This window comes from Camarhynchus parvulus, chromosome 3 (assembly GCF_901933205.1).
Source record: "Camarhynchus parvulus chromosome 3, STF_HiC, whole genome shotgun sequence".
In the NCBI taxonomy this organism is placed as follows: domain Eukaryota; kingdom Metazoa; phylum Chordata; class Aves; order Passeriformes; family Thraupidae; genus Camarhynchus; species Camarhynchus parvulus.
Genome location: NC_044573.1, coordinates 4,329,057 through 4,600,527, shown reverse-complemented (window position 1 = coordinate 4,600,527; position 271,471 = coordinate 4,329,057). Strand labels below are relative to the sequence as shown.

The 271,471-nt window shown below is 44.4% G+C and overlaps 5 protein-coding genes and 1 long non-coding RNA gene across 14 annotated transcripts; 4 read left to right on the top strand and 2 right to left on the bottom strand.

The window, feature by feature from the left end:
• Positions 1-3,810: 3,810 nt before the first annotated feature.
• LOC115902338 (toll-like receptor 2) lies at positions 3,811-6,435 on the top strand. The gene is made up of 2 exons (XM_030945781.1): positions 3,811-4,283; positions 4,323-6,435. Exons 1-2 carry the CDS (start codon positions 3,811-3,813, stop codon positions 6,433-6,435), a joined length of 2,586 nt encoding a protein of 861 aa, XP_030801641.1.
• Positions 6,436-8,499: 2,064 nt separating this feature from the next.
• GPR75 (G protein-coupled receptor 75) lies at positions 8,500-12,035 on the bottom strand. The gene has a single exon (XM_030945336.1). It carries the CDS (start codon positions 11,913-11,915, stop codon positions 10,380-10,382), a length of 1,536 nt encoding a protein of 511 aa, XP_030801196.1. The 5' UTR covers positions 11,916-12,035; the 3' UTR covers positions 8,500-10,379.
• A 4,847-nt stretch (positions 12,036-16,882) lies between these two features.
• Positions 16,883-61,379, bottom strand: PSME4 (proteasome activator subunit 4). The gene is given in 48 exon segments (XM_030945168.1): positions 16,883-18,386; positions 19,004-19,138; positions 19,949-20,064; positions 20,067-20,081; positions 20,872-21,034; positions 23,987-24,142; positions 24,716-24,844; positions 25,576-25,661; positions 25,788-25,996; positions 26,587-26,718; positions 27,099-27,190; positions 27,662-27,766; positions 28,162-28,314; positions 28,653-28,778; positions 29,212-29,281; positions 29,831-29,984; positions 30,293-30,374; positions 31,004-31,133; positions 31,654-31,707; positions 31,934-32,070; positions 32,203-32,412; positions 32,943-33,074; positions 33,430-33,525; positions 33,680-33,742; positions 33,829-33,927; positions 34,010-34,065; positions 34,254-34,310; positions 34,782-34,837; positions 35,411-35,506; positions 36,117-36,274; positions 37,414-37,629; positions 38,763-38,830; positions 39,243-39,312; positions 39,669-39,767; positions 40,899-41,049; positions 41,152-41,216; positions 42,175-42,264; positions 42,928-43,114; positions 44,582-44,847; positions 45,773-45,865; positions 46,275-46,397; positions 46,517-46,591; positions 48,772-48,835; positions 49,489-49,638; positions 50,302-50,346; positions 54,697-54,813; positions 55,304-55,444; positions 61,143-61,379. Coding segments are annotated over 47 exon segments (5,460 nt in total). The 5' UTR covers positions 61,316-61,379; the 3' UTR covers positions 16,883-18,386.
• A 31-nt stretch (positions 61,380-61,410) lies between these two features.
• Positions 61,411-63,487, top strand: LOC115902770. The gene is made up of 2 exons (XR_004060637.1): positions 61,411-61,691; positions 63,023-63,487. It is a non-coding gene; the product is annotated as an uncharacterized LOC115902770 (long non-coding RNA).
• Positions 63,488-72,909: 9,422 nt separating this feature from the next.
• ACYP2 (acylphosphatase 2) lies at positions 72,910-104,850 on the top strand. Its single transcript, XM_030945548.1, has 4 exons — positions 72,910-73,187; positions 73,761-73,777; positions 75,199-75,308; positions 104,040-104,850. The coding sequence occupies exons 1-4, from the start codon at positions 72,926-72,928 to the stop codon at positions 104,152-104,154; spliced, it is 504 nt and encodes a 167-aa protein (XP_030801408.1). The 5' UTR covers positions 72,910-72,925; the 3' UTR covers positions 104,155-104,850.
• A 45,871-nt stretch (positions 104,851-150,721) lies between these two features.
• Positions 150,722-266,976, top strand: SPTBN1 (spectrin beta, non-erythrocytic 1). 9 transcript variants are annotated; one of them, XM_030945445.1, is made up of 36 exons: positions 150,722-150,853; positions 184,607-184,806; positions 219,349-219,500; positions 223,816-223,989; positions 224,600-224,691; positions 225,064-225,144; positions 225,849-225,964; positions 226,806-226,918; positions 227,521-227,708; positions 229,004-229,121; positions 230,397-230,555; positions 231,162-231,464; positions 232,246-232,399; positions 233,093-233,972; positions 234,111-234,245; positions 234,832-235,588; positions 235,806-236,008; positions 240,745-240,835; positions 244,823-244,969; positions 246,315-246,578; positions 246,895-247,119; positions 247,264-247,353; positions 247,595-247,873; positions 248,964-249,094; positions 250,391-250,595; positions 250,703-251,077; positions 252,808-253,052; positions 253,396-253,534; positions 254,446-254,530; positions 255,050-255,246; positions 256,247-256,353; positions 256,882-256,945; positions 261,920-262,158; positions 263,388-263,561; positions 265,218-265,260; positions 265,539-265,754. In XM_030945445.1, the coding sequence occupies exons 2-36, from the start codon at positions 184,659-184,661 to the stop codon at positions 265,752-265,754; spliced, it is 7,089 nt and encodes a 2,362-aa protein (XP_030801305.1). In that variant the 5' UTR covers positions 150,722-150,853; positions 184,607-184,658. The 9 variants fall into 9 exon arrangements, with proteins under 9 accessions (XP_030801305.1, XP_030801308.1, XP_030801307.1 ...); XM_030945448.1 differs by lacking the exon at positions 150,722-150,853 and adding an exon at positions 150,992-151,106; XM_030945447.1 differs by lacking the exon at positions 150,722-150,853 and adding an exon at positions 151,340-151,449.
• Positions 266,977-271,471: the final 4,495 nt, after the last annotated feature.

Genomic DNA, 271,471 nt, shown 5'->3' with positions numbered 1-271,471 from the left:
TGGGCTGCCTCCCAGGACATTCAGTTTATTTATTTATATTTAACACTGTAGGGACTGTTACTTTGCTGAACATCCTTCCTGCCATCAGGTCCAGTTCCCTGTAGTGTATCTACCTCGCCAAGAACATTTGCGAAGTTTTAATTTGCTGGCACTAGAAATTTCTAGAAGTAAATTGGTAGGGATCAGATAAGTTGAAACACTGCTGACAGGAGGATATGAAGTAGACTTACATTATATTTTTGTAATGGCCAACACCCAGCAGAGCCTGGAACATCCGGGGCTGTAGCAACAGTGTCCGGTTGGAGCATGTTGGTCACTTCCTTGTGCCCACCACACTTCTCCTTTCTGCAGCCCTTGTGCAAGGCAAAGGAATTTCTGATGGCTGCAGGGCAGGAACCTGCCAGCCTCGTGGCAGATGAGTGGGCAAATAATGCCCAAAATACTCCCCTGGGCTGCTGGACTGTCTTGGTGAGACATCATAGTGTCTCACCAAGCAGAAAGCCCAAACAGCAGCAGCAGCATGATTTGGCATTTAAATTGACACTGCTCTTCTAATATCCCAATTTCTGAGGCTCAGCGAGGTGGCAGAGGGAGCTGGAAAGGGGGAAGAGTCTTTTAGATAGATTATTTCCCCATGGAACAGTCTTGTACCCAGATTCCCCCATTCCCAGCCTTCCTGCCTGCCAGAGGCATTAGCAGCCAGCACAGAGCAGGAAAAGATGGAAGCATTTCACCTTCTGCTGCCTGCATAAGGGGCTGGCTGGATCCCCTCATTGTGGCTCCGAGCTGCACAATCCCTTGGGATGGTTTTATTTTGGATCAAGGCTGTCCTGGTGAAAACTGGAGTCACCCAGCTCTGGGCAGCCTCAGCATCCCTCAGGCTGTGCCAGGGGAGGGAACACAATGCAGTGACTCTTCCTGCTCATCCCTCCTTGTGCTGATTAGATCAGAGGGCAAGCCAAGAATAGTTATTTTGTGGAATGTCAGAATTCCCCACATGGAGGGGAAATCCCTGCAGGGAGGGGGAAGCACATCCCTGACTCAGAAGTCACAGCACCTGGTGCCTCCCAACAGCAGCTTTTGCCATGGTGTGAGCAATCAGGCTCTTGGCCAACCCTCGACTCAAGGGTTTCCTCGAGGTGTTCCTCAGCCCCGACTTCCCCTTGCACAGGACGCTCCACACTCACAGCTACTCCTGCCTGGAATCTGGGCTGCCCCAGCACCAACATCCACCTCCAAAAGAAACATGCTTTGCTCTCCCATCCCCTCCTGACCAACAGCTGGCTTAGATTTGCTCCTACACCTTCAGGAAGCAGAGATGTTTCACACAGACAAGTGCATTTCCAGGTCATAAGTACCTTATATTTTTATCCAGCACCTAAATCCAAGCCCACCTTAATAAGAAAAGCTCCTGTGAGGTCTGGCCTCCTCAAAGCTGGTGCTGATTCTCCTTGGATTTGAGCAGCTCCTGTGCAGGTTCAGCTCTCCTCCACTAAACAATATTTCCAGTGCACAAAAAGACTTTCCCTGCAGACAGAGACAGAACAAGTGGCACATGACCTGTTTTGGGAATTAATGCACTGGTCCTGCTCTTGGCCACGTGGTGTGGACCTTCCTTGCTCACTCAGACTTTTCTTGTGTCCTGCTCTTCCCTCAATTCCCAAAATAAGAGGTTGCTTAAAAAAATATACAGAGAGGGTGTTGGACGAAACAAATGACAGAATAATTCCAGCACAGGGAGTTGGTGGAATAACTCTGCTTGTACCAAAAAGCTGCCTTTTTAACTTTGTCCCTTCCAGCCAGGATTGAGTCTCTCTGGGATTTTGCTGGCCCCTGTGCTGGGATGCAGCTCCCCCAGTTTCCCAAAGCAAAGCACAGCCCAAGGCTCATGAGCAGGACTGCTGTATTCAGGTGGAGAATTCTCCAGCTACAGGGCACCACCCCACACTGACAGCAGGAGCAAATATCTTCCCTGACATCCCAACTTATCAATTTCCTGTCCCTTTTATCAAAGCAGGTTGGGATCTGTCTGAAGAAGGGATGACTGTGGGGCAATTCCCAGAACCTGCCGCAGCAGGGAAGGGCCCAGTCAGACCAGACAGACAAACAGCACAAACCACCTTGGGTTTTCCAGCCCCCAGGGCTGGACAGAGGGGCACCTGCGCTGCTGTGAGAGATTCCAGTCACTGGTGGTTGCGAAACAGTGGAAAAAACCACAATTGGAAGTGAGATAAAGGCAAGCTCTGGCCCCAGTGAAAGCTCCAGGTAATAATTTAGAGTGAGGTTCTTATCCAGGCGTCCCTGTGGGGCATCAGCTGACCCCAGGATGTCTGATGGCCTCTCCTCGGACCTCCCTCCCCACTCAAGCTGTTTTTACATTATTTTCTTTGAGGGAGAGGCAAAGGTGAAGTTACAGTTGATGTCATTTCATGGTTATGAGGAGTTTGAGTGCCTTTGGTCACCAGCATGGGCTAACAGCACAAGTAACCTGAATTTCTGAGTTAATGAAGGCGGAGTCAGCTTTGTCTGGATCGTTCCTTTGGCTCTGTTCCCCTTAGCAGTGTTGTTTTTGACAGAGCATGACCACAGCACCAGGGTGTTGCTCCATTCTTTGCTCTGTGTTCTCCTGGAAGGATCAGTCCAAGCTCCCTCAGCATTCCTGCAGTCTGTCTGTCCCTGCTGGATTCTGGCCACCCCATGCCCTCCTCGCTGAACTCGATTTCTCACTTTTTTTCCCCCACCTTTGATGCTGAGGCCGAGGCAAACCTCGGGATCACGCTGTGATGCATTAAACGAGCAACTTACACCTTTTATTTCCCCCTCGGGCACGGGTTGGGCAACGCCCGAGTGCGGCGAAAAGGGGAAAACTTGGCGGATTTCACTGGGGAGCATCATCTCCGGCACCTCCTCCTCCTCCTCCTCCTCCGGCGGGCACAGGGGAGGGGGCGAGGCTGGGCGGTCCCGGGGTGTCCCCTCCGCTCCAGCTCCACAAAAGGCACCCGAGGCAGCAGAAAGTGAGGGAAGAGCATCCAGGAGAGCAGGTACAGGGGTCAGAGGGATGGGAGGGTGGCTGCAAGCGAGGAGAGAACTGTGCGATAAATTAAAATACTTATCAGATCCCGGAGGTTCCTGCGGGATGCGGGGTGGGCTGGGGGTCCTGCTGGCAGTGGGGACAGAGCTGGGAGGTCACTGACGTCCCTTCCCTTCAGTTAAAGCTGATGGCCAGCAAAGGGGACTGCGATGACACAGGTTACTCACATGGAGCTCTGCACCTGCCTTTGCAGAAAACTCTTGGAGCAGCAGGGTCAGGGATTCGTGACAGGGACTGGGGCAGCGACGCTCCCGGCTCTGGGAATGCTGTGGGGCACTGGGGCAGTGACATCTCCCGGCTGATCCCATATCCTGCTCCCAGGAAAACTTACTCTGGCAGGAAAGGCCAAACAAATGGTCACTGGTAAATCCAGGGCAGGGCAAAGCTCCAGGGCTGGGCTCAGGGGAAGATCCGGGGTCACACAATTACGTGGAACTGGAACGGCTGAACAGTTTTTTTTTTTACTTGGTTGCCGTGCACTGGGATGGGAGACATAAAACCCAAGTCCCACAGAGCCATGAAGGGCATTTCTAATTGTCTTGGTGTGAAAAGACAGGTGTCTGCTAAGGAAGGCAGGAGCCTCTTTCAAAATGGAAAATGCAAACCCCCTTCCTCCAAATTATTATAATTTGATATGGACTTCAAGCAAATTTGGATTAATTTTAAAGAGTATTCATTAACATATTATAATGATGGATTTAACATTTATGTTCTCCAGGATGAGGATCCTTCCTGGCTGCTTTCATTTCTACTTCATTCCCTTCTTACTCAGCCAGGCACATGGATTCCTAATGTGGAGAACACCTCCAGCCTTCCTGGTTTATAACTACTCCTATTCAAATCTCTCCTCTGTCTCAGAAGCACGGGTTCCAAAAACAGCAAGAGCTCTCAATTTCTCACACAATGTCATTGAAAAAATTACCAAGGGAGACTTGGAAGGATTTGACTGGCTGGAAGTTCTGGACTTTTCCTACAATCAGATCAGGGCTGTTGAGCCTGGAGCATTCCAGAGTCTGCTCAGCCTGGTTTCTGTGGATTTATCATTCAATGATGAGAAGCTGCTTCTGCCAGATCTCCCACCCCACCTGAAGCTCTCACCTGCTGGCAAAGCTCCGAGGTCTTTGCAGATTTCCAGGAATTCTGGCAGATCCTCAGGGGCTGCTCTGGAGCCTTCTGTTCCTGCAGAGGAGCTGTCACGTTCTGGAGCTTGGTCTCTCCTGCAAATCCTTAGCCCCAGGCTCAGGAGAAGCCCAGGGAATCTTCTCAGGAAGGGAGAGAGGAACACAACAGCCCTTCCCACAGCCACATCTGAGCGCACCCTCTGTGGAATTCCCATCAATGGGACACTCAACCTGTCCCACAGCAACCTCACCCAGGACGAGCTGATGTTAAAACTGGATGAGGATCTCTGCAAAGCCCAGCTGGACAGGATTTTGGAGCTTGACATCAGTCACAACAACGTGGAAATGGATCTTCTGTATCTGTTTACCCTGTTCTTCCACATGGAAAACACGCTGTCCATCGATGCCAGCTTCAACAAGTTAACCATTAACATTCTGGATCCTTCCTCCTTCTGTGAGTTCCCATCCCACCAGCTTTTGTTCCTAAACATCAGCAACAACCCTATCAACAGCCTGGATACGCTGTGCCTCCCTTCCAGCATCAAGGAAATTGATTTGTCCTTCACCAACATCAGCCAAATACCTCTGAATTTTGCTAAAAAATTGGTTAACTTGGAAAAAATGCATGTTCAAGGCAACCACTTCATCTACAGAGCGTTCTCAGAAAGCGAGAATGCACTTCCAATGTGTGTCCCTCCCCCTGGAACTGTCCACATCAACGCCGTCTCCTTTGTCAGGAAGGAGGTTGGGACACCCATTGAAAGCCTTCCAGAGAAAGTGAGACACCTGGGAATGTCCAACTGCTCCATTGTGGAGCTGCCAGAGTGGTTTGCTGACACGGTGGAAGAGCTGTTATTTCTGGACCTCAGCAGCAACTTCATTTCTGTACTTCCCAATTTCCCTCCCTCCCTGCAGCATCTCGACATCAGCAACAACGACATCAAAGTCATCTCCCCCAGTCTGAAATCCCTCTCCAACTTAACAATATTTAGGATTCAAAATAACAAAATTATGGGTGTACACACGGAGTTTTTTCCATCAGCCTTAAAAAAATGTGATCTTAGTAAAAACAAGGTGAAGGTATTGTCCTTAACTTCTGCCCTGGAGAAGCTGGAACACCTCAATGTTTCTGGGAACCTGATCACACGCCTGGAGCCTGCTGGCCACCTTCCTGCACTGACCAGCCTGGACAGCAGCCACAACCTGATCCCAGAACTGCCCGATGGCTTCGGGGCATCCCTCCCAGGGCTGAAGTACTTCAACCTGTCAGGGAATAAGATCTCCTTTCTGCAGCATGGCTCTCTCCCAGCTTCTCTGGTCGAGCTGGACATCAGTGACAACGCCATCACGACCATTGTGGAGGCCACGTTCGGCCCGCTGACGAGCCTCAGGCTTCTGACTGTCCAAGGGCACCATTATTTCTGTACCTGTGACCTGTACTGGTTTGTCAATGTCTACCTCCACAAGCCCCAGCTGGAGATCAGGGGCAGGGGGGCCATGAGGTGCAGCTTCCCCCCGGAGCGCCGGGGCTCCCTGGTGGGCAGCAGCCGCCTGACGCTGCTGCGCTGCTCCCTGGGCGTCCAGCTGGCCGTGACTGCTGCCGCTGCCAGCCTGGCCGTGCTGGCCCTCACCCTGCTCTGCTGGAGACTGGATGGGCCCTGGTACATCAGGATGGGCTGGTACTGGTGCATGGCCAAGAGGAGGCAGTATGACAAGAGGCCAGAGAACAAACTCTTCGACGCCTTCATCTCGTACAGCGAGCGCGACGCAGACTGGACCAAAGAGAACCTGCTGAAAAAGCTGGAAAATGATGGGTTCAGGATATGTTACCATGAGAGGGATTTCAAGCCGGGGCATCCTGTGCTTGGGAACATTTTTTACTGCATAGAGAACAGCCATAAAGTGCTTTTTGTTCTCTCTCCCAGCTTTGTGAACAGCTGCTGGTGCCAGTACGAGCTGTATTTTGCCGAACACCGGGTCCTGAACGAAAACCTGGATTCCCTCATCATGATCGTGCTGGAAGATCTCCCACCCCAAAGCGTCCCACAGAAATTCAGCAAACTCAGGAAACTGCTGAGAAGGAAAACTTACTTGAAGTGGAGCCTTGAGGAACACAAGCAGAAAATGTTCTGGCATCAGCTAAAAGCTGTCCTAAAAACAACCAACGAGCCACTCGTCAGAGCGGAGAACGGATCTGCCCTGGAAATGCAGGAGCTGGAATGAGACCCAGGGAACTCTGAGGGCTGTGCCTGGAAAGCCTGTGGCCAGATAAAAACATTTACCTCCTGCAAAGGCTGCTGTGATGCCCAGGGGTTTGTCTGGAGAAGCTCCTAGGGGGACTGCAGCACGCTTGTTATTCCCTCAGATAAAGAATCCTGAAGGGATGAGACCCGAGCACTGATAAAAGGCCTTTTCCTCCTGGATGCCTGAATTTGCCCAGATATTCCCAGCATTTCTTTAGGTGCTGTGGATGTCGCCTGAGAGGAAGAACTGCTCAAGTCATGCTGCATGTCCTTGCTGCCTTGCTGAGGTGGTGGCAGTGAGAAGTGGTGTCTTAGGACTGATTCCCAGTTCTGGGACAGCTTAAGGTGGGAACACGCCCTGTGTGAAGGTAAGAGAGCCACAAATCTTGTTGGTACACAGGGAGCAGCTCCTTTCTTTGCTTTGGCAAGGGAAGAGTAAAGATTGACTTAATTTAGCCCTCTGAGAGAGGCTAAACCCACTCTGCTACAGACTGTGGGTTCAGTGACTGCTGGAAGAGATGAGACTTGAAAATCTTTTGTAAATTCAGAATAAAATATACAACCAGACAGTACAAAAAGGACCAGCTGAGTGTGGTGGTCTCTGCTGTTAAATGACTGGGGTGAGCTTTGTTTAATCACAAATCTCTGGGGAATAAGCAAGTCCTGTACATTATTGTTTAGATTTAGGAAAGTTCCACCTTACACAGTCACCCTGACCCATTTCCAATGGATTCAGTACTACCTCTGCATGGGCCTTGCCCTCACCTAGTGCCACTTGATAATTTTATTTATTGTGCTTGGGAAAAAACAAAAGAAATTCAGCTGATCCAGCTTTGACGTTCAAGGGAAATCAACAGACTGGGACAGAAAATAAACAGCAGGTGAGGACAAACTATTTGGTTTAGCATGACTTGGACTTGCTCCTATGATGAGCAAACACAAACAACTTCGCAGTAGAAAATCCCCAATCCAGGAATGCAGCATGTTTGGAACACAGACTGTGAAAAATTCCTTTTCCAATTCCAATTCTTGGCTCTGCTGTGACAAAACAAGACCAATACCAACCTATTTGCTGCCAAAAGGGGGAACATGCAACAAACATCTCCACTGACAGAGATCCCTTGGAACTCACTGCAAACCCACCTTTCCTCAGCAAAACTATTTGGCATCATCAGCTTTGAGGTTTTATTTATTAGGATAAAACCCACAGTCCTGCAGGCCAGGAACTGAAAAAGCCAACTCTTCACCCACAGAGATCTAGGGCTTAAAAAGACTGTGAATTATAAAAATATTACAAATATTTTTGTTCATTTAAGCAACCAGAAGTCACTTGTTAATAAGATTAATGAGCCACAAGTAATTAATCAGTTGTTTTTCTAATAACCTTTATGCTTTCCTCTTTCTAAAGCACTCAGTGGTCACATTTCTCACTTCCTCTCTTCCCACACATTTCCCACCTCCACATTCTGCTGCTTCCCTCTCAATTCCACTGCTGCTTGTTAACTTTGCAGTGACTCTTTACTGGTTCTTTACTGGAGCTTTACTGGTTCTGTGCTCAGCAGGCTTCTGATGGAAGAGACTAAGGGGAAAAAAAAGGAGAAGTTATACTCCAGAAGAGTCTAATCCAATTACTTTATCAAAAATTTGATTATTTCAGTCAATGATTCACTGCAAAGTTGTACCTGCTTTCAAAATCCAATGTGGATTTACTACACCCATAAACCTCCCACAAAACAGCTATTTAGTACAGCTGCAACTGTAAATGCAACTGTAAAAGCAACTTAAATGAGGTTTAGTTCCTCCTGCAGATTAAAAGGTGTTGCACTTTCCTATCTGGCACTGTGATACTGTACAGATTAGCACCAATATTAATTACACAGGTGGTGTTAAGGGCACAGCTGGCACCAGGAGTTAACAGAGAGCAAACTGCAAAGAGCTTTGATGGAATTTCAGATCTTTCGTCACACAAAGGCAATAAAACCTCCTGCTTGGTCCCTTCTTGCTTTACTCCCACATGAAAACTCAATGCAAATGTTTTATGAGGTTGTGAGCGGTTTAATTTTCAAACATGTGATGAAGTTCATGTGATCTAATGGCACAGGAGAAGTTGCACATACACACAGAGCAAACCCCCAAAACTGCCTCATGTATATTTTTCCCTCCAGTATGATTTGTACTGAAGAGAAATTCAAATACAGAACAGCCAAAAAAGATCTTTTCATTGTCTTCTGTGCCTAGTTTAGAAAGAACCACATTATTCATTTAGAGAAAAAAAAATCTAGGCAGAGAGAAAAGATTTCTGGGAATCTTTTCCATTTTACATTTGTATTAGAAAGTTGTTCACACTGATTTTATTGCAAGAAAGCTGGTTTGAATTATTCAGAATTAATTAATATTCAGTGTTAAACAAAGAACAGCGTTCCAGGAGAATCTTGAGAACGGTTTAATTGACAAAAAGCCTGAACCAACAACTCACAGACAGCAATGATGTGGACATTTTTTGTCTCTAAAGTAACAAATCACATTCCCATCACTGTCATTTTCCTGAAGATGTGGCACTTTCCTACAGAAAGGCATCAAAAGCCTGTGGCACAATTATTTTGGAGACACCGAAGCTCTGCTGAAGTCCACAGAAGCTGCAAGGTGATTTCTTGTTTGGAAGAGGTCTGGCCACTTAGAGCAAGAAATGTCTAACTTAAATTAGACAGGGTGGAATTCAGGGGAATTTAAATGCCTCTGGATTGTTCTGCCTCCCAGGGAATTCCCACAATAAGATACAACACAAAGGGGTGCATTTATTAAAAAAATACTTAACTTCTGTTATTTGCTCACTGTGTAGACCAACAGACAAAATTTCTAAGCAGACAGATGAACTCAAACTGATGTTAAGACTTAACAAAACCTCAAAAACTTGTCATTCTGGTTTTAGAAATGTTAACAGCTGTCAGTTCTGACTGTCAGGAATGGCCAAATCCCAATTTATACAAAGCCATGGGCAAAAGAGCAAGCAGCAACACGACTCTGTGCCTGACAGCTGACCAGTTAGGGAATTCCAGAGGTGACTGTGCTCCTCCTGGTGTATCAGTCACATCATATTGCAAAATTCATCTTTATCCTCAAGTAATGTAAATAATTAGGTAGTGTATGGTTATTTCTGTCAGATGTAAAACACTTCTCCAAATTATTCTGGGATACAGAATGCCACCATCATTAAAGTCAACGCCCAGCAGGTATTAATATATATACTGCAGAGGTTTGTCCCAGTGCCACACTTCCCAAATGTCCCTCCCAGTGAAAATAGAACACTGACCAAACAAAAGTCAAAACTGAAATCCTGAACTTCAGCTGAGTTCATAGAAATTTTGCCATTTACCTCAACAGAAGCAGGGTTTCACTCTGTGAAGATAAAGGACTTTTGTTAATACTGAAAAATTGATTCCTCCAACCTCCTGCAACGGGAAGAGTTTGAACTCAAATACTACCAAGCATCTCCCCAATTCTTCCTTCCTGAAAAGACAAGGTATTTATAAAACTTGGTGTTGTCATAGGATGGTTTGGGTTGGACGGGACCTTTGGGATGATCCAGTTCCATCCCATGCCACAGGCAGGGACACCTTCCCCTGCTCCAGGTTACTCTGAGCCCTGTCCAACCTGGCCTAATGACATAATGAACCACACAATCATGGCCTCTAGGGTTTTTTTACTTGCTCAGCAGTAAAACTTAGTAACAAACCCCAAAATATCCCCCTTGCTGGCTCTCCACGGCAACTCCAGAGCGCGTCAAGGAGGCGACAGCCCCGCGTTTGCTTCCAACGCAAACGGGAGCGGTGTTTCTATTCACTGGCAGCAGCAGCACGGAGTTTGGAGCAGTTCCTCCCCAAAGCGGAGCGGGAGGCCCTCTGGAAGGGCCGGGAGGTGCCGAGGCTACACGGAGGGCAGCGGTATGTGCCTGGCAGCGCCGCATTCCCGCCCCGCCGCGCTGCCCGAGGGATGGAGCGCGGCGCCGCAGGGCTTGGCGAAGGCGAAGGCGGAGCCCGCGGGCTGCAGGCTGTGCGGGGTGCTGGCCTCCGCCGAGGGGCTGCTGTTGTACACGCTGTAGTAGGGCTCGATCCGCGTGTTCATGGGCGTGGAGCTGCTCTGCCCGTAGTGCTGCTGCTGCCCCGCGGACGCCTTGGGGCTCAGCACGCTGTCCTTGGAGTGGCTGGCACCGCACGCCTGCTCCAAACCCTTCTTCTGCGGCTTCGGGGACAACATGTAGGCCGAGTTGGTCTCGTGGTGGGAGGACTTGTTCCTGTTGACCTCCAGGCTGCCTTTGCCCATGGCTCGAAGCCTCGTCTTGTGCTTGCAGCAGAAAAAGACCAGGGCCACGTACTGCAGGCACCAGAGCATGCGTCTCCGCAGCCCCGCGCTGTTGCGGGAATATATAAAGGGATTTAATCCCGACTTGAAAAAGATGAGGGTAAACCCGCACAGCTCGAACTGGTAGAGCACAAAGCCACCGCTGCCGGACAGCATGTCCTGCACCAAGGAGATGGCCAGGGGCAGGCAGCACACCAGGACGGAGAGCACGATGACCACGCACGTCACCACCGCCTTGGAGTCTTTGGCCGTGGCCAGGTTGACGGCCGAGGCCAGCGGGAGCCGGCCGGGGAGCTTGGCATGGCCGTGGGGCGGCTTGCTGCAGCTCTGGGTCCTGTAGAGAGCGGGCACGGCCCCGGGCCCCGCGAAGGGCTGAGCCCTGGCGGTGCCCACGGCCACGGCGGCAGGAGGGCACCGCCTGGCCCACGCGTTCCTGCGCAGGGCCTGGGCGATCATCGCGTACGATACGGACACCACGGCCACGCAGCAGATGAAGTCGGTGACATAGAGGTAGAGGATGAGCTTGCCCTGCCCGCGGGGCAGGCTGGCCATGGGCAGGCAGAGGCGGGAGCCGCGGGTGCGCAGCGTGGCCAGCGTGGCCAGGGTGAAGCTGGCGGCCCAGAGCAGCAGCGTGAGCAGCAGCGAGCAGGGCGCGGAGGCGGCGCGGTGCGGCTGCTTGCCCAGCACCATGCGCAGCCGGTGCAGAGCGATCACCGCCACCGTCTTGAGCGACATGATGATGAAGCCGGAGCTGGTGAGGTGGAAGGTGAAGCAGAACGTGCCGGGCACGCCGCGGGCCGGGCCGAAGAACAGGACGAAGGCGAACATGGGGGCGGCCACGCCGCAGATGAACAGGTCGCAGAAGGAGAGGTTGAGGATCATGAAGTCGAAGTCGGTGCGGAATTTCCGGAGGGCCGGGTCGAAGAAGGAGAGCAGCACGATGAGGTTGCCGTAGGAGCCGAGGCAGAAGACGAGGGCCAGCAGGGAGGCGCAGGCGGCCAGCGTGGCGGCGTGGGTGCCTTCCCGCAGCTCCGCGGGGCCGCTGCCGTTCGCGCCCAGCTGCTCCGCGGGCCCGGCCGGCAGCCGCCCCGACCCGTTCATCGCCGCCCGGCCCCTTCACAGCCCGTTCATCGGCGCGGGGCCCCTTCCCAGCCCGCTCATCGCCGCCCGGCCCCTTCTCAGCCCGCTCATCGCCGCCGCGGGGCTCCCGCCTTGCCTCCTCACCGCCCCCTCATCGCCGCCTCAGCGCTCCCGCCCCGCCATGGCGCCCGGCCCGGCCCCTCCCCGCTCCGTTCCGCTCCCTCCGCCGCGGCGGGGCCGAGCCGGGGCGGGCGGCGGGGGCAGAGCCGCAGCCTCCCCGCACGGCCGGGCACGGGCGGCCCGCGGGAGGCGGCACCGAGCTGGCTCCGAAAGCCGCGCTGGCGCTGCATGCCCGCCGCTGCAGCTCCGGGAGCAGCGGCGATGCGAGCGGGTGGAGCGGCACAGAGTGTGGGCTAGAGAATCACAGGAGCGTTCGGGTGGCAAAGGGACTGCAAGAGCATCTCGTTCCTCTCCCTGCCATGGACAGGGACGCCTTTCACTAGCCCAGGTTTCTCCAAGCCCTGGCCATGGACACTCCCAGGGATGGGGTAGCCACAGCTTCCCTGAGCAATTTGTGCCAGGGCCTCACCAACCTCACAGGGAAGAATTCCTTCCTAATATCCAATATGAACCTACTGTCTTTCAATTTGAACCCATTCTTCCTTGTCCTGTCACATGCCCTTGTAAATAGTGTTGCTGCATCTTTCCTCTAAGATTCCTTCAGGTTGCAATTAGGTCAGCCTGAAGCCTTCTCTTTTCCAGGCTGAACAACCCAAATTCTCTCAGCCTTTCCTCACAGCAGGGCTGCTCCATCCCTCTGATCAATTTGGTGCCTCCTCTGGACTCACTCCAACAGCTCCTTCCTGTACCAGGACCAGAGCTGGACGCAGTGTTCCAGGTAGGGTCCACCCAGAGCAGAGGATCTGTGCTGACTGTGCACCAACACAACACCTGCCTCAACCCAAAACCTGCTCAGCATCAACATCAAAGCCCTGCATGCTGCTCCTGCCCTGCTTGCACTTCTGCATCCCTTTCCTGAGGCAGCTCAGTGGGGCCAGGGTGCCCTTTGTGTTTGCTCAGAAGCAAAGGCAAAGCACCTTCTGTGTTCCCATGGGGAGGGAAAACAATCAGCATCATTTATCTGTTAACTGCCAACTGCTATCACAAATACAGTAGTGATGGATAGCTGAGCATTAAAGGGATGGTTTTGAAGTACTTACAGGGATGTGAGGGTGAGGAAACGCTCTGTGCACGTTCTCTGAGGCAGACACAGCTGAAGGGCTTCCATGGCACTGCAAATCCAGGTGGAAGAGACCAAAATCCAGCCAGGCAAGGCACAAAAACATTATGAAAATACAGCAGAGCCAGTATTTCTGACTTGTGCATGCACTTGTCTTACAATCATTATATATACATTAATCTATTGTTTTAATAACCATCCCCTACCCCAGGTGCTTTGTAGAACCATCCAGACAGCCACAAGTGTGCAAGTTTGATACCTGAAAGCTTCCCAGTGCCACCTGCCTGTTTATTTTTCAATACATTCCTCTCTAAACCCCAGAGCAATATTTTTATAACCCTCTGGCTGGTGACAGCAACCTGGCCTGTGAGCCTTGCCCTGCTAAACACACTCCCAGTGGCAATGGGAGTGGATTTGTTCTTGGGGAAATGCCAGCAGTTGGCTCCAGCAGTGCCTTGCAGCCTGAGCAGGTGCATTTTGGCGTGATTTTGTCCTTAAACTGGTTGTATACAAGAGGGGGAAGGTTCAAAACCCAACACATGGTTTTCTGTGCCTTCAAATTATGTCCTCCCTCAGCTTGGCTGTCTCTTTATTTTCCCTTACTTGTATTTTTGTTGTCATTCGCAGTTAATTTGAAATCTGTGGGTGAATCTTGGCCCTCATGAGTAAGAATTGCTTTTTCACAGACAAACTGGATCTCCCTCCTTGAATTTTCTTATTTATAAACATTAGAGGACACTTAATTATGGGATTAAACAAGAGTGACAAAATGTTACCCTAATGCAAGAGTGGGGTTTGGTTGTTTTACCCCTCTACAGCTATTAACTGTGATTTGAAATGGAGGGGAAATTGTAGCTGGTTCAAGGCTGCAAGCCTTAAACATTCCAGCAGAAAATGAGGAGAAGGGATTGTTCTCAGGGAGCAAGGGAATGAGCTGAGGCAAAAAGGATCTCCATGGGAGCACAAAGCCCTGCCCAGCCCCTGTGGCACAGCAAAGTGTCTCACCAGTCTGTTCCTTTTAAAAAGGACTTTTTAGCTTTTAAAAGAATTACCAAAGTTTGGGTGGGGGAGAAAAGTAGTGGAAGAAAGTGTGTTTTGCAAGGTAGGAATTGCAAGAGCAAAACTTACCTTGTCAAGGTACAAGGGTATTTACTCTTTGCAGCAGCCAAGCCTTTCCTTAAACTTTAATTCCTTAAATTACTTTAAAAGTACTTTAAAATCCAGTGTTCTCTAGAACTATCAAGCTTCTCATTGTTCAGTCTTGGAGTTCCTACTGCACAAGGAGAAGCAATGTTCTCAAGGCATTTTTGACAACAGTATTCTGCAGATATTTGCTGGAAATTACTTTTAATTGTTGAAATCTGTCCCCATCTCAGCCAAAGATTTGTGTCTTATGACTTTAACAAAAGAGTTCCAGGAGAAAGCAGCTGGAATAATAAAAGGGGAAATTAACCCAGGAAAAAAAAAAAAAAAGAAATAAAAGCCGGGAGAGAATAAATAAGAGTAACAGTGAAAAGCTTTTAACAGAATACTTTCAGAGTGAACTCAGCTGGGCTTCTACCTGGACTTATTGTAATATGACTGCACTCATTGCTAGACCAGATTTATTGGGTTTATTGCTGGCTTTCCTAAGAAGCCAATCAGAAATGATGGCATCTCACATTCCCCAAGGGAAGTGTGTGTCCAGCTCCATCTGCAGCAGGAAATCTCCTCAGCAATATTCTACATCTTGCACAGAGTTTGTCTTTGACATTAAACCAGGCTGTAACTACCACTGCACCAATGCCCTGAGGACCTGGCCTTGGATTAACCACCTGGAACCCCTTCCTTGGAGCAGGGATTCCTCTGCCTGCTGGCAACTGGGAAGTCTAGAGCAGGCTGAGGTTAAATCCCCCTCCTTTTATTAGAAACAGAATTATTAGGCAATTAGAAGTTGCCTTTCAGGTACTGCAGGATGCTATGAGGATGCAAAACACATCAGCTGGTAACTCACAGCAGGGTTAGAGTTAAAACCTTCCCAGGACAGTGGCCAGCAAACCCTTCTACTGCCACAGGGCTTGATTTTCCCCTTGCATCTTACCAGATTATTGTGTTTTCCTCAGCCCTGGGGAAAAGGGAGATGGAGGCTCTGCTGCAGGATTCCAGGAAGCCTGAAGCTGTGGAAGGAAGTGTGAGACTGAGCAGGGTGTGGGATGCTGGGGATGCCTAACTGTGAAAAACTGACAGGAGACATCATCACATCATCCAGTGTACCCAGCACAGCAGTCCCAGCAGCCTGGGAGAGAAGTGAGAAGGGGGAAAGGGAGATACCTGGACATAACAGGAATACAATCATAATATACCAGAAATAAGGAACTTCACCCCTTTGCCTCTTTAATTAAAACCCAAATCCATTCATGAACTTGTTACCAACACAATCCACCAACATTGAAACTGTGGCACCACCCAAAAGCACAGGTTAAAAGTCTAATTTGCCTACTTGTAATTTTCTTCTATATCAAAATAAACATCAAATATACCCACCTGATTATGTAAATATGGGAGATCACACCATTTAATGGTCTAGCAAGAGCCACTGAGCAGTGTGTCACTGGCAACTTGAATGTTTAAAAATGAAAGCAAACCCCCAAACAATCCAACAAAAAACCCCAACCTCAACAAACCAAAGCATCTCCCAAACCTCCCAAATTCTGCCTTACATCTTTTCTTTCTTTGGTGCTTCCTCATGATGGTCACAGGTTATCTGTGCAGTCTGACAGGTGGTCACTAAGGATGTTGAGGCTACCAAACTATGCTCAAGATATTTTTCCATCTCCTTTCCTGTTCCAAGGGGAAAAATTCTCTCTTCTCATGCTAGAAATCTCTCCCTCTCCAGACTGAGGTACTGCAGTTGGTTTATCTTGACAGCTTCAGGGAAGAGACAGTAAAAGACATCAGTGGTGAAAGTCCAGAATTCAGGATGTGGGTGTTGCTTGGGGAGAGTTGGGGAATAAATCCAGTAATGCAGTTGTGGTGTTTGGTGAGGATTTGGTGGTAAAAAATGTTCCTGCATTTTCAGGACAAGAGACTAACAACCCTTCCCTCACCAAAGCTCAACCAGCACAAGTTTGCTCACACTACCACAGGTGTATTTTATCCTATAGAAATAGATTTTGAATATTTTGCTGTATTTACTGGGGGATCTCTTTGGGTAAAGCAATTTACTGTCGATTTATAAGGTGTTGGGAATTAATACCACTCCTGACCAGAGCATGATTCCCTACAGTGCACTGAAACCTCAACCAATTCCAGCTACACCCTGACTAAGGAAAGAGAATCCCAAGTACAGCACAAAGCAGCAGAGCTGCAGCACAGCACATGCAATATCTGCTCCAACACTTCATCAGCCAAGGATCCTTTAAAGATGATCCTCTGCAGCAAAGGCTTTCCATCACCTGTAAAGATTTAATTCCATCACTTGCAAAGATTTAATTCTATCAGCAAAACCCTCTCCAACAAATACAAGTTTCTCCAGTTCTCAGAAGTTAACAGGTGTTTTCCTGGCACAAGATATTTTTCCATAAATGTAAAAGCTGATTTCCTAGACATTAGAACAAGATCTTTAATTAGTCCTTAATGATCCCTTAACTCATTAGCAAATCCCAGGACAAACACAGGCCTCATCCAAGCTCAAAAGCACTGTAAAAACCTGAAGTTACAGTCTCAAACCAATACATTTCCTCTTTATAAATACAGGAAGATGCAGTAGTTACAAACAGTCCATTTATTGGGTCTTAAGCTACGTACACAATTGAAATCATAATTTTGGCACTACGCTATACAGTGGTTACATCCATGTGCTGACACTCCTTAAATACTGCCCCAGGAGCACTGCTGTGCTTGGAAATCTGGGGTGAGCCACACAAAGGTCTCAGTGCTCCTGGGGGATTTTGCATGAAAGATGAAACACACACCAGTTTATGAGTTATTTCCATGTACCTCACGTTCTATGCATGGATCACACCAGAATATGTGATGTCAGCATGGAGAAATGGCCACACGTGTTGCAGTAAAATCTGAATGAGACACAGACATGAGATACAGGAAAAGCAAAACAAACCCTCTCAGACACAAAGAGATATTCTGTTAAAGAAAATAATTTAAAAAACTAAGAATGGCATTTGTTTTGATACAAAAGCCAGAACCACTACTGTATTAACATCTAAGTATGAATCTTTACAAATTAATCTCACAATGGTGTTATGTAAAAGGTTGCAAACTGTACAATGTTTTGTCAATGCAATGCCTCTACAATTTATACAGTCTTTTACAACTATGTAACACATATTAAACAGCTTGTTAAACAGCCAATTGATACCAGTCTCTTAACAAAGCTGCAGGCATGAAAACACAGAGCTTCCACAATCTTCAAACAAGATATGCTTGCTCAATCTTTAGGAGAATACACTGTTAAAAACTGCCTTTCCACACTGTGCATACACTTCATTCCGTAAATTCAACCACCACTAACAGTCCATCATGTCCTATATGTGGGTTCTAATTACATGGACACACCCATTTCCCCCTTAAAAATATGCAGAGAATCACAGATTTTTTTTATTCCACACGTGGTCAAGACAGCCCTGAAGGCCTGGCCAGGCAGCAGGAGCTGCCCATGCTGCGTCCTGCCACCCCTGCACTGCACAGAGCTCAGCTATTTACATTTGCACAAGGGAGAGAATACAAAAAGGCAATGCTGCCCTGAGGTGGACTGGATGGTACTCAAATCCCAGTAGTGAAAAATAAAACTCTGAGGAAGGAAGGCTCCCAGGGCTGTGTATGGACTGGGGGAGGAGTTGCATCGGCAGAGTTGGAGAGCTCCACTGGGAAATTCCTGTTTGCAGCACTCTCTGGTTCTGCACATCCTTAATGCCAGGAGCAGGGGGCAGAAGGAGGGGGTGAGGGATGTGCAGTGTAGGTCACTGTGTGCAAGGAAGCAGAAACAAGACTGGTGTGTGATGCAGGCCAAGGAGAAGGGTCTTGCCATGGACTCACGATGAGGCCCTGCAGGTGCAGCCTTGGGGCTCCCCTGGCTGCTCCCTAGGGAGGTGAAATTCCTTTTGAGTAGAACCAGGTCTCTACATTTGTATTTAACAGTAGTTTTGATTAGGCATCAGGATTTCCAGCACAAAGTTCTCTAAATGATCAATTTCTTTTGAGTTTCCTTTATTTTGCAGAAAAATTCCTACATCCTCATTTTCCCCACGAGAAGCCTGGAAAGAAAGAAGAAAGAGTTCAAAACATAAATATTGCCTCATGCTCTTGTTTATATGAAAAGATAAATTAAAGCTTCTCTTGGCATACTGTCACAAAACATCACAATACAATAGAGATGGGAATCTTGTAGTGTAACAAAGAGAAACCCCAGGAATGGATTCACTCTTTGGGGACATGCCTGTGTGAAGAGCCCTGGCAGCAAAGCCAGAGTGTGGAAGAGGAAACCGAGTGGTAGCAGCCATTGCCCATCCTGAGATGTAGGTGATAGCCTGGACTGGGTGGTGTAAAGTCCTCAGAGGCATCAGAAGCACAAAGCAGCACTTTAGGGGCACTGCCAGGCATTTAAAAGGCAGCCAACTGGCAGAAAATGGAGAAAAGGAACATCAATATTCAAGAAAAGAAGTGTAAATGTCTTAGCAAAGCACAGGGATACACAGAAAGATGGGCAATATTTAAAATATTTAACCAAAATAAATCTGACCAAAACCACTGGAAGAAGCAAAGAGCCAGAAATTTGGCTGCGGCATTTTCCCTGTGGTTAAGGATTCTTCCTGACTCTGGAGTAGAATTCCTAAAGAGTGAAGCTTATGGCAAAACCCATCAGCTGACCCACCTATGCATAATAGCAGGGTGAAACCAGGAGGTCAGTGAGCACCAGGAGCTGGTCATCTGTGAACTGCTGCTTGTGCTCCTGCCAGTTGTCGTGGTGGGTCCTCCGGAAATTGGACAGCGTCTTCTTCACCGTCATCTGCCAGCACAAGTGGGATGGAGCTCTGTCAGCCAGGGACCCCAGCTCCACACCAAAACCAACGTTGGACACAGCAAACACAACTGCTCAGGGCCACCAAGGCTTGCAGCAGACCCAGAGGACAGGAGGGCTTTGGGGAATTCAGCTCATGATTTTGATTTTCACAGTTCTGGTTAGTCTTTTGGCCAGGGTCATGACTCCAACATTCTTATAAGAAGGATTCCTGGGCCTATAATTTTGAGCTAGGAAACATTTAGAGATTCTTATAAAATAAAAGCCAAGTGCTTTTCCCCTACTGCCTTTTTCTTGGCTGTTTCAAAAGGGTATTTTTGGTCTGAAAACATCAAAGGAATTCTTCATCTCACTCCTCTGGCTAAAACAGCCACCGTCAACAAAACCCAACAGACAGGGCAAAACAATAAGAGTTAAAGGCAATGATTTCTTTAAAAACTTATTTCTAGGACAGCTCATAACACTGGAATTTTAAAAATTCCAGACTGATGTTTTGGTTCAGGTTGATGTTTCCTAGAATGGCATGCACAAAAGGGACATCTTTAATGAAAAAAGCCCACTTCCTCATTATAAATACAGCTCTTGCAGCTTTCAGTTTAATGCTTTAAATTTAAAAGCAAGGACAGATCTACCACAAAAAATACTTAAAAGCAGGTCATGCTTTAAAACTATTAGGAGTCATTTAGTAAAAAGCAGCAGAAATTAAAATTTCTTAATAGGTCCCTATGCTTTTCTAGGAAAAGAGAACTAAGAATGAGTCACAGGTGTTCTGTTGATTGAGAGCTGCTGTATTTTTACCTCAATAGGCTGGGGATCATTGAGGTGGGCACTGAGATCCATGAGGAGCTGTGGCATCCAGGTGGGCACATCGTAGGGACTGGACAGGATGCAGGCACTGAGCCCCAGGACGCCGCGTGGCGCTTCACCAGGTCTGCAAAACCAGGGCAGCAACCCAGCTCAGTTAAAGACAATCAGCAACAAACCCCTGGCACTGCAGAGACCTCCAGCTCTGCAGAAATCCAGAGAGTTCTACAGACATGAACTTATGGACCTCCAGATTGGTTCTGATTCCTTATTCAGAATCCCAGATTCATTCTTGTATCTTTAATTTTTTCACCTCTTTCCAATAGGAATCAATCTGCAACTGCTGGACACTTTATAAACATTTCAAATGAGCTTCCCTTTCTCAAAGAAACTCATGAATAACTCATGAGTGACATCTCCACATTCTCTCTTTCTGCATTCAGAGTGTTTTCTCAAATCCCAGAACTACTGGACAATATGGAAAGCAAACTTCTGGGTCAAATGACTGTGACTCAGATGCATTTAATGCCCAGGCAGAAGCCAAAGTTCCAAATCAGGGTTAATGAAGGGGGTTTTTGTTCTGGTTTATTTTTTGGTTGTTTGCTTTGAGTTTGTTGTTTGGTTTTTTTGGAATAAAAACCCCCCACTGCTTAACAAATAGAAGGTAAGGTGGGCAAGAAGTGAAACTATGTTGTGACTTTATTTATTGAGGAACTTGCTATCCCCTCATCATCTGTGAACTGGAAACTGGCAAAACCTCTTTAATGTTAATTCTAAAAGAGTAAGAAATTAATTTATCATAGGAATACATAATCAAAATATTTGTCTTTGCTGTGCATTCTTAATGTTGCAAATCAAATTCTATGGCAGTCTATGTTACCCAAACCACTGATTTTCCTCCTGAGCTGCTTTCTTACCCCCTGAAGGAATTGTGTCCCCCACTGAGGCCAGGTCCCTCTTCCTTTTCTTGGGGAGCCTCATCTTGCAGAGCTGCTCGAAGTGAGTCTGCATGGGCCCGTCCATGGTGAGGAAGTTGCACTGCAGGAGCCCGCTGAGCGTGGTGGCTGCCATCTCCCTCACCTGGCCACACGTGGGACACAACACAATTCATTTGTTTATGCCATTACTGCCCTTTCAAGCACACCCCACTAACCCAAGTGAGCCAATCTTGCTCAGCAAAAGCCTTTAAAATATTATCCTGTTATTAGTAGTTTATTAGATGGCTGTTTAATAAACATGCTTTGCTGTAATACAGAACTAGTGTCACAGAATTTGCCATAAAGTGAGCTGCTACTCAAGGAAATAATGTAATTTAACTCTATTGTCAACAGAAGAGCTTTAGAAAGTTTAAAAACAAACATTGACCGAGACCAAATAATCAACCCGCTTCACAAAATTCCTAACAGGCTCTGCATTGACATCAGTTTTAAAGTGGGCTTTGTTCAAAAGCATTTAGTTTTTCACAAAAGCAGAAGAGCTTTTCCGAGAAAAGGCAGGCAGAATGTTCCAGAGACTCAGCTGAATCTGTTCTACCCACAGCACAAGTATTCTTTGAAAGACACAACGGATGCTGGATTAATAAGCAACAAAACAAACTGTATTATCAACAACTCAGTTCTGTAATGCTCCAGCATGACAGACTTCCTTGTCTCAAGTACCAGAGCTCAGCACTACATGAATAAAACCAGAAACACAGGTTGGAAAAACATTCTTAAGGGTAACACAGAAACACCAAAGAACAAGACTAAACTTAGCTTTCATCTAATTGCCAAGCCATTCAAAATTCAGATCTCCTTTTCCATTCTTTTTAAACAAGCCACAGCACCTTGTTAGTGGATTCCAAGAAGAGACAACTCATCCTTGCTTTTAAAAACAAGTGACTAACCCATCAGTATTACTAATTTCTCTCATCTCCCCAAATCTCCCAAAGCCAGGAAGTTATAGACATGTAAAACTGTATTTAAACTGGGAGTCCCTCCAAAACTCACTCCCATTTTCCATAATTACATTCTGACAAAAGCCTCCCAACATTTACAAACTTGCACACCAAATCAACTGGTTGAGATGCTGCCACCAGATTTTTGATAGGTACATTCTGTCACAGGTAACTGCAAACAGAACACTTGTCTCTGTGGAGCACAGACACCTGCTCTGAATCCAATGCAGCAGATTATAATAATAAATTACATCCTTGAACATGATGTTCTGAGCCTCACAAAGCCATAAGTACAGCTGCAAGAGCTGCCATAATTAAACAGAGGAAGTTGAAATCAGCTCTTGAGACTCTGACCCATTGCATTTAAATTTCTACAAGGTACTATTCTAACGTGATCTACTTTGCTGCCAGTGAAGGAGGAAGGATGAGGTGAGAGGCTGGCAGTGCTGTTTATCAGCAGATTGTGAGTCCCTGAAGAGCTGAGCTATTAAATGAGACATGATGTGCTAATACAAGAGCCAGACACAAAGCAGCTTGGCTGGGAAGTGAGCGAGCTCTCAGGAGAGCTGGGCTCATTTACATCCCTACTCCCTGTATTACAACCACTTTAATTTCTAAATTAATCACCCAGCTAGAAGGAACACTTTGCTGTGAGGAGCACCTGGAAGCAAAGCCTTTAAAATCATTCACTAAGCAGCTGATCACTCACCACCTCTGGCACTTAATAATTTATAAATGATCACACTCATGATGAAATACAGAATATAAAAATGAGAGGAATCTCTCCATCACCTATGGGGTTTTTTTGGTCAGAAAAGACTGGTCACTGTCTATAAAAGTGCAGCCATATCACAACAAAACCACTCAACAGCACGAGCTAAACCCAGCTGTAGAAGTTGCAAGGAGCGACTTAAACAGAGAGAAAATACTCATTCCTGTAACACTGCAGTGCAATATGAAAAATGCTTATCAAGACATTGAGTGCTGTGCATATTAAAACAATCATCAGCAGGTCTGGCCCTTGGTATCCAAATAATAAAAAAAAATAAAAGTATCTTAAAATCCAAGAACCAAAACCTCAATTCTACAGAGCAAAGACATCAAATCCCAGTCAAAGCTAACGATTCTCATCTTAAAAATCCAGCATCAAAAACTACACAGGAATTACTCAGCAGGATACTGCATCTTGTCAGTTATTACCAAGAAAGAACAAGATTACTTTTCAGAGAAAAGTGAAAGCTTCCATGGCAACAGCATGATCCAGAGTGGTTATGAACACAGGTAGGCTTTTTGGATTTGCACCTCTGCTGTGCAGAGAGATAATTTGGTACATTTAAAGTAACTCAATAAATTGCATTCAAGTGAATAAAAGCTATTTTTCAAAATGGTGTGAGATTATGAGGTAAGTGTTCTGACAAACAACTTCTGTAGGATTGCAAGGTGATGCAGAACCTTTCTTCTAGAAGGAAAAAAAGCATCCAAAAGTAGGATTTCATTGATATTTAGCAACTGCACAAACACCAGGGAAAATGATGGTGCAGGGGAGATAGGCCAGGCAGGAGGTTAACACTAAAGATTCTTCACTTTGCTTAAATGTGATTTTTTTTTTAAATTCACATAATTTAATGCAAGCTCCTCAGTTCTAGGTAGTTCTTGATGGAAATAAAAAGAGTATTTTTGTCATTAATATGGTATGATTAGATGTGAGGCAGACCTACAGAGTAATAGATAGTGGTTTTACACACTTTTCACACAGGAAGGAATTTGACCTTGGATGTTGAATTTTCCACCAACACACATTTATAGTGGAATTAATAATATCCCTATTTCCTGCACTGAAACCAAGCTTCAAGCAATGCATTATTCTGTGAAAAAATAGAAGCAGTGGAACTTTTAAAAAATCACTAATGGAATATTTTATTATCAACTGTTTCCCTGGAATGAATATGAAAGAAACAAATCTTATAAAGCTCATTTTCAAAGCAGAAAGAATGCTGAGCTAGAAATACCTCCTGAATTAATTCATGTCAGCTTTTCCATAAAACTTTGACAAAGGCAAGAAACAGTGAAAGCAGTGCAGAGAAGGGATCACTTGCCTCGAGCTGTTCATCCTCCAGGAGTTTTATCACCAGCCACCTAATGTCATTGACTGCCTCGCTGTTGTTGAGGAAGATGAAGAGATTGTAGAACACCATGGTCTGGAGGTAGGTTAGGATGGTGTATCGGGCATGCCAAGAATTGCTTTCTGCTGTCTGCAGTGAATAAATCAGGGTGAGAAGGCAAAAATGTCAAAGAAAGCAGGCCCCTGATGGAAAGTGAACAATATTTACCAAAAAAGCTTCTGGGGGAAGTTGCAAAGAACTTCCTTTATTCAGGTAATTTTGTTTCATAGACCTTTTATCTCCAAAGTAGGCAGTTATTATTTAGGGAATAATTTTCATAGGCTTCACTTTCAAAGCAGATTGTTCAACAGAAATATATTGTAAAACCCTAAAAAAAAATCAGATTCAAGGGCAGTTCTTTAGCTGAAGACTCATTCTGAAACTGGATTTTAAATTGTTATGCTCATGAGGAGGCTTAAAGTGATCCACTACTGAACCAAATGTTAATATATCAAAATGCTGTTCCATCTGTTATCAAAAGTAAGTGGCTTAAATGTTAAACAAGATACACTTACTAAGTGCTTTAAAACACTTTAAATAAAATCTTTCAGATCTAAGTCAGTATTTGACTTCCTTAGAATCACAAGTATTGCATACTCTCAAATAAAAAGCAGAGGATACACGAGATGAGAAGAAGCTTTAAGCTGTTTAGACCACACTCACTTGTTTTAGCACCTGAAGTACCAAAGGCACTTGCTGAGGATACAGCAAACCCTGAGACATCAAGGACAAACACATCTTAGCATCTCTTTTGAGCTCATCGTAGCTGTTGTCGTTCTCCACAGGTGCAATCTAAATCAGAGCAGGGAGGGAATAAAGCCCTGTTAGTAAATAGGCACTGGTGACAGCAAAATCCTCAAAACAAGGGTAATCTCATGAAAGGACAGCTGTCTAGGAAAAATACATTCAATATAATGCTGAAAGATTAGGTTAGCTGGGAAAAACAGTCAATATGACATTAAATATTCTCAGTAAACGATCAAGATTTCCTGGTGAGATGTTAGCTCCCCACTGCTATTCTTTTGGTATCAAACCCAAGTAAGTTCATATTTTAGATCCAGGTCCAAAACTGAGACAAAGCTTTACAGAGGTCACTTTCACTTCAATAGACCTTTATTTTATGGTTACATAGATTACTGTGGGGTAATTTATTGATGTTTGTGCACTTTGGGCACACAAGTATGGATTATTTCAGAGAGGTAAGACTGGATGACACAGATTCAAAGAATACAAGAATCAGAGGAACAACGGGAGCTGCTTAGAAAGAATTGTGTAGTCAGGAAACAAAGAAAATAACTCAAGGTCCCTTAGAGAATCATGGAATGATTTGGGTTGGAAGGGTGATCCAGTTTCACCCTCCTGCCACAGGCAGGGGCACCTTCCACTAGAGCTGGTTGTTCAATGCCACAATGTAACCTGGCCTTGGAATGTTATAAATATATATAAATAAAATAACTTCAGTTTATTTATACAATCCTTCTTTGATCAAACATAACCAATAAAGGAGAAATTAAAGGATGTACCTTGAAAAACAAAGGTAACAGCTGGAGTTGCTCCGTGACGGCCGTAGAGAAAGAACGTCCTGCACTCGCCATCAACCACTTGAGAACTGTTTCAGTAAAGAGAAACTATCACTGATCAAGAAGAAAAATATTAACAACTCTGCTACACAATCTGCAGACCTCAATCACCATGTGCTAAAACATCCCCCCATTCCCTGAGCTGCTTAACTCACTGGTTTTCAAGAGTTTAATGCCCTGAGTTCGCTCGTCTTGTTCACCGACTCCATTCTCTTCCATAACATGATTCTGGATTTCTTCATCTGCTTCCATGAGGGGTTTGAGGTTTTCAAGTATCCGGGTAGTAAATTCATGGACACGAGGAGACTTAGTTGCAGCAGTGTTTGGCAAGGAAACATCTATCATGAATATGTAGGTCAACACACTAAAAAAACAAACAAAGCCAGCAGGAACACACAGTGAGCACGACTCTTGTCCAGAGAACAGCGACCTGTGAACTCCAAATGATCCAAGATCAATTGGGCGACCTTTGAGGTTAATATTGGAGAAAATTTCCTCTCATCTTCAATTCAAAGTTATTTACAACCAAATGTCTCTTAGAAGAGCTTTAGAGATGCCAAACATAAACATAGACAAGAAATTAGTGAGGCCCTGGCACAACTTGCCCAGAGAAGCTGTGGCTGCCCCTAGATCCCTGGAAGTGTCCAAGACCAGGCTTGGAGCAGCCTGGGACAGTGGGAGATGTCCCTGCCCATGGCAAGGGGTGGAACTGGAGGAGCTTTAAGGCCCCTCCCAATCCAAAACATTCTATGAATAGACAAATGAAAAGATGAACATTCTATGAAAAGACAAATATAGAGAAGTCATCTGGAATTTCTGAAGCAAGTCTCTTAATTTTAGATCTGATTTTTATTACAAGCATCAATGCTTTTCAGGTTAATTATGTAGCTACCTAACTACCCAAATAAAATGAAGATTTAAAACCCAACAAGAACTGCAGCAGACAACACTGACCTTCCTATTCTCTCTCGGACGTTCTTGTAGACCTGGGTGAGTTTGGGCTCCAGGTACTTGAGCAGCCTGTGCAGCAGCTCTGGCACTCTCCACTCCTGCTGGGCAAGGCCCCCTTGCAGCACATAAAGGCGGCTGGGAATGAGAGCAGCTCATTTTTAATCATACAGAACATTCCTCCTTCCCCAGTCCCCTCCAGGCTTTGTTTGGGAATGTGCACAAGTGTGTCAGTGCACCAGAGTGTCCTTCAATGAGCAAAGATGGGTAAAAATTGCCCAGTGAAACAACAGCACTGCTGCTCTGCCAGCCCCAAACCTTCCCATCCTCTTAACTGAATTATATTAAAAATATTATCATGAAGAACCTGCCATTGTGTGGGGAAAGCTGATTGGAAAGCATTCCCTTTGTTCCCCTCCCCTACAAGGCAGCTGGCACAGCATCCTCTCAATCCAGCTTATCCAGGCTGTATTTCCTATTCTATTCAACCACAATAAAACAGTTCAAATCCATTTTACCAGGCATCTACAAATGATCCTCCTTCACCACTCAGTGGAGATTCCAACAGCAATTCAAACAACCAGTGCAGTTTCCTAGGATCTCTGCTCTCCTGGAAAAGAACAGGGAACAGAAACGTAAGTAAATGAGGGGGGTTGAAAATGTAAATAATGTATAAAATAAGGTATAAACAAGGAAAGTTTTGAAAGAGTTTTTTTTTGCATCCCCTGGATTTATTTATTAAATAAGGGCAATATTCAGGATGTTTTCACAATGAACCTCAACAGAAGAGAAACCCAATAAAACTATACACAGCTTTAATTAATTGGTAAATACATTCAGAATAGAAGGAATTTTAGTTTAATTTTTGAGATATCTGAGCAACCATGCCTGAATTTTGCTACTTAGGGTTCTGGCTGACAAGCTACACTGAGTTCTGCTGAGTGATGTGGAAGAATTATTGACTTAAGATATTTGTGACCTATCACTGACCCTGCTGCCCAGCACCACAGCTCCCAGTTCACTGCAGGAATGTTACTTCACAGTGGATCCAGCTTTAGAAGACAAAAAATGGGATACTTACACAGGAGGTGGCAATGCAGGTGCCCCAGTCATTGTATGTTTCCACTGTGATGTTGGATAAAGCTGTTCGAAGCAATGGACACAGAAGGTTCCAAAGTTTTTCCACCTGCCCAGCAAAAACACAAGAGACAAGATTTTACTACTTAAGGATCTCAAACCTAGCCCAGATATTAAAATGTCTTCTTTATTTTTGTACTGATTCTCCCAGGATTATTTCTTGGCATAGACAGCTAGGCCTGGATTAAATAAGTATTTAGCAGTCCAAGGAGGACAATCATTTATTCCTATTGGAAATTACAAACCACATCAGCTTTGACATCTCCTTAATTGTTCCTAATTTTAATACTGGAGCATTTTCCCAACACCTGGCAAAAACAGGCACCAAACCAAGCAATGAATTGTGCTCCGAGTTTAGCAATCAAGACCTCAACTTCTAATTGAGTTAATAATTCAAATTACTCCTTAATTTCAAAGAATGACTCAAAAATACTGCTCCAGCACCTTCTCAAAGGTCCAGTGTTTAGAACCTCTTATGAGGCCAGCTATGATTTCAGCCAGACATCTCTGGGTGCTCTCGTGGGAGTCTGCAACCAGTTGCTCCAAGTGGGGCTGAAGAACTGGCAAAAAGGCATCATCAAAGTTTCTGAAAAGGCCCTGGAAAACAAGAGGGGAAAGGGTCTTTAGGAACTATCTAAAACACTGTCTTCCCAAGAACATCATAGAATTGTCAAATATTTGAGTTTGAGCGTGCAGAAAGTGAAATTACTTTGCTTTTTTTTAGGAGCATTATACACCACTGTCCTTCAGACCATTACAATACTCTAAATATGTTTCCCTAAGTAGTTAATCAGAAGAGAGGATTAATAGAATTACCTAGAGCAGCTTTAAAAATCAATGTTTTGCAACAGTATGAGCCCAGAAGTCTTTGGCTTTTCCATGCTCTGGGAATTGTCTGCAAAATGAGAGCAATTTAGTGATTGAACTCTCCTTACCTTGAAGAGGCAAAATCTGCGAGGATTAAATTTGTCCTTTCCCTTTCTGTCTTCTAAAGACAAAAATTTTATTAACTGCTCAACAAACTTGGGATCAGAAAAGTGATCATATATAATTTGTTCCTCCTGTAATAGGAAGAAAAAAAAAGGATTAGCTTTGAGGTGTTTGTTTGTCACAGTGATACCCCAGTGTTTACAAGTCCCATGTTTCATTTGCATTTTCAAGGAAAGAAATGTCTTGCTTATCCATTTCCCCTTTTATTTTATAGGGAATTACCACAACCCCTAAAAATTAGTCCTTCCCACTGTCATTAATGACCTTGTTCTCAAGTCTGATCATGATTTGAAAGGGAACAAGAAAGTGCTCATTAATACAATTATTTCATGAACCCTGAGAGAAAAGCAGCAATACATTAAAATAACAACTCCTTCTGGTATGCTGACACAATAAGAATTAGAAAAATACAATTAAAAGCATCTTGTGGGGATCTCCACAGTAATCTTAAGAGAAGAAAGGAGAAGTACTATTAAAACAACCCCACAAACTTGCAACTTTTACCTCTGTCAGCTCATCTCTCCTTCTCCCAAGCTTGGGTTGCTGCTCAGCTGGAGCATAAACTGTCATAGTTCTGAATATTAAAAACAAAAGATAAATCATTAAAAGCTAAAATAAAAAATAAAAATACACCAGCACATGTTGTTGCTTTCTATGTTCTTGATATTAAATAGAACTTATCCACAACTCCAAAAGATTGAAATGTAAAGAAGAAAACTTACAACAGAATGAAGATCGTTATTAAAGGTTTTGCTATACAAACAACTCAGAATTATTAGGGATAGAATACTCTACATATATCTGATTCCCAAATGAATATTTCATTTTAACATCAGCAGTTTAACAGCCATGTGGAATTTGTGCCTTTAGCCCATATAGAGAGAAATGGGTAGAAAAGAAACAATAAACAAAAAGCCCCAAACCAACCAACACAAAACCCACCCAGAAATGGTAAAACAAGCAAGGAGCACAAAGGAAAAAATAAACTGCATTTTTTTGGTCCAATCAAGTTAAATGCATATCTATAAGAAAAACTAAAAATCATAATAAACCAGGATTTTATTTCCCACAGAATTTTTCCTGCTGACTCTCCCAGCTCCACCTCAATGCTAATGCCACTCACTGGGGCCAGGTGTAATATCCCCAGTGTGTTTTCTCCACAAAACAGCAGGATTCCCAGGCTTCCTTGGTCTTTGGTAGGCTCTGGCTGTTGTAGTGCAGCCACTGGTTGTCAGCTCTGTCACCAGCTTGGATGCTGGAAGGCTTCAGGGTCCCACCTGATCCAAGAGGAAAATCAAAATTAACATGCATAAAAATACATCAAAATTTAAAAGTAGACATACAAATTGTTCTCACAAATTAAGAGGTTTTCAGAGAGGAAATAACCCCCAAAAGCAAAAAAAAAACCCCAAACTGAAAAATTACCAATTATACTACTTCTGTATCATATTTACCTATTTGCTTAGAACATTAACAACCAGGGAGAAAAGAAAAGATCCTGATTCTGTATTTAATTTAACCAGAAAAGCTTTGAAAAACATTTTAGGATAAATGTAAGATATGTCTTATATTAAATTAAACGTACTTATTTCGTAGGGGCAGATGGGCACTTTCTTGTGTGGTCTCTTAAGCTGCTTAAGAATCCCAGCCACCGCTGAGATGGCCACCTAAAGAAAAGGAAAAAATGGGCATTAATGTGTTCATTTCATACATTTCCCTCAGAAGGATGTGGCTCATCATCCCTAAAAAGCCACTGAATGCTGGAAGGAAATAAGGAAATAATCCTGGATAATATTAAGGAAATAATCCTGGTTATTTCAGGGGATATAGGACATTAATTACTTTACAGGCTAGAAAACTCTCACTAATAATTTTGTTTTAATAATTTGAATTTAATATTGTTTTAATAATTTTTGGGGGGGAAAGAAGGTTTGTTTTGAGCCTCACTGAGGCAGCAACAGAACAAAAAAAATACATCGATGGCTCCCTTCAAATAACAAACTGCAGGTGGGAAAAGCAGCCATCTGCAAAAGAAATTCTGCAAAAGAACTCTGAAATAAACAAGAACTCAGCCCATCCCACATCTTCACAGTTTACAGATTTACACATGTCATGCTGCAGCACTGCCAAGATTGCCATTTCTTGGACTGGGAATTTTGTACACGTGCGTGGCTGGAAGGGGGAGGAGGGAGTTCCACTTCAGTTTTTGTGTTTTATCCCAGCAAAAACCCCATGAGCAGCTGATGTAGAGCCCAAAGAGCTGCAGACCCAGAGGAAATCCTTTTCCTGGGCTCACCTTCCGAACCACGATGGCGTCGTGGTTGAGACACTGCACGAAGAATTTGATGGCACGGGGGGGCAGGATCCTGTCATCCCTCAGGAGCAGAGACAGGAAGCCAATGCTTATGTGCTCAAACTTCCAGGGCCTGAAAAAACCCCAAATATTCAAAACAGAGTGTGAATAACAAAGTTTATGCACTGGTTTTACTCAGAAATGATTACATGTGATAAGATTATGGAAGTACATAAATTAATGGCACTGCTGTAATCAATGAGTTTAACTCATTTTGGGAAACCTTCAGTGTTCTGGGAACACACAGGTGGAAAAATATAAAATACATGATGTAAAATATCTATAGGGATATTATTTTACAAGTTTTTTAACACAAATACTATGGGAACAATTAGAATCTATTCTGATGACAGTGGTACAGACAGAACCAGAGCTTTTTTTAATAAAAAAAAATTAAAAACCTCAGTAACAGGCCAGACTAATTAAGGAAAAAGCTGAACTCCAAGATGTGATGATGCTTTATATTAACAAATGAAGCTCCCAGTCCAAATAAGTCCAAGACCATGGTAACTGTCCTCCTGGATATTGATCCATGAAACCCCCTCCAATCCACCCCAAAAGAATGCTCTCATGCACAACAAAGAGGGACTTACAGATTTCTCTGTTCCACACAGTCCAGCAGCATATTGACCAAATTTTCATAGTTCCTGAGACAAAGAGAGGGAGTTACCAACCACATGGTACTGAGAGATCCATTGAAAAATAGAGAAGTTCCTCAACAAAAGGTGTGTGAAGGAAAAAAGGAAGAGGCAAAGAGCAGATAGAAGCGCAGAGAGAAGATCCAGAATGTCCAAGGATTGTTGGGCTGCATTTTTCAGTTTAGCCACTTTGGATGATGACACTTAATGTGTGGTTCAAAGAAGCTGAACTCACCTCAGAGCCTCAGCGTTCTTCTCCTTCTGTCGCTGAATTCCCAACTGAATTTCCTCTGATCCCAGAGCTGGGAACTCTGAATTTAGCTGTCCTGATTTCTGCAGGAGAACAGCCACCTCCATGCACTTCTCTGGAACCTGTTGATGGACAGTGCAAAGATTTGGGACTTGTAAGTTCAAGTTTTTAATGTCTCTGCTTTAGAATCAGCAGAGTACAGAATTTCCTTGTCCATACAGACAAGCCTGAACACCAAGGAACTGATCACTCACTGCAAAATCCAGCCCAATGGTTTCATACTGCCGATGGATTTTCTCTGCCAGGTCATCAAAGAGTCTGACTATGGATGGTTTTTCCAAGGACATGGCTTTGCTAAGCCCAGAAGAGACAATTGCTGGCCATGTCTGTGCTATACAATCCCAGTCATGCAGATTGGCCAAGCAGACCCCGCTGTGGTTCCCAAGCAGACAATATAAGGCACCCTGTGGGATGGGAGATGGGGTTTGGGAAGGTTAAACTCTGCTCGTCCACGAGACTGACACACACACCCACACAGAATAAAAATTCAGCTACCAAATCATGAAAATGTCCATCAACATTCAGCCTCACAGTGCAAAATCTTCAGTAATTTGACAGAGTCCTCTTCATTTAATGAGATTGGAAGCCCTGCCAATTAATTTATCCACAGATTGGCTGTCTGATTTCTCAATTATGTTAGAGGAGATGATTCACAACTGCTTCACCTTGACTACAGCTTCTCAATTTCCATTCCATAACTTAAAAATAGGTTCTAACTCACATTTTGGTAATACCTGAGCACACAGGGAACATATTTAAACACAGTATTTTCTTGAAAATAGATCTAAAACAATAATTCCTTCCACCAGTCACGCCTATTAGCCATGAAAATATCAGTCATGCTGATAAACAAGCAAATCCCACTTTCCCCATTAAAAATTCTCATCTAAACACTTTCAGAAGACAGCCCAACACCAAGTTAATGAGGCAGTACTTTAAATTGCTTCTGAGTGACATCTTGCCGGTCAGGACGCAGGAATTCCAGAACTAAGGGAATGATATCTCTGCAACAGAAATTGTAGGTTCCCAGAGCTGTGAAGAATGCTTGCTGAGCTTTACTTCTGACCTGAAACAAAAAAATTTACCAGATAAAAGTAACATCCTCATCCCTTTCAGTCATTTATGCATAAAGTTTTTATCATGTATTTGTGCACAGAAACAAAATTATTTGTGGAAGGTTGTAAACATCTCACCCTGTTTATAAAATCCTACTTTTTGTTTCTGGCATTTACATGAGAACAGCTACAAAGTTACAGAAGATTCTTTATGTTGCCAGAAACGAGGTGTTTTTAAGCACATTTGAAAAGCAAACAGCCAGAACAACAGATTTAGGATGTAGAATCACTTGAAGAGACCAACAAAATACTCCATAAATTTAAAAGGGGCTCAGTTTACTCAGTTTAAAAGGGGTTGCTCCTCACCTGCCCATAAGAACTCGTGGACAAACAGAGAAGGTCCCTGATCATCTCCTGGTGGGAAGTTTTGTATTCACAGCCTTCCATCGTCAGAGTTCTCAGCTGAATCCATGGGAAGCACAAAGAAAGGAGAGATTGTTTTTACATTTCACATATATAAAAACACCAGTGCAGGAATATTGTGATGATGACATTTAGCTAACTATGCAAAGCAGCTTTTCAAGCAAATTAGTGGGGATTGAAGGGGAAGAATTACCTCATGCTGCAGCATAACCCTGTCGATCAGCAAGGCTCTGATGTGTTGTTTCTTTCCTTGAAGCTGTAAAAAAAGGCATCCTTTGGGTTAGATTTCAGTGTCAGATCTGCAAACCAGGAACCAAAGCTTCACAAAGGCGAGTCACTGACCCTGTTCTCCATTGATTTTTTCACTAGATTGAAGCTTTTCCATCGTGAATCAAACTCATGCTTGTGAGACCCTTGGAACTGCAAAACATCACTGATAATCTGTGGAAAGAAAGAGAGGATAAGAGTGATTGTTTGGCAAAACAAGTCATCTGGCCTTAAGTTTTACAAATGTAAAACATACCTTTATTATTAGAAACAAGGACTTGGTATCATCTTCTGAATTATCAAGAATGTAACCTACAATTGGGAGAAATGAAATTTATAATCAGACAGGAAAAGAGCTTTAAAAAATAGCAATGATTTTGTTTCTGCAAAGCTTAACTTTCAGAATTACAGGCAAAGTAAACAAATACAATTTCCTCATCTACAAAATCAAACTGAAATATGACAGAGTTGGTTTTAGTTACAGGAGTGGTCAAACTTACGCAGCAATTTCCTTGTAACCCTTGCAATTGTTTCTCTGTAATTCTCCCTGGATAAATCTAAAAGAAAACAAAACATTTTCTGTTAATAGTACAGCAGCATAAAAAGCAATTTATTCTGGAAAGCCAGAGCAGACTACTCAGAACTAGCAGTATGAACTATTATAAAAATAACCATTTGTTACATCTAAGAGCATGGCTCTCATCAGTTTATCACCTCAACTGCTTGGGTTTTATAGCTACACAACCTTCTTTATCTGCCTTGACAGCCAGTTTTATTTCTAAAGTTCAGGCAGTTCATTTAGCCTATGGCAATTAAGGAACATGCAGAGCTCCCATTCCTAGCCAGATCTGTATCTTGTTTATCACCGCTGAAAATGAAACTGTGTGTACACAGAACTCTGGTTACAAAAAAAAAACCAAAACCAAACAACAAACCCAAAAACAAAAAAAAAAAACCCCAAACCAAACCAAAACCAAAAAAAATCGCCAACACTTATAGCCTACCTGAACAGACAGGGATCTACTCACCATATTCAACACCAGTGTACAGCTTTGTCTCTTCTAAAGACACCAGACTTGGGACCCTGCATGAAAATGAATTAATTATTACTACACATTACACAAATAATGAGGTATGTGCATTTCACTGGCATTTAATTAATTTTAACAAGTTAAATTTCATGGCTGTAGCACATAGACTTCTGGATTTAGTAACAGTGTGTCTTAGTTCTCACATTTATAAATTAACCATTTCATGGTTATTTTAATGGATTAATTTAATTAAACTAGCCATTTAATGGTCTGACCCTTTGTGTCAGACTTTGTTAGAGGCAGGGACAAAATAAAGACACCTTGAACCCAGAATTTTGATTTCCCAGTTAACAGTACCTCATCAGGTCTATTAAACAGGCAGGAATTTGGTCTCTGCCAAACCTAGGAACACACTCACTGAAACACACATGGCTCCCTGTTGTAGGGAAGGACAGGAGAGTTGGAGTCCTTTCCTGACAAGTGAATTTTCTATTTACTATGAGTGTTCCCTAACAGCAAGCATCTAGCAGCAGCTGTGTGACAACAGCAGTAAGAAAGCACTAAAATCCAGCATGAAGGAAAATAATCACTGAGATTGTTTGGGATATAAAATAAATGTTACTTACAGATGAGCCACCTTTTCTCCTTTGAGAGGAGGCAGAATGTTCCCAGAGCCAATCAGGCAGTTGTGCACAATGGCAAGACATTGCTGCACATCATCTCTTAAACAAAGAGGAAAACCTGGTTACCTATCTGTTAATTGCTTGAAAATACACAAATGACAAACCACATATTTTTTGTGAAGTTTTATGGAAGGTTTTTCTTTAGTTGCATCAGTTCTAAACACAGGGGGAAGCACTACAGAAATCAAGCTGGGCTTTTTGGAGACAACCTAATTTGTTTACAAACCTCAATATTTAACTTCATTTTCTGGAAAACATGGGACATTTTATATTTCAAAGCTGTGCAGGTAAGATAAACTAACGTGAAAACTGCTTTGAAGAATTTTATTTAAATCTCAGCTAAAACCTATGAAATAACTCCTTACCCCAAGGCCAAGACAATTCCTTCAGTCCATGGGAAGGATGAGGGAATACTTTAGGAGTGAATGTTTTACAGTCTGAAGATTAATTAAAATGCAAAATGTGAACAACTTCTTTCCTGTGCTACTTGAAGGAAATCTTGATGCTATCTCAGCTGAAGTAGGAGCTTTGGAAATCTTAAAATAACATCAAAGTGCAACATTATAGTATTTTCCTCTCAGTTTTTGTACTGCCTGTGTGACTGGCAAGAACTACTAGGAATGGCTACATGCACCTTTCTCCATCCTACCTGGACATTTCCAGCTCTCCAAGTGCATAGAGCTCCAGCCTGGTGAGCTCAGGCTGCAGGAATGTATCCAGCAAATAGAAAGCAAAGTTTATTTCCTCAGATGAAGGAACGTGCCACTGGATGTCCAAGTTCCACAGGTCACCTGGCTTACCCCAGTCCTGCAGCAAATAAAGATGCTTCTTATTAATCAAGTTATTTGAATTGTGTTTTTAAAAAAAAACCAGCATTTAATATTATTTTAAAAAACCCAAACACATGGGAACTGACTACTGCTATAAAGTAAAGTAGTTATCCTGACAAGTCCAGGAAAAACACCATTGCCATGAAATCAAACAGAAATCCCAATCCTATGTATGTCTACACATACCTAGAAAATAACACATCTCTGAAAGCACTAAAAGGAGAAGGACTGCACTGGTCTAATTGAAATATAACTTAATTATTCCTTTGACTGGATATAAATTCAGACACATTCTTAAGTACAACTCAGACTTTTCATACTCCCATAGAGAACAGCAAAGTCATTGTGAACTTTTTCAGTTTCAGAGGAAGAATTTAAAATGATTGTGTGATTGTCAATTTTTTTGGAGTTTGTTGACTTGTTTGTTTTGTTGGGGTTTTTTGGTGCTTGGCATTTGGGACATTTTTGCTTGTTTTTAAATGATTAACTGGCCCAAATGGATGTCCCCATCAGTTACAAAACTGGACTAGCTTTCAGTAACAAGAGATCATCTGCAATTGGGAATTATGGAAAAACACTTTTCAGCAAAATGCAGTTGTATACTGAAACAAGTCAGTTGAAAATTGCTGCCTTTAAACTGGAATATTGATAAATTGACCTCAAAGTCTTAACAGCAGAGCAGCACACAAATTCTGATAGTTTCAATAACTTTTAATATTGCCACTTCTGCTTTCATTTTATCTCAAGCTCATGGTAGAATCATTATTTGTCATTCTGCTGACCTGTAAAACACCACATCTCCTTGCTGTGTATTAACTTACTGTAATCATGCAATCATGGTAAAAAACACACATCACAAACCACCAATAAGTCATATAAACTACTCAAAACTATAAAACTACTCAAACAACAGTCAGTATTCATTTTTTGCTACCAATATACTTTAAATCAATTGTCATTTGCTCTCTATTTCAAAGCCCAAAGCATCACTTCCCATTGCTGCTACCATCATCCAGAAATCTCCAAATAAAACCATAGAGCGTACGACCGCCTTTAAAATAAAACAAACCAACATAAAGTCAAATCCTCTAATCCTAAATAAATGAAAATCCTTGCCTTGATAGGAAAGTATTCAGAAAGAGGCTTGTCAAAGCCACCTGGCACACTGCAGTACTCTGTGGGGTAGATAAGTGTAGCAGAACGAAGAAGATGGTGCAGTAGGTTACAAGACAGAATGTAACCCTGCTTACAGGTTAAGTGTAGGGTGCGCTGCAGTATCTTCCCAAACTGCTCCCTGTACAGTAGCAGCTTCTTGCCATCCACTCGAGTGATCTGGGGGCACAGAGAGACATTGCAAACATCAGCCTGCTCCTGCAGGGCTGGACAGGTCACCCTGCTCAGCCCGGCTGGGCCAGTGTTGGGGAAGATGAAACAGGAAAGCCTTATAAATATGATTGTCTGGCAAAAGATTCTAAGAATACAGAAACTGTAAGCGAGATTGAAATGAAAGCAAGCTTTGAGATCCCTTAGTTACTGAACAACTGGAAAACAATGGTGTGGCTGGCTGAAGGTAATCCCCTTTTGATGAAACAACACCCTCTGCCTGCAGACAGCTCCAAGGGTCAGAGCAGACCCCATTAGCTTAGCAAAAGGGGTCCAAAGAGGAGTTTTTAGGGTTTAAAATGTAACATAGTATGGTAATGTAGTGATTCTTATAGGTGGCATGTAAATGCTATAGGGTTTGTATATTGTGCTAGCTTGGTTAGTGAGAATTAGAATATTCAACACAGAAGAAGATTTATTGTATTGTAACGCGAACCTCACGCTCTTACCTTTTTGTACTCCCTTACCCTCTTACTCTCTTACCCTCTCATCCTCTCTACCCCTCTCTTCTCTCGGGCCTGCTCTGAGCTGTGGCTGGCAGCTCCCAGCAGGGCCCTGCACCCAGGCCCTTTGCAATAAACCCCAAGTTCCACAACCTGGCCTCAGAGATCTCTCATCTCCATCCATCCTGACTGTCCTACCCCCCAGTGCTCCTACAGGCCAGCATTCTCCAGCTCCCACTGAACTGATGCTGCCACAGCTGCTGGAAAAATTTCAGTGATGCCATCTGCTCGACCCCATGCTGAATTTTCTAGCAATACTTCTGTATTTTCTTAAATTAACTTTAAAGTATTTCTATCTACCAAAAAGCTTCTTCTGTTTCTCCCTGCATTGATCCTTGTTCTTTCACTCCCCCTCAGTAATTGCTTTAATTTCATCCCACATACAACACTGTGTTTATTTGCTTCAAACAACAGCTACTCATGTTGCATTCAAAGTTAGGTAAATACCAGCAGCTCTCCAGTGCCATTCACACAACATTTACATTGCTTTAACAGAAGTTTATATTTCTCTCCTTTTAGGGGCAGGATTAAGTAGGATGCAGTGACACAAAAGCATGGGAGGAACATTTTTAGGAATACCTCTGATAAAAGCTGAAGATTCCAGAGCAGCTCCTTATCTAGTTCTTCATCATGTAACACATCATCATCTAGAGGAACAAGGGATAAGCACTGCTGTCACCACACTGCAGCCAAGTTTTCCAAACAAGCTGCATCAGAATCCAGATGCTTCCATCCCAAAACCTGACTCCCAACCCTCCAACTCACACTGCACCCATGTCCAGCTGGAAGTCACTTTAGCTGATGTACCATCCTGAAACTGAGCAATGTCTAGAGACATTTCAAACTGCCACATTAAGGAATCGTGGTCTTGCAGCCGGACAGATTTTAGCCTTGAAATTACACAATTGTCACTTTGGGTTTTTTAGAGAGAATAATGAATTTGTCCATTGCTGAAATGAACTTGTGGAAAACATCCAGAAGTTTTAGATATTCTTTTCACGTTTAACCAAAAATCAACCCAAAAGCAAGCCAGTAACACCGGAAATGTTAGAAACTTACTGCCTGTGAGGTGAGTTATGACATTGCAGCAATGTGGTACAAAAAGCTTCAAGGACTCCTCAGGGCGGCACTGCAAACAGCATCACAAAAAGTCCATTTTAAAACGAAATATCTGAGGCATCTCAGCACACATTCTGATAAACATCTAAGACTAGACTGCATCCCAACTCCAATTCAACCTACAGTCAGCGTGACTTCACGATTCTCAGTCAATAAAACCTAAATTTAACATAAATGCAAGATAAATACTGCATGAATAAACCTCCTGAAACATTGCTATATGCAACAAGCCAATTTTAGAAGACATAATAGTAAGAGCTACCTGTATTGACATGAAAAAAATACAGATATTACACAGGAAAAATCAGCAACATTAGCTATTTTCTTTTTTAAAGAGGGAGTGGAGTTAAGAGGATTTTCTCTCACTTTTACTGCAGCTCGGCACATATCGGCAACCATCCGACCAGCAACTCTTGTCTCAAATATATTTGAAACAGCAAAGTTAAAAACCTTCTCCAAGGCAACCTAAAAATGAGGACAAAAAGATGGAGGTTGCTTTAAAAAAAAACCCAAACAAATTAGGTATCCCAAAACGTTTGATGTTACAAAGAAGGCACTATCTCTACACAACCCTGTGTTTTTTAAACCAAAAACCCACAATCCACACAGAAGAAAAATCAGAATAGAGAGAGCCAGAGAAAGCAGCTCTGTGGAAAGCCTGAAATGTTCTCTTTGGGAAGAGAGGAGGTGGATAACTCTTGATGACTAATATAAGTTTAGGGTAATTCTGAAAAACTACACAGAAAATGTTTTCCAGGAATAAGTCACAGGCTGATGACAGGAAAACTTATTGCACATGTCACAGTGAAGGAAAGCCAAGACATCCTTCAGTTAACAAATAAATAGGGAATTAAATAGCAACCATCCAAGTTGTTTTAAAGCAGATTATTTCCATCCAACACCTTGCAAGGCAAGCTCAACTACATACAATGCAGGTCCCATGAATACTTTAATAATGAACAAACAGGAAAATACAAATTAAATACTTAATGACAATGAAGAATTAACTTAAGACTTGCATTTACCAAAAGGTTCTAAACACAAATCATATCCAAGTGCCAGTGCTCAAAATGTACAAAACCTGGCATCTCCAAGTAGATATTTATTTAACCAGAAATATGGGAAAGAAGGGAAAAGAAACTGTCCATGTCATAACCTGGATTCTCCACCCTCTCCCTCTGAGTTATTTTAATCCAGGTAATTTTTCTGATCCTATTAACCACACAGCTCCTTGAACAGCCTCTATGGCCCAGCTGAAGAAGTGGCAGGGAAGGGGAGAGAAAAGGAAATCAGGGGCTTGGGTGGGTCAGCACCATCAAGACAGGGAAATCCACAACCTAAACTGCTACAGGGATAAAATAAAACTATTGGAATGATTTCTTTTTGTGTTTATCATCAGTTTGCAGGAGAGCTCTGTAGGGATATAGATAAAATCATGAACCAAACTGACACAAATTCAAGCTGCCCCCTCAGCCCTTCCCTTGGTTAAATGTGGAAGTTCACATTCACAAAGGAAAGAAGGATTTGAATGCACCAGTTGCTGTCAACCCAGAATTAAGTTTCCTAAAAGAGATGGAAAGCCCATGTTCTACATACCTTAAAGATATCCTTTGAACACTGGGTAAGGATTGTACTGAAAGTAGAAGAGAGACCCAGTTCCACCAGACTCTCCAAATGAGTCATTTTCTCTGTTTCAGTCTCCTCTCTGGTTTGTTCTAATGTGCTGCTCTCTATAAGTCCAAAACATCTACACAAACGAACCCAGTAAGGGCAGGGTTAGTAAGTGAAACCGGAAAGTTTTATAAAGAGTTCTTCATGCAAAGCTTTCCCCTAGCCTTAGCTCACTCACCTATCCATAAACTGCAGCACAAAATCCTCAAATTCAGCAGATGCAGAGCACAATTCTCTCTCCACCTACAGTTTTCCAGCAAAAAGGAAACACATAAGGTTGGCTTTCATTAAGGAAACAAAGATTATTTCCTATATTAACTACTTCCAATGTCCAAGTGAGAACATCCTCCAGTGCATTTCCCACCACACAGACTCAAGTGCTCCATAAACAGTTATCACACGTTCCTGACACTGTCCTGCCCCAATTTCCTGGCCTGGATGTGTATCCAAATAACCTCTCTGGTGAAATCAGGTCTGCCTCCATGGATACAACCTTTGGCCTCACCACTGATCCTCCTTTGCAGCAGGAGGTCAGTGAGTGCCAGGGTGCTGCCAGACCTGCTCTCCTGGCAGAGATTACATGAAATATTCACTGAACCAACTCCTCCTCATTTTTGAGTGCTGCAGCTCTGGAGCAATGAAATTCAACTTTTAATTTGAGCAACCTGCAGCTCTCTGAGCTACAAAGTGTCCCAGCAGCAAACAGGTGTGGTGATAAGGGGGATAAGACTCAGTGTCTAATCCTGTTACTATCTCCTGACTGGAAGAGATTAACAAATATCTGGAGGGAGAGCAATAGAATCTCAATCAGGGAAGGGAAACAGGACTTTAAAGAGGAGCAGGAGTTTCTTTAGGAAGAAAACAGCCCTGGAAAAATGAAGGAAAAAACCCATCTAATGCACAATTTAAAATAACTACCGAGTCCAACATCCTCCTCAAGACAGGGAAAGCTCCAGGTTAAATGACACCACAGAGGGACATGAGCAATTCAGTGTTGACATAAAAACATTGAATTGCCTGAATTTAACATTCTCTACAACAAGCTGTGACTAAGAACCACTGCAAAAGCATATTTGCACACTGGTACTAGCTCCACTGATAGAAACAAACAGGATTCATATCTTTGCATACACTTTGCATATAAAAATTAAATTGAAAACTAAACTACAGCTTTGTTTTTATACCAACCCAGCACTCTTACCTCTGAAAGATCATCTCTTTCTTGCAATACAGATGAACAATCTACTAAAGGCACCAGAGTAGAAAATGTTGCAATGAACTGGAATGTAATCTGTTGTGAGGTACAAACAGCTCTTTAATGAGTGTTATTGCATCTACAATCTACAGTTAAGGTATAGGATCATTCTTTAGGATCTAAAGGATCTCAAGAAAATTATACTCAAAAAAACAAATAAATCCAGAACTCAATCCTTCCACCCTAAAACTTCAACAGCTATTTCAAATTTCATATATAAAACTTAACAGGCAGCACTGTAAAAACAGTCTCAATTTTTTAAGGAACATAGCCATTATTCTGTGCTGAACTTGAAAGGTACAAACCCCCAATATTTAGACTATTTTAAGTCAATCAATATGAATGTCTGAAAACATTGACTTTTATAACTTAATATAATGAAAACCTAGTGATAAAGGGCTTCCTTTTGATCTTAAAAGAATAGGAATATTTACTAGGAGCTGTGGAGCAGCTATATAATCCTGTTGTTCAGAACAGCTCAAAAAGTCAGTACAATGCTTATCACAACTATTTTGCCCTGTTAAATGAGCCAAAGAGGCTTGTAATATTAAATTTTTAGGCATAAAATTGTGCAGAAAAAAAAAGGCTGATAAATTCCAGACACGGCAGTTACCTGCCTTCAGAAAAATATAAAATATTTATATATAAAATATTAGTTGGCTGGTTATCTTCTAAAAAAGGCAATATTTGTACACTCACCATGCACTTGCTGAAGTCATTTGGGTCCACCCCAGGCAAGGCTCTCATCAGCAGAGGTAGCATGTGTGTGGGACCCTCAGGGAACCACTTCCCCCCGGACACCAGGCTCCGAGCCACTCCAATGACACAGCTCAGGGTGGCTGTGAGCTGATGAGGCTCTGTCAGGGTCTCAAGTGCAGGATATGTTCTGGAAAACACAAAGATATGTTCTGTAAAATGGGAGGCAGGCAGGTTGGCAACAGTAATGTTCTTAAAGCCTTCAAAGAAAATAGAAGTGCACTGCACATGGTGTTTTCTGCATTAAAGACAAAAAAAATATTCACGTTTCCAAAACTGTTTTCTTATCAATTTCTGAAAGATTTAATATTGTTTTGTTACAATGCTCCTTTCATTGGATCAGTGCTATCCAACACTGGCTCAGGATTAAAGACCATCTGAGCAGCTGCAGCACAGGAATTAAGAAGTGCAGCCAAAGCTACCACGATTTCCCTGTTTGGACTTGGCAGCAATGCCAGCTCTGAGCTTCTTGTGACAAACATGAAAACGTGCCTTGGCTGCCTCTAAACAGAGAGGGAACCTCTTACTTCATGTTACATTAAAGTCCAGACTTCTTCATCAGAACCTGGGAAGTTACTGTGATTTTTAAACTTTTTTTTTCCAACACTTAAAACTTTTTAAGCCAACTGCATAACCACACTTCCTGCTGCTACCAACAGCCTCCAGCTCAGACAGGAGTCACAGTGCTCTGCCCTACGTCACCCAAATCATCTGGAACTGCAGCCAGTGCAAACATTCCAGGAATAGTTTGAACTACAGAGGAGAAGTTGAGTCTGCTCTCAAACAGAAAGGGCAGCCCTACCCAGCACTGCTGCTCTGCTTACAACTGCTGGGCTTGGGATGTTTTGCAGAAGAGTGGATTTATCAAGTTTTTACAAACAGGAACGGCTCTTCAGTCAAACTCATTCCTCTGCTTGTACTATTAAAGTTTGGGTAAAGTACAAAAGGCTGCACAGGGAACACAGATGGGGGCTAGGAGGAAAGCTTTCAGTGGAGCAGGAAGGAGCACCATTTTTCTTCAGGAATTTCAGGCCTCAAGGCATTAGAAATAGTACAAACCAAGTATTTCACCAGGGTACACAGTCTGGCAATTACAAAGACATCAATGGCAGTGATTTTAAAACTGTAACATGCTCTGAACCAAACAGAAAGACAAAATATATCCTTATTGCTACACAACCATCCCGAGTATCTGGAACCCACCAGGTGGCTTATGAATAAAGGATGCAAAGTTGCTTTTTCAACTGATCCACCCACTATCTGATACAAAATGCTCCCAGAAATGCAAGCCACCTGAGGACTGCCTACCCTAAAGCACACGAGCTGTCAACAGCTCCCAGAACTATGCCACTCGTCAGGTGTTTAAAAAAAACCAACCAACCAAACAACAAAACAAATCAAATTAATTAAAAACTTGAGTTCTCCTTTGCTCCCACATTCTGACTGAGGTGATTGCTCAGGAGGGTGTATCAGCAGCTTCCCTCACTGCAGGCATTAATTCACAGCAAGCAATTCATGTATTATTTACTATGACTGCTTTTCCTATTTACATCTTGGGAAGGGCACACGGATGTGGCAACGCTCCTTCCAAACTTACTTCTCAAGTACAGGTGGAATTACTAATTCAGGACGCATCAGTGCGAGGTTCTGCAGGGCTTGGGCAGCCTCCAGGCTTCCAGTTTTGCTGAACATTGCCAGGAGAACAGGCTGGATGATGCACTGCACGAAATCTGTCACGTCCTGGTCTGTGAGTTTGTGGCTCTCGGGGACAGGAGTTAACCAGGTCACCTTCTTGTAGCGCTCGCGGTGCAGCCTCCTCACCACCCCGCTGGGCAGCCTCTGCAGCAGCTTCATCAGCTTGTTCTGGGAGCAGAGCAGAAATGCTGGTCAGTGCCTTGGCAGCAGCACAACCTCAGCTGCTCAGGGCACAACAAAACATGAGTCAGTCTTGGAATTACACAACCACAATAAGGGAGCACTCAGAGGGGCTCTGAAATAGGATGTTCACAATTTGTCGCTAAACTTCATTTCCCCAGCACTGTGCCTTATGATTTTAAAAGTAATGAAAATCACATAATTATACAGTCAAGATTCAAGATTATTTATGTAATTAGGACATCTCTGTGAGCATTCTCTGCACATTCACATGTAAGCAAATACCCTGTTCAAGAACAAGCCAGTTCCCCTGGTACTGCTGTGACCAGCCTTGCTGTTTTAATCTCTATTTTCCACCAGCTATCACAGGGAGATTCTTGCACTCTTTAACAGAAGATTCCTCTAGTTATACCATCAAAAACTGTGTTTCAAACTAGACAATGTATTAAAAATCCTTTTTGCCTTGTTTAATAGAATCACAGAATGGTTTGGGTTGGAAGGGAGCTCAAAGCTCATCCAGTTCCAAACCCCTGCCATGGGCAGGGACACTTTCCACTAGACCAAGTTGCCCCAAGGCCCATCCCAGATTTTCATAACTTGAAGGCAGTAGGTCAGTAAGAAAAAAGTGACATCACACAGGTAATACTGACAGTGTGTGTGAGCCCCATTTCAAGTGCCAAAAGACTTATTTTTCCTGGCTATATCCGAATTAGTTGTCTTGTTTTGGATAGATGTCTTGTCTCTCTGCACTGACATGAGGAGTATGGTTTGAATGGCAGAGCAATTGTGGATCTTGATAATCCAAGGAAGGCTCCAAGCACCACACATCAGCAGACAATCTGGAGCACACAGAGCTGACAGGCTGAAATCCCAGCCAAAGTTCTCATCGTGACAGCCAAACCCCTTCACTCACCAGCCAGCGCCCGTTATTCGAGGGATGGTAGAAAGAGGCAATGCTATTGAACAAGCCAGACAAGTGCTTCTGCACCAGCTTACTTGGTCCACCCTGAAACAAATAAACCACAGAATTTTATCACACAGACCAAGATCAAATGAACAGGTAACAGCAGCATGAGGCACAGGAGTGTTCTCCCCACAGCAAGACTTCAAAGCAGCAAATCACATCCCACCTTCAGCTCAGCACTAAGAGCAAATTCTCTCCATCCCATCTGCTGAGGTTCACACTAAAACAGGTGCCTGTTCCCTTCCCAAATGCCACAGGCAGCAGCTGTGACACAAACCTTTCCAGCCCCATTCCACACTGACAGTGCAACAATGGACCTGACAATATAATTTGGGGAAAAAAGCCCAAAACTATACTTCTGCAGTGAGCTCAGCAGAACAAATATTCATCTTAAGTATGTATTTAAGTATTTGCGTTAATTTTTGTTTCATTTTATGAAGTAGTTACTCACCATCATGGCTGTGATCCACATGACTGCATGTCCTACATCATAAGCATTTGTTAAGAATCTTGGAACAACAACCTGATTGCTTCCCACCGGCAGATTTAAACTCCTTAAAATCCTAGTAAAAATCTGACAGGAAGAAAAACACACATTGGCATAAATTAATTTTCTAATTCAAGGGGTTTTTTTTAAAAACCAAACCCACCAAGCAAGATAAGTAAGGCATATCATGAAAAGAGCACTGTTACCTTTGGTACATATGGATCCCAGTCTATGTACCCAATGTTGTCAGTGGCCAAGCGAGCAAAAAGATTAACTAGATGCTGAAAATAACCAGAAAAAAGGGAACATTCATTAGAATATATTGAGAATAAAAGATGCAAAGCTCTCCAGCTACTTCATATACACAAGACAAAAGTTACCCATGGCACTAAAAGCGCTTGGGAAGGGAGATTTCACTCCATCAGAACCACCAAGACGTGTTTCACTGGCCTAAAATAGCATTTATACAGAGACATGGAAGAAAATTCCACCAACTCATCCATCTAGCTTTTCCCAATATTTAGCTGTTTAGGACAATTAGTTCCTGCAGGATCCATCCTACTCAGTGTGTGCTGCTGGCTGCCACATTTGTGTGCTTTGGTTTAAACCCATCAGTGGCTTGTAAAGGTCACAGGCATCAGCTGTCAGCTGGGAGAGCAGCCTGTGACTGCCCATGAAGAATTAGACACTCCATCATCAGAAGACAGCCCCAGGAGTCAAATAGGGAACTGGAAGATGTCCTCAGGAAAGACAGATATCAGGACTGAACCAAAAAAATAGGAGATGAAGTCTCGCTCTTGTATCCTGATGATGAAAAGCACATCACCCACCAACTCTGCTTTTCAGAGCTTCTCCAAATCAGGAAAGACCCACCAGGCTCTCGATGCTTCTATCAGTATTTTGAAGCAATGACAAAGCCAAAAGGAAGGGCCTTAAATAATCCTGCCTAATTCTGAGGCAGATAGCCCAGAGGAATAGGTGACCTCTCAGGCTGAAGGACATGAGAGCTTTGGAAAACCCCCAAGTTCAATCCAGGACATCAGACACAGCCTGAAGACAAGGGTTACATTTTCTTTAGTGATCTGCCTTTTTCATTTGGTATGAGAAAATACACATTGAAAAAAAAAATCCTTACTATGCACACAAGGAATTGATTCCACAGCTCCCCTTCAAACAGCAAGTCTAATTCCTGCCAAAGCAAGCTGAGGAAAAGCTTGCAGCATACAGAGGCTTAAACGGGATTGCAGAGTCAGAACCCATGTGTCTAATTATCTGCATCCCAACCTGATGGAATGAACCTGACTTTAGGAAATGGACACGACAGAAAAGCAAACAAGAAGTGAAAGCTTGAGGAAAAAAAAGCAAGCAGACTGTCAGAATACAGTGGAAGAGGGAAAAAATATCAGAGATAACTTGTGAAAGGGTGCTGATGATTATTTGTTACACAGTTTGACAGAAACAAACTAAATCATGATGTTCAAGTGAGGCTGCCAGAAGGAACAGACAGAATTATGGGGTTTTTTTGGGGAGAAAGCCATCAGAAAAGTGCAAAAGTGAACACAGAATCTCAAAAGCAGCTTTGGCACCACCAGTGTTTGAATCTGGACAGCTGCCAAGTGCTGGGCCCAAGGCTGCCTCCCTGGATTTCTAATGGAAGGCAGGAAGACCCACGGAATGTGTGACCATGGTGGTTTGGAAATCAGCTTTCTCCTCAGACAGGAGAAGTTCTCCTGTATCCAGGCAGGAGATTAGTAAAAGGAGACAGATGGCCAATGAGCTTATGTTCATACTGAGCAGGGAAAGAAACTGGGGATAGGCCAAGTTTCACTGCAGCAAAGCCAAGGCACAGCTCAGCTGACACCAACAGCACCTGAGCTGCTGCTGGGGCTGCCTCCAGACAGAGTTTTTCATTTCCCAGCTCTGGATCTCCTCACATGAGGCACACAGCAGGGGCACACAGATACATGGCAGACTATTTGCCTTGAAAAATACAGCCCAAGAGGATTTTTGGCCAAGGGGAGGGCAGGTTCTTTATTGTATCTCAAAGATGACAGTAGCACAATGCAGTGGAGGCAAAATATCACCACTCAAAATTAGGGACCACCCAAGATGTATTAAAAGACAGAACAGAAGTGTAATTTCTAGCAATCACAACTGCTCTTTGCATAATCCTAAGTATTAGCAGGCAGTCTGGAAAATGCCAGCATTCCCAAGGCTGGAATGAAAAGCTGCCTGAGCTGGCCATTAGACAATGCTCGCCAAGCACAACTGCAGTCTCATTTATTTAGACAGTAATTGCTTGCTAACAATAATGAAATTATTGTCTCTGCTTTCTTGTACTAGTTAAAGCAGAAGGGAGAAAATCCATGAAATCACTGTTTGGCTTCAATTCCTTGCAAGCACATTGTAGGAATATTTAAATGAGGATTTCTTCCAGTGCAGATGAAAAGCAAATACTTACCCCTTCCCACTGGGGAAGATTTTGAACCGACACCCAAAGGCCTATAAATTCATCAAACCAAAGCCTGAAAGAAAACAGAAGCAAAATAATTTTAACCCTGAGAAAGCAGCTCCCTCAGTGAATATTTATCCCTCACTTTGCCAGGTGGGTGCAGGAATTCACCTGTCCCTTAATTCATTCTGCAAGAACAGAGATCAACATGGACACATTTTTATCAATTTGCAGCTCACGGTGTATTCCCAAATCTGGCTTTTAGTCCTTGCTTTTCTTCTTTATTTCTCCTTTGACTCTTTTGATCCCCTTTCACACAACTGTCTCTCCAGGAGTTTCCTTATCTACCTCAGCTCTACCATCCCAACAGATAAAAACAAATGAGACCTCATCTCCCTGTGCCTTGCACTGTGAAATTTGTCCCTTTTGATCACAAGTATCATTAGCTCCTTCTCTGAATTCACCTGAGGCCAAGGATGCAAACCCTCCACACCAGTCTCTGACTTAAATTCACCTTTACAAACTCCACTTAATTCAATTTAGTTTGATTTGCTGTGTGCTTTATTCAGTAGGGAAGAGGGACTAAGATACCAAAGAAGCAGGTTGACAGTGTTTCTGTCTTGAACTCCAGCCAAAAATGCTGCTGAAAGCCACCAGTGACTTCAAATCACCCTGCAAAAGATGATTCCTTGCATTTGGAGCAGAGGACTCTTCAGTGACACCTACTTGAAACCCTTGTGGTGAAGTTCAGGGGGAAGGGTGGTGGGCAGGAAGAGCTCAAAGTAGGTGATGGCCTTTTGCATGGTCACATCAAAGGGACACATCAAAGGCCTCCACTCATCCAGCATTTCTGCAGTGGCATCTTCTGGGAAATACCTGAGAACAAGGAAACCATTGAATATACACAGACTTGGCTTGAAAGTTTGGCTCTTTTTAAGCATATTGAAAACCAGCTATTAATTTGTCATCAATGCTCACTTTCGAGTAAAACCATGTGTCCAGGGGCCATAGGCAGGCAAGCCCTCACCTCCAAAAACCCTCACAAAATACAGGTAAATCAAGGACATTGTGGTGCATCATTAAGACCACCAATTAAAAAGATTCTTGTCTTGTTGAACCAGAGAAAAATCTGTACAATGCAAAACCATTTCACTGTGAAGGCTGGTCCAAATCAAACAACTATTACTCATTTTTGATGCAGCATAAAAAAAAATATCACTTCAGGCACAAGGATCATTTATAGAAACATTACAGGAACGCTGGTGATTTAATTTCTTTAAAACACACTAAGTATGCATGCAATGCACTATTTAAAATGCATATTAGATAGATTTTTTTTTATACAACAGAATTATTGCAACCAAGGCTGTTAAAAAAGAAAAATAAAACCCAGAAAAGTCTCTACCCTCCATCTTAAATTTTTAAACAGCAGCCAAGCAATGACAGGCAGAGTGGGGGTCTTTTTTCCTCCTTCCTAAATTAATATAAAAGATAAAAAAAAAAAAAAAAAAAAGAAAAAATCAAGAAACAAACACTTACGGTCTGCAGCTCTTCACAAGTGTTTTCAGAACACTTTCTACAGAACTGAAATGAAAAGAGGAAATGTCAGGAATAACAGATTACTAAATTTCAGAGACAGCATAAAACAACCAACCATTTGCTGACCTTTCCCTCCAGAGCTTAAGATAATGTAGATGCAATTAGGTGTCTTCTATGAACATGCATTAGCTACCTGCCTACTCCACAGACCTAAGTGTAACAATTAAAACTGTTCTGCTCTCTCTGCTACTTCTGGTCCTAATTTTTATATTCTACTCTGGCATTTCCTGCATTTAAGTGAAGAATTACTATCACTTTATGGAAGTGACATCCTGCATTTTGCCCACGAACAACCAGCAAAGTGACTTCTGGGGGAGATGAAACCATAGAAAAAGGGGTTTGTGGAATTCATGAATATTTGTAAGATAAATAAAGGCAACTTGTTGTTTTTAGTCTCCAAACACCATATTTGTCCTTTTCAATGTGGTTTTGGGCTTTGTCCAGTGGTTGTAAGAAGAAAGGAATTATCTGCAAATCAAGGGTTGTTTCACTGGAGTCCCTCCCAAATAACAGCTGATTTTAAAAGTGCTTTTATCCACATCAAGAACACTTTTTTGAGAAATCACTTCAACTCCTATTGTCACCTATTGTCACAGGATGCCATCAAACCTTTAAAAAGACTGAATCTCAGAATAAACTCAAAGAATAAAAGGGAGGGGGAGCAGAGAGTGATCAACCAACGCAAGCACCAAGGTAGTAAATTGTCACGTTCTTCAAACCTTCCATTTATTACACAACCACCTCAAGACTAACTTGCACTTTTACCCAAAAACATTCCCTGAATGAGAAAAAAAAAGTTCTGGCAAAAGAAATTCTTAAATTTTTTAGATATGCTTTCTCTAGAAATGGAAATATTGCCCTCCCAAACAAATGTTAAAAAATGCTTTTCTGCTCAGAAAAAGATGATGCAAATATATCATCTTTAGAATTTTACCAAGATCAATTAATTTTGAGACACACAAATACTCCACATGTACTATTGTCTCTCCAGTCCTACATGAAGTAAACTGATTCCATACAGCCAGGAGAACTAAAAAATGAATAAATCACCAATTCCCTTCAACACTCAATACAAGCCAGCAAGAGCCCACCCAGCCCCCAGAGCACTGCTTCAGTCAAACAGTGCCCTACAAGATGCAAAATTATGTATATTTTATGCAACAGTGTCAAAGGCAACTCAGGACCTCTCCCAGAAAAAAAAATTCAAATGTGGAGAAGAAAGGCCAACCAGTCATTAAACAAAAAAATAAACCCAAACTCTGCAGGAAGCTCAGGAAGATCCTGGGTTCAAGCGAATATTGTCCTTGAAGGAGTTAGAAAAAAAGATAACAGTTTTTCCAAGAGCAGATAAATAAAGCATGAACCAGCACATTCCTTAAGAGCATTAAAAATTCACATGATAAATGTTTGGGTGACATAAACAAACAAGTTCTCCCCAGACTATCATTCCACTCAAGTCAGCTCTCACTAAGGAAAACCTGAAGGACGGGAATTTTAACAAACACCGAGGCCAGAGATCAACAAATTTTTAAAATTAATGAATTTTAAGTCAGATCTCAGCATTTGTTAGTGTGAGAGAGCAAAGGAGAAAGATTGGGATGCTCTCTCCTCTCTTCTGGTTACAAATGTAGGAAGCCAGAAAACAAAAAGCAACAGCCAGACAATTCTGTACCCAAGAGACTTCCATTCAAGAGAGGGTTCAAGTACAGCCCAGCCCCAGGAGACATCCTGGAATATTCCCTTTAGGGGACTGTTAGCAAAGGGCAGGACAATGCAGCTGGGGAGGTGCATTAAAGAACACTCAACACCACTTCCAACACCTATCATTGTTCTCTTTTTTGGCACTACAGAATTATTTTCTTCTTTTGGAAAGGATTTGATGATATTGATTTGCAAATTGGTTTCCCCCACATTACACAGAGAAACATGTTTCAGTTAAAATGATTAACATGTAAACTGAGAGAGGTGACAATTACATTGTCAAAAAGCAGTAAGACAAATTCCAGTTTTTCAGGAGAAGGTCTGAAGGTAAAGTCTAGTCCTGAAGTGGACACTCCACCACAGAGCTTAAATTAAGACAACGGAAAGAGCAACCAGCTACAGTTTCACAAATTATTTTAGTGATCTCCTAACTCGAGTGAGCCATCTCTCACTGGATTAGTACAACTAAGCCCTTGTTTCTAAAAAAAACCCAAACAAAGCAAACCCCACTGCAATCCCACCGCCACTTCCAGCAGTTTTCTGCATTTTTCATACACCAGAACTCCTGATACTGTTTCCCTACAGAAATTCCCAGTGAACTCTTGACACAGCAGCTCTTCACAGCCCCAAGGTTGTTGCTGGGTGGATTTTCCAGAAGCCATTACCTCACTGCTAAAGCACTTTCCATGATTTCATCGGATTTAAGAGGAAGGTACCTTCACTCCATAACGCGCTCCCGCACCAATGGTGATTTTATCCAAAACCACACACAACAATTGCTCCAATGGAAAACCTAGCTCTCATTTAAACCCCTGAAATACATTTGCTGATTAAATTAGTTAGAACAGAGCCCTGGAGAGCCACTCCACACACACTGCCTGGGTCCCCAATTAGCAAGGTTGACATCCAGTGCGACATTCTCATAACCAGTGGTGTCAGGTTAACATTGGCCTTCCAAATACAATTATTTATGCAGAGACTTCCACCTGTGTGACAGTGTTACAGTCCAACAGAACATGCAGAAGGGACATCGGCCAGAGCTCAACAGAAAAAAAAAAAAAAAAGAATCATTCTTACCACCTATGTAATACATTAAGCACAAATGTTTTAGGTGAAGACCAGCCTGGTCGATATGAACTGAATGTAAACAAAAATAAAATTCAATTAAAAGAGGAGATAAATTAAACAGCTACAAATCAGCTTTTAAAACCTTGACTTCCACCAAAAAGGTACCCCTTGAAAAAGGATGAGCACTGTATGAGAAGGAATCGCACCGCACGGAGTGTCTGACATGGAATCAAGTTAATAAAATTGAATTCTTCAGTCAGATCATCACAACAGAAATCCTCCTTCCTGCTTAAACTCCTTTATCCTCCTGGAAAAGTTCCCTCCCTCCTACACAGTGAGCAGTTACTCAACACCATCCCTCCAGAGCAAGGTGTGCAGGTATAAAAATAAAAAAAAACAAGGAAGGCTCTGCTCTTTCACATTTTACCTACAATTACCAAAATAATTCAATTTAGCAAAATGATTTTTTTCAGCTACACGGCCACAAGAGAAATTCAGCCTGAAATGCCCCATATATTTCCTGTTCATTTCTTTTTCAGCAATAGGATCTTCCCCTCAGGAATCAGTGGCAGTGCTTCAATCTCATTCAGAAGATTATTTTTTTAAAAGCAAATGAAGCACTTTCACCTGCCTTTCTTGACATAAAGTTTCAATTCAACCAAAGATAATGCATTATCCATGTGCTATCTTTTATAATTTGTAATTTATAGAGCAGGACCTTCTCTGACTGGAATAATTATGAAAATTTTAAGTCTGAAAATCTGACAGATGGAGAGGGATTGACAGTGCAGAGAAAGCAAAGAAAACAAGTTTTCATTTTTAAAATCAGCAGAACATGCCTAAAATTCTTAACTGAAGAAAATAAATTATTTCTCCCTATCATGGCATCACTTGGGGTAAATACCTGTATATCCTACAGAAAATATTTCACTTTTCTTGGAGAGATTTATACCTTTTCTGATTTATACCTGGATTCCAGATCCTGGGAATGATTACACAACAAATACTGAAGGACAGTACCATTTGTATCTTTTTCCCCACAACTTTATTGTGTTATAGAAGAGAACAGCACACATTTAACTTAGTACCTGCGCTGGTTTTGGCTGGGGTAAGTTAATTTCCTTCATATTATTACCCATCTTTAGCTTGACCCACAAGTTTTCTCACTTTTACCCTTCCAGTTCTCTCCCCAGTCCCACCAGAAGGGCAGCATGAGAGGCTTAGTTGCCAGCTGGGGTTAAACCACAACAATACTGCTAAATTTTTCATACTGAATTTATTAAACTGTGGGTTATCACCCTAAAACAAGTTGAGTGAGACCTCTGTTGCAGTGTATTTAAAAATTAATCACATTCATAAAGAAAGAAACAGCATGACAAACACAAGCCACAGGCAGAAGGAGATACATGATTCAGTGCAGCCCTGCATGCAATTATTGAAAGGTGCCTCATGAAAATAGAAACAGAATATTTCCCATGTATCAAATTCCAGATATTAAAAGCACATTACAAAGTACTTCAAAGCAGGTACTAATGGCCTATCAAATGTTTGAAAATGTGAACTTACTTGGGAAACCAATTTAATCCCAGATGTTCTGTTTTGGAGTATAATATCCTTTCCAACATTTCATAGAGTGGTCGCCATGGTAACTCTAAATCATCCCTGGAAAGCAGTTCCTTTTTCCTAATAGGAAACAAAACACCAAGCACTTCAGGATTCAGCACTGACATGGACACGCTGCACATGGGAATACCCCCATCCCTGCTCCCAGTTTGGCACAAACTGCAGGAAGGCCAGGCAGGACTAGGCTGGTCACTGGCAGCCTTCAGCACAAGTGACACTGTCAAGATTTTCCCGGACTAAGTGAAATAAACATTATCAAGTTGCGAGCCAGTTTTCATCTTCTCCCTAGATGGAATTCAGCCTTAATTCCTGGCTCTCTGAGCTGTTTGGCTTTCCTGACACGGGGAAAACTGGCATTCTTCCACTTTCAGTCCCACTCCTAAAGCTTTGAAGGTGTTTGCACAAGAGAACCCTTTAACCAGCAGCGCTGTGTGGGGCAGATAAGTGAAGTAACCTGTAAGAACTCTGCTACATGAAAGGCACAACATTGAGCAAGAGATCAACTGTTGTGAGACAGGAGTTTCCACAGTCAGCAGAAATCTCTACTCACTTTAACAGGTTGATCAGCAGGCGTGCAAATCCTTGCATCATGCTGATCTCCAGCTTTGGAATTGTCACCAACTCGTACAAGAGTTTGATAAAGAGCACGTGATCTTCCTTGCTGAATTTTCTGCCATACAGTCGGATGTATCTGCAAACCAAACACAAGCGGAGTCAGCAATATTTTAAAACATCCCATTTATCCATGACCTGAGCCAGAATCCCTCTGATTTGCTGTTTAGTGAAACAAAACTAAAACCTGGTTCTCCAGCCCAACAAGTAAGAACCTGAAGATACACACAAAAGGAAGATTTACAACTGCAATTACAGGAAGAAAAAGAATGATCAAATAAAGTTTATGGCCCTCTAAGATTCCACAAATACTGTAACCTCATGGACAGGACACAACCCAGAAGCTAAAAAAACAACACAAAAAGTATCAAGACAAGCCCAAATCCAATAGTTTCCAGCAAAGATGAACAATTGATTTAGACACTGAGCTTTGCTAGTGGTGTGTCCCACTGTCTTCAGCAAGGGGAGATGCATCAGACTCACTCCAGAAGAAGTGTTTGCTGGTTTTAAGTTGAGATTGAAAAAAAGAAACATATTTAAATTCTTGGAAGATACTCTGCATCAGAAAAACCCATATAAGGTGCTATCAGAGCATTTTAGGTGTGGCACAACTGTAAATTACTGTTCACTGGGAGGCAACTTCCCTTTTTATTACTGCTCTGACTATTCTTAAAGATGCATAAGAAAGCTGCTTTCCACTTCCCTTTTCCTGTCAAATTCAAGGGGGGGATGTTTACATTTGATGGGCAGTGTTTTCACTACTGTTCATTTCAACATGTTGTACTTACTTCAGACACAGAAGGAAACAAACAAAATACAGGATAACCCACTTTTCCACCACAGGAACCTAAATAATCTGGATTGGCCAGAGACACTACCTACCTACAGAATTACACCACCAAGAGCTGAACACCTACACTTTTCACATGCCTAAAAAAGACAGGAAAAAGAATCCTCAGGGAAAGAAAAATGGGCGAAACATATATGATAAAAAAAAAAAAAGAAGAAACTGCAGAAGCCTGGAAAATAAGTTTTAACTACAAAGAAACACAGAGATCCAATTTATCTGCCAGTATTGCTATATATAGCTGAAAATAAAATGTTTGGCTTGGTTCTCCTTCGTGACATTTGCTAACAACAGCTCTGCTACACAAAATGCTGTTTAATTAAGAAAGGAGTAAAGTACACAGAAACATGCTGAACACAAAGATGTCACTATGCCCAAGCAGCAGGACTTGATGCCAAATTGCTCCCATATTTTACAGCTTCTTTATGTAGGAGGGAGGCAGAGCTGAAAGGGGTCAATTATTTGTATTAATCCAGCTGAGCATTAAGGCAGCGTCAGAAAATAAATCCTTCTAGAAAGGGGTGTTCAGACTTTTCCTCAAGATTAAACAGGAAAAATCTGTCAGAGGGGAACTGCAATATTCTCAGACTATCCCTTCAGAAGGGATGAAATATCACCATTACTAAAAAAAAGAATATAGGCAGAACTTCATGAACCCTGAAGGGTGTCCAGGGGCTAATCAGACAGATCATTTTCATCATAGAAATGGTGTCTCTTCAGGATAATTGGGTTACTGGGGAAAAAAATAACTGCAGAACTAAATTATTGTAACATAAAAGATAAGGCTTCTGAAAGCAGATAATACTACATTGAGATGACATCTGAAATCTTAAATGCACTGCCTTTTTGATTCCTTTGAGGTTTTATGAGTTCTCATCCTGCAAAAAGCACAAAATTATTACCCTTTATTGTTCAGATACATGAAAAAACCAACCCCAAAACCCAACAAATAAAACACACCCACACAACAGGAAAAACATGATTAAGAAGTGAAAATTCTGTTTCCAACTCCAGCCTTTCTGCACAGAGTACAGGGTCCCTAGAGATTACAAAAAAAAAAAAAAAAGAAAAAAAAACCATAAAGCCAATTCTCGGAGTGCTGGGTATCCAATCTCTCCCTCCAAAAGTACAATAGGCCTATTTTTAGGAAGTGTACTATCATATCATGTGGCCACCCTAAACTGCCCTAGAAAGTTGGCTGCTCTGCTACAGTTAAAAATTACCTCTCCTCCAGAAGCTGAACAGCACACTCCCCCCTAAATTCCTGGCTCTCCATCTGCATTTCCTAACACACAGAACAGGATCACGACTGGTTTAAAGCTCAGTTTTTGACAAATGATGTGAAAAGCAATGAATCACGCTCAGCAGGACTGCTTAAATCACATGTACATGTACACAGCACACACATCCCTCACACAGCCAAAGAAAGCTTCTGTTTCCCTGATAAAGATGAGAGAAAGATGTCAAACAAGACTTTTAGGCAATAGTGATTAAAATACTTGGCAAAGTCCCACGGAGACATTTCCACGCTCACGGTAACTTTGTGTCCTGTCATTCCCCTTCCAAACAGTTGAGCTGCGTTTTTTCCACACCTTACAGCAAGACACCTGAATGTCATTTTATAAGTCTACACCTGCCAAGCACATAAAATAACATTGTCAGGGACAGTAATTGAGTCCTTCATCTTCCCACACCCCTGACTGCTGGAGCAGGAAGCACAGAAAGGTATTTGTGTGTTTGCCTGGCTGCAGAGTTAACTCCGTGTACAGTAACCATGAAATGTCTGTGTCATATTAATATGTTCATTTATTGACTATATTTAGTGCTTTTTTCATTTTTAGAACAATCTGTGGACCATGAAAGAGGGGGAAGTTAAGACAATGTATACTGCTGACCTGAAGACCATAAAAAATTATGGAGCAAGAGCAGTTAAGCAAATTATTTTGATGTAACCCGCTTTTCCCACACACGCTGTGGCAAGCTGAGATTCACCCTTCTGCTTTCACAACTGGTTAGTGTTTTACAAGCTTTTACCAGACAAAGTTGGAGGAATCTTGGAGCTATTATTACAGATTTAACTGCCAGTCTTTGGGGCAAGTTTTACTTGCTTCAGAAACCTCATCAAATCAAAAGTTACTCTCCTCACAGGAGTGAAAGCTCACCACAGTCCACACACATCCCAAAAGAACCACTGAAAATGACCCATAAAAGAATTATTCAAATCAGCTTACAGACATTATGTCTGATGAACTCCCATTCTGCCTCTTTTCTGTCCCCCCTCCCTCCTCAGTTCGTGACATCAGACAGCTGAAACAGCTGGTCTGAAGATAAATATGTGCAAGTCATGGTTCCAGCTGTGGGGGGTATAAAAACTACACAATTCAGCTGTCACCATGAAAAAGTACTCAAATTTTTAATTCAAAAAAAGATCTGAGTTTCACTTTCATTCTCTCCTGTGGCACAGAGTTGTAAAAAGCTGAGGAGGTGTAACTGTGCAGGTGTATCATGCCACTGTTTGCTTTGCTCATTTGCAGGTACACATATCCGTATTAACATTTGTATCTCTACAATAAATAAAGATGCAAATTACTTCACAGAATACTGCAAGAATTCCAGCCTTTGCAATTCAGACATTGGCAACAAATCCAAGAAGCCATCATGCCATTATGAAGATTCTGAGCATTTTCTTTTTATTAATTACTGCTTTTTTTCAGGAGGGGAAAAAAGGGAGCAAGTAAATTTGGAGATGAGTCCCTGACTACTGAGAGACAGTAGAAATTGGATTCTATTGTCATGAACACCACAGGGCTGGAAGTGTTTTATCTACACCTGAACTTCTGCTACTGCATTTCACAGAATGATAGAATGGTTTGCAAGGGAAGGGACCTTAAAGCCCATCCAGTGCCACGCCCTGCCATGGGTAAGGACAATTTCCACTATCCCAGGGAGCTCCAAGCCCCATCCAGCCTGGCCTTGGACACTTCAAGGGATCCAGGGGCAACCACAGCTTCTCTGCACAGCCTGTGCCAGGGCCTCCCCACTCTCATAGAGAACAATTCCTTGCCAATATCCCATCTAACCCTGCCCTCTGGCTGTTTGTAGCCATTCCCCCTTGTTCTGGCACTCCAAGCACTCCAGCTATTTGTATTTTGTTAATACAGACAGTCCCTCTCCATTTTTTTATCTGCTCCCTTCAGGTACTGGAAGGCCACAATTAGATTGCCCCAGGCCTTCTCTTTTCCAGGCTGAACAACCTCGATTCTCTCAGCCTTTTATGCCTAGAAGTACTTTGTCAAGCCAAACAGAGCAGCAGCACATCTCTCACATTAATTACACCAGCTTATTTTTTTTACACCAAGCCCACTGTTTCCTTCCCTGCCCACACCAAACACGCTCCGAGCCTCCCTGTATCTAAAATGCCACAAAGAAAATCTCGGTACTAACAGGCATCAGACAAGCTGCAAACACTCACAATGAATTCAAACTTCAAAGTGTAGGTGGAAAACCACAAATTGGAGCCTGCTGACCTTTCTGTGATTCATAAAGCAGCACAGCAGTGGTTCCCAACAGGCCAAATTCACTGCCCTGGAGCCTGAAGTGGTAACAGCAATTGCCATTTACAGAATGAGTAACAGGGTGATTCCAAGGCACGCTTAGAATGAATTTCTGTGCCTATTGAGGCTGTTTAGCCAAAGCTCATCTTTCTCACAGTAGGGACTCCTAAGTTTATTTCAACTCGATGGGAAAAGGAAATTCCACCACAGGTATGGGCAACAGGTACCACCAAAACCAGTATGAGTTGGCAGATGGCTGGGGGGTGGGAAGGGAAGCAGCGCTGAACTGGCTCCAAGCAGGTTCAAACTGTCACATAACACAAACATGTGAGTCATTTTGCAACCACCACTGCAATTCTATCTAAGACTGCCTCTTGGGAAACAGAAACACACTTACATTCCAATACAGTCAAATCTAACAGGCTTTCACTGACAAATGTATATTAATTTCTCAACTGATATTATAAAAAAAAGGACTTATGTAAGGAGAGAAGTTGTAAGCAAGTGAGTGTTTCAAAACGGTTCAAACACATGTACTTTGTTGTTTCTGGCACACAGGAAACGCTGCTTGTGAAGGCACACACAGCATTCAGCAACAAACACGATAAACATCCACACAATTTACTGATTGCAGCTACAGGACTCACTGTCATATGATGCCATACCCAGTGCCAGAGTTTCCCGAATAAAACAGGGTCAAGTGTAAAATTCACGAGAAATAACCTACGTTGTACTCGGTGCTATCTATGAAACCACCGAGGGTTCATCTGTACAAAAACCACCCTGCCAGCACACACAGCACGGCCAACATCAGCACAAACTACCCCGCGCCAGAGTTCAGCCAAGATATCAAGGGCACCAGCGGTGTTTACACAGCATTAAGCCAGAGTTTAATCCTGCCAGCACTGACCCAACAAACGGCCTGTCTTGAGAAAGACTTCGTGTCCCTATAGCAGAAGTTACACGGAGATCGTATCAACCGCAACTTGCTTAAGAAGGGGAGAGGTGAAACAGGTGGCTACAGAAGCATTAAAAAATATACACGTATTAAAAACAAAAGCACGAGTTAATCGCACAAGCGCTTAAGTCGTAGAATTCGGAAGTTTCAGAGGCGGCAGGCGAGCTCTTGCGGCCGGAGCCACCTTTGTCCCGGTTTCCGATGTGGAAGTGCTGGCCTTGCGCAGGGCAGGGACGGGACAGCGGCCGGGAGCGGGGCCCGGCCGGGCGCCAGCGGTTCCGTTATGCGGGAGGCGCTCCCGGCGGGCACGGCACGGCACGGCACGGCACGGCACGGCACGGCACGGCACGGCAAGGGACGGGACCGACGCGCCGCTCGCAGCCCGAGGCCCCGCTCCCCGTCCCGCCCCGGCACTCACGTCGAGAGCTTCCTGGTCCAGAAGAGCCCGCCGGGCCAGAGCTCCTGCAGCTGCACGGCGCGGGCCAGGTTGCCCTTGATGTGCTCCAGGAAGCGGGCGGCCTCTGCCTCCAGGCGCTCGCCGTAGGGCAGCAGCTTGTTGTAGACGATCTCCTTCTGCGGCGGCCGGGCCATGTCGGCGCTGCCCGGGAGGGCCGGTGACCGCGGCCGCCGCGCCCCGCCCGCCCCGCTCGGCTCTGCGCCGCTCACTTCCGGCGGAAGGCGGGCCCGGGGCGGCTCCGGGCGCTCGGCGGGCACGGGGCCGGGCCGGGGGCGCGGGGCCGGGGCCGGGCCGGGGCGGCGCTTTGGGCCCCGCCGCGGGGAGGGGCGGAAAGGCCACGGCGCCCGCCCGAGCTCGGGGCTGGCGCTCTGCGGCTTTGCGGTTGGGGGAAAAGCCCTTGTGCTAAAGCTGCCGCCGCCTGGACGCGTAATTGGGAGTGAAAACATTCACCCGCCGGCTGCGCTCATCGGGAGGGAACCGAGCATTGGTTCTCGCTCAAAAACACGCGGGGTGAGGTGGGGATGGGGCGGGTGCTGGAGGTAACGGGGCAGTGCCCGTCCCTGGAGAGGTGCGGGGCCAGAGCGGACACTCAGTGCCGCGGTCTGTCGGACTCGATGATCCCGAGGTCTTTGCCAGCCTAATTGATTCGCTGGTGCTGTAATTAGCCCCGGAGTTTGATAGCAGATTGCGCGGCTGCCTAAGAGGCTTATTTGAAATAATAACGCTAGTCAGGAGCGCAGAGCTCGCCCGCGGGCCGTGGGTGTGGGATAAACTGCTGAGGGATATGTGATAACAGCACTGATAGCTGTTATCTCCAGCTGTCCTAATATAATTGAATTTTCCCTCAAGAGTTACATCGTGGCCATACAACAGCTGCAAACTGATTAGATTTAGAGCTACTGACAAGGGCAAATCCTGTTTTCTGATCTTTATGCTCAAACTAGCTCTGCTTAAAATTAAAAAAAAAAAAAAGACGGCTAACTAAATTCTGGAACACGATAGGGAGAGGAGAAACACCACAGAAAACTTAAGTATGACAGGCAAAGGCATCATGGCATCTTCCCAAGGAGTGCATCATCTACTTTCCTCACCCTCCTAGACCTGTATTTTTAATAAAGGAAGCACCAGGATTTTGTGTAGTGTCCCATCCTTCTGAAATGCCCTTCCATTCCTAGAAGATTTTGTATCACATGATCTCATGGGTCACATCTATCAACTTTTACATGATTACAAAATAGCTGGACTTCACTGAATTTGTTGCCATCTTTCACAGGGACTTTACGCTTGTGTTGCCCCATATCTGCATGTGGCAAAACAATCATAGATTAATCTCTGCCCTTTCTGGCTGGAATTAAAAATGAAAACTTGGTCATGGTCAACTTTCCGTGGGGATAAAGTACATCTTGGTTTAGCATTTTTCTGGTGAAAACAGAAATAAACAATATGAAATGAATAGTGTTATCACCAATTCAGTCAAGAATAAACTGGCCCAAAAGTTGTAATAAAAAACTAATGTCTATAGCTAGTGGAAAATATGCATGCATTGAAATTGAAAAGTCTAAAATGACTTATTTTCTGTCACTTAGCAGCAATTCTTGATAATCACAATGGTGATTTGTTCAGACATTTCCAGTGTGGGAAAGTGTTTTCCAAATTTGAAGCATGCAGTTTGTTTGGACTTGGAGAGGGAAAAAATCAAAATTCTAGCCCAATTTTCTGAAGCTGAAGTTGGCAGATACATCAGGAGCTTCCCAGCTGCTTTCTGTTGCTTTGTAGCCATGTTATAAAAAATGACTCCTGCCCTTTCTAACCCAAGTTAAAACTAAGGCTTGATTTTTCAGGCATTTTGGAGTATTTGGCATGTGAGTGAACACCTCTGACCTCAGGGAGCCTGTTCTGTCTGAGCCAACAAGCTGCCTTCTCAGCTGTGGCCTCAGACACATGAATGCCTTCCAGCAGGATTAAACACTCACCTTTTGGGGAAAACCATGCCAAGTTACACCACAGCACCTCTGACAGCCATCCTACTAACTCATCTGGTCTCTTCCATTCCTGTTTTCAGAGTCTGAAACAAGGGGAGAGGAGATTCCTGCTCCATTCATAATTACAGTAGTAAGCATACCTGCAGTACTTGCTTTCTGAATGTATTTTCTGTTCATTTACTAATTACATTTAGTAATTATTTAAAAAACCTAATCCTTTCCCCTCCCTGCTATGCCGCCATTCTGCTCTTTAAAAAGAGAAAAAAAAAAAGAGATACATTTTGCCAAGTGAGTCAAAAATAAATGTGTTGTTCAAGTTTGCAATATGTTTTGGCTGCAGCAGTGTGTGAGAGCACATTTGGTTCCCGAGTCAGATGATGAAGGACGGGGCTTTCATAACACAGGACCCGTCTGTGCCACTTCACATCAACAGCTTCTTCCTCTCCCATTAAGTAGGAGGAATATGAATTGCCAGCAGCCCAAATATGGCAGCCACCTGTTGGTTTTGGCATTGCCTCCTGAGAGCTGATGAATCCGAGCGGAGTAGTTGTGAGAAAAACACAATCTTCCCATTCATGAGGAACTTTGAGTGCTGCCAGTGGCGTGGGTCATGCTGGGGGTTGTCTGCATGTTCCCTCCTCGGGCGATGCCCGAGGGCAGCCAGCACCAGCACTGGCATTTGGGATTTGGGAATCTTGTCACCTAGCTTTGCTTCCTGCTGCCTCAGCTCCCCAGGGACTACTTAGCACAGATGTTTTCCTTAGTGACCCATCTGTCCTTTTCCACCCAAGTTGGATAATGTTTGAGTGACAGATTTCCATCCATTTTTCAGTACCTGAGGCCCTTCCAGTACCTGAAGGGAGCCTACAAGAAAAATGGAGAGGGACATTTCACAAGGACCTGGAGTGACAGGACAGGGGGGGTGGCTTCAAACTGAAAGATAATGGGTTTAGATGAGATACACACAAGAAATTCTTTTCTGTGAATAGGAAAGCTGTGGCTGCACCATCCCTGGAAGTGTCCAAGTTCAGGCTGGACAGGGCTTGGAGCAACCTGGGATGGTGGAAGGTGTCCCTACCCATGGCAGGGGGTGGAACTGGATGGGCTTTCAGCTCCTTTCCAACCTAAACCACTCTATGATTTTCCAGTTTGGAAAAGAGTAGCCAATCCAAGAGGAGCTTCATATTAACTGTATCATACCTGTCCTAGTCTATGACCCCCCCATATCTCACTAAGCACCACCACAGGAATAAAGAGGAATAGCTGCTTTTAGATGAGGATCCTCAGACTTTCCCTCAGCCCTGTGTTTCTAAAGTGGTCAGTTGCTGAAAGATGCCAAAGAGGCAACTCAGAAACATCCCTGTCACATAAACTTCTATTTTACAGAGACTTTGTCTATTTGGGGGATGAGGGCAAGAGTAATTACAGCATCTGAATGAAGAACTTAAAGTTTCCTATGTAGTATGGGACAAAAATAGGTTCTTCTAAAGTGTGATTCAGAGGAACTAATTTTAGGTCCCTAAAATAAGGCTGTCTAAATACTCCATGACATGTTTCAAGTTGGATGGGGAGGCGGGTTCCGTGTCACCTACAGAACATACGCTGAATATTGTTCTTTTTCTGCAATGCCTGTTTGAATCTGTGTGTTCTAATGTGAGTGGAACATTTCTGTTGAGCAGAAATAAGAGGCCCTTGTGAAGTGGTTAAAGGGTTATTATGGGCACCTGTATAATTTTTAAAACTCTATTACATAGACAAGCCTGACCAAATAGGTGCAGCATTGTTATCCTTCACTTTACATTCTCAGTGGTTCTGTTTGTGAGTTAAATCCATCCTCAATTATATCCATGCACAAGATATTGTTTGGCCTCTGCTCTATTCCAGCTGAACTTAGTGGGTCACTGTGCTTACAATGGACAGGCTTTGTACAAGAACAGGACCTCAGTTCTCCTTGGTGCAATAAATTAATTTATAGCAAAAGTGTTTTTTCCTCTCCACTCCCTGGATTTGTTCTCTTTTGGTGCCTTATTGCCTAAGATTTGGAAAGCATAATTGTCCCAAATCCACAGCAGAGATTCTGCCTGTGACAAGCTGTTTCCTCTACATGTCTGAAACTCCCAAAGATATCCCTGGAAACTATTGTGCCTGCGGGGAGAAAAAGCAATAGACTTGAGCCTCTTTGTAAGAGGTTCTTTCCAAATTACTCACAGCTATTTGAAATAAATAATAATTCATTGGACATGACAGAAATGCAGCCAACTTTGGGGAAATAGACATTAGGGTTACTTTTCTGTTCCATTTGAGCCATTGAAATGGATTTTTCTGTCTCACTCTCTTGCCAAACTGAAACCAGCCCCAGAGGAGCATATGATGACAGTGAACTCACAAAGGTCATTCCTAGGGATTCTGCTGTTCTAGGAAATCAAGGCAACACAGTCCCTTGGCAGCCTGCAGTCACTCACATAGAAACTGCTCATTATGGAACTTGGGAGTCTCATGCAGCTGCCCTGTGTTTGCCAGCGAGGATTGTGACACACCTTACCCCAAGTGCCTGGGTGGATGATCATATTTATTGGTTTTAAGTGGCAAATGCATCTATTGCACCTTCATCTGCAGTTCTCTGGTTTGTCTATTCCTTGTCAAGATGAAAAATCGGCAATGTCTCTCTAAAAATAAAATTTTAAAAAAATATAAGATCTGCTTTCCCAATGCAGGATAAATCAAATAATAACCAAAAATCTTTGCTCAGGTTTTCAGTCTTGTTTCAAGCAGCATTCAGCACAAATAATTGTGTTTATCATGGCCATAGCTCAAGTAGTTGTTCAGGCTTTAGTTCTGTGGGTGGATTGTGTGTTCACTCTTTGGACATGTGGATCAGAAGTATTTAAATATTTATGAATTCTGGAGGAGAAGCAATCTCACTTGAATATTCCCTTAAGCAAACCAATCCTTCTCTCCTGCTAAAGAATTCTCTATCCTTTGCTTCTGGCTGAGTGGTTTTGTGCATGGAATCTGCATGGGAGACGTTTTGGCACGTTTCTAAAGCAGCAGCTTCTCTCATGGAGTGTTAGGGAGACACCCAGCAGATTAACAAACCTTTGGGAGGATCACACGGCACAAACTCAGAGCTCTCTGGTGTTCATTTGGTCTAACCTGGCATGTTGTCTATGTCTATGCCTTGGTAATGTGGGGATAATAAGTGTAATTATGTCAGGGACATGATTATGGTAGTGCTGGGCCTGCTGACTAACACCAGGATTCAGGGAATTGTAAATTGGAAATTTATTATTGTCCCAGGTATGCCGTTAGGAAGAGTTCAAGGTGAAACAATGACTGTAAATTAACACTTCCTTACAACCTTGGAAATACAACTGTCAGAAAGGCTGTTTAGGATAGAAGGAATGTTCCAATTAAGGAGCACAGGAGGCCTGTAAATTCAGGGATATCCCTGGGAGAGGAAAAAGTTGCTTTTGCCACATTTGTGTGTTGTTACTTCGAGGCCAAGCCCAATGGAAAACTGAGCCTTGCTTAGTACAAAGGCAGCAGCTGCCCTTCTGCTGGGCAGAGCACTGAGAACTGGGTGAAAGAACTCAGGGGGTTTAGAAAATTCAAGTGAGAAACAGATCAAAAAGAGCAGGAAAAAGACAGCTTGTAATCTCCAGAGAGGGCTCTGCAGGACAATCCAGCGGGCGTTCACTGTGGCTGGGATACCACTATCTACAACCCCCATGCGTTTTCCTTTTCAGTAGCGTTGCAATGGATGGATACAGAATCTGATTCATGCTTTCTTGGCTTTGCCAAATGCCTGTTCAAATCCTGTAGCCATGCTCTGAATTAATCTGCTTACCCAAAGGCATTGCTGGAAAAATGGTTGTCCTTGGAGATTCCAGCCCCCTTTGCCTGGGAAAGATAGAGCCATCAGCATCTGGAGTGGTATTAGCTGGAGGCTTGACAGGCTCTGAAATTAGAAGAAACTGGGCCAGAATCACTCTGCTTACCCCTAAATATCCCCAGCAAATTAGCACCTTTGAAAAGCAGGGAGTTTTGAGATGGGAAGTCAGGAGCAAAGCAAATTTGGGGTGGTGCCAGGGGTGCCAGAGGTGGTACCAAGTTCAGAGCACCCAAGAGCTGGGTGTGCACAGCAGCTCTGCACCGCAGCAGCTGCAGCAGTCTGAGTGCAGCCACAGCCAGCCCTGCCAGCCAGGGCCAGCAGTCCTGACCCAATCCTGCACTGTGCAGAGCAAGGGATGGCATCCACCAGCTCTCCAGGGGCTTTTCAGGGAGCAGCTGGTACCATCAGAGTTATTTCCTTCAGGTGCCCTCGCTGTGATTTTTTTGAAGTTAGGTAATCACTTAGGTAGTCTTATTTTCTCACTAGATTCCCAGACTCTGTGCCTTTTTCTCTCTGCAAAGCTTTCAGTTTCTTTCAGGCTGGCCTCAGTCTTTGCTGCAGAATTGTGCAAGGACATTTTCCTGTGACGAGACTAAAACTCAGAACTAAAGATTAAGAACTGGGCATGCATACAATCTTACTTCCCCCTGCATACTCTCAATTTTCTTAGTTCACAGACAGACATCCTGAGTCACAGGCTATTTCATTCTGTTTAATAGTGCTAAATGGGTTTTTCATCCCCTCATTCATCTGCTTTTTAAGCTCATTATGTTCTGGCCTCATGTTCTGCAGCAGTAATTTCTGATTCATGCACAGTGTGAAAAGTTGTTCCCTTTGGATTTTTGTTAACTTCTTATCTGGGAATTTTTTTAGTGCCCTGAGATCTTCTGTGTGAGAAATAACAAAGCCTCTTTGCCATCTATGATTATACAGACCTGTGTGGTCTACAAAAATCATGCTGATTCTTCCTGTTTTATCAGAACCACTAAAGTTTCTGCTAGGTTGGATGGGGAAAGTGCCAACAAGTTATAAAAATGGATGAAAGTTTGGGACTGACAGCATCCCTCCTTTTGAATGCAAGAGGGCATTTTTCTTCACCCAGATGCTGACTTTCACCAAATTTGTCACAAGTAAATGTCTTTGAGTCATACTTTTGATGAGAGCTGGTCATATGTTCAAATTTGGAGAATGAAATCCAGAAGTTATCCAACAACAAGTAGTGAAGCAGTGATCAATTCGGTGAGACTTCCTCTGATGGCACAGGCTGCACTAATACAGGGCAAGATTCTGAAATACTCACTGTTCTCTCTTTGTTGCTTTTGAGAAGAAATAAAGGTCTAATGCAATTAAGGAGAATGAATCAAGTAGTTTCACAGAGCTGCAAAATGTAATGCTGTCAACCCACCTCCCTGAGAAACCATTCCTTTAGCAACCCACGCTCTTTTGTGTGTTCTTAGATCTTCTGTAAAGCCCTGAATCCTCCCTAAATTTGACAGCATTGTTCTGGCAGCTGTGGGAAGGGTGATGCTTAAAATTTCCTGTGTTTCAATGGGAATAAAAACTTACTGCCTTAAATGACCACATCTCCTCCTCCTCCTCCTCAGCATGTGCAAGAGGAGAAAACAGAACAGCAGAATCTCAATGTTTTCCTCGAATGTTAATGAGTTTGCTGTGAATGGTTATTTCACAAATCAAATGTTGGATCAATCTGCTTTCCTATCAAAACAACTTAAATGTAGGCGTTATAGTAGGTTGGTTTGTGTTTGGATTTAGTCATCAAGCCAAGCCTGACCTGACCTTTCATGCCAGCAGACAACTGACAGACTTAACCCCAAATTCCACCTGATTCCTGTGCTTTGGTACTCAATAGTTTATCCATCACATTTTTGTTTGAGATGGTTTATGGTTTTGGTTTTTTTTTTGCCATAGGACACATCAGTTCATATGCTCATGTTTTAATTCCCAACATTTTGTAGTTTAAAAGAACTTTGCAATGGTGATGCAAGTTTCCAAGGCTGATTTCCTCATAGCAAGTACTTATATTTACCCAGTGGTTTAGTTTCTTATTATCAATTCAGATTAAAACTTCACAACTACCAACTAGGAATGATTTACCTGAAAATTCTTTCTTTTTATTTATGTATCAGTGAAAATACTTTTAAAAGCTTAATTTAGGCTGAAAAACTTTGAACTTTGTTTTCATGTGGTTTTATTGGTGGCGGTTTAGAGGTTTATTGTCCAACTTAAAAAATAAAAGCTCCTTTCAGAGAAAGAGTCGATAGGTCTTCATGCCCTACAGAATCAGGCTATGACACAAAAATAAAACAAAAAATAACACAAAATCTGAACAATATAGTCTAGCCAGAGGAAAATAACAGGCTCACAATTTTGTATGTGTCACTCGTGTCACTTTATGTAAGCAGTCCGGGATTTTGGAGCACGAGGGACGAATTTAGCTCCTGTGCACACCAAGTTTGACTGCACTCCTGAAATCTGATCTGTGTGGGTGTGACTCACACCCTGCAAGACTCTCCCCTTGCTCAGGGGCTGCTGCACAGGTGGGGGGTTCTTCCCACATGGATCACATCCCTGGATTTGGATCCTGGAGTATAAATGGATCAGGAGACAAGTGCTGTAACCAGGTCACCTCCCTGTGCTATTGTCACGCTGGGTTTTCAGCTATAAAGCCATTAATCACTCAACCACCTGAATAAAGCTCTCAAAGAATCCCTCTTTGTGCCTGTCTTGCCCTTTAGACTTCCAAATATAATCTGTAGTGCTAAATTCCTGCTAGCCAGAAAAGAGGAAAAACTGGGAGATTAAGCCCTCTACAGGTTTCAGTATATTTAGATATTATGTAAATAAGGACTGCAAAAAATACCCTGAAGAAGCTCGAACAGCTTTGAAGTAGAGGTAGCAATCCCCTTAATTTTCATTCAGAAATGAGGAGTAAATTTAGGAATGAGGAAAAGAGGAAGTCTAGTGAAAAAGGTTAGAAGTTTATAATTTAGCCTGAAGAAGAAGACATAAAGGAACAGCAGTGCATTACCTTAAAGGACAGAAAAATAAAATCTGATGTGCATTACCGTTTACAGAAAATAAGGGAAAAATGCTGGAAAGGTCAAATGAAGCTTACAAGGCTTCCCTGATATTCCATGCTCCCTAGGTAACAGCAATAACCTGGCAACAGAAGAAGCATCTTTATTATTTATTTATGTGGAGGCTTTGGTGTCCTTTGGGAAACACTCATCTAAATCATCTGGGGACAGTTTGCAAGTGAATCAGGTCTAGAGTTTGATTCAGATAGACAGAGCTGCACAGCTAAAGATACATCAAGAAACTTTTATGATCAGAAGTAGCAGGGGAGAGAAATGCAATCACACCAGGTTTGAGGAGCAGCCAGGTCGCCTAAAAATGGTGCAGAAAAACAGTGCAGTTTCAAGGTGAAGGATGAATCAAGACAGCAAGGTGGGAGGTTTTGTGCCTGATGGGGTATCCATGTGAATGCCAAAGGCAGTCATTTTGGGAGTGGGAAACATCAGGTGTGTGTGGTGGTGTGAGGTGACAGCCACACACAGAGATAGCAGCAGTAGTGGCTAGTAAAAGAATCAAAAAGCTCATTTCCCACCTATTCTGTACCAGAGATGAACAAGCAGCATAAATAAGGAAGCAACAACTTTCCAATGGCCAGCCCAGAAGCTTAATAACTGAGATGCTTTAACCAAAATTGCTTTTATTGGTGCTGGCCAGAGCCAAGGGCACCAACAGCTCTGCCCCTCCCAACCAGCCTCACCTGGGACCCACCCACGCCCCTCTGCTCTTTGGTGCAGGAGCTCTTCTTAAGCGAGGGCTGAGCAGAGCTTTTGCCTTTAAACCATGGCTGTATTCAGTCCTGGTTTTACTTCTGTTGTGGCTGTGGCTTCCTGCTCCTGGAGGCACTCTGCTGCCCAGGTACTGTGGGGTTGTTGTCACTGATGTGCCAAGGCTGCTGCTTGCAAAGCCTTGTTTGTGCTGGTCCCTGGTGTTCAGCTGCAAGGGCACTACTGCTGGGTTTTGCTGCTTTCCAGTAATAATAATTTTGACTATACCCTTTTTCATGCCATGGCTAAAAACCAGTGTTGTGGGAAAGTTTTACAGTGCTTGGAGTGAATGCTGGGAGGTTTTTAAAGGCTTTATGCCCAGAGGAGGGGCAGAGGTTCTGGTGGTGAAATGTGTTATTGTTATTTTTACAACTGGCTGGAGCTTTGGGAAGTGCAGCCAACTGGTTCTCCCTAGGCCAGTGCCACCACCCTGGAATAACCAGCTGGAAGTGGGAGGGAAATTCAGAACTCCATGCAGGCTGCCTGCATTTTTGGTAATGTGTGCTAAAGCTCTCTTGCTAATTAGCATTTTAGTAACCTTTGGTTTCTAATATTGATTACTTAGACAGCAAAATATTAAATGTTTCACAGTATTACATTCAGGAGTTTTCTGCTAGTTGTCAGGAAATAAGGAGAAAGTTGGACTTGTCTAAGGAAAGAGGGACAAGATGTTATGACAAATAAATGAAATGTCAAAGACTGTAGTGATAAAAAATGTTGCTGTTGCCAGTGCTGGAATCTGCAGGTAGCAAAGTGTCATCAGCACCAGGATAAGTTCCGCTTTCAAGGCTTGTGTGGCTTTTTAGTGCAATAAACTCTACTATAAATCTACTTTTTTACTGGTCTTGCTCTTCACTGCTGCCAGATGGCAGCAAATTACAAAAGATTTTCTGTGTTCTGCTCCTCCTTCTGTGGAATCCTCCTCTTTCAAAACAAAATGGTGCTGATTCCACATTAGAAAAATGTATGATCTCTGTGAAAGGCAAAGATTTGATTTAATGTGCTATATAGGTAAAGCAAATTAAGTTTTGCCCATTATGTTCCTATTCCCTGTCACACTGGAAGCTTTTTGGTTTTATGTGAATATTTGTGTTCTGTGCTGAATTGAGTGGCTGTTTCTCTAATTAACCTGTGTGTCTGGGAAAAATAATTTTGTTACTTTTCTAGGACTTTATTTTGAACCTCCCTGTAGTCTTAAGATCCAAACCTGTGAACAAGTCAGGTTATGCTGTATTACTGTAGAACACAAGGTGCACGTGGATGGAGATTACTTAATGGAGACAGCAAATAAAATTATTTTGATTTTTATTGTAAAGTTGCTGTTAACTTACCTTTATCTCTTGATAATATGACAATGTGAAGTCAAACTGTGATTTTTGATGGGCTGTTCAAACTCCAGGTGAAGATTTTAAAGTCATGTGGAAATTGGAGATGTAAGTTGGTCACCCAGCCGCATTCAGGGAGGGGAGCCCAAGGCAAATTTGAGGGTTTTTTCTTATGCTTTGTTTTCAATGACTTCCTGTAAATGCCTAGGAAAGCTGCTCACCTGTGCCATGGATGGTGGCAACACCAGTCTTGGAGGAGGAGATGGTGCCCTTTGGACACTGCTCTCTGCACGTAATTCTAATCTGAAATAGAGATGGAAATAACCCTCGTGAGGGCTCCGTGGGAGCCGCCCCTTAGGGACCTGGGTTCCCGTCCCTCACGGTTGGAGTGTTTTCCAGCCCTCGGGGTCGGGTGCTCTCCCCTCATAGACGCAGCGATGTTTTCCCTTACAGGGAGAGCTGTGTCACCCTTCGCTGTCAGGTGTTTTCCCTCAAAGGGAGAGCTGTGTCACCCCTGGTTGTCAGGTGTTTTCCCTTGCAGGGAGAGCTGTGTTTCCCCTCACAGGAGGAGCGATGTTTTCCCTCACAGGGAGAGCTGTGTCACCCCTGGCTGTCAGGTGTTTCCCTTCACAGGCAGAGCTGTGTCGCCCCTCGCTGTCAGGTGTTTCCCCTCACAGGAGGAGCGATGCTTCCCCCCGCCGTTGTCGGCCGTTCGCTCCTCACACTTGGGGCTCTCTTCGGGGTGCCGTGGCCCGCCCCATTTTCACGAGAGGCGGCCGCTTGCGCGGTAAGCTTGAGCCTCTCGCGCTCCCGTCCCGGCGCCGCTGGTTCGGGGAGCACCGGCGGCTGCCACAGCGGCTCTTCCTTCGCTGCTGCCATGTCCGCCGCGGCCAAAGTCTCCGGCGCACTCAAATCCGTGGATTACGAAGTGTTCGGGCGGGTGCAAGGTAATGGCGGGCTGAGGGGGCTGCCGGGCGAGGGGCGCCGCGCTGAGGCGGCGGCACCGCGCGTGCGCGGGGCGGGAGCGGCCTGAGGGGAGGCGGGAGCCCGCACCGCGTTCCCGGCGGGACGGGAAAGTTTTTTGGTTGTGTGGTTTGTTTGTTTTTAAATTTTAAATAGTTGTAAATATTCCCCAGCCCTTAGGCTCGGCTCCCCCTAGAGCACAGGCTGCTCTGTCCAAAGCAGTTCCCGTTCTGCTCGTGGCTTCTGTCAGCGCGGTTGTGTGGAAATGCCCCTCCCGTCCTTCCCATTCACACCCCGCGGCGTTTTCACTTAAATACGCTTATTATTTCATTTAAATACCTGAATGTGTGAATATAATAATCGCGTGACGAAGGGAAGGCTTAAACACAAGTCCTGATCGGTTTCCCTGATATTAACGCCACTGAAATTTACATAGTAAAACACCATGGGGTGACTTGCATGCACATCATTGCTCCTTTATATAATCTGAAATTCCTGCAGGTGATATGCTTTGACAGGACTCTAATTTCTTTTTTTTTAATTTATTTTATTTTTAGGTGTTTGCTTCAGGATGGTAAGGCAATGCTGGATTTGCTAGCTGCTTTATGGTATGATGTTTCCAGTGCTAAAAATAAGGCAGCAGGTCTGTGGAGTGTAAATATATCCAGCCTGAACTTTGGTTGGATGGTTAAGTACTCTGAGTAGACTTAAAATGGTTTGATATTAAAATGGATTTTTAGATGCTTAATAATGTGTTGCTCGTATAGATTGTGGTTTGGATTGCTTGTGATGTAACAGCCACAAGAATGTTGTAACACCTTGATCTTTAGAAAGGTTAAATATGAAACAAAGTGCTTAAGTTTAATTTTTCAAGGGGCAACTCAGTGCTGTATTTAAGGAAGGTTACTGGGAAAAAATGTGCTACAAATAAGCACTTTGTGGCTCATTCCCTGAGCAAGTGACTCCAGCAGCTCTGAAGTGCAGCAGGTGGTTTTGCATTTCACAGAAACCCACGAAACAAGAGGACACAAAAGTGAGAATAGTGGTTTTGTCACAAAATAGTGCCCCACGCTTAATATTAAACCTGAGAGATTTTATGTATAGTTTATATTGTGAAATAGTGCCAAGTGGAAATGAACAGAGGACTGCAGTGGAGTTTGCCTTGGATTTAGTTATTCTATCAAGAAGAAAGGGTGAGTCCAAGCTTGCTGTGCCTTGTTTTGAGCTGATCTGAAGCTGTGTGAGCACACAGCTCAGTACCAATCCTGACCTGCTCTGCAGTACTGAGGAAAAGGCTTGGACCTGCATTCCTGTGCTTTTGGGCAAATTAGTTCGGAGAAGCTGCTCATAATCACCTTGGAAAACACTCTTCATAGTTAGCACCACTTTTTCATTGGCTACATCACCCCAAAGGTTTCAGGTTTTGTCTTTTGGAATGGGTCATACAGACCTGAAGTTTGGCTTTTGCTATTTGTGAATTTCATCACAACTGGGTGGCTGGGAAACCATAATTTCTAAGTATTGCAGAAATATGCTTGTTTTTCCCCTAGCTATTAGATTATGGCCTTTGATGTTGCTTGTCAGTAGTGCAGCAGCTGAGGGTAGGATTTAAAGGGTGAAAGCCAGGTGGAAAGGATTTGTTGGGGAGCTGGGAAGTTTGTACATGTAACAGATTTAATGAGTTTAAAAACTGTTGTGATTGAAGGGTCAGATGAGCAGTGATAGGAGCTATGGAAAGGAATAAAGCAGGTACAAGGGAATGGTGTGGGATTAGTGCCGTCCTTTGTGATCAAAACCTTGTTCTTTTTGGAAAATGAGCTGTGCCCGCTGCAACTCCAGAGCTGCCAGGAGCATCTGAATGCCTGAGGATGAGCATCACTCATGGATTTTTGTTTTTTAAGTGTAGCTCTTAACAGCTGGGCAAATGCAAGTGGGGGGTGAAGTGTTCTGTCTGTGCTGGCACTGACTGTCCTCTTTCATTGTTTCCCAAATCAGTACACAGAACAGGAAGCCAAGAAATTAGGAGTGGTTGGCTGGGTTAAAAATACCAGCCAAGGAACTGTGACAGGCCAAGTTCAGGGCCCAGAAGAGAGAGTGAATGAAATGTAAGTATTTCTGTGTTAGTTTTTTTTTCTTACTCTCATAAAAGTCATTTACAAAAGTGTTTTTAATGCAAATTGATAAGTAGATCTGTGTGTCAGAAATGTAACAGTGTTTTCATTTGGCTTTGCAGGTGAGGAGGTGCTTTCTTTAAGCTGTGAACAATCTTTAACTTGAAAAATACTGTGTTTTCATTTCTAGTGTCACACCGTTTGTTAGTGCATTTCCATCTTCATTTCTTGTGAAATGAAAAAGTCTTTATTCATGTGACTAAAGATCTGATTTTTAATTAATCAAAACCTCTCTTGAGGTTTTAAGAAAATAAATTGAGGAATATCTTGAAATGTTTTCTTAGTCTGTGCTTATAAAACAGTTTAAAGAATACTGGGTTTAAATATGATTTTTTTTCTGATTAAAAAAAACTCCTAATACATAAATACACATTTTGGCCAAGGCCTGCAGTCTCTGCCATTTGGAAATGAGTTTTGAGGTATTTTGGTGTCTTTTAAAGAATGGGTAATAATTTTCATTATGAGATTGCCAGTTTCCAGGAGCTTAAAGCTATCAGCGAGGAAATGATGCCTGGAAAAACACAAAGCCTGATTGAGTTACTTCCAGCTATCATTTTTTGCAAGTGTGTGCAGGGAGATTGTTGGGAATTTTTAAAAAATCCTTCAGGGGTTTTTTCCCCTCAACAAAGAATGAGTGAGGGCAGAACTTTCCTTTTCTAGATAAATTAGCAGTGCACGTTCTGCCGACACTTTCCCATACAGGAATTGCTTCAAAACTGAACTTGGATGAAGAGAAGTTGGCTTTGTGCACACAAAAGTATTCCAAATTCTAGTCAGGAGATTTAATTGATTTCCAGTCATTTTCCTTGGTTTTGTGCTTAACATGAGGTTGCTTATCTTGAGCTGCAAAGCATTTACGAAGCCAGGGAAATATCACTTTTTTTCTTATATCAAGTTTGCACTTAATTTTTGAAAGAGTTTAATATCCAGATCTCTTCATGCTTTGTAAATGTCAGTGTTGGTGCCACGTTTTTATTGAACTTGGAACATGAAACTGACCACGTAAGAAACCAGGGTTTGTTTACTATTTCTTGTCCTACTTTTTCATTGAAAAACACAGATCCAGAAGAAATAAAAAGTTGCTTTCAGTTGCTGCTCCTTTATTTCATGTTGGAAATCAATCTGTTCCTCTGATGTGGGAATAATGTGGCAATGTGAAGTCAAAGTGTGATTTTTGATGCATGGATTATTAAATTTGGGATCCTGGAGTAAAATTCTGAAATAGGAAGTGTTTTCCTTGTGCCCTCCAGTGTATTTTTGCCATTAACTTGTTGAAGCTGTATGTGAAAAGGGAACTCTTGTGTATAAACTGCTCCTTTGAAAGACCCTTATTTCTCTCTGCTGGTACTAGTGAATAATGGATCAAAATGGTTTTGAGGTTTGAAATGTTTTTTTCAGCTTTTTTTAAAATAATGCTATAAATTCATAATACTGTGTTCTCAGATTTAAATGTTATTTAAAATGCCATTTCCAAAAACCAAAATAACAACAAATAAGGATTGCTTCTGCTGTAGGAAATGGATACAAACCATTTTTAACAATATCATTATTTAATAATAGCATTTTTAATAATAATTTTTAATAGGAAATTGATACAAACCATTTTCAATAACCCTAAACATGTATTTGTATTCCAAATGTGATAAATCACCAGGAAAAAATTCCATTACCAACTGCCTATACATGTTCTATAGGTTTGTGCTTTAGCTTTTCAGGACTTAAAGACACTGTGATGACACTTGTTAAAAATTTGTAGCTCCTGCATGGTCAAGGAAATCAAACACTGCTGAGAACGAAGTGAATGAATCAATAGTCAGATATTTCAGAAAAGTTTCCTGGTGATGTTTGTCACCCTATGAGAATCTTTCCAGAGCAGCTTGTGCAGTGTCATTTAGACCAGTATTTTCACACTTGCCCCAGCTTTTCAATTAAACATGAAGCACAGAACAGATTAAAAATCACGTGGTGATGGTGATAAAATTTCTCAGTTGTTTTGCTGGTTCTGGGTTTTTAATGTTAATTTACTTTAGGGGGAGGTAGTAAACATGTTTTGGTCTGTCCTAAACAATATTTGTCTCTTTATGATGCTAAATAGTCAAGAGCATGGACTAAAAGGAGTAGGGATGCCATTGGAAAGTACAGGTGCCCCACAGGTAAATAGGCAAAGCAATGTAAGAGGGAGGAAGAGAAGAAGGGATTGAGGGGATGGTGAAGAGAAGGAAAGTGTAAAAAATGTGAGGAAAAGCCCATGAGGCTCTCCAGTGTTGCCAGAAGCATGGATTGACTAATAAAGCCTGCCTTTGTTCTGGAGCAGCAATGCAGCAGACCTCTAACCCAATGGTTTTCCAGCAGCTCCCCATTTTCTGCCCCTTTTTATTCTATTCTTGTATCACTGATTCTATTGGGAGGCACAGCCACAATGTGTCCAGTGCATGCTCGACCTCAAGAAGCATTGGCTTTACATAATTTATTTTTTTGTGCAGGTTGCAAGGTAAGATCTAACTTAAGAGGAACAAGAGGATGAGCAGACATCAAATGTAGTCATGCTGAGTTACTTTGGGAGGTGCCATGGAGCAAGCAGCTGAGCAGGGGCCTCCTGGCTCTGCAGAAAGCAGTGTTAAAATTGAAATAAGTGTGAACAGCTGGGGCCTGGGAAGTGCTGCATGTACAGGAAGTCATATCCCTGATTGGGCCATTCATTTAGTGTTGAACATGGATATGAATTTCTTTGGAAGTGCTGGGAGGCTGTTTCATTGATATTCTGTGGTGCTAAAATCTTATCCCACTGAAAACTGGCAGAATGTACCAACCTCCCCAAGCCTCAGATTGCAGTGGGAATGTTGCTGAGCTGCAGGAAGCCCAAGGCAATAGATGAGCACTCTTACATATTTCAATTTTGCATTGTTTGGTTGTAATGAAAGCCTTCTAGGTTCTCAGGGATTAAGTGACTTTTATGTAAAGTATTTTAAAGCAAATTTTTGAATTGGGAGAACTTGTAGAATGTTTTAGAGGGTGTTTTTAAGAAGTCTTGAGAACCTTTTACCTGTCAGCTTGTTTTGGTATCCCTTGGTTTTTAACTCTAGATGGAGCTGTTGGTTCTGAAGATGCTCAACCATTCATGCTCTGTTTGCAGGGAATCTATTTTTAGACTGTTATGCTAGAATCCATCTTTTTCCTCACTGTATTCTATAGTCCTGTTCCCTTTGCTGCTTCTGCTCCACACAGATCACACCCCTTATCCTTAGCTAAAAAAAGCTGATTTTCAGAGAGTTTTACCTGTCAAGTCCCACGAGAAGCAGAACTGCACAATTTCTGTAACATAATAAGGTTTTATGGTAAAGTGGAGGCCTTTTTTTTGGCAGCCAAGGTATGAACTGATGATAAAAAATGGGGTAGAGGAGTGTAGTGCTTTGTTTTATTTAATTTTTTCCAGGAATGCTCACACCACAGGATTTTACATTGTATTATCTTGTGCTATTTCTTCCACTTTACCCATTAAATAAGGTTGGGCTCTGTGTAGTCATGGTGGCTGTTGCCATAGCAACCTGCACTGACAGGCTGGAAGTTGCTTTCCTGGGAGAATTTTTTAAACTTCGATGACAAATTGCTTAGTTATCCATTAAAAAGGGAAGATAAGAGTCTGTAGAGTGCCAAATTCAGAATTTACTCCAAAGATCCAAGGCTTCAAATCAGGCTGACACTTGAAAATGTGAAATCTTAGGGTATTTCTTAAGCACAAGCACATAACAGCCCAGTGAGTGTTCTTCCTGTCTCTAGGGAAAGGCAGGGTTCTAAATATAGATGGCTTGTCTTGGAAATGGGTTTTAATTAGGAAACTAATGCTAATTTCATTTGAATATTGTATTTTTTATTACCAATGTCAGTTAAGAAAAATTAATATTAAGATTTAACTGACACAAGACTTAAATTACTGTAGTGTATAAATGTGTAGAAAAATCTAGATTTTTACCATGTAGAAGAGAATGAAACTCTGTATTATCATATTTGTCATTGTTTCAGTAATCAGGTGTAGCCATGGTTCTGGTCTGTACCAAGAGACATTGAATAAATACCTTTTTCTCCAATTTAATTTTTTAATTGGTTGCAGAGAATAGCCCTTAAATGGAACTAAATGCTACTAAAAATCACATGTGGGGGAAAAAATTCTAGATTTTAATACCCAATTGATGCTTAGTTATAAAAGTGAACAGATTTTAGTCAGTATTTTGATATTTTTCTCCTTTTTAAAAGGATATTTTAAAAAGTATTTTGCTCAAACCAGAAGTGTTGTTTAGGAGAAGAATCCTTAACATTGATTTGCACACAGACTTGTTGGTGAGGCAGGGATGTGCCCCAGCAGGATGGCTGAAATATTCCTGGGATGTGCTGTTCTCAGGAAGCTGACAGGGACAGATTTTGGAGAAAGGGCAGAAGGAGATGAAAATCACATTTTAAAATATTTTTTTAACTTTGTTAAAATGCAAACCAGTGAGAGGTGTTAGATTTGTTCTCATTTATGATGGTAATGAAGAACAGTTTTTACATTAATCACTGCTGAAGGTGATTCACAGTGTTTCAGTAAATCAATAGCAAATGACAGGAAAATATGATGGGAATGTTATAATTCAGTGTAGCTCCAAATGTAATAATATTAGGTGTTCAATGTTTGATTATATTTTTTGTTTAAAGGTAAGACTAATGTATACTGGAAAAGTAAATTAGGCTATAACTTTTGTGGGTAATAAAATGGTAAATGGGATTCTTTCTCTTTTCATATTGAATGTTTGAGGTATTAATTTCTTCTCTATAATTATTTATTGCTTAAAATTGACAGTCTAATTGTGAATTATTGTAGTTACTGGTCCTGTAAATGAAATTTACTGAACTGTTACTGATGATAGCCTGGGAAAAACAGGAGTAAACCATGTTCTTTGGGTTTTTTTAGTCATATGAAATTAGATGAATGAACTAATTCATTTGTTATAGCAGCTGTACTCTGTTTAAAAGCCAAGGAATATTTCAGGTAAGTCAGAACGTGGAGCTTTTGTTGCTGAGAATAAAGTGAGCGAGCTGTTTAGCTGAAGGGGAGCTGCCTGTGCTTCCAGCACAAACCCAGAGGCCCAGGGGCTCATCTTGTGCAGTGTCCTAAGGGAATTCCTCTGTCCCTCTGGGGCCCAGGAGAAGGCTGTTTTCCCTGTGTGCCCCCAGGGGCTGAGGGAAGAGGTGTCCCTGTGCCCTGAAGGTCACCCAGCCCACCAGGGACAGCCAGAAATAGCCCTGGCCTCCTGGCACGGCTCCTCTGCTTTCCACTGCACTGGATGTGCCTGTTCCCTGCAATGCCTTCAACCACAAAAGCTTTTAGCCATGCTTGGGTCTTTCTGGATATATAATAATGCCAAAAAAAAGAGTTTTCCACACTCCTGTTTCTTCTGCTGGAGTATAAAAATAGCTGCCTTGCATGACCTTGTAGATTCTTTTTTACAGTAGCTCTGAAATTGGAATTCTTTATCAAGTATCTGCTTCCAGTTCTTCTTATCACTGAAGTGTTTTTGTTTATAGAAGATTTACCAGATATTTCTGCATGTAAACAGATTTGAATTTCTAGGATTTTGGCTCTGGAATAAGCAGTGTTAGTGTTTGCATTGTCTTGGAAAACTCAGAATGGGATGTTAGGCAATATAGTTCACTTTTCTCCTGTCTCTGGTGGATGCTGCATTGATGCTCCTAAGTCCTTTAGCAGTGTTAGGAAACAAGGCTGAGTTTCCTATGGAATTCCAGATTTTATTGGCTTTGCTGATGGGTATCTCTGGGAACACTCAATTCCAACATCCTGGCTGCACAGTTAGAAGCAGGAAGGATTTCAAGGCTGTATTGGATTGTACTGTAAACACAAGCAAGTTGAGCTGTTGTTTGAACACTCAATTTAGGCATTTTACTGCATAATTAGGACTCATGTGCCTTTCTTCCACACTGGGAAGTCGGGCTTCTTTCTGCTCAAAATTAATCTTAACTAAACCATAATAACTGTTCTATGACGGATTGGTTGAGCTTTGTGGGAGACTGATTTCAAAATAAAATTTCCAATGAAATTCATTATTTGTACTGGGAGGCTTTGTTCATTTGAGCATTTATGCATTCTTTAATGCTGATATTTTTTATTATTTAGCCCCATGTAATGCTTTTTTATTTCCAAAGTGAAGGTGTTCTGTTAGTGCTGATGCAGTAGGATGTGGTGCAGTTCAATGCCGTTCATTTGGCTTTTTGTGCTGAATAAAGTGTTTAATGTGTCTTTAGTGCTCCACCACAACACTTAGAGAGACATTAATGAGTAAAAGTCAGCTTAAACTAGGATTTTTAATGACTTTTGTTATTTAGTTTAGCAGGGTGGTTAACTGTGCACACAGTCAAAAATAGATCTTTGGCAGCAAACTGGTAATTATCAATAAAAACATGTACTTAGTGTCGGTTTCCTGGAAACCTATTCTGGATGTGAGGCTTCAAACAGGTTCTGAAAATACAAACCAGCTCATGTGACTCTTAAAGAACAACTTCAGAACTGCAATTTTTTTGCTTTCCTTTTGGTGTGCTGATATTTGAAAATTACTAAGCAGGGAACAAGCCTGTTATGGCCATTTTTCTATCTGAAGGGTGTTATTCTGGGTCTGGAGGTTTGTGTTTGTAATCCACAGGAGAAAGCAACATTGAACTAATGTTAGACTTGCATAATGTGAGGATGACAAGACCTCTGTGGGGATGCTGCTGCTGTCCCCAAATGGGGTGCCACAAGTAGGTAGACATTCAGGTGAAGCTGCTCCTGGTGGGAAATCAGGAGGGAATTAAATCTCCAGGTGTGTTAAATCTTGTGTGTAGTTGCAGCAGGAGCTCTCCCACAGGAATGCCAAAGTGTATCCCAAATGGAAAATGTTAGGCAGACTTAACCAGGAGCTGAAGAGGTGGATTCAGTTCTGCATTTGTTGGTTTAATTATGCACAAATCATGATTTTTGCTGCTGATGATCTTATCAATGTTGTGGTGGTGAAAAGCGTCTTCTCTGAGATTTCAGCACTTCCTTAGCCAGGTGAATGTAGGACTGGAAGCAAAGTCTCTATTCCTTATGCCATGTTAGCCAGAAAGGGAGAGGAAGGTACTTCCAGCTTTTATGGGGAAAGAGCTCTGAAGCCTGTTGATGTTTTGTTTTATTCCTTAATTACTGTCATTCTGCTCTGGTTCACTGGCAAGCTGTGTTCAGTTTATTTACCATGTTTTTATAAAAAATGAGTATGTTTCACACTCGTGTACTTGAGATACACCATTTGCCAACAGCAGAAAAATCAAAATTGCTTCTGGTGCTGCTCTTCCCTCAGCCACTATTGCAGCAGTAGAAAAAAATGTCTCTGGGTAACTTCATTATATAACTCAATTTACCTTGTTCTTTTTCCCCAGTTCCTCCCTCCCTCTACTCCCTGGTCTGACTCTCCACAGAAATACAATGTTTATTTGTTTAAGATGGTGCCCTGAGATGTTTCCCTTGAACTGTGCTGGATGTCACCAGCTGTCCTGCAGAGTTAATATTAGTGTTGGTGTCTTTGTGGCCCCTCTGAAGGGGGATCCTGAAGTCTCTCTAGAGAGAATCACTTGGAGAAGTCCCTGGGTTTGGTCTGTCAGCCTTTTGCTCTCCAGCTGATTTACTGTGGTCACTCTTTGACTGGATGAGAAGCTTTCTTTTCAAAGCTGGTTTTCTTGGGGATGTTTTTTCCCTAGCTGGGGTGAAGCAGCTGCCTGGGCTCATCTGTAATGAATGCTCTGCTTGTGTACCTTCATTGCTTTCCTCTGGTGTTCACATTTGTGCTCTGCTCTTGGGATGCTCTGGGCTCTTCCTGCTGCTAAAGGAACAAAGGAAATCAGTCTGCCAAGTGTTCAGAACTTCATGGGGGGGTAGGGGGGAAGGCAGAGTTTTTAATTTAGGAAAAAAAGTCAGGCATTAAATTTAATTAATGCCCAATTTAAAACTGAACAGCTGGTATTCAGTTTAAGCAGTTTCCTTGAACTCCCAGTAGACATTCTGTCGGGAGAGGATCCTGGGCAAGGAGTTTTCCTTCCCTTTTTTACTCTCTAGATCTGTAGGATTTTAATATGTGCTAAAAACCAAACCCATTTGGAACAAAATGAAGCCATGAAGGGACTACCTAAATTTGGAATGAGGGCTTACACAAAATTTGGTAAACACTTGTTTTTAAAATTCATGGTACAAATGTGAATTAAAATTGAAGATAATTTTGGTGAGTTGTTACACATGGATTATTCCCATGCTGTATGTGGAGGAACCAGGGCACAGAGGAGCATCAGTACAGTCTCTTATGGCAAATTTATGATGGAGCTGAGGCAGTGTAGGAGTGTTGATATCCAGTCCTATGCTAATCCTTGGAACAGAGTTTCTTCCTGTAAATTGTTGAGGCTCTGTGTATTGGTTAGCTAATGTCAGTGAAGCACTGCCCAGAATTTCAGGGTGTATTATGTGCTTATTTAATTTCCAATAACTGCTTTTGGCCTGCTGCAAGCCCTACAGCTGCATTATTGTATCAGCTGATTCCTCTGGCCCAGATGGAGCTGTTGCTTTCTGCCAGGTCCAGAAGAAATCCATCTTTCTAATCTCAAAATGTTCAACGAGAGAAACCCACATAGGCTGGAGTCAGTCAGGACCTCATTCTGCTTTATCAACATGAAATTCCTACTGCCAAGAAATAGATAGTAAAATTAAGAAATAGAGCCAGAGAATGAGAATGTGCTATAGGTTTCCATTTGTAAATTAGTACTGAGGGGAGCTGGTTAGCTCAATTGCACAGAAATTCTGGTGCTGACTCTGGATTCAAGTTGTTCTCTGTTCCCTTCACCACTCTGCTGTTTGCTCTTCTGGTCCTGTTTAAAACAAAACTGTTCAACTTTCCTTGTTAGTAGCTATAAAATACAAACATGCCCTTTGTAGTTCTCATACCAGAAGTGAAGCAATTGTTATGCCAGCTGGCTTTTTTTTGTTGTTGTTAAATGCTAGCATTAATAATAATTAATTGGATAATTACATAGAAATTTTTGTTCTGGCTCATGTCCATATGGATAGTATGGGCAGAAAATGCAGTGTGGAGTGGAACATACAAGCAATTAATGGTTTCAGTGAGTACTTGTAAACAAGGTCAGCTCAGCAGGCCTCCAGGAAATCTCTTCTGAAATGTGATGCTGTCTTCATTATCCTTTTAGAGGGTGTTGGTGTAGGACCAGAACAGCAGCAGGGTCTCTCTGCCATGAGCGCTGACTACACATAGCAAATTTTGGAGGGCTGGTAGACCCAGAGATGAACATTAAAAAACCTTAGACCTACAGTATTGTATTAGAACTGTGTATTATTCTCATTTGAAAGCTGCTGTTTTGCCTGAGTTTAGTCACACTTATGCAGGCTAACAAAAATCTGTTCAACTTGGTGTCTGGTTTAATATTTTAGCTAATATCAAATGTGATGTTTCTGGTTTGGAATAATAGGAGCATGTGGAAGGCTGACAATCTTGAATTTACTGAGTCACGTGTTCTGAGAAAAGCTAAATATTTTGCTTGGTGTTTTTCAATAGAATTAAAAATTATTTCGAGTTTTGTAGTTGTCAGACATGCAAGCCATGCCTGCTGGAGACCTGGGAATTGCCAAGTGTGGAGCACATGGGGCTCAGGCATGAAGCAGTGTGGTGGTGGCCGAGGTGCCTGGGACTTAAAATGTCCCCTGGCCATGTGGGATTGATGTGGGAGAGGATGCTGGAGCTCTGGGATGGTGCTGGAACCTGTGCTGAAAGTCCTTCTTGCTGGAGACCTGCCCAATGCCTTTGCCCTGAGGAAACCACTCTGTGTTATTAGCTCTCCTCTTCCTAATTATCCTCTCAAATGGTGATAAAAATGAACTTAATGGCCTTAGCTGGAGTCCTGCATGGAAACTTGTCTTCTCCCAAGGGGATCAAGTCACTGGGAATGTGACTCCTATAGAAAGGCCTAAAAGAGGTCTGTGTTACCATGGGGTTTGAAAATAGAACTTCCTGAAATTCTCTAAGTGATTTTCCAGCTGATGTGGCTTTCCAGATGGATGACCTTCACCTTGAGATGGATGGCTGAGTGCAGAGTCCAGGTGCCTTCAGTGGGATTGTGCCTGTGCATGTCTCCCTGGCTTGTTATGGGAAACACTTCCCTCACTCCTTTGGCCTGCTTAAATCACAGTGTGTGCTTTGAGATGTGGGGCACTGGACAGAAATAGAATATTCTTTGTTCTGGGCCAGGTGATCTGTGCTGCCTATCCCAGTGTTTCCAGTGAACAGCAGGAATGGATGTGCCAGAACACTGGAGGCAGGGGCTGTGCAGCCTCTTGGGTTATGTGGGCTACTGTCCAGAGCAGCCAAGTGTTTGTTTGCAGGGTGGTTTTCCTGGCAGGCACCTGTTTATTGCGGCTGTTGTTAGAGAGGACCTCAGAGGACAAGGTGGGAAAGGACAGAGGGTTTGTAATCCATGATGTGTTGATGCCAATGAAGTTATACCTGGTATGCAGCAAGTGTTAATTTTGAACAGCTGTCTTTAGGTAGGAATAAGTTCTCTGATCCACACTCTCAAAATACAGAATGGGCATGTTGTGCTGGTCACAAGATTGGGCAAATCCTCCCATGGAAGCTGGTGTAGGGAGGGACATGGTGCCACAGGCTGCCTGAGGGTGGAACACACAGTCCATTTCCAGGGAGTGTTGATGCCACTTGTTTGGAGCTCTGTGGTTGGTAACCCTGTTCTCAGCCTGCCTCCCTGCTCTCAGTGCATCAGCAGGGAATGTGTGAGTGGCTTTTGGAATTCATCTCAAGGTCACATCTAAACACAGGAGAGCAAAAGGGGAAGGACTGTGGTACATTTCCCCCTAGTCTAGGCAAGAGCAGAGTATCCTCTGTATGGCTTTTATACAGTGCTCCTGGGATTTGCTGAACAGGAAGGAGTTAGATAAAGTACTTTAAATACTGGAAGAAAGGAAATATTAGTTCTGGTTCTGTAACCAGCTCTAAAAAGCACAGAATGAGATGGGCAGGACAACCAGGTACTTCTATTTTTTTGGTGATTCTGTCCCTCTGCAAGAGAGGGAAGAGCAGCTGTTTTGACACCAGCAGATACTGAAATCCAGGAGCACTTTTGTGTCCTGGCTCCATTCCAGCTTGACAGGAAGGAAGGTCCTCTGGTGGCAATTTAAATTTGGTTATTTTATACCACTATAATGTGGCAGAGCGACTGGATGAAAAAGAAATTCTGTCTTGATGACATTTAAACTGTCTAGTAATGAATAAAAATAAAACCTCAGGAAGGGGGTTTTCAAATTGTATGGGTCATGATGAAAAGATAATTTTAAGAAAGGTTAACAATTAAATTCCTCTGGGAGAAAGGTTTATAATTTAAGAAATTATGCCAAGAGGGCTGTTGTTCTACCAAATAACTTCTGATGTGTTTTAGTTGCTGAATAAAAAGAAAATCTAGAAGGGGAGGTTAGTTTTAGCTAATTATGGGGAACATGGTTTTCAAATCCGTTTTCAGGCACACCAATAATATTTAATTCACTAATGACTCAGTGATACCATCTTGATTGGCTGCATTGCTAATTAAACATTTGTGACAATACTGATTTTTTTTTTTTGCTCAAGGCCCAATGCCTCAGTACAAAACTACCCTATAGGAATTGAAATTCTGTTTTAAATAAAGGCTTGTAGCCTTCCATATTGCATTGTTGAGATAATGCCAAAACACAAAAGTCAAGCAGACATCTGAATTTTGGTTTGATGATCTCAGATTTCAGCTGGTCTCATGATTTCTTGGCAGTTGATTAATAAATCTGAACATGAGGGATTATTACTAATCCTTAGTGAAAAGGAGATAAGAGTATTATGAATAATTTCCAGGTATTTCTTACTCTGTTCAAGTTCATTGCACACTTTGCTGCTTTGGTGTCTAGCTCTCCTAATTAAAAACACGCTAAAAATAAAACAATTATATTCAAGTAAGGCCATGATATATTTAAGTCTTAACTTTTTTTTTTGTTTATCAGACCTAGTGTGATACTGATGACAAATGAGAAAAAGCAGATCCTAAATCAGTGATGGATCATTTCCTGCAGTCTGTCTGTGGAGGTTTTGTATCCTAGCAGGTAGGGATGTAAAATGGAATTCAGACACTCAAGATAAACAGAACAAGGGTTTTGTTCAAAACCATGTAACTTGCCCTTGTTTTCAGTGTATTCCTGCAGTAGTTACTTGCAGGTAGTCACAGAGCTGTATTGGGCATTTCTCCAGTTAATTGAATTTGTGTTGTTTGGTTTCAAGCCCAAAACAAGAAATGGACAGCATTCGGATTTTTTTCCTTGGGTTCTGACTGTTTGTAGTTTCTGAAAATCCTTAGCTTGAGGAGCAAACCTGGATGCCTTTGAGATTGGCAGGGTCTTTGGGACTGAGCAAATTCTCCTTAGCTTTCCCTTCAGAACTCTGTAGGGTTTAAATGGTGCCAAGGAACCATTTTCCAGCTGACCTGGCGTGTACAGTGTCATTACTGTCAGGAAGGTTTGGTTCAGAGTGGAGCTCACTCCTGTGCCCTTGCAGAAATGGCCCTGGGAGCAGCCCTGGTTTCATTTTTCCAGCTGTATTTGCCATTTCCAGAGCTTATCCCGAAGCCATGGCTCGCCTCTGACTCATTGTGCAGAGGTTCCCTGGAGTCCTGAGTTTTCCTGAGTCAAAACAACCCTTGGGTCCCATCTACAACAGCACAAACTGTCAGTTGTGTAATGATTAACACATTGTGTCAGTGGCAAGCTGAGGAATCGTATTTACTTAAAAAAAAAAATCACCTTCCTCATCACTGAGGGCAATAGGGTATCAGGACACAATGAATCACTGGGTTTGAGACAGATGTCCTAATATTGTTATGGAAAATGAGTTGTGAATGAGTCAGGAATTCTTTGGATGCTTGTCTCTCAGCTTTTAAGATACTATTTTTTAGATACTGCTTTTGTGAAATTATTACAGGCAGGAACCTGAAAAGAGAGCTGAAACAGCCAGGAAAATATGGTGAGGCCCAAAATCTCTGCCAGTGCCACCAATACTGGGCAGAGTAAAAAGGTGACAAACTCTTGAGATTCCTTTGAAATGTATTCCTTTGAAAGGAATGAAAACATCTTTGCCCAAAGATATTTAATACATGAAATTCTAGGATCATGATGCTGATACAAGGGGTCAATCTTCAGTGGAATAACTTTGAAAAGCCTCTTATTTATCTTTTCTACAACATATAAACTTCCTTTCCCTATTCATTGTGTTAAAGAACACAGTTGATTAGAGACTATATACACCTCTTCTCATTAGACTCTGGGCCTGCAATACAGAAATGGGAGTATCCAAGATATCTTTCAGTCATAAATTCTAAAATTAAACCATGCAAACATTCTGCCTTTGTCTCTAACTCTTCACCTTATCCAGAGGTGGGAAAAGCTTCTTCTTGATCAGCTGGCCTGTGTTCCTCTTCCTTGTTCTCCCTGGCACACTTCATTTCTGGTTTTTCTCATTTGCTGTTCTGATTCACTGCTGATATCTCTCATTTCTCCTTTGCTGGAAGCTGAATTTCCTCAGTCACTGGTACAATGTCTTTGGCTCTGTGTGGCTATTTAAAAAAAAAATTAAAGTGCTTGTATTTGGAGGATTTGATTATTTTGTCATTAAAAAAAAATATTTTAAATTAATCCTTGTTGATGTGGCTGTGTAGTTCAGTGTTTTTACACTAGATGTCAATCTACTTGCATATGTGGAAGTTACTATTTTGTGCCTTCTAGATATTTCTCTCAGCAACTCCCCTACAAAAATGCTGCTTTCCATCTGCTTTGCAGGAGAATCAATGCCAGGAGAAAAGGGATGAGTTGAAATATTGATTTTCTTTTGGTAGCTAATGTTGAACAGGACTTTTGCAAATAAGACAGCAGTTTTGGGGTTGTCAAGTGTAATTAAAATCACTTCTTTCAGTAAAGCTGGTTGACAGCTTTAATGGAAATTGACATTTCAGCCAATGTAGAGAAACTTGATCCAGGTCTTATTTCTTAATCTTTCCCCCCCTCTTTTCAAACACCATTCAGGGTTTGATTGAGATGAGATCTGAGTTTAAAAAGCATTTCCCACCTTGCCATTGCAGACCCAGTGTTCCAATGAATTGTTTAGGAGTAAATGGAACTAATTCCTGCTAGGAATGCAGAATTCAGTGAGTGACGTGAAAGTTTATTGTCACAGAGCAGTTAATAATTGTTATTAGCTGCTTTTTAATATATAGCTCCTCATTAAATTAACCTCTTCCCTTGTGTTACAGCTTCAGTTCTGTGATGTCTTCTGCTTCTTCTGAGAGGCCCCAGAATATAAAAGCTTTTTCTTTTCCTAGTCAAGCAGTGTTTAAAACTTGTTTTAATTTGTATTTGTGGAAGGTGAACCAAGATGTCTTATGTTATGCTGTAATCCTATACTTTATTATTTTTAAATTTTTGGAGTGCATATCAGTGCTTTATTAATACAATTTTCCAGGATTTTCTTTAATAGATGAAAAATTCCAAACATCATTGAAGACCCAAGCTGGCTGGAACTCATTTGTTATTTGGAGAACTATATTATTTAGAAATCAGTTTAAAAAGGGAAAGAATATTTTCAACATGGCAGTAAAACAGAGAAGCCATTATGGCTTAAAAGAAAGTTACATAAGAATTTTAAATATGCAGAGACTTGAAGAGTTTGTGCTTCTTTATGATAAAGTTGATTTCTGATGAAGAGTGAGACAGGCCTGAATTTCTTTAACTCAATCAGCTTTTAACTTTTTAATTTTTGGGAGGTTTTTTGATTCCAAAATATTAAAAGGCTTTTTGGTGCCCAGTCCCACTTGGTAGCTCAAAATGCTTTGAACTCCTGGAAAATATAAATTTGTAATTTAGGATTTTTGAAGGGTTTACTGAAGTCCTGGGTTTTTGACTGGAGGTTCCTGAAAAGTGTATGGGAGAAGGTGACCTTTACAGTTATGCATCATTTATTTTGTGCTATTTCATAGGGCTGAATATCAGCTCAAGAGACATAAATTTGTGTGAAACAGCTGCTAGAAGTGGTGAATGTATATAAAGTAATAATTAATGAAGAATAATTTGCTTTACAAAAAATCCTTTTGATGAGCTGGGATGATTTGTATTCTCTAGCCAGTAACAGTTTCTTTGTCTAAAAGAATTTTGCCATAAGGGAAGTGTTTTGCATTCCTTAGCAAACAGTCTCTCCCAGGATTCACTGAAGTGCCCTGAAGAACTGTAAGTAATAAGTAATTGCTTGGTACCTGGAATTTTCTTTGAAACTGGATTTATTTTAAAAACATAGCAGGAAAGAATACCGTTTGAATGTTGCATAGTAACATGATAGAACAGATTTAGGTCCTCTTTATCACGTTTTACATAAAAATCCCCAGCTTTGAGCTCTGTTGCTTTGGAGCAGCCTACAAAGTGATTTTTATAGAAGCACAGGAGTGGAAAGTGTACTCAGTTCCTTGGTTCTCTTCCATGTGTGAGGATGGGGATTGAAAGGAAAGCTTGGTCCTTGTCACCTGTCACTTGGTGTCCCCTCACACACTGGAGCTGCTCTGTCTCTCCCTCCTACAGACTCCTCAGCAACCAAGGCACCTCCTCAGGAGGTTTGGGGTGGTGCCCTCGTTCTCCTGCCAACCTGCTGGGTATCAGCTCTGCAGAGGAGGACTGGGGGTCCCAGTGGACACCAAGGTGTCCCTGACCAGCAGTGCCGTGGGGGCAGGAAGGCTGATGGGACCTGGGATGCATTGGCAGAGCATTCCCAAAAGATCAGGGAGGCAATCCTGCCCCTCTGGCCGGCTCTGGGAGGCACGTCTGGGGTGTTGTGTCCAGTTGTGGGATCATCAGGACAGGAGGCACAGGGAGCTCCTGGAGCAGGACCAGCAATGGCTGTGGAGATGAGGAAGGGCCTGGAGCTCTCTGTGCCCAGGAGAGGCTGACGGAGCTGGGGCTGCCCAGCCTCCGGGGGGCCCTCAGCCCTGGGTGTCCCTGTCTGCAGGGACCAGGCTCTGTTCCAGGGGACCCAGCCATGGCACAAGAGGAAGAGGCAGGAACTGATTCCACCTAGACAGGAGGAAAAACTCCATGGAACAGTTTGTCCAGAGAGGCTGTGGAATTTCCCTCTCTGGAGATGTTCCAGGATCAGCTGGACACAATCCTGTGTTGTGTGTTCTGGGATGGTTGGACTGAGGCACTGTGGTCCCTTTTCACCTGACCCATCCTAGGGATTCCAGTTCTGCCAATGTTGATGCGCGTTTGGAGCATAAAACCAGTGGATGTGGAGCTCAAGTGTTGTGGAGAATTGTTGCTCTGCCTTGATCTGTGTGGATTTAGGCACGCCGGTCTTGTTCATACTCACTCTTTGCCACATTTAACTCTGCTCTAAACCAGTTTTGTCGGTTTCATCTGTTCATTTTGCTGAATTCCTAAGTCTACATTGTGCCACCAAGCAGCAGAGTGCTGGGAGCATACAGCTGCCACTTAGGAGTGCAATGGCCTGTGGATATGGTAAGGTAGCCTTGATTTGTAAGGGTGGTGAAGAGAGACAAAAATTTATTCTATTTATTCCCTAGAACTGAATGGGAAATCTACTCCTTACTCTGAATTAAGTGCTCCCTGCACCCTCTTTAGTGTTTCTGCTTGGGTCTGGTGTTCAGCCAGGTTTCCATCAGAGTTGTGTGGCTGCTCTGTTTAAATGTGGCAGCTTTGAGCTGCTTATGGTTCATGTTAAAGCTGCAGCCACGCAACCATTTTTGTCCTGTGTGCTTGTGGTAAATGTAATTGTGTTAAAATTATACATGCAGATAAAGGCCTGAGTTGTTTATGCATAGTTTTCTGTTCTGGTAATTGGTTCTCTTTAGGGTTCTCCCTGTTTGTTTTCTAATTAGTCTTGTAAGGGTTGTAAATGTGTTTAGGTGGAATAAAGAGGTTTTCTTTTCTGCCCTGTTGCTTCAGGGTTTGGTCAGTTGCTGTTTTCTGGTCACCCCAGCCGTGTACCAGTTGTATCCCTGGGAACAATGTGTGTCATTTCCTAATAAAATCAGTGGTTTGTGTTTTGTGAAAGGTGTGGAATTGTCATCCTGTTACCAGTTCTTGGGAGCCATCCAGCACTTTGGATCTGTGAGTGCTGTGGGGTTTAGAGAGAATCTCATTCTCTATCTCTAAATACAGGGAGCGGAGTCAAGGTTTGATTTAACCAGCACCTACAAATTGATTTACTGGGCAGGTTTTTCTCTCTGTTTTTATCCTTTTGCTGCTGCTGCAGGAGCAAGGCAAAGCAGGAGATATTAATATTTAATGAAATTTTCTGGATCTCAACTCTAATCGTGTTGCTTTTTAGCTGGAGGTGTTGCTCCTTGAAGTTCCTGCTGGATTTCTTTGTCTGAGAAGCTCAGCCCAGATTTCTTAAGCTGGTAGACTTAATCCTTGAGTTGTATTGCCAGTTGCTTGGGTGTATTTGTTGGGGATCAGACTCTTGGTTTAAAAATATTTATAATTAATATAGAGAGTAGAAAATTATTTTAGTGGTTAGGTTTCCTAGATGGTTACTGAGCTGCTTCTTAACATGCACCTTGAAGATGAAGGACCCTTAAGAACTGGACCCATCAATACTTAGGAATTTTGGGGCTTTGTCTTCCAGTTTTGGGAAAGGTAAGTCATTGAAAATGTCCAACAGTTAAAACTGGGGTGAAAATAATGATTTAAAGTGAAAATTTAGAGCTAAATGTAAAACTAAAATTTTAAAGTGCAGTTTTTTATGAGAGGGTTAAAAAGTAAAGAAATGTCATAGTGTTTTTCTACATACTGGATCAATATATGGACAAATAAGTAAAATTGCATAAAGAAGAAGGGAAGGTTGTTTCTATTGTGAAGTCAAAGGAGAATGAAGGAACACAAGGATTGACATCACAATAGTATATCGTCTGTCAATAATTGAATCATGAACTTGTTTCCATTGTTTCAGTAAACAAATAAATATGTAGGCAAGCCTGTGTTGTTCTCTACTAAGTTTAAAGCCAAAATAGATGTTTTAATTAAATAAAAATCCTTTTTGCTGCTTTATGTTAGGGGGGAAATTTGTTCTCTGGCAGAGATGCATTTCTTTACTTGCAGACACCTTCTAATAACCATTGTGCTCTTGGTCCTGTAGGAAAGGAGCTGGAGAGCCAAGTTCCATGTGGGAATTCTGAGCTTGTAATGCAAGGCTCTGACTTTATTTGGTCCCCACACAGAATTTCATACAAAGGCAGGAAAGGGGTTGATGTAATTTGGATTATTTATTTAATAATTTCTGTGGCCAAATGCCCTTGATTTCAAAGGAAACTGATGCAGCAGCTCTGGATTAGGTTGGTTATGGCATTGTGTGTTTAATGCTTGCAACCAGCATTACAGGTGTTCACTGGCTAATGAATTCCTAGAAGTCCTTGTTGACTGGCTTCTGACATCTGTTGACTTCTCAGTGCCAGGATTTCCAGTCTCCTGGAGGAGTTTGGTTTGCCTAAATAGAGTGTGTCTGTCCAAGAGGAAATGTTCTCTGGTGATTGGTATCCAAGAGTTTGAGGGATGGCTTGCTTTAAAACTGAATGTCTTTGGAATTGGAAACCTATGTGTGGTTGAGAATATATTCTGTGTGGAGTTGTCACAGTCAAGATTAGCTTTTAATATATTTTTTACTCAAGGTTTAAATGCAAATTTGCCCTCAGTAGGATCTATTCACACAGTAGCAGCAGTTGTGCTGCTTCAGATGGCTTTGCATGTGTTTGCTGATGAAAATTCCAGCAGAATAAGCAACCACTCATTTCTCCAAACACAGGAGAAGGATTCAGCATGATGTAAGAAATGGGACTGACTTTGCACTCCTGTCTTAGTGCTGTGCTGAATGAAATGGCAATTACTCCTGCTGGTTGATGTTATAAAGGATGAAATTGTTTCTGTGCCTTTGGAAAGACTTCCAGTGATTCTTCTTTTACTGGTACCCAGTCTGAGAGCCTGGAATGTGACTCACAGAGGTGATGTGCTCTTGAGCTCCTTCCTGATCTCAGTTTGGTGGTAAAATCTGTCATATCATCATAAATATTCATAAAACCTGGGTCCTTATCTCAGAATGGGAATTCCTGGAGGCTTTTAGAGCCTTTATCTGGAGGCAGATCTATGGTCAAGCCACTCTCTTCGTCCCACACATGCTCTGTCCTGAATTTCAGTGCAGCTGCTGTGACGTTCATCTTTAACTGATATGATTTATATAGTGTTTGGACTGTTTTTTCTGGACAGCCAGGCAGCTTGTTTTTATAAAAAGCATGATGACATGAACTGTTCTGACATGAATTTTGTGAAATTATTTTTTCATAGCAGCTCCCACAATCATACACAGCTAATGTTTGAAAGTTTGCATAATTCCTCCTATAAATTATTACTTTTGTTGTTTTGCTTCAAAGGTCTTGGCGTTGCCAAAAACTGAAAACATCTTTTATTCTCTGTGCACATAGAAATGGTCAAATAAACCCTGAGCAAAACCAAAGAACCTGAGCTTGCCTTTTGAGAGGTTTTATTCTAGGAATGCCTGTGTGCCTTCTGTGCAAGGGCTTCAGCTCCCTGGCTCTGGAATCTGTCAGTGAAAGCACCAAGGAACTTCAAGTTAACTGTGAAATGAGTTGAGGGCTTTTCTGAAATACTTGTACATAAATTTCAGTAAAACAAGCCCCTAGTTAGGTTTGTGACTTTCAAGGATTTTTTCTAGTTCTCAATTCACATCCCAACTCATGTAGCTCCTGCAGCAGCCAGATTCCATGGGAAAGCCATAGGAAGAACTTCAAAAAAGGGGAAGGGAAAAAAAGAAAATGGCATAAATTACAGAAAACAAATGAGATGTTTGATACTTCTTGACAGACCCTGAAGCTTGAAGGAAAAATGGAAAAAACCCAGAAAGATGGAGTTTAGGAACATATTTGTGCTTTGCCAATAATCCTCTTGTTACCAAGCATCTCACAAAATATCAAAACCTGCTGTATATTAAGGAATTATGAAGCATAAACAACAAAATAAAAAATTTATGCAGGACAAGGTACTTTAAAAATAGTTAGTAACAAGACCTATTTGGGAATACTTACACAGTGTGAAATAGTTTTCCAAAGATGGTTTCTTTTATTTTGGTATTTCTTCTGTAGTTGTAGTTCTTTGTTTAAATTTTGTAGACATCACGTCTATCTCCCTGTCCCTAGTAAGTGTTGACTTTAGTAGATAGAAGATGCTGTTGACTTCAGTAGAAATAAGATACTGCCTTTAGTAGAATACTGCTTTTATTCTGTTTTTTTTGGAGTCTGAAGCTCTCACTACCAAAATCGTGTACTGTTAATGGGCACATTTGGGAAGAGCAGGAAAATGTCCAAACCCGTGGGAAATGTAGGTGGAAAGATGAAGCCAGTTACCCTCAATTATAATAAAATCAATCTGGTTTGTTTTCAATACATGGCAACTTCAAGTAGGAAGTTCTAGAGCTGCCTTGGGAAGTTGAGATTTTGGTATTTGCAGTATGGCTTCATTTTGTAGGAAAAAAGATTCAAAGAAATCTATTTCTTGATTCATTCATTTTATCACTGTTGCAGATAAACAGGAGAATGTTTTTAGGTAAATGCTCTGAAAAATAGGTTTAATAAAAGCCTGATGTAGTACAACACTGAACAGCAAGAACAAGTATCAGATCTCATTTCAGTACATATTAAAAGCCTTGTTTAACAATTTTTTTACACAAAGAAACAGTGAACTGGGATACTTCATGCTCTGATGGCTTCCTTAAATAGCTGGGACCTTTAAGTGTTTATTTTTCCTCAATGAGTATATCCATAGTGACAGATCATGGACCCCAGGATGGGCTTTGCTCTCGGCATGCTGTGGTGAAAAAGTATTTTCTATCTATTTTTTTAATATTAATAGAAAGTATAAAGCCCAACAATTAGAGATGTTGCAATGTAGACTTGAGGAAATCAAGAAGCCTTGGAGTTATATTTGGTTTTTATTTGATATCTCAGCATCCCTCCTGTTGGAGTGGTTTGGGATCAGGGCTTGAATGGCTTCATTAGGGTGATGTGTTTAATATTTGCCTGCAGAGAGTGAAAGGATAACTTCATGGAACCTGGAAAGCCAGGGAGAAATGAAGTTAAGATTAGATCTGCCAGAAATGGTATTTTGAATACAGGTGAAGTCATAAGAAAAACATGATAAAGGAGCAATGTGTTGAAGACTGAGAGTTATTTTCTTACAGTAAGTGGAACACAATTCCTTGGGATGTGAGTGTGGAAAGGGGTGTTTGCTTCCATGGGGTCCCTGAGGGACAGCCTGGCACATCCCATCCTGGAGCCCCTCTGCCTCAGGCTGTTGTGTCTGGAGCTTTACCTCAAGGCAGAGCAGACAGAGGGTCTTGGGGATATATGATGGAAACAATAAATAATACATATCCTAGTCCTTCCAGTGCTTTCCAGGGAATATTGTGTGTGCATCCTGTGGATGACAGGTGCAGTGTTCCCTTCCCTGTAAACACGCCCTGCTGGATGCACCTCCCTGCTCTGGTGTGCTGCAAATCACAAGGAGCACTTGTCAAATCAAGAGCAGAATGCCTGCAACATCCTTATGTTAATTTTTTGCTTTCTGCTTGTTGGAGCTATATCTGTAATACCAAAAAAATGGAGCATTATGAAAATAAGTCTTGATAAAGCTCAAATTTTCTCAGCTTATAAATTTTAAGCAGACTATTAGCTAGTGGAATCCGCTTGGTGTTTTCCTGAACACTTGTGCTCTCTAATATTATGTATTTAAAACATTTTCTTGTTGCTCTTATGTTCTGAAATGTCTACTATGTTACATCACAGTTGCTTTAAAAAAAGCAGTTGGAGATGGGAGGTTAAGAGGTGGGGGTGTAACTGCTTCCTTGGAAAGTGTGCAATTTAAATTAACAAATTAGATCACATAGTGTAAAATTGGGGAAAAAATAGAGCTGAGCTGGCTGAATGCTTGGCAAAAAAAATTCAAAACTCTCTTGCAAACTAAGGATAAAAAGAGACCCAAAGTTCTTAGTTGTAGGCCAACCTTGTTAGCTTGTGAAATGTTCCAACAGAGGCATTCTAGGAAAAGATAAATTTATGTGCAGTCACTGCAACACTGAGCATGTTAAATATTGGCCCTCAGACTTGGTCAGAGCTCTACAAGAGGATGCTTTAAAAGTGTTGATGCTTTCCTTTAAGACCTTTATAATTGGAAATGGCAACTTCTCAGTGAGACTTCTGATTTTTTTTTATTGTTTCAGTCCTTTAACGATGCAAAGAGATTTGTAAAGTGAGGGGGACTTTTGAGGAAAATAGAATCCCAGTGGTGCTTGAAGAAATTCACTCCAGTTTGGCCTGGCATTATTTTTAGTTCTTGCATAATAATGAATTATTCTTCAGTGTGAGTGTCTCCTGTGAGGAGATGCAGCAAGTGTGGAACTGTGGGTGTTGTTCCTCGTGGCTTTTGTGTCCGGCTGAGCCTTGGGGACTGTACAACAGGGAAGTGTTGTCTTTCAGATTCTTGACTCTGTTGGTAAGCTGGACTCTTGGGTTTCTGCCAGGCTGTGTAAGGACATGGGTTTGAAGTAAAGCTGAGCTGGTCAAGTGTGGTGATTCATTCTGGCTCTGAAATGGCCACTGTAAGGGTTTAATTAACATTTTGATGGGTAAAATTGGTCAGAGGCTGAAGTCCTTTAGTCCTTGTTCAATCTTACGTGGGTGATGGGTGCTGAGCATTAGAAAGAGCTTTTCTTTTGCTGGTGCCCTAACAGCAACAATTCCTCCTCATTTAAGCTTCCTGTGGCCTTGGCTTTAATAGCTGTGGAGTGGCAGAGAACCTTGAGTGGGTTCTGTGCAGTGGGTGGGGTTAGCCAAAATTCCCAGTCAGCCTGGGGAGCCAAGGTCCCTGTAGGGGCAGACAGATTCCAGGGAGAAAACACAATGGGCCTTTTGGCTGCTGCTGGCTTCCTGGGATGTTTACTGCTCTGGGAGACAGGACATGAGCTTAACTGGAAATTCCCTTTGTCTCCTGCTTTTCTGTAGGTCAGTGTGGACATAAAAGCTTTGTTTGAGTTACTGGAATGGCTGAATTTGGGTTTACTTTTCACTCACTTCTTTACTTTGGAACAAATGACTGCAGTGTTGCTGAGATTTTTCTGATAAGATCTCTGAAAGAAAGCAAAAGTGACTTGCCTAACATGGCCTAAACAAAGAGGTATGCTGATAAATTTTAATAAAAATATACTTATGATCTCATGTTGAAATGATTAAATCCTCCTTGAAGGTTACCAAGATGATTAACAGGAAAATGCACAACAGATCTTGGCATTGTACATGACAAAACCAGAACAACTCCAGGCTTGGTTTCTGTCATTGTGGGATAATTGCTTCTCTTTGAAGTAATAGGTGAGGACATTTAACATAGATCAGATACAGTGTCAGAGTGGATTTGAGGTTCATAGTGCCAAATTCTCCCCTGATGCAAACTGGCCATGATCACTTCTACATTAAAAAAAGCCTTGCCAATGCCATCCAGAATGTGATGATTAATGCATAAGTCACTTTTCTCAAGTTTATAAATAGAAATTCACCACCAAAATGTGTATTTGAGGCTTACTCAGGGCTGTGTCCCACAATATCTGTAAAATCTCAGATCCTGCTAATCTGCCCTTGCTGTTGACATCCTTTCCAATATACCTCGAGGAAAAGCTCATTGTGCATTCCCAAGGGAAATGCTGCCCCTGAGTGCAGCAAGGAAGGAAGAAATATAAACAAATTAACAACATTCATCTGACAGCTGTGTTTAAAAACAGAGTCAAACACCAGTTTTTATTAACTACCTCTCTCTCCTTCCTCAAACACTTCCAGACCTTGTGTTGAATCCCCAATGGGCCATTCCTGCAGTTGGGATGCATGGAGCAGCCAGGCTCCCACACACGTCCAGGCTGCAGCTCTATTCTGGGCCACCGTGCCCACGCCTCAGCAGGTCCCTTCATTTCCAGCCACCCACTGCTTGGTCTGCATCCTTCAATCCTGCTGCTTCTGCTTCCTTTAATCCTCTGGAGTAACCTCTCACTTGGCTTGGATGTGCTGGGCTCTGGTGAGGCCATCCTAATAATGGGGTTAAATTTCCCCTCCCTTGCATTTAGGCTTGTTCTCAAATCCCAGCATTCCCAACACGCTTTTTGCCAGGGTTTTTATTCTTCCTGCTACTTTTTCACAACAAGAAACCCTATAAATTTCCTTTACAGTTACCTATTTTCCTGGCAGGAGGAGCAGAGGTGTATGGACAATAGGAATGGCTCTGCAGTGAGCTGAGGAGAGAAAGGTGGGAGGTGTCTTTATGCAGAAGAATTTTGGGTTTATAAAAACAAATGTTCCTGGCCCTAAAGATTACAGAGCAAAGCTTGAAAACCATGGCTGAAGTTCTTTCCAAAAGCTCAGAATTCAGACAGCCATGAGAGAGAGAGAATTCCACATTTCTTCTGCAAACATTGAAATATCAGGATTTATGAAAGTCGCACAGTGCTGTTGGAGAAGGCAAAAATAATTTTGGAGGGATTTTATAAACATTTGCAAGCCTGGTCTATATGCTGTCACAGATGTAAATGTGGTCTTCAAAAAGTAATGTTCTCTGCAGTATTTATCCTAAACAAAAGGAAACAAAGTGTAAACAAACCAGTGCCATTATTTTCTCTTCCTCTAAATAAAAGCACAGGTTTCTCCTGTTCCACTTAAGTGAGACTGGGCTTGAGGTGAAGAGAGAGGAACATATTCTTAACCTGTGCCTAGTTCCTCATGTATTAATGCTGGAGGGCATTTCCAGGTCCTCTCCTAGCACCACAGACTGTAAATTTCTCCAGTATCAGGATAAAAGTTTGTCTTTTTGCATACGAAAAATGAACTATTGCAGGAGTAGTTTTCATATCATAAAGAAATACTTCAGAGAATAATGCCAAGCATGCTGTTTATTTTAGAGAGATCTGTTTTGTAGCAGAGATTGGAGTTAAAAAATAAATATTGTTCAGGAAATCAGAAAGCTACTCTGTTATTGTAGTATTTCAAGCACAGTGAGTTTTAGAGCTGTGCTAGTGTTATTAATTATTATTATTAATGATGGTGCTTAGTGCTGTGCTTTAGTTGACAAGATGGTGTTTGGTCAAAGGTTGGAATCTGTCTGGGAGGTCTTTTCCAACATTGGGTTCTGTGATTATCCTGTGTTACAGAGATCTAACTCCTTAAATAACTTCTCCAGGGAGCTCTCCAGATACCTGGCCAGGCTCCATTCTGCCAAAACAGGTAGGAGTGTTTTCCTGCTTGGAATACTGTGTCAGCTAGGCTGTTTCCACAAGGATATAAAAGCTTTTTGGGTGTTTTTTTCCAAGAACATGTGGAGTGGGAAGGGCTCTGTTGCCTGGGTGTCAAGGCAGAGTGTCTTAGCAAGGTTTGTTTTAGTTAGTGAAAGGAGAGAAGGGAAAGAGAGTGACAGATCAAATTGTTCTAAGCTCCTAGGAGAATCCTCGATGGACATGGAGGTGGGGAAGCTGTGTGGTTTGGTTGGGAAGCTGTTTCAGGAGCACTGGCTTCTCCCCTGGACAGGGAGGTTGTGTAACTCAGAAATCCATGGTTATCCATGGTGAACTCAGTGGGATCAGTGCATGGCCAAGAGTGACTTCATGGACAGGCAGTGCTTGGGCTGGGGAGGAGCTGTTTACAAGGGAATGGACAGGACAAGGGGGAATGGCTTCAAGCTAACAGAGGGCAGGATTGGGTGGGATATTGGGGTGGAATTTTTCTATGTGAGGGTGGGGAGGCCCTGGCACAGAGAAGCTGTGGCAGCCCCATCCCTGGCAGTGTCCAAGGCCAGGTTGGATGGGGCTTGGATCAACCTGGGATTATGGAATGTGTCCCTGCCCATGGCAGGGGGTGGCACTGGATGGGTTTTAAGGTCCCTCCCAACCCAAACCATTCCATGAAGTGAAACATGGTCAGAAATGGCTATTTAGAGGTTGGCTCTTGTTCTGGATTCATTGGAGCAGTCCCTTTGGGAATAAATCCTTTAAAACAAGAGTAACCTGTGTGGTGTCTTCACAGCAATGTCCTCGTTTGCTTCAGATGAGTGAGGGGGAGGGAGTCCTTGCACTCCTGAGAAGTGGGAAGGAGCAGTGAATTTTAACATGGATGCTATAAATGACAAGCTAAGATTCCAAGTGCAAGTAATTGTAGCTCCTGTCTACACACATGAAGAGATCTGAGGTGAATGGGAATTGAGAAGGCTGAGGAGGAGAGTAGAGAACCTTTTCTTCACTGTTGAAGGAAATAAATACCCCTGGATAGTGATGAGATTGGAGATGACATTTAACTTCTAGGAAATACTGATTTTCTGCTTTCTTAGCTTGTAAAAAATGTGCTTCTTCATAGTGCTGGTGACTGGGCTGTCACTTGAGCAGAGAGAGGGAGATGGCTGAGGAAAGTCCCCTCAATGCAGAGCTGAGCCCCAAAGTCATGCAATTCCCAGATATTGCCTCCTCCCCTCCCTGCTGCATTAAATAAGAAATAACACACACATCCTGTAAAGAGTTTCCATGGAGCTGGGTTGCTCTAAATGGATTTTCATAATTTGTGCTTCATCCTTATTCTTGTGAAGGAGGGTATGTGGAGCTGAGAGTGGATTGTTTTCTCTGGTCAGAGTTTGTAGGTATTTCTTTACCCAGAAAAATTAGGGAGTTGGAAGCACCCAGGGATGAATTTTTTGTTGTGAAGGCTGGTCAAGGAGTATGTTCCTTTTGTTTCTTTCCAGGATAAACTCATCTTCAACATAGGAAGACAAAAGGAAATAGTGAACAAACGATCACATTACTTAAAGCAATTTCTACTATTTTCAGGAGATTAATTCAGTATTTCAAATGCATGTTCTTTCTTCTCACATAAGGACATCCAACTGTTAGAGGCTTTCCTGGTAAATAAACAAGAACCATTTTCAGTTTTTTTTCTGAATATGAAACAAAAGGGACTGGTCTGTCCTTAGGCTTGTTTCCCTCTGTTGGAATATCCCCTCTGTCTTGAGGCTTCCAGCAGAACTGGGAAGTTGTGTTCTCCTGTTTTACTCCTGGACTCTTTATTCCCCTGTTATATTCCTTACTGGAAAGGCTTCATCTAAGACAGGATGGGAGGTTGTTCATAACATGCAGCAAAGATCAAGGGGTGTGAGGAAATGGAAGCATCTGACAGGTATTTTAATTGCTCTATGCTAAAATAAAGCAAGTCACACTTGGAACATGAGATCCCTGGGTCTGGTTGCTGTTTTGTAGGAAGTTTTTCCATACAGAGGCTCTGCTTTATTGTTCAAGTTACATTGAATGCAAGTTTAGAACTGTCTGTGCCAGTGATGAGACCCATCTGCGAGAGACAAACATGATTCTTGGGAAAATTATTTGTCTCTGGTAACTGGTGAAGCCCCTTGAGATGTTTTGCAGTGTTTTCTGGTGTTAAGAGCTGCTTTTTAAAAAATCTTGCATGTAGGGTCTCTAGCAAGGTGTTTCTGTATCTCAGATGTGATTACTGATGCTCAAGGTAAGTAATTTCTGTGTATGATTCTCATTATAAAGACATCAAAATTAGGTCTCACTGCTAGAATATTGCAGTTTACAGTGCTCAGTGGGATTCTGCAAAGGATTAATTAGCATAACTCTTAGTAAGACAACTATTGTTTCCAAATTAGGTGAATATTTATCTTCAAATTAGGTGAATATTTATTTCTTTTTAATAGTAATCAGTTAAATATCTATACTAACTTCTAAAAATTATTTATGTGAAAATATATTTCTCCTTCAATATGATACAATAAAATACTTTCTCTCTTTTACATCTGGGAGTTTAGTACAATCAAAAATACTGACCAAGTGTTTTTTGTAAATAAACCTCTGTGTAAGCACTCATCTGCTGCATTTCCAGTGTTTGGGTATCCAGATATCCAGTATAACATTCAGTATTTATTACAAATCAGTATTGCTCTGACATAATTGGTGCCTTTTTGCTGGTTTTGAACTCATTCCTTTCCAGTTCCCATTTTTTTAGTTACCAGCAAGGAGCAAAGCGGCAGTTGGGATTCTGTTTTCCTGTCTCTTTTAAGTTATCACTGGTTTGTTTGTAGGTCCTTGCTAAAAGCACAGTATTGACTCTGCAAAGGTAATTATAGGAATACTATTAATAGTGTTTAGAAAGGATCATTGCAGTAAATCTGTTTTAGCCTTTTTATCAGCTGTGTTTTTATGTAATATTCTGTAAATCCCCTGGAAACACTGGTATCTTTAAAGAGTTTTGTTTGCTTTTAAAGGGGAGAGGGAGGGAAAACAGAAAAGAACAGATTTGGGGTAATTTCCTTATTGAAAGATGCTTTTTATGGCTCTTAAAAAAGTCAAAGTGAGTGAAGGCATGACAGAGAATAACCCTCACATGTGCAGTTCCTTATCTGCCAACTCTCTCTTATTTTTCCTGCAGGAAATCCTGGCTGAGCAAAGTTGGAAGCCCAAGTTCCCGCATCGATAAAACAAATTTTTCCAACGAGAAAGAGATCTCCAAGCTTGACTACTCAGATTTCAACACTAGATACTAACAGGAGGGCATCTCACTAAGCACAAAACTCTGACATTTCTGCTGCATGATATTTTCTGTGCCTCCATCAAATGTCACAAGAGCATTGGGATGCTTTTCTGTACTAGGGATAAACATAAATGCTCCCTGTTCCGACCAAGTAAGAATCCCTGTTGCTGTGTTAGACATCTTGCACCATGAATGTCAACATTTAGTGTCTAAAATGCCAATATCTAATTTATGGCAGCTTTGAAAGACAGATAAAAGCTTAGAAGTGCTGGTGATTATTTGTGCACAATGAGACTTGTTACATACAACCAGATGGTACCTAATCTTTACACTGTGAGTCATATTTAGATGAAAAATAATAAATTTGTGTTCTACTGTTTGTAATCTCACAAAAAATACATACCTACAGAACTTGGAACACTTGAGAGTTCTCTGTAACAAGCCTGTTACAGACCAGGCTTTATGTGACAAATTAATAAGGTTATAGTGGTAATTTAAAATAAAAATGTTGTTTCAACTAGGATGATCTAATTTAAAATTCTCTATAATAATTCAGATAAATCTTGTTCCAAGGTGATTAAATGTGTGGCCTCTCACCCTGTTCTTTTCCTTGTCTATCTGTAGCTTGCATCCATCCATGCTGACTATAAAGGATGTTTTAATCTCTTTGCTTTTTTGATGATCTTACTAAAATTGAAGATTTAAGTGATTTTCCTTATGGGTGTGTGTTTGCCCCTGAGTTAAGACTGTGTGGTAGAACCTGCACCCACATCCATCATCTGAAGTCCATGAAAGTTCTAATAAATCCTGGATAAGTCTGATCCATTGTGGGTCCAGTTCCTGTATCCATTTCCACAGGCATCCTGGAGTTAGGACTGGATCAGACCTGGATCCTCACTCCTCCAGTGCTTGTGGGTCAGGATTAGAACCTTCAGGGAGCCTTCATGAGGATGCTGAAGCTGGTGTTCCCCCTGGCTGCCCTGTCCCCCTTCCTGGGGTAGGTGGTGTCAGTTTGGGCAGCTGTACCAAATCTGCAGCTCATGGTTTGAATTTCAGGAGGGACATTTCCTAACTTAAGCACTGCACTTCTCCATCAGTGCATGTGTGCCTAGAAAGGTATTTCTGCTCACCACTAGGTTGATTTTTCTTTGGACCTTTGTGTAAAGCAGTAAAATCTCCTTTCTAGAATTTGCAGGAGCTGCTTATGAGTTGTTCTGTGATTATGCACAAGCCCCCATTGTTGAAGTCGTGGTCAATGGCCCTTGTTCAGCTGATGGTAAATGGCGAGGTTCAAGTGTAACAGATCAGTAACTGTTCCATCCTCGTGGAAAACTGTATCCTGCCTAACAAAGTAGTTTACATTTTCCTTGGAGCTACCTGGCAGAAAATACCCCCTTAGTCCAAGATGTTCCAGCCAAATGCTTTGCTCATATTTTGAGGAACAAGGAGAGAGGAAGGCGAAAACACAAAGGGGTCATTGGATACAGAGGAAGAGCAGCCAAAAGTTGTTTTAATGTGTTCCAGGGGTGGAGCTGGGTGCTCACAAGGACCTGGGGATTTTACCCCAACTCCCCTAGAAAGGCAAGGCTTGAAGAAGGGAAGCAGCTGTTTAAAGTGCTCACTTTTTCAGGGAGGAATTGTGTAGAGAGAGCATTTCTCTGTGCTGTGTTCCTGAAACTAATGGAGCCTTGGCTGGTGCTGTGGGCATTAATCTTCTCCTTTTATTTAATCCTCAGATTCTGGTAAAGTATCCTGAGTCCAAAGCCATCCCATTTGTGGAAGTGCAGTGTGTGCAGAACAGCAGAGCAGTGTCTCTAGATTTAATGAGAACATCATTGGTTTTGAGGAGCCAAAGAATCCCAATGGTAAGATAGAAAAACAAGCAAGAACAGTTGGATAACTAGACATCAAAACTCAGTTAAGACATACTTCCTTTTCTACTCCATACTGATATCACTCACTTATAACCATAGATACCCCTGAATTTTATTTTTTCAAGATGCAATGCAGCAAGACTGTATGATGTGTAGGCCAGCTTCATTCTTGCTGTAAATGGAAATACTTTCCACTAAATAGTTTCTATTTACATAGAAGCACTTTCTGACTACAGTTTCTATTCTGTTCTCCTAATAGTTTCTATCTAAAAAGGATTGAGACTTGGAAATAAATAGTGGGAACAGACTTCCAGAAGTTGTTTGGGTATTTTGGACAATGCTGACTTTCTTGAGGGGAAAATGTTGTGCCTGACTTGTGTTCTACTAGAATTTAGCAAAAGTCACCTCATTAAGCCTAAAGGCTAGACATGTTAATTAAAATCAGAGTTTAACTCCTAAATGACAGGCATTTCAGAAATGTATGAGTTTGTTTTTATTTGATTAAAGAATAAAAACTAAAAACCCTGCCAAGGCCATGAGCAGAAGGAGGGCTTTGTGCCTCATCAGGAGTGATGTAACCTTGCAGGACAGGGATGTTCTGCTGGACCTGCTCATTCTTGGTTTCTGTGTGGAGAAAAGCATGGTGGCATCTCCTGCCATACTTTCTCTTAGGTGACACCAATCTGTCACTTCTTATTTTCTTGATGTCCTCAGGAGCTGCCTTGCTTGGCTTGCTTTCTTCTTAGAAAACTGGGCATGTTTGCTGCTGGAATCCTCTTACTAGACAGAGTGAACTGGATTAGTCACTGGAGCTTCCTGATTAATGCATGGCTCTGTGCTGCTGCAAGCACTCTGCTGTGGAGGGAATGCTGCAGTGAGGGATGAGGGCAAACACTGCTCTCTGCTATCATTTATTTTTTACAGTCTGTTTATACAAAAGCGAGCCCGTAAATTGAGATTTCTGTAGTACTGTTCTTTCTTAAAGGCTCCTCACAGTCTGTTGTCTAGTGGGTAGAAGTATTAGGATTAAAGAGAAGTTATTTTTGCCTCAAAAAACGTTGCAGGGACTTAAAATAACTAAACTTGCCCCAACTCATTTGATATTAATACTGGCATAATTGAATAAAAAATCCTGACGTGGAAGATCAAAGGAGGAACAACCTCAGTTTTGGTTAAAAGGGCTGCAGGAGTGGGTTGGAAGGTTTTACCAATCAAAATTCCTGAATGGTTTGAGTAATGAGGAGGAGACCAGTTGTCTTCCACAATTAGATGATGTTACTATAGAACTTAATATACATAAGTGCAAATATAAATATTTAAAAGTAGTTTCTGATGAATAACACTGTAAATCAGTTGTAAAATTGTCTTTACCCCAGAAGTGAAGAATTACACTCTGAACAGCATTAATGGGGGAGTAGGAGAAGTTTTTGGCTCAAAATCCAACAAGCAGCTCTGTCTCTGATGAAAGGCACTGTGGGCTCTCCCATAACTATAACTATAATAATAATAATAATACCTTGGTGTTGGGAGTTAACACCTGGGATTCCTGCAGTTGGAAGTGGGAAAGTTTTATAACATTTCTTCCTGCATTTGTGTTGTTCTTAAAGTGGGCAATAAGCTCTAAGCCATGTTTTTGTTTCATAGACAGTTGATGAGCACCAAGAAGCAAATTTTGTCCATGTAAGCATGGTGTGTGTTCCGGAAAAAATGGGGCAATGCCCTTGTGGATTTTTGGGAGCAATTCTTTTCTGGGTCTGACAGGCTGAATTGCAGGAATACCCAGCATGCCAGGGTTTCTCCAGTAGCTGGAAGGTGACCTGGCATTCCCTTGGATTTGGCAGGGAGGTAACAGTTCTGTGCTGCAGGCACTGAATTAGGTTCTGCTGGAATGCTGCCACGGACATTAGTGGGAACAGTCACTGGTCATGCAACCAAGGAAATGCATTATTAATGGCACAATGTTTGAGCAGGGGGCCATAAGATAAAGACTAAGCCACTTTCTTGGTGCTGGTTTTATTTTTTTTCTAATTACAGAGGAATCACTGTGGCTTCAGGGACATTAGAAAAGCCAGAACTTTCTTGCATGGAGTTCAGCACTTAAAACCATGCCAGATACTCACTATCCCAAGCAAACCGATAATTCCCAATTTGTAGTTACAGAGTTGTTCTGCAAAGGGTGGGAATGCAGAGTGGATGCATGCAACTCTTCAAAGACTTATATAATAATAACATTAAAGATAAAATTACAGTGCAGGCATAGAGATGGTAAATAGAACAGGAAGGGAGCAGGGACAGGAGTTTTAAGAAAATCAATGTGGAGAAATTTACCTGCAGTTGTTTATTGGGAGCTGCAGTCAGTGGCACCACTGGAAATGAGTTCTGGTTGAGCAGCATAAAGAAAAGGGGTGGATGGGGAAGAGGGGCTTGGCAGAAGAGGGTCTGAAAAAGTGTTTAAAAGCAAAAGCTCAGGAGATGTTTGGAGCATGAGAAGAGAGGCCAGTGTTTCATCAACTGATAAGGGAATGCTCAGTTTAGATGGCAGCACCTGGGTGCTCTGGGCAGGTCACAGCAGGGATTTGAGACTCACTGTGAGGCTTGTTCAGCTGTTGATGTTTTGTATTTTCCCCCTGTTTAAAACCAACCAGCCTCAAACTTTTCTTAAGCATCCACTCCTGAGCTCTACAACTGTTGTACAGCTGTGAGTAGTTCAGCTCACTTGGGAAAGAAATCTCAGTACCAGGTAGGAAAACGACCTTGAATTGTGTGATGGGCTCTAACAGTAACATCTCTTCCCAGAGAGATGTTACTGCCTGCTGTCAGGAAACAGGCAGACAAAAAATTTGCAGACCAAGTTAAAACTCATTAATGACCCACAGTATAACTCGGGGAGAAAAAAAAAAACCTGTGCAGTTATCTAAGTTTGCTGACACTTTGGAAACAAAATGATGACTAAATAGTAATGTGTGCTCCAAAGAATGAGTGATATACCAAGATGAATAGGATTTAGGCACTATTTATCACAGTTAAGCCATAGCCTGAATACCATAATGCTGATTCCTGAAATTCATTATGCAGCCAGTATAATCTAGCAGGCAGCAATGTGCCTGTGAGAAGGAAGAAACTATTTCCATTGTTTTAAATTGAACTGTAGGCACAGAGTGATTGACAAGATTGTGCTTTGTCTTATTTCTAAGATACCACACCAGTGTTTGTAACAACACTTGTGTGAAGCAAAGTGTTAAACCCACTGAATTCTTACATTTTGCTGTTCAAAGTAGTAATCATGGTGTATTTGTCTGATGGATACAGGGGGATGTCATTCCATGCATGTAAAAAGTGTTGGTTGGACATCATCCCTCTTTAGAGCTGGCACTGTGTGGGAGCTTCCAGCTTCTATTTATGTGACTGGGATTTGTCCTGTGCAATAAATAATAATTAATTTTTCTGGTGTTAATACCCCTGAGGGTCTCAAGAGCAGCCTCACAGCTCTGCATGCATTTATTTGTAGAAATTATCATGTGTGAAATAACAGCTTTGTTCTGAGCCAGCCATAAAATTTACTCTTTGGGTGGTAGGAAATGTGGCACTCCTGAGCTACCCTCCAGTGGGAATTCTGTAATATTTTGGGAAGAAAGGAAGAGGAAGGGACAGAAATAGCCACAAATTCTGAAATTTTTGGCTTAGTCAAGGTATGTTTAAAACTCCCCTAATGTTCTGAATGAAATAAGTGAATTGTTCTGGAGGTACTGAGATAACAGTTGCTGGTTGCTTTTTTTGAATTTTCAGATAACATTCAGGAAGTGTAAGAAATGAAAGCACACAGGAAAGCTGAGAGATTTATTTTGTTTAATGTCCTTTTTCTTTTTTTTTTTTCTCTCTTTTTTAAAGCCACAGCCAGGACTTATTTGCATTTTTTAAAACCTGTCTGTGGGGGAATGGAGCCACTAAAAGCTGGAGTGGCTGTGATGAGGCTGTGGTAATTAACATGGTTTGATGTGCTTGATGCCTTGAAGCAAATCACTACAGAATTCCTGGTGCTGGGTCCTGGGGGAAAGGCTGGGATACATTAAATTGCTTTATAGGAAAGCCCCTTGGGTTTTTCAAATGGTGTAAAGAAGAGAGTTTGCAGCCATCCAGCTAAAAATGCCACAGAATTATCAATTCTGAAGAACCTTAGCAACAACATGGTCGCTTTGCTGCCCTCACTACAAAGCAAAAGAGAAAAAATGGATTCTCCTCTGTGCTGCTGCAAGCCAGGAGGAATTAACTTCTGGAGAGGAGTGGGAGGAGGCAGGTTTCACCTTAGATGCTTGTATTCCCTGAAATAAAAGATGAGATGACATCTCTACATTATTTAGTATCAAACAACTGATGCATCGAATAAGAGAAGCAAGGGAAAATACCCTCTGAATTTTAAATATCTAATTGAGGTAGCAAATCAAATAACCACAAATCAAAGCCTTGCAGGCATGAGAAAAATACCTGAGAGAACCTATCCACAGTGAACCCAAAGCAACCACTAAACTAATGCACTTGAAACAAGGATTCAGGAAAGAAAATAAATCTGTTACCTAGAAAATTAGGGGGAATTTGGGATCTTTACCTCTTTGGTCCCATGTTTTTTTGGCTGGATTAGTACCTGTCATACCTGCTGCTCAGTAGGTGAGGACTGTTTGGTTCTGCTTCTGTATATCACAATTGGTACAGGAAATATTCTTTTTGGTGAGATAAATCCTACCAATTCCCTGCTTTACACTTCTCCACTAATTTATTTTTCCTCAAACATCTTTTCTCATGTTTTGCACAGCTGAGCTGCTATCCATCTGTCTGTGACAGAGATGTTTATTCTTAGTCCAAGATGGAATCTCAGACTCTTGTTTCCTGGTTACCATTTTCCTTTACCCAAGAGCTGCAGATTTGGATGTAGGATATTGACAACCTAAAATTTCAAGTGGAGCAGCCTGAAAAATTGAAGCACTTTAAAGAGCTCTCAATGTCCTCTGAAAGCTGCAGTGTGGAGTGTAGGGACCATCCACAGGCTTTTCCACACTGACCTGCTTCCATTTTATTTTCCAGTCCTTTGCTTCAGATTAGAGTTGTCATATCCCACTGGCCACTTCCAAGGCACCTCCTTCTCTCCAGTCTTTTTTAGTCCCCTTGAGTCTGAGGTCAGCTGGAGTTTTATAGCCTAGGAACTCCCAGAAACCTCTGTCCCTCTGCTCTGTCCCTTTGGGATTTTGCCTTTCCATTTTATTTCAGGCTTATGCCCCTGATCCATCTCCCTGCATAAAGCTAAACTTGGAACAACCTTATATTCCCCCTGCTCATTGCTCTGCTCCAGCTATTCCATTTCAGCTGATAGTGATCACTAATGGCTCCTCTTTGTGCTGGGCTCAGTCTCCCTCAGAAGTCTGGCCTCACCAGCCACACTCCATTGGATCTATGGGGGTGATCCTTCCTGACAGCATAGCCCCACTGGGGATTGCATTAGCCAGGCATGCAGAAAAGAGAAAGTGCCTGTCTAGTGTAATAAAATAAACACACAAGGGGAAAAATTGCCAGCCAGGAATAGGGCTGGGGTTTCCAGTGTTCTTCAAAAACTCTCCCCTGTGTAGGTAGATTAACACACCTTCTGATTCCCTCAAATCTTGAAGCTTTTCCATAAATTTGTGGGGATTTTTTACAAGAGGTATCCAGTGAGTTTTCTTTCATCTGTTCAAATTTCATCTGCTCTTCTTTCATTATGAAGAAAATGTTAATATTAAAAAAATGAAGTCATGCATGTGTAGGCTTAGGGAAGTTCAATCACTGAGCCATCAGTTTAGCCCTGAGTCAAGTAAGTTTAATCCAAGAAAACAAAATTACATGAACCAATCTTATTTCTTCTTCATCCTGCTTTACAGTAAACACTGTTATTAGGATCCTGAAACTTGGTTTATCCTTCCCTCACCACCTCTAGCTCCTTCCCTGGAGCCCCCACTAAATCCCTCTGTGGCTGCATCCCACAATCCTTTCAGAGGCAATTGGCTTATGGCAAACAAGTGGAAGCCCAGTTTGGCACTTTGTTGGTCTCCTTAGGAATCCAGGGTGCCTAAATCCTTCTGCGAGGTACCAAACTTAGCAGGTGCCTTTATTTTTAACTCTTGCTATAGGTACAAGTTTTCTCTGTGCCTTCCTCAATCTCTACAGTGCACCCACTTACATTTGCAGACATATTTCACTTGGGATTCTGCATGGGGGGAACAAATCTGTCTTTGAGAGAACTTAAATCCACCTGTGATCAGGTTAAGTGGCTTCAGTGACACATTAAGGGTCATTTCCTTCAGGTGCTGGCTGTAAATGTAAACCCCAAACCCACCTCCTTTTCAGGTAAGTTATTTCTTAGAACTAAATGAGGTTTCTGGAAGAAGTTGGGACTAAAGAGTCCAGTCCCAAGAGAAGGAGGCTCGAAAAGGGTAATTTAAACTGGATGTGGTGGGTGTCATCGTTCCTGCCACAGTGAAAAGTCTCCCCAGGCTCTGGAAGCTGGGTCTGGCTGCAGAAGCATCACCCTGAAGGTTGTGCTCTTCCTTTGCAGCTCATTTCTCCTTGGAGCTAAAACAGTAGCAAAGATTTTTGGTATAAACTGGAATTATAGAAAAAATACTCTGGATGTGTTGTTTTTCCAAAGCTTTGAGCACCCACAGGTTGCTTGAGGTATGTCTGGTGATGGAGACACTGAGCAGGGTGCAGGAAGGTAAAACTTCCCTGACTTCCTTCTGGATTAATAGTGCAGATGAGCAGCTGGAAACTGGGAATGGGGAGCTCAAACAACCTGAGGGGGATTATCCCAGGCTCCATCCCAAACTGCACAAGGGGGAGAAACAGCCTGTCTCCAGGCCATTTATCTCCATCAATCCCTGTTCCTTCTCTCTGCCTGCAGGAACTGCCCTGTTCCCTCACAGCCAAGGAGGAAGGCTCTGCCCAGGGCTCCATGTTGAGCTGAGCTCCAGCTCTGTGCAATTCCAGGTGTTTCAGGCCTGGGAAGGAGCAGGGATGTCTCTTAACCTATGTACAGATACCTTTCTTGAAGGGACTTCCTCTATCACACTCTCTTTGGTACTTCTTTTTCTCTCTTTTCTCCCTTATATTTTTTCAACTTAGCCCTTCACATGCTGGATAAACAGAGTTTCAAAGAGCTTTCCAAATCCAAAAGATGGGGATGTTATACAAATTAATCTTATGAAGCAAGGTATTTCCTGGGAAAGCCTTCTATAGGAATTTTTTTCATTAGTGAGTCCCTCATTACAGGATTAAAAGCTAAGCTCCTTCTTCTCTCATTTCTTCCACAAATTAGGTTTTCATAAGACCTTTTATGTATTTTTCTAAGTATTTCAGGTCTTGCCTCTTCTGGCAGAAGTATAAATGTTAATAACATTAATTACTTCATGCTAATAAGCTACTTTTGGGAGCCTTGGCTAGGAAAAATATGGGAATCCCTCTTTTTGCAGTTTTTTGCTGTGGTATTTTAAGTGTATTTGGAAATATCCAGGGCCACATAATAGATGGATATTATCAACTTTAGTGCAGTCTACATTTTGCAGAATAACACTGTTTTGGCTCCCTGAAGCCATGCCTACTTCTAATACTGGTATTTTAGATGGGATTTAGCTTTGCCAGGGAAACTCAGGCCTGTTAAATCCCCAGATCTGGCAAGTGGTGTCCACAGGCGAACCCTGGATCCTCTGGAGATGCTCTTATGGGCTTTCTGTGTGGGGCCCAGGAAGGATCCTGGAAAGCATCAAGCACCAGTGACTCCATACAGGGAAAACTTCCCTTTCCTGAGCTCTCCAAGTTGTGGCCACCATTGTGAAAGTCTTTGTTCTCTGCACATCCAGAATTTATGGGGAAGTGCAGGACAATGGATAGCAATTAATTGCCAGCCAAAAGAAAGGTGTATAAAAGATGGAATGCATAAGGTTTAACAGCCTCAGAAAGGTGCAGGAATTAGTATTTGGGATCCAAAGGCTCACCCTCAGCAGTGACAAAATATGCACAGGAAAATAAAAAAGGGTTGTGCCTCAACTGAGGTGTAACATTTCTGATACAAAAGTGTCTGAATTCCAGTGGAAAAAGGCTGTTTGTCTTGCAGTCCCTACCTTAAAGAATGCTGGGCAGTGTCTGATGTTCCTAGAGGTGTCTCATTTAATGAGATTTGACCCAGTGACAAGATTTCATTATGACTTCATTTAGAACCTTTGGACAAATGGAAAGGAGAGTAACAGTTAACCTGAACTCTCTAAAGATTTTGTTAATGTACCTGATTTCCTAGAAAGGAAAAACATCTTTGCCAAGTCTAAGAAAATCTCTTAATAAAAGGCATTTATTTGTAAATGGAATTGGAATGTAGAATAAAACCAACTGGACATTTTCTGAGATGTGACTCCTCTTCTTCTCAGAGGCAATGGGAGAAGTCTCCACCTCGAGAAAATTATCAGAAAACAGCCTTTGGCCCTGATGGAGAGCATTTCTTTTTTAAACATTAACTGTAGATCATATTATCAGTCTAGTTTACCACTGTGATAAAGATTCAGTTCACCTTGTCTTAAAATGACTGAACTGGCTGGTGAATGTTTTGTAACTGAGAACCATTTCCTTTTGTAACTTAAGCTCTTAATTGCTTCTAATTGGTTTCTGTTGCAAAGGAGACTCGGGTGTAAATGACAGAGCAGAGGGAGGATGGGGGAGCCCGTGGTAACTGCACATTATTAAGGTGTCAGTGGTGTGAGCAGAGGTGTCATTGTGGGACAGGACAAAGGAAAAGGAGGAGGAGACTATGGAGCAGCTGGGAATGCTCACAGAGAGGTGACTGGGGATTCTGGGAGAGATCACTAAAGATTAGTCCTGGCAAGCAAATCAGGAAAACAGTATTTGATGAGGCATAGAGTCCTCAGCTAATCAGCTTCCATAGCAGCTGATAAGAGCAGTCAAAACCATTGAAATCAGCAAGGCAGTAGCATTTAGGAAAGTGCTGATGGTCTGATTAGGGAAAGAAATCACAGAACTAAATCAGGAATTAAACACCAAACAAACACTCAAAAGAGGCAGCCCGGACCAGGAATCCATTTTGTGCCTTTAGGATCCTGTGGCAGATGTGGGTGAGCCAGAATCTTAGTTTAGGAGAACCAAGGAGTCATTTTCACTGCAGCTTTCTGTACAACCTGGCCTCATTGCCCTCATATGAACCAGGAGTAAGTAGGAGAAAATGAATGTGAATGAGAACAAAATTTAATTTTTGGCATTTGCAGAAACTTAAAGCCAAATTACACCTTGTTCTGGTTTTAGAGTAATCAACAACATCATCTGGGGCATGCTGACTTCTGAACCAGTACACAGTGGTATAAACATATTTAAATATTATTATTGTCATTATCAATGAGAAGAGTTCATATATTGGTGTAAAAATTCCTTCCTTTTCTTTTGTCTTTTAGCCTGAGTAGTGATGGAATGTTTAATTTTGGCACAAGAGTTGCCAACAGAGACTTTATATCTCTCCCAAATAAATGATGCTCATGTTCACCAGTGGCATGATAATCCCAATTACACTGTGCAAGATTAATTAGCTCCAGTGTAAGGCTGCTAAATGAGCAGTTACACTATTGGGGAGCAAAAGACACCAAAACAAACTAAGTATGAACAACTTGCACATCCCCTTTCAGTATTACAAGAGGGAATGGCTTCAACTGACAGAAGAAAAACAAAACAGAACAAAATTGTTCCCTGTGAGGGTGGTGAGGCCCTGGCACAGGTTGCCCAGAGAAGCTGTGGCTGCCTCCTCCCATCCAAGGCCAGATTGGATAGGGGGAGATGTCCCTGACCATGGCAGGGAGTGGGACTGGATGGGTTTTGAGGTGCCATGTGTGTCATTAAGCTCCACTGAATTGTAGAACCCCAAAGAGCTGATCAGGCACCAGCCTGAGTTGGCTTTGCTGGCTGAGTTCAGTCAGCAGCAGCTGAAAACCCTCAAACTTTTCTCCAGTACTGGATGTCACCTGGCTTGATTGAGCTGTGGACACTGTCAAGAAGTTGCTCTCTGCCAACAGGTTTAGCAGTTGTGTTGTTCATTTTTGCCTATATTCAGAAATGGAAAAAAGGTACATTTTTTCAAATGTACTTTGTGGGGAGCATGTGTGTGCAGAGATGATTTTTGCTTCCGTATAGCAATAGATGTTAAAAATTACCCTGCTGATGTCACTCGAGGTGTTTCCTCCTGGCTCTCTTCCCCATCCTGAGTAAACAGCTATAAAAACTGAGAGTTCACCTGCTGTATAACCCTGTATCAGTAACAACCCTTCACTGGCATGGATAAAGCAGACCTTTGGGAGTTACCATATGAGGAAGCACTTCCGTGTAAAAGCTCCACATCTGCAGGCTCTGAGGTTGGAAGAGGCTCCCTTCAGCTCTTTGAAGGTAGAGTTACTGGTTTTGAGAGAGTTTGACTGAGTTGGGCCACAGGAGGCCAAGTGTTTGCAGTGTCCCCTGGCTGAGCAGCATAGGTAGCACAGAGCCACGGGGACTGTCTCAGGGCAGATAAATTCAGTCTCCTGTCCTTTCTCCCAGCTGTCTCTAAAGCAAATTAATGAGATCAAGTCTAGACCAATTTTTACCAACTGCTCAGACAGGCTCTCTCCTTCATGCTGGTGTTTTTTCAGCATAATTGCTGACTGGCCTTTCATTCCCTGCAAGTAGGGCATTTGGGGAACTGAATGCTCCACAAAACCAGACTTAGGTGAGCAGGAAAGCCTCATCTAAAAGCCTGTCAGTAGCAGGTGAGCTGCCTGGCTGGCAGAGCAGGTGTCCCTTGGGGGGCCTGGGAGCGCTGTCTGAGCAGCCACTCACCCTCAAATGCTGCTGCTGTGACTTTCATCACAGCTTGTTTCTGCAAGAAGCAGTTGCTAGAGAGAGCTGCAATCTTGCATTTCTTCACTCCATGTGTATTTATTCTGGGGCAACTGGTTTGGGAGCCAACACCCTTGCTGACTATGCCAAGAGGATCAGCTGAGCCTGCTGCTGTCACCAAAGGGTGTTCCAGGAGAGCAGCGTGGCAGCAGCAGCCTTGGAAACCAGAGTGTTATGGCTGAACTAAAAAACTCTTCAACTAAAAAACCTTGTCCTATGGATCCCTTGTTTAATGCCAGAACACACTTGGAAACACAGCAGATTATACTGCAGCACCCCAATGTGTTTTCCCAAGTACTGGAGCCTGATACATTAGAAATAAGCACAATTCTCCTCTAATGCTCTGAGCTGCTCTGTTTCTGTGGGCTAATAGGAGCAGATTTTCAAGTTGGGAGAGAGGGGCTCCCTACTTGGCAACTTCTGAGCAATCTGAGATGTGGAGGCAAAAGCCTTTGACAATTATGGTAATTAAGAGAGAGAGGAGGAAGAAGGGGAGATGTTTCCTCGAACAGAGGGACAGTTTATTGTCTGCCTGGTTTAAGGAGGGGAAGGGCTGCTTGCTCAGGACTCTTTCTCTTGAGTAATTGATGAAGCAGATCCATTCTGCAAGACACAGAAGCCAAGGTGATGCTGACTGGGCAGATCTTGGAGCTCTCCAGGTCTCTGGCAGCAAAGGGAGGAAACAGCATCAGAAGAAAATCATTTGTGTTGCAGCAAGAGCTATCATGTGATGGCTTTCTTTCCTCCAGGGTGGGAGGAGAAAGAGAATACCAGTTGTTGGCTCTTTTTCCCTGCTAGAGAAGGAGAGGAGCATGGACAGGAATGTCATGATACAGGCAGGCACAAATCTCTAAATCAGTGCTCTTGGCTCATCAGGGGATCCCTGCCAAGTGTTAGCAGAAAGGAGTGACAATCAGAGACAATCTCAGCTCATAGGTGTGTGTTCTATCCAGTGTCACCTGGTGCTCAGGGGTCAGGTGGCTGCTGTGACAGCCCAACTGCTGCAAGGTTTTTAATTGTGCAGACCCTCTTGCAGTGAATTCACAGCCAAATGGGAGTTATGAAACCATGTTTTAAGATTCAGTCTGTATAGTCAAGCTTGTGTAGTAGAAAATAAAAGGCCACATTTAGAACCATGACAGATTTTGCCAAACGCTGAGAAGGGTGAGAGAAATAATCAGGGAATTATTTTCATTTTCCTGATTCTTTCTGCAGCAAAAGTCATTGCAGAGGTAATAGTGAAATTTGGAGTGTGGGGATTGTATTGACCTTTACCTGGAGGATCCTGAAGCCTGTGACTCTTCCATGGGTGCTGTTGCCAGACTTGGTGACCTAAACATGTGCTGAGCACAAAAATCTATGTTTCCTTGTGACAAATCTCTTGTTTGCTTGCGGGAAATCTTTTGGGCTCTTCTAGGAAAGATCTTGGCTCCGCTCTCCTGGCTGTTTGGTGTTGGCCTTGTGTCAAGGCAGATGGAAGTGGCCTGTAACAGAATGCTGGATCATCTGTCCATGTCCAAGGAAGGAGAATGCTCTGGAGAGCCAACCCTTCCCCTTGGCAATACCAATTTACTGCTCCTAATATGGCTGTGGTTATTGCCCTGTGCTTTGATCAGTGATTTTTGGCCTTGTGGAGCTTTGTATCCCTGGAGACTGCAGCACTGCCAGTTTAGTCCAGTCTGGAGCCCCAAAAGGGAGACTTGGGAAAACTTCTGTGTAGGTACACATGGGGAATGCTGGGGGAACCTGTTCCAGTGATGTCAGCCAAGGTGTGGAGCAAGGATCAGCATCAGAGTGGCTTATCCAAGCTGATTTCTTGTTTAGAAAGTTAAGATAAGCATCTTTTATTATTGAAAAATCAGAATGATCAGCTGAAAGCACCAGCATTTAGGGAGTTAATGGCTGCCTCCTGGTCTGTGCTCCTGTGAAGCATCTGGAGCAGTCCCATCCCTACTCAGGTTCAGTAGGTGCTCCACTGTGACTCCATCCCCCAGCAGTCACTGTGGGAGAGAGGGGCTGTGATTGATCCTGGTGATTCACAACCACCAGTGACAGCAAAAGACTGGTTCAGTGTTCCCCAAATTGCTGCTGGAGTGCCAGGATTGGGGGCAGGCCCAGGGCACTCCTGTGCCCTTTACCCCTCAGCTCCAGTTGAGCAATGCCCCCCTGAGCTGTGTCTGCTCCTCCCAGACAGACACAGTAACTCCTCTATGGGAACGCTCATACCAATTAAATCTTATCATCAAATCGTTCTGTTCCATCACTCCACTTAATTAGCCATGGTCTTTGGTATTTCAGCAATGCTGCACGGTGCCAAAAAATGAAAGTATTCTTTGTGTGCTACACACCCAACAACTGCCTGTCTGCCAGCCAGGGGCAGACCAGCAAATATTTCTCCTGCACCAGAGCAGTATCTGCTGGGAAATGTAATTGCCCATTTCTGTTTTTTCAAACTGAAGTGACTTAGAGGCTGTGGTATTTTCATCTGGGCACTCTGCTTTCCTTGCAGCAAAACCAAGCTGATTTCTCCTCAGCTGTTTAGTGAACATAAACTGGGATGAGTCACGCAGAACCCACAACTGAAGGGGTTCCTCGAGTGTTAGTTGTTAATGTGGTCTTTCTGTTTACAAACGATAAACACAAGAAAGGAACACCAATTAACTGCTCGTTAGCAACAGATCACGGCTATTACCTAAATCCTTGTCTGCAGCAGGGCCCTTGACTTTAGGAATGTGTATCAGGTCTGACCTAATTTTATTTTATGTTTGGAAACATCCAAACCCAGGCAGATCATCACATCCCACTTTCAGCAAGAAGGTGCCTGATTTGGCAGCCTCTGTTGTAAATGGCTGCAATTTTTTTTCCCCTAAAATCTGAGCAACTCCTGTGAGTAAGTGAGGATAAAAAGCTCTGTGATCTGCAGAATCCAGCCTAGAATTGCTCATCAACAAATGACAGTGAGGGAAACATGAGGGATGAGGAAATAATAATGGTTAGTTCCCTGCTGCCTGCTGATGCTGAGACCCATTTACATTGCCATCGGGAAGGGGGCCACCAGCTTACCTGTGACAAGGAGCCAGTTGATCCATGGAAACAGGAACTCTTTTAATACCCCCCCAAAGCTGTTCCCTGTCATCTGAGGCATTTGTCAGATATGACAAGGCACTTGGCCTATTTTTGTCACACAGCAAATCCTTTTTCCTACTCTACTTGGGGCTCAGTCCCACCCTTGGATATGAGCTCACTGCTCTTTCTTTTGCATGGAAATGTTCTGTGCCTGAAGGCAGAATTTGGCTGGATCTGAATAATGACATCTGTAACGTTCCCTCAGACAGGACCCGAAGGACACCAACAGGTGCTGATAAGCATCCAGCCTGCAGAGAGGTGTTTGTAAATCCTCCACAGTGCTTGTCTGCATCTTCACATACTTCTTTGGAAAATCTGCCTTGGGGAGGCTTGGAGAAAAACTGCAGGAACAGACGTGGGGGTTCAGTCTGTTTGACTTGTTGGCCCAGACAAGACCTTAACCATCACAACAGCCCCACTCCTGCCAAAAACCCAGGCCATGGTTTATTCCTGAACTGTACAGCCAGGTATGCTTCTGCCTCTTGTCTTCCATGTGAAAATATTGCTTTTCCTATAATCCACAGAAGAGCTAATTCCAGAGGTTCCACTAGCATGAAATGATCAATCACATCACCCAGAGAATTCCAACATTGCTGGGAACCCCTGGCTCTGGTGAAAGCAGGAGAAAAATATATGTTCACCTCTACTGAGCCACAGTTTCAGTTTCCTGGGATGCCTAAGGAGTGGCTCCAAAAGTGCCACCATCACTGGTGTTTAGTGGTTTAAAACACAGACCCCTCCTGGCTTTTCACTTGTCCCAGCAGTTCTTTAGGAAGTTTTCTGTTTCCCTTCACCATCCTTTGCTTTATGAGCCCAGAAAACTCCTTGAACTGGGGCTTTCCTTGCATTCTCAACAGGAATTTGCCTTCCTGATCTCCAGATCATTCAACAAAAATACTTTTGATTTTTCCCTTGTGTTGCAGGCCCATGGCAGCTTCATTGAGACAGAGAGCTTGTCACTGGTGTCAAAGCATGAAACCTATGGGCAGATATTCACCTTTAAACCCCTCCCCTCACTTCTCTTGCTGAGGCTGCCAAGGTGTGGGGGTTTTCTGGAGTCCTGGGGGTGGCTTTTGGCTTCTGTAGGCTTTTCTTATTTAGACTAGCTGAGGTTTTGTTCCAAAGATTTTTTTTTATGAACTTTTTGTGTCACAGATACCTTTAAATGACAAGTGTGCTCTATTTCAAGGGAAAGGGGAAAATAAAAGGCAAGAAGAGGTCTAACTTCAAGATTTAGCTGCTTTTATATGAAACTGGAGCAAGATCTGTGCTGTTGTGTGAAATGCAGCCTTGTCCAGAGAGGCTCAGACTGGGGCAGCAGCTCTTTTGCTTTCTGCTCTGTGTAAATACCTTTGCTGCCCTTCCCACCAGGCCCAGGGGATCTCCACTGGATAAAAAGTTAAAGTCCAAATCCTGACCCATTTGGGGTGATTGATGGGGGGTGTTGTGCACACACCCAGGGTATGTCATTTCCAATCTGAAGGGAAGCAATTGTTTCCATATGTTGGCACGCTGGGGCTCTTGGTGCCGGGCCAGTTGTCTGGCTGCGATCAGGCAGCAGCATCTCTCACTGATGGAAGATTATACCTTGGAAGAGGGGTGCTAACTTTATGCTGTATTCCTTAAAAGGATACAAACTCTGAACACTTCTGCAGGATGTAATTTATGGTTCCAGTATGTTTTGACTTTACATAGATGAAAAAACAGGCCTTTTCTGTATGCATATATGCATAAAAATTCCTTCCTGCTCCGCGGCCCCCTATCCCCCCCAAAGGAATCCAATAAAACAATAGCTGGAGCTGGGTTATGTTGCTAACTTGGCTGCATGGGCTGCTGCCTGCTGAGGCTCAGAAGGATTCCCCCTCTTATTAATCCAGTGCCTTACAGGTATTTTAACAGCTACATCTAGTTTTGTTAACTAAATCTAGCTTTTGTTGCTCAGCTGGAATTCAGGCTCTTGAAACAGATTTCAGAGATGCCCTGCCCCTACCAAACCCATCATGTTGGGATTTTGGGGTGATTTGGGGTGATTTGTTGCTGCACAAATAAGTTAATTTAATTTTCAAAGTTCATCAGTAAGAATCCTCCATGGCAAGGCCCTGCATCAAGCAGGGAGGGGGCAAGTTAAAGGCTGCTGGAAGAGGGTGTTAAAACATAGTGAGAAGCCACCAGTTTAAAATATTCTGTGAGTTCCTGAGCTGTCCACAATTCCCTGAATCACCATCACTGGAGCAAAGCTGGTGATGCAGCCAGTGAGGGATCACCACATCCTTCCTGAAGTGTCTGTACTGCCAACAAAACCTGCAGAAGATGTTGTGTGTGTGTGACCCCATTTGAAAAATACAGGCAGATCATCAGAGACTTCATCCTGTGTCATATCCAGGCCAGTTCTTTTGGATAAAGTCAGCCTGAAATTGTAAAAAATGCATTTTCCCCTTCCCTAAATGGTGAGCAGTCATCAGGCTTGTAATTCTGCAGCCAAAAGCCTTTGCAACTGTGAGACACAGTGGGCAGAACCACTCAAATCACTGCAGCAATGCTCCTTCCTCCAGCTGGGAATAAAGAACACATCAAATCACTCTGCCACACACACATTTCATTTAGGGAAATAGGCTAGATTGGTGTTTTAACTCTGGAAATATTTGCAGTGATATTGTTTGAGCATCTTGGGGTTGTGTATTGACCACAGGATGATCTTCTCTGTGCAAGACTTGGACAGATATGGAGAGAGATGTTGGAATGCTAAAAGCCAAGGATGCAAGTTTCTTTCCAGGAAGACTTGCAATGTTGTGAGAGGAAAGCAGAGACACAAATTTGGTTTTTTTTTCAGTCATATGCATGGGGTTTTTTTTTCTTTATTGGAAATATTAAGACCCTCTGCTGGAATATTTGCATAATATATATTACATGATCTGAAGAGATTTTTGATGCCTAAAATTTCACTCAGAGGAGTGAACTAATGTCTTTTAATAGAAGATTCATTTGCAAAACTGAAATATATGAGGATACATAATGTATTGATCTTTTAAAGTAATTTATTAAGAAAAGAGTTTTGATCTTCTGAGCGGGTATTTGGATATTGAGGAAAAATGTTCAGTGCTTTTATGGGAGCTACATGCACACTCAAAATGTCAACAATGGCATTATTTATGTGGTTTTGAACAATGTGGATTCTACCTTGTCTCTAAATAATGCTCTTGGTGCCTGAAAAATGTCAGAGTCTGGAATTGATAACAATACTGTTCATGCAGCTTCTGCCACGGTTGGTGTGAATATATATAAATGTATACCCCTGGATTCCAGCATGAAAATTGGGAGCTAGAATTTCCATCTAAATTTGTTTTTCACTTTTTAGGTCTTCTACAATTGCATGTGTAGATTTGGTTATTAAACATCAGGAATCAGACAATTTATAGTTCTACCAAACCAAACAATTCTCTGTATAAAAGTACTCATTTTAAACATGTCTCATTCCTGCTTGGAAAGTTGTAGCTCCAGGGATGCCTCAAGCTTGTAGGGCTCCCTGAGCAGCTACAAATCCATGTGTGTGCACTTTTGTAGGAACTCCAGAGCTGTGTTTGCATTCCTGAGCTGCAGGGATTGCCATTCCCCTCCTGCAACTGGTGAAAGCCAGGGGTAAGCCCAGGATTGCTCTGTCGTGGTTGACCTAAAACTGCTGTGTTCTCCTACAAAACTGCTCCTGGAATGTGGCTCTGCCCTACCCTCAGAGCCACGTTAGCACTAATTAACCACTTCCAGCCTATTTACAGCCTTGGCCCTACGTGTCAATATCAGATGGACGCTGATCTAACGAACTGCTCCGTGTTAATTACGGCCTCATTGAGCCAACCAGTTGGGGAAGGGTGGGAGATCCATTGGTGCTCTGCAGGTCCTTCCCTCCCAGGCTGCCTCTCTGCCTGGCAGCTACAGTGACCTTGGATTCCTGATCCCATAGCCCATTTCCCTGGCTATTGCTCTAACAAAGGACTCCAGGTTGTCACATTCAGACTCCTGTACCTGATCTGGCCTTTGCTGCTATTTGGGGCCCATGGACCACTATTTCTGTGTGATGGTGCATGTTCCCAAAATAAATGTCCTTAAATTAGCAGGTTCAGTTACAGGGAGCAGTCTGGCTGTAGCAGCAGAGAGCTTGATTTAGGGCCAATTTGGATTTTTTTTTTTTGAGAAAATGTGCTCTTTTGAGGTTAATAATTATCTAATTACTTAGTTAATAATAGATGCCTCTCAACATATTAATGGGATATCATATATTTTTCAAAAGGACTGGATCCTTTAGCAGATGCAAGCCTTGGTCCAGCAACATTGTAGCAATAAATCAGCATCTGTTCAAGGGCTGCTGGTTGTATCACAGGCATGCCAACGACAGATTTACTCTATTTCAGCTCTGCTTCCACATTCAGGGTTTATTTGAGGGGTTTGTGTCCCAGCGACTCTGACAACTCTGCTGAGTTGCTGCTGTGCAAATGGAAGTGCAGTGGCCTACATTTCCCTGGTGATCAGTGAGACAGCCTGACCCACTTGAAACACGTTAACCAGCCCTGCTTCCAGACAGCTGGGAGCACTTGTCCACCACTGGGCCTGGGCTGATGCCATGCCTCAAGCTGAAAATTCAGAATTTATGGCCGTTTTGGAGAATTTGATACAGATAATTTAAGTTGTGCTTGGCGCTTGTTTTCTTCCCCTTGTGCCTGGATGTGTCATGGTTCAGTGTAATGGGTCAGTCTGTGTTTCATTAAATATTAACAGGGAAAATGATTTGTGCTCGTTTAGAGGGTAATACTGCTGTGCTAATGGATGGAAAATTGCCTGGAAGGCTGCTGGTAGAGGTGTAGTGGCAACTGGTGCTGAACCCTTGTTCTGAACTGCCCTGCCAGGGGGATGGGAAACATGAAGAGGTAAAAAATCTACAGGAAAACAAGGAGGATACTGTAAGGAATATTCAGGCATGTGCTGAGTGATCTGACTGGCCTTTCCTGCTCTGCCCTGTAAAAATGATCCCTCTGACATGGTTTTCATCCAGAGCCCAGCCAAAGCTCTGTCCTGAAGCCACCTCAGAGCACTGTCCCTCAGCAAACCCGTGTGTTGCTGTGACACGTGTGAGCCCAGCCCAGTATCCCACTCCTGGGCACCCACTTTCCCTTGTGGGAAGCGTTGTGGTTTCCCTGTCTGGCAAAGGCACTCGAGCAGCTCAAGAGAAGCAGCTGCCACTTGTGTTTGTGCCCCGTGGACTTCCTTGGCCGTGTCCCACAAGTGTTCCCTGACAATATTGTAACAATAGATTCTTCAGTTCCACTTGTGGCTCCCAGAGCATCCAAAGGTCTCCTGGAGCTGTTCCAGGAACAGAGCTCCTTTAGCCATTGGTGCAACGCCAGGGAGCCTGGTAATGAGCCCATCTGAGGGGAGGTGGGACAATGTGCATCCTGTGTGATTAATGGCATCCAGGAAGGTGGAGGAGAACGTTTATCCCGGAGCTTCCGACTGTCTGGGCAGCAGGAAGATTTGTTGTCAGATGCTTTAGATTGGCTAACAATTAATATTAACGATGCACTCCTTTGTGCTGCTGGGACATGCTCCCCTTTGTATTTGTGTGTGCTGTAGCACCCAGGCTTCCTGTGGGCTTGATAAACAATAACCTAATCATAAATCACATGATTTGGATTTCTAAAGAGGGTGTTTATGCTGTGACTTCACCGAATCCCACTGTCTCTGCCTGCGAAAAAGCTGGAATGAGTAAGATAAGAGCAAGGCTAGTGCAGAAGGGTCTGTTTTGATACAGGCACTTAACTCTTGCCAGGCCTTGGCTCTCAGGAGCTTGTACATGTGATTATACATTCCTTATAAATCAGTAACTTAGCATAAATATGCTGTAATATATATAAACAGACTCTGATAGGCTTCAAGAAATCCAAAATACAGGGCTCGACTGTGAGAAATATTTTGAGAAATGCAGGGCCTGCATCTTTCCCCTTCTGTTTATGTAAAAAACGTAATACTGAAGAGAATCCTGTGTGGCTCTGATGAGCAGACTGGTTGGGGATGCAGTCATAAATCTCCTGGCCTACAAAAGCAGCGGTTCAGCATCGTCTCCATGGCAACCCATGGAGCAAGAAATGAAATCTGATATGAAGAGTCTCACCGAGGAGAGCCGTATGCGAGTCACACACTGGCCAAGGCAGAGTGCTGGTGAAGCAGGGAAAATAAGATGCATTTTCTTTTACTTGTTGCTTCGTTCTGAGTATTCCTGCCATGGATAAAAGGGGCTGACAAACCAGCCATTATTCCATGGCCTTCAGCTACTCGGAGCCAGGCCAGGGGCCGGCGGAGCAGCCGAGCAACAAGCACAGGCTCTGCCAGCACTTGAGCTCATAAATGAACTCAGCTCACAGCTGCATCTCTGAGCTGCTTGTGTTCCCCTGCTTAATGTCAACCTTGTTTCCCCTTTCAGCGACATGGAACTTTTGTGTGTGCACAGATAAAACCAACGAGTGGTCGATAGCTCCTGAAGGGACAGAAATGTTCCTGAGTGCTGGAGGGTCATGTTCAGCAGAACGGCCAAAAGCAGAGAAAGGAAACTCAGGGAAAAGCTGAATGACCTCACCCACTTTCTTCCTGCAGAATTCCTAGGAGACACTAGGCTCTGAAAATCACTTATCAAAACCAGACGTCAGAGAAACAGCCAAGGCATACCCCAGAATTCCTGCGGGAGGACACAAAAGTTCAGGCATTTCTCAGACAGCTGAGGTGGATGTTGGCTGCCCTGCTGGGGAGGAGCCCTTCATGTCCTGCAGTGAAACACCTTCCACCAGTACAGGAGGAGGCTTTTACCCCCTGCACAGGAAAACATGGAGACACTGATCCCGCCAGCAGCAAGTGACAGAAGAAAAGAGCCTGGAGTCGCTCTCTTTGCTGATTCCAATGTGTTGGTGACGCCAACCACGAGCTGACACCAGGGAGTTGTTGGAGACAGCACAATCCTCCTTTGACGTACCAGCAGCTGCACCATGCTTTGATGTCTCCATAAAACTCTGTGTTTGTCAGAACCTTCTCTAATGGTGAAATTTCATTGCCTCCCTGGTGCCCTCAGCCCCTTGATTCCTTCCCTGCACCCCGTGAGATGATTTTTAAGTTCGTCAATGTTTTCGGAGCTGTTGCTTAGAAGTGGAAGCCACTGTGATTCATGAAAAGGTGCTTCATTCTCTGAAGCAGTTGTACTTTTCCTTTCATGTTTTTGCTGGTTGCTAGGTGTTCTGGGGGCTTTATTTACCGCATCCTTTTGGGTACTGCAGTGTGAACGGTAATTCCGTATGCCGGGTGGCGTCAGCTCGTGATAAATGGGAGCCATTGTTGCTTCCGTAGGAAACAATGACAGCCAAGAGGGACAATTTGCTGCAGTCCACAGGAATGCAAAAATAATATGTCACTGCTCTCCACAGCTAATGAAGACAAACCCTTGGAGCAAGCCTTTTTAGGGGACAAGTGAATGTTTTTGCCTAAGATTTAAGTCTACATTTTTCTTTCTCATATTGGGGTACATTAAGCAAGAAAACAGTAAATTTACTCAGGGTTTTCCCCCCAGACAAAGAGAAAACAATTGTTCAAGAGGCAGAAGGACAAGTTTTATTAATATATTATCAGTATGTTTCCCTGTACTGTTCACTGGTCTTCCCAATAGATTTTCTCCTGTGTTCTTGTTTTTTAACTCAAAAACACCCCCCTATACAACATGCTGTGATAATTTTTCATTTCTTCTTGCACTCTTTCACTGGGTAGGTTTTTTGGCATGAAGTGGCAGCAGCTCAGCATTATATTTAATCAGATATTTACAGAATACACACAGATCCCCAAACTGCATTAATTTACTGTGAAGTTTTGCAAAGTCTGCTTTTAGAAAAGATGCCTCAAAAGACCAAAATGCCTAAATTAAAATCTATGGGAGACCAAGTTCACATGATGGAGAGGGTGTTGCCATCACATCTGGTGCCTTTTCAGTCTCGTGAGTGCCTGGAACATCTTCACCAACCAGCTCTGAGGCACTACACCAGGGTTCCCTGCTCTTGGAGCTGTTTGAGGACTTCTGTCTGTCAGATCTTTTTATTTTCATTGAGCATCAATAAAATCAATCCATTAGTTACTGTACATAGTGAGGCATCAGTGCCATTTAATATGAACTTGTTAGAAAATGCATTTCTGTATCCTGAGGAGTTTTAGGAAATAAGTGCAAGAAGAGAGGGGTCTTGTTTTACATCTCTTTTTTAATCAGAGATTTTGTGAGCCCAAGACTAAAAATCATGTGGTAAAATCTTTGAAATGTGCCAACATTTTAGGACTCTTGATAGTGGATACTAAACTCAGAAGTTCCCAGTGTGTGCAGTTGAGTTTTCAGAGTGTTCACTGACTTTTTGTGACATTTGGATGCATTGTTAGGTGCTTGGGCACAAGGAATTTCCTCAGGAGCTGTGCTACCCAGAGTGTCTGGCTTATTCATCTGCAAGTTACAAAATCCTGTGAGGCAGCGAGAGGAGGATGAAAGCGCTGGTTACGTTGTCACCGGTGACTAGCCCAGCCTACAGCCACCCAAACAGGCTCAGTGGGGAGGTGCCAACCACCAGACCCTGCTGCCCTTGGCTGCTGATGTAGATCAGAGCAGAGCAACTGCCCAGAGCAGGCTGTGCCTCAGGTTTCAGCCCTGAGAGGGTGTTTCCCTGGAGCAGACTCCACAATCCTGCCCTGGAAGCATCCTTGCACCAGCTAGGAAGCCCTGTCCTGGTTTAGGTGATGGGAAACAACAGAATCACAGAATGGTTTGGGTTGGAAGGGACCAACCCCTTGCCATGGGCACCTTCCCCTATCCCAGGTTGCTCCAAACCCCGTCCAACCTGGCCTTGCACACTTCCAGGGATGGGGCAGCCACAGCTTCTCTGGGCAGCCTCACCATCTTCACAGGGAAGGATCTGGCTCTGAACTCAGCTTACTGTTGTTTCAGCTGATCATAAAATGGCAAAACTTGTGCCTGAGGCTTCTGGCAGCTCCTGGCTGCATTGTTTGCTCTGTAACACACTCATCCTTCCCAGGCAGCTCTTGTCAATGGGCTGTCCATATTTTTTGGATATAAGTGTGAGAGGAGCTTCAGGGAACATAGATTTATTTCTTTATCTTTCTTTGGAGAAGTGATTCAGGATGGTGGGTGGGGATCAGCTGGACAGACTCGTGAGTGTTGTCCAGAGCTCAGTCACCAGGAGTTCCTTTGGGATCTGTGCTGCTCATTGTGTCTGGGTCGTGTGTCTGTCACTCTGTGATGTGAGTTATCAATTTGTTTGCACGCCCCAGGCAGGCAGAACTGTGTGAAAAGAAACCTGGGAGAAGACTCCACAGTGTGCAGGAAGCCCCAGTCTAGACAAGCTGAAGGTGGTTCATTATTCAGGGCTGCTGCATTTCTGCTGTGGAATGAAGACAGCGAGTGATCAGCCTTGTTATTGTCTCCATAGCACTGGTTTAACAGAACTTGTGAGGTTTAATCTATCTGGGCGAGCAGGTGAATTTTTGGAACCCCTCACAATTAGTCAGCAGCCATAATTGCAATGCACAGCCTGAAATGTTGTGTTGCTGTCAGCTGACTGAGACACGAGGACATGTCTGCTTCCAGTCCAGTGGCAAGTTCATAAATTCCATCGTTCCATAATGCAGGAATTCAGCCAAAATAGCTGCAATATGGGATATTATGGCTTATCACCAGCTTCCAGAGCCAGTCCCAGGCTGAAAATTGTGTCCTGCCCAGGCTTTGAGTCACCAAAGTGTAGTGTTGAGGCTACGTTTGCAAAGTGTGGGGGCTGTTCCTTGTATCTCAGGGAGGAATTTCACCTCTTCTCTCTCAGGGCTGCTCGTGAAGGGCAGTGAAGCAGCCTGAGATGGCCTCACTGGAGCATCACACCATGCTGTCATTTTCCATGGCAACTGGAGCAGGAATAGCCTCACATTCCCGTGGCATGTGCCATTATCCGTGTGCATCCTGGCAGCTGATGCTCAGCTTTACCTTCAGTAAAGCAGCAGCCACTGAGGGGAAGAGAACACACTTGAAAATCAAAATAACTTGTAAGGTACTAGGATGTCTTTTCCCATCAGTCTTTAGTTCTAGGGTGGGGCTGCAGTGAATGAAAACGCTGCCAGCAGCAGTTGGATCCGGCACTTTGTGTTCCAGTTGTCTCCGAGGGCCGTGGCTTTCAGCGAGCCCCAGGTTAATGAAACTGCAGCGTCAGTGGCTCCAGCCTAACAAAAGGAGCGGAGCCCCAGTTGAACACACATTTCCCCTCTGCAGTAAGTAATGGGGGCCGGACAAAAGTGCAGTCTTTGGAAAAGGCCCCAGCTCTGCCATTGCGTTTCTTTGGCACAGATCAGCGGGGATTAAGCTGTGACCCATGGAAGTTCCTACTAGAACTCCTCTGTGAATACAACTGCTGTCACTGCACATGGCAGGGGAAGTGGTTTGTGCAACCACAGAGTGTCTTTGAAACACTGTGGTCAGACCAGGGCTGAAAGTGAGGAACATCTGATATGAAGTGAGTAAATCGCAAACACAGTGACCCAAAGGTTTGAAATTTGCTCTAGGAAATAATCCTGTAGAGTAAGTGTGGGTGTCCTGATCACTGTCCTGACCAAGATTTTATTAAATATAACAGTAACTAAACAGAGATTTACTGGGAGCTGTACAGGTGGTCTAGAACCCCTTCATAGCACAGGTCAATGCAATTGTGCCTGTAGTCTTCTCTCTGCCTCCAATCTCCCTCCAGCTCTCCTCAAAAAGAACATTTTTCGGTGTGAAACCTGTTTGCCACTTGAGAGGAGATATGAGAGCAATGGGATCATTAAAATGTCCTAATCTGAATTTGTAGATGCCAAGAAGCAGTTAAGGAGGTGCGTGGGGAAGGTGAGCATTGCACACAGGTTTAGCACTGATCTCCCCATCCCTTTCCCTGCTCCTTCCTCCCTAGATCAGACTGCCTGGAAACAGCTCTGGACAGTGGAATGTCTCTGAAGGTGGGGTGTGCAGCACAGGCACTGGGCTCAGCTGCTCCAGAGTTACTCTTGTGAGAGAACAATACAGAGAAAACACTGAATCATTTATTCACTGCAAATGTCAATTAAACATTAATCAAATGCCAAGGTAGAATGGGCAATCTGAGCAGTGTTTATTCTGCTGCTGAGTATCCAAATCAATTAAAAAGGGGAACCTTCTCCTACACTGTTTCATTGGAAACTTATGGACTTGCTCATTTTTAAACCTAAGAATCAGAGTAATCCCAGCCATGTAAAATGACAGAAAAATAACTACATCTAAATAATTAATAGTGAATGATTTTCTAATGCTTTTTGCATACTTAGGGTGCTTTGCTGAGCTGTGAAGCATTTTCATGGAGCAATTGCTACTCCTGTCACTGAAATGGGTCAATACACTTTGAATTTACATGATTTTATAGTAACCTTTCATATAAGCACTGCAAAGGCAACACATCCTGGCAGTGTCACCACGACCGGTGTCTCTAGGCAGAGGGATTTCAAGCTTTAGTTCTCCTTATCAGAAATAGAGGAAAGAGTTTGCTGGAACAGAATGATGACCTTTAGGCATTCAGGTGTGACCAGGGAGATCTCTGATCCCTGGCTCTCAGCTCCCAGCCACGGGGTCACAGTGAGCCAGACAATTTGTAGGAGCATCAACACTTCTTCTGTAAGGATGCTGCTTTCCGCCTTTGTAGGAATCCCTAAAGCTTCTCATGCATTTAAGGCACCACGATAACTGTGGCAATAGTATGGCCAGCCGTAATATTTAGTTCGCTGTCCTGGGAGTCTGCCGATGTGGTAAAATGTCATGCAGAGCCCACATCCAACCTCGGGGAGAGTCTGAAGATGGGAACGCTAAGCCACTGCCTCCCGATCTCCTAGGTGACAGGAGCTTGTGTCACTAATTGGTCCCCGAGCCTGCGGCACCGGGGTGACGCGATGGGGCTGAAAGGCAGCAATTACAGCTGAAGGGATTCGGTAAAGAATTCGGTGAGAACGAAAGTTGGGCGTGTACACAGGGGATTTAATCTGTGTTTGTTCACACAGACCTGTTGTCTAGCGAGTTACTCGGAAGAGGAGCCTCGGGCTGCAGGATTAATGTAAGAGCCATAGTGAGTAAATTATGGTTTTTCTGTGACCGAATCACAGGTGCAAAACAAATCTTTTGGTGAAGCCAAAACCTTTTGGTTTGTGTACAGCTCACTCACACATGCCTGCAACTTTACATGGTGTAAAATTCCTCCTTTTGAGGAGGTCTTTGCCATCTATCCCACGAATTGCTTTGCTGCTGTCTTGGTACTAAGTTAAAACTATGAGTCAGCTAATTGAGCTTGAAAAACAGTTTAATCCTATTACAGTACATAAGACACTGTCTTTTTTTTGTTTTTCTTTCAGTAATGCTGGTTCAGGCACTACTCCCAGATATTAAGAAACGCATTATAAGAAGTCTGTCTCCTCGAAATAAGGCGTGGACCCACAACAGGTAAATGGGCATTACATTCTGCAGTCCTTGTCACTGAGACTCCCAGTTCACTTCACCTGTGCCTTGGTGCATCACCATTTTCACAGACCATCATGCAGATGGTTGGCTAAAATATTTGGGTGTGTATTTTCCCTCATACACTTAACCTGTAGCAAATACCTGGTTTAGAAGCAGCAGGTACCAATAAACCAGTGCATTGTCTTTTCCATGTGAGGCAGTGTGTTCAGAAGGAGAGTAGCAGCCCTCATTTGGTTAATGAGGCAGAACCATTATTATAGTAATATTAGTAGTAGTATTACTATATTAACATAATAATAGTAGTAGTAGTAATAATAATGGAATAGCTGGCCTTTCAAGAGATGTCTGGGCATGGAGAATTTTTGGAGTGAGAAGCCCTCTGCCTTTAGGGTTGTGGCACAGGGCTCTGCTGTAACCTTGCAGCCCTGCTCGTTGGCTCTGGAGGAACAAGTTTGTGAGCTCATTATTCCATAGCAAAACTCTCCTTAGTACCTGTGACTGTTTTCTGCTTGCAGGGGCTGGCTGCTCTCCAGTGCTGCTGCTCTCGTGTTCTGGGTGACCTTCAAAGGAGCAGCAGTCCAAGTTGGATTGTTCTGGGACAAAGGCTCCTTCCTATGGCCTGGGACTCGGTGTCCATGGGACACTCAGCCGCTCACTGACCTCACTTCCTCCACCTTCCCAAGGGCTTTATAAGCATAAGCCAGCAGCAGGGAGTCTGTGACCGGACAGCCAAATCTGCTGTTGTAACCAGCACCACATTCCATAGTCCTGTGCTGAAACAGTGACATGCAGGTAATGGGTATTTTATTCCAGTCCTTTGTGCGTATGGAGCAATATATTTCCCTACGTATGTGTCAGAGCTTGAAAGGAGGATCCATTTTTAATGAGCTATACCATGCATAGCTAATGCAGAAGCTTAATCTTAGACACAGATTTTGGTTTTATCCATCAGGGAACACTGTAAACCCCTGTGATGAGTTAGGATGGCACAAGGAGGGTGCTGTTCAGTGGTGGCTTGGAGCACCAGGTGAGAGGCACAGGTGAAGGTGGTTCTGCAGGTGCCTCAGTCCCAGCCTGTGGATATTGCCAAGCACAGCTGCTACATACATAATGTAACAGCCTGTTCCAGCTGACCCATTCCAGAGCCTCTTAAAGGCTCAGTTCCCTGCAGGCAAGGACTAAAAATAAGTCATCTGAGAGGGGTACTAGCTCAACTAATTAGCCAAGGAGCAGAGTAATGACTGCTGCACTGGTAACAGTGTCTGGCTGCTTTGTTCCAGTGCCTGGCACTGCCCACAAGGATCAGGAAGATCCTGCCCAGAGGTGAACTCCACAGTGCAACTGCTGTACTGAAATGAGAAGCTCTCCATCTCAAGATCCAACCTCTTTGGCCAAATCCTCAATCCTGTATGTTCTGGTGGTACAAAGCTTGCATGAAGCTGGCCTGGGGTCCTGAGGAGTGTTTCCATCTCTCTGAAGATCCATAATTGAAGTCCTGACCTGCCTATGTGATAATTTAAGTCTGTCATGACCACATTGCTGTCAGTACACCCCACAATGTTCTGGGCTACAAATAGAAGAGGTCAAACTCTCAGTCAGACCAGACACAGAGGCACAAATGAAAGAAGAGGATTTTTTCCCATCTTAATTTCTGTTGCATCCCACTTCTTTACCTGTTCTGCTCACTTCAAAGTGACAGTTCTCCTTCCATGCTCTGGACTGCAAATTTGAGGTGTAACATAAACTTCTCTTTCTCCTAGTTCTGTTTGGGTTTAATATTTTTATTTTTAGTTTTCAGCAGTCAAGGAGAATTGTCAAGCACTTCATTTATGCTGATTGGAAGTGGCAGAGCAGTACCACCAAGGCCTTTGTGCCCCAGGAAATCACTGAGGTCCTTTATGGCTGCTGAGCATATCCATCTAGAAGTACCTTTTTGCAATGTTCTCCCTCCCCTGCCAGTTGTTTATTCATGCATCAACAATGAGGAGCAGTTGAAGGTGAGCTTACTCTTGCACTTGTAGTATATTAAAATTAAAGAGCTGTGCTTCCAAGAATTGCATTCTCTTTCCCCAAACACAAAAAGAAAAGCCAGACCTGAGCAAAGTGCACCAGGAGATAGGATATGAACCTCGTTCAGCTCCCATAATTAAATACAGAGATCCACAAGATCAAAGGGCACCTGGGTAAATTAAAAGAAAAGCCTGTATGGAATAGATCCATCTTTGGAGCAGCTTCTTATGGATTAGAATGATGTGAATCTTTATCAGTCGAGGCAAAGGTGAATGTGGCTGGGATTTAACTGTTTGGGCAGAGTGCACTTCTGGTTTGAATTCAACATAAAAGCTAAACCAGACTGACACCACTGAAGGGGGGAGATAGCTGTCCTGGACCTGAAAGGAAGTAACTGTCAGAGTCAGTGAGAGTTGTTTTGTTCACAGCAAGTGACACTGGGGTGGAATCCTGTCCCCAGGATGTGTGTCTGAGCCAGGCAGGAGAACCTCTGGATGCTCTGGCACAGTGCAGCAGGGAGGCAGCCTGGAGAGGTGAAGGCTGGGGGGCAGGGGCAGGCACAGCCAGCGGTGAATCAGGGAATTCTGGGCAGCAGTGGAGCCAATCCGAGTGGGAGTGACACCTGCAGGGGAGGACAGCACATTCCTGGGAGCGCTGGGGCAGAGACACCGGGAAAAGCCAAACCTGCAACAGGTGGGAGTGACTCCCATGGAATTCGGTGGGAGTGAAGCTGCTCAGACTCATGCAGAGTTAGAATGAGCACTGTTAGGACACCAGTGAGAGCAGCTCTCCTTGCTCAAGGAGTGCTTTTCATTGCAGGAAGGCTCTTGTTCCCACAATTGAGATTCCCACAGTGCCACCCGAGTTCGAGGCGCTCCAGCATCCAGGAGGGTAAGGCTCTTGAGCATCCAGGACAGCAGGATCTGTCCAGTGAGCAGAGATTAGAGGAACAGCACACACTTGACTTCTTTATTGTAAATTATCCCACATCCTTCCTACCACACCAGCTGGAGCCATCCCAGTACATCTGCAGGGTAAACACAAGTCCATAAGGATTGAGGGCTTCTGCCCTGCCCTTTGTTAAGGCCTCCACTGGTTCAGAAGTCACTGGGGGTAAGAAATAGCTCCTGGAGCCAGGCAAGAGGATTGTATCCTCATTTCCATTTCAATGTGTGCATTGCTCTTCCAGTTCACAGCTCTTTCATGGCAGTGTTGATGTTATCTGGGGACAGGGAACAAAGCAGGGATCTGAGGGCATATGTCTGTGCACTGAGCTCTTTCTGCAGCAATTAAAAAATCACATCACTTTGAATTATGTGGGACCCTTGAAAACCTTCCCTTCAGAGCTGTGAAACTTCAGAGGAGCTCAGTGCTGCTGGCCTTGCTGCCTTGCCCTGCTCTCCAATTTCCATGTACACTTTATTCCTTGGAGTAAAATGGGTGTGTGCAGTGTCTCGGTGGTCCAGCCTCTGGTGCCACCCCAAAGGAGCATCTGACTTGACCAGAGTGTGAGTAGCCTGGTAGATTTGTGCTGAATCTCAGTCTTAATAATATCAGAATATAGATATAGATATATAATATCAGTTAGTAATGTGCAGAGATTCCCATGCAAGGAGTAGCAAAACTTGCTGGAACTGAGATGATGGATTATCACTAGGGCTGGCTGCTAGCTTAAAGCTAATGATTTTCAACACTTGGCTAGACCTTTGCTAGGCTTAAAGGAGCTGTCTGTCCATCCCAACATCCATAGCCCTCAAAGCCTATGGATCTGTGGTGCTGTCTCTGATGAGTGAGGGCTCACTTCATCCCTGGAAGTGCTGCAGAGCCATGGGACTCCCTCTGGAACATGGAGTAGAAATCCTGCAGATGCTTAACACACATATTTCTCTGTGATGACAGGACATCTTATTGCAATTAGTTTGAGGGACTAAGAGGGACTTTGGAAGCTCTAGCCAGGAAAAAGAGAGAGAAAATAGGGTGTGGAGACCTCTTAAGCATTTCCTCAGTGTTTGGTGCTTGACTGTGACTGATTTATTGTGCCTGAACTGGAAGATAGAGGATCTCAGAGCTTTGCATGCCAGGTCAGTGTCACAGACACATCCAGATCCACAGAGGACACCCACATTATGTGAGCCCATGTATTATTCCAGCATTAATTTGGGATCATGAGGCCTGTTTTCAGTGCTAGGCTATTCTTCCCCCAACTTTGCTGTTCCCTAGCATAGCCTGAGTTGTTTTTTGCTCAGCAGGCTGCTTGGGGGTTAAATATCATTTACACTTCCATCTTTCTCTTTTGACTGTAAGAATAACTCAGTCTGCTCCCTTAGACAATTCCTGGGTATTAATTGCAGGTTTATTAGCTTGCTCAGAAGTGTTTCTTGTTTACAGGTGAGCTGTGATCTCAGAAGATGAATAAATGTTCCCATCCTAAGAGACACCAATGATGGACTTTTAGGCTTAGTAATCTATTTATATTTGTTCTCTCCAGAAGAGGAAAGGCTGGAGATTTGGTTTTGGTTAAGGAAAATCCTTTTTTGCATCACTGGAGGTGGGCAGAAGAGTGGTTTGGTGTGAGAGCCATAGGGCCTGGCTCTGAGCAGTGAAAATACACCCAAAAGAGCTTGACATGGCTGAGTGTTTCCTAAACAGAGCTGCAGGAGAGGGGAGCATCTGGTGGAATTAATTGCCTGTAATTTTCTGGAGGTGATAGCTGAATGGGAACGGCTGCAGCAGAGCAGAGATCAGAAGGGTGGGGACAGGTTTAATTTTTTTCAACAAACACTGTATCTGATAGAGCATCTCAAAAGGAAAAGCTGCATGCAGAGACTGTCTTAAGACATTGACATGTCCCAAAATCTTCAGCTGCTGAAAAAACATATTATAGAAAATTGAGGTGACTGTGCCAATAAATGGCACAGACACATTGGCTGAGAGTTCCAAGTCCCCTTTTCCAGTAGCTTGAAAATGTCAAATTTGAACTTTTCAGGCCAAAGCATCCCGCCCTCAGTGCCAGGCTCAGGCTGAATTTGCTTTTGCTGTGGATTTTTAACTTTCAACAAAGCACTTCAGCTCTTCCTCATAATCAGGTGTGTCCCACATACAAGATTTTTTTTTTTTTAATAGATTGGTTAAACCTCATTAACTTGCTCTTTTGGGAGGTGGTTACCACAGGTGTGATTGGCCTCATCTGTGAAAGTAACTTAAATTTAGACCTTATAAAACCTCAGTAATACCACCTTCTACCAGGAAGAGCCTTGTTGGAGTTTGTCAGGGAAGAGTCTGTGTGGTGAAACAGATCTTGGGTGAGTCTCTGAGTAAAACTGGGCTAAACAAAGAGCAAGGAATGGCCTGGTCCAGGGGTGACAGATGTTCCTGAAGGGCAGCCAGCAAGGCAAGGCAGCCCCTGACTCTGACAGAGGAGGGAGAGACAGCACTTTCAGGGATGTATTGGTGCAAGGGTGAGGCCTGGTGGAGTGGAATTTAGTAGATCAGCATGAATGAAACAGGTTTCATGGAGCCTGAGTCTGACTAGATAAACAGAGGTGATGATTGGAAGCCAAATAATGAGGATTGACAGGCAGGGCTAGGAAGCAGCAGGGTGTTAGTCATGAGCACCAGGAAAAACAAAACCAACCCAAAAATCAGCACAGAGATGAGAAATCAGAGTTAGGAGCAGAAAGCCAGGCATCAAGTAACATGTAGAAAAATGAGGAGAAAACAGAGTGGCTACTCGTTGCTATTAGGGATCATTTTTCCTGGAGACAGAAAGAAGGCTGGGGCCCAGTGGGAAAAATAGTGTGTAATAGTTCATAACACAGGGAGGGCTGAATTAAAATTGCACAAGCAGCTCTTCATCTGCGGAGGTGGGAGAGCACTGGAAAGTTGCATTAGTCAGAGGAGTGGTTTGGTATTTTTTATTTGTTCTCAGGGGTTTTTTGTTTTCACCAAGAAGGGTAAGTAATCACTGCAAAAATGTAATAGGCTGCATAATGAATGAGTAATGAATTCTCTTCCCCTTGGAACCTCCAAATCTCTAAGGAACACAAACCTAACCAAGATGTAATCCAGTTTGCCCAGGATTTATGGCTGGCGAAAGAAGTGATGATGGGGAATATTGTGGCCTATGGAAGAGGGACATTCAGGCAAATATTCCTAATTGTGGAGTCCCTGTTCCTTCAGTTCTGACATTTCTACATTTACTTTGCTTGACCACCACTTGAATGCTGCTCCTTGGAGAGTCAGCTTTCCATGAGCATGGGAAAGTGCAGGAAGGAGCAGAAAGTCTTTCCCTGACTTGGTGGCAGCCAGATCAGTTCCATTGGCTCCTCTTTACTGCACAAGCCTGGCCTGGCACTGTGAGCATCATTGGAAAAGCTGGAGGAGGGATCATCTTTAGGGGCCCCAAATCTCTCCTGGAGTTCCATGGTCATCAGGGACCAGATGATTCTAGAAGGCGCTTTTGACTCTCTGCCTGCTTGCTCCCATTTCCAGCCTTCCCTGTGGGAATTGGCTGCTGAGAGGAAGCTGATCCTGACCTTCAGACCTCTGCTGGGGACAAGGGATTTGTCCTGCAGCCTGGACATAGGCAGCAATGATGTAACACAGGAAGGGAGGCAAGGGGAAGGGAAGGAAATCACATTTTTCCTCCAAACATGAGAATTATATCAATGCCCTGAAATATGCCAGAATCAATGAAATAATTTGGGAAACCACTGGAAAATCTGCTGTGGAGGCAGTGCTGTCCTGTGGGCCCTAAGTAGTGGCAAAGATGAAACAAGGATCTTTTCTGGGGCTTCACTATAAACCCCAGAGCCTGCTGGCCTTTTGGAAAAGGGTGGGAAGTCCCAGGCTGTGTCCTGGGTGGAGACCTGTTGGCTCTGAGGAGCGGGAAGGAGGCCATGGGCTGGGGCCAGCCCCGTGGCCTCTGCTATCTCCTGGCACGGAGGGCTCTGCTCCTCCCAGCCCTGCAGCTGACACGCTGCTCCCTCGCTGCTCCCAGAGTGTCTGCCTGCAAAATCCATTCAAATCTCGCCTGGATTTTAAGATATCCCTGCTGAACTTGTAGGAAAAGATGTTCTGATTTCTGCCAAGGCTGGGGGGAAATTCTGTAGGGCCCTGCTTGCCCACGGCTGAGCCTCTCAGCTGGTGCAAAACCACTCTGAAGTGATGCTAGTAAAAACCTGGGGGATGCCAATCCAGTGTGAAAATCCCACTGTCCTGCTTTAGGATGTGCCACTGTTTGGGCTGGATTTTAGGGCAAACTTTAGAACTGGAAAAGCTGAAGAGGTGCATAGAGAAGGGAGGGAGCACTGGGGAGGCTGTGACTGAAAGCCTGTCAAAAGAAGGATCTCAAACACAGATCTGGGTGTGCCCTAGGAACAGCAGTCCTGTGCAATCCCTTCCACTCCCATTTTCCTCTGGTTCAAGGCACTGGAAAGGTTTTTGTCAGTGGCAGTTTTCTGAAGAGCCACGCAGTGAAATGCAGCTGAGATAAGGCAGGCTGTCACCTGGGAGCATCTCTCTCCCTTTCAGCGCTCCTGGCTTCCAGATAATTCCATTATGTGCACACATGAAAAGGGCCCTGTCCTGAGATGAGGCTGCCAAGTCCAGCCAGGGCTCTGAAGGAATATTTGCAGCTCTTGGAGTGTTCTTCCCATGACAGTGCATTCAAAGCCAACCCAGCACACAGAAATCTTTCACAGAACATATAAAAACTGTCTTAAAATCACTTTTTCACATTCTCCACAATAAATTTATCCCTTTTACATTTGGGCAAGGTGTTAATATTCTTGGCTGGCTGGAAACCTAACAAATACCTTTAACTTCTCCCTTGGCTGTGCTTCTTGCTGCATCTGCCAAGCATTCTTTAGATGTCAAGGTCTGGGATTTATATGCTGGTAAGTGCATGATATTTTTGAGGGCACAGAGTTAACCAATTTTGCACAGAATGTACTGATTATGTAAAAGTCATATTTTAGAATGAAATCGAGGCCTTATGGAAAGTCCTAAGTATGGAAGCAAAGTGAAGCTCTGTGTTTCTGCACAGTGCAGCTACAGCCCCAGGCCTGGCTTTGCAGGATTCTCCACCCTGCTGTGTTGCTGTGCTCCAATCACGACCTGAAGGGTTCATCCCAGAGGTGAAGAGCTCCATTTCCAGGTCCCCTCTCCTAACAGGAGTTTCCTCTTTGGCACGTTGTTTTGTTTTGCACTTTGTGTGAAGATCTGAATTCCAAAAGCCTAAATAGCCAGATAACAGCAGGCATTTTGCAACATAGACTAGTGGATTTCTCCACGGCTTCCTGAAGTGCTGTTGATTTGTGGAATTAGGGGAGAAGGTGAACATCCTTCTCTTGTCTTGCACTGCAGCCTCATTGCACTTCCACCCCATCCTAAACCAGATTCTCCTGTAGAGGAGGTAGATTAAAATCTCCCGAGACTGAAGCAAAAAGGAAATTGCGTGAATTTTTATATTTGCCTTTCAGAGGTCTCAGATGCATTTTAAAACATTTTTGAATGGCCAAAAAGGAAAATAAACTTACTTTTTCCTTTTTGTCATTATGTGAACAACTAAAGTATATTAGTCATACCTTTATTTTAATTTAATTAGAGAGATAATAAGATATTTCCAAACAACAGCCCTGGAATGGAAGCTGAGATTATCCTTTGCTTTTCTGAGCTGTAGTTAAGATCTGATTGGGAGCTTTGATGAACTTTAGTGCAAAAATGCATTGAGTGAATATGGCTTTACTGTGAAAAGCAGATATGGATTATTGCTAGGTACGTTCCATAATGGAAAGTCTCCCATTTGAGGTGGATGTGGATCCACCCTGAACATGTCTTTGTTTATTTGTGAGGTTGTTTCCTGCTTTTCCTTATCACAAACTTCCAGCTGGGAGTTAAAGAGGCAGCGCTGACGTTTTGGGCTCTGGGCTGAGGGATGCAAAGAGGCCTTTCCATCCAGGGAAGGACTTGGACAACTATCCAGGGGTACATGGAGGCAGGGAAGGCTTCTCCAGCTTCCTTCCTTCAGCTCTGAGTTTGACTCCACTGAAACAGAGGGAATTAGAGCAATAACAAACCTGGACTGTTTTGCAGTGATTTTTAGCCTGGTTTCACATAGGATTACACATCTGTGCCTTCTTCTTTCCCAGTATCTTTTCGAGCTACTGGCTGAACTCAACACTTGAATTTTTAGCAATAACTAACTTTTTACATGTTTCCTGAAAGGAAACTTGCTTTATACTTCTGTCTGATCCTTTCCCTGCACTAAACTTCTTTTTTTTTCAAGAGTAGCCCTCAATAGCAGGTGCAGCATTCCAGCAGCATTCCCAGTAACAACAGAAGTAATGCCATCCTTTTCTCCTGGAAAACAGTGTGGAGTGGGATCAAGAGTTGACCCAGATTCTCCCCTTGTCACAATGTCAAAGTCAGTTATGAAGATATCTGAACATGTAAAATTTTAAATTACTCTTCTAATATAAGGAAACCCCTGATAAAACACATTTCAGTGATCTTTATGCTAGTAGTGAGTTGGGCCTCCTGTGATAAAATATTTTAGTCTATCCTAGGACAGAAATGATTTGTGGAAAAGCCTTCTGAGTAAAAACACAAAGCAAATTCCACACTTTTCAGTGTGCTGCTTCTTGGAAGATGAAAAAACCTCAGGCACCATTCTCTGCTCCCCTGACCCGACACCCATCAGTCCCAATAAATAGTAGAAATGTTGTGAAATAAATAAATAATTACAAATCCCAGTCCTTGTGCTCTCCCTGCTGCGGGCGGTGCAGGGTGTCCTCAGCACGTTCCTGAGCTTTCCCCTCAGCCAGCACAGAAGGTGCCAGCCTGGTTTGGAGTGGGCCCCTTGAAATCACACTGAAACCCTTCTCCCAAGACCTGGCAATGTCTGCAGTGTGGATTTGGACAGACAGGGCTGGCAGTGCCTCGTGGTGACCTGTGGAGCAACGTGGGGACAGCAGCTCTGGGAGCTCAGGCTCATGGAGTGACCCTTCCCTCGCACAGCTGCAGCCTTGGCACCCTCCAGGCACCCCTCCTGGGCACCCCCTGCTCCATGGGAACACTCTGCCCAGAGCACTTTGCCCATATGGCTTCATCTGGACAAAGGAATTTAGGGAAAAATTGCCTTTCTTTCAAGCATGGTTCTGAATCTGGATCTCATTTCCATCTTGACCTCTTTGGGAACAACTGTTCCCAGAAGGGAAAGCCCCAGGCTGGTTCCCTGTGTCCAGCAGCTCAGTGTTCTAAGGATTAAATATCAGCCACTGTGGAAGTGGCAAAAGAGGAGAAAAATGGGTGAGATGAGACCAGAACTGCAAGGACAAACAGGGATATCCAAAGTTACCCCTAGCACCATTGAGTATTTTTTAATTATTATTTTTCCCGTAGCTCCCTGTGAATCTCTCATTCTAAAATGAAACAAAAACACTTGAAGGTCACAAAAAAAATCTAAGTTTTCATGCTGTATTGCTTTTGCTTATTTTGGTTACATTTAACCCTTACTTTCCTTCCCTGTTTTGCATTATAAACACAGAACTTTTATTCCAGTGATAAGTGCATGCTGAATTCTTCCACTTTAATTGGAAAGATGTCGATGACTTTGCCTGTTTTCAGCATGGACCTGATCCAAAGCTCAGGGAAGGAAACTTCCAGCAGGCGTTGGCCTGTGTGTCACAGACACTTGAATGACTTTCTGTGCACAGTGGGAAAATAGAATTTTCCATCCTATTCTTTTCCTTTTTAAAAGGACATGCAGTATGTACTGGGTTATTTTTTAAATTATTTATACAACTGTATCCTGACAAGCTACAACTTCCTCCTGGGTAAACACAGCTCCAGTTTGTTTCTGTAGTGTGGAGCTGTGTTTATAAGGTTGGGGAAGGACCACAACTAGTGTGGGGTGTGCTGTCCCAAAAATCCCCCCCTTTATTTTCTTTATAAACTTCAGGGACCTTCTTCTTGTGTGGATTTCACAAGTTCTGGTTCTTTGTACCACAAAACCTGTTTTATGTAACCCACATTTGTTTTTATTCAACGTTGTACATATGGATTTTAAATAACTATATGCATAAAACAGTGAGTTCCAGGCACTTGAAGGGAAAGTTGCATCACAAATCTTCAGCATTGCACGTGTATTTAATCTTGAAATTCCAGCATCAGATTCTCTTGTCATATATTAAAGGCCATTTTTGCATTCTAGGCTTCCATTGGCTAGACAAGACCAAAACATTGAGTTGGAAAGTGCTTTATGGTACCTTGAACTGGGATGCAGGGAAAAAAATATCAAATTCTGGTCTGTCAGGTGCTTAAAAAAGTTCATCTCTTGGCTGAGAGAATCACTGTGCTGTGCCCTGGGTTTGTGCCATTTTCCATGGGTAACACAGAGGCTCTAAAAGCGCTCGAGGATTGGGAAAAGCAGCAAAGGCTCTCTGATTTTCACAGCCTCTCCTCCCATCAGCTTCCCACTTATCAGACTTTCCTATCAGCCATTTTGGTTTTGAGGTTTTTTCCCCCAAATAACAGTCCTTCATACAAAGCTGGGTTGCCTGCAAATGCAGAAACCTCTGGATTTTTTTTTATGAAACCCAAACCCTAGTTTTGGTGCCAAAGGATCCCATGTGGGATTGGAACTGCTGCTTCCCCAGGACCAGAGCATGATATTTACCTGGTGTTTTTCAGGTAGGAATGAGTGTGCTGTCTTCATCCCTATGGCTCACAGGGAAATATCAGTTTGTTTGGCTTTGTACAACTTACATTTTTCCTCATGAAAATACCCAAGTCATAACCCCAGGTGACCACTCAGTTAACTGGAAACAAAGCTGCCTCCAGGAGACAGGGCTCCTGGAGAGGAAGGATGCAAGGAGCATCACCTGCTGTGTGAGTTTTGCTCTGTTTTTTCTCACTTTGTTTTTGTTCCTAGAGGGAGAGTGTGTTAAACAATAGTCTTCTAACTTGTTCTATGCTTTGGCAGTTTTGGGAATAACATGCACGCTGAAAGACAGGAATTTAGACATTGTGACCTCTGGCTAACTATAATAAAGATAAAAGTTGAGAGTTTTCCAAGGAAACTAGCCCACAATTAAGATTTAATTCTGCAATTCACCATTCCCCCCTCAGCCATCCTGCTTTGTGATGAAATTTCCAACAGATGGCTGGGATCCTCAGGCGTGGAGAAATTGTTATTATCTGAATATTAGCAAGCTTTTAAAGCTTCCTCCTACCTTAGCTGCTGTGCTAATGAGGCTCCCATCTCCCCTCCAGGGTTTGCCTCAGGGTTTTCTCCTGCAAAAAGGACTTTCCAAGGAAATAGTGAAAATGTTGAAGGAAATGTTGTAGGTAGGGCCTTGGAAGAAGATTTCCCTTCATATCCTTTCTGCAAAGGGCTCTTGATGTTCTTGATTTTTTTCCCCTTGTGGAATAAAGATGTTTGGACCTTGAATTGAAGTGTGTAGGAGTAAACTTCACATAGCTTTAAAATAGAACCACAGCAAGAGAGGGAAAGCAGCATTCTGCAGAAACCTGCTGCTCTAGAACAAGGAGCTGGAGTGTGTGAAATACCAGATCCTCTGCCTTGGATTTCAGGCAAGCCACTATTTATAGGGTGATCACTGAAGCTGACTCCAGACTTCACTTATAAATAGCTGAGCCTACATTTCCCTTCTCTGTCAGAATTTTCCCAACTGCTGTTTCATGCTTCCCTTGTCATGCTGAAGGCTGCTGGTGATTTGTGGACAAGGTGGCTGGGCAGTGGTGGGGGCTGGTAAAATTGGATTCACCAAGAGATGCCCCTTCCTTGTTAACAAATCCTGCATGGATCCAATCCCACTTTGGGAGTGGTGTGGGAATGTGGGTGCTATTGCCTGGACACAGATAAGACTCTGGTGACACTTGAAGATGAAACTTGGGCCTTCAAAATCACTGCAGAAATTCTGATTGCAGTTTGAAAGTCAGATTTTGTGAAAAGGTATGTTACTGTGTGGGATTCTGAGGAAATCCTGCAGGCCATGTCCTAAGCCCTTAAAATCTGCTGTGCTTGGCTGCTTTTGACTTTTTAAAATTTGGCCAGATCCTTTGTAAGGCAGAATCATGACACTGGGGGCTCTTTGCCCACCAGAACATGGCAGAGTCACACAAATTCCTCATTCCTGGGAGTTGCTCACTAAGGCAGTGACTGCTGCAGGCCAGGACATTTTTAGAATAAGCAGTCCTGCATGGAGGCAGGTGAGAGATCTCAGCTAAATGGGGAAAGGGGAATCTTCTTAAAGCTTCCCACAGAATTAAAAGTTACCAGCTTTTGCTTCCAGACCTGCACCTGAGCAACAGCCCTGGTGTGGAACGTGTCCAGGATCCAACATGGAAGTTGTGAGCATGGGAGGGAGGGAGCAGCTCCAGCCTGGAGCTTTCAGTGATAGAGCAGCCTCCTGGTAAATAATTCCTATTAATGTGCCTCTCTGGGGATCATTTCATCCATCTGTGTGGCAGCATTGAGGCAGAGAGAGCAGATGACTGCACCTGGATGAGGCTGCACTGATGTCAGACACATCCCTGCACGTGGTCCAGCTGCATGGAGCCAAACAAGGAATCACAGCTTCAGCAGTTAAAGCCCAGCATTACCAGAGCTAGGTAATCACCACAGAAAGCATTTAAAAATTTGACTATGCTGGTGGGTTCTTGGAGTATGTGCTGATATCTTAACCTGACCTGAAAGCTTCAGTTTCTGTAGGAAAAGTAAGCAGGCTGTCAGGAAAATGAATAAAATCTGGGAGAGGGCTAAGAATTTACCTTTTTTTCCTGTAGTAGTTAGTGGACCAGCTGCACCTCACAACTTTGTTTTGTCAAATTACATGGGCTGATGTGCATTTTTCATAGAATCATGGAATGGTTTGGGTTGGAAAGGACCTTAAAACCCATCCAGTTCCACCCTCTGCCATGGCAGGGACACCTTCCACTATCCCAGGTTGCTCCAAGCCCCATCCAACCTTGCCTTGGACACTTCCAGGGATGAGGCAGCCACAACTTCTCTGGGCAACCTCTGCCAGGGCCTCACCACCATCACAGAATTTCTCCCTAATATCTAATCTAAAACTATTCTCTTTTGTATTAAAACTATTCCATTTCTAATTAGGTGCATTTCTGATGCATTTGGAGGAAATGGAGGAGTAAAACTGTGGTAAAACACAAGGAAAGAGAAATAAAGTTTGGCAACAAGGGGCAAAGCTTTTTGCAGAGTTTTGTGCAGGTTTTTGTGGGACAGATCAATGCTGAGGATTTTGGTCAAATTTCCTCCCCATTTCTCTTTGGGTGAGGAAACCTTGCTGCATCAACACTTTTGAGGCATTGAGCCTCAAACTGCTGCACCACAAAAGGGGCTTTGAAAGGCCAAGAAACTTCCTTTGCAGTTGTAGACGTCCTCTGTGATTGGATTTCTTCCGTGTGGAGCCCACAGGACACAAGAGCAGGTCCCGAGACATTTCTTTCATTTCTTAATGCACTGCCTTGAACACAATGGGAAGGGCTGCAGGGGATGTTGTGATACACTGGCCCCGAGCCCCTGCCAGCTCTCACTAATGCTTCCTGTCCTTCCACAGGGATTCCTGCCAGGACTCCTCCTGGCCACTGGAGATTGCTGTGATGCTGGCAGGGAGAGCAGGAAAGCCATCTTGTCTTCACACTGTCAGCATTTCCACTGCTGACTCCGGTGGCGTGGGAAGGAGACAGCAGCTGGCTGAGGCCAAGGCCAAACTTTTGTAAGTGCCCTGTGGTTGAGTCATTTTCCAGGGCTGGGGATGTTGGGCATATGGAGAAATAGGCCTGGAGCTCACAGGAGCTGCTGGTGGAGAGAAAACAGCTGAGAATGGATGCTCTGGGAACAGGGTAGGCGCAGAGAGTTGGGGAGCACTTAGAAAAAGGAGACTTTCTCAACAAAAGAGTATTGCCAGACCTCTGATGTGTAACCTGAGAGTAGAGTTACAAATGGTCTGTGTGTCCCTGCTCTTTGTTTCTCCCAGTAGAGCCCCTTCCTGTGTCACACACACCTTTCCCTGTGGCTACTGCATGGGGGTACCTGGATGAGTGTTTATTCCCTGATGCAGACTTTTGGGCAGGTCAGCCTCATGAGAAAAGGCAAACTAAAGACTGAGGATCAGACACATTTATGTTTTTTTATCAGACACATTATCCCAGTAAATGCATTCTGGGGAATGCATTGCTAAAGCATGTTTCTGAAGGTAAGGGTGTAACCCTGAGCTGGGTGTAACCAAGGTGCTGAGGAGAAATAGGGTTCTGTGAGGAAATGTTTGCAAAGAAGAGCCATCCTGCTTCCAGACACACTACACACAGTGAGGGAGCTGAGTTTTTCCTCTGGGCATATTCTTGCCCATCTTTGATTTTCCTCTCAAGAGCTTGGCCAAGTCTGCCACGAGACAAAGCTCCAGTCTGGATTTGTGCCTTGGAGCCCCGCTGTGTGTCTGCAACCAGGAGTTCCAGGTGGAGGAAAGGTGTGTCTGGTGGGGGGAATGGACCTCAGTCATGCTGGGAACCTGTGGAACTGGAACTCTCTGATAACAGGAGACTGTTCCAGTCTAATGGAACAGCGAGGGAGTTTTTTATTACAGTGCGAATTTCTTGGTGTGCATTTTTATTGTGTTCTTGGAAATTGACACCATCCTTCAGTAGATTTTTGAGTTTTAGTATTGCCTTAACAATTGTGGCTCTTAATATCTCATCTAGAAGTACCTCTTTTGTATCTGCTTGGAAGTACCCTTTTACAAATTCAAATGTAAACCTTAGGGACATGGTTTAGTGGTGGCCTTGGCAGTGCTGGGTTAATGGTTGGACTCAAGGATCTTAGAGGATTTTTCCAACCTAAACCATTCTATTATTCCAATTTTGATTCATTTTATTTTGAATGATGCATTAGGTTACTTAAACTAGGATTTATTTTTAAATTATCTTTCAGAGAGGTTGGAATATGATTACCTGTATACACCTGTGCAGTGTTTTCCCCTTGGTGAACGTGTCAATATGCACATGGATCTATTTCTGTGGGATGAGCATCAAACAATAATATTGAGTGTGGTGCCTTGGTAGATTTTCAAAAGGAAAGAAAAAAACAAGCTTAAATATTGCTTCATCTGTGAAGAAATTTATGTTTGCCTGGGCAAAATGTGTGAGGGAAAAAGCCTTGAGCTTCAGAGCCAAACTAACTACAAAGTAACAGGGCTGAAGGGGAGTGACTTTGCCCAACATTGTTGCTGCCCCTTTCCAGTTTATTTAATAACAGTTTCTGTCATGGCCGTTCAATCCAGGCCTTTCAGTTTGATTAAAGGACGGGAATGTGAATGTCAGTGAGAACAACCTGTTTGTCTGACTGCCTTTACTCACTGACATTAGGAAGTGCTGCTAGTTTCCCTTGTGGGTATTCCCTGCTGAATTGTCACCAGGCTGCAGGCTTTGGCTTTCTAACTCTGCAAGTGGAAGGTTCATGCTGAAAATACAAATAAATTGGTGCAGCAGTTTTTAAAATTAAATGAACACCCTCTCTGTCAAACCTGGAAATGCTGCTGTGAACTATCAGCAGCAAAACATTTGTACCTGTCCTGTTCTTCACCAAATGCCAGCTCTTTAAAAAGGAGAAAATGTCTGTCAGTAACTGGGATAACTGGTTGGAGCCCACAGTGCCCCCTGCTATTCTGGTTCTTGCTTCTCCAGGCATTCATTCCTACCCAGTTATTTCCATGGGAATCCATGGCCCACCCATCTTTGAGCTATGGGGGATAAAGAATCCTAAAATACACCGCGTGCTCTTGCTCACTCCCAGACATTGCAGGCTTTTGTCCCTTCCAGCTTGCTTGATGGATATTAATAATTGAGTGAAGGATTATATTTTAGGATATTACTTAACATCCTAGCATTTGAATATGTTTTTAAAAATTTGTATCTATATACACACATTTTTACTGCATCCCAAGGTCTGGATATGAACCAGCACAAGTGACAAGCATGAAAGTATGTTCTTAGATCTTATCAAGAATCTTGTAGGCTTCATGGTGACAGAACACTTAAAATAGACTTCCCGAATGCCAGAAGCCCAAGTTTAAGGGACTTAGTCCCTTTGGGGTCTTGGGAATTGGGAATCTGGGAATCTAGGAATTGGGAATGTGGAAAATGGGAGGAGGATGCACTGCAGGAGCTGCAAGGAGGTGCCTCTGTCAGGGCAGTCTTGGAAACCAAAGGAGAACAAAATATCCAAGAGAGCCAGGCTGATAATTTTGACAGGCTGGAAATGAAGCAATATTCCAGAGATTATGTCAGGAAGTGGATATTGGAAATTTTGGCAAAGCAGCTGAGTGTGAAGGGGCAGGAGCCAGATAAGAGGGAGTTTAAGATATGCAGAGGAGAGGAACTCCAGACAGCAGTTAAATAGCAGTGAGTGCGGGGATGAAGAGCAGGAGAAAAGCGAGTGGTAACCAAGGAGCCAAATGATTCCAAGAGCGGTTTGTTGATTTTTTGATAAAAGACACGGATAGCACTGACCCATGGCTGTACTGCAAGTGAGAGGGGAGGGAGAGTGGACAGGAGGGAAGGACAAGGAGGGAAGCAGGGAGGCCAAGACTAGAAAAGAAAACCTGAAGCAGCAGTGTCTGCCTCTGACCTTGGCTGTAGAAAAGGGGGAAGGAAGAAAGATGAACTGGCTGTGGGACACGAGTTTTCTCTGGAAAGACAGGCAAAAATCCTACCCAGGAAAGGAGGAAAAGGGAAAGAGTGGCACAAAGGCAGCTGGACCTGGGTTCCAGGGGTTGGGTTGCACTGGCAAAGGGAGGCTGTTTACGCGGGGAGGTGGCAGGACTGGAGCAGCAGGAGAGGATGACTGCAGGGGAGGAAGTCAAACCCGGGATGGGGTTTCCACTAGGAATGACGGAGCAGCGGGAGGGAGAGCAGCACTAAAGGAAATGGATGCTGGGGGCGAGCCAATATTGTCTTTGCGATAGGAGAGAGTGTCAGAGGAGGAGGAGCAAGGAGGCTGGAGAGACCCAATAACCAAATAAATGTAAGAGAAGGGAAGGGGAGCCGGGAGTGGCTGGATAACACCCACGGAGGGCTGCGAGCGAGGGCCGGCGGAGGGGGAAGACCTGGCGTGAGCACAGGGCAGGCCCGAGCAGCAGCAGCAGCAGCAGGTGAGGATGCGCCTGGGGCGCTGCGGGCCGAGCCGTGCGGTGCCGTGCGGTGCCGTGCCGAGCCCCCCGCGCCGCAGGGCCGCCGCAGGGCCGGGGCGCGGGGCGGGGCTCCTCCCGCGCTGTCCCCGCCCCCCGCGCTGTCCCCCGCTCCGCTCCGCGCCGGGCGGGGCTCGGGGGCTCGGGCAGCGCCGCGCGGGCTGCGGGTACCGCCGCCCCTCCGCACAGCGCGGGCCGCCGCCCGGGCAGCGCCGAGGTAGGGCCGGGAGCGGGGAACGGGGAGCGGGATGGGGGGCGGCCCCTCTTCCCGGGTGCGTGTGCGCAGCGCGGGCGGCGCCCGCAGCCTCTCCGCAGCCCCGGTCGGCGCGGAGCGGGCTCGGCGCTGTCAGAGCCGCCCCGCCCCGCCCTACCCTGCCCTGCCCTGCGGCGGCCCCGGCCCGTCCCCGGGGGCAGCGGCGGCCGCCGCCCCTTTCCTCCCTCCCCTTCCCTCCCTCCCCGCCCGCGGTGCCGCCTCCGCCGCGCAGCCGCACGCCCCGCGCGGTGCGGTGCGGAGAGCCCGGCTCGACTGCTGCTCCTGCGGTATTCCTTGCTAGACGGATGTAATTCCTCCTTTATTTTTCTTGGTCGGGGCGGGGCGCGGGGGGCGGCGCGGGGGTCGCGGCGCGCTGTCAGCCGGGCCCGCTGCGGGGCTTTGTGTGCGGGAGCGCCGCGCTGACCCCGCCGGGCTCCGGCTGCGGGGCTGCGGTCCGGGCGCGGCCATCGCCCGCCGCCGCGGGTGCCGCGGTGCCCGCAGTTAGCGGCACAACGCGTGGGCTTGGTTCGGTTGTCTCGGGGCTGGCTCTGGCTGTTAGGTGGGTACAGGCCTGATTTAACAAAAAAAAATATGGCAGACTTGTGCTAGAGACTGTGAGACTGCAGCAGCTCTGAAAAACCCTTGTTCATGGCAACCGGGGCTGACGTTTCATTCAGTAGCTGATGTTTTTCCTTTTGGAGTGATGATACAGAGCTAGAGTGAGCGTTGAATTTGTGATGTTGATGTCTTAATCGTGAATGAAATTGCATTCTTGTTTAAAGGTGAGTAGTGATCTGTGTTTCTACGTTGTGCTTCGCATTGTCCGTAGGTATAAATGCTAAATGTTCCAGATCAGGATTGCAGGGAGAGGGAATAAACAGAAACTGTCAAGATCCGGAGCGTTCGGCTCATCCTTCGACCTTTATTGACAGGGTACCAGCATTATGAAACCTGATTATTGAACAGTTCGGGAAAAGGGCTGGAATTCCCGCAGCCCGGCATCGTGCTGACAGGCATCTTGGGGAACAATGCTCCCCGGAGCCGGGGTTAGAGAGGCAGGGCAGGGAGAGGAATTTATTCCGAGATAGCAGCCGTGTGGAAATGTCAGGGGAGGCTCCGACTCCTCAGGCCATTGCAGGAAAGCTCCGCTGGAGGAAGGACTTGCATATGCTCAGAAGGCTCTGGAGAGAGAGACAGGAGTGAAAATGGGATGGGATAAAAGGCTGGGAAAGTGGGTGGTGGCAGTGGGATGTGATTTTTAAAGATTTGTTCTTATCCTTTAGCGGTTTTTTGGGTTTTCCCCCCCTCCATGTTTCTGGGGAGAACAGAAATGGCTGTAGTGATGCCTCCATGACTTAGCAGTGGTTGTAGGGCTGCGAGGAGGGACGAGGGGCTGGCTCATGTGTCACAACTTGTGCTGAAGAGGCAAGAAAATATTCCTTATTTTGTTACTTCATGCATATTTTGTTACTTCAGGAACATAAGCATGGAATTATGAACGTGGAATCAGGAGGTCAGGTTCTGGAATAGAACCCGCTTTGGGTTTTTCTGTAATGCAGGTTAAGTGCAGCAAATGACACTCACTAAAGCAGGATGCAGCATTTTGGGATAAATAGGAGCTTGCAGCAGCCATGTGGCAAAAAGCGTTAGAGATGCTGTTTCATCTCGGTGGTGGCACGGATCCTGCAGCTTTTGGAACTGCTGTGTGTCACTGAGCCCTGCCTGCACACAGGAGTGGGGCAGAGAGGGGCAAAACCCTCTTGCTGCATCTATGGAGCCCAGGATACTGCTGTGTGCTGCTCCAAGAGCCCCTGGAGAGTGGGAGTACAAACCATTTTATGAAAGATGTTTTCTTTTTCCTTCATCATCTATAAAATGGAATCAGCTCAACCCCCTTTATTGGATGGGCCTGGATTGCTCGTTTGCATTACGTCACCTGACTAAGGATTTATTTTTCGTGTGGGTCAGTTACGGGATGAAATGTTTGTAGTTGGATTGCCTGCAAAATAATTGTATTTAATTAGCAAGGAGTGCATGGGCATCTTTCATGGAACACAGAGGAGAAAGTCTGTTTATGCAGATGTTTAAGGGTCAGACTGCAAAAGTTATTTAGACTGTTAATCTCTATAGGCACCTAAATTCCTTAGTCATCTGATCTGGGCACAAGTGAACAACCAGTACAACAGTTTATCATTGCCCATTAGCCATGAGTCAGCTACTAAATCCTGCCCAGGCTGGTGTCTGTGGCTACAGGCTTCCTGATTGCCCTTTCCCTGGGCTCTAGGAATACTTCTGGAAGTGTTGGAGCCCCAGGGGCCAGACAGGTGATCTGTCAGGGCGAGGAGCCACTCGCTGCCCTCAGTGTCTCTGGCTCAGCTGAGCTTGTGCAGGAGAGCAGTGCAGGCTCTTTCCTGTGCTGCCTGGAAACAGGCCTGTGCTCCATGGTAGGAGCCCTGTGGAGCCATAAGGGCTTTCCTGGCATATCAGCTCCTGCTGTGGGCTGCTCCTGTTCCCAGCTGATGGAGCTGGGGAGGTTGCCAACACGTTGGACCCTTACCTCTGCCGAGGCTCGTGGCAGTTTTCCCAAGTGAAGCCAGCAGGAATCTGGCCTAGAGGTGTGAAATGTGAAAATTCAGTTGCCTTCTCTTGCTTTAAACCTGGGAAACCATCTCGTGTTGGATTGTTCTGAGCAGATATCGCTTGTGTGGAGAAACAAGGGTTGGAGCTGCAGCTCCACACCGAGGGGAGTGTGATCCATTGGGATCTGTGTCCTGCAGAGCCTGGTTTGGAGCCTGCTTCCCCCACTGCTGGGTTTATTATTACTCTTAAAATGATCTGCTGTGAATTTGTTTTTCTAATGAACATGAATACAATGTTGCAGCAGTTACAGCTGGACCTTTGGAGGCTTTTCCTGTAATGAAAAAAGGGCTTCAGAGAGATTACATGTTTTTTTAAAAAAAGAAAGATGTAAGAAAAATTCTTCTTACGCCCAGTAGACCCCAACTTATTCAACAGCTTGATCAGAGTGACATAGATCAATTCTATATATATTTAAACAGGCAGGTTTTTTTCTCTTTTGTCCAAGTTTATTTCTTTCTCATGTATTGTTAATCCCAGACACATTTTTTACTGTCCATTCCTCATTAAAAAAGGTTAGTTTTGCATGGAAAAAAGCTTTGATGTGTGTTGTTAGGTGAGGGTTGAGTTCATAACACATTTTATGGCTGGGGGGGCTGTGTCTGGAAGTGTTATTTCTGCTTGCAGTGAAATGTTTGTGATTATTGAAAGGTATGCACCAATGTATAAGGGTTGCACTTGGGGATTGTGTACATCTCCCTATGCCCAAGGACAGATTAAGGTTGAGGATTACATTGAGCTATTGTTTTTCATCACTGTTAACATTTTTCTCATCATCTCCTCTGTGAGGTTTTTTCTCATTGAACGGTGATAATTTCAGGATGTTCTTACTTTGTCATGTCTTTTCACTTCTCTGCTATTCTCTTAATATATTATTTGCTTGTTTAATATATTTACTCTCCTATTACATTGCACAAACTTGTATTTGTTTTTGAGATGCATGTGTTTTAGCCTACCAGAAACCCCTTTGGTGTGTCACCACTGCCACCAGAGGAACACACTTGCGCCGCTGTGCAGCCACTTTTATTCCATGATGTGCTGAGTGTTAGAACCTTAAAAAGAAATGGTGAGTTAGTTTGATTTGTTCAGCAGCCCCTCACGTCGAGAGGGCAGTAGGGACTGAACAGAAGAGGCGCTGCTTGTGGAGCCCTGGTGGCAGCAGATGCTGACCCACACCTGTTGGATACTGGGAATAGCCTCGCTGCTCATACCCGTGCCCTTGGAACAGGAGAGGTGTGCCATTAACACGCTGTCCTGAGAGCTAAAAATACTCTGCCACCAAACTGTTCACAGGTAAATGTTCCAAATTTAGCGGTTTTTCTGTTTACTGGTTTTCCAAACATAGGCTGTTCCCTTTTTGGGACAAGTAGCCAGACCTGCTGAGCAATTTGCCTGTGATCTGTGAAATGTTCAGGAATGATGTTCCTGGATTTCATCTCGGGTTTTGTTCATGTGTCCAGAGCTGTGCACCAGAGGAAACAGTTTCTCCTTCTCTGTGAGAATAGGAAACACAGATGCAAATCATCAGAGAAGCTGTGGGCTTGCCTTGAAAAACAAAATGTTTGTATTTTATTTTTAAGACAGGAATAGGGATTGACTGACAGCTCAGTTTGATTGCTGTGACCACTGAGTTTGGTTTTGTTAACCATGTCTCAATACAATGTGGAATGATCCCTGGAATGGGCAGCTGCTACTCTGCATGAAATGTGGGGTCTGGGAAGAGATGTAGCTGCAGACCCAGATTTAGGATGTGACCAGAGAGGAAGGGATGCAGACCTGGAGCCACCCAGGCATGCCCCACTACCCACATGAGAGACTGGCATGGGGTTAATGGGTTTGAAGTAGCCAACTTAATGAATAAAGCATTTATGCTTCATGTGTTCAGTCTCCCTGTAGGAAGTGCTGGAATGGCCGTTGTGACCCTTCCTTCAGACACCTTTAGTTCTGGCTTTTGTTTTTTCAGCTTGCCTTGAGGTTTTGGAAAGCAGCATCACATTGAGGTCATGCCTGTGCTAAAACCTCCTGGGCAGGGCTGCAGTGGTGCCTGCAGAGATCAGGGAGGATCATGCCCCACCCCAAAACTGTGGAGTTGGATTTTCCATTTTCCCCCTTCCTTGGAGGCGTCAGTGGCCGGCCTGGGTGGGAGGTGCTCCGAGGTGACGCAGAGGTTCCTCTCCAAGCCTGGCTCTGACATTTTAAGGTTATACTGATTACCCACTTTATCCCTGGCAGACATTTTTCCCAAGCCAGACCTACAGTCTTCCCTGGGAAATCTTTAGTTTTTGCTGTGGGATTCAGACCCTTGACCAAGAACGTGGTCAAGGTCTTCTACAAGGAGTTGTGGGGATTTCCTGCCATCCAGCAGTAATCCAGATCCGCAGCTTTTGGTTTTGTAAGTTCCTGCCTTTTGTTCTGAATTAATCCTATTGCTCTATGGATTGATTTATTACAGAATGACATGTGTATCTGCTTTTGGTTCTTACATGATAAAAGGGAGCCTTGTGTTTGCAAGGGCAAGGAAACTGTGCATGGTGAGCTCTGGCAGTGTGGGCAGAGCCCGGGGTACAGTGGAGCTGATCACTCTGGGGTTGTGCACCAGGACCAAAAGCTGATTTTTCCCACTCATTAAATCAATTTTGCTTAGTGCCTAGACACCACAAATGCTCCAGCTAATTATAGCAAGCAGCTCCTCTGTTTTTTTGGCTTGGAAGGGAGAAGTTGCTGCCTGCTGTATGTGAACTAGTTTAATGTAGATACATTTATTTGAACACTCACAGGTTTTGGATTTGGGCAGTCCAGGTGTTGGCTTTTGTCAGTAGCTAAACCAATGGTGAGATTTTTGTTGTCAAGGGCTTTCACTGACTTTTCTCCTAGTGAACAAATATTTAATGAAAATGTTTCAGGGTCATCTGCGCCACTCCCTGCAGATGGGGTGGATGGCTTGTGGCCCTGGGGTGCCAGTGGCACACACATTTATAGCAACACTGGAATGAAGCTTGGAGTTAATTTTTGGAAAGGGGCTTTGGGCCTAGATCTGCCTTTTAGAAGTCTGGGTGTTTGATACAGGAGGATCATCCAGTAGATCACCCTTTGCTAGAGCCTGGATCATGCAGTGGAGAAGTCAGGAGAGTTCTCTATAAGTTAACAGGAATTCTTTGTCATGTAGGATCCATATGGGATAAAGATTACCTGGTTAATTTATCAGCTGTTTCTTTTTTTGTAATGTAAAATATTGTGACCTTTCTTGGAGCATAATGCCTTGAATAACTCTCTACAGTTTCATCATAGTAAAAGGTGAATCGATTAATTGCTACCTTTTTTTTTTTAACCTTTTTTTAGAGTAATGTATTCTTGTAGCAATTTTAGATGCTTTTAGGAGGCTAGGTCCTGAGCCTGAAAGAAATCTGGCTGACTTTGGTGGGGCTACACTGATTATCACAAGTCAAAAAATCTGCCTTGCACTTTTCAAGTTTTCATAAAACAAACACTGGAGCCTGTTGTGTTCTATTCTGTTGGTGTTTTTGGCATCAGAGAAGCTTTTCCTGATTGTTTTCCTCATTTGAAGGCTGATTGTACTGAGTGACCTCTTGCTACTAAAGGGTGGGTCAGTTTATGTGGGAAAGTCTTAGTCAATGTGTCTGGGAGATAAGTGGGACTGCATCCCAACGAGCCTTGTGCGTTAAATACTGGAATGTGCTGGGGAGCTGCCAGGAGATTGGAAGCAGGACTCTGCGACAAGCCCAATGCAGTCACACTCTCCCCAAAATAGCACTGTGGATAACAGGAGATCTGCAAAGTTATCACTTACCTCATTTTCGCACAAATTCTTTCCTAAAAATGGATTATTGACTGAGGATTCGGGCGGGTTTTTCTGGTAATATATTCCATTTGCATTTTGAGAGCAGTCATGTCCCTCTTAAGTCTTTGGCTGCAGGTAGGAGGGAAAAAGCTCTGGTGAAACCACACAAGTCCCAGCCCAGGAAAAGCCATTGGTATCATCCCCATCATCACCTGAATGAGAAATGAGATGGGTTTTACCTCAGTGTAGGTCAGTAGGAGCCTCTTCAAATTCTCCTTGAACAGTCTGGAAGTATCAAGGCAGAGATGAATAAGTTCAGCAGCCTCAGACGTGCTTGGGCTGGCTGTGGGTGACAGGCTTTTGGCACCAGCCCCTGGATGCAAACAGCCAGTGTTTGGATATTCAAATGAGCAGTGGTTTACCACTGCAGACCTTAGATGGTTTTGTTTAAGGGGAAAAAGAAGCAAATTTGACTTTCGGCCCCGTGTCAAATTTGTCGAGGGCAGAATCTGATTGTGCAGCTTTAGTAGTTAGCATAAGCCAGTTAAACATTAAACCTGGGGTGCCTGAATTAGTTTCTTACAGAAGGAGGATGAGTTGGCTGCTAAATGGGACAGTGTGAGGAAAGTGCGGGGGCAGCTGGGTTGGGAGCAAGGTTGGGTGATCCTGAGTCAGCAGGTGGCTGTTTAGCCCTGCTGAGAGGCTGCCCGAGGAAAGTATGGATCCAAACATCCATTCCATGGAAGTGTATTTGCCCTGCTGCAGGGACCTGCACAAGGAGCTCTGTGAAAGGGAAAATAAAAGTGGGATTGTCAGGGAATCATAAAAGTCTGGAGTGCTGTAAGTCATGACCTCTTGGTGCCTGCAGATTTGAGGATGAGCTGCCCTCTTGGAAAGGCAAATGGATTAGAGGTCATTTGTGGAAAATATCCCCCAGCTTCTGGTGTGCACTGCCAGCCTGGTGTCACTTCAGGTCCCGAGCCCCTTGAGGTGTGACTCCCAACAGGCCTGGAGCAGGACTGCCATCCCTGGCCCTGGGAATCAGATCCACAGGGATTGTGCTGGGAACAGAGCAGGGTCCCCTGTGCCACTGGGGTTCTCCATGGAGAGGACACTCACTCAGCCACAGCTGCCAGGCCCTGCTCCCTCAAAAAGGGGAAGCTGTGGCACTCAGGATGCAGTGGGGCACTGTGGTTGTGCTCTGAGGTTGACTGGGAGGAGGATGTGGCACAGCAGCCCCACCCCTGTACCCATGGGGGATTCCCTGACCCCAGGTGCCCCATTGATCCAGCTTTGCAGCTTCCCAGCGCCCTGGTGTGTAAAGGAGCTTTATTGCTGCTCCAAGGAGGGACATGATGACATCAAACCCAGGTAAGAGGGAAAGAGAGGTAAAAACCTGCAATCCCGTGGAGTTTCACTGAGCTCTGCCTTCTCCAGCCTTGCGCACTTTCAGGTTTTGTACCAGGAGGCATAAAAATTTCCAGAAATTGCAGTTTATGTAAGAGATGTGAATAATGGCTAATAATAAGTGAAACTGCCATGAGGAGCTGGAAGAGGGGGGAAGTAGGTTATTTTTAGAGATCTATTCTCATTGTATGCTAGACAAACAAGAATAAGGTGACTTTGCATTAAACATATACCACAAAGAAGTACAGATATTTTCCCCAGACGAGTCCCCATGGTGCAGTAATGGTCTGTACTACCCGCCAGCTTAGGAATGAGGCTCAAAACTGCTTCTTCACTGTTTAGTAAGAAAAAAAGGACCTTCCATGCTCATTTTCTTTGCAGTACTGTGATTCTTCTTGCCCTGTGAAGCTTGAGAATGAAGTATCTGAATCCCCACTTGTGCCAAGTTACACAACTACATCCCTGATGTGTCCATTTACACCATCACAGTCTGGGACTTGAGGTCTTAAATCCTTTCCATAGAGAAACATGCAGAAGAACATCTCAGAATCACAGAATTAACTAGGTTGGAAAAGATCTTTGAGGTCATTGAGCCCAACCTATACCTGAGATAATTTTGTATTGCTCAGTTATGTTTCACAAGCATTTTAGAAAAGTGAAAATTGTCAAACAAGTGACAAGGTCCCAAAATGTCGGAGTCAGGGGTGGTGATCCCTCTCCGTGGGCAGGTGACAGGGAGCACACAGCTCTTATCTAGCTGTGTTTTTGGTCTGAGTAATCCTAATCAGGGAGTAAATCCTGAGTGAGATTATGCTGCTGCAGCAAGTGCAGCAAAGATCAGCTGCAGGGCTGGAGTGGGATCTGGAGATGCCTGCTTGGATATTCACTGAGGCAAAGCAGGACTTTGGAGGCTTTGCAGGATCTTCCCCCAAAGGAGTGGGGAAGAAGCCCAGTGAAGACAAATGGTGTGCTGGCTGCAGCAGGGCTGACAGGTGAGGAGCACATGGGCATTCCAGGCCGAGGCGGAGCGCTGAGGGATGTTTCTACAGCTGCTGCTGACCAGCAGAAAATAACATGAATCACTTGGGGTTGCAGTGGCACAGCAGAGCTGCTGCAGAGTTCAGAGAGTCCCAAAGTTCCTCGGATTCCTGGCACGGGGCGATGAACCCCCGCGTCACCTTTAGGGCAGTTTTCTAAGCACAGCATCCATGTTATTCCAGGGTGCCTCTAACAGGAGGACAGCTGTTTGCAGTTTTAACTTCTGGTTGTCATAAGCTGTGGCAGGAATCCAGGGAGCCATGGAAGAGCCCTGGGCCTGAAATTAATTTTCAGCCAACTCGATTAGATCGGCGCCTGTGGCAGACTTAGCACTAGAATTTTATGTGTATTTTGGGATAAATGCAGCCCCTTGCTGGTGTTTAGTAGCTTGGCCATCATATCTAAAGGAGAGCTAGGAGGGCATGCAGATACATAAAACAAGGCACAAAATTATCCTTGTATGCATCCTTAATGCTCTGCTTAGGGTTAGGGTTAGGGTTTAGGGTTTGATTGATTGATCAAACCAGTGCAATTTGATGGGGATGAGCATTGAGAAATGGTCACTATGCAGCAGCACAGCTGCTCCATCAGAGGGGAACGAATTCCCAAATTGCATCCCAAGCATGTTATTAGAGGATTAAAGAGCAGGGCAACTCACCTTGGCTAACTGTCCTGAAACTGTGCTCCACTCATCATACATATAAATAACTATTATGCAAATATTACCAGAGCAACAAAGCAGGTTTTGAATTTGCTTTGTGCCTTGCAAATGACCAAGTCTCTTGTCTCAGGGTTCAAATGATAATCTTGTTTTCCCCAAACACAAAGCCCTGAAATTACCTGTGTAGTAATTAGAATATACCACTCAATTCCTCTTTCTTTGAATTGGTCTCAGTATTCAGTAGCAGACTGGAATGTTTGGTACATCATTTCCTTCCTTGATTAAGTTAAATTTTAAGATGATTTCCCATTTGGGCTGTCATCAGGAGAAATAAATCTTTGTTCCTTTTAAAAATTTGCCATTCTGGTTTTGACTGACATCACCTGCTCCCTGAATATGTCTCTGCAGAGAGGAAACCACCTCAGTTTGTACCAGGAGAGGTTTAGGTGGGATATTAGAGAAAACTTCTCCATGGGAAGGATTGTCCAGCCCCGGCACAGCTGCCCTGGAGGGATTTAAAAGCTATGAGGGTGTGGCACTTGGGGACATGGTCAGTGGTGGGTTAATAGCTGGACCTCAGGGTGTGTCAGGAATCAGGGGCTGGATGGATGCTGGGTTCTGCCTCTAGGTGCTCGTGGGGTTTGTGCTGATACTTGGTCCTTGGATATTGCATCTCAGGGATCTGTTCCCCAAGAATCACCTGGAAAACCCTTTGCTATTCCTCAGAGAAGTCTTGGATGTGACTTGCCATGGAGAACTGCCTGTTCCCTGGGGTGGTGGTTTGGGAATCAGGGTGTTATGATGGGAGGCTCCAAATTAACTGCAGATGATTAATAATAATAATAATAATAATAATATAATAATAATAATAATGATGATGATGATGATGATGTTGTGAAGTATTGTTAACAGCTCCTCTGTCAGTGGAATGACCATGCCAGCCTTGCCTGAAATTTCAGTTTCTGCTACAGGGACTGATGAGGCAATTCCCAGAAGTGACATGTCTGGGGAAATGGTGTCCCCCTGTGTTTGGTGACTGGCACTTGGCACATTTTCCTAGATTTATTGCTAGAGAACCCAGGTCTCCTCAGGGACAAGGAGGAATTTTCCTGGCTCTGTTGGCATGGAGTTATTTTGCTCTACCTGTTCCTGATGTTGGCAGGTGTGGCCATGGGAGCCAGGGGGATCCTCCATGGTGTTGGAGGGGATGGATTGGAATGGGATTAGCATTGTGTTTGGAAGTGTGTTGTTTAAAAGTTGCATTTTGTGGTGGGGGAATCCAAACAACCAAAGTTCCTGGGCTTGTTCCTGAGTTACTGGGTTTAGAAGGAAGGCCAGGGGCTGTGTTGTGGTGTCAACAACAAGAGGGAGGAGGCTTTGTAATTTGAGTGTTGCAGCAAACAGAAACCCGGCAAAGGCCAGAAGAAATGCAGCTGAGGGAATTTTTGTACAAGCCTATGGTTAATTTTAGCTGGGAGTTTGGGATGTAGGTTTTTTTAATGGCTTTTATTTTTAAGGGCTGCTGAGGGATGGGGGAAAAAGGATGTTGTGTGTGTGTGTGTGCTGACCTCCCAGCTCTGGTTTTAGCTGTGACACCTGGCTGGTTTAGCAGCTGGATGTTGGAGAGCTTTCATAATTAGGAATTTTGTGCTTTGTGCATGGTGGTTTCTGCTGGAGACTATGGTAAGTCTCCCCAGCTCTGTTTCCATGCAGAACTCAGAATGGCATGGGAAGAACAAGCCTTTGCACAGAGCTGTGTCACAGCCTCCTCTTTGGTGGCCTCTCCCTATTACAGTGCTGTGATTGTGAGGCATCCATAAAGCCAGTGCTTTGCTAAAAATAGGCCATTCCTCTTGCAAATGCTATTACAATTCTGATATTCAAATATTAAACCTTCTCTGCAGTGTTAAAAATAGCTGTGAACAGAGAAATCCTTTCCTTATTCTCAGCTGAAGAGTTGAATATTGAACGAGTCAAAGGCTCAGTCCCGAGGCTGGAGCTGTGTGGGAGTTGACCTGAGGCTTCCTCACCCCTGTTTCTTCACCCCTCATCTGCTGTTGTTGATGAACACAGAGGACAAGTGGGTGGGAGAGAGAAACTAGCAGGAAGTGGATCAAAAGAAAGCAAGGGGTAGCCAAAATGAAATGGAGAAAATAAGAGAGGAAGCAAAGCGAGAGGAAAAACCAGATTTAAGTAGCAACCTGCATTGAGAGTGTTTCATCAGAGCAAGGCTGTGAGCCTGATGGCTGCCAGGCAGGCATTTGGGGAGCAGCTGGCAGAGGGTGTGAGGCAGACCTGCCTCTCTCCCAGGGCTGTGGGTACAGCCTGTGGGCTCCGTGCCTGTGGCCAGAGCACTGCAAATTGCAGCAAGCCACTAATTGCCTTTGGGAGGCCACTTACAAGGGTGGGAGCATCCTGAGGATTGAACTCAGTGGGCAGATCAAGGGCTTGGCAAGTTGGGGTGTGTGCTCCAAGTGCTGATATCCTCAGCCTACACACTTCAAGAATGCACAAATTGAAAGGCAGGTGGGTTTTTTTTTTCCCTCCCCCTTCCAATGCTCTTGTGCATTAACTAATGCAAAATTTAATAATAAAATACCATTTCAGCAAAATAATTTCCTTCCATTTGCCATCAACAAAAGGCATATTTGAAAAGACAATTTCCTCTAGGGTGAAATAAAGGACAAGCAAACAGAAATGACCATTGTAGATTTAATGGGGAAAAAATGGATTTATCATGTGGCTTGATAGTCATCTTAATGATATTATGAGGCAAGGAGGGAACCAAACAATGCCCATCTTTTATCATGGAAATGAAGCCCAGGAAGGCTTTCAGCAAACACTGCTTAGCCAAAAATAAGGGTGAAGGAAAATATAATTTGACCATATAATCCTGAGGGTCCCGGTGAGTGGTGGCAGGACTGCTCTCTTTGCCTTGGAAGTTCCAAGGGAAAGGAGATCCTTTTTCCCTTTCTGTAAGGAGACCAGCACTAACATTTATCAGCTTAAGTTGGGTTCAGCCAGTTGTGTTCAGCTGGAAACCCCTCTGATGATCATCCATCACAGCTGGAGTCTTCTTGGGAGAGAATCCTGGAGCAGGTGGATCCCACAAGGCAAAACCAGAATGCTTTTTGTCTCTGACAGCATTATCCATAGCCTAACAGGCTTGTCCTGGATTTCCCCCAGCAGGAATGCCATTTTGGCTGTGGGGACATGTGCTGCCAGAAGGCTGGCAGCGAGGGAAGAGCTTGATAAATCTCCGTGTCGTCGCTGTGTCTGGAATCACTTTGGGATCGCAGCGTTTCAGCGCCCTAACGCTGCCCCTCATGTCCCAGCAGCTGCCTGGGGAGCTCTGCCCTCCTTTAGGAGCTGCTCCAGGAAAGGGAAGGTCCCTGTGTGCTCTCCTACCTCTCCTGGCACCCAGCCACCCTGTTCTGGTCACAAAGCCCAGATCTTGGAAACCCAAAAGGGCACAAATTTCAGTCACAGATAAAACATCCCCCCAAAAACCCCCATGCTGTAGAGAGGGCATGGCATGGCTGGTCACACAGCAGGATCCAGCCCTTTGGTGTCACCATGATATTTTCTGGAAAATCCCTTTGTCAGGATTTTTCTCCTGAGAAGCCTCAGAAAAGAAATGTAAACAATAATTATCTGATTGCTTGGAATGTGGTCAGGAGGTTATTTACCAGCAGGTGCATCTTTGATTGGTTCCATGTGAATTGTTTTTACCTAATGACCAATCCCAGTCCAGCCGTGTTGCACTCTCTGGTCAGTCATGAGTTTTTATTATTCATTTTTGTTTAGCTTTCTGATGTATCATTTCTCTTTCTTTAGTATAGTTTTAGTATATAATCTCTTTTCATATCATATCATATCATATCATATATCATATCAGCCTTCTGAGAGCTTGGAGTCAATTCTCATCTCTCACCTTGTCCTGTGGGGACCTCACAACACCACGGTCAGGGTCTCTCAACTAGCCAGTGGTTTTTCCTTTGTCCAGGTCACCTGTTGCTGTAAGTGGAGCCAAGATTCCTGACTTTTGATTTGTATCAGGTCCCTCAGGTGTGGCACTTTTGCCTGTTGTCACCCCAAAGGCAGCTGTCTTAGCTCAGGTCTGCACAGAAATGAGTTTTAGTTCCCCTTGCTTTAGCAATCCAGGGAGAACTGAGCAGTCTGTCTTTGGAAGGCCATGCTGAGGTGGTGAAATGTCCTTGTGTGCAAACATTGGCCCTGCAGGCCACCAGGGTCCCCCTAATGCCTCTACCTGGTCCTATTAACCACTTTACATACAGAGATGTTGATGCACATCTCACACCATAATGGTGCTGGGGTGAGAAGTTAGGTGCATTATTTTAATTCAGTAACATCCTGCAGGGATTAAATTCTGCACACTGGCATTGTTTCCTGGGCAGATAACAGAGGTTACCAGGCCTCCCAAATAAGTTAATTTTTATTCTCCTCTGTTACATTTGAGTTATGGATGAAGAAGGGTGAGCAGTATCAGTTCTGGATAGTCCAGGTGTGCATTTCCATAGCTGTGATGGCACTGCCTACTGGTGGCAGTGATCCTGATGCTTCCTGCCAGGTATCACCTTCACCTTTCTGTCTGGCATCCTCACATCTTTTGTCTCCTTCAGTTTTGTTCAGTTATTTCCATTTTGAAATCACAGTGTCCTCATGAACCTGCCAGCCTGTGCCCAGGTTGCTGCAGCCAGCTGTTGGGTTTTCTCAGATAACTTTTGGAGGCTATGAAAATGAAAGTATCTGGAATATCTTAAGGGACCTTGGCTTCAGTGCTCATTTTTCATTGACAAAATCCAGACCAGCTTTGGAAAGGTGAGCAAAATTTAAAGTTATGTCAAGAGGAATGCTGAGCCTTGCTCTGGAAGGGAATGAAAAAGAAGTTGCTCAAACTTATGGCTGGCAGTTCTCAGCAGGGCTGAATTGCAGATCCCTTGTCATTAACTTGCTCATAAACCATCCTTGATTCATTTAGTAGCAGGTCCAAGGGGGAGGAAGGAGAGGGAGCTGTGCTACTCTTGATGAAAGAAAATCTGCCTGAGGAGCAGGCAAATCCAAGCTGTAATTCCTGCAGAACTTCAATCATGGCCCTAATTTTGCTGATTCAGAGCCTCTTTTCTCCTAATCTTGGCATGGATTCCTGCAGGCAAATGTGTCCATGTCTTCATTTGTCACAGTAAAGCAGTGAGGGCTGAGGTAGGGACCAGAATTCCCAGGACACAGATTGGGAAAGCCTTCCTGGGAGTAGGATGTGGGCTCATGTGCCCTGTGATCTGGGGAAAAACCCTAAATGGGGAAAAATAAAGGCCAGACAAAGCCCTCTAGCAGCATTCCAGGGCTGGAGAATTCCTGCATAGCCCTGTGACCACCTGCTGCCCTTAGGGCTCCTCCCAGGATGTTTTGTGCCGTGTCCACTTTCCTGTTTCACTTGCACTGAAATAAATGTACTGATGGGTGGGATTTTTTTTCTTGGTTGAAATTTTTGTGAGTATTCCCTGGACTTGCAGAGCAGATGGTGACTCTGTTTTCCCTGTTCTGACCTTGTGAGCCTTCCCAAAGCTTGGACAGGGTGAGGTATCCCAAAATCCCTGCTAAGAGACACAGCTGCTCTAGGCTGACTGGTTGGGATAATGAAAGGAGGGAGATCAGAGTTTTGCCTCAGGCTTGGAGCATTGGAGACCAAATTAATTTTGATGGGAGTTGTTGGTGTCCAACACCTGTGAAAATGAAACTTCCAGCATTTTGCTGCAGGTAAGGAATTGGCTCTGGGTTGGGATCTCAGTGCTGTTTTGTTCCAAATGAGACCTATAGAGTTACAGAAGTAATTACTTTGGGGGTAAAACGTTGCTTTTGATATTTTCTGCCAGTTTTGTTGCTAAAAGGAGTGATGGTGAGGCTAAATTTGTACCCCTCAGTAGAAATGGTTAATTAATGTGTTGTTTGTGCTCACTCAGAGTCACAAATCAGTAGGGAAAGGTTTAACATCAGAGAGGTAAAGTGAAAGTGTGAGTATCCATTTCCCCAAACCCACAGCCTGTCCCCTTGCTGGTTTATTTATTCCCCTGCACAACCGACTCTCCTGCTGGACACTTGAGAGTGGCTGTTCTATTTTAGCTGATAATTTGTCTGTGGTTGGGTTTCTCCTGACTGACACCTCCCCACAGGAGCCCAGACCCTCCCCTTGTGCCGGTGGGAGATGAGGTCATGGATGCCTGCTTTGGCCCGGAGGAGGCTGTGACTAAGGAGTCATTTTTGTCCTGTGAAATGCCAGCCCTGGTGCCTGGCTGGGTCTGTCTCAGAGGGGAGGTGGGAGCTGGCAGCCCTTGCTCTGCACAGAATGTCTGAGGCTCTCTGTAATTTCCTGCTCTCCAGATCCCCCTCCTGCCTGGAACCCACACCCTGCTTTGTTCTGGAGAGGTGCCTTGCTGTGCTACAGCTCTCAGGACAACAAACCCACCCCATCTCAGCGTGCTCCAGACTGTGGAATTCCAGTGCTGGATGGGGCTGGGGTGGTGTCACTCAGTGCCAGAAATTATGATCCTGAAGGATGAGAAGCTCTAGGGAAAATGGCCTGGTTAAAATCGGTGTTCAGTGTTGCTGTTCCTGCCATATGTGTGGGCTCCTGGCATTATCCTGGGCTCAAATGGGCCCCAGTTTTGAATTTCACCCCACTCTGTATTCCCTGCAACAACTTCTTTAAATCTTGTGCTTCACCAGGATCCTGGAAGAATCCAACAGCAGCCACTGGGGAAGGGAGCAGAGGAATACAGAGGAGGGTGCCTTCCTTGTGATATTTGAGATTTTCAGCAGCCTTCAGGAATTCAGAGGTTTTAATTTAAATCAGGGTTTCTATTTGCCTTTCAGCTAATTTCCCTAAAATCACAGGTAGCTCAAAGCTTCTGTAATAGCATAGGACTGGTAATTTTACTGCTTATACCCAGGGTGTGCAGCAGAACTGAGCTGCCAAACAGCCCCTCTGTTGTTGTACAGAACCTACAGTAACTTTGAATGGTATGAAGTTTTAATAGGCATTAAATCTTGGTAAAATACCCAGTACAGCTCTTGTGTATCTGCAATTAATAAGTAATTCAGCCATGCCAAAGTCAAGCAAGCACAAATCTCCTTTATACCACCCTGTACCATCTGTCTAATCTATCTGTGTCAAATATGGCTTGTTTGGGTCTGTCCTTCCACAGACTGTGCTAGGTAGATTAAATTGAAATTTCTGGTCATGGAAATACTTTTCATGTTTCTGGCTCAGGTAACAAACATGTGTTTGGTGCTAGTTTTTGTTATATATTTGATAAACAAGTATGTGGTGGTCAGCACAAATACCTTTTTGTCATGGTTGATCAGAGGAATTTTACAGCTCCACCACCTTCCCAGCAATTCCTGTGGAAAAGCTGAGGGAAGGGATCATCCTTCAGGCACTTGCAGGTGAACAAGCACCAAAGTGGATCCTGTAGGTTGATCTATTGCCCAGGGCTTGTTTTCTGTTTGTTCTCTGCTACTCTGGGAAGGCTCTGTTTGCCTGGAACTTGCATTAGGATGGTGGGATGTCAGAAAGGAATATTGAAAAGGACTCGGTTTCCTTTTTGCTCCGTTATGCCAGTCTGTGTGAGCTGGAAGTGCTGGGGGAGTGCAAGGAACAGCACTGCAGTGGGGCAAAAATAAACTCTGGGATTTGCAGGTAACCTTTTCTTTTGATGTTTTTCCAAAGCTGCTGCAGTGCCCTGTGTCCTTGTGGATTACAGAGCCTGCTGTGCTGGAGCTGCTGTTGGAGAGAAGGAAATTCCTTTTGGAGCAGAGCTGGGGGCTGTGGCCATGGATGTATGGCTTGGGTTGTGGTGATTTGGGTTTTACTCCCTCTTCTGCACAGGAGATGCCTGGTTTTGGAGAATAGGGACATTTGCAGGGTCCAGAGATCCCAGAGGGGTTCCAGGGCAGGTGGCCCTGCAGGAGGGATGCCTGGGGGGAGCAGGACTTGTGTGTCCATGTGGTTTCCAGGCTCTGATGGAAAAGGCTCAGCTCTGCTGCTCTTGCCCTGCACACCAGGCTCCAGTGGCCACTCCTATGGCTTGGGAATGGGAGATTTCTCTCTGGGGCTGCTGTTAAAGCATCACAGACACAGCCTGCATTCATCATTAGCCTCTGGAGTGAACCAGAGCGCTGAGCTTTTCCTGAGATGCCTGTTTGGAACAAGAACAATCTAAAAATTCTGCATTTTTACTTATTCAGTCACATTACCTCGCTCTGCTGCTCACCAACTCCCCTCAGCCTCACTCAGGTTTTTTTTTTTGTCTCCATCCTTCACTTGCATGTGCTGTACAGGGAGAGATCCCTGGTCTCCAGACAGCTGAGCCTGCTGCGCAGTGCCATGTGAAGGGAAAGCAAACTCCAGCCATTCAGGAATTAAAATGGCTGAGTTGGGGTGTGGTGAGTGTTAAGATGGAGCCAACCAAGCAGATTGTTCTAGAAATTACACAGGCTGATTTTGCTGTCCCTGGTGAAGTTATGATGCTTCCCCTTGTGTGTTGTGTTGGCATTGATGGCATCACTAATAGAGATGTTTTATTTCAAATCCCACCTTCAGTGCTTCTGTTCAGCTGGTGCAGGAATAGGAACCAGCAGTGGGATCCTCTGGAAGAGAAAGGGCAAAGCCAGGCTCCAAGGTCTGCTTTAACCTCTTGCTGCCAGTGTCTGGCTTTTCGTGGAGACTATAATAATTGAAAAGCTGGCATAGTGTAATCCTGAGGTTTATATTAAAGCCTCTTACGGGTGCATCATGCATTTCCAAACACTCCCATTAATATATTCTCTTTGAGAAATGCTCTGATCCAGGCGCTCTCTGGGTTTGCCATTCCAAATAAGGATGCTTTAATTACTGGTGACCTGATTTGAATAGGGGCTGGACTGATTTCGTTTAAAATATTAATTGCAGCTCATTGGATTGGTTATGCTTTTGCTTTATTCCTGGAGCAGCCACAATCCTCGCTCAAATCTGTGTGTTGAGGTCCTGTCTTATCCCAATGTCCATAAAAAAGGGACACAGTGCTGACCTGATCCTTTCAGTTAAAAGTCCCGTTGTGCTTTTCCATCTCATTCCTCACTTTCACCGGGGCTTCTGGAGTCTGGTGTGTGGGTGGAAGCCACGGAGAGGATGGTGGTCAAGGCTCCAGGAGACATCTGGTCCCTTCCCAGGCCTGTGTGAGGTCTGGGAGCTGCAGTGGGGCTGCACTTCCCCCAAGGAACTGTTACGCCGCATTTTTGGTAAGGAGAGGAGCTTGGCTTCCTCCAGATCCATGGGAGCCACAAGGAGGAGATCAAAGCACAGCTGGTTGGGAGCAGGGAGAGCATCTGACCACAAATAATTGTTCCAGCTTGGAATGCCAAGAGACAGTGAATGGCATTTGAAACAAGTGGTGGGGTGGGTCTGCTCAAATCTGTTCCTGCTAGGGGTCAGAGAATTACAGAACTGGTCCCACTTCATTTAAAACCAATGCTGGTTTTGAAATCCTTGGAAAAACCCCAAGTCTTCTGGTTGGTTTTAATTTTTCTGCTCCGTGCTCTCATTTGGTGAGGCTTTGAAAGCTTGGAGATTTCAGTTTTGCCTTGAAAGTGAAAGAAGGCTCAGGATTTCCCCGGGGAGTGGAGCTTTGAGAGGCTGAGAAGGCAGCAGAAAGCTTTCTCCTCCGGAGGTTTGTCCTCGCCCAAGATGGCTGGCAGGAAGGACTGTGGGAGAAAGGAAAAGCAGGAAGATCTGGACAGCTGCCAAGCATTTAAAAGGAGTGTGTAGTAAACAGTCATTAGGTGGAAAATGATCAGGATTAGCGCTTTCTAAATGGCTCCAGGGCTGTTCTGGGTTTTGTTGGGTTGTTTTGTTTTTGTTTTTTTTTACTGTAACTCTGCAGGTATAAATCTGAAATTTGTGAGAATCTGAGCTTTTTAAAAAGTAAAAGCTAAAGAAGGTCCTACCACTTGTTTGCAAGTATTCCTTCATAACCATATCACCCCTGCTGTACTTATTCTCCCTAGATAATGTTTTAATTCTTATTAAATTAAAGAATCATTTGGGTACATGAAATAAGATAACATTGACATAAGGCCCAATCTGTTCAGGATCCAAAGCAAGCGATCATGGCAAGTGAAGAATGTCTCTTTCTTCCTGTATGGGAATTACTTCATGTATTTCCATAACCCAAGATAATTCCATAATTCCAGGCCTTACTCTTCTGTAATTCAGGGAAAGGTGGAGGCTTTCCATAGAAAGCCCTGAATGCAGGGAGTGTGACTCAAGAAACCAGAGAGAACAGGCAGGTGCTTTTTGTGGCAGATGTTGGCTTGATGGCCAGGACAGAACATGGTGTGAAATAGAGCTTTTCTCTGCTTTCCTCTACTTCTCTACTTGTCCTTTCCTCATGGTGCTTTTTGCCATCTGAATTCCCTTCAGGAAGCAGAGGTGGAAATACCTGACCCACAAGCTCTCTTCAGTGTCTCCCACATTCAGTGTAGAGGCTGTAGTAATTTTGTATGAACTCATATAAATAGGAATAGCAAAACATTTTAAACCTTTTTTTGAACTAAAAGTACAATTGTGACTGATAAAGTCGATTTCGGAGCTGTGGGAAAAACATAATCTCCATGGATTTGTTTCCAACCCTTTAAATTTACCAGATTAGCTGTTTTTTGGGTGGGAACTGAGTGTCTAAATCTGTAACGAGGTCCTGACCTTTATAGGATCTGTGCTGTGTATGCCACGTTGTCGGGAAGGATGAAATCATTTTTCAGGAAGACTTTATCAGCAGCTGTGACATGTGGGAAAGGTGAAGGGCAATGTCAGGTTACCCAGCCAAATTGAGGTGTGCCTTGGGCGAGGAGGGAGGGAGCCTGGGTGCTCCTTGATGGGTGTCAGAGCAGAAACTCTGTGGTCCCACATGCTGGTTTGCAGAGATACAGCATTTTTTGGGATTTATCCTCCTTTGTAAATGCTTGGAAAAACAATTTCTGAGCGAAATGCACCTTGTTTTGCCATTTTGTGCTGGTGGAAAGAAATCATTCCTGATGTAATTTGAAATGGCAAAACCATTACAGGTCAGTTATGAAAAATGCCAGTGATTTCCTTGTGTTTTCACTTTCATGGTGTTTGCTGTCAGCTGCAGAGCTCTGCACATTTCAAATACTTTGCAGAATTTATTTAATGGACCAAGATGCAGAAATCTGGATGGGAACTGAGATGCTTTTGCAGGCACCTTAATCTGAGTGAGGTCTGTGCACTGGGCAAGCAGCAGTCCCCAAAAATGCTGAGCACATGTTGTTTGCCAGAAAATCGGAAAAAAGGTGAAGATTATCACGTATTTTGAATACTGAGAGACTTAATCATGGATTCTAACTGCTGGGGACTTGGCATGATGTGTGAGGTTTATTTTCCGGGCCATGAAGTAAGAATGAAATTGTCTGATTGCATTTGAAAGTTGCTGGGTAATGAAAACAACAGCCAAGATCGTATTTAAATATGAAATGAATATCAAGTGGCATTTATGGAACTCTGAGGAGAGATTGTTACTGAGAGGAGACAAGTGGAGATCAAAAGTTATTGGTTTTTGAAGGAGGAATTCTGGAATATTCTTCCAGGATAGCACACATAGTTATCTTATTAAAAACTCCAAAAGCAAACAGGTGATAGAAACAATCTGTAAGATCCTGTCCAGTGGGGACAGCTCCATAAATCTTCAACATCTGTGCCCAATTACTGAGCTTCTCGGGGCTTTTTTTTTTCCTGTAGTGCACATTTCTCACTATGAACTAATAGTACATAATAATAAAGTGCTGGCTGTCTGCCAGCACAAACAGGGCTTTGGCGAACTTTCCGGGTGTTTGTGGAGGTAGAAAAGCAATGCAGCTGTTGGGCTGGGGCTGTGCCAGCTGGGGATCCATTTCCCAGACAAGAAGCTCAGCTCAGAATGAAACAAGAATCAGATATTTTACATCTCACTGCCTCGTGCAGGTTCTTCCTGGGTGCCGTGGCAGTGGGGTCTGTGGGCAGCTTGGGGCTGTGCACAGGGAGTGATCACACAGCTCTAGCTCGTGTTTCCTTCTGCTTCCTCCTGCTCCAGGAGTTGGGTTGGAGCCCTTGTTGTGACAGTGCTTGGTACAATTTCCCTGGGGAGTCAATGCAAAGGACGATAAAGCTTTTGGACCCTTTTTGTTCCCCTTCCCGGGGTCCTGTGCAAGCCAGGCCATGTTTAGGTGTGGCCAGAACTGTTTGGATCCAAGTGCCAATAACAATAGTTGGGTGCTCTGGAGGAGCCAATGTCATTGGTGTGTTTATTTGCCTGTTTTACTTAGAGAATCCAGAACTGTGAATAACATCTGAGCTCCTCTCGTGCCCCAGGGAATTGAGGAGCCCTTCTCCTGGCCCTGGCTCCTGGTAAAGGCCTTTGGCTTGCTGTGTAGCCAAGGTCCAAGCTAGAGGGATCAGGGCTGGCCAGGGTTTGTGTCCTCGCTGGACTCACTGGGCATAATATATTGGGGATGGTGGACAAGACAACACTCCAAGGATTAGCAAACTGACATGGAGAACCTGGAAAGAGTCATCACTCTATCATATATAAAATGATAAATATCTCTTATCTCACATGAATCAGCACACAAGGATGTGCACTAAAATATTTATTAAGGAAAAAGAAAAAAAGACTCAACCATAGTGGAAACATCAAAGAACCAAAATACTGACCCGAGTTATTTAAGACATAGCTTTTTTTGGGCTTTTTCTTCCCATCTATCATCTTATTTCCCAGGGTTTTACATTCTGGCCCATGTGCTTTCTCCTCCCAGGATGTAAATTGTTTGCTTACAAATGTTCTGAATAACAAATTGATTTAATTTAGATGGCATTAAGGCTCTTTAACCCATCTCAAAGGGCAGGGATGCACTTAGGACCTACAGGCATGCATTTAAATGAAGGCAATAATGAGATAGATTTCTTTTTCTTGCCTGACTATTTTATCTATGCATCAGATGAAAGTTGGAGGGGAAAGGTTTCTGTTAGTCTTGTCGGGAGTTGGCCAAAAAAAAATGTGAAGAATGTAGAAAGGAATTAACAGCTGGTGTCCATTTAAAACTTCCATGTGGGCAAATGCAGGCAGGCTGCTCAGTTTTACCTGTTGTGTTCCTCTGGTCAGTGCCCACTAACCCATGAAACGTTTAGTTTAGAGGAGACCAGTTTGGATGTGGTGCTCTTGCCAAGAAGCGGATGATGTGTGCTGTGTGTCCCCTGGGGAGGATGAGACACGTTTCCTGCTCTTTGGGAAGCAGCAGCTCAAGCTGTGCTTGGTTACTTGAACCAGGAATCCTGTTGGTCTGATGGAATCGTGCCTTACACTATCTGACTTGGTGATTTACTCGTGTGACATGTGACATTTCCCTCTTCCTGGGGAGGGATCCTTTTCCAGACTGCTTTCAGCCACGTTTCTGGTTTAGCCTAGCTGAAGATGTGAATGTGCAATGCTGCTGCTGCAGGCTGTGCTGATTTGCAGGACAATTCTTAACACCTCTGTTTTCAAGTGGGTGTTGAGTATAAAACTGCTCCATTTCTCAGTTCGCTTCCTAACCAGCTGTAATCCAGAGAAATGCTGGAATTCCCTCACCCACAGTCAAGTACTGTCTTCTTCTCCCCAAAGCAAAAGTTGTCCCATTCTGTTGGTTATTCTGGGTTTATTTTCATTCAAGAGAGAACAGTTAGAATCCATATTGTCCCTACATCATATTCCAGTGCAAGAGCCAAACTTTGCATGATCCTGGCTGTGGCTTGGGCTCCAGCATCTGCAGGAGGTGCTTGTTCTGGAGCAGGCTTTGATGTGCCTCCTCTGGGACCACCACACTGTCCAAATCCGAGTTCTTTTTTAAAATTCTTCTTTACTAGGCCAGCTCTTTGTCCAGATCTCAGGAGCTGATTGAGCAGCTCTGGCTATAGCAGAGCTCTCTCAGCGAGGGAGGTCTCGGGAATCTCTGGTACCTGTGTGGGAGCAGGTGGATCATTGCTGTGGGGTAATTAGCGCTGCCTTGTGTCTCCTCTTAATGAGAGTCTCTGCATGTCTGGACTTGGCACTGCTCCTTCCTGCTTTGGTGCTGGAGCTGCTGGAACCAGCTGTTGCTTCAGCCCTGCTGCCTTATGGAGGGTGTCAGCAAATCCTTCCCCATTCCTGCCCCCAGAATTTGCGTTTTGTTGTTTGTTTGTTTGTTTGTTTGTTTGCTGATTCCAAACCTGCCCATGGCGTAGCAGGTTATTCACTCTAGGCTGGCCCTTTAAATTGCTTCCCTGCTCTGCCTGCCTGGCTGTGAAGCATCGCTAATAAACAGAGTCCAGAACAAAAGCCTCCACAACAAAACATCCTTTTCTCCCTGGGCGTCTCCCTGGGTGCGGTTTCCCACCGCTGCTCTGCAGTTTGGGGGCAGAGCCAAAGAAGCTCAATCTCTTTTTTCCTCCCTGGAAGTTGTCACCAGGCAGCCTCCCCCGGCCAGCAGCTCCGAGCAGGGAGGAGGTGCCTGTGCACAGCCTGTCCTCAATTTCTCCTCCTTGGCTGGGAGTGATGGAGCCTTTCCCTGCCCTTGCATAAAACCCTCCAACACGGAGGAGGTTTGCCTAGGCGTAGATCAGGGTAGCTTGACATGACTCCCCGCTTTTGTGCCCTCCCTCAGGGACACTCCAGGATTGCCAAACCGTGAGTGTGCTCAGCCTCCCACGGCTGCATCTCGTTCTGCCTGTGCCTGGGCTCGGGCTCAGCACTGCGGCGTGACCCAGGCGGGTGTGCAGCCTCCTCCCTGTGGGAAGGAAACGGGAGCTCGCAGGGATGCCGGGAAGGGAGGATGGGCAGCGGCTCTGGCTCGCTCCCACTCATCCATCCACAGGTTGAACGCCCCTTGATTGGGCTGGGACCTTTCGGAAGGGTGGGTGTGGAAAATAGAAGGGCAGGGGAGCAGCAGTTGGCTGGCTGGTGAGCCAGGGCTGTTTACTTGGCAGCCCTCCTCCTGTAAGGAGGTCAGAGCTATCGCATCTCAGGAGAGGACGGCAGGAGCAGGAATGTGCTCCGGATGGAAGTGTGTCAGGGCCTGCAGTCAGCTCCGTAGCAAGGGCAGGCTCAGGGGTGACCTCCTTCTAAAAGTAATCCAGGGCCATCATTTCTGTGTGAGAAATCATTTCTCCCCTTCCTAGGAGTGGGAAGTGGGACAGAAACTCCAGTTGCAGAGCCATGGCACAGGGCCTCCGGTCCCTTTCCCATCCCCCCAAACTTGGCTGTAGCTCTTCATTTGAATTAATACAGCAGATGTAAACTGATATTGGTAAATTGTGTGGTCACACAGAGGCAATCACAGCATTTCTTGAATGACCCAGTGATGTCTGAGTTGTCCATTTTTTCCTGAGGAAAGTTTCCTTGTGGGTTGCAAACTAAGGCACTGTCTCCATGATGCCCCTTAGCCAGGTGCCACCTGGCACTGCCAGTTTGCTGCCCAAGTAAACAGTGATGTCACTGAGGGCATACAGGTTGCCTGGGACTTCCTGCCAAGCGAGGGTCATGGCCAAGGTCAAGATGTGAAGCTTTTCCTGCACTGACAGCAGTGCCCTCATCCAAAGCAGAGCCAAGTGTCTGGCAGGCTGGAGGCAGCGGGAGCGTCTCCGCTTTCAGCCCTTCCCTGACACACAGCAGGTTCCCAAAGCTCAGCTCTGTTTCTCATAAGCTGGGTCATGAGAGAATGAAGACCAGAAAATGAGGATCTCCTTTCTGAAGGCACCTGGTTTTTATTGGAACTCTGCTCTGCGTGAGTGCATGAAAAATACTAAAAAATACTTACTTGTTTTGTTCTGCTGAAGAAAAAGGTAAATACCACTGTAGACAAATGCCCTGTATTTTCACATTCTTTTGGTGAAGGTCAGCCCACAGATAGCTTCTAGAACAGGGTGCTACTAAATATTGTCCTTTAAATGCTCAGTGGCTGTGGAAGGAATTTTTTGGGTAGTTTCTTTGGAAATGTGTTGATAAGTAGTGAAATACATCAGTTTTCCTTCCTGCCAGACAAGTTGTCCCTGGTGTTGTCCACCAGTCCATCCACAAGTATTTCTTAGAGATGTTTGGAAAGTGGATCTTTGCCTTGCAGGATCAGGATGGCAAAGGGTGAAATGCAGAAGCTTCTGACAGCTTTACAAGGTGGTTTGGTGAGACAAGGTCCTGGTCTCCTCCGTGTGAAATGGCTGAGATGTGCTGCAGCTGAGGGGTGGATCAGAGTAAAGGTTATCTTCAGTGAGAGCCTACGTCAGAAAAGTCCTTCCTGTACTTCTAGAAGGGACTCAGCTGACCTGGAGCCTTTTTGATTCCCCCTCCAGTTCACTTCCTCTTGTGGATTTCATTTGGGTTCAACCCAGAGCACCCTTTGTGGTGTATACAGACAATATAATGTCAATCCTACTCAGATTTTTAATCACTTTATATTAATTTATCACCATCAGAATGTTTTTGCTATTACTTTCTTTTTTTTAATCAAAAATTCAGGTAATTCTATAGTCAAAATTTCCTGTCTAAGAATTCATAGTAAAATAAGAGCATGGGCTGTAGGAGCTGAAGGGCTCCTGGTGTGCTGGCAGTCATATTCCCCAGAAAAAGGAGTGGCATACCAGCTGCTGACCCCACAGATCAGAGCACACAGGTGCACCAGCGCATATTGGCTGTCTTGTAAAGCCCTCACAACATTCAGGATGCTATTCCAGTCCTGAGCAGAACATAATCCCTGGTTTGCTGCTCATTCCTTACTTTTCAAAGTGACCAGCTGCATTTGCACCAGAACAAGCCTGCAAAGTCTGAAGAGCAGATTCAATTAAAACTCATGAACTCTGGAATTTTCTTCTATCCTCCCTTGGCCTAGGCTTTGGAAAAGGCACCTTCTGGATGGCTTACCCTACTCAAAAATGCAGCTTTTTCTGAAAATGGGTGGGAAAACTAATAATTGGAATGTAGAAGTTATAAACAATGCAGGAATGGAGGTGGAGAGAGAAACTGCTCTGCTGAGCTGGTCCCCCAGGTTTTTTCCAGCTAAGTCATATGCATGGTGGGACATTCCCACATATCCTAATAATTTCAAGGTCTGTCTTTCACTGACACAGGAAAGACTAAGAGGATAATGAAAGTGTTTTTTAAAAGCAAATGTCCAAGAGCTGCATGAATTTAAATATATGGGAATTTCTTTATTGACTTAGAAGTAGAATACAGGATGGCAGGTTTAGAAAGTACCCAGCTGATGGTTCATAAGATTTTCTGGGTCCTGAGTTAGATTTATTTTGGCTGTGTTGGATACAGAGGTGTGAAGCTGTATTTAATTGATGGATCTCACTGGAGCAGCCATGGACTATCTCATGATGTCCTTATTGGAGCTGAACCAAGCTCTTACTGCTTTAATGCTACCTTGCCCAGCAGTGCTTGTTTAGGGAAAACCACAAACACATGATGGAAGAGGTCGAGTCCTCTGTGTTTTGCTTAAAAACTAAATAAGGAGTTTAGATCCTTGAGCATTCTTTGAGTTGGGCCCAGCATGTGGAGTTTTATTCTCACAGCCCTCGTGGATGTTCCTGCTCTGTGTGTCACTCCAGGCCCTTCTGGATCCCTGTAGACTTTCCCTTTCAGTAGGGATGCAGGAATGCTGCTCCCTAGGAGCTGCTGGTGGCTGAGACAGAGCCCTCCCCTCAGCAGCTTGGCAAAATGTGTTTTACATTCTTTGTTCCACAGGGAAATACCCTGAGACCTAGAGAATCGCACCCCCAACTCCTGTTTTGTGTCTGACCTTGGATGAAATCCATATGAAGCCTCCTTCTACCCTCTTGGTGTTTTAAGAAGGCTCCCCAAATAATGTCAGCACACCTTGGGTTGTATCCCCAGCTGGATGGAGCTACCTCAGATTACAGAGGGCAAATTTGGATCCACATATATCAAATAAATTATTCTGGAGTCTCCAGGATAAAATGTTGGAGTCCAGATCTTCTGGGTGATGTATGAAAAACTGGGTGAAACTTTATTGCTCCAAGTGCAGAGAATATCAGACCAGAGGTCTGTGCTGGAACTGAAAGGTTTGAAATAGAGATTTGTGGTTTTAAATAACCTATTTTCAGCCATTTTGAGTTTCTCTGTGCCCTTGGTGCTGTTGGTTGTTGGAATCCTTGTCCTGTGTGGGGCATGTGGTGCTGGGTGTGCCCTGCTCACCCCTGTTAGCAGCACTGGGGGCTCCAGTTCAGCGAGGCTGTGTCTGTTTTCAGGCAGCAGCACAAACACTTTCTGAAGCTGTTTCAGTGCTTATTTAATTATGTACCCATCTCCCAGCTAGAGCATGATATCCTGGGGAGTTCAGAAGGAAAACAAGAGCCTGGAATCCCCTCTTAACTGCCTGCTCTTTGGAGTGATGGGTTATCTGAGCTGTGGGAAGCAGACCTCCCTCGTGAAGGACGGGCTGCCTGATTTTAGTGTCCTTCACATGCTTTTCCAGCCTGAATTGGGAATAAAGAGGCTTCAGTCTTGCCTTGTTTGTGCATTCCTGAAGTGCCCCACGGGCTGATTGTGGCATTTGGTAGCACAGCCTGTCCCCCCTTTGCTGTGACCTTTCAGGGTGCTTTGGGCTGTTGAGCTCCACGTCCTGGAGCATGGAGAGCCAGAGGAGTCAGCACCACAAAGTGGTGAAGGGAAGCAAAGACAAAGACACAGAGCCCTCTTGGGCTGGAAAATGCAGAAACAGTATGGTTCTGTTTGTGGAAGGAAACATGGGACTGGGAGAGGGGGAGAGGGGATACTGGAGGTTAAGGGAGTTACAGCCTTGCTGAGTTACTGCCTTTATTATTTTGGGATTGGTTCAGCAGCTGAAACAAAAAGCCAGAACATTAGTGAGTGTGCTGCCCCTTCAGGACAGGGGAACTCCTGTCCCTGGAAATGTGCTGCAGCTCAGCATCACAGGAGCTGAGCCTGGAAACATCTCCTTGGGCTTCAGGCTGAGAAATGGCTGGAACTGGGACATGCATCTCCCAGTCTTTCTAAGCTTTGTGCTTAGAATTGAATTTCTCAATCCAAGGGTTCTGCACAACTCTTGAGTTTCTACAGTATTTTGTAAATACTTGCAGAGTTTGACCTGTGGGGATGTTTGATGTGTATTTGGCATCCAGCCCTGAGCCTCTCCCAAGGTGCCCCTATTGACTCTGACCAGGCCACTTTCCCTGTGTGGAAGCTTAGGGTGACAAGATGTGGGTGGACCATGAGAGTTCAGAGGAACTTCCATTCTCCAGTTTAAATATTGGCTTAAAATTACATTAAAAAAATTATTAAATGTCTGTTGTGCTGGTGGTTAGGAGGGAGCTGAATGTTGCTCAGAATAAATGCAAAGTTTGGTTACATATTATCTAAATTTCCCTCTTTTTAGTAATAATCATTGCACTAAAGTGAAGAGCTGGACTGGTGAGGTGGTTGGAGGCATCAGTAGGAGGGAAGGACAGACTGGGAGGGAAAGTATCCTGCAAAGAGGGTAATGGAATTCTTTCTGTGCTCATCCAGCCTTGGTTTCAGAGGCCTACCAGAAAGGAGGCAATGTGTAATTTTGGTTTCTTGGAGGTACATATCTGATCTGTGGGGTCAGGACACCATTCTCTTTGTCACAGTGGTTGTGTGCTGCTTGTCACCAGATCCATGTGCTCTGGTGACCTGGAGATGGGAGTGTCTGTGTCCCCTTTTCAATCCTGTCACACCATCAGTGGGAGTTGGAGATGAATTTACAATTTGTCTTTAATGCCAGGAAAGCTGCAATAGGTTGGCCTGTGTGTTAGCCAGGGAACAGCATTTACATAAGCCGTGAGACCATTTGGGGATTGCTGTTTAAACTATATTTTTTCAATCACAGCACCATAAAAACCTCTTGACAATCCTTAGTTAGAGTAACATGAATCTAACTACAGCTTAGCATGTTTCCTGGAAGAATAGTAACTCTTGAAAAAACAATGTTTGCTTTAATGATAAATGTAACTATTAGGAAGTAATTCCAGATGTGTGGTTATGGCAAAATTTCAGGGATCATAGTCATAGCTGTTTAGTGAATTACATGATTGCATTTAAGAGTAGCCAATGAATTTTTTTAAAATTAATTCATTCTTCAGATGGGCTGAATAAAACTGTTTGTTTTCTATTATCTGAGAAACAAACAGAGCAAAATCTGGTCTATTTATGAAAGTAAACACAAAAGGTCTGACCCCTGGATGTGGCCTATGAAAACTGTCTGAGAAAATGCTCTTCCTGGTAGCTGATTTTTTTCTTCAAGCCATTTCTTCTTTTTGAAGACAATGCCAACCGCCCCCCCTCCCTCCCGCCCTCAGATTATGCAATAGGTTTTAAGGAATGCTTTGAAATGAAATGGTTTGATCTCTTTTGTCTCATGAGGTCGTTTAGCCTGGTACCCATTGCAGAAGGCAACAGAGTCCTATTTTATCAATGAGGAAGTGGTTTGGGAATTTGCAGATTTTTCTGTAAATTTTTCAGACCCAGACCCATCATGGTGGGCCTGCGGATTCAGGGTCTGGAGCAGTTCCATGCTGTTTATTAGTTCACCCCTGTGCCTGTTTATCCCTGGAATTGCCTGCTAACATCTCCAAGCCAGTGACTCGTGCAGATGAGTTGAAGAGGGCGTGGATTAAGTGAGAAACCCCAGTGCCAGCCTTCTCTGGCTCTAAGTGCTATATATCATCCTAGAGTGAGGCTGAATTGTGAACAGTAAAGGACCTGTGCCCTGCCATTTCTGCAATGCCCTGTTCCTAGTGTGTTCACCCAGTCCTGAGAGTGGGCTGGCCTGCAGGATGCTGCTCGGGATGTTGGCAGCTGAAATTCTGGCTCTCTGCAGAAAATGACATTCCTTTATTAGAGGGGTATCTCAGCTTAAAGCCAGACCAGGATGTTTAACTAACAAAGGTTGTTCCTGCTGAAAAATGGGCTTCTCTCTGTGCCTGTGCTCCATGGTGATCTCTCTGTGGATGTTGGTGGGCGCTTCACGCAGAGGCTTTAACTAAATCTGTAAATATATGTGTGTTACACATCTATATGTGCTGCACACACACACAGAGGGGTTTCAGCGTGGGCCTTCAATGGCAGGGCTGATTTCACAGGTGGATTACATTCAAGGTCATTAACAGTGAACTCGGCTGCATTAAGGGCTCCAGGAAAATTCCAAACCGTTTTCTGTTGCTCCCTGGGCAGTTGCTGGTGTTGCTCCTGTCAGATCGGGACACCCTTAAAGCAGACACAAGATGTGCTGCTGTAGCTCGCCCCAGCTGCAGGATCTCCATCCCTGCAGTCAGGAGCCTGCAGGTTTCTGCCAGGACTCGTGTTTGTCTTCCCTCCCTGTTCCCAGAGGCACCAGTGGGTTGTGCTGGATCAGAGCTGCAGCAGGACTCAAGAAAAGCTGTTTTCCAGCAGAGGCCGAGGGCGGTGGCCACACTCTCTGTAGCTGGGTCTGTCTCTGGAATCAGGATTCTGTTGTATTCTCCTCACCTTGCTTTGCTGCAAGGTGCTTATTTTTATCCCTGCAGTGTTTTCCTGCTCTGCTGTCCCTGTGGTGGGCAGCTGCATCCCAGAAAAGGGAGGCTGATGTCAGGGAGCGAGGAGCTGCTTTTATTAGAGTCAGAACAAGGATGGAGGTTTTCTGGCCCTATAGGTGTGGGATAACAGGCCATTTCATGCTCAATTTAGCTTTATCTGGGATAGATTTTGCTTGTGCAATGCTCAGGATGGGAGAAGTGATAAAGCACAAGTTGGAGTTGAATTTTTTCTGAATCAAGTTGTGTGTGTTTCTAAACAGCAGTGACACAGAAATAAATTAAATCCCATGGCTTGTTCCATCTATATTAAATTACATGTCACTCCATCCCGATTTTGGTTCACTGATTTTTATGGTTGGAGCTGCAGCTTTTCCAGTGGTACATCTTCTCTTCCTTGAGCACTGGTGAATGTAGAAAAGATGGAAAATGATGCTATCCACCAGCCTGTTCCCACTCGTTGTTTATATCCTGGCTGCTCCGTGGATTTAATTGGAATTAACCCTGATGGCAGGCTGTGTACAGGGATCAATGGGAGGTTTTTGTCTAGGCCTGATACTCGGTGAGGATCAGCTGGTGAGTGCTGTGCAGAAACGCGGCGAGTGGGATTTAATCCTTCCCCCGTCTTTGCTCCACGCTTTTGTTTGTTCCTAAGGCGGGATTCGGCCAAAGCGGCTGATCCATGCCCGGCTCCTGCGGGATGCGCCGCGGGAGCATCGTCCCCACGACCTTCCCCGGAGCCAGTTCTCCAGAGCGTTCCCTCGCCCTGTTGGCAGCTTCCCATGACTGAAGCGATTCCTTTTTACCTTTCGTGAAGGTTGAGCACTCGCGCTCAGCCTTCGGTAACAGCTCCTTATGTAACAGCCGCCCCAGCGCGGCTCCGCTCCCGTTCCTGCGCCAGACGCCGGGATTTCTCCGCGCGGAAGCACGGGCCGGACCTGCCGTGGGCTGGGGCCGGGGGCCGCCTCTGGTGTCCCGGGCCCGGACGGGGAGTGAGCGCCTCTGGTGAGGCAGGGCAGCCACGCCGCCTGTCGCGGCCGAGGTGCGTTGATGTCGCGACATGAGCGTGCCGGGAGCGGCCGGGCCGGCAGGTGGCGCCAGCGCGGCGGGCGGGGAGGGCCTGAGCGGCAGCGCCGGCCCCGCCGTGAGGGCGGGCTCGGCCTCACCCTCAGGGGCGGCCCCGGCCCCGCCCTGCGCTCCGGGCTGCTGTGGGGCTGATATTTCTTTTTTCTTTTTCTTTTTTTCTTTTTCTAAATTTAACTTTATAATAAGAAAGTGAGATAAAAGAGAGAAAAGACAAGAGAAGCCCCGGGCGGGGCGTTGTGAGGGGAGCGCGCGGCCCCGCCCAGGTAAAAGGGCGGCCCCCCCTGGCTCCCCCTTGCCCCTGCATTTAACTGCATTTCTGGTAATAATTGCATTTTGCAAAGGTGAACTGTGAGTTTCTGTGTGTCTGAGGAGCACCTTGTGCTCCCCAAGGTCTCACTGAGCACTGAAGGGTGAAGGGGATTCTCAGCGCTGTTCCCACTGGGCTCCCAGCTGTGTATAACCTCCCTCCTCCTCCAGAGGTGTCTGCCTCTCTTATATCTAGTACCCATAAATACATGGAAATCCTAGTCAGAAAACAGAATAAATATGCAAACAGCACCCTGAAAGAGGAGAACTTCACCCCAAGGGTTGCATTGGTGGGTGCCATGTTGTTCCTGTGGAGAGTTCAAAGTAATGCATCATTTAGTTGGTTTTATCTGGATTAGTTCATAAATAAATTGCCAGGACCAGTCACAAAGTCAGTATTTGCATATGGAAACAGAAATATTAACACATGTTAAAAGGCTTTTGCTTGTCAAATGCTTATGTAGCTTTTTCAGAATCTGGGTTTTTTTTCTATCAATTATTTGCACCATTTTGTAAAGGTGTGGAGGTCATCTTTGTGCTTGAGGCCAAGTTATCCACAGCTCCATATGCTTTAACCAACACTCACAGATCTCTAAAGCCAATTGAAAATTACAGTTGTGGAAGTGTTTTGCTGCACTATTCCATCCATGTTCTGCTTTGTGGAGCTGAACATGACAATCCTGGATGTGTGTATGCAGCAAAGCTTCTGTGCTTTGGTAAAGCACTTAATTTTTTGAGAATATTTGTTCTCTGAAGGAGTGGTTGGTATCTTCTGTTCTTGAGCTTGTCCTCAAGTAAAAGTCACTGATTTTTGAAACCAAAACTCCTGAGCTTGACCTTTACGATTTTCTTCCAGTATATGAGCACCCTCTAAATGCTTATTTTTCTGTGTTTTTCTTTGACAGAGGGTTTTAGGAAGAATCTGATGGTGAGGAGAGGCTAAGGAGAAGACTCAGGATGACGACGACGGTAGCGACAGATTACGACAACATTGAGATCCAACAGCAGTACAGCGACGTCAACAACCGCTGGGATGTGGACGACTGGGACAATGAGAACAGCTCTGCTCGGCTGTTCGAGCGCTCCCGCATCAAGGCCCTGGCTGGTAAGCACTGACTTGGGGTTTAGGGAAATAAAAAGTTGGGTAACAAAGCTCTCCTTCAAAATACCTCCATCTGGAAGTGTGCAAAACAGCTCACTAGTCCTGGAAAGAGGAATGTGGTAGGTGGAGGTAGTTGTCATGCAGTAGTGAATGATGAGACTATGCATTCTTTGTGAAATGCTTGCTGTCTTCTGCTGAATTCCACTGTCATCAGCAGAGAAATGAAACTGGATTGGATCTTTTCTCGTTTGAAACAAGATTGTGTTTGATTATTGCGTATTAAAGGCTATACATTAACTGTATCTGTTTATAGAGCAAAGAGATTATGTCATGTCCTCTCAGCTCTGAGTCACTGCCCTGCAAAGCAATTTTTATGCATTCTGTAAATGATTTCCTGACTTTTATGGTAGCATGCCCACATTTCTGACCTCTGAACAAAATGCCTTGGCAGTATGGGACAGGCACAGAAAACAGCTCAAAACTATGCTGAGCATTCTGCTGGTGAAATCTGAGCTCCAGGAGTGGCTTTAAACCCGACACTTCATAAGGTGTTGAGACAGGTTTATTAAATCAGCTGCACTGAGACAAAGGTATCACCTGTTCCATTTGTGATTCCAATGGGGCTGGGGCTGGAGTGCAGCGTGCCCTTTCTGCTCTCCACTCTGGCCATGGAGATGCATCAGATGCCAAACACCTGTACGTGTCAGGCACAGGCCAGGATCAGGTGTGGAGCTCAGCAACAGGGAAGTTCATGCAGGTGGGCAGAGAGCAGATCACATAACTCTTCCTGGGGATTGTAATGCTATTGACTTAATGGAACTGCTCACAGGGAGGGGTCGTGTGTTAAATTTTGCTGCTTTTAATTACAGCAGTTCCCATCACAGTGTGCATTGGGAATGATAGGGGAAATGCCTTCCCTGGGCAGGGCTGTGCTGAGTGGGGTCAGAAGGAGCTTGCTGGTACCTGTGGTGAGAAACAGAATGAATCTCAGCTTGGGTTGCTTTATTTTAATAGCTTACTCTTGTTTGAGGAAGAAACTGTGTTTTACTCCTGCCACATGAGTGGCTGTAGGTTGTATCCTGTTCCTTGGGTGGGAAATGCTTTTAATACAAAGCTCATGAGCTGTGTTTGGGTCCCAGATCTCACCTTACTGCAGCTGCTTGTTCCACTTACTTTTATAGCAAGCAGAGCTCCCCACCTGAGTAATGAATAATAAACATGAAACTCTCATTTCAAGGAGAAGTAATGTAAGGAAAGTACTTGAATTATTTAGCTAGCTTAAAACACATACTCATGGCAAAGCAAATAATTTTGCTGAAGATTCAATTCAGGTATTTAAACATTTTCCCCCACAGTATGGTGTATTTATTTTTCTTCTGAATAAGCATTACTCATGGTTATTTTAATTTGATATATTTCCATACCTGTAATTCTCTGGTGCTGAGAATGCTGTGTGCTGCCAAAACTTGGCTTAGCATCCTGCATTGCTGCAGCACTGCTTGAAAGCTTAATCATGGTGCAGGGAGACAGGAGTGAGGAGAGGTTTGTATTTCAAATCCAAGGTTATGGTTAAAGGCTGAGCTATGCTACTCCTGGCACTGTTCAAGATATGTTTTCAGATATGCTGTCTGGTGGGTGATCTTCCCTTGCATCTCCCCAGAAAGGCACTGGGAGGTTTTTAACAGCTGCAGCCCGGAGCTGGGCTGGCAGTAATCTCTGTCATTGTCCTCTTTCAGTGGAGACAGGACCTTTCTGGAAAGGTGCTCTGACTCAGCTGCGTGTCACAGGACTGGGCACAATGACCACGGGTGAAAGCCTGGTGCACACACAGTCAGCTGGGGCATGTCAGGAGGTGTCCTGGGCTCTGCAGCCCCTGTGTTTGAGTGACTGCCACCATCACTTTCCTCTGTGTGAACCTCAGTGCTCTCTGAAGCAGTTGTGTGCCACCTTTGGGGTGTGGATTGACAGAACAACACTGCAGCTTGACTTGGGTGAGCGTTGGCTCTTTGTGGGCATGAACACCTCCCCACATCTCCAACACTGAGCATCCTTCTGACAATAGCATTTCTGTCTGCAGAGGTCATGGGTGGGCTGTATCTCAAGGGTGCCTGTGGCTGTCCCCTTGCAGTGTGTCAGTGACAAGATATAACAAAAGACTATCAATGTCTTGCAGTCTATGAAACGCTCGTGCATCATCATCCCCTTGTCCTAATATGAAAGGTTTCAAATGAACACCCCAGGCACTGGTTCCTTGAATTTCATCACCCAGATGCAAGCTGCTGTGTTCCAAAGCAGAACAGCTGTGGGCATGTTCCAGTGCCTGACTAATGGCTCTGTGTTCTCTGCAGATGCAGGCATCTTCTTTCCACACTCTTCCACAAGCTGTGAAGTGCCTCTTTGGCGGGGCTTCCATCTCATGTTCATTCTGCTTCACGGTAATTGAAGTGAAACTTACTTCCTTTAAGGTGAAGTAAGGCAAAGAGTGAGGAAATAAGAAGTGAGGTTTGTAGCCAGAGTCTGATACTCCACTCTAGAAAGAATCCTGATGGCCCCACATTCCATCAGGATGTTGAAATATTTAAACAACAAAGGCAGGAGGTGGTGGTCAGAATAATCTGTGATTGGAACAATGTCCTGAAGGAAAGCTCAGCTAAAGCAAGTATGATATAATAATAGGAGAAAACCAGTGTTGTTAGTACAGCAGCTGATAATTGATGTTATTAAAGCAGTCTGTGTACCATGAAAACCAGAATGCAAAGGATTGTTTTCGTTTAAAACCAAGAAATCATCTGGGAACTCAACTTTCAATCAGAATCCAGATTTGGAGGGATATGCAACCAGATTGGTTGCCATTCATGTTGAGCTAATTCACTCTGCAACTGATATGAGAAGAAGGTAACTGATCCCTTCTTCTCCAAGTAAGGTATCCCACTGTAGGAAATCATCTTTCACCTGTCCTTGTTCTCCATGGTTCTTTGGAAGGTCTTGCTGGAAGACCAGGTAATTCTACCTGCTCTGTAGGAGCCAAAAAGATATCGTGTTTGTGCAAGATTCCTCATTCACAAATCCTCAAGGGTTGGATTTCGTCTGTCTAGGACCATCAGCTAACAGGATTTGTTGTGCAGCTCCTTGGTGCATGAAGCTCTTGCAAAAATCTTAAGAAACAGTTCAGTTGTTCAGCAGAATTTTTTACACTCAGCCTTTGGGCTGTGAGGTTCAGGTGTGCCATGCTTGCCAGCTCAGATGCTGTTTTCAGTAGCATGAGAATTATCACCTCCAGAACTTTCCATTCCTTCAGTTAGCTAATTCAATATTAAACTTGGCTACAGTTACTTGCTTTTCTGCTCATTTATATTTTGCCCTTTTATCCTCTGGGCTCATCCAAGTGACCAGAAGGTCTGTGACTCAGCTCTCTGGCCCACGAATTAAAACCAATATCAAAGTTTATGAAATGAGAGGACTTTCCTAGTGTGGGCAGGAGTGCTTTCCTTTTCCAGCTTCACCCGAGTGGCCGTGCGTAGGTCGGGGCACTCGCTGGTGTTGCATGATGTGTTGTTCATGAGCCTGACAGGGGAAGCCAGGAGGCTGCATTTGTTGTGCAGCTTTCTTTAGTTGCCCAAAATAGGCTTGTCATTCATGCCAGTCCCTTAAATTCTCCCAGCAGCAAGAGGGAAAAAAGCATTGAAATTGTTCCTGAAGTTACACTATTGAAAAAATTTTAATATAGTGGTATAGCCATTTCATAAGGTTAAAAAAATTAGAGAAAACTTCCAGTGGGAGAGTTCTGGATACCTTATGTGGGGCTAATTAGCCCCTTGTGGCCATGATATTTGAGCCATTTTCCCCCACAGCTGCAGTGCAAAAAGTCAGCAGAACAACCCCACAAAGAAATGAGAAGGAAGATTCTGCTTCTAGTACTGTCCAGGTATCACACACCTGCCTGGCCGTGCTGTCAAGCATCTCTCTCATAGCAAAATTTCTGTTTCACTCTGAGCATACAGAATGAAGTTTCAGGTCTCAAACCAATAAAAAAGGGCAAAGTACAATGATTTAGAGCTCAAGAGAACAAACACTGGATTTGTTCTTGGCTTTGAAAGAGCATACTGAGAATAAGCTCTTGCAGGGTGTTTCCTAAGTATCCTGTACCTGAGCTATCCAGGACTTGAAAATCAGTCACTAATTTTAATAGCAGCAAGTGATAAGAAAGGAGAGCTCAGCATTCTAGTGATGCTTGTAAATCAACTTGAGAGGGCATGTGAAGGATTCACTTGAGACTAAACAGAAATAAAAGACTTAGAGCAGTGAAATCTGCTCTGCACGGGTGTGGCAGAGCTGCTTGACAGCCCGTGGGTTGTTTGGAGCTACAGGCCCAATGCAGGCATACCCAGATGAGCATGAAAGGGCTTATTTTGAAAAATCTTGTTTTGCTCAGATAAAAGTTGATGGAATTATTTCAACAAAAGCTTTTCCAAACGTTGACCTCACCCTATGCTTTCCTTCTGGATTTTGGTTCTGGAACAATTTCTTCTATCATTTCTAACCTTCCCAGAATCTGCAGTTGTTAGAAGCAGCAGTATCATTTGGTGTGCTGTGTGTCATGCAGGCACAAAGGGAAGGAGCAGGGCAGCAGAGAGGCTGCTGTACTGCCACATGTCACCTGTGGTGCTGGCTGGGACTCCTGATGCACACTGTGCTCTTGTCAGAGAGCAAGGAAAAGCTCAGCCCATCTGCCACTGTGCATTAATGCCTTGGCTTTTAAAGTTCCCTTGGAGAGCTGCTTCTAAAGCAGATAGCAAAAACCAGATGATAAATAATACTTTGGTCTTAGTGGGTTTATTTTTAAAGATTATCAGTAGACTGACCCAAAAAGAAGAGCCAGTTTCTCTGTGAAATACAAAATAACTTGCAAGTAGAAGCAAACAATGTATTCGATGATTGAAAATGTAGCTCGGTACCCCGGTCATTTGTATCTTGCTGCTGTAACAACGTGATCTTTGGTTTCAGTTGGGCATGGCTGGGGGGATTTGTCCTCTCTCTCTTTAGAATCAAAGTCATGTTGCAAACTACGAGGTGTAAATCAGGTTCTTGGTAGTTTGATTAGATCCCTGGCCTTGTGTAGCCTCTTGAGTGGAGAGCCAAGCTGCTGAGAAGAAGTCCTGCTAAATGTAGCTTAGGAATTGTCTGGAACTGCGTGTGCTCGTCTGCTCCATGGACAGGATTTAAGAGTACTTAGTAATGGAGTGGTGTATGACAGTGGTTGCATCCTGGTGAATGACTGTAATCTGGCATGCATTGTTCAGGCAGGATGAGCTGGGGCTGGAAAAAGAGGATTATTGTTTCTTTGGGGACGGAGCAGGATAGGAGCAGTTCTGGCAGCCCCACTCTGGAAAGTCTGAGTGCTGCCGTCATTTTACGTCTCCACTGAAATCCTTTCAGGACCAAGCACTGTTGAGTTGGACATGTATACAGGAGAGCCCAGCATCTTGCCAGCATGAGCCTGTGTTGATTGATCCCTGGATCTTGGAATTCCTGTTCATTAAGCTCCTAGGCTGGAATACAGGTCCATATCTGCTTCTCATAGTTCCTTGAGGAGAACTCCAGGCATGCACCAGTCCTTATGCACAGAAAGGACTCTGTGCTTGGACAGCAATGCAGTAATTTAACAAAATAAGGTACAAGAGAATTCTGTGCTCTAGTTAAGCCTAAATATAAAAAGCCATCTGTACCCAGAGGAAGCCAATGGAAAGCTGATGCACGTGTGCTGACTCTGTGTGCATAGGTGTGTTTGCCTTTGGGATATTACCCGTGAGCTGTGCATGGAGATAATCCTGCAGCACGTCAGTCTGTGCGGTCATACCCAGGCATTTCAATACCGTGGCACTGCACTGACTTCCAGAGGGAGCTTCCTTAGGTGGGAGCTGTGCCTTCATTCCCAGAGCAGCACAGCACACTGCTCTCCTGTCTACTCCAGTTTTCCTCATCCATTCATCCCCATGGCATCAGTGAAGAGTAGGAGCACCAGGGGACATGCTTTTGGCTGCCCCAAAACACTGAGCTGAGTGGGAGGCAGTGTTCAGCATCAGCAGGGCAGGAGTTGTGTAAGGGAGGCGGGGGGTAAAGAGCTCTGGCTGCAGCAGCTGCTCTGGGAAAGCAAAAATGCTCCCTGGGAGACACCCTCCGTGCAGTCAGCGAGAGCTGAGCCAGGCACGGTCTTAAACCTGGGATAATATGCTGAAGTTGGCAATTTAGAGGAGACCTCCCAGCCACATTGTTACCTGGTATAAACTGGCTTCTCCCCTGGCTTCTCCCCTGGCTTCTCTGAGGCCATGCTGTCTTACACCAGCTGGGAACCTGACCAGAGATGGCCCTTCACAGGAAGCCTGTAGACTGAGAAGACTACTAATGTTCTTTGCTGTTGGAGTCAGTGTTTTAGGGACATCTAATACAGAGAAACCATGAGACCCTTCATTGTGATAATGAGATTGTTTTTAGATAATTTACTGAATAATCTTAATGGAAAGGATTTCTTCTGTATAGAAACTACATGCCAATATTGGCAATATATATATTTTTTAAGGTTATGACTTCTCTCAGGGGTAAGCTTAGCTGTGGATGAATTTCAAAACCTAGTCATGAGTCTGTAATTCAAAAGAAGTCTTTCCACAAAAAATGCGTATGCAGAAGAGAATGTTCTCATCTCATGTCTTTAGCATCTAACTAGCAATGTTTCTGTATTTATGTTATTTATTCAGCCAAATCTGTAATGTGCCTTGCATTTTTTCCTTCTATTTGTTGCTGGGATACTGCCTGAAAGCACTCCCTGAAGTATAAATAATGTCTAACAGAGCACACTGCAAAGTGAAATTCGTGCAGGATTCAAACATGTTTACTAATTTCTGTTAACCTTGGAGCTCCTCTAATGGGGAAAGATTAGTGATGAAATCATTCCCTAGGATCAGAGCTTTGATTCTTATCTTGAGGTAATATCCTGGAGAGATATAAACCCAGATTGCCTGGAGACGAATTTCCTTGATGGGGAAGAGGCGAAAAGAACAGGAATGGGGATGAGAACCAGCCATGTAGAGAGGGTGATGAAAATCCACTTCGAAGTTCCACTTCTTTAGTTTCCAGCATTCTCCCTAACAGTTTTCAGCTCTTTTAGTGAGCAAGACAATCACTACTATTTTTTTTGCCAACCACTTTGTATGTGTATGTTGTGTGAGTATTTTTTCAAGCTTTTCTTCCTTTATTAAGCATTGAAGGCAGAGACGTGTCAAGTGACAGTGTTTGCACATCCCTTTGTACAATGTATTATTTTTTCAATACATCATATAAAAATGAAGTCCATTGCTCTGGAATAATAACTTCATGAGCTGGACACAGTTAATACTTGTCAATTGATCGCTGTGTTTTTTTCTGGGGAGTGGCAATTTCCAGATAGGAGCATACTCTGGCTTGTGGAGATTTTTAAAGATCACTGTATTCTGCTGCTTGTTTCCACCCAATTTCCATTTTGCTCAAGAGTAGCAAGACATTGAATTGTCATGCCTGAGTGATTATGGTGTAGCAACTATGTATCTGTGTTCCTGGTCAGACTGAAAAGAAAAAGAAAGAAAAACAAAATGGTGCAAAAGGGAGAAAAAGGAGGGTGGGCATTTCTGTGTCTCTCTCCCATACATAGAAACATAGGTGTAATTCAGGTGGAAGACAAAGGAGAGAGAGGCAATGACAATAATGCCAGCTTCTGAAAAACCAAATCAAAACCCATAAAAAAGAATTTTCTGCATGAAAATGAACAAGTGTTTTCATGACAAACTTTCACAGCCAGTAGTGTGTTAAGTTGTACCTGAACAGTGTGCTTTGTTTGAACAGGCTTTGTAAGGGCTGTCCATCTTTGTCAGGGAGCAAGCCAAGTGCATTCCATGGGCAACAAATAGAACCTGGGAATGTAGTTACAGCTTTTCAGGGTAACTTCCATGTGCTGGTGAGTTCATGGAGTAAGGGAAGCAGTACAGGTTGGAATACAAACCCACAGAAACAGAAATTTCTTCTGTAATGTTCTGCAAGTGCCTCCTGTAGCTCTTGCCTGCTGTCCTTCCTGGCAGGTGTTTGACTCCTGCAGTTAGCAAGGACATGCTGTTACAAAAGTCATGTCAACTTTCCTGTTAATCTGGGACTTGTGTAAACTGAAACCTGAAACCAGGTGGAACTGACCCAGTTTCAGTAATAAATTGATATTCTGGCCTGATTTCTGAGAAAATTCCCAAAGGTTTTGGTCTCAGATGTCACAACCTAGAGATTCACCTGGAGCCCAAAGCTGGTTTGTACCTGGGACTCAGAGCTGAGCTGCTGGAAGGCCAGCCCAGACAGGGCAAAAGGAAAGGATCTAAACAGACCCTTCTGTTATAAAAATCCTTGTCCCCTACTTTTTAATGGGCCTCTTTTCCTTGCCTCTGGGTTGCACTGGCTCTCCAAAGCCATGGGAGTCACAGAGAGTGTATCTGGAAGGGACTGGGAGGAACCAGTGACAGCGTAGTTGCCACTGTCCTAAAATCCCCTTTAAACATAAACATTGAGTTACTTTCTGCAATGGAAATGTTACTGAAGAGGAGATCTCTTGGTTTGCTTGTTTTCATTTCAGCAGCATGTGAGAGAGTTACCAAGTGTTGCAGGACACGGCAGGTTACAAACTGAACGGTGCTGTTCCCTCCAATACCTGCAGCAGAGATAATGAGCTTGGCAGCTCATTTCTGCTTGGTGTGTGGGCTGCTGCTCCCTGCTTCCAGCATCTTAGATAAAAACTGGAGGGAAACCAGCTAACTCTTCAGGATTCATGTTATGCAAATTGTCAAATAGGGTAAAAATAACTATTTCCTATTATGTTCTAGAACAATCCGCAGCAAAACCTATCTCACTTTGCTCCATTATATAAGGAAAGGTTTTGTTTTTACTGTGAGGATGGAGGCAAGGGTGATAATGAGTTTTCAGTTCCTAATTGTAGCACTTAGGGGATGTGTAGGAACTTTACCCACCTTCAGGAGAGGAGCAAAACGTTACGTGATTTCTCTGGCATTTTAGTTTAATAAATCATCCTTTTTATCTTAGTAGTTTTTTTTTTTTTTCTTTTTTTTTTTTCTCCTAGTTGGCCACCAACTAGAGAATTTACAAGAGCAAGAAAGAGTAAAGACAAGGGTGATGATTAACCAGACTCATAATTATTGTAAGCTCTGGCTTAGAAACATTGATAATTAGGAATTTGGAAGGCACTTTTTCTGGATCTAACACTAGTTTCTTCCTTAGAAACCCTAGTTTTTTCTCCTTTGTGTTAGAACCTGTTCACTTCAGCAGCATTTTTCAGAACCATGTAAAGACAGAGCCCAGGAGAGGCCCTTTTGTGTTCTGGGGTAAGCAGCTGTTTCTAAATGTCGCTTGTACATTCATAATATTATTGTAATCAACCTCTCGTTCTCCTTGAGGCTTTGCAAAGCTCTGATCATGTCAGCTAGGACACTCTGCATTATGGCTAAGTGGATAATCACTTGTGTTTTATTCACTCTGAGCTAGTACACAAGCCATCATCACCTGGCAGGTGCTATGACACAGGGACAATTCAAACTGTGCCAGCAAAAGTTATTGCACAGAATTTAGAGAACAAAAAAACCCCAAAACCCAGCACACCCCTCACTCCTCAATATGCTAAGATTAATATATGATCTGGTCCTACTTTTTCTCCTTCTCTTTATCTTTTACTACTGTACTCACTAATGAATTACACCATGGACAATTTCCAGCTGTGTTGATGTGATAAGTTGCACTTGGCCCAGCACTCCAAAGCTATCTATGGCTTTAAAGCCTTCAATCCCCTCCATAACATATCATCTAATTAGTGTTGTCAAGGGCTTAGTCAATTAAAGATAAACAGGGGAAATGAGTAGAACTGGGGTGTCACAAAGGGCTTTGTGCACGCAGAGCCTTGTGATCGATCCGGTGCATCGTGGCCACACGGCAGCAGAGAAGGGCTCAGGTTCACTCATTTGCAGGCAGCAGCAGCCCAATGGATTAGGCTTGGTGTGACTCACACCGATGGGGAGCTGGCAGGGTGCCCATTTGGAAGCAGCCTTGCTACATACGGTGTAGCATTTCACAAACACAGACATGTCCCCATTTTGCTTTGCTCTTTCCACTGAATTCCCACCAACCTGTTCAGCAGAGCCTTTAAGATGTACGGCAGTACCCAGCAGAGCAGCAGGAGGGCCCTGGCAGCTGAGCCTGGCACCAGGGCCAGCCCCAGGAGCTGAACCCTCATCAGCAGCAAAGTCTGTCACATCTGCTGCTGGGGAGCACATTGTTCTGCCCAAATGCCAGCCTGGGTGGCACCTCAAATGAGGTCAGATACTCACAGCAAGTGCTGCTGACAACACGTCAGGTGTCTCTGTTTATCAAACCTTGAACAAAATAAGCTCAGCTCAAGCACACGTACTTCCCTTTTCCTTTAGCTTTCCCCCCTACTCACTGTGTAGCCTGCATTGCTCCATAGCTGCTGCAATTCCTTCCCTTTAAGGTAGTGTTTAGTGCTACTGGGCAGGCCAGAATTGGAAGGGACAGACAGGGGACAGGGACAAAAAAAATATCAAACACCAAATTTTGTTCAATATCTCCTGAAGCTTCCCAGCTTCAGTTGTCCTACAGGAGACAAGCTGAAATGTAAATGTGTGTGTGGTGTTAATGTTTCATGATGGGGTGGGTAAGGCCAGTCTGTGTTTTATAGGGGCCTAAGCTAAATAATTATTTTTAGGTTTTAATATTTTCCTTTTGTAATAGTTTACTTCTTAATATTTTTAATAATGACCACGTGCATTAGTGCATTGCCTGCCAAACGTTTTGGGAAAGCTTTCAGCTGGGGAAAAGTTCCTGACTTATGGCCTTCATGGTGTTAAAAATGCTCCAGTTTCCCTGTCAGTCACTTGGACTTTAGTTTTACCCTCTGAGCTCACATAGCAACACCTGTTTGCTCAAGGTGGGACAGAATGAGTTGATATGCCTGCAGGTAGGGCCTGGCTGCCTGCCTGCTCTTGAGGGGAAGGGTTTGCATTTAATTATAACGCAGGTCAGGCATGGCAGGCAAAAGCTGCTGTTGGTAGGAAGCTGCAGGAGAAATATCTGTGCTGGAAATAAGCCTGTACTTGTGTGCTGGGTAAAACGGGCGCCTCCAGCTCAGCAGAGTTCACTTGCTGTGTTAACGGCTCAGCTTACCCAGCTCTGCTCCTGGGAATTTGGGTGCCTTTGGTATTTTGTGCTGCCCTTCTTCCCCGGAAAGCCCATGGCCAGGGCTGGTGTGGGTGCCTGTGGGCTGGAGGGACAGCTGGCTGCACAGAGATTATCAGGGGAGGGTTTAGCAGGAGCCACATCAGCCCATTGTTGTCTGGAGAGCAGCATCCTGCCTGCTGGGGCTGCAACTGCAGGTGCTTCCTCAGGTCCCCCTGACTCCTTCCAGACATGTTTTTAGGGCATGAGCCTGCAGGGCCTGGTCCCCTACACAGCCACTTTCCTCCCTGGTACTGTAAAACCTGTCTGGGGCAGCTGAGGAGTCCTTCGTGGCCAAGTGGGTAGTGCTGGAGAGGATGAAGGCCAGCTTTCAGAAATGTTTTAGGCTCTGCTTGAGGTGTGCTGTAGTACCAGGAGTCTTGTCTAAATACAGCTGTATTGAAATAAAGGAATGCACAGAAATACTCCAGTAAAAGTCCTTCTGTATCAATATAAGTAACTCTGGACTAGAGTTATGGTGGTGTTTTAAGTAAAACCATATAGTTGAAAGCCATAAATATTTTAAATGCATTTATGACCTCAGGAGCAGTGTGCCAGACATTTTCAACAGTCCATGTGGTTTTGGAAACCCCAGCTTCAGCTGAGAAGTGTCACCTTCCATCACTTCTCGCTAAATTGGCAGTGTTCATGGTTGGACTTTGTGCACATTTGTTCCCTGATGTGCTAGTAATGGCTGGTTGAATTTCCACCTTGCACCAAGCAGGACCTTGGGCTGCAGTGAGTAGGGGAGTGGGCTGAGTTTCTCCCACAGAAATTGTCCTCACAGAAATTACTATATGGCTTAAACCTTGTGAAATGACAGTATCAAAACAAAGGCAACATTTTGAAATGTTTAATGAAGGGATGGAGTGGGAGGAGGAGAGAACATGGATTCCAGTGGAAAGGAATTTGGAAATGTAAAAAGAAAAAAGAAAACATTTGTGTGAACATTATCAGCAGTTTTAAAAATGAACAGGCAAATGTTATATACCGAGACTATGAATGTGGAATTGACCTTTTAATTTCACTTACAACTAAGTGAAGGCTGGGAGCTCATGTCCCTGAGGGAAAACTGACATCCTGTATCTAATACCATCTGCAGGAACTGACTTCCAGGGCCAAGCCCAGCTGCTGCCGCTGCTGTGCACGTTTGTATTTCGGCAGGGTATTGAGGTGCCAGTCAGAGCTCGGCGAGGCATCCTTATTTACGTTAGAGCCCTCCCCCTCAGCGCACAGCCCATTAATCTTGCAGTAATACCCAGCACACTGATAACTGGGCAAGGAGCCACATGCACAGGGCATGTCAAAATCCTCAATACCGTCAAGTAACATAAACCGAAGTGACAGGAATTGCCTGTTTAAAGAACCTTTCGACAAAGCTTTCGTTTGTTCCCGGTGTGCTGGAGCGTACATCTCCCCGCGTCCCCTCCTCGGCTGGTGCTAAATACTGAATGAGCGCTTCTGTGTGCGTGTGGTGCTTCTGCAAGCCGACAGCCCCGCAGATAAATAAAGAAAAGTGCCCTCCTTTTCAAGTGATAGTAATCTGAGACTTTTCCGTTACATGAGGCTCCTAACAAAAGGTTGTAATTCCAGCTGGGAAGGTACCACCGTGCGCGGCGGCGGTGCGGGAGCGCGGGGCCGGGACCCCGCGGGCAGCCGCTCCCGGGCGCGGCGGAAGGGCTCGCTGGGGCGTTGCATGAGCCGGGCCGCTCTTCCCCTGCTCCGCCGCCCCTTCGCCCTTGGTACAGCCTTCCTTTGCTCCACCGTGCCGTATGGTAATCGAGTGACATCAGCCTGCGCCCGGGCGGCTGCTGTTTATATTACAAACCAGCAGAAAGGTCTGAGGTGTGCGCGGCTCCTGGGAGCGCCGGTCAGGGCGGCAGCGCGTGGCTCCATGCTGCCTTTACTTCGGCCTGAATCGCACGCTTGCTTTTATTTCACTTGGTTTCGCCAGAGCCAGACGAGCATTTGAACCAGATTCAAGCACTTAAGAGTTGCCTGTTGTGGAACTGGGGAAAAAAAACCCCAAGAAACCACCCTCCTGGTGCTTTACGTTTGAATCCATTACAGAGAGCTTACCGCCAAGCCACACTGCTGGATTTTGAACCGAAGCTGTTATTTACTTAGGGCTCAGGGGGGAGCGTTTTCGCTAGGGACTGACGCCAATCTACTGGAGGAAGCTGGGATTTACCTGGATGTGTGGTAAAGAAACTTGTGGTTCCTTTATGCTGCAGTTCATCGTATCCCTGCGCTACCTGTAAATGGAATTACAAAAATCAACCAGTATGCCCGGGCCGTTGTCCCCAGGATATGCAGCTCAGGTGCCGTATAACTATAACCAGTTAGAAGGACGATTCAAGCAGTTACAAGGTAAGCCTGTGCGGGGTTTTTGGAGGTGTTGCCATTCTGTGATCCTTGTAAACATGTTAGTCCGGGCTTATTCTCTTTGCACCAAGGCGCTAGTGAGAGAGGATGAATTTCGTGCTGTGGGGAAAAGCTCTGAGTTCTTTTAAGGCCTTTCTGGCTCTGAAGGTGTCCCCAGCCTTACACGGGGTTAAGGTGTGTGTCCAGCCTCTGAGCCATGCAAAGAGGACTAAGCCAGACCACGTCTCTTAGAACAATAAGGGGGAGAGTGAGGAAGCAGCCTGCTATTTATTTTATCCTTAAATAAAATACAATTAAAAGCGGCCATCACTCATAAATCCTAGTTGTGTTTGGGTGCAGCTTGCAGTGCAAGGGCCCTTTCCAACCCCTGTGTACCTCCTGCAAAGGCGGGTGGCTTCACTTCTTCAAATGAAGAACAGTTGCATAATTCCCTAACGAATTAGTTTGCTCATGCTATAGATATCTGAGAAAGCATTCTGTACTTTAACATTCCCAGTTTTCTTTGCTTTTGGACAGGGAGATTGTCCTTTAATATTTTCTTCTTAAACTCCCTGGCTGTGTAAGAACCAGAGGGTTTTTTGGGGGTGCTGTGTGCTCTCTGCAGGGAGGGTAGGCCTCGGCCTGGGCTGCAAACCCCCAGGGCAGGGGGGAGGATGGTGCCCAGCAGCTCTGTGCCTCAGGCAGGGTAAAACGAGCTCTGCTGTTTCTCTGTGGAAGACACATCCCAACAATGAATGAACTCTGGGATTGCAGTTGCAAAATGAAAAAGAATTCCTCACTGAAACCAAACCTCCTCCTCCAGATCCATGTGACTCTGGAGATAGTCCCAGAGCAGCCTGAGTACAGCGAAGTGCTGCCCTTCTGTGCATGTTTCTTAATTTACTCTGGTCTGTGCTGCAAGTGCGGTCTGTGGTTCCTGTCAGAGAGGGGGCAAGAGCCTGGTTAGTGCAAAGAGTGTTCCTACTTGCTGGCTTAAGGAGGGAGGGAAAAAAATCTTTCATTCATAGCACTTGGTTTATCTTGTAAACTGGCTCACAGCAATGGCTGCACACTGCATGTAATGAGGCAAAATAACAGCTTCCTAAACACTGGGAACATGGAAATTCCTGGGACAAGGCATGGAAAATCCAGGCTCTAAACTTGCACACGAGGGAATGCGTTACAGGCTTTATCTTGGACATCTGTCAGATCTTAGGCTGTGGTACTTGTGTTGGAAAGAACTAAGTTTGTGGCATGAAGAAAAACCTGGCTCATGCCTCTTTCTTTGCTGGTTTAGTTAGCAGTCTAAAGAAGGCAGATTTTATCATTTTCTGGGTCACTGCTTCAGGAATCCATTATCTGTGTGTTTACATCACACTGAAAGAGGAAAGCAGACTGCATTGTTGAAAGCACAGAAAGTGAGTTTTCCCTTCGGTGGAATGCACTGAGTTGACTTAAAAAGGTTAAAAAAAGATGCAGTGCTCTCCCTAAAGTACTGCAATTTCCTCCAGCAGAAGAGATAAAGTGTAGTAAATTCTGTGCAGTTTTGCAGCAGACCATCCTGTGGCTGTTTATTCACATCACAGGCTTGAAAAGGAGTGCTGCCAGTGATCTTGTTCAGGGTGGAGCCTAGGTGCAGGCAATGTTGTAAATTGTGCACCAGATACTCCATGAAATGCTAAATAACCATACAAAACATCGTGTGTGATGGAAAGGGAGTGGCTTAACTCTGCTGACACAAGAGGTCTTTCCTCGGATTAGTGGCTCTTTGCTTGAAGAATGTCTACAAAGCCTTTGTTTTGGAGCTGTACGATTTTCAGGGCATTCCTGCTGGAAGGCTCTGGTGGGAACAGGGAGTGTTCTGTGGCACTGGGAAAGGCTCAAGCCCAGCACAGATAGGCTGAATATATGTATTTTTTTAAAATTACAGATTTATCACCAGTTTTACCTCTTTCACAATGGAGGTGTACAAACAAGTGAGAGCAGATACATTTCAAATAATCACATACTCCTTGATAAATGTTTCACCCCCTACTGCTCTGGGTAGGAGGGCTCTCTGGAGCAGCACCAGCATCAGCACCACACAGATTACTCTAACTTCTGCTCATGTCCTTCACACACTGAATTTACCCCTCTTTTCTTCACAGTTCCTGCAGTTGCCATGTGAATCCCCATCTTTGCGCTAGATTATAGCAAGGTACTGTTTAGATCTAGTGAATGTTGAGTTTTCCTCAACAATACTTGGGAGTACATTGTTTTATCTAAAATAACACAGAGCAGGTGCTCAGGCCCTGTACAAAGAGAAGTCCAAACCAGCAATGGGTAGAAGACAACTGTCTCTGATCTCCTCTTTCCTAAGATAGACAATACATGAGGTTTGACACTGCAAGCTTCACATGAAGAGAGGAGCCAGCCTAATTCTGCCCCAAAATGCTGTGGACAAAGCAAAGTCACATCATACCTGATTCCCTTGGCACTCCTGTGTTCCACCTCTTTTAAATGCCTTGAAGTGATGATTGTAAGGAAACTTGATGATGGTTGTGGGGTGATTAAAGCAGATTTTCCAGCCCAGTCCTGCTGGAGTGTGAAACCCAGTGCAGGTTGTGGCACTGCACTGAAGGGACCAGACCAGCTCCTTCTGCCCCTGGAAGGGTCACCTGGCAGGGAGTCCGAGCTCCCATTTGCCTTGATGGGCCAGAGAGAAGCAGGATGTGGCAGAAGCCATTGCTAGGAGTGAATCAAGACTCTCTTTTTGTCAAAAGAAGCCCTGAAGGCCAGTGTCGATAATCCAGGAGTTTAGCATACTTGAGAGTGCCAGTGAGAATGCTGGGACAGGTGTGGGGAGAAAAATGCTTTAGCAAGTTGTGTTTCCTTTATTAAGTTTCAGTAAGTTCCTATTATGCTTAGTTCACCTGGTCCTGGAATGATAAGTGAGCGATACTATCAGTGGTTGCTATCATCTCAAAGCTAGGCGTGGAGTTTTGGTTCTCATGGCCACTTGTGCAGTGGAGAGGGATCAGGTTGCACGGCTGCAGTTACTCCTGCAAGTAAAGACAGAACCCCAAAACTTGTTTGTGGGAAACACGTTGCCATGGAGCTTGTGCAGGTTCTGTCAGTGGAGAGTTTGTCCTGCTACATTGAGGAATTAAATGCAAATTAAACCAGATATTTTGTTGTTGTTATAAAACGAAGGCTGTCACCCGTGCTATGGTGATGTGACAGGATCCTATGGATTGGCTGGGCACGGTAGGAGCTGGCAGGAAGAGGTTAACACAAGTCAGGAATTTGGAAGGAGATCCCTGCAGCTGTCTCACCTTCCAGCGGGAAGGGTGCACGGGGAAGCAGCTATCATCACTGCTCCAGGGCTCCTTCCCACCCGGTTAGCAGGGCAGTGGTATTTATTAACATCTCTGGCATTCGGGAGCTTGATGACTCTATCAGCTCCTGCCCTGTCATTGGAAAGTTGGGTCTCAGCTCCGGGGCTGTGCCCGAGGTGTGAGATTTCCAGTGGTAATTACAAATGTGAAATCTGGGGGGGGGATGGTGGGGGTGAGCTAGATCGGCACTCCCGATAAGTGCCAGAGGAAAGCCAGCTTTCAAAGGAGCTCTGGCGTGTGTCCTGCTGTGTGGCACATTTCAGGTTTGGGCGTTTTTGCAATGCTGCCTTTCAGGCTGGACACCGGGCATTTATTGGGAACCTGGTGTGTTTTGGTGCTCAGGCTGCATGAGAGAAAGTGCCTTTATTTTGAGCCGTGTTAGAAATAGTATGTTTGAAAAACTGGACACTGGAATAAGCTGTAGGAAAGGTGAGCTGCCTTTCTCATCAGAGGTGTTTAAGATCAGTTCTAAACTCTCTTTCATGAGGATACAAAGCTGACTGTGGCTGCACAGCACTACCTGCACCAGGAAAGGCAATGCAACTGTATTTTGGGTGTTTGGGGCAAAGCCTCTCTCTCTGATAAAGAGCCTTTCAGCAGAGGAGCTCCTTGGCTTGGAATCCTTTGATCTGCAATGACCCAAGGAGGTTTGGCATAAAAAGAGACACACACCACTTCAATTTTTAAGTGGTCACTGGTAACCAGCTTGATCATGTATGAATATATGTGTAGGTTGGATCCATGCTGAAGGATGGCAGGAAGATTTTCTTGGTTTTCTGTTCTCAAGCAGGGCTTTCCCACAGCTTTTGCTGCAAGAAAATCTTCCCCCAAATCCCTGTCTATGCTCAAGGTTAAACAGGGAGCTCCTGCTGCCGACAGAGCAGTTTGCAGGAGTTGCAGTGCTGTCCTGCACTAAAGGCAGAGACGCCCTCTGTGACGCCAGGATCCTTGGAGTTGCTCCCGTGGGTGCCCTTTGAGCAGGCAGTTTCAGCAGTCCAGTCCCTTCCTGATTTACCTTGGGAAGGTTTGAGTCTCCTGGGAGCAGGGACCTGCATAGCTGCAAGCGCTGATTACTGACCTGGGACACCCTACTTTGTCTACCAAATGGGTCACTGGCATTTCTTGTCATGGTAATTTCTCTTCAAACTGAAATGCAGGGAGGCTGAATTTCACTCTTGATGAAATGTGTCTGGATTACACGGATTTTGGGTTTACCTCCTCCCCTCCATGTTCTCAGATCCACCAAAGATGGAAATTCCTGTTTGTGTGGCAAATTTTGTTTGATTTTCTGGTGTCTGCAATACTCCAAAGCCTGAATGTGTCACAGCACACTTCAGTCTTCCAGTTTGGTGAACACCTGAGCACAAGCTGCATGGTTGGAAATCCTGTCAGATTTGCAAGGAGTTTTAAAGGGATCCCAAACTGACTTAAATGTGCATTTCTGTGATAGCTGGGCCCTTATTCCTTCCTGCATACACATCCAAATTCTGACTCAGTTTTTGGGCAGAAATTTGCTTTTTCTGGTCGTGGGTTTTGGTACTTGTGGAGATAGAGAAGGCAAATTAAAGGAGCTAAGAGTAAGGTATTTCTGCTCATGTGGTCAGTGTTGATACAGGTCGAAAGTAAACATTTAAATTGGATTTGGCTTCTCACTGAAATAACTGTGAACATTTACAACTCCAAGCTGTTGGCTTAGGTTTTTTATAGTCTGTTCTCTTCAATTTTCATTTAGAGTATGCTTGTAACATTTAGTTTTTTAACTGTATGTGTAAGGATCTTAATTTAGAAACAATCAGAAATTTCTAGGTGCTGTAGCCTAATTTTTAAAAAGGGCAGTTCTGGAGCACTTTTTGTGGCTCTGAAATGAAGTAAACAAAGCTTGTAAGCAGATATTTTCACATGGGACAGCAGGGTGTTTTGAATACCCTGCGGGAGAAATGTAGCCAGAGCAAAATGATTTGTGTGGTGCTCAACTGGTGTAAATCTCCTCAGCTCAGGGATCTGGGAATGCAGCACAGGAATCAGCCCTTGGGTGTTTCTGCATTCCATGTGTCCAAGAAGCTCCACCATCCCAGTGTTTCACGGCCGTGTTGTAATCACCTGGGAGTACAGGCTCCTATTCCAAAGATTTTTCCTATCCAAAAGCCCTATTCAAATGGATTGTGGGTTTTGCCATTAAGTTGTGTGGAAAGTGGGGCAATAAAACAAGCCTACGGACAGAGATGAAAGTGGTGATAAAACAACAGAACAATGGTTGTCTTCCATTCCTGAGCTCTTTCCCAATTTGTGTTTGTGATTTCCTCTTTTTCTTTAGTTTCTTTCATCTCTCTGTTTTCTGTTGGGTGCATGCTTTGACTATTAAAGTGGATGAGCTGCTATCTAAGCTTAGCAGAAATGGTGAAGAAAATCTAATTATGTGATTCACAAAATCTCCTTTCTCTCTTCCCTTTACTAAACTCCTCTTCTGTGAGATCCCAGCACAGGTTGTGTGGTTTGGTAACTGCTCCCCTTCTGCTCAGAGTCTGAATTTCATGAGTATTTTATTACTAACAGCTCTGAAGGTCTTTTTGTTCCTGTTTAAGTTGAATTGAGAAGTATTAAGTATCAGCTATTAAGTAGCAGGGTATGACAATGACATCTTTTCCTCATGTGAAAATGAATTATCTTCATTGAATAGCTGGGTTTGGGAAAACTCTTACACCAAATATTGGAAATTAGTCTCCGTTGACTTTCAAAGCTGTGGTAAAGGAGGTAGAATATCATAAATAAGGTGGTTGAGAATCTGCTTTGCTCTTTCCAGGAGAAATCAAATCTGAAATTCCATTTGGATGTCTGTATCTGGGCCTGGCAGGTAATGGCCTTTGTGCCAGTGTGATTGTCCGAGTGAAGTGACACTTCATCAAAGATTAAAGTTGTTTAATAAGTATCCGTAAACAACTCCCCTCCCACTCAAAACGAGTCCTTTTAAAGCAAAGGGTCATTTGTGGAGAGAGTTAGAAGCTCGTGGATTACTCAGCACTTCAGCAGCTCTGAAATTCAGCGCAGCAGGAACGAGGTGGTGGCTGTTGTAGTGCAGGAGCAGAGCAGAACCCGCTGAACACGGGGGTGCTGGGGGAGCAGGGCCTCACTCCCAGCTGTGCCACCAACATGTCGTGTCCCTGTTGGGACTCAGAGTCACTGTGGCCCTCCTGTCCACACGGAGAGCCTCGTGCAGTTAAGGAGAGCACGTGAGCCCAAAATTGCTCACTGCTCCTGAAAATGCATCAAGCTGAGTCCTCACATTTCTGTCAGAGGAGAAAGGCCCAGAGGGGATGGGAAAGGCCCAGAGGGATGGGAAGGGCCCAGAGGGATGGGGAACACTCGTGCCTGTGACTTGTGATGCAGAGCCCGAGGTGGCGGTGGCTGGGAGAGCCCACGCTCACACAAAAGCCCTTGTGCACTTGCTGCTGGAGCGAGGGTACCCCGGGCTGAGAGCCTCCTTTGTTGGGAGAGCACTACTGTAGCCAAACTAATATTAACCAGGCTTGTAGCCCTGCTCAATGCCCCACTGTTCCCTAGAAAGGAGCTTACAGAGAAAGGCCCTTCAGTGTGCAGGGAACAGCACAGCCCGGCAGACACGCAGGCAGCCACTGGGACATGGTCTGGGGGCCACGCTCCTGCCTTTTCAAAGGCCTTGTGAAAGAGCTGGCATTACCAAGTGGCCTTTTCATGGGATAACTGGAAGTGCTGATAATTTCTCTGTTCAGTCAAGTTTGGTTTGTTCATAAAAATGTAAGCTGGAACTTGAAAGGACAAGCCCAGCTACACATACGTGACAAAGTGACACCGGACAGGGTCAGTTTGCTCTTTGGTGGGAATCAGTAGCATGCACAATCTTGCGCTGATTTTAGCTAAACTCTTTGGGGAGGAGGTCACAAATATGATTCTTATGTATTATTTATATGAGCAAAAAATAACAGTATCATCCCAAATGAGTTTGTACAGAAATCATATTTGGTATCCTTGCAGAGACTTCAAACATCTCTGCCTACAATATTGCCAAAATGGCCGGGCATGTGCTTCTTAGGATTGGTTTGGTTTTGAGATTAGTGGCTTCAAGTTTTCTTGCCTGTTTTAGTTCTGTTGGGACTGTTTTCAGGTTGAGGAGCTGGAGAAGTGCTCACCAAAGGGTCAGTGGAAAAAGTGCAGTGGCAAGGTACAAACATGATCTGTGTGACCACAGTACTCTAATCACAAGCAAAGGGTGACCTTATGCCTTCAAAGATTAAACAAAAAAACATGTGGTTACAAAGAGATTTAAGAGTTTATCTGAACAGAATAAACGCTGGCTGCCCAGATTTTTCTTGGAATGAAACCCCTGTGGTTGAATAAAGATAGTTAAATTTCATTTAATGGCCTGGCAAACTGCAGATAATCAGCCAATATGCAGCGCCCATGTCTCAGATAGTATAAACCAATGCAGCCCCATTAAATTTGTCTCTCAAATCCACTCCTCTTCCTACATTTTTCTCAAATATCAGCTCCCCCTTGGTTTCAGCTCCTCCATGCTAATACCATATACTGGGTTCTGCTTTCTCCTTTCAAAAACCCTCCAAAGTCCAGTTCTTAATGCTCATTTTGTCCAGGAAGTGTTTCCAGTTTTTGGCATTATGATCTGATTATGATTTGGTTCCAGGAAAAAAGAGAAGTGAAAACCTGACCATCCCATCTGTAGTCAGCTAACTACGGTTTGCTTTGGGTAATAATTAATTCTACATCTACTTTAGTATCTTTCCACAGTTATTTGGAGGGAAGCTAGACCTTGATAGTGCAACGGCTGCTTTTTTCAGGGTGTGTTCCTCTGGCAGCTCAGATTGCCTGGCAATATAATGGGAGAGACTGCTGTGAAATCACAGATGTGACTGTACTGTGATTGCAGGCTGATATGAGTAAGAACCATTATGGAATGGCACTTGAGGCAGGCTCTGAATAAATAGGGGAGGTGTCTGGAAACATCAAATATTGGTGGTGTTCTGAACTTCTGACCTTTCTGTTATCCTCGTCACGGGAAGTTCAATCATTTGGGTTACCTTTACCTTTGGGTGCTGAGTGTCTCGTGTTCTCCCTCCCTGTCTCTTTGTTCACCCTGTGGGGTGTAAGGTGAGTTACATCCTCACAGCCTCCCCTGGGATCAGAACAGAGTGTGCCACTTCTAGCTCAAGGAAGTCTCTTCAGAAAACTGGCAGTGCCTGCAGACTGTTTCCTGACTGTTCCCTTGGTGACATCCTGGCCACTGTCACTTGTGCAGGTGCCCTGATAATCTGCCAGCCTTTAATAGCAGATTAAGTGCTGGTTGTATCTGGACCTGTTGCTCTTAGCAGTGGCCTAAGTCCTTATGAGAGGAGCTCACAGGGTGAGATGTGGAAGTTATGGAACATTTTTTCCATAGATCCCTGCTGCAGATGTATTACTAAATGCTTCTCTCTCTGCCTCTCCTCCAAAATAGATATGTCTGATAGGTTATATAATAAAATTCCCATGATATAAACCTTATTTACTGGAGCCTTTGCTCTTAACAGTTGACTTGCCCTGGTGTTTGCCAGCACACTGATGCTAATGATGCTCTGTGCCACTTGAAAGATGCTCCTGGGTCCTCAGCGCCTGGCGCCAGCCGTGCTCCAGCTCATTCCTCACTGCACATACTTTTTCCTAAATAAAAGCAGTCACAAGTTGTCCTGGAGAGCAGACAACACTTAAGGACACCTAATATGTAAACCCTTTAACCATGCAGCACGTCCTGGCAGTGCCATCCCCCTCAGGGATGGATTGGAGCTCTGCCCTGGCGCCAGCAGAGCTGCTCCCCACGCTGGGTACGGCAGGGCTGGGACGAGCAGGGAATAAAACAGCTCCAAGGGGACTTCCCCCTGTTTTTCCTGAATGAAATGGCTGGGCAGGGTGGTGTGATCTCTGCAGTGCCCATTTCAGGGTGCTGGGTTTGTGCCTGTCCTTTCCCTCTCCTCCAGCCTCGTGAACATGGCCCATCCTATCCAGTTCCTGGCAGGTTTCAGGTGTCCATGTGACAGCCACCTAAAGCCAAAACACCTTTTGTTTTCTGTGCTCTACAACTCAGCTCTCCCTTCTGGTTTAGCTCCTGTTGCCAAGTTTAGAAACATTTCCCTGGTGTCAGGTGCAGGTCAACGTGGCCTTTACATTCAGGAGTGCATTCATGGGACTCTTCCTTTTGCATAAACATCTGGTGTAGCTGAGTTGGGCTGAAATGTGTGAAATGTGTGTAAATTTGGAGAGCTGAAAATCAGTGAGTTGTGACTGAGGCTTCAGGAACATACAAATGAGTGTGAGGCTCCACAGTGCATCCTCATGCTGTGCCCCCCAGTGTCTGTGTGATTTGGATGTTTAAGATGGGTGCAAACACAAATAGTCTGTGCAAGTGTGCAATAGTTCTTTGCTGAACCAGAACCTGAACTATGTTCTAATGACATTGCTGTCACACTAACAGACAACTGGGAGCAGTCAGAGTCATTAGACACTGAACTTCCAGAAGTTGCTTTTCCTTTATTAATTGCCATTACCTCATAGTCTGTTTTGGGCTTTATTCTGTTTTTTGGGGTTTTTAAAGAAAACACCACATCACTGATTTACATTTTGAGGGGAAAAGCCCAGAATATGGAGACAATGTGCAACATGGTTGAGGAGGCATCAGTGAAGTGACTGTGATCAGGAGTCTTTGAGTGCTTTTATCATTTTCTAACTGTGCTAAAAATGAAAGAAAGTGAAGGCAAGATACTTGGAAGCTCTCCTGGACCCCTTCCACAGGAGCCACACCTTTGTCCCTGTGGAGGCCCTTCCAATTGTTGCAGTCAAGGTCTTGAACAATCAGTACAACTCACCAGCCCACTTTTAAGACTAGAAAAACAAGAAACAAGTGATGTTTCTGGATGAAGATGAACATTTAAGGTATTAAAAGTATAATTTTACCCTAATTTCTTCAAATTTGCATCACCTTTTAAATCTCAGACTTTAGAGGGTTTCAAACAAATGGGTTTTTTTCTGGTACTGCTTTGAAAGTTAAGTTATTACCTGGGCAGGAAATAATGTGCTGGAAAAGGATCTCTTTTCCCCACTCTTGCATAATTCCAAAGGCTAAAATGATTTTGCTTAAACATGTCACATTGTCCCACACAAGCAGATCAGTAAATGACCTTTGGCTTGGAATCAAACAGGCAAGTAAGAAAATTTTGAGGTGAGGAACTAGAATGCATGTGCAACTTGTTTGTGCCTCAGAAGTCCCAATAAAGTAGGTGTGGCATGAAAAGAAAGATTTCTTATTATTGTTATTTCTTTAATTGCCACATGGATTTCTTAAAGAACTCCTTTAGTATGACTAGCTGGAATGTGTGTTCAAGTTGAAATCATGGTTCAGTTTTCTGGAGCTTTTCTTAAGCAAGCAAACAGGTGAAGATGTCAGTTCTGTCAATCTCAAAAGACTCCAACTCCAGGACTTTCTTGGGAGCTCTGCATGATGGGTTTGCAGATTAGAGACAGAGAAGATTAGGGATTTTTCCTCTAATGCTTCTTATTAGCAGTTTGTAGCAAATCTCATTTAAAAAAATGCATTTTTAAAACTCTTTTTTTAGAAATAATGGCATTTTATAAATATCAATGTTCTTTCAGTTATACAAGTGATTTTTTTTTTTAACCTACAGTATTTTTGTTGCTGTTACTCATTCAGTTTCCACCTTTGGGATTTAGTTTGCTGAGCTGTGGTCTGGCTTACCTGTGGTGCTGCTGCTTTTATTCAGCATGCTGTCAGCACAGTGCAGTGCATCTGACCCTACAATGTGGCACACAGTTAACAGTAGTAAATTATTGTGTGGCCATGGAAACTGCAGGAACTAAACACATTGTTCAGCAAGGCTATGAATTCAGCTCTTATTAATCCCTGATCAACACAGTGGTTATTTAAATACATGTTCTTCCATTTAAAATATTTCTGTGATAATGAAAATTATAATTTAGCAGCAATTAATTATAATGATAACATCTCTTAGCACAGAGATTTAATATTTTGAAAGGATTAAATGCAGTCATTGTAGATTTCTTTATTTTCTATTCATGCTTCTCTGTCATTAAGGTGAAATTAGATTTAAACATGAAACCAACAAAGTCTGACTTTCTTTCATCTATTCCTCATTCTGATTGCAGTGAGTTTTCACAGAAGCATGGTCAAAATATTCTACAGCTTTGACTTTGCTCTCCATGTAATGTCTCAACTTGTGCCTCAGATGAAAGAAGAGATCCCACAGCCCTCTGAAATCCTCAGTGGGATTCCATGGGAATACTGGCTGTGCAGTCTTCTGGCCTATTCTTGTTTAAGCTTGCTGGAATTTATAAAATCACAGAATACTTCAGGTTGGAAGAGGAGTTTATTTGGTCCAGCACACCTGCTCAAGGCAGGGGCAATTCCCATGCTTAGGGGTTTGTCCTCCTGAGATCTGATTCTTCCTAAGGATGGACATCCCACAGCCTGTGGGGGAGGTGGTGTTCCAACACCCTCACAGGGACAGCTTTCTTCTGGATATCCCATCGGGATTGCCCTTGCTTGGCTCTCCCCAGCCTTGCATCCTGCCAGGTCTCCTCCCTCCAGGGTGGCACGTGCCACTGGAAATGGTCACCCACAGTGCCGGGTATGCTCTGGAAAAGGTGGGACTCACCATGCACTTTGCTATCTTCATGGAGAATGCTGAGTGCTGATGCTCATCTCTCTGTGACTCATCTCTGGTTTATGTCACTTACAATTCTGTGTTTCCAAATCCTGCCTAACGAGGCTCCCAGGCTGGGCACACAGGAGCTGTAGGAATTGCAGTGCCAGTAGCTGTGAGAGCAGCTGCATTTCCTGCAGTGCTGAGAAGAGGGAGGAATGCTGAAAGGAAAAGAGAACAACAGAAATAGTAAAACCCCCCAGCTCCTTCTTCCTACCCTTGCTTTCCTTCCCATAGACAAGTAGGAATCCACTGTAAAAATTCTTATTCTGCTGGGTTTGGTAAACACAGAGAGAAATAAGATGGATCTGATGTAGGGAAGGACCTGGCATGTTCCCTGCCCAGGCCAAGCCTTGCTCTCATACTCATTCAGCACTGCCAGTCAGAGAGTGGTTTGCACATGTATAGAAAAACATTTTTGTCCCCTTCAAAAATCCCCTGGCACTTCCCTGCATTTTGCATATAATGGGTTTTAAAGGAAACTGCCAAGACCCCCCAAGACTGTGTGTGCTTGAAACAGTGCAGTGACCTCGGGTTCTCATTGTTCTTCTGTGGGAATGTTGCAGTCAGTGTCCTGGGACAGGCAGATGCTTTTTCCATGCTCCTTTTGATGAAGGGATTTGTTTCTTACGCAAAAGGGAAAAGTGGCAACGAGCACTGACATCAAATCGGCCATGAGGGGTTTGTGTCCTTTTGTGTAAAATGCCAACAGCACTGAGACATTTTCCATGCTATTTTTTAAAGGAGGCCCATTTGAACACTGCACGTCATGAGGCCAAAAAGTTACTCCTTTATTCATCTGTACTTCTGCTACTTTGCTGTAGATATGGCTTTGTAACATCTTTCTTCAGAAAGGAGGAAGGGAGGCCCAGAGGAGGCCACCTAGATGGTCACAGAGATGGAGCACCTCTGCTTTGGGAAAGGCTGAGAGAATTAGGGTTGTTCAGCCTGAGGAAAAGAAGCTTCAGAGTGACCTGACTGTGGCCTGACAGTGCCTGAAGAAGGTACGAGAAAGATGGAGAGAGACTATTTACAAGAGTCTGGAGTGACAGGATAAGGGGGAATGGCTTCACACTGACAGAGAGAAGGGTTAGATGGGATATTGGGAAGAAATTCTTCCCTATGAGGGTGGTGATGCCCAGAGCAGCTGTGGCTGCCCCATCCCTTCAAATGTTTAAGGCTGGGCTGGATGGAGCTCTGAGCAACCTGGCCTTGTGGAAGTGTCCTGGCCCATGGCAGAGGGGTGGAAGTGGATGATATTTAAGGTCCTGTCCAACCCAAGTCTGTGATTCTATGCTACAGTTTGGGATTCAGGCCTTGGTCCTTGTGACCATTTTGTTCAGCTGTCGTGTACAACCCAGGCTGGGTGGTGGTGGTTGAAGCTGAAGGAGTGTGTAGGCATTTCCAAGAGCAGCCCCCAGAAGTGTTAAATCATTTGAATTACCCACTAAAGGTGGTGTTTCTGTAGCTCATTTGCATTTCATACAGTAGAACCAGCAGTCAGTGGGGTTCCTGGAGAACCAGAAGAGCAGCTGACTGGCTGCTGAGGCTGCAATGGCCCTGTGATGGGTGCTCTCCACAGAGGAGCTGGGCATGTTGTGGGACATGGTTACACAGGTTTGTATTCCAGTCCCCTGAAGTTAAACCAGCAGTTCACACAGCCATCACCAATGCAGGGAGAGCTGGGCACCTGCTGCTCTAAATCTGCTTAAATGTGTCATCTTATCTTCTGAACTCAAACAAAAACTATAAATCAAAAGCTGAGTTCTTCCACCAGTTTAATCTGTTAAGCCCAGATGAAATAAACTTTTATGTTTATTTGCTGTGGGAGGCTTTACAGTAACTTTTTAGAGATTAACATAATCATTCCTGTACATGAATCTTCATCTGGCTTGTGGAAGGTTCATTTTTGTGTTACTGACACCAAAATGCCATAAACTCTGGGTAAAAATAAAGACCATGAAGGGACCTGCCCTTCCACACCCTGCAATGCTTGGCTGGCTCCTGGACATTGTTCTGTGCATCATGTCATTGAGGGGGGTTTAGTGCCATCAGAGAGAGAGAAAGCAGCAGGATTGTTTGTTCCACATGCTGCATTCTGTAGCTTTCCCTTTTTTCTTTTCCAGAGGATTTTCTGCAGTGAAAGTGGTCACATGCTGTAACGTTTATTAGGGAAGGGTAGATATTTAATAGGATTTAGCAGCTGGCTGGTGCTTCCTAGTAAAAGCAAAAGGATTGCTGAACACACCCCTGATTTCTCCACAACTGTCTCCATGTAGCAGAGTCGGGAAAGCAGCAAAGATTTGGCTCCTAATGAAATCACCAGCTAAACACAGCACAAACAAAATCCCTTCATTGCTTTGTCATCTCTAACATTTGCATTCGAGTTCTTGTTTAAGTCATGCTGGAGCACGTAAAAGCTTTGGTGTGATCTCACCTCTTTGGATTGGAAATCACTCCACAGATGACTTTGTGCCATAAAATAACCATTAACAAATGCATCCTATTTGCATGAGAATGATCAGCTGCTCCACTCCCATTCCTCCATGGTAAACTGTCAGCAAGATTAAAGTGAAGGAGATGCATTTTTCTAAGCACTGGACCCACGTGGATCATGTTCTCTGTGTGTCATGTGTAAATTTAACTTCCTGCAGGTTTTGTTCTAGTTCTTTCCTTGTTCCTGCATGTGTGTACTATGGACTTGTGTTTACTACATTAAACTCTGTTTCTTCCATTTTTGTCAATCCACATTTTCAGTCTTAACCTGTAATCTGCAGCTGGAGAAAAGCAGCATCCACTGCTCAGTTTATTGCTATAGGACACCTGAAAATTAAAAGAAACTTGAATGTTAGGAGAAAATTTCCTTTTCTCTACTGATAGCTAATAATACTGATCTTTCCTCCTTCCTTCATTTTCTTCCCCATAGATGAATTCCAATGTGTTTCCATTTAGACTGTCTGTGCCTGGCTGTGCATGCTTGTGCATTGTTCTCTGGGCTTCCTGATGCCCAAGGATGAATACAGCATGTGTGGGACCATGTGGAAAGGCCATCATTTCAGGAGTGTTTACCCAAACCAGATGTTTCTCTCCTCAGCCGATCCTCAGTGGATACACTGAGGTGCATTTTACCCTCTGGGCTATATTTAGTGGTGCATCAGTTCGGTGCTTTGCATAGTTACACACCCTACAAGCCGCAGTCCCACAGGGGTCTCAGCCCAGGGTGGGGTCCTGCTGGGCTGTGAGGAGCCTCAGCCTCCTTCCCCAGCCTGAGGCACAGCCCAGGGCTGCTGCAGTCCTCAGCTGTGTCTGAGCACACAGCCCTGCATTTGGACAGGAGCAGGAGCCACCAGCTCTGTTTGTCAAGGTGCTGCTGGAGTGGTGACCAAAGGAGCTGTGTCAGACCTGTGAGGGCTCTGTGTGCCTCAGGGCCAGGTTGTTCCACTCAAGCCTGCCTGGAATATCAGAGCTGGGCCCATGTCAGAATTATTTCATGTTCTCTGTCGCTCTTCCCTTACTCCAGCAAACAGTGAAGGTTATCACAGCACATCTGTTCCTGTTGTTTGCTGATAAAATCTTATTTGATCCCCACATTCTGGTCCCAGCAGCTGATCTGCCCTTCCCTCACAAATCTTTCTCAACTGAAAAACTCAAAGCACAGCTGGTATTTGTGAAGCTGTGACTATTACTGGCTATTTCACTCCACATCCTTGGATCTGTGAGAAAGCATGGGGTGAATATCCTGCACCCTGAACACCAACAGCAACAGGAATGTTGTCCTGTGAAAGGAAGCTCTGTTTTCTCTGTTCTCTGTGGAATGAGGAGATCATCTGGGAAATTCTGGGAAGCTGTGGATAGTGGATATCAGCAGAAGTGATGTGCTTAGAACAGCACTCAGCTGATCTCTGAGTCAGTGGATGTTGCCATGCTTCATGTAGGGCACACACTGGATGCTATAATAAAAAAAATAATCATTTTAAGCTGGAGAAATTACTTCCAGCATGGAAGTATAAAATGGAAACCTGCAGGAGATGGAGCTTTTGGATTAGGGATTAACAATCATCTGTAATTTGTTTTGCTTGAGGTGTTGCAGGGATCCATGGGCAGTGCCAGTGCCAAGAGCAGCTCCCTTGGGCTGGGCTCAGCAGAGAGGCTGTTGGTGCCACTGATGGCTGGGCTGTCCCAGACTGCTCCTTTCAGCTCCTTTTTGTTCTCCAGTTTCTCTGTTTGGGCTCCTTTGAGAGCACCCCCTTTGCTGTGTGGAGGCTTTTGCCCCTGTCCAGGGGCTGGTGAGAGCTGTCACACACCCAAAGTCATTTTAGCTGTGCAGAGCTGGCAGCAGCATGGCCTAGACAGATTTACCAATCCATGTGAAAGGGATTCAAGGTCAGTGTGCTGGAAATGTGGTTTGACCAGTACGGAAGCGATCAGGGTGTCTGGTTTGAGCAGGCAGGTAAGAGGTAACCTCTGCCATGGCTGTGGTCAGAGCTGGGGCACACAGAGGCCCTGGGGCCCATGAGGACTGCTGGCATGTGGGAGCACCCAGGGTCACGGGGCTCAGGCTGCTCTCAGCCAGCTCCTGTAGCCTGCCTTTCCCAGGGCAGTTATTCAAACAAATTCACCATTATTCTGGCACAGCCCTATGGAGCGTGTGACAGAGGGGGTGCTGTGTGTGACCCCCCTCTCACTGTCCCGCACTGGGGACTCGGTAACCGAGCTCTGGGCTTTCAGAAAGTGGCTGCATTTTTGTCAGATTTTTTTCTCATCAAATTAGTGGAGGAAGAATGGTCTCCCCTCAAGCGAGGAAGGGGTTAGATGCCTGTTTGTGATCCTGTCCAGCTCAGTTTATGCTTTCAGTGTACCAGCTCCGGTTTATTTACTGAACTCCTAAACAAAGTCAGTCCTTGATGCATCACAATCACAGTGCTGGACTTTGCAAGCCCCTTTCTGGTGGTGGCATTGTCGTGGGGCCTTCCGCATAAAGGAAATTTCCTTCCCAGTGTTGCTCCAAGATAAGTTGGATTCACTATTATTGATACTGCTCCGAGAGCGGCTTCCGTTTTCCTGCTCTGCATGTTTTGCATGTTGCTCATTTCTCTTTACCCTTGGGAAACAAATGTTTTCACAAGCTGTAGGACACTTGGAGCTCCACCCATATCCTCTCATTTTAATTAATCTTCAAAATCCATAACTGTGTTTTTTGAAAATATGAAGGACATTTGTCAAAACCATCACATGAGGTTTGTAAATAGCACCCAAGGCCCGTGGCTGATGTTAAATCCCTGGAGTTTGCATTCATGGATACACCTGGCCCTCACTGGGGAGGTTTTTGCACATTAAGAGACTCACAGTTGTGTTGTTTGCTTAACCAAATTGTCAGGGCTCTAAGCACCACATTTCTGTACCTATCTTTCTTTATTTGAAACATACAATTGAAATTCCTTGGTTTTAATTCTGTGTGTGTTTTAACCTGAAACCCTAGAGCAGAAAAATAGTTTATCAGTTAGAAAGGGTTGATAAAAGCATTGCAAAAACCTGCTGTCATTGTGAAACACCATGTAGAAATAATCAGGAGAGGTTTTAACATGACCAACCCCAGTCACACCAATTTCCACATGGGCTTGGTTTGCTTTCCCACGTTGTGGGAGTGCAAGAGGAGTGAAGTGATGCGGGGTAAGAAGGGCTGTGCCTTCTCCCTCCAGGGGCTTCTCTGGCTGAGAGTGTCAGTGCAGAATTAGAGCTGTGCCAAGTGTAGGATAAAGCCTGGCCTTCCTGGGTGACTGCCCCATTAGGAGCCTGAAAGAGCTGCTGTGTTTCTCCAGTGGCATTTTTCTGACAGAAGTTGCTGGTTGTCCCCAAAAGTTGGCAGTGGCATGTGGGGCCTGGCCCTTGTGTGGTGCCACAGGGTTTTCCCTGGCTGCACCCAGACAATCAGGGACGTCCCTGCTTGCTGTAAATCAGAGCAGAGATGGAAAGAAAGTGAAAAGCCATGAATGGCTCCAGCACTGAAGCTGCTGTGAAAAGCTGACTGTAGGCTCAGCACGAGGAGTTAGCGCTGGAACCAGCACAGCCGTGGTCCCAGCAGAGACTCTCACACTATTTTGAAGTGGTGCAGGCAGTAGGGAGGAGGTTCCACAGAGCATGGGTGGGGATCAGGTGAGAGGAGCTCAGGCAGGAGCGAGCTGGGGCGGGGGCGGGAGCCGGAGAAACCGAGCGGGCCCCGCTCGCTGTAAACAGGAAACCGGGGCCGCCCAGAGCACGGCTGAGGAAACGGGAAGGCAGAAGGGGAGAGGCAGCCACTGGCTTTGAACTCTAGAGTAAAGAAAACACTCCTAAGGGCACCACCATCAGCTCCTCCAGCACGGCTGGACTCCCATCCTCTCCCTCCCTGATAGTTCACTGTGCTTAAGGATGCTGAGGCAACACTCAAGACAAGAAGTCAGTCAGACTTTCTCAGGGTTTTTTCCCCGAGTCCCCACTGCCTGAAAAATGCGCTTTGTCTTCCTTTGGGGCCACTGAAAGTGCTGGGGTGGGAAAGCAGCCTCGGAGCCACAAGGACACATCCCCAGGAGGGACCTGTCTCCCCTGTCCTGGAAGGGCTGCTTGCTCTGTTGGCTTCCTTGACTTGCTTTCAACACCAGAAGATCTCAAGCTGGTGTCAGTTACTACCATGGCTCCAAAGGTTTCACAACGTGACTTGATGTGTCGCTGCATTTCCCACCTCGTGTCTTTCATCTGTTCAAAATTAGGCCCTGACTCTTCATCTCCTTTTACTAAAGCCACATGGATTTCTTTTCCCATTCTTTACTTTCACTGTGACCCCAAATTGGGAGAATTACTGAAAACCATCATTTTTGACCAAATATTTGTTTAATGGTTGGCTTTAAGATGGTATTTGATAGCTCATTTTGTTTTACATGATATTTGTATATCCAGCTCTATTTTCATGGTCCTGTACATTGGCATTTCTCTTTGGAATGAATGTAAGCACAGGGATCACTGAATGTTGTGCTTCTATATAGAGACTACAGTGATTAAATAAACAAACTTGCTGAGCTGTTCTGGGGCTTGTATGAGCTGGTGAGAGGAGACAGTTTCTGATGGAATTTTCTTTAAAAAGCACCAACTATTGCAAGGTTGCTCTTCTGTGACTCATTTCAAAAAATACTTCAAGTAAAGGCATGGATTACTAGACAAGCAGATACAGCATTCCCAGTCACTTGCTATAAATAGTTCATAAAAATATATTTAAAGCTAAAGACACTGGCTGCAGTTCCTACTGATCTCCTGTTCTCTTCCTCTACCACAGGGATCCTCTGCTCCATACAGAGTAAGGGCAAACACAAAAATGCAAACTGTCAGTTCACCCAAAGCACATTGTTTTGTCACTAACCCCAGCTTTGACATTTTTCCAAGCCACATTTGTAATTTCACACCTTGACAGGTAGGTAAAAGCTGTTCAAAATGGGGCAGTTTCAGGGCAGTAGATTTGGTCACATCTAACCACATGGGTAGGAAGAACAAGTTCAGAAATAAGTGGGAGGAACTGAAATCTTAGGGTGGGGTTTGTGCAGTTGTGCAAACCACCACTCAGTGCAGGTCTGCTCTCCCTCCCACTCACCACCATTCTGTTATCTGATTTCTCTTCTTACTGTCTTTTCTTATTTTGCTTGATCCCCAGCTTTCTGTCCTCTTCACTCTCAGCATCTCTGTCATCCCACGTCACCATGATCAGATTTTTGCTGCTGTCCCCAAGGTCCTGGAGGCAGTGACTGGTTATGAACGTGCTGGGACCATGCCAGGAAGGGAGCACATCCTTCCTTTGGGAGGACAGCATCCACCAAATCCCTGGGCAGCCACATCTGGAATGTTCTCTGTGTTTTAAGCAACACTGGAGCTTTCAGAGCTGGGGGTGCTGCAGTTTAGGATTAATCTGTCTTCATGTCCTGTTTCTGTACATGCCAACATCTTTACAGAGGAATCCTGTCTGCCTGGGAAAGCAGAGCTTCCATTCATCTGTGGCTTCCAGAGGCCGAGTCAGAGCACCTGTGTTTTGACAAATTTGGTCTGTAGTATTTCCCAGCTCACTGAAATGACTTTTGGCTAACAAGGCTTCATCCAAAGCCCTTGGCAAGAGAATGTAACCACAGAGATGCATAATGTTTTCTGTCTGAGAGCTCTGGGCTTGGCAGATAGGAGCTGGGAAGGAGTTTGTGAATTAATGTGGACTGCAGTGAGTCTGTGCAGTAAGAGAGCTCTCACAGCCAATGTTTTCCTCTATAAACTGTTGTGAAAGACTCTGGGAAGGAAAGGTGGAAAGAATCTATTTTTCTATGGCTTGATATAAATGCTTGTCTACCTGAGGCACACAGTTATGGAAAAATTCATGTTGACATTGTGTAAATACAGTTACAAATGTTGAATCTGCAAATAAATATTGTCATGAGAAAGGAAAAAAGTCAGTGGGAAGCTTTGGTCTCTGCTCTCTATCATATTTGTCTTAATCCAAAAGGACTGGTGGTATTTTGGGGGATCTGTTACAGATTTGTGTGTGCTCCAGAGCAGGTGAACTCAGCAGGTGAAGAATGGTGAGTTTTCAATGAAAAGTCCTAATTTCATCAGTGATTCTCCCAAAAAGACAAGCCATACCTTTGATTTCATCTTAAAGGATCGAGCATCCCATTTTCACATAGAAACGTGAGCTGTGATTTATTTTGAGTAACATTCTGTTGTTTTCCCCGCAGATGAACGTGAGGCAGTTCAGAAGAAGACCTTCACCAAGTGGGTGAATTCCCACTTGGCTCGTGTGTCCTGCCGGATTACAGACCTGTACACTGACCTTCGAGATGGGAGGATGCTCATCAAGCTCCTGGAAGTGCTTTCAGGAGAGAGACTTGTAAGTGCTTATCAGTATCCATTGGGGGGAGTGTTGGGTTGGGTTTGGGTGGGGTTTTGTGCATCCTTGTCTCAACTGCAGTATAGGAAATCTGGGTGCTGAGGGTTCAGCACTGAAAATGTCTTTTTATATATTAAAGAAAAAAAAAAAGCTCTATTGCTTCAGCTGGATCCAGACACCACTAAAATATCTTCGTAGTGGCTTCAGTGGGAATCAAAGGAAGTCTTCTTCAAAGGTTCCTTGCTGGTAACATGCTGAGTTCTTCCAGCAGCATGTTCCCTGCTCCCAAATCTGACAGGCACAGAGTACAAAATGTTCGAGCTCCTTGGGTCCCTTGGTGGTGGTGAGTTAGATATGCTGGGACACCTGAGCCCTGTGGGCAGTGGCCCATTTTTCTGCTAACAAACCCTGCAGTGATGCAGGTGTGTAGGCCTGGCACATCCCTGCTCCCATCCCAGAGCATGCCAGGGCTGTGCAGGACAACAACTGGAGAGCAGCTGGAGGTGTGTTCATTACACCCCACTGCTGAGAACTGTCCCTGAGTGCACTTGATTCCACTCAGATAAGGTTTGGGCTTTTTTTGGTTAGGGGAATATCTAAAATCAATATAAATAAATGGATCAAATTCTTTCTTTGGGTGTGCTGAACACCCCTTTGGTACCAGCACAAGGAGTGGTGAGTAAGAAAGTCCTTGTAGTGGAAAATGCTGCTGCACAAGAGGAGAACTGGGTGCCAGGAAATGGCTGGGTATCAGCTCCTCCTTCAGTTCCTTAAATGATGGCGATGCTCTTAACTGCCTAATTTGGAGCAATCTTTTCAAAGAAATACCAGTCTTTAGCTAAGACCCAAGGCTGCAGGGGGCTGGGTAATCACTTGTCATCAAGCTCTCCTATTAGTGGAGCTCTGTGGCTTAAGACTCTGGTTAATGAGTGGAACATATGGCCCAGTGTAGTGTGTGTGTGTGTGTGTGTGGGGAGGCAGGAGAGGAGCTGCCTGAGTGCATCTGGAAGGGCAGGGGAGTTGGGATGTGCACAGAAATGCCTCTGTGGATGTGGTAACAAATCCTGGTGTTCACCAGCTTCAGTTTGCTCTGAGCCCCTCTCTGTCTCTGCCAGACCACTCACCTCAGCCTCAGCCACGTGTTGCGTTTGATGTGCTCACTGCAGGTAGCAGGTGTTCCTCACACAGGGATAGCTGAGACCAACATGCCCCATTATTTGAGGGCGGAGACACCAACTGTGTCAGCTCTGGTTAAGTCTGCCTGTCTGCCTGTCAGGATTTGACTTTCAGCAGCAAATAGGAAGCTCAGAGCAGTCCCATGACTGTGGTTGCACCGTTCATTTCCATATTTCACTCCAGGTTTTGGAAAATGCAAACAGGGCTGGGGCAGCTATGGGGTGGGGAGAGGACAGGAGCCTCCTGGAGCTGCACTTGCATCATTGTGTCTGGCACTGGCAGCTGTCTGCACCACCACACATTCTTTTTGTAGCTTCCTTATCTGAGGCTGGAGGACAGCAGGCTCTGTTTGAACAGTGCATTCCACCACACCTTCTTCTGCAAACAAGAGTAAACGCAATGCACTAAACCTTGAGACAATTACACACACCAAAAGTATTCCAGGAGAATCTTACACACACCAAAAATATTCCAGGAGGACTGCCATGCTGATGTTATTCAGTTTTTGGAATTTATTTTAGTCAACATTAGGTAGGTTCTGACATCTCCATGGCACCCCAGAGAAATCTGAAGGCAGATCTTATGCAGAAGGTTTAAAATCAAGATAAGAAACATCAAATGGTAGGAAAGCAGAAACTAGCATAGGTGAATATCCCATAAACATGGTGTATTTAGTGGTGCAGTGGAACAAACAGAAGTTGTTTCCTCTCTTTTGAAACTGAGATTCAGATTCTGGAGCCCATGGAGCAGAGTCCAGGATTTTGGTTGCCAGTCAGGGAAGCAGGGCTGCTCTTTGCCCTCTCACTTTGATTGCACAAACCCTGCATTTTCCAAAACTTACTGTGATTTTTGTTGGTGAAAACCCACAGTCCTTGGAAGTGTGTTGGAGAAATTCAGAATGAGAGCAACCAATAACGGCAACACCTCCATCTTCCTGACCTTGCTCAGTTTGATTCCTAATCCTAGTCTTTAGTCCAGGCCTTACAGCATAATGTCCTCTGCACAGCAGTGTTTGGAAGGAAATTGATAGCATGCAATGCTCTCACTGAGCACAGTGGGAAAGAATCCAGCCAGCATGAAAGGACAGTTGTAATTTGGTTTGCACACACTGTTAACCAGCTTCTCCCAAACAGAAAAATAAAGCTGGGAATTGTTTTTGTCCTAAGATTAAGCATTTAGCTCAGTTTCTTCCCTAACCAAATTAAGGATTAGTAAATTCCTTGCAGTTCCTGGATGCTCAAAGGTCAAACCACTTAAGCACATTCTCTGTAGTGAATTCTGTCATTTTCACTTGGGAAAGAGGAAGGGTTTTGATGTAGAACCAGTTTTCCTGTAACCTGTATGTGAAAACTCTGGGTTTGGTACTTGCTTTCCCTCCACTCAGTGTCTGGATCTGTGTTAGCCCAATAAATGTGCAAGGTATGTCTCACTGTGCCTCATCCTGAGGCTATGCAGGGGAGTGTGGCAAGCACAGCCACACCTTGCACAAACCAGACTCAGACGCCTCTTCCTCTACATAAAACATCTCTGGTGAATGGTTTTGGCTCTGTAACCATGGCACTGGAGCTTCTGAGAGCACAAAATGAGCTTTCTGAATCCTTTCCTGCTCGGTAGTTTGGGGCAATAGAGGTGGTGCAGGTGCTGCTCCAGGCAGTGGGAAGGGCTGTGTTAAAGCAGAGGGGACAGGCTGGGGTTTGCCACTGCTGCTGAGAAATGGCCACAGTCACAGTGATTGATGAGCCTTGGGAACATCCCTGTGCAGGTGAGCAGGCCTGGGAAGCTGCTCCAGGGCTCCAGGTGTGGCCATGGGCTGAGAGGAGCCGTGGGCCGGAGCTGGGGGTGCAGCTGGGCCTCCGCCTTGCCTCCTGCCCCAGAACTGCCTCCTCCCTGGGTTTTGTTTTGCAAGGTTCAGCCAAGCCTTAGGTCCAGCTTTCTACACCCCTAATGATTGTTGGTGCCAGCTAAAGGCTGATCCCAGATTGTCCCTGCTGGGTGAGGAATCTCTGGGAGGCTTCAGCCAACCGTGCAGCTCTCTCCTGCTTCTTCTGCTCCAACTGTGGCTCTTTGCACTGGCAGCGTTTGGGATGGATGGGATGTGCACAGGCTGCAATTTGGGCCTCTTTGGAGGGCCTTTTATACTCCAAAGTAGAGGGAGTCTCCTGGAAATCCTCCTGCTTGCTGTGAGCTGTGGGTTGATCCTGCATCATTCCCCAGCCTTGGGAGGAGAACAGACCCAGGCTGACTGAGGCTGAAGCCGGTGGCCTCAAGGTTTGTCTGTCCCAAAGGGCATCTTCCTGTGGCTTCCCTCTCCTCCATCTCCTGTGGCACAGGCTGTGTTTCCAGGGACTGTACCATGGCACTGGCTGAAACTCTTCACCTTGAATGCAGGCTGGGGCAAGGATATTGCCTGAGCTATTTCCATGGCCACTTAATTACATTCACTGCAGAAAACAAGGAAATTATGGCAATTAGTTGTTTGGCTGAGTAGCTTTGGTGACATCCCAGTGCACACTGAATAGGCTATTCAGCTGTAATCCTCATCTGCACAACAAAGTTCCCTTCATTCTATTCAGTTTTACAGCAGAATTCTGCATGCTGATAACACATTCATTGCATTTTTGCAGTTGCACTGGGCCTTCATGTAACTGTGTTAGGTTGGTGTAGCTGATTTTTTAATTAGTATTTTTTTCCTATGAAGAAAAATTTCTAATCAATCTCTGTTACTTTCTTACTCTTTATCCGATTTACTGACCAAAGAAAAGAAATGCCACTTCCTTCTGGAGGAGATTTACTGAAACAGCTCAAATCTGAGCTTGTGAGTGAATATCCTAGAGAGGAAACATGAGGGAAATAAGCAGGAAAAATCCTTTGAAAGGCAAATGAAACTGGGGCCATGTGTCCAGCTCAGGTCCAGGATATTGGTTTTTCCACCATGGGTTTGGCACCTGCTTCCATTATCCTGGTGAAAATGGGCTGGAAGATGCAAGGAGTGGTTTTGTCCCTGGAATTTGAGGAACAATTGCAGCTTTGTTGCCTGGGAGTGGTGATGCCCCAGCCAGGACTGAGGAGTTTACAAGCTCTGATTTTCCCCCTCCCATCTACAATAATAAATGTTTTTATTCTTCCTTTTGCCTTCTAGCCTAAACCAACTAAAGGAAGGATGCGCATCCATTGCCTGGAGAATGTGGATAAAGCCCTCCAGTTCCTGAAGGAGCAGCGAGTGCACCTGGAAAACATGGGGTCTCATGATATTGTGGATGGGAATCACAGGCTGACACTTGGCCTTATTTGGACCATTATCCTGAGATTCCAGGTAGACTTGTGTGCACACACAGATCTGTGGATGAGCTTTCCATGCCTGTTTGTCACATACTTCACTGTGCATTTTAGGAGCAGAGGGCTCCCAGGTGCTCCCATGTGATGGGAGGGAGAAGTGCTTGGGAACCTGTCTGGATAAATCAGTGTCTGTGGTGTTGCTGACCTGTGGTGGGAGTTTCCTGTGGGGAAATTCATATGGCTTTCCTTTAAAATCACTAATAAATGTGAAGCTCCAGTCTCCACACTAGATCCAGGAGGAAATGCTGCCCTGAGCTGCTCTCCATCTCCATGCTGGTTATGCATAACCTGGCTGGTTTGGAACTGACATGGATTAAGGGTGCCCACAGGAATTATTTTAGTGTCCCAGCTAGGGCTTGAGATTTCTTGTTTTCCAGCAAGTTCCAGATTAGCCTTTGCCTTCAGTTAAAGGCTTTTTGCAGAAAGAACAATACATCCATATAATAACTATATAACTCATAATAAATAGCATAGTAATAAACATTTAATAGCATTAATTTTGGTGTTTTCCAGCATTCCTTTCACCTTTTCCAAAAAGGCAGTGTGTTTTCTCAGAGAAATATTGAAATCTTCTATGTTACTTTTAGATCCAAGATATCAGCGTTGAAACTGAAGACAACAAAGAGAAGAAATCTGCTAAAGATGCTTTGCTTTTGTGGTGCCAGATGAAAACAGCTGGGTGAGTGTGGAATAAGTCATTATCTCTAAAGCTCTTACAGCATTTTGAGTTTTTGTTGAAATAATTTTAAATGGGCAAACATATGTCTTGTTAAGTGGATTTAGAGAGACAGAATTCAAGACAAATGAGTTGATGTTTACAAGTCAGAAAAGTCTGAATTTATGATGCTAATTCTGGATGATAAACATACCAATCTGATAATCCATGAATATATATAGTGATATGCTGACTCTTTTTCTCCCTATTCTGAACAAGTAATGACACTTTCAAGGGAAACTTAATGTCTCCCTGCTCTGGCTTTTGGTGCCAGAGTGTGCAGAGCTGCACTGGGAGTGCTGTACTGATTGCACTCTCCTTGTTTTTGTTCTGCAGGTACCCCAATGTCAATATCCACAACTTTACAACGAGCTGGAGGGATGGGATGGCGTTCAATGCGCTGATCCATAAGCACAGGTACGTCTGGCTCAGTGTCTGCCCTGGTTTGGAGCTACCTGGCAGCTTGATTTTAAAAAACTGTGAAGAGCAGGAGGCTGAGGAGTTGCTGTTGAGAGTTTTAGAGCAACTTGCCTTGATTTGAGCTTTACAACTCATTGTGAGCTCGGCTGGGCAGCAGCTTCTCACAGCACAAGTCAAAACAGGCTGTGTTTGGTTTCAAGGGCATAAATTACACCTGTGATTATTTGGGTTTGGTTTGACTCTTGTACCTCAGTGAGTAACCCATGCCCAGGTCTGGAACTGGGGGGCAGGAGTGGGGAAGCACACTCAGAGCAGCCTGGAGGGAAAGGAAATCCCTGCCCAAGGGTGGCCAGATGTGGTGCCAGGCTGCCATGGCTGGGGATGCTGCTCATGGCAAGCTCAGGTGGAGTTAATCCAGATGGATTCCACGCTTCCATGGGCATGAGGAGAGACTCATGACCACAGCTTTGTTCTTCTCTTCTCCAGGGTCACCTTCCCTGCTGTTAAGCCCCACCTCTTTCCCCCATGGCCAGATCCTGCTGTGCCATGTGCTGGGCATTGCTTCATTCCTTTAACACTGCTGGGAAATGCACAGGGCACGTGAAACCTGGGCTGGGTTTTCTAAGGGTTAGAGACTTTAGTTCTTTGAGGGTGGCTGCACTGTGCTTTGGGAAATCTAAAGAATTTTCCATCCTGTCTAGGCCTGATCTGATTGATTTTGACAAGCTGAAGAAATCAAATGCACACTACAATCTGCAGAATGCTTTTAACCTTGCAGAGCAGCACCTTGGTCTTACCAAGCTCCTGGACCCTGAGGGTAAGGATTCCAGCAGTTTCAGCACTTAAGGGCTCTTTCCTCCCACCCCTCCATGTCAGAGCAGATCTCTGTGACAGCTTTTTGTGTCCAAGAGCAGCTGGATGCTGCTGACTCACCTGGTGATACAGGCAGAGAGGGAGGGGGAGAATGTGAGATTTCTCCAGCAGCAAACTGAGCAGCAGTAGCACAAGAGCCCTTAATCCTGTGTTTATTTACTGCCATCTGACAAGTTTGTTGGCCTGGCCATGTGTCCATAAAGTCATTCCAGTCAGAGGCTTCCTTCTGAGAAGGAAGAGGAGAGGAGTAGAGTGCCTGTGCTTCTGTGGGAATGTGTGTGCTCCCAGTGCTGGGGCAAGAGCCTTTTGTGTCACAGGGCAGGAGTGATGTGTTTGGGCAAGTTTCTTCTTGCTTATTTCCCAGTGCCTCAGAATTGCTGGGAAATATTTTGTTTTCCACCTGTATCTCTCAGATTCACCTGGAGAGACATAAGTTTGAATTCCTCTCTCCAAATGCTGACACAGCACTGAAGTTGTCAATTGACAGTGGTTCTGTCAACTCACACACACACACCACAGGAGTTATTTGGCTGTGCACAAGCTGTGGCAAAGTCTGGAACTTGACTGTACAGCCCAAAGGCCCCAAGCTTTAGCCGCAGTTCACAGCACTGCCAGAACCAGTGCAAAGCTGCTCAATTCACTTTCTATTAGGAAACCAACCTTAGGGGCTGAACTGCCACTGAACCCATCTCTGACTCCCAAACGTATCCTTGGTGCACTCTGAGCTCTGTTGGTGTAACCCCTGCAGCCTCAGCATGCTGAGATAACTCTTGTTTGGTTTGCAGATATCAATGTTGATCACCCTGATGAAAAGTCAATCATCACCTATGTGGTGACATATTACCACTACTTCTCCAAGATGAAAGCTTTGGCTGTCGAAGGAAAACGTATTGGAAAGGTCTGCCAGTTTAATTATAAGTTGTTACAAAGCAGGCAAAATATTTCTGATTTTCTTTTTCCTCTTGGGTGTTAATATTTAAAGAGTCCACTCTCTGGTAATTTTGATTTTTTTGCTTTGGAACATATTTTGAATGTTAAATATTCCCATGTGACTATGAGGAGTAGTTAATTTCCAGCTGGCTCACATTAAAAAGCACTTGGCTGGTGTTTTATTTTTGCTTGTTCATTTTGCATCATTGCTACTTTTCCTTTCTCATTAACTGCTCCTCACCCTCTGGGCCCTCTGTCTCCTCTGGAAAAGTCCCTAATTTAAAATATGTGCAGTCATTCTCTGTCCTTTGGCGACATTGCCCTGGTCCTTACAGCTGGCAGACTGAGCATGAATCCTTGTGTGAGCCTCAGCTCTGCCCCCCTATTGCTGTGGGATCTTGGGAATTTAGTGCTGAAAAATGCCAAGCTCTCATTTCTCAGGGATCCAGGCAGTGAGTACTCTGATTCACAACTCAGGTCTCCCAGCAGTTTCTTTTATGTGGCTTGTTGGATTTAAATGACTGAAGAGCACTGCCCTTGTGACTCATGTGTGTTGTGCTGCTGCTGCAGGTGCTTGACAATGCCATTGAAACAGAGAAAATGATAGAAAAATACGAGTCCCTGGCTTCTGACCTGCTGGAGTGGATTGAGCAAACCATTATCATCCTCAACAATCGCAAATTCGCCAACTCCCTGGTTGGGGTGCAGCAGCAGCTGCAGGCGTTCAACACTTACCGCACAGTGGAGAAACCACCCAAGTGAGTTTAATCTCAGCTTAACACAACAGTCACTGGTCTTGTTGGCTTAGTCACTCACTGAATTTTTTTAAAAAACAAACACATCCAAGTAATTTTAGTTGTGGCTTAAGAATTTATTTTCCTGAGCAAGCCCAGCTCTCATATTCCTGGTTGGTGCTCGTTGATGTTACTTGGGGCCCGTTTGCTTTGTGCTGTTCAGTGTGCAGATAATAACAACAGCAAAGAGAAAAGTGTGTCTCCCACAGGATCTGGGAGTCCTGGAAGCTGTCCCTGCCCTGGGATGCCTGTCTTATCATATGAGTGGTAATAGCATACTGTGGTAGTACAGTAATGTCACCACTCGTGCTTTTAATAGCAGTGGATAATACCAAAATGCTGCTATTAAAAGATCCCTACTGCTTATCCAACATGAAGAGGAAACGTGTCTGGCTTTGTCAAACAGCTCTACTCGCTCAAACTGATACAAGCAAAACGAGGCAACTTATTTCTGGAAAGCCTCTTCTAGGATTGTGATATCTAATCTGTTTATTATTTTTGTCTAATTCGAGTTCTGATGAATAATAATCATGACCTGAAACATTACACAGGATCCAGACTTCTTCTAAAATTGCAGACTATTCCCTAATGCCCATGGAGTTTGTTTATTTCCCAGGCATACAGCACAGGGAAAACAGTGGGAAGAGTTTACTGACTGCAGAGGGCTTTAAATAAAACTTCCATTTCTTGTGCCGATGGAGTGAACTAGGACAGTGCACGTACTAGAATGAAAAAAAAGCCTTTTCCTGTCCCCCAGGGGTTTAAATCCAAACACTCAGACAGCTGACTTCTGTGAAGTTGCTTTTGCTGTCTGCCCCAACTGGCTCCAGGGGAAGTGTGGGCTATTTCCATTGCTCCCAGCTTCCACACAAGATGGAGGTGTTTATGTGAATGCACCGTTCACTGTGTCAACATTTTAAACAAGTGCTTTATTATAGTTTATTGTAGTCGACTATATTCAATATTTTAGAGAAGTGCTTCCCTGTAAGGGTGGTGAGGCCCTGGCACAGGTTACCCAGAGTAGCTGTGGCTGCCCCATCTCTGGAAATGTTCCAGACCAGATGGGACAGGGTTGGGAGCAACCTGGGATAGTGGAAGGTGTCACTGCCCTGGCAGGGGGTGTAATTGGATGGGCTTTAAGGCCCTTTCCAACCCAAACTATTCTGTCAATCCATGATTCTATGATTATATCTTAGTAATGTATACCTTAGTAATGAAAGTTTGATTGTAACTCAATTCTCTTGCAAAATTTTGTTTAGATTTACAGAAAAAGGAAACTTGGAAGTGCTGCTTTTTACCATCCAAAGCAAAATGAGAGCCAACAATCAGAAAGTGTACATGCCAAGGGAGGGCAAACTCATCTCTGACATTAACAAGGTAAACTGAGCAGCTCCTCCCCTGTGACTCAGGATATTGCTGTTTTCTCTCAACCACATTTGTTCTTCTCAAAACCATTTGTGATCTCCAGCCTTGATGTGGGGGCTGTAAGGGATGGGTGAGGTGGGGTGACCTTTTCCTATAGCTCAGACTTACTACCCTGAGCCAGGCCTGGGGTGTCCTCAGCATCTGTAGGAGCTTCTGCTCCTGGGGCTGCCAGCTCTGCCTTGCCCCTCGTGGCCCTGGCTGTTGGACAGAAGTGACAGAAGGCAGCAGCAGTAGGTGCTGTGCCCTCCCCTTCACCTCCCAGTGCCCTGGCTGGGCATTGTGGATCCCCCTGGGGTCCTGCAGCCTGTTCTCTGCAGCTGCAGCTGCCAGGGCAGGGCTGGGCACAGCAGAGTTGACAGGCTCTCTCAAGGATAACAAACAGCTCCAGCCTGGCAGCTTTCTCCTTTGTGTTTGATCATGCTTGGCAGTCCCAGACCAGCTGTTCTGGGTGTCTGTGGCCTCATCCCAGGGAGCAGCAAACTGCTCAGCTCTCCTAGTTGCAGGAGGAATGCCCAAAATAGTTGTGTTTCAGGCAGTTTCACATCTGTTTGGATTTAGATTTAGTTTGTGTTTAATTGAGGTTTTTTTTGTAAGAAGATCTGAGAGGTGATTAGCTGACTTCCAACTTGCTTCTAAGACTGCTGATTTTTGTAATATTAGCATCATGCATATGAATAACTTCTGGCTTGGGGAGAATAAAGGACTTATAAGCACCAGAAGTAGCCAAATTCTGCAGTTGTTTTATTTTCCAAAGTGCAATAAAGAAAAACAGTTGTATGTTGATTTTGGAGGTGAGAGGCCATGAATCTCTAATTCCCATTTCCTAAAGGAGGAAGATAGAATCTGCTTGTTTAGGAGTAGCACTCAGGAGATTTTATTTTTTTAAATAAACACTTTCTTACACATTCAAGCCAGGTGGTTTCCTTAGGCTTTGTTGGGAAGGGGGGTAAGAAAGGATGAGAGAAAATGAATCTGGGATAAACAACTTTCTCAGAAAATGACTGATTAATTGAGAACAGATTTTAAGTCATGTGTTTATATTAGCAAACAAGGTGTAGGGCCAGCCAGTGCAAACTGGATTTATGGGCTTATAAATAATTGAACCAGTTTGGTGAAAGTTGCCTGTGGTGACTTCAGCCCTGATTTCATGCAAAGGAGATGGGATTTATCATAATCTTGTAAGAATGTGTTGTTTAGAAGCCATGTGTTTTTCCTCCACATCTTCAGGCCTGGGAAAGACTGGAAAAAGCTGAACATGAAAGAGAACTGGCACTGCGAAATGAGCTCATCAGACAAGAGAAACTGGAACAACTTGCACGGAGATTCGATCGCAAGGCAGCTATGAGAGAAACTTGGCTGAGTGAAAATCAACGTCTCGTTTCTCAGGTGCTGCTCTCAGAAATTGTCTGGGTGACTAAAATGGTTCCCATGAGTAATTACAGGATGCAGTTCTTGCAAGGAGAACATTTTCTTCCCTGTGCCTCATATTTTACTACATTAATATAGGTGTATATTTATTTATTGCATTTAGTTACTCTATATGTGTATGTACTGTACATCCTCTCTTTTCTATGTTTGGGATTCCCTTCCTTGAACTGACCAGCCTGTGGTCAGGAGAATTTGATGAGGAAATAACTGGCCACAGTCAATATTTTCTTTATCTCAATATTTTGGTGAGTTCAGTGAAATTAGCCCAGGAGTTAATTTTATTGTTTATTATTAGAGATGATAATATTAGATCAGCCCCAGACTAATCCTGATGGCCATGTGATTCTTCTCCCAAAGGCAGTGAATAATATCTCTGATTTTATCAGTGGTTCTTTATTATCAGAGGCATCTCTTATTTTATTTAAAGAAGACTCTTGGGAGCATTTTGAGGTCCCGGATTTGCTAACAAATGTGTTTTGCTAAGTCAGAACTGGCAGCAGAGGTTGAGCAGTGAGACTTTTGTCCTCAGCAGCCATTCCTGAAGAAGTGTCTCTGTCTTTGCAGGACAATTTTGGCTTTGACCTCCCAGCAGTGGAGGCTGCCACGAAGAAGCACGAGGCCATCGAGACGGACATCGCGGCATACGAGGAGCGTGTTCAGGCCGTGGTGGCCGTGGCCAAGGAACTCGAGACTGAAAACTACCACGACATCAAACGCATCACTGCAAGGAAGGACAATGTTATCCGCCTGTGGGAGTATCTCCTGGAGCTGCTCCGGGCACGGAGACAGCGCCTGGAGATGAACCTTGGGCTGCAGAAGATTTTCCAGGAAATGCTGTACATTATGGACTGGATGGACGAGATGAAGGTGGGTGGAAGTCCTTTGAGAATGCAGACCAAATATTGCTCAGAGGTGTACCTGTCCCTTTCTGTCAAGTTTTAAGACTCATTTTGCCCCTCTGTTTTAGTAGACAGACCCAGAAGATCCACATTCAAGAGCAGTGAACAAATTCCTTATGATTTGTTACCAATAAAGATTAAAACCACGTTAAGGAGAAAGAACAAGTTCATTCCTATAAAAAGCTACTTTCCAGCTTCATGTTTGTCTCATAGAGCCCAAGAGTTTTGGTCACAGTGCTTGGGTAAAGATGACAGATTTGGTAAAAGGGAATTAAATAATCTCTCTCCATCATGATTTACATGGGGAGCAAGTCACCTCTTCACCTCTCTGCTTTAAAAAGCTCGAATTTCTTCCTGTCTGTTCTCCTGGGATCTGGGAAGGGAAAGGACCATGACTTATCCATCAGCCAGCAGAACTTGGGAGCTGTTGGAGGAAAGAAACGGCTCAGCAGGAGCTCACAGCACCTTGGCTGAATGCTGCTCTTGGCCCTGCTGAGCTAACTCAGCCTCTCAGCATCCTAGACTGCAAATTCATTAAAGACCAGTCAAGTTCTTCATGGTTGCCAGTGATTTCAAAACTGCTGGCTCAAATTTGTATCAGCCATGTCTCTACATTTGAAATTTCTGTCCGTACGGGCCTGGAGTTCCTCTGACCTAATGTACCAACAGATAACAGTGCCTGGAATCCCAAAGAAGCAAACAGCTTATGGCCTTCAGCCTGTTTTACTTGTCTTCCTCATTTTGTTCAGGTGCTTTTACTGTCCCAAGACTATGGCAAACATTTGTTGGGAGTTGAGGACCTGCTGCAGAAGCATGCTCTGGTGGAAGCTGACATTGCTATTCAGGCTGAGAGAGTGAGAGGGGTCAATGCCTCTGCTCAGAAGTTTGCCACGGATGGAGAAGGTAACCAGCATCCAACATACCCCTTTTGTCTTGATTACCTATGATGTTATCTGTGAAACTCATTAGTTCTGCAAGATAGGTTAGCTAAATTCCCCACCAGAATGAGAGAATCCAGCTCCATTTGTTCCTTCTGTACTCAGCATTTCAATGATTCATTTGTCCAGGAGCCTGCTCAGGAATTGAGTGTGGCATTGTGCCTTGCATGGGATGTCATGATCCTCACCAGCAGCTGCTGTGACTTTGTAGAGGTCACCACAGTTCCCCATGCTGTGTTCCTAATGCAAACATTTACACAGATTGTTGGACCCAGTCTGATGGGTCCTAAAAGGAAGCAATCCCCTAGAACTCAGCACTGTTAACAGAGTAAATGACATCCATTTTGTGCAGTTGTGTATAAATCTGAGTTCAGTGAATTTTGTCTCACTGGAAACAGTCATGAATATCTTTCCTTTTGGGTTTTTTTTTTGTCTTTTGGAAAGGATAGTGTTTTCTAATCTGTGTTATTGTGTGGTGGAGCTTGAACACTTCCCACTCACTTTCCTTAGACTAACCATGGATTCTTTCATGTAAACCTTGTAGCTGGCACACGTAGAAATTCAGAGCTCTGTGAATTCAGAGGAATTCACAGCTACCCCCCAGCTGTGGGGATGGGAGTGAGCAAGCCCAGGTGGTAACCCACGTTCTCTGTCCCAGCAGGTTACAAGCCCTGTGACCCGCAGGTGATCCGGGACCGCGTGGCTCACATGGAGTTCTGCTACCAGGAGCTCTGCCAGCTCGCGGCCGAGCGCCGCCGCGCGCGCCTCGAGGAGTCCCGGCGCCTCTGGAAATTCTTCTGGGAAATGGCTGAAGAGGAGGGCTGGATCAGGGAGAAGGAGCAGATCCTGTCATCTGATGACTACGGGAAGGACCTAACCAGTGTCGTCCGACTCTTGAGTAAACACAAGGCGTTTGAGGATGAGATGAGCGGCCGCAGCGGCCACTTTCAGCAGGCGATAAAAGAAGGTGAAGACATGATCGCGGAAGAGCATTTTGGGTCTGAGAAGATCAGAGAAAGAATTAAGGATATCCGGGAGCAGTGGGCTAACCTGGAGCAGTTATCTGCCATTCGGAAGAAGCGGCTGGAGGAAGCCTCTCTCCTTCACCAGTTCCAGGCTGATGCTGACGATATTGATGCGTGGATGTTGGACATCCTCAAGATTGTCTCCAGCAACGATGTTGGCCATGATGAATATTCCACGCAGTCCTTGGTCAAGAAGCACAAAGATGTGGCTGAAGAGATTGCGAAATGCTACCGGCCGACCATCGACTCTCTTCACGAGCAGGCCAAGGCCCTGCCGCAGGAGCACGCGGAGTCTCCGGATGTGCAAGGCAGGTTGTCCGGAATCGAGGAGAGATACAAAGAGGTTGCTGAGCTGACCCGGCTGCGTAAACAGGCCCTGCAGGATACCCTCGCTCTCTATAAGATGTTCAGCGAGGCAGATGCTTGTGAGCTTTGGATCGACGAAAAGGAGAAGTGGCTGAATAATATGCAGATTCCAGAGAAGCTGGAGGACCTGGAAGTGATCCAGCACAGGTGAGAATCCCTTTACCAGGAAGTTTGGGCAATACTGGGTGGAAGTGTTTTACCCCAGCTACCTTTCTCAGCTTGTCTGTGGCTCAGATTCTCTAATGCCTGGGGGATCTTGTGTTTGTTTGTTTTCCCCCACTCCAGGTTTGAAAGCTTGGAGCCAGAAATGAACAACCAGGCATCCCGTGTGGCTGTGGTGAACCAGATTGCCAGGCAGCTGATGCACAGTGGCCACCCTGGGGAGAAGATCAAAGCACAGCAAGATAAACTGAACACAAGGTAAGTGAAAGCCTCGTGCTCAGGAACATCACACCAGCTGGAACAAGTATGGTGGGGTCATTTGATTTTCTTAAGTAGGCTTTTTTAAGATATTCTGATGCTGTTACCTGAAGTATCTTTAAGGCTTCAAAAGGAAAGAGTTGTGCCTTTCAAATACTTGTTTATCAGGTGGAGTTTTGTTCTTGACTTAAACAGGCCCTAAGTGTGTCAGCACTTTGATTTGAGAGCTGGAAATTGACTGTAATAATTACTATGATAAAAAGGAAATCAATATAGTTTTGTGTAAAGTCCCACGTTTTTTAGCTTCAGAATGAACCAAGGGAGTGTGAAAATTTGGTGTAACTGCCAATTTTTCTCTTGAGGAAAAATTATACTCAGAGTGCTGGTACTTGTCACATTCTAATACACACCATATCTGGGTTAATGATTGCTTTGCTAGAAATACTGATGGTGTGGGAAGGACTGAGGAAACCCTGAGTAGCTGGGTTTACCAAGCTGCTGAGAGCAGCTGCTCACTCAGCAATGCTGCCACATCCTTTTCCCACAAATCTCAATTTCTCTGCTCTCCTCTCCTCACACATTTCAGGTGGAGCCAGTTCAGAGAGCTGGTAGATAGGAAGAAGGATGCTCTGCTTTCTGCTCTGAGTATCCAGAACTACCATCTTGAATGTAATGAAACCAAATCCTGGATCAGGGAAAAGACCAAAGTGATTGAGTCCACACAAGACCTGGGTAATGACCTGGCTGGAGTGATGGCCTTGCAGAGGAAGCTGACGGGCATGGAACGGGACCTGGTGGCCATCGAAGCCAAGCTCAGTGACCTGCAGAAGGAGGCAGAGAAGCTGGAATCAGAGCATCCTGACCAGGCACAAGCCATCCTTTCACGGCTTGCAGAGATCAACGACGTGTGGGAAGAAATGAAGACCACCCTGAAGAACCGGGAAGAGTCCCTGGGAGAGGCCAGCAAGCTGCAGCAGTTCCTGAGAGATCTGGATGACTTCCAGTCCTGGCTCTCCAGAACACAGACTGCAATTGCCTCTGAAGATATGCCCAACACCCTGACAGAGGCTGAGAAGCTGCTCACTCAGCACGAGAATATCAAGAATGAAATCAACAACTACGAGGAAGATTATCAGAAGATGAGGGACATGGGTGAGATGGTGACACAAGGACAAACTGACGCTCAGTACATGTTCCTACGCCAGCGCCTGCAGGCTTTGGACACCGGATGGAATGAGCTTCACAAAATGTGGGAGAACAGGCAAAATCTCCTTTCCCAGTCTCATGCCTACCAGCTGTTCCTCAGAGATACCAAACAAGCAGAAGCTTTCCTTAATAACCAGGCAAGTGGTCAAGATATACCTGACTTCATTTCTGCAGGTTGGCACTGTGTACTGCAAGCAATTAACAGACAAAATCTATTGGCAGGAGAGCCACAAGCAGACAAATTGTCCTTTTCTAACTGCATTTTACTTCAAACTGTTCTTGGGAGGTGTCTGTTGTTGGAGCAGCAGCATAGCCTGAGTGTAACAATTTTCTCTCTGATTTCTTTAACCCCAGGAGTATGTTCTGGCACACACGGAGATGCCAACCACCTTGGAAGGAGCAGAAGCTGCTATTAAAAAGCAGGAGGATTTCATGACCACCATGGATGCCAATGAAGAAAAGATCAATGCAGTTGTGGAGACGGGCAGGAGGCTCGTTAGTGATGGGAACATTAACTCTGATAAAATCCAGGAGAAAGTGGACTCAATTGATGACAGGTAAGGGCAGAATGATGGTACAATGTAGCTGTTCCTCCTTTAATTCTGGTCTCTGAGAGATGCCCTTTTACCAGGATTCAAAAGCAAAGTAACAGCATAGAAAAATGTCTGTTCCAGACTGTTTTCTTTGTCTCGTGGAAAAATAGGAACTGTCATGTTTCAAGAATGCGCCAGGCTAATCTTGGTTAAACAATACCTTTCCCACTTTCTAGAGGCTTGGTAGGTAATGAGCTCTCTACCCAGAATTTGGTTGTTTGAGTGTTGCCTTGTAATTCTTGGAGTATGAGCAGACTTGGTGCTCTGGTGGGAGCTGTAGCAGTTGGCTGTGTCTGGTTCCACAAGTCTCAGTTGTCTCTGCTGCCCCCGAGCTGGTGTAATTACAATAACTTATTCCTGTCCTTCCTCTGGAGGAGGAATGTGGCTCTTCAAGGGTGTAATTGGCATTACATGCACCCCACCCACTCGACTTTGATCACCTCTTCCAGTTTGTCTGGCCCCTCTGAGATCAGATTAGGAAGCACTGGTACAAGTGTGTCTTTCATCCCAGAACAAGTCCTTTGCTTTCTCTCTCTGGCTGTGGCACAGATGCTATAGAACATTAAAAGTTTCTTTTTCTTTGAAACCCAAATGTTCAGTTTTGATGGCTGTTGTTCTTTCTGCTTCTGGTTTGGATAACAGTGGAGTCTTTCAAGGCACTGTGAGTGTCAGAACGCAGCAGTGAGCTGTGAAATGTCACTGATGACCCTCCCATCAGACTTCCATTCCCCCACAGCTGGTTAGCTCAGGTTCTCCTGGTGCCTTCATCTCCAAGGAGAAACTGAACTGAAGTAGTTCAGAAGATGTTGTACCTTTCCTGTTTGGGCAGAGATGTCCCACTGTGTGTGCACCCACTTCAGCCATGCATCGTGGCTTCAGGAAAGGCAGCTCTTCCTGTTCCCAGAGCTTGCTGAGGGCCTCTGACAGCTGAACCCCCAGGCTACCCCATGTTGCCATTCTCTCTCTCTCACCAGCTTAGCTCTAGATCCCAGACAGAATCTGCAAAGGCCAGGAAGAGGAGATTATATGAAAACAATCAGGGGGACAGCTAGGACAGTGATTTTCCTTGTTTACCCTAAGGGCTCTCTACTCTAAGTTTTCCCATCCACTTAGGAAAGCAGGAGAGCTTAATCCCAGCCTTCTGGTCAGATGTCATCTTTCTGCAGCTTTTGGAAAGACAGCATCCAAGGATATCATAGCAAATGTCCAGCTGCATCTTCCAGCCGTGTCTGAAATGGCTGGAGTGGGACACAGCTTCAGCCCATGTCCTGGTGGCTGTCACCTCAGTGCAGCTGCTCCTCTGTGCCCCATTGTCCCTGCTGTCCTGCCTGGGGGACGTGTGCTGGAGCTCCTGCTGGAACTGAGCATTTCCTCAATTCCAGAGCTATTTATGCCGAGCGCTGCAAAAACCATCCGGAGCTGCTGTCCAGGAAATCCGTGTGACTGCTCCCCGGGCCTGGGGGGCTGATAAGCCTCCAGAACAAAGCCCTGGGGCTGCCTGCACTGGGAGGGGTAGCAAAGGAAGCCTCTTTGCTTGCACAAAAAGTGGCTCTCCCAGCTGAGCTCCACCTGGATGTCTAACAAAGGACCAAAACAAACAAGCACAAATATGTGCAGTGGCTCCGTACTTCCCATAGGGAGCTCTTTGTAGTTTCTGGTATTGTTCAGAGTGGGTTTTGCAGTGGTGCTTTTGAGCTGTTCCTGAGGAGACCCCATTGGCCCTGCCCTGGGATGGTTCCTATCTCAATAGGGATGGCACAAGGGGGAGGAAAGTGCAATAGGAAAGAAACAATTCAGCACAACCTTTTAGTGCAGCTCACAAGCAAGAATGAATGAGCATAAGGACGTGGAGTAAGGGTAAGGGAAGGAGAAGGTGGGTTTGCATCAAGCTGTCACCAACTAGCTTTTCCAGCTGGGAAAGAAGCTGTTCTCCCTGTGCAGCTGTCCCTGCTTGGGTGACTTCTGCTGCTCTGAAGCAGTTTCTCCTCCATTTTCTCTCGGAAGAGTGTTGGGGAACTGCCCCTCTCCATGTGCCTGCTCATGGCCTCTGATTCTGCAAGGGAGATTTAGTGTAAGGACAGTGGCAGTTCTGGCACAAGTTGTGATCTGAGCCTGTTTTACATCAACTTTTGTATTTGTGCAACTTTCTGCTCAACAGAGAACAGAAGTAAGTTTTGTTCTTGTCCATTCAGAAGGGAGAGTGCCTCGTTTGCTGGAGCAATGAAAGAAGCTAAAACTGCCTTTCATATATCTCAGGATTCCTAGCAGTCAGCTGCATTCACACCATGTGTAAGATTTATTATTTCTGTGGCTTTGAAACCCACAGGCTTACAGTTAAACCACAAGTGGTTTTGTCAGTTTTCAGCACTGTCAGCATTCTCAGGGGCCTCTGGGAGTCAACCTGGGGACACCAGGCAAATTCTGGATTAATTTGTGTCAGACACCTCTTTGTGCTGAACAGATCTTACACTTAGACTGTAATTCCTATGCGTGATACAGAACTCAAAGCCATTCTGAATAACTGGAGTCTGCAGAGCAAACTATTCTTCCACAAGCTGTTCTACAAATGAGTAAGAAGCAGTCATTGACAACTTAAGTGTGAATTCTTTAAAAGAATTTAGGAATATCTGAACAAGGAGTTATTGATATTTAGGTACAACTAGTCTGGAGCAGGAGAACAGACTAAATAACTTCTAAGAATCCTTTATTCCCATTAAAAAGTGATGAAAACACAGGAATTCCTGTCTGTTCCAGCAGTGCCCATCCTCAAAATGCTTCTACTTTGTTATGGTTCAGCCCTGTTCTTCAGAGAAAGCTCATTGTCCAGTCTCACTCGAGGTCACCTTGAACAAAACAACCTTGTACAGTTACATAGCTCTAAGCACCAAAGATTGTATTTGTTATGCTATGGCATCATCTGTTTGATATCCCTGCATGGTTTCCTGCAAAGTCCTTCTAGTCAGTATTTCCAACACTCCATGGGAGATCTTTTTCTTAGTTTCTTAAAATTTGGATTTTTTCAACATAAGAACTTCTGTACTTATCTTAAATCTATTCAAGTACCATGAAAGTTCTCCTTTAAACTTCCTAACTCGTGTCCTCTCCAGAATACATGGATCTGTAATGTAATCTAGCCTTAAATCTCTGAAATCAGCCTGATAAAATCACCCAAGCAGTTCTTTGCTTCAGTTTAACAACCTGAGTAATGCAGTGTGTTTGCCCAGGCATATAAAAGCCAGCCAAGAAAGAGTGGAATCAAACCCAGGGATGTTTGCCTCATTAGAGAGGTTTTTCCTAAGGCACAGTTTGTGTCTTTTCCTTTGTGTTCCTCTGTCAAAACTTCAGCCTCACCTGGGCTTGGACTCCAGGCTGTTGCTTTGATGGTTCCACGTGTCTTCCTTGCCATGCAATCCATAAATCATTTTCTTGACTGCACCTATAGAGATGCTGCTTGCCTGGTTGATTGAAGGCAGCTGTTGAGGCCAAAGAGAAGCAAACTGTAGTCCTCTGAAGGGTTTTCTCCTATTCCTCTGCCTACAGACCTTTTGCTTTTATAGAAAATGTGTCTCCAAGTATTCCTTGTGTTTCTGCAGTCACTAAATTGGTGCCAGAGAGCTTGCTGTGGTAACTTACTGCAGATCAGGAAAAGTGGTGTCATAATCCAGTTGTCATCAACATGTGATTTATGGTCTTCTGGAGTATCATGGCTCTCTGGAGATCTCCACTAACATGGATTTATTTTGCTTTTGCCAGCATGTGCTGAGCTCATCTTATAAATTGCCACCCTTTAAAATAATTTCCAACTCTCAATCCATATTTATCTTATTACAAATGGCAGCAATATTTCACTTTAAACCCCTGCACAGTGCAATAGGAATAAGCCTAGCACAATAAGCAGTTAATAAAAATTGTCTTCTTTACTCTGTCTCTTCCTTGTAAATTGCCTCATAGATAATAAAAGGATGGAAGGACAGGGATAACTACTCCAAATTAAGCATTTTTAAAAACATGCCCAGAGGTACCTTGGGAATCAGCCCCGTTCCATTTGAAGGACCCACCACAACCTTTGGGACTGCCAGCCTGACTCATCCTTCAAGGGGCAAACGGTGCTGAATCAAATTAGAGCTTCTGGATTAACCTTTCCTTCTCTTCTGGCTGCTCTTAAACACTCTGAAAAATAAGTTCCAAGGGCTTCCATAAAGCTTCTGTGTGCAGAACCACCCAGGGGTGCTGCACGTGGTTCAAAACAGCCTTGGGAAGCTCAGCTCAGCTTCATGCAGGACAAGGAGGTGCTGAGGGTGTTTTACCAAGAGCATTCCAGCAGGTGCACCCTGCAAGGGCCACACAACGTTATTTTACTGTTGCAATTTGCACTTTTCTTGTGTGTTTTGGCAAACAGCCTGAACTCTCCTGTGGGCTTGAAATGAGTGGGCCACATTCTGTCCATAGCATGTTGTGAAACCCTGCTGACTTCAGAATGTTCTCTGTGTGTTTAACAGGCCACAAAAACAAGGAGATGTGGAGCTTCAGTGAGCCCATTAAATAACACACTCCAAAATGTCCTTTGAAAGGCAGCAAAGGACACACACCACAAACTTGCCAGCACCTGAGGTCCAAAGAAGCTCCAGAAACCACCAGTGACAGTTTTCATGAAATGCCTATTTCATTTCCTTTCTCTGTTGTTTCTTTTTTCTGACCAGACATAGGAAGAACCGTGAAGCAGCCAGTGAACTTTTGATGAGACTGAAAGATAACAGGGATCTCCAAAAGTTTCTTCAGGATTGCCAAGAGGTAAATCATGGCCTTTCACTTTTATTGCTGAAAGCTGCATCCTGCAGAAGAGCATTCTCACTCCATATTTTATGAGGGCTGGAATGCTCAGTCATCCAGTAGTGTTTAGGGTGGAGTAAACATGAAAAAAACCCTCTGACCATACCACTGCAAAAAAGACTGTTTATTTTTTCTTTTCTCATGAATCAGATTTTCTTTTGTCATATAAGCTAAAGACATAGAAAACTGTCAGAAGCAGTGAAGATTTTCTGCTGTGACAGAAATTATAACCATGTGGAATATAGTGGGATTAGTAATGTACTTACTAAGAGTTTTGTCTGCAGCTGTACAGATGGATGTGGCCTGATGCAGGGGATTTCAAGTGATTTCTAGCAAACATTAGTCAGAAGAATAGGAGGTTAAGAATAAAAAAGGAGCAAGATTAAGCTCTGTCATTTATGTGTGAGTTACCTGATAGTTTACATGTGTTTAAAATTGTTAAGTATTATAACATTTGAAAAAAGACATTCTTTCCAGATTTTCTAATCACTTACATGGACTGTTTACACTGAGGACAACATTTTAAAGTTTAGAATACTCTTGTTTCTAGCACAAGGAATTAATCAAGTAATTTTCAGGTTATTTCATGGAGTACTGGCAGATAATAAAGAGCTGTGCCTGTGAGGTTTTGATCAGAAACTGGGGAAGTGATATTTGCTGCTTGGTTGCCTGGATTCAATCTGTTTCCCAGCATTGCATAAGCTGTCCATGAGCTTGCCTTCAATTGCTTCTTCCTTGGTAGTTAAAACATGACAGATTAGCAAAAAATCTGCTGTTATTAGCAGCAGCTTCTTCCTTCCTCTGTGACAGCTCTGGTTCAAAGATCCCCTGGCTCTCAGGGCTGTCCTGGCCTCAGTGGCAGTGTGGGTGTGTTCCCTAGGATCTGGTTATTCCCCCTATATCACTGGAAGAAAAAGGAAAGCATAAAAGCTCTAGTGTTGGCTGCCTGAATGCCTTTCCTCTCCCTTGTTTCTCTGCAGCCACTAAAATATGGATGTCTCGACTGCACAGTTCAAAGACAAACTTACAGTTACCCAAATGTCAGGGATTTCTCCAATTTTCTTTGAGAGGAATTAACTCTGGTGATAATTGAAAGGCTGTTTCTTGAGAAAACTTAAAATTTACCTCAGTGTGGGGCCTGCTGACACCTCTGTTGGGCTGGAGGGTTTGTGGTGAAGCAGCACTGTCCTGTGGGGTGGAAGGGAGCCAAGGCAACACCTCCCCCTTGGCTTTTTCCTTAGCACTGCCTGTGTAGCTGGGAATTGTTATGGAACAGCTTTGAGCCAGTCCCCGTTTCACCCAGCAATGATCCCTTGGCCTTCCTGCCTGCTGCTGCCTTAGGGACAGCTTCCCATCTGTGTGTAACCTGAGGAAAGGCAGAGTGTTTTCTGCAGCCCTTCCCTTCCCTTCCCTTCCCTTCCCTTCCCTTCCCTTCCCTTCCCTTCCCTTCCCTTCCCTTCCCTTCCCTTCCCTTCCCTTCCCTTCCCTTCCCTTCCCTTCCCTTCCCTTCCCTTCCCTTCCCTTCCCTTCCCTTCCCTTCCCTTCCCTTCCCTTCCCTTCCCTTCCCTTCCCTTCCCTTCCCTTCCCTTCCCTTCCCTTCCCTTCCCTTCCCTTCCCTTCCCTTCCCTTCCCTTCCCTTCCCTGGGCAGCCACATTGTCACTGTCACCCCTCACTGAGGTGTTTGAGAGTGTGGCCTCTTGCCCTTCACTCCTTCCTGCAGAGCTGGGGATGAGGGTCAGTGGCACTCCAGAGCAGTGGGACAATGCTCCTCACAGCAACCCAGCAGTGATAAACCCCCCTCTGGGGTCACAGGTGAGGGAAAACAGCAGATTTTGTTGTGGTGAGGAGTCAGAAACACTGTCACAGGTTAGTCCTGGGGTGCTGCTTTTCCAGCTGTTTCTTGCACTCATCAATATGAATGTGTAAAATAAATTTGTCAAGTGAATGAAACAGTGACAGCAGAAAATTCTGAGTGGAGCAGATGTGATAAATGTCGCCATTTAGTTTTCCTTGACTTCCTGCTCTTTCTCAGCTCACCTTCAAGGGAAGAGTTTACAGCTGACCTTCTCTCTGAGTGCTTGGAAGCCCCAGCAGTGTCTGGGCTCATTTCTCCAGGGCCATGGTGAAAGCTCTTGGCAGACTCTGCACTCTGAAGTTCCTGTCCCAGAGTGTGCTGGCAGGATTTGCCATGTGAGCCTCCCTGCAGGATGGGCTGGCAGCTTGGCTCCTGGCACAGTCTGGAAGTGCAGTGGCTCTCAGAGCCTTTCCCCTTGCCTTGCTGCTGCCCCAGGCTCACAAGGATTTGTCTCTGCATTTCCCTTCCTTCCTGCAGGCTTGGCACTGCAGAGTGGCAGCCAAGAGCAGGAACAGGGTCAGGTGTACAGGTGGAAAGGATGGAAGAAGCCTCATCCTCTCCAGACCTTGACAACTTCTGGAGAAATAAATACTCAAGTGTGATTTTGAGGCAATTTAGGGAACCGTATTATTTTTTGAAAATCTAATTTCACACAAGGTACTGATTTTTAGTGCCTATAGTGGTTTCAAAAGCCAGATTTTAGCAGCGAGCCCTTAAATACTTTATCTGCATTTCTGTGCTCTGAGGGGTTTATCCCAACAGGCCCTGGCTGTGAACCACATGCTGTCCCTGTCTTGCCTTCCCCCAGCTGGTCACAGGAATGATCCAGCCTCTCCTTGGGAAGCACTTTTAAATCCCCAGAAGCCTTAATGCTGTGGCTGAGTAAAAGCAAACAGTGAAAGCCAAGCAGTGCAATTTGCAGAGCAGAGCAGCTGTCTCCTCCCCAGAAAGGCAAGAGTAAAACCACTAATTCTGGGTTATATCTTAATCTCCATGTAGACTTTGACTGTTCAGCAGCACAGTAGCCTGCTCTAATGCAGCCTTGTACCTACAGAGCTCTTCACTGACATGAGCAATTTTCTGTTTAGACTTGATGGGAAGATCCAAGGAGGAGTTCCTCTGATTGCTCTGATAAGTTTTCCATTTCTGGGGAGAATTAAGGAACAACTGAAATTTTAAGGGGCAGTTGAAAAGAGGCTCATGAGTGATAAATGGAATTTGTTGCCCTGTGTCCTGAGCACACAGCAAAAGCCTCTGTTCCTCTCCTTTTTGGGCTGCTTGCTCATCCAAGTGCTGTTCTAGAAACCAAGCTGAGATTTGTTTTGACATCTTCCGCTCTAAATATGCAGGAAATGGACCTTTTCAAATTCTGTAAACATTCCTGTGAATGTGGTTTTTATCCACACCTCAGGGATAGATGAGGCAGTCAGACTCACCCTGGGAGGAAATGCAATGTCGGCTGCTAGGATCATTTTCACATTCCATTTGCACTTGGCAAATCAGCTGTCTCTTAAAGTATTGGTTTTGTCTAGTGGTGATATGGAAATTGTCCCCAGTGCCTTTGTACTTGCTGAAAATCAGACAGAAAACAATCTTGGATTTTTATATAATGGGAAAAGGAAAGTCTCCAATACCAAAACACTCCTGGAAATTGGATAAATAAACAAATTACTTATGTAAACCTATACAGAGAAAAGACTGAGGGGAAAAGGTACAAATGTGCTGTGAATTAATGGTACAAAACCATCTGTAGGAACCTCCACAAAACCATCTGACCAATAAGCAGTACACATGTCCCTGTTTCTCTTGCTGTTGAATTGGGTGGGACCTGTGTGTTTGATTCTGCTTATCATAGAGGTGATTCCTTTCTGCTTGAATCAAGGGTTATTTATGTCTTGGAGATGGATGTTAGAATTGAACTGTTAAAGAGGCAGATCCTTGGCTGAACCCTGAGAAAATCCCTGAGTAAGAGCAATCTCTGAATTCACACAACTCTTCTGTAGAGACATCTCTTTATCCTTGATCTGGAGGCATTTTGCATTATTTCACACCAGGAATGTTTCCTCACACCCCCATGTATTTTCCTTTCCAGCTCTCCCTCTGGATCAATGAGAAGATGCTCACAGCCCAGGATATGTCCTATGATGAGGCAAGGAACCTGCACAGCAAGTGGCTGAAGCATCAGGCATTCATGGCAGAGCTTGCATCCAACAAAGAGTGGCTGGATAAGATTGAAAAGGTAGGGAAAGAACATCCAAAAAATGCCCTTATCTTTGTCCAGGGTGGTTGTGCACAGAGATGGGATCTGTTCCTCTGCAGAACTGGTCCTTAAATCACCCCAGAGCTGAGGCTAAAGGACATTTCTGGTGCATTGTGTCTCCATCCAACCCATTTTATTCTACATTGATGTTAAAAGTCTTTTATCCAAGACATTCAGTCAGACATTGGCTAAGGTGCCAGTTTAGTTTTGTCTAGTCCTTCCTATCTGCCAGAAGGAAGGCAGAGCCTAAATTTCATACCCAAAGGGTAAGTGGGGCAAGTGTTGGGATTTGAGCCAATGAAGTAGAAGCACTTCCCAGGAAATAACAGAATATAGAGAATAACTGAATTTATTCTTCTGTGCTGCTAAGCTGGCTTTCATTCATTCAGAGCTATAGCCAAGCTGCCTTTCCCCATGCAAAATTAGGGCATGAGGTAAAGAACATCCAGTTTTGTGATTAATTAAGATTCACAGCTCTGTATCAAGTTATTTGAAGCCTTAATATGCTGTGATGAGCTGTACTTCTCCCCCCCATTTCTCCTGTGCAGCTCTGGAGCACTGAGGAGTCTCCTCTTTAGCTCTGACAGTGGGTTTCTGTTCAGTGTAAGTTAGCTTAATTGCTCATTTCCTCTCCCACTTTGGCACTCCATATCCCATTAGAGGCTTTTCTGTGATCTACAAATAGCAATACCCTTTAATGGTGTAATTAGAAGGCTGCTCTTGGTACTGGAAGTTCCTTTTTAGTGATGCTAATACATCCTTCTCCTTTGCCTCTGAAAAATCAGATTGCAGCAAAGGACCAGGGTTGTGTACAGAGTTGTGACAGTCCCTACATTAAAATTCATATGGAATGTGCTGGGTTGGGGGCAGCATTCCCATCTGCACCCAGCTGAACAGATAGATAGGGATAATTAGAATGGAGACAATATTTCCCAAACTCTCCCAGCACTATGCTGTGTGTTCATGGTTCTCTGGTGATGTGGCCCCCAGGAGCTGGGGCCTCAGGAAATGCAGTGTGTGCAACCTTGGCTCCCTGCTCCATCCTGCCTGAGCCATGGCCCCTGGAGCTCCCTTTGGGGAACATGTGCAATGGAGAAGGAGGCATTGCTTGACCTTCCCGTTGCTAAAAATCCCTCTTCCAGGCAGCAGAGGGACCTGGGAGCTGATGTTCTGAAAGGAGACACTAGATAATTGGAGATAGAAAATGAGTGGTTGATGCTGCCAGCAGATGAGAAATCCTGAGTGCTTATTAATCAGGATAATTGCCCTAACGGGCTGTGAGTGCTCCTGAGGAGGTACCATTTGGTTGCTCTTTGCTTTGCAGGAGGGAATGCAGCTCATTGCAGAGAAACCAGAGACTGAGGCTGTGGTGAAGGAGAAGCTGACAGGTCTCCATCAAATGTGGGATGAGCTTGAATCCACCACCCAGACCAAGGCTCAGCGTCTCTTCGATGCAAACAAGGCAGAGCTTTTTACCCAGAGCTGTGCAGACCTGGACAAGTGGCTGAATGGTTTGGAGAGCCAAATCCAGTCGGATGACTATGGAAAAGATCTCACCAGTGTCAACATCCTGTTGAAGAAGCAGCAGGTAAACAGAGCATGGGGTGCAGCAGGCAGGCAGCAGATACCTGCACTAAAAGGAATGGGCAGGCTTTCAGTTTAGAAAAGAAAGAACTGCTTTTCTTTCTTCCTATTCTTTCATGTATCTTTAAGAAGAACAAGAAATTAGTCCAGCAACAAATAGTTATTAACAATAGATAGAGTTATGGACAATAGTTATTAACATGGTAAATCCTCACTGACCACCATCTATTCTCCCTTCTCAGGAAGCTGTTGATAGGCCCTAACTGTATGAACAGCTTTCATCCTGGTTTTCAGGCCCCTTTTTCCATATTTCTGTTTAGATGCTGGAGAATCAAATGGATGTCCGTAAGAAGGAGATAGAGGAACTGCAAAGCCAGGCAAGGGCTTTGAGCCAAGAGGGCAAGAGCACAGATGAAGTTGATGGCAAACGCCTTACTGTAGAAAAGAAATTCTTGGAGCTGCTGGAGCCTTTGAATGAGAGAAAGGCCAACCTGCTGGCCTCCAAAGAGATCCACCAGTTCAACAGGGATGTGGAAGATGAAATTGTGAGTATCAAAGAAATCCTGTTCCCCAGCCAGCAGGAAAATGTTGGAATACTGCTGCTTTCTGTAGCTCGTGTGTACCAGCCTCTCTCTGCTGTCCCAAGTGTATCTGGGGTTGCTTGAAATTCTGTGTACTCTCTCTTTCAGTTGTGGGTAGGAGAGAGGATGCCCATAGCTACATCTACTGATCATGGACACAACCTCCAGACTGTGCAGCTACTAATAAAGAAAAATCAGGTAAGTAGGTGCTGTTAGAGCTCCATACCTGCTATTTCTCCTTAGTGCTGACTAATTTGGCAAGAAAATGTTTGGGGTAAAACAATGGGTGCTGTGGCATGACCACAGGGGGTGGCACAGCCCCAAGTTGCCCACATGTGCTGATGGTGCGTGTTTTGCTGCCCTTTTGGAGTTAAGACCCCTGGCTTGTATTTTCTTTTCATTTGTGCATTGTCTCATCAGTCAATTTTCTCCCATGTAGACCCTTCAGAAAGAAATCCAGGGTCACCAGCCTCGTATCGATGACATTTTTGAGAGGAGTCAGAACATCATCACAGAGAGCAGCCCCAACGCTGAAGTCATCCAGCAGAGACTTGCAGACTTGAAGCAGCTGTGGAACCTCCTCATCGAGGAGACGGAGAAGCGCCACAAGCGCCTGGAGGAGTCTCACAGGGCTCAGCAATATTACTTCGATGCAGCCGAGGCTGAGGCCTGGATGAGTGAGCAGGAGCTCTACATGATGTCAGAAGAGAAAGCCAAGGTGAGCAGCTCCACAGTGACACTACTTTGGCCTTAATTGCTTTGCTGGAGCGAGGCAGGTGACATAATTTGGTGTGGCGCTATGGAATGGTGACATAAACAAGTGTAACTTCCTGGTGAAGCCTCAGGTGATGGTGGCTTCTACCTGTTCTGACATCTTTGATAGTGTGCAGGATAAGCTGTGCTGTATGGAACCAGGGAAGCGTCCTGACACTGCAGAGGGCAGCTCTGTGCCTGCCTTCACTGCAAGGCCAGGATTGCCAGTGTGGTGCAGTTTGCTGTTAGTTTTGAGTGACAGCACAATGCACCTGGCTGTGAAACAAGGCCTGGTGGTCAGTCAGCTACCATTGTCACCAGCCTTGACTCCCAGTGAGCATCAGCTTTGACTCCCAGCTTCACACCATAACAAAGAGAGTGTAAACTCCTCTTTTCCAAGGCGGTGTTAGTGCTGGAGCTTGTTTGTTATCAATATAGATGCACCATGTTTCCTGCCCTGGTAAAATAAAGCTCAGCTTTATATCAGGAGAACACATTCCACAGGTATTCAGTCTCCCATTAAAAATGGCTTGTTTTCTTTTTATCTATTGCAAATAGCTCACAATGCAGAATATTGTATTGAAAAGATTTATTGACAATATCAGTTAACACTGAGAGTAGGAGGCTGGTTTTCTTAGCTATAACAGTGCATAAAAAGTTTCAATTGGAACTTCTCCAGACACTTTGATGGAGAACCCATTGACATGGACTGTATAGGATTTCATTTCTTTGCTGCATGCTGTGGTTGAGATGCCTGACAAGTGGTGTGTCTTAATCTGTTCCATGTTTCTGAACCCTGCACCAGTGTTGTGGAAACACATAAAAAGCTTCATAGAAAAGGAAACTCAACATGCTCAATGCCCAGCTGATGTAATTTTGTTCTGCACCCCAGAGGGATTGATGCATTCTCTCTTTCACTCACTATCCTGCTTTCTGCGGGTACTATTTGCTGTGACATCAATTGTACTATACCATTGGTAGAAGGACTTGTCTTCAAGCTGTACTTGGGAGCAGCTCCTTGTAATTCTTCCTGTCATTTTCTGTCACCCTTACAGGATGAACAGAGTGCAGTGTCCATGCTGAAGAAACACCAGATTTTGGAACAAGCTGTAGAAGATTATGCTGAAACTGTGCACCAGCTTTCAAAGACCAGCAGAACTTTGGTGGCAGATAATCACCCAGAAAGGTATTAACTGCCATTTTTAATTGGATCATGAGTTCTTTTAGCAATTCAGTTCCTTTGGGTGGTTCTGACAAAAGACCACCACAGAGAGTAAGTAGCTCAGAGGCTTTTACAGAGGAAGGGGAGTTTAGCCTCAGTCAATTCAAGGTGTCAGTTAGACCACCCTGATTTGGCCAGAGACAGGGTCAGCATGTGCAGCTGCTGATTTCTGGTGGTTCTGGACACCTGGAGTACCTGTCCCCTGTGCAGGCTGCAGTGTCAGGTTTTGGCAGCACTGCTGAACATCACAGAGGCAGAGCAGTTCTCAGGCCAAGGTCCAAATCTGCTCTTCCAACCAGCTCTAATGTCCAGCAGAGAAGGTCACTGTCACTAATCCTTCTGCAGTGCTCCCCAAGATCTGCCTCTTCTCTTTGAGATTCCAGAAAAATCAGAGCCTGGAATCAGATGCTTTAAACATGGGCACATTAACATCTTACTTTTGGTAAATTTATCTCACTTTTCATAAATTGCTTTCCCTCAGGGAGAACTCAGGAAGCTTAAGAACCATTTTGCTGTAAGAGCTGCAGCTCAGCAGATTGAATTCTCCACTGGCTTCAGCTCCAAAGTTGATTCCATTCTGAGGCTGATGTATTTAACTGCTCAGCCTGCACAGGCTGGAAGGTGGCACTGGCCTAGGCCAGACACTCTCTGCCTCCGGTGGAAGGTTGTTATTTAACTCTAAAGCACTCTCTTGTGGTCATGACTGCTTTTGATGAGAGCAGATTTCCTGGCTGAGCTGTCTGAGTACTGGAATAACATCATCAGCTTTACAAGGCAGATGGAAGGCACTTTGACAGCACTGTATGGCTCAGACAAAATAGAGGCAAAAGATACAGCAACTAGAAATATTCATCCCTTCTGCAAATGCTGAGCTTTAAGAGGTAAGAAACCCATGAGTGCTGCTGAACTCTGAAGCAGAGTTTAACTGAGAAGGAACTGCTCCCTGCCTCAGCAGCTCAGATCCTGCCTGTAGCTTTGGGAGAAGACTCTGGTGTGCTCTATGTCCAGACAAATGGAGAGCTGGTCCCAGCTCCCCTCTCTAAAGCCAGGGGTTTACAGTGCAGGACAGACAAGCTTCTCAGCTATTGCTGTCACCTCTACTAGCAGAGGATTGGTCCAACACATCCAAGTCAAGCTCCTGCCTGCAGCAGACGTGCATTCTGTGGATTAAATACCCCGAGGGACTTTCATTCCTTGCAGTTTCCCCACTGGGTGTTGCTTGCAAAGGCAATGCAGACTCAGTGCTGTTTGCTTTTCCAGCGAGCGCATCAGCATGCGCCAGTCCAAGGTGGACAAGCTCTACGCGGGCCTGAAGGACCTGGCCGAGGAGAGGAGGGGCAAGCTGGACGAGAGGCACCGGCTGTTCCAGCTCAACCGCGAGGTGGATGACCTGGAGCAGTGGATTGCCGAGAGGGAGGTGGTGGCAGGGTCCCACGAGCTGGGCCAGGACTACGAACACGTCACGGTGAGTCCTTGGAGGGCCTCTCTGGTGCTGCTCACAGGGCGTGGCTTGGCTCTCTCAGCTCTCTGTGTAGCCACAGTGCTGCATGAGGCTCTTCCTGTGCCTTGCAGATGCTGCAGGAGCGGTTCCGGGAGTTCGCCCGGGACACCGGGAACATCGGGCAGGAGCGGGTGGACACCGTCAACCACATGGCCGATGAGCTCATCAACTCCGGCCACTCGGACGCCGCCACCATCGCCGAGTGGAAGGACGGACTCAACGAGGCCTGGGCGGATCTCCTGGAGCTCATCGACACGAGAACACAAATCCTTGCAGCCTCTTATGAACTGCACAAATTTTATCACGATGCCAAGGAGATCTTAGGACGTATCCAAGACAAACATAAGAAACTGCCCGAGGAGCTCGGTAGAGACCAAAACACAGTGGAAACACTACAGAGAATGCACACGACGTTTGAGCACGATATCCAGGCCCTGGGCACGCAGGTGTGTGGCAGGTGAACTGTGGGTGTGGGAACCTGAGCTGCAGAGTTTGCTGCTGCCCTTGGCCCCGCTGTGGCTGGGAGACAGAGTGCTGCCAGCTGCTTCCCACGTGTGGTGCTGTGGGAATCACCTCACCTGCATCCTTTCCTTATCTGTCTGGCTGCTGCTCTGTCATTGCATTCAGCTGATTATCTAAAGTAGCAATCTGTAAGTACACAGGCTTCTGAACATGTTGGCAGTTGTTGGATGTTATTCCATTTCCTGTCCTTAGTTGAAGAAGAAATGAGAAAGGCAGAGAGCTTCTGTATTGATTTAAAGTACAAAATAGGAAGGAATGTATAAGCCTGGTTGGCTTTTTGAGGTTTGGTTTTATTTTGGTTGGTCAGTTTAGGTTTTTTTTTGTTTTTAAAAGCACCGAAAAGCCCCAGTCAAACCCTTTGTGTCAGGCACTGTTTATTTTTCCTTTCTGAGAGGCAAAGATTTACACAGAGGCTTTCTGTCTTGGTTATCAACCTGGGCATTCTGAATTAAATATGGCCTTTCTTGGTGTGTCCTGAGAGCAAAAGAGATTCAAAATCCACAGTTCAGGCTAAGATTTTTAAAAGCATCCAAACCTGATCTAATTCTGAATCTTTTGAAGCTAAGGTGTGCCAAGTAGAAGGTGGCAGCTGCTCATACAGCACAGGGGGGATTCTAAATCAAAATACAACATTCAGCTGCCACAAGGAGAATTTGGGAAGGGAACAAGTTGCTTAAGGGATGGAGGAATTACAACTGACTGTATTTATCCTAGTAGGTCAGGAAAGAGCTTTTATGGCCCAGCTGCCAGCCAATTCTCTGTTATGTTGCAATTTACACTAAAACAAAGGAGATAGAGCAAGCATTTGATTTTCTAGGTGTTTTACTTAGAAAAACTGTAGATTTTATACAGAAAATAGGAGACATTCACAAAGCATCAGTTCCAGTCTCTCAAAAAGGTTATTATAATCAAGACCTAAGTGAAGGAATATGTAATCACAGCACAGAGCTGTGGGGAAGGCACTTAGGATAATTTCTGGGTGAAACAGCCAGAGCACCGAGGTGGATCATTTTGAGAGAGGCATGGTCTTGGTGCCTGTAGGTAGAAGGCTGTTGATTTGATGTTAAAAAAATTAATTACTAAACAAAAGCTAATGGAATGTTTTCTGGCTTGCAAAATATGGAAAACAGTCAGGAATTAGCATTTGCCATCCCAAGACAGTGTTTGAAAGGAAAAGATTTCTAATAGTAGAAGGTTCTTAACATTTCCACATTTTCTTCTCTTTGAAGTCATTATCTGCATTTTTGAAAATTAACCTCTGCCAGCTGCAGTAGTGTTTTGGACACTGAGTTCCCAGGTGTTTTTGTCCCTTGTATGAGAGGAAGGGAATTTGATGACGAAAATGGTCCCCATTTGCCCTGACATGTAACAGACATTTGATTTCGGCACTGTGTCTCACAGCGAGTTCAGGCAGTGGCAAATCTTTGCTATTTTGGGGGTCCCGTGGCCCTACAATGTTCTCTGAGGGATAATACTGGCTCACTAACAGCACAGACCTTTCTAGTATGAACAGACCGAATCCACTTTGGTGGATTTCTAAAGCAGTGACTTTAGAAAGCCCCTCAGGTGATGAATTAGCAGATAAGTGTCCCTGGAGCTGTGACTCAGGAGTCACAAACCCACCGATGGCTCTGTCTCTCCCACCCTGCTGCAGGTGCGACAGCTGCAGGAGGATGCAGCGCGCCTCCAGGCTGCCTACGCCGGGGACAAGGCTGATGACATCCAGAAGAGGGAAAACGAGGTCCTGGAGGCATGGAAGGCACTGCTGGATGCCTGTGAGGGCCGCAGGGTGAGGCTGGTGGACACAGGAGACAAATTCCGCTTCTTCAGCATGGTTCGGGACCTCATGCTCTGGATGGAAGACGTTATCCGGCAGATAGAAGCCCAGGAAAAGCCAAGGTAAGGCAAGGCATCCTTCTCCATCCAAAGATAAGGCTGCAGGTCACCTGAGGAACATCTGTATCACTGAGAGTGGCTTTCAGAGCCTGCTGCTGCAGCAACTTGCTCATGTGGGTGGGTGGCTGCTGGAATAATTGCCATGGAAAATTGTACCCAGAGAAACTTGGTCTCACACCGGGGTTATTTGATCTCTGATGCAGGTCAGAATGGTGCTGTTCCTTGGGAAAGGCTTCCTGAACTACAAAGACAATCTAGGAATCAATTTTTTTCCATATGGAGTTGTGGGTCAGTTTGGAAATGTAGCAGCTGTTGAATCCAAAATCTGTGTTTCTGTTCATTTTAGGGATGTCTCATCTGTGGAACTGCTCATGAACAATCACCAGGGGATCAAAGCAGAAATTGATGCCCGAAATGACAGCTTCACTACGTGCATTGAGCTTGGCAAGTCTCTGCTGGCCAGGAAACACTATGCATCTGAGGAGGTACCGTGCTCCCTGCATACAGCCATGGGCTCCTGGGGCTGCGTGACAAGGGAGAAACCTGCCCTGTGTCACCCACAGAGGAGTAATGACAAGTGTCACCTTAGGGACAATGCACTTATGTGCTGTTGGGAAATCAGGGTATAACTTCACTCTGGCAATTCATGGTGGGTAACAGAGGTGACACCGAGATTTAAAGTGTCATTTTCAGCCCAAAAAATGCAGAGAAGTTGCTGCATTCCATTCTGCAGAGAGTGGCTCTGGGATGAAAAGGTGTCTTCCTTGAGCAAGGGCAGAGGCAGCTGTGAGACAGCCTGAACTTCCTGCAGGGAGATGGAATGCTGTGGAGAGGCCTGCTAGGGGAATGAGCAGGAGAATGTTTGTTGTGCAGGGACTAAATTCAAGGAGTATTAAGAGAACCATATCCAACTGCTGAAAGCCTTGATTTATTTTCTGAGGTGTCTAGGCCACAGGATAGAGGCTCAGCCCTTGCTTCTCCTGCCTCCCTTTGGGGAAGGGAAGGTAATCAAACTTTGTGAGGCACTTCCCTCTCAGGAAGGGGAGAGCTTCTGCAACAGTCCTGAGCAGCATTATTATTATTATTCTTTTGCATTATTCACTGGAAAAGGGCAGAAGATTCAGTGCCTGATTGCACTATTTACATTTGTTTGCCCATTACACCCTTTTATCAAATACTCTGTGTGCTGTAGCTTTTAACAGACACTGAATGCTTATGCAAATGTGATATTTTAATGGAAATGTCACATTTATTTATACTTGGAAGAGAAAAACAGCTGTTGTTTGCATGGTGAAGTCACTTCCTGAGGAATTTGTGCAGTGTCTGTCAGTGCAGGGTTGGGGGGAACTGCTGCCTGGTGCTTGTGTAACAGCCCTGCTCTCTGCTCTCCATCCAGATCAAGGAAAAGCTCCTGCAGCTGACAGAAAAGAGAAAAGAAATGATTGACAAATGGGAAGACAGATGGGAGTGGCTGAGACTGAGTAAGGACACCCTCGGATTTCTTTTGGGCTGGGCTATATCTAACTTTCTTCATTGTGCCTTTCTGAGCATTGAAAAAAACCTGCAGCTCCTCACTTTTCTGTTACAGTGCTTGGAAGTGTGTTTGTGCTGGAATAGCTGCAAGGTTCACACCTGTTTGTTGTTAAACAATGAATTTGAAACCAAGAAACCCCCACCAAAGGTCTTGCTCTGTATGATCAAATTTGGAGCTCAGTGCAGTAGCTCTACTGTATTGCAGGTGTCACATTCCAATTTCTATGCTGAAATTAGTAGGTTACACCAGATTAGAACAAAAAACCACACTAAATTTGCAAATGCAAAGCCAATAGGAGAAATGTCTGTCTTTTCAGTGACCAATTTCACTGAACTTAGCTAAGGGGAGCACTTAGCCAATTGCACGTACTTTGTTCCTGGAGCTGGGTTTAGATAAATCCCAAAGTTGCCATGGTGCTCTTCTTTGTGACATTAATGGCTCTGTCACCTGTGCCCTCTCTGCTCAGTTTTGGAGGTGCACCAGTTCTCCAGAGATGCAAGTGTGGCTGAGGCCTGGCTGCTGGGACAGGAGCCCTACCTGTCCAGCCGTGAGATAGGGCAGAGCGTGGATGAGGTGGAGAAGTTGATCAAGCGGCACGAAGCGTTTGAGAAATCCGCGGCTACCTGGGATGAGAGGTTTGCAGCGCTGGAGAGACTGACCACGGTGAGTGTCTGAACCTCCCTGGCCGTTCCTGCTGCTTTGGGACAGCTCCCAGCATCACCAACTGGATCTCCATTTCTTGGTTGTTTGTTGATTGGCCTCAGCCAGCCACACAGAGCCTGAAGTTTCCTATTTCCAGCCATACTAAAAACCTTCTTTGGTTAATTGGAACTCAACAACCTCCAAGGAAAAAGCTTAAATGATAAATGACCTTGAGTCAGCAGGAGCTGTCTCAGACCTGGGAGTGATGACCCAGACGGAAATTTCAGAGTTAAACAGTTTGCTCCAGCCCTCTGCTGTACTGGCTGGCCAATTATTTTTGGTTAAAGATACCAGTGGTGGGCAGGGGGCAGTGACAGTGATGTTTGTTGCGTTGTGACTGCTCCAGTGCAGGGCTGTATTGTCCTCTAGGAAGACACAATGAGAAAAAGAAACCCCAAACTCCAATTTGAACACAACTGCAGTGTCAGTCATTAATGCTTGGAGAGCATTTTACCATATTTGGAGAACAATTTGGCTTTAGACACTACAGTTGAAGTGGCCTGGGTTTTCACACACACTGAGTGTCACAGCTGCAGGCAAAAGGAACTGGAGTTTCTCAGCATCTTCACAAATCAGACTGGTTCTATGGAGATGGGTAATTTCAGGGATTCCGACAGGAAACATTATATTTCTGTGTTTGGTGAGCAGACAAGAAGGATGTCACTTTTGGATATTTTAATAACTTGGGCTGTTTTCTTGTTTATCTGGGTGTTGTTCTAATAGAATGAGTTGGAAAGTGGACATGGCCACTGGAGAGCTGCTGTCAGAGGGTCTGATGCTGATGCCCTCCCTGACAAATTCAGTGCCACAAATGCTTTTAAAGCCTGATGCCTTCCAGTTTTATTCCTGTTCACTTTAATTTCAGTAATGATCCAGAAAAACATACAGAGTTGTTGCTAGTTTCTAGAACCCCACAAAAAATGAGCAGTGTTTTTAAATAACAAAATGTTTCCTCTCCCAGCTGGAACTGCTGGAGGTGCGTCGGCAGCAAGAGGAGGAGGAGCGGAAGAGGCAGCCGCCCACTCCAGAGCTCAAGGTTGCAGAGGATGGAGACTCCCAGCAGCAATGGTGAGCTGGACTCTGCACTTCCCTTGGGGAATCCTTGGGCTGAAAATGTGCTGTAAAAGGAGAGGAGGTTGTATGGGTTTGTAACCTGACACTTGTTAGAAGACTTGGTGGTTTATGGGGTCAGGACCTCTCCCAAACCCCTGAATTCTGTGCCAAGTTCCCATTTTCCAGTTGTCCAGCTGAAGCATCCCTTGCCCAGAAGTGGGAATGCTGCTTTTGTTCCCTGGGCTATGAATTGCAGTTTCTGAACCAACTTGGGTTTTTTCTTTGATGAGCATCATTTATAGATTTTAAGCCATTTTTAAAATTACTTATGTGATAGGAGGAGTTTTATTTGTAAGGTAACTATCACTAAAATCTGATTAAATCTCACTTCACATTGGATTTATTCAGTTGGGCCTGAGGATTTTAGGAACATACTTGGATTTCTTAAATTAATATTCTGTAAGAAAATCTCATTTTGTTGAACAAGGTGGGTGACTTCCAAGAACCTTATACAATTTCTTTTCTTTTTCCTCTCTCCAACAGGGATGGGACAAAAGGAGAACAAGTTTCCCAAAACGGTTTGCCCTCAGACCAGGAATCTCCACGGGTTAGTTACCGCTCCCAAACCTACCAAAACTACAAAAACTTTATTAGCAGACGGACAGCCAATGACCGCTCGTGGTCTGGACTGTGAGCCACAGAATCACTTGCAGCAACAGAAACCTTTTTTCAGTATGGTTTACTGGTACTGGTTTAATCTTTTGGCTTCAGATTTCCCTGCTGCTTTTCTCTTCCTTCCCATCAGTTGACTTTTATTTAATTAGCAGCCCCTTGGACATATATTTGCTTCACTTTAATCTTTGTTTATTTGAATCTCCCCACTGACACTCAGTTGCTTTAAGGTGACACATTTATTTCATGTTATTTACTGTGAGTTTCTCATGTTGCTAATAGCATTAAGATTTTCCAGCGAAAGCCTCCTTTATATGAGTAATTGAGATGTAATGAGATTACATCCTAATGAAGAAGAGCACTAGGACCTGACAGGTATGACGCATCGAGTTATACTAACAGGTCTCAGCACGGCAACTTTATTAAATCAGCTGCATTAGCAAGAGTTATGTACCAGGCCAAAGATAATCCAGATGAGTGAGCTGGGCAGGAAGGGTTGGGAGCGGGGGGAGTGTGACTGTGGACAAATAAAAGCCTTAAGGTTAGTTTGTATAACATTCCATGCAGAATGGACTCATTGACTGCAGAGACAAATAAACGTGAAATAAACCATTCAAAACCAGTATCTAGATTTATCTGGGAGTTTAGTCCTCATGCAGGGTTGTGATCTGGCTGTGTTGGGGCCCCATTTGGCCTCAGTCCTGTCCAGATGGCACCACAGCAATTTTATTTCTGGGCACCAGAGAGGCAGGGGTGTAAATGCGAGTAGGGTGTAACCTCTTGGGAAGAGGATGTGATGCTTTCCTTTACAAACTAAATAAAATACACTGTCTAAGATCCCAGCTCTTTATTTTACATAGGTGCAGGCTGAATGCTCCATGCCTTACTTGCTCCTTCTTGGCAGGGGTGTCCCAGTGGAGTCAGGATGCATGCCAAGAATCCTCACGTGCAGCCATGACAATGCCAGTAAATGTCCCTGGAGTTCAAGCAACACAGGAGCTGGATCTGGCTCCCCTCCCCACCCCCTTCCTGCAGAGCCTCCTTGTTTCAGCTTTGAGTGAAAGGACACTTCTCTTTGTTGCTGAGCCTGGCTCTCTGGGGTCACATTCAGTGCAGGAAAGGCTCCTGGCAGGCTGGGATCTGTGCATATCAGGGCTCTTACAGTGCTGCAGAGCAAACATGAGTCCCAGCCCAGGGCTCTGGCAGGAAATGCCTTTCAGAACAAGTTTGGCTTTAAGAAGCCCATTCTAGTTAGATCTGAGTCTGCACACAGACTCTGCCAATGCTCCCCAGTACACAGCAGTTCCACCTTTCTCTTTCTGGAAGTAAAACTTTTTGATTCTTCTTTAGCATTCAGTCCTGAAGTGAACTGTTGTACATTCTAATGTTTATAAATTCTCTACAGCTGTGGCAGGGAATGTGAGGTGATCTTCAAGCACATCCCAGATAATCATCTTGTTGGTTAGCACAGCCTTATGCATCACCTGTTTGCTTCTTTTGAAATTTTATTTTATTGCCATGCTACATGATGCATTTCCATGTTCATCTTTGCCATCTGCACTTCAGTCTTCCATGAGAACTTCCAGGCTCAGTTTGTTGAGTCCTGTGTTGCAATACCTTGGATGTACAGAGTACAGAGCTGTGTCAGTGAGGCACGAGATGTGCTGCTGTTGGTCAGAATTTTGGTTTCTGACAACTGGCTGAGCAGTGCAGCTGGATTGTTCTGTGCGGGCTGAGCTTGTGAACTGAGAACAGTGATTGAAAGGATGTGCTTCAGTAACTGTACTTTTGTCTTTCCACTTCATGATGCATGTTTTGGTTTTTTGTTTGTTTTTTTTTTTCTTTTGTCAGGATAACAACATATAGCTTCTTAATGCTTTTTAAAATTCCATATGAATTTATGGGGATGCTCTGGTGGCTGCCCTATGCCTCCACAAAGTGTGTCAGTTCCCAGGGCAGGATAGCTGTAGCTTCAGACTCCACCATCTACAGAGCCTTCACACGTATTTTCGTGAAAAAAACAGTCTGTAGAAGAAATTTATAGAGATAGATTTTTTTAATTTGTATTAGTACACTCATATAAAAATTCCACTTTTATGACAATGAAGAAAAAGTAAGTCATTAATTAAGGTCATCATTTCAGGCACTAGAAGAGTAGGATTTCACCTATTTATTGCAGCCTGTGGGTCTGGCTAAAGGCATTAGGAAGGTCCTTTTGGCAGAACAGCCTAGAGGTTGGCATCTCTTTGCATCTGAAGCAGGCAAATCATCTGGTTCTTCAGCTGTGGGGCAGAGCCTTGAGTCCATGAACTGAGCAGATGTTGCTTCAAGCACTGCAAAATCCAAAGGGGCACCTGTGTCATTGTCACCACCTGTCTTGTTGCATGTCCCAGTCCTGCTTTAAAGATTTCCAGAGTAGCCTGTAGCCACTAAAGCACTTCCAACTAACCCCTCAGGCCCCACTGAGAGAACTGTATCATGTACACCAGACCTGCTGTGTTGTCACAGGAGTTTGCTGTTGCTGTTTGTCCTCCGTGGCGTTGTCTCCGCATGCCCCACGCATGTTTCCATTGAAGTGTGTTCAGCTCCTGTTTTCTCTCCGTTTTCATGACACATCCTTTGCAGAGCTGTTCATGATTTATTTTGCTTGTTTTCTGTTAATTGTAGATAACACGTGAAAGGAAATAAAACCTGAAAGAGCATCAGAAAAGCTTTTCATAGCCCTTTTACAACTGGTAGAATTTGACGTAGAAGGTGCAGGTCTAATGATGTAATTAAAGTTGGCAGTTACTTTTCAAAGCCACAGGGTAGCAGCACTGAATTCCGTATTATTTCCCATAAAATATGTTGAGCAGCTGTGCAGTGGCTGCTGATTTGAAACTGGTTTGGTTTACCTCAGATTAGGGGTTCTAGGTATCCCCAAAGCAGTCCTGTTTTCACATCTGGCTGGTACTGCTCCAGCAAATGCGCTGCTTTCTGTGTCAGTGCAGGGGCAGGTACTTCTGGGGAGTTTATTTAAGTTGTGGAGATGAGTTCCTGTGGGCTGTGTGATTCCTCAGTGCTGGTAAGAGGTGTCAGGTCCCTCAGACAGGGCTCCAGCCAGCAGCAAAGCAGAGTTTGAGGTTCAGGAGCTGTCACTGGACAGAAAGGCGTGCAAATGGCTCTCCTTGTTCTTGAAGGACTCTGTTGGCCGTGGGTGGTTGACATGGGTGATGAATGGTGACTCAGGGTTGTTCATTCCACTACCTGTGTTCTGGCTGTGTTTGGATAAACTTCAGCCTCATCTATTTGCCCTCTCTCCCACTTTAATGCAACATTTGTGTTATGCTTTGAGATTTGGGTACAAGTGGTGAGGGTTGATGGCTTAGATTGATCCTAATTGTGAAGGGGCAGTATAAGGCTATGTGTGTTTAGGGACAGGGTAAACCAGATCTGACTGAAGTGCAATGTGAGCTGCGATTCTCTCCCTGTTTAAGGCCATAGTGTCTGTACTCTGGAGGTTTAGGTTGCTAAAGGCAGTTAACCAATCCTTCCCATGGTCAGAGCAAGCTGACACTCAGATCTTTATAGGCCAATGGTGAGGTACAAGGTGTGAGGTACAATAATGGATACTGGGCAGGTATAAGAAGTTCTAGCAAATGGTGGCAAAATTGAGTTTGTTGCATAATAATTTGGCTGCTTTTGATTTGTCCAGGCCATGTGCAGAAGTAGGAATGTCTAATTATTGTGCCATTCACAAAAACCTGCTTGTCTGCATAAAACCAGTCCAGAATGTTTGTAATCTACTAGAGCATTAGCAGCACTGAGCTTTAGTAACTTGGCTAATAATAATACTACACACTGGTTGTGTAACTCCTGAGCTGCTACCAACGGCTCTACACGTCAAAGTAATGGTACAAGAAAACAAAAAAAAAAACTGGGACCAAGCTGCATTTCAAAAGCTTATAGCCATTAGGATTCCAATTTAAATGATTTTTGGATGAATGGCTCCTGAAGACGTCGCCAGCTTGACCAGTGAGAGCTGCTGGAAACACGGCTGCTCTCTAGGCTATCGATCCCAGTGCGCCAGGCAACGCGACCAACAAAGCAAGTGATGGGCAAGGCCTTGGTTCTGTCTTTGTTTGGGGGTAAATAGCTGTGTGATGCTGTGTGACTGTGGTGGTTTTCAGTTCCTTTAACCAAAATCCAATCCACCTAATAACGCCAGTCTGAACCAGACCTCGATCAATTGACACGTGACCTCATTCCCCTTGTCTTTACGATCCAATATCCTAACTGGGATGGTGGAGATGCATGGTGTAATCTTTCTAATTTCTGCATGTTTTGATTTTGTTGTGTCACTAGGGGAACGGGGAAAGCGGGAAAGGAGCTTTTACAGAAACACATCAGTTGCACACATTTTTGTAAATGCTCCTGGGCGATTGTGACATCTTTCTCTGCTGATTCATAGTTAATACCTTTTATGGACCTTTAATGCCCCAGTAATGCCATAAATGTACTTAAGGTGGCTGATGTGTATAACTTCTACCGTTCCTCTAGGTTTGCAGAAAGTGTGATTGTTACTGTTCCAAATATTTGAATACTTAGCAACAGAATTAAATCCTCTCATTCTAGGAATAACAATATATAAAAGAATTGACCAGCAGAGCAAAGCACAGTAAAATTCACACTGATGTTCAGCTGCTTTTATTTTCCCGTCTCTCCACCTATAAAATGGGTACTAATCCATTCCTACCTTCTAATTTCCTTGGCCTCCTGTGTCTCCATGGAGTGCGAGAAAGAACTTACTGGCCTGTGTCATTGTCCAGGCAAAGTTTATACACAGCCACGTTGTGCAGGGAGGCAGATTAACTGCAGAACGCCTCAGTGCTGGGGGCTTCTGGCTGAACGTGTTCTCCACTGTTCCTAGGTGGCAGAAAGTGCAGAAACCAACGAAATGGTCAATGGAGCTGCAGAACAGAGGACGAGTTCCAAAGAGTCCAGTCCCATTCCTTCCCCCACGTCAGACCGCAAAGCCAAGAGCGGCGTTCAGGCCCAGACTGCTGCAACCCTCCCGGCCAAAACGCAGGAGATCCCCTCGGCCCAGATGGAGGGCTTCTTACACCGCAAGCACGAGTGGGAGACACACAGCAAGAAAGCCTCCAGCAGGTACAGTGCCCCATGTGAAACACAGGCAGGGCAGCCCAGGGCTCTGCCCAAGGTGGCACACAGCCATCTCCAGGCTTCTCTCAGCTCCCAGACACCTCCCAGGCTCCTGTTGCTGTAGGGCTGAACACTGCACATGGGGAACTGCAGTCTGAAGGTATTTGGTACAAAAGGCAGCGTTAGCCACATTTGTCAGGTGGAAAACTGAGGCAGAGAGATACCACGACTTTCCCACTGCACATGATGGATTTGTGGCAGTAGTGGGATTTGATTCCAGATCTCTCAAGTTGTACGTTACCACAAGAAAAGAAAACCACGTAGGTGTAAGTCTAGAAATGTTCATATTCTTCTGACATTTTCTATTTGCACATTACCACTTTCCACCTACTCTGTAATCTGTTCAGTGGGAACAGAGGACTATTGGTGCACCATAGTCAGTTCCACTCCCAAGGAATGTCCTGTAGGTCTCAAACAGGCAAACTTTGAGATTTGTCTGTGCTGAAAAAGCTGATGGGGGTCCTTTGTGAACTGAGAGAGCTCTTGAAACCAGATTTATGACTTGGCTGACAAGGGAAATGTTCACAGCAAGTGCTGAGCTGCAGCAACATCTGTGGGATTTGGTAGGAGCCAAAGCACTTGGCAGAGCTGAGGTCTCAAGTGAGTACAGCAGTACCAGGATTTTTGTGCCACTGGAGTTGTTCACACTGGACAACACCTTTGAGGCAGTGACAGCCATCTGTACCAGTGTCTGGGTATTCTTATTTCCAGTAATTGTTAATTGTCACAGTTCTATTAGAGAATGAGGTGGATGATGCCACTAAGAGTATTTGTGTCAATCAAGGATTTCACACACAGCCCGTTCCATTCCATTCATCATTTTGCAGCACAGTGAGAATTCCTTCTACAACAGAGCAGTGCCATTAAAAGGTCAATCATTTTCTGTCTCAAGAATGCAAAGTACCCAGTCTGCCAAACAGTCCTCCCACTGTGAGGACAGGCTGATGTGCTGTCACAGGGAGATCTGGGAATCTTAATTCCATTTGGCTTTTGTCTTGAAGCTGTGCTTCCATGAAAGAATTCCTTGTCTGCAGTTCCTGGGACAGCATAGGCTGTATTCACATCCTCACACAACCAATCTCCATTAATTTACAGAAGTAATGACATTTGGTTACTCCAGTTCTGCAGGTAAGAGCATTGGATTTATAACTGCTCTTGTTTCCTATGTCTCAAAGGTCATGGCATAACGTGTACTGTGTCATAAACAACCAAGAGATGGGCTTCTACAAGGACTCAAAAGCTGCTGCTTCTGGCATCCCTTACCACAACGAGATCCCCGTCAGCTTGAAGGACGCAGTCTGCGAAGTCGCGGTCGATTACAAAAAGAAGAAGCATGTGTTCAAGCTCAGGTAAGCCTGGGACAGTGCTCTGCCCTTGGGGAAAGCCATGGTGGGTGTGTACACTGGGAAACCCAGCCCAGGAGCTGACCATGAATGTTAACTGCAGCCCCTGCTTTTCTGAGCAAGCTCCCTCTATCCCTGAGCTGTGTCTGTTCATCAGAGCGAGCAAGCACAGGACAGTGCTGCAGTACTCAGAGCACTTTGCAATATAAAAGTTGCAGTAATCAGAGCACTTTCATCTGGGACAAGACCAGATGTGTGTGCCTGCAGGTGGGGACCTGCATTTCACAGTGCTGGGTTTTTCAGCTGCTCCCTCTGGAACTGGTGGAGAGCAGTGATCATGGTTCTGCTCTTTTCCAAATCAAGTCTCTTGTTTAATTTCTTCAGTATGAATTTAGGAGATTACTGAACACATCTCACATATTCAGGTCTGGAACATATAGTTACAGACCATTTCACTCAAATGTGTGAAAGACTTGTTGCTCAAAGTTTAAAAAAAAGGCTTTTCCTTGGGAAACTCTTTGGTTTACTGAACAATCTTCTAGTGCCAACAGTTAAAAAATATTTATCATTACACAGCTGTGAGGTAATCCTGTCAAAGAAGACTTACTTTATGAACTAATTGGGTCATGTATTCCATCCCAGGTGTTTTGGGGTTTTTTGGCAGAGCAGGGGTGGTGGTCGTGTAATTTTATATTGGTACAGAAATCCTATAAAGATCAGAGAATCCCTATCTGGGGAAAATTTGCTTTACAGAAAATATATGTGGAAATATATAGCAAATATTTAGGGAAATGTACCTTTCTTGAAGACAGGCCTGCAGCTATGTGATTCATCCTTTGGACTATTTTAAACCTCTCTGAATCGCTAATGCAAGTATATCCTGTTCCAAATCCAAACTTAGGCAGAAAAACCAACTGCCCTTTTTTCCCAGTGCTCCATCAGCTGCATCGGGCCCCTCGGTTACTTGCATGTAGATATTTCCTTTACTCAAGCACTGTTATTTTACTATTTAATCCTTAATTTCATTTCATAAAGAGTTGTTAAAATGCTTGCTTTTTGTTGGGAAAGATGGGGAAACCTGCAGAAGAGTTCTTGCTGCCCCTGCCTTCTGCTTGTTGTGGTGATATTCAGTTGTTTTTTCATTTCTATGTATCATCACATACATTGTTAAATGTATCCCATTTAAACCACCTGAGTAAAATCAGCACAGGAATCACACAGAAGGGAGACTCTGGCCTTCACTGTGAGGAGAGGCAGCTGCTCATCACTAACACTCAGAGCAGGACCTTGAGGCAGCACCACCACAGCTACAAGAGCAGAACAAATGCACAATTTTGCAGGATTTCACAGGAGCCATGAAAACTCTGGGTGCTGCCTGTGACATTTTTCTTTTGAAAGTATTGAGTCAACTTTGATAATGTGTTTTGCAAAGGAGAAAAGATGTAAGAGCAAATACTGAGCCAGCAGCCACATGGGAACAGGAGCACCACCCTGAGCCCCCTGAGCCCAGAGCTACTACGTGCATGGCTGCAAGTTGTTGGAGACATTTGGCACGTGCAGTCCTGTGTGCCTTGGGCTGCTCATGTGCTGGAGCCAAACAAGCAGGAGTTGAAGCACTGTTATTACTCCTGGGCTAAATTTGTGATGGTGTTTTCTTTCCAGATTGACCGATGGCAACGAGTACCTCTTCCAAGCCAAAGACGATGTAAGTGTGTTTTTCTTAGTTTGTTACTGTGCTCTCTGTGCTGCTGTGCCATGGGGAGAAGCAGCTGCTAAGAGCTGCTGTGCTCTGTGTGTGTGGGTGATGCACAGGCCCAGGGCTGCTCAGGTCCAGCCTCTGGGAGGTGTCTCTGGAGGTGCACAGCCAGAGGGGATGAGCTGGGGCTGGTTTTCCTTGCATTTCCACCCGTGTCCGTGGACTGTTGTGGGAGTCAGAGGGGTGTGCTGGTTGTAACAGTTCTGTGCCTTTGGGGCTTCTTGAAGGAGGAGATGAACACGTGGATTCAGGCCATCACATCAGCGATCTCTTCAGACAAAATCGAAGTGTCCCCGACCACCCAGAGCACTCCAGCCTCCAGCCGTGCCCAGACCCTGCCTGCCAGTGTCACAATAACCAGCGAGTCCAGCCCTGGCAAGCGGGAGAAAGACAAAGAGAAAGACAAAGAGAAAAGATTCAGCCTTTTTGGTAAAAAGAAGTGAATTCCATCTCCACACACTGCACTTCTCTGACCGTTCCAGTGGAATTCCAGCATGCGAGCTCAGAACCAATACGTTACTCTCTGTGCCTCATGTTCCTCAATGTGATTGACATTTTTTTATTTATAGAGCGTTTTAAAATAAAAAAAGCCAACAAAAAAAAAAAGAATCTAAAGTTACAAACGTATGAGGTGCATTGGGCAGCTTCTGTAGGAGAGGGAGGACCAGGTTTTGGGGGTTTGTTTTTGTTTGGTTGTTTTTTTTTTTTTGGTTTTGTTTTTTTTTTTAATGAAGTTAATGTAGATTAGATCTTAATATTTAAACTGTTCCTCAATTTTGTGAGGCTGTCTTGGAAAATAACCCACTCCTAGTGCTATTGGTATGCAAGGCAGCGGTGCTTTCGAATCTACTGTGCACACGAGAAACCAATGTACAAATTCTCAAAGGCATTCACTTCCAGTTAAGGTTGTTATGCTGAGTCCTGGCTAGTAGAGCCTTCCCCAGCGATTCTAACAGGAATTCAAATGGTAGTGTGTTCTCTTTGCTGTAACAGAGTGCAGGTTGACTCACAGCCCAAGGTTTGTTTAACACCACCCGAAGCGTCCCCGCATCGAGTACGACAGATAAGAATGTTGGTGTTCAAGATGGATTAACAGGCTGGTACAGTTTTAAATAAGCTGTAATTTCAAATTTCTTTTTTTTTTTTTTTTTGCCGAAATACATTATATTGTATGTTTCAGATAATTCTAGTACAAAGTATAATAAGACTAGATGTATAATAAACCCTTTAAAATCATCAATAAGTGTAAAAGTGGAACTGAAGCATTTACTGGAAAAGTAATGTTACTCAAATGGTTACTTGCTTGTCAGCTGCAGCACTGTGTGTTATAATTTTGCTACATTACCTTGCTCTTTGATACATAGTGTGCATTTCTGTCACTGTAACTATTGTAATGAAAAATTTTCATCTTACTGCACAATCAAAAATTACATTTAATAGGAATGAACTTTCAATGACTGGGCCTGTAGTCAAGAGTAGTACTGGAACTGGCTTTCAGTTGTATCGAACTGTACCTCTAGACTTTTACCCTATCTGTTAAATATATGCGATGTCATTAAATGCTTTTAAAACTAAATATGCTGGGTAAGTTTCTTATTTCATTTCTGACAATGTTAAATCATAATTTTGAAAGAGGATCAAAAATAAAGTTATTTTAAAATGTCATCTCTCCTGTGCACTGAAACTGATGTCTTCAAATGTAATTCCATTCTTTTGTGTGAAAGTTCATTCTGAAATAGTTGTTTTCTCTCTTCCCACTTTTCTTTCCCTTCACTTCCCACCTGCCCTCCCTTTTACCCTGCCTCCCAAATTAAGTGCCAAAAATAAAGAGAAAAGGAATTAAATTAATATTTTGGAAAATATTCTGATATAGATACTTTTTGTGGGAAGTGAAACCGGCAGAGTGGATGGGAGTAAGCACATCAGAGGCTGGGCAATGGAGTTCCCTGAACATTTACCCGATGGAGGTAAAGCTCCATGTCCCAGCTGGCAGCAAAAGGACATCATTTTGAGTAAGCACCAGTCTCCAACTTCCTACCTACCTTTTGCTCAGGTGCTTACATCCCTTCCTTACCTTGGATGCCACCTAGGGATCCATCTAATAGGAATAGCTCTAAGAAGCTCCAATATGTTTAAAGTCAATGAAATGTAAGGGGCTTGGGTTTTAATGTATTGTGATTGCTAAAATCCACTCAAATATTAATTTTGGTAGAAAGCAGATAAACTGCAAACTCACGTGTTTCCAAGTGACACTTTCCTGAACATGTGACCAAAACAGTGTCTTAAATTATTTTCATGGAGTGTACAGTGTTCTCTGGGTTTTTCTTGTTTTCCAAAGTTTTTGGTTATTAAACAATGGAGTATTCATGTACACAAGTTTTTACTCTGTAATCTATGTTGCTCAGTCTAATTATTAGTAAAATGTAGGCTAACACTGCTAGTATTGTAAATACATTAGATTTAGACAATGTAAAATCTAAGACATTAGAAAAAGTTGAAGTTTAGCCTTATTAGAGACTATGAAACAATTTTCTGAGTTGATTAATGCACAGAGATGTTGATGCCTTACATATGTGTCACTTCAACTGAGCTGGTGCAGTGAGCAGTCAGGCAGATGGATCTCGACAGCCTGGGGTGTGTGGTTCTGTAGTGATTTGGTTGAACATTGCCTTTAGAGTTGTTTTCTTGTTTGTCTCACTCCTTACTGGAAGTTGTTCCCAAGAATAACTTGAATAAAAATCCTTTCTGCTTAGGGACTGACTGGAAGTTGCTGAGGAGCAGGAGTGAATCCCAGTAAGCCTTGGAACCTCAGGGAGCAGTTCCTTGCAGAGAGAGGCCAGGAGGAGCCTCCCTGGCCAGAGCCAAGTCAGAGAAGTCAGGTCAGTGCACACACCTGTGTGCCAGGGCAGGAGGGAGAGAAGTGAGGGAATCTCTTGGACCATGTTAAGGGAGGGACTGCTGCTGGAAAATACCAGGGGAAGAGGAACCTGCAAAGGTGGGTGATGGAAATGGGGCTGAAACTGGAGCAGGCTGTCACTCTCACCGGTGTCACCTGCTCAGAGAAGGCTGTGACACTTTCTGAATTGCACCAGTGACCTTGGCTGGACCGCTGACAGATGGAATGTTCTGTTCCTCCTGGAGCCACACTGAAGGGTGAAGATTTCTAGTACGGGTTAACATTACTGCAGCTGTTTTGTACCTAAGTTGTGATATTTCCTCTGGAGATACATTGCAGAAGTCACACAGAATCTGAGAATTTTCAAAGAAAATCAATTAAAGCAAACCTCTTCCCAGCCGTGTTGCTTGTCATTGATAAAGAACAGGAACTGTCCTGCAGTCAGGTCAGTCTCCTTTTTTCCATCTTGGAGAGACCCTCACATCACATTCTAAGCTGAGGGAAGCTCTCAGAGGGTCCTTCCCATATCCAGGTGAATTGAGCACAAACCCAGAACTCTTTAGCCATCAGAATTTAGTATGTGTTGGTGGGAGGGTTTTCTTTTAGATTAATGCCAATAATCTGTTAATCCATCTGTTCTGCATAGGGAATATGCTCTGTGGTAGGGCTGTACTTTGTATGAGGAAGATTAATGGTAATGGTAAAGGAAAAGAAAGGAATTCTCAATCCCTCTCCTGGTGAAATATGGGTTTAGATGTTTTTTTCTCTTCACCATGGTCTCCTTTCTTATGGTCGAGTTCTCAGACTTTAAATGGGTACGGTCTTGCAGACCTTTGCAATAAATAACTTGCAGGTATGAGAGTTTCGCTACTTTTGGTGTCTGGGGTTTTTTTGTTGTTTTTTGTTTGTTTTGTTTTTTTCCTACGTTTGCTAATCACAGGTGGCTGAAATACAGAAACTTAAATCCCAATGAGTTGAAACAAACATTAAAAAAAAAACCAGAAAAGCAGGCTGTGCTAAATACCTGATTAATGTTAAGAATGAAATTAGTGGAAGAAGTGGACACCTTCCAGTGGAGGGCAGCCCCTGAGCAGGTGGCTGTGGCTGTCCGGAGCCTGTGCGGTGCTGTGGCAGGCTGGCAGCCTCAGCTGCGGTGCCCGGGCGCCGCCCGTGGGCGCACCCACCATCCGCAGTGTGTCATAATGCAGCACGGCCCGCCCGCAGCCACAGCACAGCCCGCGGGGCAGCCCCGGGACACGCGGGCAGGGACATGGAACGGGCTGCTCGGCATTTTAACACCTAATGGGATGAAAGGAAAGCGTTTGGTGCTTCCATGCCTGCCGGATCCTCCCCTGCTCAGCACCACCCCCCAGCTGATCGCTGGTGGTGAGCACCACAGCTACAGTGCAGCCTGAATACACATTTTTTTTTCTGTCTCTGAAATATAATTTACTTTATATTCCACAGTAAGGAGTGTCGCACAATACTCTTTTTCTGTTAGATGAGACGCTGGGATGGCTCATAGCGTTGTAACGGCAAAAATCATCTGGGCCTAATAAGAATTTTGTTTCAAGTCTGTTGTTGCTGCCGCTGTTCCTCTCCTCCCACGCCCAGCTGAGCCAGAACTGTCCCTTGCTCACCGAGTGCCGGCAGCGTCCATGAGAGGTCACTGTACCCGGGGAGATGCGGGGCACCGCACACCCAGGGTGACTGGTGAGAGAGAATGAAGAGCTCCGATCAAAGTTCTCTTCGCTCAGAAAGTCAGATTTTTAAGGAGTTATGTAAACTCGTGGCAAGATTGAGACACGTCGCAGCTGAATCATCGTAGGAGGGAAGTTGAGTCAAGTATGGCAGCCGGGATACAGAAAGGTGAGGAGCTCCACCATCCTTGCTGTGGCAGGAAAAAAGGAGATTCTGTGGGAAGATCAAGCTTTCTGCAGTGATTTGAAATCGGTCGCTGAGGCTCCATGAAGATGTGGCAGAAAGGCAGCCCCCAGGCTGGATGAAGGCAGGCAGTACCCTGTGAGAGAGGGCGTCTGGGAGCAGACCTTGGGCCGCTGTGTCACAGTGCAGAGCTGCGAGGGGTGGGTGTGATCCATCTGCCATTCCTGGCTCTCCTGCTCAGCTCTGGGACAGCAGCAGAACCAATCTGTCATGGCTGGTCAGGACTTTCCCTCCAACTGGTTCTGGAAAGAGCCCGGTCTGCCAGGTCTCTCCAAGACGGGTGTGAGGATAGAAAAGGCTCCATTTTTCCTTTTCTCCTTTTTCCTAACGCTGTTTCTGGCTGGATCCAAGCATTGCATTAATGCAAATCAGTATTTCTGCCCACAAGGAATAAGAGCTTAGAGCCAATTCCCCTGTTATGATTTTGTAGTTAAATTGTAAAATCACCAAGAGGCATCAGTAGGATTGGATTAATGTAATGCCAGGCAACAAATAAACAGAACTAGATCACAGCTCCTGCTTCTGATCCCTCCCTTGAGTTATTAGAGATTTTATATAATTTTTAAAAGTATTTGCAGCTCAGATAAGAGGTACCAATTTTGAAATACCAATTAATATGCCATGTCTGTGCATCTGCTGCACACTCATCCATAAAGATATGAGTTATAAAGGCTATTTTGTGGAGCAGAGATCTAGGACATAAGACAGATGTTTCTGGGAGGGAAAACCTCAGTGTTCATTGTTAATCACAGCTCTTGGATATGTCCAGAGTGGGCAGGATGTATCACAGAGGATTGGAGTTCATTTGAGATGTGGTGCTTCCTGGCATCTTCTCTACAAGGCTTGCTTCTAAGAAGCAAACCAAACAGAAAACCAACCAACCAAAGAAACAAAAAAACCCAAAAGACCAACCCCAAACCCCTCAAAAAACACAACAGCAGCAGCAAATTGTCCCTTCAGCAGAGTGGTGACTGTCACTCAGGTACTACTTGTCCAAGGCACTACATTAGTTGGTTTTTACGTTTCCTATATAAAATAAAAAAAGTAGTAAAGTCAGAGGGTATGTGTTCCCAGCCAATGGGCTCCTTTCCACAATGAGGAGGAAAAATGCTGCTGCTATTGTCAATTTTTATGTCTCTTTTAATTAAGTTTTAAAGCATTCATTTTCACAGTTATGTGAAATTGGTAGTATATTCAGACTACTCTTTTTTTAACAGAAATGCCCTTTTTTTAACTTAGGTTCACACTTTATTTTGGTTTGCGTTGCTACTTCCATTCTCTTTGTGATGCTGAGGGCTCCAGAACCTGGAATTAACACCC

What these genes read in the sequence shown, in the direction of transcription:
- ACYP2 (XM_030945548.1), top strand. Translation starts at nt 72,926, where the DNA reads ATGCTTCCCCCCGCCGTTGTCGGCCGTTCGCTCCTCACACTTGGGGCT. An exon ending in GAAGAGAGAGTGAATGAAAT is followed by an intron (nt 75,309 to 104,039) that starts GTAAGTATTTCT and finishes TTTTTCCTGCAG; the next exon opens with GAAATCCTGGCTGAGCAAAG.
- LOC115902338 (XM_030945781.1), top strand. Translation starts at nt 3,811, where the DNA reads ATGAGGATCCTTCCTGGCTGCTTTCATTTCTACTTCATTCCCTTCTTA. An exon ending in TCTGTTCCTGCAGAGGAGCT is followed by an intron (nt 4,284 to 4,322) that starts GTCACGTTCTGG and finishes GCAAATCCTTAG; the next exon opens with CCCCAGGCTCAGGAGAAGCC.
- SPTBN1 (XM_030945450.1), top strand. Translation starts at nt 184,659, where the DNA reads ATGACGACGACGGTAGCGACAGATTACGACAACATTGAGATCCAACAG. An exon ending in AAGCTTTCCTTAATAACCAG is followed by an intron (nt 235,589 to 235,805) that starts GCAAGTGGTCAA and finishes CTTTAACCCCAG; the next exon opens with GAGTATGTTCTGGCACACAC. An exon ending in TACTAATAAAGAAAAATCAG is followed by an intron (nt 247,354 to 247,594) that starts GTAAGTAGGTGC and finishes TCTCCCATGTAG; the next exon opens with ACCCTTCAGAAAGAAATCCA.
- GPR75 (XM_030945336.1), bottom strand. Translation starts at nt 11,915, where the DNA reads ATGAACGGGTCGGGGCGGCTGCCGGCCGGGCCCGCGGAGCAGCTGGGC.